Below are 288,358 nucleotides of genomic sequence, written 5' to 3' on the forward strand. Positions count from 1 at the left end.
TTTGCATGTTTAAATAACCACACTTAAGTTCTGGCCTTCGGCATGTGCTGTGAGTATAATTGTGGCCACCAGGGTTTCCAAAGTTGAATAGCCCTCTTCTAGAAGAATAACCTTCCAACAATTATAAGGAAAAGAAAATATAGATTAAATTAAAGGGCCCATACCAGAGAAAGGAAGTTAAGTGGTATTTGTGTGTGCACAAGCATATTTAAAAATATGTACAGCTAGGATAACTTTTTTGAAATCTGATACTATAGAAGAAAAACTAGTGGATCACTTTGATCTAAGACTTATACTAAAATATATCAAGATAGGAGCATAAACTCAGCTTCTCTGGGGCGCCTGGTGCTGGCCACTGTCGGTAGACAGGATACTGGGCTAGATGGACCTTTGGTCTGACCCAGTACGGCCGTTCTTATGTTCTTATGCCCATATGTGGTTGGTGGTGATTCTGGATAGCGGATGTAATAGTCAACTAAATTTTTTTAAAAGATGGTTGAATCACTAGGAATCACAACCATAAAAATGTATATGGTTGAGTCAAAATATTAACCCAAATATTCATCCAAACCTAAGCCTTTCAAAATTTAAAGCTTCCTTTGCTCTCAACAACAAGCATGCAGTCATGCAGACCGTAAAATACAAGGAGGGTGCTATTTTAATTACTGCAGGTGTGTGGCAAGAGCTTAATATTTCACAGAATTAATTGTGAAATCTGAGCAGCTCTAGGGTGCTTTCCTGATACAATGTTTGAAAGCAGAGGCATGGCCGAAGAGACAACCTATTAGTTAGCAAAACAGGATTGCAGGGTCCTTCTGTTGAGCCAGCCTATTAATAGGTTCTGGAAGGAGATTGACTGATTCCTGCTGTTTTGTTGCAGTTCATTAACATCCTTCTGGATATAAAATAACTGGGAGTGGGGGAACTGGAACCTGAAAGAGAGGTGTCTCTTCAGGGAAACCCTGGGAATTACCAAAGCTCAAGAAGAAAGTTTAGCATGATGTTTACATTTTCATTATTATGTGAATCACCAGTGAAACAAAACATTACAAAAGGAATATGTGTGTACTAAGTAAAGGAAGATAGATTTTCTTCTCACATACACCTGTCAAAATGTGTGTAGAGTCTAATTGTGCATTCCAGGGTTAGAAACTCCATTTATCTAGTGATGGTCACAAGTAGTGTGGGAGAAATCTACTGAAGGAGGGTTACTGTATGTGAAAATTGTGTGGAGAGAAGAAGGCAGTGAACTATGGTCTATGAAAGAGGTTCAAAGCTTTGACACCTTTTCTTGGGGAGAGGAAGGATGAAAAAAGGATGAAATGAGAAGCAAAGAGAAGACAGAAGATAATATCAGAAAGTTTAAGTAAGCATTCTCGCTAGTAGGAATGATCTACTCTTTGAAGTTCTTCCATATTTTTGTATTTGCATACTGCATTGTTTTTGGTTCATGGGTTGGAAAAATTAATCTGTTTTCATTAAACTTAAAAATGGGATATTTCATGGCTAGTAGTGAATCTACCAAAATTAGGCAAAGATGAACAAGTTCTGTTTAAGTAATATTGTACCATGGCAGAACAAATTATCCATTTTCTATAGAACAAGCTTTTCTGCAGAAATTATAGTTTATTACTATATTACTATGGAAGCTGTTTCAGCAAACACTTTCTGAGCTTTCAGGGATTTTTTTGGTGGGTGGGGCAGGAGGGCAAAAATACCCATTTGTAAAAATTGAAACTTTTCTCTGAAATGTATTATTTTGGTTAAATTTTTGTTTGGAAAGGTTTCTAAGTAGGATTCTGTAGTCAGGGGATAGAAAGAGATTGGCTTACATCCCAGCATAGCCCAGTGGTTAAGGCACTCACCTGGACTGTGGGAGACCCCAATTCAAGTTCCTGCTGTAAATCAGGCAGAGCATAGTCTTTTCTTTCTGTCTCATAGGGTATGTCTACACTACCACCCTAGTTCGAACTAGGGTGGTAATGTAGGCAACCGGAGTTGCAAATGAAGCCCGGGATTTGAATTTCCTGGGCTTCATTTGCATATTGCCAGGCGCCGCCATTTTTAAATGTCCACTAGTGCGGACTCCGTGCCTCACGGCTACACACGGCACGGATTAGGTAGTTCGGATTAGGCTTCCTAATGAGAACGAGGAGTAATGGTAGTTCGGAATAGGAAGCCTAATCCGAACTACCTAGTCCGTGCCGCGTGTAGCCGCAGGGCACAGAGTCCGCACTAGCGGACATTTAAAAATAGCGGCGCCCGGCAATATGCAAATGAAGCCTGGGAAATTCAAATCCCGGGCTTCATTTGCAACTCCGGTTGCCTACATTACCACCCTAGTTCGAACTAGGGTGGTAGTGTAGACATACCCATACATCCCAAAGAAGTGCCCTTATCACTAGGGTAGTGCCTGTTGTGTGTGTGTGTGTCCTGCCTGTCTTTCCACCAAAACTTTGAAAGGTATCGCCTTGTCATGATGTGGTTTGAGAACATTTTTTAAATTTTGCAAATTTTCATTGGATGGCAGAACTGTCTCTTGCCCAGCTCTAATTAGGTTTCACCAAATTAGCATATTTCACAAATTTCCTTTGCAGTCAAGATAACCAGAGTTGTCTGAACTACTTCAACAATGCTGACTAATTAACTTATAGTTCTGTGTTTTACACAAATACATTTTTATCTTTTGAATGATGAAACTTGTAATGTTCTTCAATGTTACCCAGAAAATGCTCTGCACTTAGCAGTACTATATGAAGTGTCTTTCAGCAAAAAACCTTTTGAATTAACTTCTTGCAAGAGTTCTCTAAAGCATTATGTACTAAAATATTGTTTCATGCTTAGGGTAGTCTAAAGTGCTTTACAAATCAATAAATCAAGTTACAGAGTGTTGTCGGTGGTATAGACAAAAACAGGGACATGTATGGAGCAATAAGTTAGAAAGCACCTAGATTTTGCCTATTTTTCTAGTAGATGAAATGTTAGCCAGGATTTGGGGGTGTCCTGTACTCTTTCAAAGCACTGAAAGACTTAAATTTTCATCAGACAGCTATCCCTTCAAATATTTCCCTTCTCTTTGGAGGGAGCATCAGCAAGCAATTTAACTTTGTTTACTTATAGAGAGATTCTTATGTCACCACAGTGGGAACTGCGGGTAGCTTTTGATTGCTTGAACCAATTAATTCTGGTTCCTAATTTCACCCAAACTAGCCTGTCAGAAATTTCACACATGAGAGCTTATGTCAGGGTAAAATATTTATAGAAAGCTAAAAAATTCAAATAAGGCATTTGTGTAGATTGTGAAGATTAGTTTTAAGGTGTTCACAGCTGTTGATGAAAGGCCAAAGTATGATGATCCCTATCTACCAGGTGTATAGGCTAAATCGTTACAAATTCTAAGGTTAACTAGCTGATAGAATATAATAAGGGCCTTACCAAATTCAGTCCATTTTGGTCAATTTCATTGTCATATGATTTTAAAAATAATACATTTCATGATTTCAGTTATTTAAATCCGCAATGTCACAGTGTTGTAACTGTGGGGGTCCTGACCTATAAAGGAGTTGCATGTGGGAAGTGGGGAGGAAGTGTTGGAAGGTTATTATAGGAAGGAATTGTGGTACTGCTGTCCTTACTTCTGTAGTGCTGGTGCAGGTGCTGGTGGTGCAGCCTTCAGAGCTACATATATGACTACCAGCCATCACTCTCCTGCCACCCATCTTTGAAGGCAGTGCAGAAGTAAGGGTAGCAGTACTGATCCCCCTCTCCCTTTAGAATAATCTTGTGACACCCTCTGCAACTCCTTTTTGGGTTAGGACCCGCAATTTGAGAAATGCTGGTCTTCCCCATGACATCTGCAGAGGACAGGGTAAAAGTACAGAAAAGACGAGATTTACAGTCCATGATACATTTTTCATGGCTGTGAATTGGGTAGGTCCCTAAACATAATATTTCTGATTAGTGCTTGTTGGGAAATCTTGAAGAAAACAGAAAAATTTTGATTGGAGTATTCTGTGACTAGCTGTACTTGTTACTGACAAGTCTGTACCTTTTTGAAAGTTCAGGCAGAGTGGTGGGAACAGGAATAGATTCAGGGTTGCTCATGATATCTTAATTTAGCATTTCCAGAGCTTCCAAAATCTGGGTTAAGAAAATTGGTATGGGACCAAAGGTGTTAGTGTATCTTTCAAACATGCTGGCTTTCAGGTAGTTCTATGTTTTGGCATTACAACACTTGTTAAGCCTCATCCTTCCCCCTCATTGATTTATTTTTTACAAAACTTATTTTTGGCATTCTTTATTTTTGTTTTGAGGGTGAGCTTCAAATACAGCCTTGAAAACCTCAGGGCAGTGTTTCCCAATTTTATTTGGCCATGGAACCCTTTTAAACTCAAAAGAATTTTGTGGAACTTCTAATAGCAGTCTTATATATGAAACTGAAAAAGTAGACCACAAATAAGTAAGGATAATAATAATAAACAAATGCTAAACAAGGTCATGAGATCAACACAAATGAAAACTGGTTTCAATAAAATTTATAAATGATTAATATTTATTATTATTATTATTATTATAACAACATGTTATTGTAATGGAATTTTCTCGCGGAACCCTTATTTTCACTTTGCGGAACCCCAGGGTTCCCCGGAACACCATTTGGGAAACACTGCCTCAGGGCTATAAAAGCCCATATGATCAGAGATTCAAGGACACTGGAAGTTGACTGTTGGAGGGACAGAAATTCTGCAACTCTCTAAGGATATGTCTACACCACAGCGTTATTTTGAAATATCTTATTTCAAAATAATTAATTAGAAATAAGTTATTTTGAAATAACACATCTACACACAAAATGCATTTTGAAATAGCGTTTTGCTATTTTGAAATAGTGTGTCCACACTGAGTGGATGCTGAATCATATTTAAGGCCGGCCGGAACCAGGTCAGGAAGGGCATCAGGTCAGGAATTTCTTTGTGTGGCTGCTGCATGAGGCTATCTGAGGCATGTGCTTAAAGACCCCCCCCCACCACCGGACAGCCAGTTCTCAGCTTTCCCTGCTTGCTTGCCTACCTCAATGAGGGACAGCAAAATATTTTGTCTCTGCATGCTCTGGTTGCCCTCACTCGGGACACCACAGCACTCTGCAACATGGAGCCAGAGCTGCCCCTGGTCACTCTGATGCTTCTCATGGATGCATTGCTAGGAGCCTGGCTGCACTTTCTGCAGGCTGCCATCTGGAAGATACATTGGGGGGCTGTCAGTATCCAGGAGGCCCTGCGGGAGAGCTTCCACCCTGAGGAGCACTAAGAGCCTCCCTGGTCTGCCCCACTGGGGGCTAACCCCCCTTCCTGATGTCAAATAAAATACATGTATTTTCATGAACACAAACTCTCTTTATTTAACAAAACTGGTGAGGGGGGGAATGAAACTCTGATGAGACTGGAGAAAGGAGGTGGGAGAGTGGAGAAGAGAGGGTAGAAGAGGGGAGGGGAAAACCTGGGAGGAGGGAGCTGGAAGGGGGAAGCAAGGGGAAGAAGGGGGAGGGGAAGTTCAGGGCTCAGGCTTGGTGATCTCGTCAGACCAACTTGATTTTCATGCAAACCTGCTCCTGGGTTTGCATGTGGCCTTTGGTGACGAGGCTGGCAGCTATCCTACCATAGACAGCCGCATTTCTCTGTCTAGTGTGGAGATCATGGATGTTGGTGGTATCCCCCCCAAACCTGAATAAGGTCCATGATCTCCATCCTGGACGAGGAATGTGCCTGCCTTCTCCAGGCCCTGGCAGGCTCCTGGGAGCTGGCAGACTACTCCTGGGGAGCAGTGGAGGGCTGGCTGCCAGTGGCTTGCTGGCTCATGTTTTGTGGCCACTGGGTCAGGGGTAGTGACTGCTGGCTCTGGGCTGTCAGGCTTGGAGCTGGCACAGGCACTGTGGCCAGAGTCAACCCCTTCAAGGGCTCTGGGGGGGGGGGAAGGGGAGTAAGCGAGGAAGAGGAGTGTTCTTGGTTGAGGCTGGAAGCCCCCTATTTCAATATCAGTGTCTATATAGCACTTATTTTGAAATAGCTATTTCAAATTTGGCGTTATTCCAAATAAGCGCTCTGCTATTTCCAATTAATTTTGAAATAGCGGTTTGGCTGTGTAGACTCTAGTAAAGTTATTTTGAAATAACTTTGCTGTGTAGAGATACCCTAAGAGCCTAAGGGCAGAACTTCAGCTCATGTTAATTAGTAAAGTTCCATTGATGTAAATGGAGCTATGCTGATGTGCCCCAGCTGAAAATCTGCCTCCAACTGTGTCTGATGTATTTACAGAAATACAAGGCCAGGGAGAGGGAAGCATGGACAAAAAATTGCTGAGACTAAACCTATGAGCTGAAATATGTGCGAATGAATTATACCAAATGTGGCCATTTAATGTATATACAGGATAGCTGCAAATGCTGGATTTCATGAATATGAGTATGAGGGAGGAGATGGGTGTTTGTGGCACAGAAACAACACATTGTCCGAAATGAGCACTTTATTGCCTGCTGTTTCACAGTGCACAGACAACTTTAATTTCAGAGCAGTGGATTTCCAACCAAACTCGAACACAAAGATAATACTGTATAGTCAACAAACAACTCCAACTGCAAAACAAATTACCCAGAACAGTTCTTTGAACTCACTCCCTGTGAATATTAATGCCCCTCTGGGAGAAGGGTTTACAGGGGCAGGTTTGCAAAGAAACATTGTGATGAGAAGTTGTGAGGAATAATCCCCTGCTGACGTCAATTCCCCCACTAACCTTTTTTCTCCCTTTTTATCCTCTTGACAACTTGTTTTTCTTTTTGGTGGCATAATTAAGGTTAGTGATCTTTTTTTTTACTAGAATGCACTAATAAGCATGCTTCTTCATGTGCTTGTGCTGCTGTACATTGGAGATGCCTGCATCCTAACTTTCAGTGAAGCTGCAAAGAACAAAACCACGGATGGTGAGGTTTTGTTTTTCTCTATGTTTTATTATGGCTAAGACTACAATATCCTGGATGGTCTTCTCTTCATGACTTCTGATTTCCCAAGAATCACTCCTCTCTGTAAGAGCATAACAAAATCAGTATAGCAAACACGTGGATTTCAGTGTGCATGGTAGGGGAGAAACAATTCTGGGGAAAAAGCAAGTATAACCAGTGAAACCAATCCAATAATCAAATTCAAAACCAAGAAAATTAAACAAAATACTGCATGGGTCTGATTAGTGGAGTTATATGAAATTGGTTATAAAATCTGAAGCTGTATGAAACTTGACAGATTTTAGTACTGGCTAGAAATTCAACTCAGCTTTTTTCAAAAGGCTTGCAAGCATTCTGAGTAAACATGGGACCAATTTGAGTGAACCCGGGTCACATTACAGTTTTGATGCAAAGCCACTTGGATGATATGGCTTCAAAACACAAAGTGGACCCTGCGGGGTGAGAATATATGTTAATCACCACAAAGAAAATGCTAATCCAATCCCCTGGAAATGATTACCACTGAATTTTGCACAGCTCTGTCTCATTAGAAGATATTGTTGTCACACAAATGTGAACCATTACATGAACAGACTGTGTGAGTCCTATTCCCTATCCATATCTACATTACTTGCTTTTCATAGCATTTATGATTCTATAGATGGTAAACAAAATGAGGATAGGCATTTTAGAGACATAAAACTAGGGAAGCACAAACAAAACTCCCTTTCAAGCTGTCATAACTAATGTGGAATATTTGGATTTTTATCATGAAGTAGTTATATACCTCAGCTTTAAAGCCAAAGGTTGTTTGACTGTACTTGAACCTTGCTACCATTGCAATCTGCTTCAGGGAGCAAAGAATTATTCCCCTATCATTTATCTCTTCTGCTGCATACCTTGGCACTGTTGTCAGTTGTTGAGAAATAGAGATAAATGGTAAGGGGTAAATTAAAATACTTAGTTTCCAAATGTTCCAAAGACTGAAAAGTTTGATATAAGCACTACTGCATTTTTCTCCTTTACATATTTTGTACTTTTAAAAATTACTTTTGGTATATCAAGAATAAACAGCATTCAATATGCTCCTCACAAAATGGTATTTGAGATTATCGCAATCTTCCTGTTAGAAGGGGATCACAGTGTATGGAACTGATGAATTCTTGCAGACTAATAATCAGTGCTGTATTGTGGCTGTAAACAGTTTGATCTGTGGTAGGTGCAGAGATACTCTTATCATAGAAATGTCCAAAATCTTCTCACTGAGTCAAGATTTGAAGGATGATTCTGTACAGGCGGACGTGAGACCATTTAATGGTGTGGAGACTATGCTCCCCCGAGCCTGATTGGTTACAAACAAGGGACAGGGGCATGGGTTTTGTTCTCCCTATTTCTTTTAGAAAAATCTAATGCTGCTGACAGCAGTAATCTGAAGGAACACAAGTATTAAGAATGTGACTGAACCCTTCAGTGAGGAACCTCCTATATTTTGCTCACCCCTTTTTTGTGTCAGACAATCTGGGCTTTGTGTAAATCTGGCTTGAAAGTGACATTTAAAGTATCTCCTAAGGGCAGTCAATCCCTCAGGATTCCCTGACTGTGCTACTGTCATGGAACAAAAAACGGGACTATGTAGCACTGTCATGGAGTAGTGATGCCTTTGCAGACAAAAGAATACAGAGTGCCTCAGAACTGTTTTCAAAGCACAATGGGATCCCTAGAATGGGTCTGCTATGGCTTTGTGACCAGAGGGAGATTTCATCCCATTCTCCCACAGCTACTTTGGAAATCCTCGCACAAAGCAGAATCTGTGTTAGTGACAGAAGATTTAAATAAAACAGCCAAACCCACACATGCCTGTTTGCTAGAGCGGGGAGCAGCTCTGTGTAACATGCATTGCAGTGTGCAGAAAGGTGCCCATCTCGTACATTGGAGATGTCTGCATCCTAACTTTCAGTGCTTCATGCAACTGAAGCAGTCCTACTTCCATTCAGTATTTATGACAGGATGTGTTCCTAGATATGTCCGATGGTTTGACAATAGGCTTATTCTTTGCAACATAGAAACTGGATACTTCAACCAAGAATGAGGCCACACTCTGCTAGGTGCCAATCTAGATGTACTTTTCCGCAAAAAAAGCCCCGATCGCCATTTTCATCGCGGAAAACAAATCTGAGCTGTCTACACTGGCCCTTTTGCGCAAAAGTTTTGTGCAAAAGGACTTTTGCCTGAATGGGAGCAGCATAGTATTTCCACAAGAAGCACTGATTTCTTACAGTAGGAAGTCAGTGTTTTTCCCGAAATTCAAGCGGCCGGTGTAGACAACTGGCAAGTTTTTCCGGAAAAGCGGCTGATTTTCCGGAAAAACTGGCCAGTCTAGACACAGCCAGTAAGAGAAAATTCCTGCCTTGAAGAAGCACAATGTAAATAAACAAAGGATGAAAGGGTGAATAGGCAGTGAGGTAAGATGATTTGCCCAAAGTTATACAGTAGCTGGGTGGAAGAAATGGGAATTGATCAGTTCCTCTGATTCTTTGGTCAGTGATCTACGAACCATACCACGTTGCTTCTCATACCTGAATCATGACCAATTTGCTTCCTAGATTACCACTTCTAGACTGCTAAATAGAAGTTTTTAAGGGAATACAAATGCTAGTGCAGGTTGCCAACACTTGTGAGATTTATCTTAAAATTATGTCTCAAACACTAAAAGTTATATCTTATGATCTCTGGTGCTCTGACCAAAATACTGAAAAACAACCCTACCTTTTAGTTAAAAAAATTTCTAGTCTTCAGTACTGCAGATTTTTTTTAAACATGGCATGAATGTACCCTAAAGACTCAGAAACCAGAAAGAAAATTAAAAGAACTGCACAATTTAATTATAATTTTATGGCAAATTAATGTTAGGATTTGTAGGTGGGCCCTGATTCATGATTACTGAATGTCTGGGAATGGCAATACTGAATTTTTAACTAAGGTTTTGTAAAATCCCCATTGAAAATTCCTGTAATGTAGGGTTATTGAAAAAGTTTATTTTTCACTTTCCTCTTCACTTCTTTGCTAGCAAACTGAGAGCTGAAAAAGGAATGTAATAGCTATTAGGGAAATTCTAACAAAATGTTGAAAAGTAAAAGGTTGCAGTATTATATAAATAAGAAAAGAAAATAGCAGAAAATGTCATCTACATTTTAAGAACCGAAGAAAAGCTTTCAACCAGCATGTTAATTTTCAACTACATTATGTACCTGGGCTGATTAATTGCTAAGTAAATAAAATGTTTTTTTGGATCAGAAAAACAGTAAGCTATTAACCTTCTGTATACTGCATACAATAAATCAGGCAGTGAATAGTCTATGCTAGTCTAACACAGATTGGAGGAGGTGGAAATAGTCTTTTGTAGCTGCAATAACTAAGACAAAGGCAGCAAGAATGAATGACAGAATTTAGAAGTTTTTCTATGGATTAGATGAGGGCTTTTGTAAAGATGTCAGGTGAGCAAGAAAAGCAAGGACAAAGACATCTAGCTAAATGCCAGCATGCTCAGCTCCAAAGGCGAGGAGTTTAAGGAACAAAGTAAGGAGTTACAAATTTGGATTTGTATTAGAGTGGCTGAATAAAAGAGGTTTAAAGTGAAGCTAGGATAAGCAAGATTCCAGCTCAAGCTGGCTGGATTTTGATGGCTTTGCCTTGTAAGGGCTCCTTTCTTTGATTTTTGTTTGCACAGGCCTGACCTCCTGGGCTACGTCTAGACTGGCATGATTTTCCGGAAATGCTTTTAATGGAAAAGTTTTCTGTTAAAAGCATTTTCGGAAAACAGCGTCTACATTGGCACGGATGCTTTTCCACAAAAGCACTTTTTGTGGAAAAGCATCCGTGGACAATCTAGACGCACTTTTGTGCAAAAAAGCCCCAATCGCCATTTTCGCAATCGGGGCTTTTTTGCACAAAACAAATCTCAGCTGTCTACACTGGCCCTTTGGCGCAAAAGTTTTGCACAAAAGGGACTTTTGCCTGAACGGGAGCAGCATAGTATTTCCGCAAAAAGCACTGATTTCTTACAGTAGGAAGTCAGTGCTTTTGCAGAAATTCAAGCGGACCGTGTAGACAGCTGGCAAGTTTTTCCGGAAAAGCGGCTGATTTTCCGGAAAAACTGGCCAGTCTAGAGACAGCCCTGGAGTTTATGTGGTACTGAGAGATCTAATTTAAGGCAAAATTCAGTTGAAATGGCCATTGAAAAACTGTTCTGACTGGGGGTGAGGTTGAGGGAAGCTGCTGCAAAAGAGGAAGCTCTAATGTTCTTCTGCCCCTCCTCCCCCTCTTTTTTTTTTAACTCACAGAAATCAGAACAAGAAGTGTTGAGATGGGATACTCAAGTATAACACCATATCTCATATACTTTCTCTTTGAAACCCTAAACACTCATATCTTGCACAGTTAGCCCAAATTTATTTTGTATGGTTGTTTTCTTTATTATGAAAGTTTGATACAGCTCTATTTCTCACTTGTGTTGATATAAGATTAGAAAAGCAGAGATAGACAACCATTTTCCACTGGAAAATGTTGCTCCAATGAAATTAAAACATTTAACAAGAAAATATTAATGTCATGAAAATATTCAGTGCAAAATCATCATTAGGGTCAATATTTTGTTTTAGCTATCATTTGAATTGATATGTTAGGGTATGCCTATACTTGCCCCCTAGGTCAGACTAGGGAGGCAAATGAAGCATACCAAAGTTGCTAATGAAGCATGGGATTTAAATATCCCGTGCTTGATTAGCATATTTGCGGCCGGTCACCATTTTAAAATGCTGGTAGACCGAATTAACTCGAGTAACAGTTAATTCAAGGGAAAGGTTTTGGATCGGACTATCGCGTCTACACATGGCAAGTTAATTCGGGCTACCGGCATTTTAAAATGGCGACAAGCCACGAATATGATAATCAAGTGCGGGATATTTAAATCCCGTGCTTCATTAGCAGCTTTGGCATGCTTCATTTGCCTCCCTAGTCCAACCTAGGGGGCAAGTGTAGACATACCCTTATATAATAAAAGTCAAAACAATAGTTGAAAGTACTTAGATGTTGAAATGAAACATTTTAGAATAATTCATCTTCTTTAAAATTCTGAAAATATTCCTGTTGATACTGATTTGGGATAAAATGAAATTGAAAGTCTCAATTTCCTTTGAGACAATTCTGTTTTTTATCATCTCTGCTTAGGAACCTAAAGAGGGGTGCATTTGTGCATGTGTAACCTACCTTCACAGCTTGAAACTTCATAGATAGAATATACCAATCTAATGCAGAAAAACTTGACAAAAAACAGTGGCTGGAACTTAAAGCTAAATAGAATCAAAGCAGAAATAAGGAAAATTTTTAACAGTAAGGGTGATTAAAAGCTGGTACAAACAGATAAGAGAATTAGGAGATTCCTCATCCCTTGATGTTGTCAGATCAAATCTTGTTGCCTGTCTGGAATGTATACTTTCTTCAAATATAAGTTATTGCACTCCATGCAGTAGTTACTGGGGAAATTCTATGCCTTTTGTTATACAGGAAATCAAAGTAGATGATTTAATAGTCTCTCTCTTGGCCTTTAAAATCTATGAAATCTCAGGCACCAGAACAAGAAATCTAAACATGTTCAAACTTTGTCCCATTCATGAAAATCATGCACCTGCTCTCTGAGACCAAAACTAGAAACCATCAATTCTTAGAGCAAACCTCAATACACACTTTTCACTTATTTGATTTAAAGGAAATGTAAAATAAATAACTGAGGAAATGAAAGAAGGGAAAAGATTACATTTTTTCACTCAAACTGAGCATGACATAAGGAAGCAAAATGTTTAAACATCTTTATTACTTTGGAAAGTTATATTCAAGAACAGCACAAAGACAGCATATTTATTTCTACAGATTCCAAAGCTACTAACACCAATGAAAACTGCTTGTCCAAAAAGCTTCTCCAAGCTTTTAAAAATGTGTGGTAATCAGAGCTGAATGTTTCCATAAACAAATAAAACTCACTTTCATTTCAAACTTTAAAAAAAAAAAAAACGGTTGGCTTTTGCCCATATTATATTCCCAGCCTGATCCATCACTATTTGATAGAATTTTATAATTAGAAGCTAGATGTGAGGATTATGAACTGGAGTGTTTCTAAAATTTAGCTTAAATGAATGACAATTGTATACAGTTATTTTATTTTATAAGTGGGTTTTCTTATAAAACACAAATGATCATTTTTAAAGGAAACATTGGCCAATTTTATGTTAGGTTCTATAATTTAATTTTTAAAACATCTTTTCTTCATATGGGAAATTGACATAGTTCAAGATGTGTCTCTTATGAGAGTTCAAAACACCAAGCAAGGATGATATTTTCTTTCCATTCTCATATCTTGCTATGTATCTTATATGTACACATATTTTATAAGAGTAAAACTACTTGTATTATTTTATGTAGTGTCCCAACAAGCACTAGATGCCTCATTGTACAACAGAAAGGGACAGTCCCTGTCACAAAAATCTTACAGTCTTAGTGTACACAAACTCCAAGGGCTGTGTCTACATTGGCAAGATTTTGTGCAAAAGCAAAATCTTGCTGCCTGTCTACACTGGCCGCGAGTATTTTCGCAAGAACACTGATGTTCTAATGTATAAAATCAGTGCTTCTTGTGCAAATACTCTGACGCTCCCACTCAGGGTACGTCTATACTACAGCGCTAGTTCGAACTAACTTAGTTCGAATTAGTTAATTCGAACTAAGCTAATTCGAACTAACGCGTCTAGAACTAAAAACTAGTTCGAATTAGCGTTTTGCTAATTCGAACTAGCAAGTCCACATGGAGTGGACTCTGAACAGGGCTTAAGGATGGCCGGAAGCAGTGCCGGCAGGGCATCAGAGGAGGACTTAGAGCGTGGAGATGCTGTCTCAGGCTAGCCGCGGGCTGCGCTTAAAGGGTCCCGACCCCCACCCCGGACACACAGTTCTAAGGGGTGCCCCGCTAGCAAAGAATTTCTGGCTTGGAGTGCCCGGAGTACCCACACTGGGCACATCACAGCACTCGGCCATCAGCCCGGCTGCACTTGCCGCAGGCTGCGATCTGGGGAGACGGGGCAATCGGGGGGCTGCAGGAGAGCTTCAACCCCCAAAAGCCCGCAGAGCCAGCCCAGTCCTCCCCATCGGGGGCTCGTACCCCATTCCTCCCTCACCCCCTCCCACTTACCCTTCCCTAGCCCCCCTTCTTATTGATGTACAAAATAAAGATAACGTTTCTTCCAACATTGACTCTGTCTTTATTGAACAAAACTGGGGGAGACTGGGAAAAGGAGGTGGGAGAGGGGAAGAGAAAGGCTGGGAGAGGGGAGGGCAACTAACATGATCAGGGGTTGGGAACAGGTCTCAGATGAAGAAAGGCTACAGAGACTGGGACTGTTCAGCTTAGAAAAGAGGAGACAGAGGGGAGACAGGATAGAGGTCTCTAAAAGCAGGGATTGGGTGGAGAGGGTGCATTCAGAAAAGTTCTTCCTGAGTTCCCATAAAGAAGGACTAGAGGACACCAAAGGAAAGGAATGGGTAGCAGGCTTCAAACTAGTAAGAGAAAGTTGTTGTTCTTCACAAAGCAAATAGTCAACCTGTGGAACTCCTTGCTGCAGGAGGCTGTGAAGGCTACAACTAGAACAGAGTTTAAAGGGAAGTGAGATCAAGTCATGGAGGTTGGGTCCATGGAGTAGTCTTAGCCAGGGGGTAGGAGTGGTGTCCCTGCCCAAAGTTTGTGGAAGGCTGGAGAGGGATGGCACGAGACAAATGGCTTGGTCACTGTCTTTGGTCCATCCCCTCCAGAGTCCCTAGGGTTGGCCACTGTCAGCAGACAGGCTACTGGGCTAGATGGACCTTTGGTCTGACCCAGGATGGCCATTGTAAGCTCAGGGCTCAGGGTTGGGGGTCTCAGTGGACCCTCTTGATTTTCATGCACACCTGCTCCTGGGTGGCCAGGCTGGCAGCTCTCCTGCCCTAGACGGCCACTTTCCTGTGCCTAGTGCGGAGATCGTGGACGAGGTCCACGATGTCCGCACTAGCCCAGGAAGGTGCCCGCCTCTTGCGGTCCAGGGCAAGCTCCCGGGAGCCGCCAGCCTGGTCCCGGGAAGAGGGGGTGGGCTGGGGGACATCGGGTGGGTGGCTCTGTGCCGTGCCAGGTGCAGGGTCTGCTGGCTGGGTGCTGGCAGGCTTGCACCTGGCACGGGCACCGTAGCCAGCCCGTGCCCCTTTAAGGGGTCCGGGGCAGGGAGGGGGGCATAGAGTTTCCCTGGTGTTGGCCAGAGTGGCCACCAGGGAAACCTGGGGAGGGCTAGCCTCCCACTAGTTCGAATTAAGGGGCTACACACCCCTTAATTCGAACTAGCTAGTTCGAACTAGGCTTAATCCTTGTAAAATGAGGTTTCCCTAGTTCGAACTAAGCGCTCCGCTAGTTCGATTCAAATTCGAACTAGCGGAGCGCTAGTGTAGCGCCTATTAAAGTTAGTTTGAACTAACGTCCGTTAGTTCGAACTAACTTTGTAGTGTAGACATACCCTCAGGGATAAGCCCTCTTGCACAAGTATTCTTGCGCAAGAGGCCAGTGTAGACAGCAATGTTAATTTCTTGCGCAAGAAAGCCCAATGGCTAAAATGGCCATCGGAGCTTTCTTGAACAAGAGAGAGTCTACACTGGCACAGATGCTTTTGTGCAAAAGCAAATATTTTGCGCAAAGGCATATGACAATATAGATGCTTTCTTGCGCAAATACTTTTAACGGAAAAAGTATTTGCACAAAATCATGCCAGTGTAGACATAGCCCAAGGAGTAAGACTAAAACACAGAGGGAAATGGAGCAGAGCAGACAAAAATAATCTTAGTAGAATCCTGTATTTATAAAGTCTGATAATTCCATTTTCATGCATGGAAATTCCTTGTGTATTAAGCCACGGATTTTTTTTTGCAATGAAGTGGCTTTAACAAATGTTTGTGTATGGTGCAGTGTATACAACCAATTATGTTCCCAATGTGTCTGTTGCTCTTAGATGATGAATATATGCTCTGAAATGTGCTATTGCAATTATAAAATTTTGTATCATGCGATACAGATCTTATTCCCTTAAAATAGAACAGAAAATGCAGTGATGTGATTCTAATGGGCCGGATTCTTAGTTAGTGAAAATGGACATGAGAACTCAAGAGAGTTTTCAACTAATCTTTTCCTTGGAAGCATGAAGAGTTAAGAGGGAAAGAATAGTATGGAGAAGGTTCTGTGGGTTAAGGAGGAAAGAGGAGCATGCCTCGATCAGCTGCTGGCTGTTCCCTTCCACTTATATGTACATAAGGAATAGTTGTGTTGTAAGCAGGAATCTGAGGATGCAACTTAACCCCTTTATATAAGGAAGCCATTAGTAGTTGAAAGTAAAATTATTCCCATAAAAGATTAGTTGCTGCATTAAAAATGTAAGTGAAGATACATCTGTGGAAACATTGTCATCCAGTGATATCGAATCAGGAAACAAAATCAGGAGGATACTTTATTTCTAGCTGTATTTGCTACAGAGTGGTACATAAAAACTGCTGATTGTCATATTTATTCTAAGAGAAGACAGGCAACAGTCACATTAACATTCCTCCCAAACAATGAATTGCTAAACATTGCACCACTAGTTTTTCTAAAACTATTATCATACCAGACAAGCTAATTATCAACATTATAGATGTTAACATTCCACAAGATCGATCAGCTACAAAGGGAACTAGACAAGAACACAAAAGTTGTGTTTGCAATGGAGTGGCTTTAACAAATGTTTGTGTATGATGCAGTGTATACACCAATTATGCTCCCAATGTGTCTGTTGCTCTTAGATGATGAATATATGCTCTGAAATGTGCTACTGCAATTATAAAATTATTGAAAATAAGACAAAACAATTTAAAATATTATAAATGAATCCACCAAAGAATATTGTTCCATTGATGTGCATTTACCTGCTACAGCTACACATACTACGTAGAGCTGCAAAATTCTATTAAACCTGAAATCCTGTTTCCAGTTATCTGCAGTGTCCAGAGATTGGCATCCCTGGTTTAGCTGGCAAACAAACTGTAATGTGAGTGAGTCATGTTTTAATATTCTCTCACACCATCTTCCTCCCCTTCCTCTGCTCCTCCCTCTAGCTTCCTCTAATGAGTGGAAAGGTACAGAATTTAAATAAAGAAGCCCATGGTACTGGATCCAGTCTAGTCATCTGTTCAACATAATCTGTTGCTTGTTCTTTGGAACTTTACTAGTGCCAGATAATCAAATGAAGATTTCCAAAATTGTAAAAATTGCAGCAAACAGTCTGAAAAGCTTTTTTGAAAGAAAACAAGTGTGACTATTTAGGGATTATTCACTGAATGTAAAAGTAAAACATTCAGTTTCTTGGGGGTAATTTCGCATGGCCACATCTTGCCTTTTCACACAACATATTTGTGAAATAGATAAACATTATTGTATTTCAGTATTGGGTTACAAAACACACTTTCCCCTGAGAAAGTGTTGTTCAGTACTGCTGAATCAGAAACTTATTGTCTCGAGGCCCACTTCAATTCTCAAATAACTCAAGACTTCATATGAATTGTGCTTGTTTACATTAGGCCTGCATCTAGTCTTCTGACGATTTATTAAGGCCTGCACTTATTCCCATACGCTGTTTCCCTTTGATATTCAGTTTAGCCTATAGCTTAGAAAATGATTTATCCATCCAGCATCTCTCTCAGAGGACTGTATTCCCTTGTAAAATAGTATAATAATTCTTGTTAATAATGTGAGGCTTAATTAGGATCTCAAATACTGAAAAAAATCATTAGTTTCCAGACTGTATAGCTGTGGGAATTTTAGAGTGGTAGATCAGCCTTCAAAATTCAGGCACATTTCCCCTGATTAATTCAGAAAGAACATTTACGACAGCCTCTTCTTCTGAGAAATAGTCAAATTGTCTGTGCTGGTCTTCTTGGGCATATCATATGAACTACTCAAAGAAAAAATATAAGTACTATGTGACCAATCCAAATCACTCCAGCATGAAGACTAAAATGTACTGTAAAAAGATAAAGGTAATGTCAGTTGGGGTACATCTACAGACCCATGCTAGCAATTTTTGATTGAATGCCTAAATATAGCAGTATGTCCATGGTGGCATGGGTTGCTGCTAGAGCTAGATGTTCTGAATACAATTCCATTGCCTTTTAGGTGCTTGTCTGACCTGCCACCCATGCTGCTATGGACAAACTGCTGTTTTTAGGTGTTAGCTTGAACACAGCTAGCACAGGCACATCTACATGAGCTGGGAATCCCACCTCAGATGCACAAGTACCTTAAAGAAGTAGAGGGCGCTCACAGCTTTTACAATGTTGTGTGCAATCAGCATGCACTTCAAATGTGCCCTTGCTTTTAAGTATGTGACACTTCTCATTTTGTCAGGGCTGCTCAACTGTCCCTCCACTGCAGGCCCCATCCCCACTTCACCCCTTTCCTCAAATCCCTACTCAGCCTCTTCCCTGTCTCTTCCTCCAAGTGTGTTCCATCCCTTCTCCTTCCCCTCCCTCCCAGCATTTCCAGAGTGCCATGAATCAGCTGACTTGCACCATGTCCCTGCTCCTCCCCCTTTCTCCCAGAGCTTGAACATTGTGAATCAGCTGATTCACTATACTCTGGAAGTGCTGGGAGAGAGAGGAAGCAGTAGGTAACAGTGAAGCCCCAGTGGGGGTGGAGGGAATGGAGTGTGCAGGCCACATATAGTCTTGATGGGCTGCAGGTTGTCCACCACTGGTGTAATATTTACAGCTTGGTATCAGACACAGCTAATCAAAACACAACCAGGAGGGTCTAAAGATTGATTGCTGGCTATGCATAGATCACGTCAACCTATACCACCTCCTTATTCTGCTGGTTACACTTCTTCGTATGGGCCGCTTCTTGGTCTCTCTAAGGCACAGGTCACTACATTTAGAATAAACTGCCTCCAGCTTGCATAGATGTCGACAGAAGGTGTTTTGCCTCGTAAAATGAGGTATACCAGCGTCGACAAAACCGCTGAGTTCTGTCGACGTTATGTCGACAGAACTCCGCGGTAGTGTAGACGCTGGTATTGTTTTGTCGACAAAACTAGGTAGTCTAGACACAGTCTAAGTGAGAAACTGTGTCCAAGTCATTTTAATGCTGAAGTGGAATATTTTGCAAAGTTTAATATCTAAGGTAGATTTGCTTATTCACATTTTTTCGTGTCTTTTTTAGTTCTAGCTGATGCTTGCTATGATTGTATTTTTTATCACTAATTGTAATATGCCAGGTGCTCTGATCTGGTCCATTTAATATTAATGGAGGTATTACTGCTCTTTGAAAACTTTTTTGGAGAGAAACTTAAAAGAAGCTGAAAAAAGCAAAACTAGAGAGAGACAAGGATCTTCATGATCAAATTAAAAATGACTGGAGGGAAAGGCAAAAAAATAAGTAGCACCACAACAATCTCTCAGTCCCCAAGTACAGTCTCCTCCTCTATGCACGTAGTTAGAGGCAGCAATTGATTCCAAAGCAACTTTTTCTCAAGTTATGGGGTCAGTAGGCCAGCCAGAGCTAGTAGCAATAAATATAAACTTTATTTCATTACCAAACAAATAGCAGCATCATAACATACCATTTGAGAATTTTTCTCATTGTTGTCCCTGGGCCTGACCTCAGAGCTTGAGGCTCAGAGTAACTTTCCCTTTGTCCATAATGATGTATGAAGGGGCAGTAGATAGGGATAATAGAGGTAAAATTTGTACTCCTGCTAAAGAAGCACGGGAAGCAGCAGTAGTAGCACTCTTTCATCAATGAAAAAGAGCCAGAACTCATTAGGGTCTTGTAGTTGTCCTAAATGTGGGGGCCTGTTTCAGGTTTGCTTCTAGGGAGTCACAATATGCCCCTTACAACAAGCCATGCTACATTTTAATGCCTTTTTTTTATAAGTCAGAGCCTTCAGAGACAAATCCACATAGTGAGGAATACAGTGTTAGCAGAGCTGCAGAATGCGGTAGTAATTGCACGGCCTATCAGAGGATTAATTGAGAAACAAAGAGTAACACAACAGGGATAACCACGTAGTTCTGCCCTCACATACTGCAGAATTAATAGTAAAATAATAAGTGTAGTGTTTTGAGACAAGTGAAATTATTTAGATAAGGCCATTTTAGCCCTTTCTGTCAGTTGGCCCAGTGGAACACTGGGTACTCTTGGAAGCATTACATTTAGCACCATGTCCATGTTACTCTTTTATGCCATTTATCAATAAAACTGGCTTATATTCAAGAGAGTATTAATTGGATTACATGCATTACATGTTTTCTACTTTCCCGTACCTAGTCATTGTGCATTAAGTACCTGAGCTTTTCACTCTGAAAAATATTTTTGATTATCTTGACTATGAATGATGCTGTCAGACTTAAATTCAAAATCTGTTCAGTTATACAAAAATGATCAAGTAACCTAATTTAAAACGTAACAAAAATGCTCATTGCCAACTGCCATTTGTAGTTATCCTCTACCAGAAAAAAACCGAAACAAAACAAAACAACCTACACCTCTAGTATCAACTATCTTGGAACACAACTGCCCTTTAATTGAGGGGAATATGGATTTGTATCAGCTAGATATTGCCTGTTGAGTCCTATGCTATATCTTTATTGTTTGTTTTTGAATGACCCTAAAATTAAATTTGAAATGTGGTTATACTAGGGTGATTACATGTAGTGTAGTGATGATCAAAATATGTGAAAAATTATTTTGACTTACCGATACTTGTACGAAATAACTGCAATAAAATACAAACCATTTTAGTTCTTTAATTTTTTAGCTGGAGTATTATAAAAAACTTATGCTGAAGGCTACCTGAAAGAGCAGTCACAGTCCATTTTTGCTTAGTCTGTGCTCCTTTAGGGAGATATTATGTATTCTTTCCACTCTATCCATTGTTATCAGTGCAGTGATACACCTTGGCAGTTCCTACAAATTGTTGGTGTGGCTCCTACTTAAAAATTACAGCTGATATTGGAGCAACTGGTTCCCAGCTAGTAAGCTGAATTTAGAATCGGTCACAACTGCTCTGACTAGGTGCCAGCCTTAACTGTTTACACACAATCTGGCAGATCATTAATTGCATATGATACTGCTTGCGAACAGGAACTACTAACAGGAGAGTTTGGAGAGGGAGTTCTTCAGGTAAAAGAGGAGTAAAAACGGGACCCTTGTGGTAAGTGGCTGTCTGGAATGTGTGTTTGTGTGGGGGGGAGTTATTTGCAGTGTGCTGAGCTTGTGTTTGGCTGTTTGGTTTGTTTGTTTGTTTGTTTGTTTGAAGGAGCTTCTAAAAGGTTTGAAATCTAGAAGCCTCTGTTAATTGGCTGAGCCTCAGTCAGGGGGAGGGGCTACCAGAGCTATATAAGCCTGTGACTCAGTGACCAGGAACAGCTAACAGGAGAGTTTGAAGATGGAGTTTAGAGGGGAAGGCTATCCTGTTTATTGTGTCGAGTGTAACATGTATGATTACCTGCCCTGTGGGCGGGTGGCGTATGTGTGCACCCGTTGCAAGGAGCTCCTGGCCCTCAGAGACCGAGTTCGGGCTTTGGAGGCCAGGGTGGTTGAACTGGAGGAGCTAAGGGAGGTAGAGAGCTATGTTGATGAGACTTTTTGGGACACTGTAGTACTGTCCCACCTCCAGTCTGAGAACCCCAATGCTCTTAAGGAAGATGAAAGTCTCAAGGGAACAGAGCATTCAATGGGAGCAGAGGGAAACCATCCCGTAGTTGGGACCCTCCTCCCAGAGGATGTTGCGGTATCCTCTCGCACTGAGGATACCTCTGAGGGGGAGGGAATGCCAGTTAGGAAGAGGCAGGTGTTAGTAGTGGGTGATTCGATCGTTAGAAACATAGATAGTTGGGTTTGTGATGACCAGGAGAACCGGATGGTCACTTGCCTGCCTGGTGCGAAGGTTGCAGATCTCTCAAGGCATCGAGGGTATGTCTACACTACCCCGCTAGTTCGAACTAGCGGGGGTAATGTAGTCATCCGCAGTTGCAAATGAAGCCCGGGATTTGAATTTCCCAGGCTTCATTTGCATGAAGCCAGCCAGCGCCATTTTTAAATGCCGGCTAGTTCGGGCCCCGTGCTGCGCGGCTACACGCAGCACGGACTAGCTAGTTTGGATTAGGCTTCTAATCCGAACTAGCTGTACGCCTCATGGAACAGCCGATAAAGAAGTTATCTATTAGTTCCCTAAATAGAAGAACTAGAGGACACCAAATGAAATTAATGGGGAGCAGGTTTAAAACTAATAAAAGAAAGTTCTTCTTCACACAGCGTGTAGTCAACCTGTGGAACTTCTTGCCAGAGGAGGCTTTGAAGGCTAGGACTATAATAGAGTTTAAAGAGAAGATGAATCATTTCATGGAGGTTAGGTCCATAAAAGGCTATTAGCCAGGGGATAAAATGGTGTCATTGGCCTCTGTTTGTCAGAGGCTGGAGAGAGATGGCAGGAGACAAATCGGTTGATTATTGTCTTCGGTCCCCCCTCTCTGGGGCACCTGGTGCTGGCCACTGTTGGCTAGATGGATACTGGGCTAGATGGACCTTTGGTCTGACCCAGTACAGCCGTTCTTATGTTCTTATGGTTTTTTTTTAAGTGGTCTTTTTTTGAAAAAACTTCCCCTGAATCTAGACTGCAGTCGCGTTCTTTCAAAAGTAAATCAAAAGAACGCGGCAGTTTTTTCAACCGCAGAAAAACCCATTTTACAAGGAATAATGCCTTTTTTCGTAAGTGCTCTTTCAAAAAAAGGCACTATGTAATGCAAACTGTGCTTTTTCGCAAGAGAGCATCCAGACTGCCTGGGTGCTCTCTTTTGAAAAAGCAGCTTGCTTTTTCGAAAGTACTGGTTGTAGTCTAGACGTTTTTTTTCGAAAGAGGCTTTTTTGAATGTATCTTTTGAAAAAGCCTCTTTCAAAAGAGGTTTGCAGTCTAGATGTAACCTTTGTGCTCTCTGTGAAAGCCACATAAAAGGTCATGAACAATGACTTCTGGGCACTTGAGACTTATTTCAAAGTCTGGCTGTTGAAAGCCCTCATCTATGCTCTCCACTTGAATAACTACGAAGGCAAAGTTCTACGTCCTCTATCACACTATCACTGCCCATGGAAACTTGGAGTTACCCTTGATGGGATGTTGAATTATTGTCAACACCTTGGAATCACCAACAAGAAAATAAAGAGAAGGGTTGACATCAAGCAGCCAATCACGGCTTCACTCTATGTTGGGCAGAGGAGAGTAGAAAAAGTGAAACAGTTGGAACATACTTCAGGAAATTATTATTTGGCAATTGTTGTGGTGGCAGATAATCCCTTTGTCTTATATCTTAAAGTTAAAGCAGACTGTTAGAAATAAAATGGACTGTAAAATCCCAGCAAAGTAGTAGTGAAGAATACCTTGTAATTAAAAAACAGTGTTGATTTTGATGTAGTATGCAAATACAAATCTTCTCATGTACAACACTGAGAAATAAAAGCAGGAGACATAAATGGGGCCATTAACTTAATGATGAAAAACAAAGATCCACAGAAAAGGCAGGAAGAGAGACAGAAGAGAAGAGGAAAGGAAGAGTGTTTTTTAGCAATCCAGAAAAGGACTTATTTTACAAGGTAGAATATTTACATTCTGTGATAAAGTCAATTATTCTGAGGAAGATGGAATCCACACTGGAGTAAAAAAGAATACATACTTGATCTGACAGTCTTCTACTTTAAAGAGAGAATAGTTTCTCTAGACCTCAAGAGAACTCAGTACAGTTCCTGAGTCTGCTCAAGATCTCCTGTGTGACCTTGCACAAATAATTTAATCTCTTGGGGTGTGTCTAGACTACAGGGGTTTTTCAAAAAAAGTGGCCTTTTTTTCGAAAAAAACTTCACCTGCATCTAGACTGCAGCTGTGTTCTTTTGAAACGTGGCTTTTTTTTTCTACCACGGTGAACCTCATTTTATAAGGAAGAATGCCTTTTTTCAAAAGTGCTCTTTCAAAAAAAGGTGTTCTTGACTGCAAACAGGGCTGCCTGGGTGCTCTCTTTTGAAAAAGCGGTTTGCTTTTTCAAAAGAAGTGGTTGCAGTCTAGATGCTCTCTTTTGAAAGAGGCTTTTGAAAGATTAGTCTAGACATAGTCTTGCTGTCTCAGTTCTATTGACAAGTTTATCTACCTGGGCTGCAGGCAGCATTCAATGGACATGCTTCAACAAATAGATTTTGCTGCCATCTGCAAGTAGTCCATGTCTCAATTGTGGTTGTGAAAATACCTTTGCCCTGAGGCAGTGTTCAAGATGTATCAAACTGTGTATTATTGTATTGCTATACGGGTGAGAAACCTGGACCCTCTTACAGGCAGACTTGGGGGAGCTAGAGGTAGTTTGACTTCCTGTGAAATGTCACAGTCTCCCCAAGATATGACTTTCCTTTAGTCACACATTATATTCAAAAAAGTCATGTCACCAGGATCGAGAAAAACACCCTAGCCCAACATGCTCTCAAACTTTTTATCAGCATGGAGCTGATAACAATGGAGCCTTTAGGTATTAGTGTAACACACCATAATACATAGCTGCAGAGAGATAAAGTGGGAATGGTGGTGATTGGATTGGAATTGGGGAGGGGAGAGATTAGTGGGAATATGGTGGGAAAAGGAGGACAAGGAAAGCAGCAATGTGGTAGTGATGTCCAAGGAAAAAAAGGCAGAGTGAGAAACAGATGGGTATGGTGTGGTGATAGGATAACGAGCCTTAAGGACAAGGGAGAAGCGGTGGATGTCATATACCTAGACTTTAGTAAGGCATTTGATATGGTCTCGCATGATATTCTTAATCATAAACTAGGCAAATATAACTTAGATAGGTCCAAGATAAGGTGGGTGCATAATTGGCTGGATAACCGTAGTCAGAGAGTTGTTAACGGTGCTAAATCCTGCTGTAAAGAGATAACAAGTGGAGTTCCGCAAGGGTCTGTTTTGGGACCCGTACTGTTCAATATCTTCATCAATGATGTAGATATTGGGATAGAGAGTACGCTTATTAAGTTTGCAGATGATACCAAACTGGGTGGGGTTGCAACTTCTTTGGAGGATAGGGACATAATTCAAAATGACCTTAGCAAGTTAGGCTATGTCTAGACTGCAAGCCTCTTTCGAAAGAGAGCGTCTAGACTGCACGTGGAACTTTCGAAAGAGCAAGCCGCTTTTTCAAAAGAAAGCACCCAGTGAGTCTGGATGCTCTCTTTCGAAGAAGCCCTATTTACATTCAAGAACGCCTTCTTTCGAAAGAAGCACTTTCGAAAGAAGGCGTTCTTCCTCGTGAAATGAGGTTTACGCCGTCGAAAGAAAAGCCACGTTCTTTCGATTTAATTTCGAAAGAACGCGGCTGCAGTCTAGACACAGGTGAAGTTTTTTCGGAAAAAGGCTACTTTTCCCGAAAAAACCCCTGAGTCTGGACACAGCCTTAGAGAAATGGTCAGAGGTAAACAGGATGAAGTTTAATAAAGAGAACTGCAAAGTGCTCCACTTAGGAAGGAACAATCAGTTCCATACATACAAGATGGGAAGCGACTGTCTAGGAAGGAGCATGGCGGAAAGGGATCTAGGGGTCATAGTGGACCACAAGTTGAATATGAGTCAACAGTGTGATGCTGTTGCAAAAAAAGCAAATATGATTCTAGGTTGTATCAATAGGTGTGTTGTAAGCAAAACTCGTGAAGTCATTCTGCCACTCTACTCTGCACTAGTTAGGCCTCAGCTGAAGTACTGTGTCCAGTTCTGGGCGCCACATTTCAAGAAAGATGTGGAGAAATTGGAAAGGGTACAGAGAAAAGCGACAAGAATGATTAAAGGTCTAGAGAACATGATCTATGAAGCCAGGCTTCATGAACTGGGCTTGTTTAGTTTGGAAAAAAGAAGATTAAGGGGGAACATGATAGCGGTTTTCAAATATCTAAAAGGGTGTCACAAGGAGGAAGGAGAAAATTTGTTCCTCTTGGTTTCTGAGGACAGGACAAGGAGTAATGGGCTTAAAGTGCAGCAAGGGAGGTTTAGATTGGACATTAGGAAAAAATTCCTAACTGTCAGGGTGGTCAAATATTGGAATAAATTGCCAAGGGAGGTGGTGGAATCTCCCTCTCTGGAGATATTTAAGAACAGGTTAGATAGACATCTTTCAGGGATGGTGTAGACGGAGCTTGGTCCTGCCTTGAGGGTGAGGGGCTGGACTCAATGACCTCTCAAGGTCCCTTCCAGTCCTATGATTCTATGATTCTATGTGGGTGGAAGGGATAGATTAGAATTGGTAGGAGGAGGGTAAAAAATAGAGATGTAAGGTGAGGAGAAATGGAGAAGAACATAGACAATACTAGAAGGATTGAACTAAAATGAAAGTAAAAGGTGAATAATCTAATATCAGATAAATTTGATGGCAAATTAGGAAGCCAATCAATAATCAATTAATCAACTAAGCAGATCAAAGAGGCAACTAATTAAACCATTTGTGCAAGATAATTAAATGCCATAAGAAAGTAGAGATAATTAGCTGAGCAGAAAGAATTAAGTAGATCAAATAAATAGTAATGAATCAATCAACTAATTGGGAGTAGATCAGTTAAGTAACTTCATTGCATGACTACTGATAATTATCTACTTAATAGTCATGCTGTGAAGACAAAAAGGTATGAAGTAAAATAAGAACAAAAATATCTAGGAAATATTTTTTTCCCTCTGAAATGGCTGTCAGAGAATATAGCCCAGGAGTTCAGTGTTGAGACAGCAGAAAAAACAATATACCAGTGTTTATCTACCTCTGTATGCTGTTTTCAACTCTGGCATCAATTTCTCAAGTTGTGAATTGTGAGTTTGCTACCATTTTTGATGTTCCATGTTAAAATTAGTAGATGGCAATTTTTTCTGTACAGTTTTGGCTTTGGATTCTCTATGGTGTTATTAGAGGTGTCAAACTAGTTTGATGGTATTTATGTTTGGTTACCTGTGGAAGAATCCAACTGTTTAATATTATGCTTGGGAGGTGGAATATGCTGTTAATGAGTAATTTGAACAATAAAGATCATAGAACGGCATAGGTATGTCTACACTAGTGTAAACCCAGGGTTTGAACAGTGATTCAAGCCTAAAGGTCATCTACACAGCAGCATTATTTCAGAATAACATCCATTATTCTGAAATAACAATGCGAGCCTCTACACAGCAATTCCATGCTTTCGAAATACATTCAAAATAATGGACAGCTTATTCCGATTTCTGTAAACCTCATTCCACAAGCAATAATGCCTATTTTGAAATAGCTATTTCAGAATAGCAGTTGTGTGGATGCTCCACTGCTGTTGTTTTGAAATAGCTCCTCCCCAGGGCCATTCAAAGTAATTACTCAGTGCCTCTTGGGATTCTAAATTGAGATAGCACATCCACATTAGAGAAGCCTGCCTCAGACTAATTTTGAGGATTTCCTGTAGTGTAGATGTGCTATTTTGAAATAAACTATTTCAGAGTATTTCTTCCAGAACACCTTATTTCAAAATAAGCATGCAGTGTAGACATACCCTAACCCTTTTTCCATATAGATACAAATTTTTCCCGGATTGAAGTGTCATTAGAGGAGGTTTTGGAACAAATAGAAAAACTTAATGTTAACAAATCACCAGGACCGGATGGCATTCATCCAAAGGTTCTAAAAGAACTCAAATGGGAAATTGCTGAACTATTATCTGTGTTTTGTAACCTATCCTTTAAATCGGCTTCCGTACCTGATGACTGGAAGGTAGCTAACGTGACACCAATATTTAAAAAGGGCTCTAGAGGTGATCCTGGCAATTACAGACCGGTAAGTCTAACTTCGGTACCAGGCAAATTAGTCGAAACAATAGTAAAGAATAAAGTTGTGAGGCATGTAGAAGAACATAATTTGTTGGACAAAAGTCAACATTGTTTCTGTAAAGGAAAATCATGTTTTACTAATCTATTAGAGTTCTTTGAAGGAATTAACAAACATGCAGACAAGGGGGATCCAGTAGATATAGTATACTTAGATTTTCAGAAAGCCTTTGACAAGGTCCCTCACCAAAGGCTCTTGTGTAAATTACATGGCCATGGGATAAGAGGGAAGGTCCTTTCTTGCACTGAGAACTGGTTAAAAGACAGGAAACAAAGGGTAGGAATAAATGGTAATTTTTCAGATTGGAGAGGGGTAACTAGTGGTGTTCCCAAAGAATCAGTCCTGGCACCAATCCTGTTCAACTTATTCATAAATGATCTGGAGAAAGGGGTAAGCAGTGAGGTGGTAAAGTTTGCAGATGATACCAAACTGTTTAGGATAGTCGAGACAGAAGCAGACTGTGAGGGACTCCAAAAAGATCTCACCAAACTGAGTGATTGGGCAACAAAATAGCAAATGAAATTTAATGTGGATAAGTGTAAAGTAATGCACATTGGAAAAATAACCCCAACTATACGTATAGTATGATGGGGGCTAATTTGGCTACGACAAATCAGGAAAGAGATCTTGGAGTTATCGTGGACAGTTCTCTGAAAACTTCCACACAGAGTGCAGCGGTGGTCAAAAAGGCAAATAGGATGCTAGGAATTATTAGGAAAGGGATAGAAAATAAGACCCAGAATATCTTACTGCCCCTGTATAAAACTATAGTACGCCCATATCTTGAATACTGTGTACAGATGTGGTCTCCTCACCTCAAAAAAAGGTATATTGGCCTTGGAAAGGGTTCAGGAAAGGTTTGGAATAGGTCCCAGATGAAGAGAGGTTAAAACAACTGGGACTTTTCAGTTTAGAAAAGAGAAGACTGAGGGGGGATATGATAGAGGTATATAAAATCATGAGTGGTGTGGAGAGGGCGAATAAAGAAAAGTTATTTATTAGTTCCCATAATAGAAGAACTAGAGGACACCAAATGAAGTTAATGGGTAGCAGGTTTAAAACTAATAAAAGAAAGTTCTTCTTCACACAGCATGAAGTCAACCTGTGGAACTCCTTGCCCGAGGAGGCTGTGAAGGCTAGGACTATAACAGAGTTTAAAGAGAAGCTAGATAATTTCATGGAGGTTAGGTCCATAAAAGGGTATTAGCCAGGGAATAGAATTGGTGTCCCTGGCTCTGTTTGTCAGAGGCTGGAGAAGGATGGCAGGAGACAAATCGCTTGATCATTGTCTTCAGTCCACCCTCTCTGGGGCATCTGGTGCTGTCCACTGTTGGCAGACAGGCTAGATGGACCTTTGGTCTGACCCAGTATGGCCATTCTTATGTTCTTATGCTAAGACAGGGCTCAGATTCAGGGTCCCAGGAACCCACAAAAGATGTGGAACCCACGGTTCAAACCCTATTGGATTCATGGTCAAGGAGTCAAGTATCCTACAATACCATGAGACGACTTCCAAGTTTTCCCATACTACACCACAAACAAAGGGATAGGTCAGCCACATTTTGAGAGGGTGCCAGGAAGTCTTGAAAATGGGTGGTTGGACTCTGGCCCTCATAATGCAGTGTACATGCAGGAGCCTCACACTGAGACCCAAGGTTCAACAGTTTCTAACTTTGGTTTACACTTGAGCATACACACACAACTCCTATGTGAAAAAATCAAGGTCTTCTAACTCAAGTTTTAGTAATGTTGGGCTTACACTGTAGTGCAGACCTATCATCTTAAATTACTGTAGTGGCAGGTAGCATTGCAGTCTTTATTGAGTTCTGTGGCTGGTTTAATTGACTTCATGTAAAGACAAACACAAGTAATTTTGGCCTAAGGATATGTCTGAATGGAACACATTCTATTAAAGAGAAACCAGGACTTAGTTTGTGTTCACCTTATTCAAGATACAAATATTGACTAAAAATGCAAATATTGACTAAAAATTATTTGCTGATTATTTCAGGATTGCTGTGCCATTGTAGATAACTCCCAATTACTGTAACATATGGTATCTGAATGCACCTCTTTTGTGATTAAACAGGTAACATCTGTGCCTCTGAGCACATTTAACTAAATTACAGGTTGAACCTCACTTGCCCGGCTCCCTCGTGACCTGAGTGGTCCCAAACCACTGGGTTTGCTGGACAAGGGGAGGGTAAGGCTAGGGCTGTTCTCCCTGCTGCTGCCGCTAGCCCTCCACCTGCCAGCCCTGACTGGGGCTGCATCCCCCACTGTGCCAGCGCTGGTCAGGCGCCAGCCCTGCAGCCTCTAGTCCTGGCTGGGGCTACACCCCCCATGGCATTGGTCCAGGCTGTGCACTCAGCTGCCTGTCCTGCTGGTCTCCAGCCCTGGCTGGTGCTGAGCTCTCCGCCACCAGCCCTACCCATGACTATGCTCTTGGCCACTGACCCTGCTGCCTCCAGCCCTGGCTGGGGCTGCGCTCTTTGCTGTCAGCCCTGGCTAGGGTTGTGCTCCCCACCAGGCCAGTCCTGCTGGGGATGTGCTCCCCACTGCCAGCCCAAACCGGGCTGCACTTCTGAACCTGGCCAGCCATAGCCTGATTTTTCGCAATAGGAACAACCTAAAGTATTTAGCTGGCAATCAATAGCACTCCTAGGAAGAGTTCAGATTCACCCATTAATATCACAGTGTCTGACTTCATCATATCAAGTTTCTATTAAAGTCACAGGAGACTATTTTTTTTACTCCTTTGGGTGCTGAGTTCAATTGGGTTAGGATTCAGATAAAAGAGAGCATGCATTACCTGTCCACTAAAATGTATTATAGTTGGTGCAGAACCAGGATGTCTACTGAGCTGAAACTATATGAAAAGAACCAGCATGTATGAATAATATCCATATAATTTTAAGAACTGGGAAAAAGAACACTTATGGGCTACAAGATAGTTCCATTGTTGTTTGCTCTGTTGGTTTTTGTTATGTTGTTTTGGAAACATCTTGCATTGGGCCAAAATGAAGTTATTTAAGTTTATTAAAAGCTCTCTATGTTTTATAGTTAACAGATTAAAAAACTTGAATGACTTTGAAAGAGATTTAAAGCATTACCGATGAGAAGCAGACTGGTACACAAAGTATAAATAGTAATCAACTGTTGTTCTCACTAAGGGTATGTCTACACTAGAAAGTTAGTTCGAACTAACGGACGTTAGTTCGAACTAACTTTCCTATGCGCTACACTAGCGCTCCGCTAGTTCGAATTTGAATCGAACTAGCGGAGCGCTTAGTTCGAACTAGGTAAACCTCATTTTACGAGGACTAACGCCTAGTTCGAACTAGCTAGTTCGAACTAAGGGCTGTGTAGCCCTTTAGTTCGAACTAGTGGGAGGCTAGCCCTCCCCAGGTTTCCCTGGTGGCCACTCTGGCCAACACCAGGGAAACTCTATGCCCCCCTCCCGGCCCCGGACCCCTTAAAGGGGCACGGGCTGGCTACGGTGCCCGTGCCAGGTGCAAGCCTGCCAGCACCCAGCTAGCAGACCCTGCACCTGGCACGGCACAGAGCCACCCACCCGATGCCCCCCAGCCCACCCCCTCTTGCCGGGACCAGGCTGGCGGCTCCCGGGAGCTTGCCCTGGACCGCAAGAGGCGGGCACCTTCCTGGGCTAGTGCGGACATCGTGGACCTCGTCCACGATCTCCGCACTAGGCACAGGAAAGTGGCCGTCTAGGGCAGGAGAGCTGCCAGCCTGGCCACCCAGGACCAGGTGTGCATGAAAATCAAGGGGGTCCACTGAGACCCCCGACCCTGAGCCCTGAGCTTACAATGGCCGTCCTGGGTCAGACCAAAGGTCCATCTAGCCCAGTAGCCTGTCTGCCAACAGCGGCCAACCCTAGGGACCCTGGAGGGGATGGACCGAAGACAATGACCAAGCCATTTGTCTCGTGCCATCCCTCTCCAGCCTTCCACAAACTTTGGGCAGGGACACCACTCCTACCCTCTGGCTAATAGGACTCCATGGACGCAACCTCCATGACTTGATCTCACTTCCCTTTAAACTCTGTTCCAGTTCTAGCCTTCACAGCCTCCTGCAGCAAGGAGTTCCACAGGTTAACTATTTGCTTTGTCAAGAACAACAACTGTCTCTTACTAGTTTCAAGCCTGCTACCCATTCCTTTCCTTTGGTGTCCTCTAGTCCTTCTTTATGGGAACTCAGGAAGAACTTTTCTGAATGCACCCTCTCCACCCAACCCCTGCTTTTAGAGACCTCTATCCTGTCCCCCCTCCGTCTCCTCTTTTCTAAGCTGAACAGTCCCAGTCTCTGTAGCCTCTCTTCATCTGGGACCTGTTCCCAACCCCTGATCATGTTAGTTGCCCTCCCCTCTCCCAGCCTTTCTCTTCCCCTCTCCCACCTCCTTTTCCCAGTCTCCCCCAGTTTTTTTCAATAAAGACAGAGTCAATGTTGGAAGAAACATTATCTTTATTTTGTACATCAATAAGAAGGGGGGCTAGGGAAGGGCAAGTGGAAGGAGGTGAGGGAGGAATGGGGTACGAGCCCCCGATGGGGAGGACTGGGCTGGCTCTGCGGGCTTCTGGGGGTGGAAGCTCTCCTGCAGCCCCCCAATTACTCCCTCTCCCCAGATGGCAGCCTGCGGCAAGTGCAGCCGGGCTGATGGCCGAGTGGTGTGATGTGCCCAGTGTGGGCACTCAGGGCACTCCAAGCCAGAACTTCTTTGCAAGCGGGGCACCCCTTAGAACTGTGTGTCCGGGGTGGGGGTCGGGACCCTTTAAGCGCAGCCCTCGGCTAGCCTGAGACAGTATCTCCATGCTCTAAGTCCTCCTTTTATGCCCTGCCGGCACTGCTTCCGGCCATCATTAAGCCCTGTTCAGAGTCCACTCAATGTGGACTTACTAGTTCGAACTAGCAAAACGCTAGTTCGAACTAGTTTTTAGTTCTAGATGCGTTAGTTCGAACTAGCTTAGTTCGAATTAACTAATTCGAACTAAGTTAGTTCGAACTAGCGCTGTAGTGTAGACGTACCCTAAGCTTCTTTATACATCTAGGTTGAAAATTATCTGGAAAAAAACGCAAGAATCTCTGCTTCTCAGATTATTTTACTGTCATTCAAAGAATGATTTTAGTAGGACTCACCGGCAGGAAAGTAGAAAATGACTAGGAATGTATTAATGAGCTTGTCATCAGTAAGCAAAACTTGAAAACACTGAGTATATTGTACCATTGATTGAACCATAGACAACTTGAGATATTCAGGACTTTCATATGCACATTTCCTTATGTTTTTCTATAGTTGCAGCTAAACATATATGGAGATGTTTGCATATATTCTAAGAAGTGCTAAAGCTAAATACAAAAACACGCTTTCTATGTAAATTGGCAGATCAAGCATTCCTTCATGTAGCATAACTGATAATGGTTTGTTTTAATATTATGAAAAGGTAGGAAAATAGGTAATGGTTAAAGGTGAAATTTATTTTTGTCTTTATAGGAGCAGATGGCAAAGCATTCAGGATGTAGCTAAAAAGTGGGGAGAGAGTAAAACTCAGCATGTGTTGGTTGGTTTGGTCAAATGATATTCCCATTTAAACCAGAGTAATGCATTACCATTCCCTGGTTAGGGCTTCTAGGTGCTACAATAATATAAATAATGTACAGGTTGGACCTCTCTGGTCCGGCACCCTTGGGACCTGACCAGTCTCAAACCATGGAGTTTTCCAGATCAGAGTTGGTCAATGTTCCTCTGCTGGCCACTGGCCCCTGCCCCAGGCCGCCGGCCCTGGCCACTGGGCTCCTGTGTGATTTAGCAGGAGTCCCAGTCACCAGCTCCCCCTGCTGGCTCTAGCTTCCTGGCCTGAGCCCCTTGGCTACTGCCAGCCCCTCTTCTGCTAGCTCAGTTGGGGCTCCCAAGCTGATGCTTTCCCTGCTGCCACAGCTGCCACCATCCCCACTGCTGTTGTCTGGCCAGGGCTCCCCGTCCAGCTGCCAGGCCAGCCAGGGCTCCCTGGCCACAGCTGACCACACTGCTGCAAGCCTGGGTAAGGCTCTCAGCTGTGGCTCCTAGCCACCAGACTCCTGACTGGCTCCCAATCCCAGCCACCAGGGCTCTTTGGACTGTCAGGCCACAGATGAAGCTGGACCAGAGAATCCCAGATTTCAGAAATTCAACCTGTACTATATATTTTAGAGAGTGTGTCTATGTGACCAAGAACTCCTCTTAACCAGTAAGACCTTAGAGACCATCAAATTCAGGAAATAACTTCCTCTTATCATAACTTGCAGCAATGCAAGGATTTGGCTGTGCCAGGAAAATGGGATGTGCCTGGAATGGGGTTGCTTCTCATAAAACCAAACAGAAAAGAGAGAGAATCATCAAATCAAGTACAGTCTTCAAAACTGACATAACTGAGCAAATGTTGAAAAAAAATTGAACCAAGATGAGCCAGAGAAATTGGATGAATCTGGAATAGGATTGCTTCTCAATAAACCTTACAGAAAAGAGATAAAATGGAGAAATTTGGAGCAGTGCCTGTTTTGGCACAGCTAATTCAATTCTTACAGTTTAAAAATTAGAAGACAATGTGATTGGAAACCAAATGGACTGTAGCCCCTCTTTTTTGTTAAAACATAGCAAATTATAGGAGTTTATAAGGATGAAAAAATATACTTGATGGAAGTCCCATTTAAAAAAAATTACTACAATTTACTTCATAAAAATAACACTGTATTTTTGAAAAAACAATCATTTGAATAAAACATATATTTTCAGTTTATTTTCCAACCTCCCACTCCAAATTAAGAGTTAAGAACCCAAGCAACATCTGGTAAATCTGCTAGTTATTAATATTTGTTACAGCATGGATAAGCCACACATGTTTTCTAAACACTGGTGTGTCATGGAATCTTCTTTAATACCAAAGTTAGTTTTATGTTACAATATAACATAAAAAAGATGGATGAAATGATATATTAATCATGTAGTCTCCATTTTGGTTTTGTAATAAATATATCCATAAAATTAACAGTATCACTGGCAACACTTCTACCTCTATTTTAGCTGAGTTACTACAATTTTTGCATATACCCTTACCTCATCTCTTGGGTTAAAATTTTCTATAATGTAAACATCCTGCTGCTGAGTGTACCATTCTAAGCCCTGGTCTACACTAGGGAGTTATTTTGAAATAAGTCCCCTTATTTCAAAATAATAAGTGGAGTGCCACAATACAAACTCCTTTATTTCAAAATAATGGGCTGGTTATTTTTCAATCTGTCCTCCTGCTTTCCTCAGGATATATCTACACTGCATTCATCTTTTGAGGAATAACACGGGGGCTGTGTCTACACTGGGCCACTTATTCCGGAAAATCAGCCGCTTTTCCGGAATAAGCTGCGAGCTGTCTACACTGGCCCTTGAATTTCCGGAAAAGCAACGACGCTCTACTGTACAAAATCAGCCGCTATTCCGGAAAAACTATTCTGCTCCCGCTTGAGCATAAGTCCTTATTCCGGAACACTGATCCAGAAAAGGGCCAGTGTAGACAGCCCAGTAGTCTTTTCCGGAAAAAAGCCCCGATCGCGAAAATGGCGATCGGGGCTCTTTTCCGGAAAAGCGCGTCTATATTGGCCACAGACGCTTTTCCGGAAAAAGGGCTTTTTAGGCTGCCAATGTAGACGCTCCTTTTCCGGAAAAACTGAAAATGGAATAGTATTCCGTTTTAAGCAGTTCCGGAAATTCATGCCAGTGTAGACACAGCCTTAGGGAATAACACTTATTTCACAATAGTTATTTCAAAATAGCATTAGTCTGGATGCTCCGGTGCTACTATTTTGAAATAACTACTCCGCTGGGGCGCAGAAATAGCTCTGAATTAAATCCTCAAAGCAAGGGAAGGGACTCAGTCCAATGAGCACTGATACTTAATTTATTAAGCAGATATTGACTTTACTTTTGCAAATTTCAAGACATGTTGACCTGAGATAAATATTGACTAAAGCCACCTTTATTTATCCCCTAATCAAGTCCCAGTTTTTAAAATCTCTGACACAGCTTCCTTCCCGCCAACCCTCTAGATCCTCTTTTCTTAAATTAGAATCTTGGGCCCAGCTGTTTTAGACACCTGCTCTATTTGCAATGCCAGCATTATTTCCCAGGTGTCTGTTTTGAATATTGAAAACAGAGGGAATGGTTGTGACTTTCATAATCAATAACATCTAAACAGTACAATGGCAAAAAAAGAGAAGGCAGTTTGGAAATCCCAACCACTCTTTATAGACTTCTCCCGCCACTACCACTCCTTCCTAGCATAAATAAAATATTGGATCCTACTATATGCATTAGCAGATCTTGAAATAATTTAAGGAAGTGGTCAATTTTGCTCACCCAGAATTTTTTTTTGACTTTGTAGAATCATAGACTAGGAAAGGAACTCAGGAGGTTCAATACCCTGTGTTCATAGCAGGACTAACGCCCAAAATGAACCACATGTGGAAACAAAGGTGAATTACTTTTGAAGCATTTGGACAAGCAGATGCACTACTTTTACTGAAACTCTTAGTTCTATGTCTTCATCACATTCACCTAGGAGAGCTAGGGTTGCCAGCTTTCCTGGATTGGAGGGCTGGACACTACTGGTGCAAATGGCATCTGGTCTGTCTGGTAGGGAGAGCTAGCAACCTTAAAGAGAGTATACTGCTTATAGGGACATAATTTAAGGCAAGGGTGGGCAATAATTTTTGATGGGGGGGCACACTCTTCCATGATATTAATGGAGATGTGGGGTCTGGAATGGAAGTTGGGTGCATAAGGGAGCTTGGGGTAAGAGACTGGAGTGCAGGAGGAGACTGGGAGGGAGTTGGAATGGAGCAGGCGGTTGTGACTTAGGGCAGGGGACTGGAGTGCAGGGGTTTGGGATATGACCTAGGGTAGGAGGGGATTGTGATCTAAGGCAGGAGATTGGGGTGTCAGATCTGGGAAGGAGTATGGATGTAAGAGGGGGTCAGAGGGTTTGGATATGTTAAGTTGGGGGGAGCAGAGAGCTGGGGCAGGAAAGGGCTGGGGTGCCAGAAGCAGGCTGTGGCCAAGAGACTTATTTGTCAGCTGCCAAACTAGCCTGTCTACCTGCAGAGCTTAAAATGTTTCTCAGCCTGCCTGCTTGCCTGGCCATGTGCTTCAAGAATAACTGAGCTCAGGAGAGGAGGTGTGATTGTTCTTCGCTGCCTGTTATTCTAACAAGTAGCTCCCATTGGCAGGTTTCTGCCAGAAACTAGCCAATGGGAATGTGCTGGGGCTGGGGAAGCTCCTAAAACTTCCGCCCTCCCCTTCAGTTTTAAAACAGAAATGGAGCCCTGCAGCTGCATTTCTGCATGGCTCACAGGGCTGTGGGGGGCTTCCTGTTGCCTCCGTGGCCTGAATCTGGTGGCTTGGTGGGCCATATCTGACCCGCTGGCTATATTTTTCCCAGGCCTGGTTTAAGGGCATGTCTGTATAGAAACATTACAGCAGATGCTTACTATACCCATGTGAGGGATTCTTTCTTTGTTATAGTAAATCTGCCTCTCAGAGGGCTAAACCTATGTTCAAGGAAGAATTCTTCTGTTGACCTAGTACTGTCTACACCAGAGCTTATGTCATTTTTATTACATTGCACAAGACATGACGGCTACGTCTACACTGGCCCCAAATTCCGGAAAAGGGATGCAAAGCAGGTAAGTCAGAATAGGAATAAGAAAGTAGGAATAAGAGATCCTCCAGAAAAGGGCTTTATTCCGGAGGATCGCGCCAGTCTAGATGCTTTTTTCTGGCTTTTCCCCAAGCCGGAAAAAAATCGGCGGACATCTTTATTTAAATCTGGGGGGGATATTTAAATCCCCCGCGGATTTCCCTATTCTGACTTACCTGCTTTGCATCCCTTTTCCGGAATTTGAGGCCAGTGTAGACGTAGCCGTCGACATGTTTTATGGTCCCAAGCGTTGTAGTTAAGTCAATCTAACTTTGTAGGGTAGAACAGTCCTAACAGTTGTATGAGATTTTAGCTGTGGAATGAATTTCCATTAACTTCAATTAAACCATATGATTTAAAGATAACAAAGCTCTCTCATTATGTACAGCTTCATATTGCTATTTTAGTAATATGTATAAGAAATGTAAATCAATATGTGCTGCAATTACCTGGATAAGCCACGGCTAAGGGGAATTAGGTACCCAAAGAAGCCCTGAATGATGATGGAGCCCAGCAGAGAAAGGAATGTGTGGAGCTAATATAAAGCCAGGAAGGTGGCAGCAAAGGATGGATACAGCAAGGGAGCCTCTAACTCCTCTCTGAATGTGAGAGAGGGAAAGAAGGAAACCCAGGGGAAAAGCAGAAACCCCAGTAGATCCAGGCTTTGAAGGAAGAGTTCTTTTAGAAGGGTGGTGAAGTGAAAGCTTCAGAGAAATGAAATACGAAAAGATTCATAGAAACAGCAGCAAGATCAGATCTTGTAGACCTTGGCTGTTAATTAGAGGGTTCCTGAGCTGGAACACAGATCAGCGGGTGGGCCTGGGTTCCCCTACCAGTCATGGAGGCAGTGGTACAGTCTGGGGACTGAGGGAGAAGATTGTTATTGCGGATGGAGAAACTTTGATAAACCTCTAGAAGGAGAAAACATACAGTGGCCTGGCTGCAGGGCCATAAAGAGAGAGCAGCCTGAGTGGTAGGGAGAGAGAGAGTTATTGGGGTATGTGAATGAGTGACTGAGGTAGGGATAGGATCTGGAAGGAATTAATTCCCAGAGCAGCCAGGAGGAGGCACCTGTAGGGGTCAATTGCGGAAGAACTCTGTACGTGTGAAGTATAGGGGTAGTGAGGCCTGCATTCCCCCCCCCCTTTCCCATTGCCCACCCCCTTTCCTACTACTGATGAGCCAGAAGCAAGCCTCTAGGAACATGCGCCATTGTAGCAAGAACAAATTGTAGATAAGGGCAGGAACATCATAATTTTGTTTACCTAAATGTACTGATCATGTAAACAAAGTCAAAGGACAAGCAGTACAGCTGAGCCATACTGTAACAAGCAATGAGTAACCCCCGGATATTTCCAAATTACCACAAACAAGGTAGAGACACAGTATTTAAAGCTGCATCAGAGCACAGCAATTTGGACCTCACCAATGGGCTTTGGGTACCGGCATCTTGGAAGCTAAGACAGTCTCCCACTTCATCAGCAGCCGAAATGGGGTTCCTGGCTAGCCGAAGGGATGTAAGAAATGCTGCTTTTCCTATCTTGTTGTTCTTTTAGTTAAGGGGCACAGCTGATAGCTGTCAGGAAATAAACTGCTTGTGTTTGACAGATACCTGTGCAGTGTTTTTTGTGCTTTGAAAACCCATTGTTGGACCTTATACTTACTCTTGCTGGCAACAGCACCCTTGCATAGAGTTTATCTCATGACAAAGAGTAATAGAGTAAAAGGTTAAAACAGTGGAGATGCTCATATGAAATGGCACATGGAGAACTTGCAGCCATCATATGAAGAGTCAGGGCTATATTATAAGTCAGGAATGTGTTTTGTTTTTTCAGTCACCAAGCCATTTAGTCCTCTGTTGAGATGAGTCTTAATGCTGGGATCCAAGGAGCTCTAAAATTTAGGGATAGCGAGACTACTTACTCTGAACCTGAACACAGCCTCATCTCTGTAATAGAGTGAGATATAGGTGGGAGAGGGCATGTCTGCTCTTTGTGTATTTGAACTTTGAAGGTTTTAAAAGGAAGAATTGGATATGAATTTTGCAACCAGGCCCTATCACTAGTGATCTCTTGGAAGACTGATCTGATGGCTTTGGAGCTGCTCTGCAATTATTTGAGTGCTGTCTGTTGGCCTGGGAATTGGAATGTTCATTGCATGATTATATTGGTTTAATTCTACAGGACTCTGTTTGGGAAAATAAGCAGGAAAGAAAAAAATTAGCTCAAGATTAGCTACCCCTCAACAAACGCTTGGGAGTTATAAAAGGACAATGCCAGAACTATTAGCAGGATGCTGGTTCTTCTTAGTACTAAGCAAACAGGACTTGTATGGACCAGAAGGATCTTCTCCTTTGAAGAACAAAAGAATTACAGCAGTGTTTATAGGGGCCCTCTCTCAAGACAGGGAGTTGGACTTTGGGGAATCAGACTGAAGCAGTGTTTCCTTTACAAGCCAGGGGAGTGAGTTTCTTGCTCATATCAACATATCCCACTAGCACAGTGAGCGCTTGCTAGAGTGAATATAAATAGCAGTGTAATTGTGGCTGAGCCTGCTGAGTTTGTACCCACCAATTTCAGGTGATTGTGGTTGGCATAGTTCAACTGTGCTGCTGCTGCTGCTTCTACCAATGTTATAGCTGCTATACTGCTATTTGACTCAATGAGAGCTAGTGCAGCTATTTGTAGTCCCCCGCCCCCCAGCTTGTAGTGTAGGCATAGTCTGAGACACAGGCACCCCAGTGGGGCATCTGAAGACATTTAGGCCTGCCTAGGTTACCATCAGTGATGGCAAGTCTGTAGGTAAGATAGACATGCATGTAGACTTGTGTTTTAAAATCCTTTGCTTTGTTCCTACTCCTAAGGGTTCCTACTCCTTTGGTTTTCAGAAGACTGATCACTACACATGGCTGGTCACAGACTCTCAATGGGAAGTACTGCAGATACTCAAACTCAATCATACTTGTCAAAATAATTATGGATGATACACAGGATATTGTTGCCCAGGTCCAGTCTAAGGGTATGTCTACACTACAATGTTAGTTCGAACTAACAGACATTAGTTCAAACTAACATTCATAGCCGCTACACTAGCGCTCCGCTAGTTCGAATTTGAATCGAACTAGCGGAGCGCTTAGTTCGAACTAGGAAAACCTCATTTTACGAGGATTAAGCCTAGTTCGAACTTACTAGTTCGAATTAAGGGGTGTGTAGCCCCTTAATTCGAACTAGTGGGAGGCTAGCCCTCCCCAGGTTTCCCTGGTGGCCACTCTGGCCAACACCAGGGAAACTCTATGCCCCCCTCCCGGCCCCGGACCCCTTAAAGGGGCACAGGCTGGCTACGGTGCCCGTGCCAGGTGCAAGCCTGCCAGCACCCAGCCAGCAGACCCTGCACCTGACACGGCACAGAGCCACCCACCCGATGTCCCCCAGCCCACCCCCTCTTCCCGGGACCAGGCTGGCGGCTCCCGGGAGCTTGCCCGGGACCGCAAGAGGCGGGCACCTTCCTGGGCTAGTGCGGACATCGTGGACCTCGTCCACGATCTCCGCACTAGGCACAGGAAAGTGGCCATCTAGGGCAGGAGAGCTGCCAGCCTGGCCACCCAGGAGCAGGTGTGCATGAAAATCAAGGGGGTCCACTGAGACCCCCGACACTGAGCCCTGAGCTTACAATGGCCGTACTGGGTCAGACCAAAGGTCCATCTAGCCCAGTAGCCTGTCTGCCGACAGCGGCCAATCCTAGGGACTCTGGAGGGGATGGACCGAAGACAGTGACCAGGCCATTTGTCTCGTGCCATCCCTCTCCAGCCTTCCACAAACCTTGGGCAGGGACACCACTCCTACCCCCTGGCTAAGACTACTCCATGGACCCAACCTCCATGACTTGATCTCACTTCCCTTTAAACTCTGTTGCGTCTTCACAGCCTCCTGCAGCAAGGAGTTCCACAGGTTAACTATTTGCTTTGTCAAGAACAACAACTGTCTCTTACTAGTTTCAAGCCTGCTACCCATTCCTTTCCTTTGGTGTCCTCTAGTCCTTCTTTATGAGAACTCAGGAAGAACTTTTCTGAATGCACCCTCTCCACCCAACTCCTGCTTTTAGAGACCTCTATCCTGTCCCTGCTCCATCTCCTCTTTTCTAAGCTGAACAGTCCCAGTCTCTGTAGCCTATCTTCATCTGGGACCTGTTCCCAACCCCTGATCATGTTAGTTGCCCTCCCCTCTCCCAGCCTTTCTCTTCCCCTCTCCCACCTCCTTTTCCCATCTCCCCCAGTTTTGTTCAATAAAGACAGAGTCAATGTTGGAAGAAACGTTATCTTTATTTTGTACATCAATAAGAAGGGGGGCTAGGGAAGTGGAAGTGGAAGGAGGTGAGGGAGGAATGGGGCACGAGCCCCCGATGGGGAGGACTGGGCTGGCTCTGCGGGCTTCTGGGGGTGGAAGCTCTCCTGCAGCCCTCCGATTTCCCCCTCTCCCCAGATGGCAGCCTGCGGCAAGTGCAGCCGGGCTGATGGCCGAGTGCTGTGATGTGCCCAGTGTGGGTAGTCCGGGCAATCCAAGCCAGGACTGCTTTGCAAGTGGGGCACCCCTGAGAACTGTCTGTCCGGGGTGGGGGTCGGGACCCTTTAAGCGCAGCCCTCGGCTAGCCTGAGACAGCATCTCCATGCTCTAAGTCCTCCTCTGATGCCCTGCCAGCACTGCTTCCGGACATCCTTAAGCCCTGTTCAGGGTCCACTCAATGTGGACTTGCTAGTTCGAATTAGCAAAACGCTAATTCGAACTAGTTTTTAGTTCTAGACGCGTTAGTTCGAATTAGCTTAGTTCGAATTAACTAATTCGAACTAAGTTAGTTCGAATTAGCGCTGTAGTGTAGACGTACCCTAAGAGTGAACGAATGGTGGAATTCCACCCCAACAACAGAGGTAAAGACATAAGGCCTGACATCTGGGGGGGGGGGGGGAGAAAGGGGCATGCTCAGAGAGACTACAAAGAGGCCAGAGGGGTAGCAGGCCCTACAGCTCTGACAATAGATGATAAAATGAACATCCTAAAAAGGGCCTAATTTAGTTTTCTGTGCCAATCTTACGCAGAACTGTCACTAGAGTCAAAGAGAATTACATACAAAGAAGAGTCATCCAGGACCAAGCCCTGAAAGTTATAGATTTTTCCTTTTAAAATGTTAACTGAATGTATGGGAAAGGAGTCAGGTTGCCAGTATTTGAGATTCACGTCATTTGTTTAACTACAGACAGTTTATTATCGCACTGGCAACGACAGGGAAGTGGATATCAACCTGCACGATCATCTAGTCTCACCCTGACACAGATGCAGCTCCTAGAGATGTGAGGAGGGTAGTTAATTCTCCATACTGATTTAATACCTGGCCTGTCTTCTGACACCATCTGATAAGGATGTAGATAAGAAGCAACTGAGGTTTCTTTTTACTAATAATGCACTATATTGCTTTGATTTGCTTATGTCAATTTACATCTCACAGTGCTATGTGAATTAATCTACTTAAAACTATTTTTACAGTCCTAAGAGGTAGTTGTGGTTTGGACTACAGACATATATTGGTATAACTATGATGCTCAGGGTGTGAAAAATCCACGTGCTTGAGGGTTATAATTATACTGACCCAATGTAAACTTCATTCCAGTGAGAAAGCTTCTCACATCAACATAGCTACTCCCTCTCTTGAAGGTGGATTAGCTATATCACCAGGAGACCACTCTTTTGTCAGCTTAGAATATCTTCATTAACATGCTACAGTGGTGCGGCTGCATTAAAGAAGCATGTTAAGTGTAGACTGGCCCAGAGTAGTGATTACCTCTCTATATTTGCTCAACTCTTCAGCTGCTGTTAATCAGAGTAGATTTGTTGATTTACACCGGCTGGGAATTCATCCCTTTGGTTTATTCTCCTATGCATCTTAAACTTTTGGCACTCTTACAGTCTTTTCATTTTATTTTTTCTATGTATAATTTGACCAGTTCTTCAAGTTAAGAGAAGTATAACAACTGACTTATTATAATTACACATTGAGAGGTGTCAATAGTTTTGTTCTTTTAAAAGGAAGTATCCGTTGACTGCTAAAATATCTGGACTGCCAGTTCCTTATACTGAAAAGATACAGTGACAGAAACATCTATATGATTTCTTTCCAAATGTTATATAAAGTTTCCTTCTCAGATTTCTCATCAGCAAATCCAAACAACAAAACTGTATTCTTGAGTGTTGTAGACATCTCTTGCCTGAAAGCCATAAAACAAACCTTTCTTTTAATATTAGTTCATCAAAAATGCTTTCTTTTTCAGGGAAAAATACTCCTGACCCTCTTTACGTTTTTCTAAAGAACATCAATGCACATTTTCTGCTCACTAGATACAACTGTTATGATATAATTATTGATCAATAATGATGTTATCGTGACCAGCTGAATATGGTTTTGTGGAAGAGGGGTCTGAGAAAATACAATTCTGACAAAGGTAGGAAGTCACATTCTAAAATTTCCTACTTAAATGTCCAATAATTCTTTTCTCCACAACTCTTCTACTTGTTAGACACACTAAAGACCAAAAATTCATAGCATTACAGCTGTAAACAAAAGGGTCACAATGAGCAAAGTGACCCAGAGAATATGGTGCTTTGTACCATGCCTAACCTATGATAAACATGTTGAAAAGAGCAACTGTTACAGAAGAATCAAGTCCTAAAAATATTCAGCTTGAGAGACATGGACTGACTACCTAATTATGGTTTTATAGCAATGCAGTGATTCACTAGAGCAGACTTCTATATATCTTAGATAAAATTCCTCTACCAAACTCAACGTAGTTTGCGGGGGATTTCCTTGTGTCTGATAGAACTGACAAACTCTTCAATCCCTACTGACCACTAACTCATCTCTGACAGAGGTGATGTATCTCTGTAGCTTATACAAATATTACTGAGATTTTGGGCAGCTGGTGGGTCTCCCTTTTTATTGAATCCTTCACTGAGGCACACAGCAATTTCTCCATCTCCTGTATATCCTCAAAGGCTCTGAAAACACACAAATTCTGTACAAATTCATTACTTCTTCAATGGAAATGAATATCAGGCCTCTCCCAAGCTGCCATGAGAGGCAGGATCACACACTAAACCTTGGGTCTTTCAGCCAATTAAATGGTTTGGTGGGGTCCAGATTTGCTTTAACCTATTCTAGATATATTTAATGGTGGCTCAGATCCACAGGTGGCACTGAAATTAAGAACATAAGAACGGCTATACTGAGTCAGACCAAAGGTCCATCTAGCCTAGTATCCTGTATTCCAACCATGGCGAATACCAGATGCCCCAAAGGGAGGGAACACAACAGGTAATCATTATGTGATCCCTCTCCTCTCATCCATTGTTGGAGTTATGCAGATTTACACTACATAAACATGAGGATTTGGTGGTATGCTGTTCAGGAATAAAATGTAAATACACAGAATAGAGCCTTGTTTGCCCAGTGAGTGATACCTCTTTCTTAAAGGAACAGATTTCCTATCCCTCACCCTTCCTGTCTTTGACCATACTTGACTCTAGAATGTGATGTTTATTGCAAGCAATTGTGTGAGCCCCTTGTTAAAATACTGGCAGCACTTCTCTTGGGCAAAAAGCAACATATTTTAAAACAGGCCATGACCTGGATTTCAATGAAAATAAAGTGAAAGAAATCAGTGCTCATGTGAATTCCCCTCTTCACCTACGCAACAAGAGTAAAGTCTTAAAACTACAGTCAGACTATATTTTTTTTACAATTAGCTTAGCAAATCAATAGACTTATTGAAGGCACTATTTTAATGCAGAAGACAAATTAAAATAGCTTCTCTATGATGTAGCCTTGTCATGGCACTGAAGATGAAGCGTTAATATTATTAGCCTTTAATGCTACTAATCTAACACCAGTTCTGACCACTGGTTGTGTTAGATTATTTATATATTTATTTCATGAGTATTCTGTATAGCAAGCCATGTAAAAATATTGGCTTATTCTAAATCTGTACAAAACAAATGGTTTGAGTAAAATATATTGCCATTTCAGACAGACAGAGGGATAAAAATGATGGTGCAAATCCTGCTTGGTTTATTCATAACATGATTTCAGTGGAACTACTTGTCTGTAAATCAAATAGGATTTGGCTCACAAAACTTGCTGGCACAAGAAGTCAATAAAGCTCAAATCTAAACTGATCTGCTGAAAGTTTGAAATAATAAATATAGCTTGCTCCACTCTTGCTCACATTATTGTTCATGGTATCACATCCACTGGAGAGCTGTAGCACTGATCAGAAACTGGCTATTCTTGCATAGTGACTGGCCCATCCAGAAATGGGGAAATCTTTCAAATAATCCTGTACTTGTGAGATCTGCATCATAGGTTTTTTTGGCTCACTAGAATCAAAGAGTGAAGACAGGAGTTTTAGTAAGCAGCCAGATGTTCTTACTTATTGAATATCAGTGAACCAGCTTTTCATTGCTCCAAGGAAAACTGTTATTCCTTCATATGTGTAATGCTACATTTAAAATCAGCGAAGTGTTTCATTTTCAAAATATGTACGTGTGTGTGTGTTTCTGATTATCCTGACTTCTTTTAAAATGATTAAGAGATCAAAGCAATTGCCGGAGGTAAGCATAGTTTCAAAGAGAAAATGTGTAGCACGCTATTGGAAATCCCAAAGTGTCACTAGAGATATGAGCATAAACAAAATCAGCAGCCAGTGTCAATATCAAAATTTGCAAACAGTGATCTATCTACATCACAAGTTATTTAATTGCTTTAGATGGACACCCATACGGGTTTTTTAAAATCAATTGGACCAGCCATGACTGCATACACAACTTGCTGTTGATTTTATTGACTGTTCTTTTAGTATTTCCCTCTTGGGAAGTTTCCTAATATGTTCATCCATTAAAACTAGCCAGGGTACTGAAGTGGGATGTATATATGAAATTGTACTATTTACACCATTATTCTGTCCCGTTCCACTGGTTGCTCCCATTTTCATTGTCACGATTAGCTGAAGTTTGTCTTTCTCTTCTTTTTTCTATTGGAGAGTCTTCTCAGTTCACCTTTTTTCCTGTTTCTAAGATCTAGTGAGCACTTACATACTTCATTGGTGAAGCTGCGCTACTGTAGCGCTTTAATGTAGTTGCTCTAAGCCAATGGGCAACAGCTCTCTTGATGGCATAGTTAATCCACCTGCCCAAGAGGTGGTTGCTATGCTGGTGGGAAAAGCTCTCCCATATTCATAGCACTGTCTACATTCTGGGTTAGGTTGGTATAACTTTATCACCCCTGAGCGATGATGTTATATCTATAGAGGTCTGTAGTATGGGCTCCTTTTTTCCCCTTTATCCATGTCTGGTGCCCACTTTTGTCCTGTATCTGAGTTGGGTAGCTGCAGTGAAAGGGGCAATATAGCTGGTCCCCGAGTTGCGAACAGTCGACTTACAACCGTTCGCAGTTCCGACCAAAAATGTTGTAAATGGCAGACCCCAAGTTATGAACACGATCCGCACTTACGAACAGCGCGGTCGCATGTAACTCAATGGGGTCCGACTTACGAACAAACCGAGTTACGACCAATTGCTTGGTCCGTGACCAGTTCGTCAGAGACAGGCTGTAGTCCTCTACAGGAGGAGGTAGTAGTGGTGGACAGCTACTATCCACTCCAATGATTGATATAGGACAGTTTTATTATCTGGCCACAGAAAGCCTGTTGATGGAGGCTGTTGTTGAGAGACACTAAGTCATCACATCACTTTGGTAGCTGAATCATGTCCACCTGGGTCTGACCTGCTCACTAATGCAACCCTACTAGTCAGCTCCTGGCCCCATTACTCCTAGAGCAGTGCATGCTGGCAGTTTGTGCTGCTCTGTCTTCCATTCTGGGTGGATTTACTGTCAGGGGAGGACTGCACCTTTGCTTGCATTGGAAGGCTACATCTAGACTGCAAGCGTCTTTCAAAAAAGAGCACCTAGACTACAACCAGTACTTTTGAAAAAGCAAGCTGCTTTTTCTAAAAACAGCACCCAGGCAGTATGGATGCTCTCTTTTGAAAAAGCACAGTTTGCATTACATAGTGCCTTTTTTCGAAAGAACACTTTCGAAAAAAGACATTATTCCTCGTAAAACGAGGTGTTCCATGCTCGAAAAAACTGCCACGTTCTTTTGATTTACTTTCGAAAGAACGTGGCAGCAGTCTAGATGCAGGGGAAGTTTTTTTGAAAAAACCCTGTAGTCTAGACATACCTGAAGTGAATCTGACTTTTGGTTTCTATATCTCTGGAGACCGATAAAGGCAGTGCTGCATTATTTCACAGGTTTTCTTCAGAACATTAAAGTCTAATTTTTATACGCTCTTAAATGAAAGCTTATGTTGTGCAAAAACTGCCGAGCCCTCAGGAATGCTGGAATAGTATGCCAACACATTCTAATTTACCATTAACAATGTCAGAACAGTAGTTCAGACACTCTGAACATGGTGTTATGGAAAATTTACGAAATACTCTCCATATTTTTGATGACACATTTTCATGGTGTTACATTAGTTTGTGAATGTTGACATGAGGTATGGGAGATATTTATTTAAAATACTACATTACTAATTAAATGATATCTTGAAGACATTAAGTTAGATACAAATAAAATGACTCTTCTATTTCAGTACAGTTTTAAGATGACTCATTTGTGATGAACAAATTCTATTTGAAGATAGTGGCTCTTTTCATCAATATATGACACATACAGATGAACATTAAGAGCCAAAAGAAGACTTTTTGAGCCATCAAATCCATTCTTAGAAATCCAGGAAATCAAAAATAACATCACGACTCATTATTTGAACCTCAGAAAGTAGTTAGTGGAAAATTCCTGTAGTGTATTCTTTTTAAAAACCTCTCATGAACCAATTTCTCTCTTTTACTAGCACCCCTTGCTGTTTTCAGTAGTTTGAGTTCGTATTCCAATTATCCTTCACCTAATGATATTCTCCCTGACCTGGTGCACTGCTAATCATCTTTATATGACCAATCCACAGTGACTTCTTGTGCTTTAATGATAACCTTTAAAGATCAGGTCATGAAAGTCAGAGCTCCTGCTGAACTTCATATGAAGCAGAGATCACCACATTTTTTGGATGATCTAACATTACATGTATGCACTGCAGACTTTAGCTATCCTTCAGAATATTGAGAGAGTTATTTTTAAAAGTTCTATCATTCTCACAGATTTAACACACGTACATAAAATATAATTTTTATTTATTTATTATGGCTTGAGAAAATAAAAACTGATTTTATCATTGTGATACTTGAGTCCCTTCTACCTTAGGAGTCCAGTGTCAGTTTTCTATCCCACACCACTAAAGGGCTAACAATGCTATTGGAAAGTTGATTTGTTTTTTAAATTGGGAAGGGAGAGAGAAGAAGTGAGTTCATTCTCAAATGGGAAGAACTGTTTGTGTTCACATTTAGGCAAACAAAATATGGAAAATGTTTAGATCTATAAATGAGAATGATTACGAAACTTTTTTACCTTTCTAGCTGTGTATAAATAGTGTAAGCCAACACCAACTACAAATATTGCTACAACCATCCAAATATAATAGTGGGAGTATGTGAGTGTATAACTACATGCATGTATGTATAATTTGTGTTTGTTGTGTATTTAGACAAAGACAGTCTTCATTTTATGGAGGAAAAGGAGGAAGAAGAAATTAATAACCCAAATATAGGGTTAATTTAAAATATAGTTTTCTGAACCAATCAAACCTTAAGTTGAAGCAAGTTGTGATTTGAGCTGATTTTTAGGTCCAAAATTCATTGTTGAGCTGACACTGAAGTCAAAAGTATCTGTGTGTACGTAAGTGTTTAAGAAGAAGTGGTTTACTTCTCTTATGTGAAAAAGAAACATATCTTTTATATTTGGTCAAGAAATGTAAGTAACCAGAACCAATGTGAAAGGCTAAAACTAGGGTTAATTATCTCATTACAACTCAATGGAAATCAATTGAAAGACTTCCATTGATCTAATGGGCTTTGAGTGGTCCTCTCAGTAGCCCAACTACTATAATGCTGGATTTTCATGACTCTTAAAAAAGTAGCGAGTGTGTGTGTGTTCCTGTTGTCTTTAGAACCAGTGATTTTTATTGCAATATTTTTATACTCCTAATTTATAGTAAATTTATTTATGAGGGCGACTCTATCATATTGTTAACGGATATACTGTCCAACATTAGAAGATATTTTATATGGTATTTCATGAAACTCTGACATAATCCATATTTTGAAAGAGTACAAAATAAGTTGAATAAACCATTATAAGAAGACATTAACCCCTAACAATTGATTTTATGCATGACAAATATAAATGTTCTTAAAAAACAGAAATAATGGGAAAGTTAACAGATGAGAATTTATATGTAAGTGGAGAGAATCTCTTATTATGCCATTTGATTATAACCTCATGAATCTATCTCAACAGATTTCATGTTTCATTCCAAATTGAAAAAAAAAAAGTAATAAAATTTTCACTCTGTAAGAATGGGGGAGGATACTTGATTGGCTTAAAGAGTTTCTCCTAATTTTAAAGAAAAATATGTTTAGTTCATTAGTGTAGTGAGTCAGCATGGCCTCCTGCTGACCCAGAAGGGGAACCACTTCCTGAGACCACCTTGATGGGAGGGGCCAGAGCTGCCCAACTCCACCCACAGGAAGAAGGGGGAGGCTTGGACTATAAAAGCAGGGGCAGAGAGCTCAGTTAGAACCCAGCGAGAGAGCAAGCCAGACACTCTCCCAGGGCTCCCCAGAAAGAAGGCATGGCTGCCCCACCCTGGAAGGAAAGGCTGGGTTGGACCATCAGGACCCCTGCCACATCCCAATGATGGGCCAAGACCACTCTGACCACCACTGGATGCAGAAAACTGGCTGAGAAAGCTCCTGCCAGACCCTGGAGATTGGTCTGCATGCCGGGGTCACCAATGCAGAGCCCCTGGACACTCTGCCAGCACCATTGTCCCCAGTGGACCCCGAGGAGCAGCGGTTGAGCCAAGTAGTCCTAGGGGGAATTGGGAAGTGACCCAGGGAAAGCGGACCCCAGGGCAGCTGAGGAAATGGAGGCCAGTTGGGCAGTGTGTTGCAGTCATCCCTACCACCTCTCACCTTGGGTGGCAGATTCCTCCTGTAAGGAGAAAACCCCTGCCCTTGTCAGCTCTCTGCCTGTAAGGAGACCCAACCCCTGTTCAGCCTGCAGACAGGCCTGAACTTTAATCTGCTTACCTGTTTGTTTGCTAACCAATCCTGATCAAGGGCCTGGGCTCATAACCTGCTGCTCAGCTTGCAGATGGTACTGCTTACCTGTTTGTTTGTTGCCTCTGTAAACTGCTGATCAGCCTGCAATCAGGCCCGAGACCCTTTATTTATGCTATAGGTCATGAGTCAGCATGGCTTCCCACTGACCTGAACTATTACAATTAGTTAAAGGAGCTTATTGTATTTGTTACAATTCTAGTCTCTTTTTAAAAATGCACATAGAGTTCAACCAGTTGTTCAACATTAATGAAATTTTGGGATGTCATGAAAATCCACTAGAAATTTAATTTTCTCCTTCTTACTAGAATCACTATCATCATCACAATTATATGTAGGGCTGTAATTTGGGAATCTTCTTTGACTCTGCCACTTCGTTCTCTACAAAACATCTGGTTATGGCCAATCCTGTAGTTTCATCTTCCACAGCTCTGCAAAAAGCTATTCCTTCCTTTTATTTATTCCAACAGACAAATAAATAACATATTCATTAATCATTTTCTGTCTCCACTTTTATTACATCATCTCCATCTCTGGTCTTTTTCATGCTAACCTTCCCTAAATTCAGCACATTGAATGGGCTGATCCCAAAACAATATTTCTTGCCTGTTATTTTAATCACATCTGTTCACTAATTTTCCACTGCCCAGTGTATCAAATTTAAACTTCTTGTCCTGGAATTCAAGGTCCTTGACACAAATTTTATCAACTCCACTTAGGAAATTATTTGAAACTTTTTCAGTATTAACAGGTGTGTTGTGAGCAAGACACGAGAAATCATTCTTCCACTCTACTCTGTGCTGGTTAGGTCTCAATTTGAGTATTGTGTTCAGTTCTGGGCACCGCATTTCAAGAAAGATGTGGAGAAATTGGAGAGGGTCCAGAGAAGAGCAACAAGAATGCTTAAAGGTCTAGAGAATATGACCTATGAGGGAAGGCTGAAGGAATTAGGTTTGTTTAGTTTAGAAAAGAGAAGATTGAGGGGAGACATGATAGCAGTTTTCAGATATCTAAAAGGGTGTCATAAGGAGGAGGGAGAAAACTTGTTCATCTTGGCCTCTGGAGATAGAACAAGAAGTAATGGGCTTATACTGCAGCAAGGGAGGTTTAGGTTGGACATGAGGAAAAAATTCCTAACTGTCAGGGTAGTCAAACACTGGAATAAATTGCCCAGCAGGGGCGGATATACGGCAGGGCGAACGGGGCGGCCGCCCCGGGCCCCGCGCTTCAGAAAGCCCCACGCATGTGCCGTGGCGCTGCTGCGCATGCACATAGCGTCACTGCGCATGTGCCGTGGCAAAGGGGGTTCCTGCGGAATTATGCTGCCCGGGGCCCTGCAAAACGGTCATCTGCCCCTGTTGCCCAGGGAGGTTGTGGAATCTCCATCTCTGGAGATATTTAAGAGTAAGTTAGATAAATGTCTATCAGGGATGGTCTAGACAGTATTTGGTCCTGCCATGAGGGCAAGGGACTGGACTTGATGACCTCTCGAGGTCCCTTCCAGTCTTAGTATTCTATGATTCAGAGTTTCTTTGCCAACAAGGAGGTTGAACAAGCCACCTCCTTCCAACTACCTTCAGAATTAATCTCTGATGTGTCTCCCACATAAAAGATGAAAGTAGGAATAAGGGATCTTCCGGAAAAGGGTTTATTTTCTGCAAGATCCTGTCTAGACTGGCGCTTTTCTCCGGCAAAACCCCGAGTCGGAAAAAAGCGGCAGCCATGTTCATGCAAATGCCGCGGGGGATATTTAAATCCCCCACGGCATTTGCAATTCCGACTGGTCTCATTAGCATCCCTTTTACGGAAAAGGGTGCCAATGTAGACACAGCCTTTATGTCTAGCAGCTTTCCTTTCAGGCACTGCATCCACAGAAACAATCATTCATTATCTGATCTATTTTATTGCAAAGCAACATCTGATGTGCTATGTCTTATATTTGATCATCTGATTTGTGTGCTGTGAAATATTGCAGAAGAGATCCATGTTTGAAATGAACAGCAATTCCTACCCTCTTGTATCTCTTTAATGCTGCTGCTCCTGCAAAATATGGACATCTTATCAGTAAGCCTTATATTCAGGAATTCACTGCAGTTTTCTAGGACTTAGTTTGAAGCTTTTGTGAATTCTTGATTAAAACTTTTGAATCCTTCTCTCATCGCTCTATGGTGGAGTTGTACTACATTAACGGTAAGATGAATAGTTGGTAATGTTCAAAGAATGATGGGGTGCGTCTAGACTGGCAAGATTTTGCGCAAAAACTTGCCAGCTGTCTACGCTGGCCGCTTGAATTTGTGCAAGAGCACTGACTTTGTAATGTACAAAATCAGTGCTTCTTGTGTAAATACTTTCCCGCTCCCACTCAGGGATAAGCCCTCTTGCACAAAAATACTTGCGCAAGAGGGCCAGTGCAGACAGGCACCTTAATTTTTTGCGCAAGAAAGCTAAAATGGCCATCGGAGCTTTCTTGCGCAAAAGCATGTCTAGATTGCCACGGATGCTTTTGCGCAAAAGCACTTTTTGCACAAAAGCATCCTTGCCAATCTAGATGCTCTTTTGCGGAAATACTGTTAACAGAAAAACTTTTCTGTTAAAAGTATTTCCGCAAAATCATGCCAGTCTAGACGCAGCCATGGTGTTTATTACACTGCCAGTCTAGCCATGATACATCTGCTATTTTTAATATGGCATTAATGTTCTAAACCATTATTTTAATAGCATTGTTCACTGAAGGAAAAAACAAAAAACAAACTAAACTAAACAACATGGGGTGGCATCAAAGGTGAAGCTAATTACTAATGCAGTAATCCCTCTGAAGTCATTCTTTCCAAAGTCACTTGATAGGAGTATGTTTGAATGTTATTTTACCTCGAATCATTAATTAGCCAGGAGCCATTTGCCACTAGAAATGGCAGATGACTCTCATTATTAATTAATCACAATTTTGATGATATATGGGATAAGACAGTACATGGTGGCTTTAAAATTTGCATAAATGAATTCAGAGGGGAAGTCAGAACAGCAGACATTAAATGGCTGAGATGGACTATTTCCTTTTTCAATACAACTCCCATTTACTGTCTGTTCACAAAACTGAAATGAATTAATTTCACAGGATACAGTCTTTGTAGGCAATTCCAAATGTATACAGTATTTGAAAACTTATGACCACATGTATTTACATTTGCTAGAGTTTCCATTCAAGTCCTCTATCTTGTGTTCCTAAATTTCCAGATTGTTTTGCTTACAAAGATGGACATTAATGTAAGTCTGGTCTCTGCGTAGGGGTGGGGTTTGTTTTTGTATGATTTAATTAGATAATGCAGCATTTCAAAAGACTGTAGTATTGTGTGATGGAGATCTCAAAAACTGATAGGAGGCAGATTTCAACAGATAACATTTTGTGTTTGGTCAATTAAATTGACATGAAGGCTAGGCATGTAAAAATGGACATTAAATCAGAAGTTCATGAAGGTAAAACTGCTAGGGGAGGGAGCAGAACTTGAAGTGAGTGTTCCTTGGTTTGTACTCTGTGAGCTGCAGAAACATTGAACTCTTTAGAGTCTTGCTACCAGATCTGTCATGAATACAATATAGGGATTTGAAGATAGCTGGAATTGCCATGGAATTAAAATGCTGGCATAATTCTAAGGGACTTGAGACCAGGCAAAATAGACTGAACTTCCAAACTAAGGCTATGTCTACACTGGCAGCTTCTTGCGCAAGAACATCTTGCGTAAGGGTTCTTGTGCAAGAAGTCTTGCACAAAAAAACGTCCACACTGCCATGTGCTCGCTGTGCTTTTGCGCAAGAGCTCCCATGGTAGTGTGGATGCTCTCTTGCACAAGAAAGCTCTGTTGGCCTTTTTAGCCATAGGGCATTCTTGCGCAAGAAATCCCTGCCAAGCGTCCACACTGCCCTCTTGCACAAGAGCTCCTGCGCAAGAGGGCTTACACCTGATAAAAAAGAGCGTAACTCTTGCACAAGGAACCCTCTCTTATCACACCATCCTGTAAATTTCCTTGCGCAAGAGTGGTTGGATCCTGTCTAATATCTGTTTTGTGGGCATTGATGAAAAAAAGAAAAAACAGTTTCTTGCCATTTCAATCAGAAAGGACATTGTTTCAATGACTTGATTACTTGCATCCTGCTTCAAAGACCTTTTAAGACTACACTTCAAAGAGAATCCTCTGAACTGTCATTCATGCTTAAATTCAACACTTTACACTCAAGTTTGAATAAAGACACTAATGATCTTACCCATTACAAAGATAGCTTCCCCAATTATCACCTCTAATATCATTAGCTCACATACATTTACCTCTCCCCCTCTCCCCCCATTCCTCTTCTGTTCTGAAATTTGATTTGTCCTTTTCATATTTGTTCATTTTTTAAATTGTATCCTTTGGTATATATGGTTGTGACTATTTTCTTCCACTATTTGATCTGAGGAAGTGGGTCTGGCTCACGAAAGCTCATCACCTTATAAACCATCTTGTTAGTCTTTAAAGTGCTACACAGTCCTGTTTTTTGTTTTAAATATTTGTGTAGCTCTATTGTGGATCCATGTCCTTTGTTTTTTGTTTTTCATAAATAGCACCCTATTCTTTTTCAACTTTTCCTGTGATCTTGAGGAAAAATTTAAGAAAACACTTGTTAAAGAATATGCTACAGGTATAAGCCCTGTTTTATTCCTTTTATAATGTTAAACTATATTTTTTCACTTTTACTGCTCTTTATCGAAGTATTTCAGCATCTGCATCTTTAGATTGCTGACTGGTTGCAATTAAAAAAGAGCTTTTTCTCATTTAAAAGGACAACAAATGCTCATAAATAATAGCACCTCATTTACTGAAGTTGCAAGGCAATGTCAGGCAAACCTGACATACTTATAATTAACTCATGTCCTTTAAAAGCAATCTTGGGGATGTAGGAATATTAAAATCAAACTACTTTAAAGGAAAACAGCTAAACTCTTGTAAAAAACTTTGCAGATAAATTTTGCTTTCTTGGATTTTCCTCTTGATATGCTATGTTATAATTATGAAAACAACTAACAATACTAATTAAATCAAACTCTCTAGTGCATAGGCTTTTTCTCTTCATCTGTGTTTGTACAGTTTCCAGCACAATGGGGCTCTGATCCTGATTAGGGACTCTGGGTGCTAATGTAATATAAATTAATCATCAGTAATGTCTGCAATTTTGGCCTCTGAAGAGATACTGTGTATAGTATTGTTCACACTGACTATGCATGGCTTTGGGATTATATCAAAGTAGCAGGATTATCCTATTATCTTGCCTTATTAGTGGGTGGTATAGCACTGCAGAGAGCAGCAGGTTAATTACTACAGCAGGTGTGGCTTGTTAAATGCCATAGAATTTAAAGAGCACATTTTTTATTAAACAGTTTTCTGTTTGAAAATGATGTTCCATCAAAATTAAAGTGTGTGATGGGAATGTGTTGAAATTGTACATGAAAAAAATTCACAACAATTTATATTGAAATAGAATATTGTGTTCTGTTTTTCTTCTTTCATTGTGGCTGTTAGGCTATAAAACATTAATTTTAACAATACTTTATATTTAATATTATATATTTATATGGTTGCAAAATTATAGAAACAAAATGTTTTCACATTAATAAACCAAAACATTTAGAAAAGGTCCTATGTAATGTTTTTTCCCCAGAATTTCCAATCCACAAAAATGTGACAGTTTATCCCAATTTGGGCTTCAAACAGATCTTAAAATGTGGGAATTTCACATAGAGCTAAAATTCTATTCCAGAAAACCCCTGATTTAGTCCTAAGGGAGAGAACCTTTGGAGAAGCCATCCCAAAGAAGGTGGCTTAGACAGCATTATTTTGGAGCTATCTTTTTGTTAACAAATTAACAGTTAGACTCTACAAGAGTAGGACAATGTAGCACTTTAAAGGCTAACAAGATGGTTTATTAGATGATGAGCTTTCGTGGGCCAGACCCACTTCCTCAGATCAAATAGTGGAAGAAAGTAGTCACAACCATATATACCAAAGGATTAAAAAAAATGAACAAATATGAAAAGGACAAATCACATTGCAGAACAGGAGGGGGATGCAGGGGGGGGGGGAAGGAAGGAAGGTAAGTGTCTGTGAATTGATGATATTAGAGGTAGGGAGAGTGGGATGTTTGTGAGTTAATGGTATTAGAGGTGATAATTGGGGAAACTATCTTGGTAATGGGTGAGATAGTTCAAATGTTTGTTAAGTCCTTTTTGGAAAGTGTCGAATTTTAACATGAATGACAGTTCAGAGGATTCCCTTTCAAGTGCAGATGTAAAAGGTCTTTGTAGCAGAATGCAGGTGGTTAAGTCATTGAGAGAGTGTCCTTTCTGGTTAAAATGGCAAGAAACTGTTTTCTCTTTGTGATCTTGTCTGATATCTGTTTTGTGGGCATAAATCCTTTGGCGAAGTGTCTGAGATGTTTGTCCAATGTACATAGCAGACGGACACTTTCGGCACCTGATAGCATAGATTATATTTCTGGATGCGCAGGAATATGTGTTCTTGATCTTATAACTCACTTGGTTAGGTCCAATAATGGTATCAGCAGAATGAATATGTGGACAAAGCTGGCAACGGGGTTTGTTGCAAGGGAAGGTACCAGGGTTGGTATTAGTGTGGTATGTCCTGTGGTGGTTGGTAAGAATCATCTTGAGGTTAGGTGGTTGTCTATAGGAGACTATGGGTCTGTCTCCCAGAGCCTCTTTGAGTATGGTATCCTGTTCCAATATAGGCTGTAGTTTATTGATAATGTGTTGGACAGGTTTAAGTTGGGGGTTGTAGGTGATGACAAGTGGTGTTCTATTGTTGGTTTTCTTGGGTCTGTCTTGAAGTAGATGGTTTCTAGGTATTCGTCTGGCTCTTTCAATTTGCTTTTTTATTTCTCTGGGTGGGTAGTTGAGATTTATAAATGCTTGGTAGAGATCCTGAAGCTTCTGGTCTCATTAGCATCCCTTTTTCGGAAAGGGGTGCCAATGTAGACACAGCCATGGGATATTAACATCATCTTTGGTATTATAGTGTCTGTACCACTTTTTTAAACAGTTAAAAAGGATATTCAGTCACAAACAGATATCTTATAGTGCCTTTCATAGGGCTTCACTAAATTGTATTGTATAAGTTGTTATGCCAAACCTTGATTATTTGTATTTTTTTGGCTTAATTATAGAATAAAAAGTTGTGTAACATTGGGAGTATATCATTACTTTTGCAAAAGTCTGTACTTATTGAGTCAGCTCTGACATTAGATGTTACTGGTTGCCTTGGATGCTAGGTATTAGTAGCTGCTTCTTACTTAAAATATGGTTGTTTAATCTTCCCTTAATGTACATAATAAGGCATTAGTGCCTGAACCTATAATCCTTACTTCCAAGAGTTATCACTGCACTGTATTTTCACATTTAAAGTACTAATATGAAAATATATATTAATTATGTTTCTTTTTCTGCTGTGAAGGAAATGTTCTGCATTTGGTCATCATTCTCCATGTTCCAGGTAGTGTACAGGAGTGAGAGACAGACAGGAAATCTCTTATTATAGGAACATCAGAATAGCCACAGTGGATCAGACTAGTTGTCTTGTCTTTGACAGTGGCCCATGCCAGATGCTTCAGAGAAAATTAAGAGAACAAGATAATTTTGAGTGATCCAGTCCTGCAGTCTGGCTTAGGTTTAGGGATATGTGGAACATGGGGGTGTTTACCATTTTGGCTAAAGCCATTGGGTACTTATCTTCCATGAACTAATCAAAATATTTTTTGAACACAGTTATACTTTTGGCCTTCACAGTAGAGTTCTAGGTTGTGAATTGGATAAAGAACTGCTACATTTATTTGTTTTAAATTGTCTGCTTGTTAGTTTCATTGGTGTTATGTGAATGAGTAAATATAATTTCCCTATTCATTTTCTCCTCCCCATTTATGATTTTATAGACCTCTCACAAAACCTCACCCGTTGCTCATCTTTTTTCTAAGATGAACAGCTCAAGCCTTTTAAATCTCTTCTCCTATGGAAGCTATTCCAAACCCACAATCATTTTTGCTGACCTTTCCTGTTTGTTTTCCAACAACCAGAATTGCAGGCAGGATTTAAGGTATGGCCATACATTGGATTTTTTTAGTGGAATTATGATATTTTTATCTTATCTATTCTTTTCCCAATGGTTCCTAACATTTCATTTGCTCTTAAAAAACATGTAGGGGTTAATGAGAGTTGAATAATACCATAGTACACTGAAAGCCAGGACTGGTGGCTGTAAACAAACTTTATGGAACTGGATGTCCACTTATCATGGGTGTGGTGGGAAACATGGCCACACCCATGATAAGTGGACATCCCGCTAATTAAAATAATGTCAGACCGCAGATGTTGCCAGACCAGAGTGCTGAATTAGGGAAGTTAAACTATTAATTTAGACCAATCATTTTGTATATATAGTTTGTATTATTTTTTTTAATATACTTTACTTTGCACTTACTGGTATTGAATTTCACCTGCCATTGTGTCAGTCAATTAAGTGAGATCCCTATTCATGTCTTCGCAATCTGTTCTGGAATTAATTAACTTGGGTAATTTTGTATCACCTGCAAATTTTGCCACCTCACTCTTCACCCCGGGTATGTCTACACTACCCCGCTAGTTCGAACTAGAGGGGTAATGTAGGCATACCGCACTTGCAAATGAAGCCCAGGATTTGAATTTCCCGGGCTTCATTTGCATAAGCGGGGAGCCGCCATTTTTAAAACCCCGCTGGTTCGAACCCCGTGCAGTGCGGCTGCATGGGGCACGAACTAGGTAGTTCGAACTAGGCTTCCTAGTGGAATGAGGAGTAACTGTAGTTCAAACTAGGAAGCCTAATTCAAACTACCTAGTTCATGCCCCGTGTAGCCGCGCTGCACGGGGTTCGAACCAGCGGGGTTTTAAAAATGGCGGCTCCCCGCTTATGCAAATGAAGCCCAGGAAATTCAAATCCCGGGCTTCATTTGCAAGTGCGGTATGCCTACATTACCCTCCTAGTTCGAACTAGGAGGGTAGTGTAGACATATCCCTTCTCTTCCAGTCCATATATAGAACACATTGAGCAACACAAGTGTCAGTACAGATCCAGGGATTTACCTTTCTCCATTGTGAAAACTGATCATTTATTCTTACACTTTGTTTTCTATATTTTAACCACTTACTGCTCCATTTGAGGACTTTGCCTCTTTTCCTATGACTGCTTACAAGAATTTGGTGAGATACATTGTCAAAGGCCATATTTAAGACCAAGTACATTATATCATCTGGATCACCCTTATCCACGTGATTGTTGACACTCACAAAGAAAGTTAATGGATTGGTGAGACATTAACCAGTATGTTGGGTATTGACTCGAACCCAGCATATTGTGTTTATACATGGGTATGAGATACATTTTGGTTTTTGCTATGCTTTCAGCCAATTTTCCTGGTATTGAAATCAGACTTAATGACCTGTAATTGCCTGGAGCCTTATTTAAGAATCAGCATCACATTAGCTATCTGCCAGTCATCTGGTGCACAGGCTGATTTAAGCAATAGATTACACACCACAGTTAATAGTTGTGCAGTTTCCTGTCAGCATTTCTTCAGAACTCTTGGGTGAATTCCATCTAGTGATTTATTAATGTTTAATTTCTCAATTTGTTCAAAAACCTTCTCCATTGACACCTAAGTCTGGGACAGATCCTCAAGATTTGTCACCTGAAAAATTAAGTCAGATCTGGGGATATCCCCCATGTCCTCTGCAATGAAGACTGATGCAAATAATTCTTTTAGCTTCTCCGCAGTGACCTTATCATCTTTAGCATCTGCATTATCTAAAGGTTGCACTGCTTGATTGATAAACTTCTTGGATTTGTTTCACTTTTGAAAATTGCTGTTAGTGTCTGTGTCTTTAATCAGTTGCTTTTCAAATTATTTTTGGCCTACTTTCTTATTTGACCTTAATGTCCAAGAGTTTGTTATTTTTTATTTTCTTCATTATGATTTATCTTCCATTAAAAAAAAAGATGCCTTTTAGCCCCAAATTGTCTTTTTTATTCTGCTGTTTAGCCATGATTTCATTTTCCCTTTGTTTTCCTACCCTCACTTTTTTTTATTTTTAGTATACAGTTCATTTGAGTCTCTACTGTGGTGTTAATGTTCTCCAAGTAGTGTGTGGTAATTTTTGGCTGGTGACTATTCCTTTTAATTTCCATTTAATTTCCATTTAATTTTTGGCTGGTGACTATTCCTTTTAATTTCCATTTAGCTGTCCTCTCATTTTATATAGTTTCTTTAAAAAAAATGAGATGCCACTCTGGTGGGTTTCATTGGCACTTGTCCTCTAGAAGGATTTTAAATTTTAATATGGTCACTATTCAGCGATATTAACCTCTTGGATGAGATCCTCCATTCCACTTAGGACTAAGAAAAGATTTGCCTCTCTCATTTTGGTTTCCAGGATCAGATGCTTCAAAAAGCAGCCATTAATAGAGTATAGAAATTGTATCTCTTCATCCCATCCTGAGGTGACCTTTATTCAGTCAATATGTGGATAGTTGAAATTCCACTGAATTATTTTTGGCCTTTGCAGCCTCTCTTAGGGTATGTCTACACTAGCCCCCTAGCTCGAACTAGGGTGGCTAATGTAGGCATTTGAACTTGCAAATGAAGCCCGGGATTTAAATATCCTGGGCTTCATTTACACGTTCCCGGGCGGGCGCCATTTTTATATCGAACTGACTGCCCACGGGCTACATGCAGCAGTCAGAAGTTAATCCGAACTAAGTCCTTAGTTCGGATTAACTGTTATCCCTCATTGCAGGAGGAGTAACAGTTAATCCGAACTAAGGACTTAGTGTAGCCACATAGCAGTCAGTTCAAACTAAGGGGATTTAAAAATGGCGCCCACCTGGAAACATGCAAATGAAGCCCGGGATATTTAAATCCCGGGCTTCATTTGCAAGTTCGAATGCCTACATTAGCCACCCTAGTTCGAACTACGGGACTAGTGTAGACATACCCTTATATCCCTAAGCATTTCACAGTCACTTTAACTTTCCTGGTCAGATAGCTGGTAGTGTATTTCTACTGTGTCACACTCTCTTATTATTCAACCATGACATTTTTTACAATTGAGATTCTATGATACAATTTATTTAATTGACACTTTTACTTTATTGAACTCTATGCTCTCTTTCACATATAATGCCACTCTCCCACTAGCACAACCTCTGTCATTCCTATATATTTTGTGTAATTCCTGGTATTACTGTGTCCAATCAATTATCCTCATTCCACCAAGTTTCCACAATGTCTATTATATCAGGCTCCAGTGTCGCTAATGTAGAGCCCATTACAGGATTGGAATCTTATTCTGACATTATTTCTTTGCACTACCTACAACTTTCATAAACATTTTAGAACAATTTAAAACTTTTTCACCTTTCCTACTTTCATTTTAACCTGTATATGCCTACTTTCTGGATAATGATTTTATGACAGTTCAGCTATTCTTGAAAAATGTAGTTAGCTAGGGAAATGTGGAATGGTTATAACAAAGGCTCGTTCCTGTGGGGAGAAACAAAAAGAAACCTGACAGAACTCTACAGCTTCTCATCACAGTATGCTGAAAATCATGTGCATTTTATTCACTTTATGAAGGCTATCAGCCCACTCACTCACCTGGAAAAATAATCATCTTCATTTTTAACTTACAAAAAAAATCTAATTATTAGAAATGCTTTTGTACTTCTGCCCTATCTTCACACATTTTCCATGGTAATGTATCTAGTGGTATATGAAAGTGGGTGGGAGTCAGTATATCTGTATTCACTTAGGGTACGTCTACACTACAGCGCTAATTCGAACTAACTTAGTTCGAATTAGTTAATGCGAACTAAGCTAATTCAAACTAATGCATCTAGAACTAAAAACTAGTTCGAATTAGCGTTTTGCTAATTTGAACTAGCACGTCCACACTGATTGGACGCAGGGGGGCATTTAAGGGCAGCTGAAACCGGTTCTGGCAGGGCATCAGGTCAGTAGTTGCTTTGTGTGGCTGCTGTCTGAGGCTATCTCTGAGGCTCGAGCTTAAAAGGACCCCCCCTGGACAGCCGGTTCTCAGCTTTTCCTGCTTGCTTGCCAACCTCGCCGAGGGACAGCAAAGCGTTGGTCTCTGTGCCCGTCTGTGTCGGTGCTTCCCTTCGGGGGGACCGCCGCAGGTGGCAACATGGAGCCACAGCTCGCCCTGCACCTTTCTGGTGCACTTTCTGGACTTGCTGCTACAAGCCTGCCAGCAATGGCTCAAGGCTGCCTGGCACCACCTGGTGAACGTCAGCCCCCTGCCTCTCCGCCTGGCCGCCCTGGGGGCCGTGGAGGAGCCGCGGCGGTGCCCCGGCACCGGCGTGCCCCGCCGCGTCTGGCGTCTGGACACCAGCACCGACTGGTGGGACCGCATCGTCCTGGAGCACTGGGACGACCGACAGTGGACCCAGAACTTCAGGATGAGGAGGGACACCTTCCTGGAGCTCTGCGAGTGGCTCGCCCCTGCCCTGCACAGAAGGGACACTTGCATGAGGCCTGCCATCCCCCTCCAGAAGCGGGTGGCCATCGCCCTATGGAAGCTCTCCACGCCGGACAGCTACCGATCCATCGGGAACCAGTTCGGCGTGGGGAGATCCACCGTCGGAGCAGTGGTCGTGCAGGTATGGCGCTCGTCGGCCACCGAGCCGAAGGGGAGGGGGGCTGCGAGGAGGGGATGGGCCGCCCCAGGGACAAAGGGGGGGCGGGAGGAGGCAAAAGCGCCCCGCACCGGAGGGGTCGGGCTGTCCCGACCGTACTACACGCCGCCAGGGGGCTTGCTTCTGGGAGTGGGGCGCGGGGCACTGCCAGGGCATGAACGTTCCCAGGCACCCGGGCGCCCCACTGATTGGCGCTTTGCTGTGTCTCTCTCCGCAGGTGGTCAAGGCCATCAACCGGGTGCTGCTCCGCAGGATGGTCCGCCTCGCCGACCCGGACGCCGTCATCCGGGGATTCGGTGCCCTCGGCTTCCCCAACTGAAGGGGGGCCATCGACGGGACGCACATCCCCATCCGTGCCCCAGAACACCAGGCGTCCCGTTACGTGAACCGCAAGGGGTACTTCTCCGTGATCCTGCAGGCCGTGTGTGACCACCGGGGACAGTTCACGGACATTAATGTGGGCTGGTCCGGCAAAGCACACGACGCACGGGTGTACCGCAACTCCTCCGTGTGCCAGCGGCTGCAGGCCGGGACCTTCTTCCCCGACCGCCACATCAGGGTCGGGGACGTAGACATGCCCGTGTGCCTGGTGGGGGATGCCGCCTACCCACTGCAGCCCTGGCTCATGAAGCCCTACACGGGGCACCTCAATCCCTCCCGCCAGGCCTTCAATGCCAGGCTGACCAGGGCCCGCATCGTGGTGGAAGGGGCCTTCGGGTGACTGAAAGCCCGCTTTCGATGCCTCCTCACCCGTCTGGACCTGGCCGAGCACAACATCCCTCCCGTGGTGGCGGCATGTTGTGTGCTCCACAATTTGTGTGAGCGAAAGGGGGAGGCTTTCCTGCCAGCCTGGATGGCTGAGGCTGACCGCATGGCTGGACACCACGGTCAGCCCTGCACCGCCGCCATCCGGGAAGCCCAGCGGGGGGCCGTCTGGATACGGGAAGCCCTGCGGGAGAGCTTCTTGGTGGAGGAGGAGGACTGACCTCTCCCTTGCACGCCCCACTGGGGCCTTCTTCCACCCTTCCCCCCTTCCACTTTCCCCTCCCTGTCTACTGTAAAATAAAGACATCTGTTTTTGAAACAAAAACGTCTGTTTATTTAACATAAGTGTGGTGGAGGGAGGGAGGGGGGAGGGTGGGAGGGGGGAGGGGGAAACCTGGGACGAGGGAGCTGGAAGGGGAGGGAAGGGAGGAAGGGAAAGGAAAGCTCAGGGGTGGGAGTCTGGCTGCCTGTCCCGTCTCGCCACACTGCGGGTCCGGGGGTGTCGGTGGGAAATGGTTGTGGGGGGGGGGGGCAGGAGGGACAGAGGGTGTGGAGGAAGCAGGAGCGGAAGCAGGAGGGGGAGCAGGGGGAGCAGGGGGAGCAGGGGGAGGAGGAAATGGGAAGCAGTCGAGTAGGCTCTGGAGGTGGCCTCGCAGGGCACGGCCCTGCTCCTCCAGGGCCTCCAGACTCCTCCGGCGCAGCCTCAGGTCCTCCTGGACCCAGTGGTCCTGGAGACGGAGCTGGTGGTCCATGAACCGGAGGTGCCGCCTTTGGTACTCCTCCTCATTCCTGGCTCTCCTGCTTGCCCGGGCACGGGAAGCTGCTGCAGGCGGTGTGGTGCGCCCTGCAGGCCCAGGTCCTGCAGCTGTGGTGCAACAAGACCAGCGGTCAATTACCCCAGGGGCCCAGGTGTGTGAAACCAGCTCCCCTCTGCAAGGCCAGGGCCCCTGCAGGATCCCCAGCTGCTGCTCCTTGGTGGGCAAGGCCCAGGCGCACAGTCCCGGGGCTCCCTCTCGTCCCATCCCCCCGTACACATAAGGGGAACACGTGGTACTCACAGGTGGACGCCTCCCCGGCCTCGGACGACACAGGCAAGCGGCTCTGTGGGGTGCCTCGGGGGTCCCGGGTCCTGGGCAGGCTGGCGGCAGGCTCCTGGCTCTCAGAGCCTTCCTCCTCCCCCTCCGTCTCCAGGAGCGGTCCCTCTGCCCCGGGGTCAATCACGTCCCAGGGGGCAGGGATAGCATGAGCCCCCAGGAGGCGGTCCAGGGCATGGAAGTAGGGGCAGGCCTCTGGGTCGGCCCCTGGCTGGCAGGCCCGGGAGTAGGACTGCCGCAAGTCCTTAATTTTGCACTGGACCTGCTCCTGGCTGCGCTGGTGGCCCCTGGCGGCCAGGCTGGTAGCCATGCGGCCGTAGACGGCCGCGTTCCTGTGGCTAGTGTGGAGATCGCGGATATTGGAGGCTTCCCCCCAAACCTCGATGAGGTCCATGATCTCCGCACTTGACCAAGCGGGCGCCCGCCTTTTGCGCCCCCGGGCAGGCTCCTGGGAGCCGCCAGGCTGGTCCTGGGGAGCAGTGGAGGGCTGGGTGTCGTTGGGTGGCTGGCTCATGTTGTGGCAGGTGCAGGGTCTGCTGGCACGGGTGCTTGCAGCCTTGCAACTGGCACAAACTGTGTAGCCAGCCCGTGGCCCTTTAAGGGCTCCGGGGCCGGGAGAGGGGCAATAGAGTTTCCCTGGTGTTGGCCAGAGTGGCCACCAGACAAACCTGGGAAGCCTTAGCCTCCCACTAGTTCGAATTAAGGGTCTACACAGCCCTTAATTCGAACTAGCTAGTTCGAACTAGGCTTAATCCTCGTAAAATGAGGTTTACCTAGTTCGAACTAAGCGCTCCGTTAGTTTGAATTAAGTTCTAACTAACGGAGCGCTAGTGTAGCGCCTAGGAAAGTTAGTTCGAACTAACGTCCGTTAGTTCGAACTAACTTTGTAGTGTAGACATAACCTTATTGTCTGATCTAGAGTAAGTGACATAACTTTGAAATACTTCTGTAAAACTGATATAATATTGACGGCTGTTGAAGTGAATATCAAGATGTATGGACATGAGAAGTATACATGGAACAGTACAAGTCTGGTATTCATAGTAAAATGGAAAAGTAAGGCATGTGGTGTAAAATAAATCCTGAAAGTCTTTACTGGCAATCTTTCCATTATAGCCATAAATTTCAAAAGTGTATATATTTTTTCCCTTTTAAATTATTTTAAAAGGCAAATGAAGTTGAACTATGAAGGTACAAGAAGCGCCATTCATCTCTTGAATTAGTGAATAATTTTCTAATCTCAGATAACCAAGGTGAACTCATTTGCATAGATTTTGGTTGTGTAGTATTGTATTAAAACCGAACAAGGTGGTAAATAATAGAACACTAACCTAACTTCAGACATGATTATTTTTAGCTCATTAATATCATAAGCAATGTTTCTCTTCTTTTGGGTCATAATATTATCCTGGGGGCTTCCAAGTTATATTGTAAAACTTAATTTTATACTTGTAAAATATTTTTACTTCCTTGGATGAAAGGCAGTATGTAAATCTCTAAAGCATTATTATGGATCCCTGTACAAAATTACTTCAGGAAGACTTTGACAAAAACAATATAAATATTTTGTATTGCGTTAAAGAAAAAATACTAAACTGAGAAAGTATCTGTAGAAGTGCATGTGATGCAAAAGCTACCTTCCAAAGGTCTTTTGATAGTTCATTTACAAGTTTACAAATAGGCATAATAAATGCTGACAAGCAAATGGTCCACTTCCCTTATTACTTCAACCCAGTCTTTGCCTTTATGCTTGACCATTATTGTATTAGGATCATTTCATTTTCTTTGAAAATTGTTAAATCCTATACATTGTTATCATTTTAATAGTGATTACAAACTATCAAAACAAATACTAAAGAGACTGACTTTAAAATATGTATATTTCTTTAATGAAACAAAGATAAGGGCTGGTGTATCCTTTTGACATGAAGACAAAGTATCATAGAGGTGAAGGGTTGCAAGGGATTATAATGGATCATCTAATCCAGTTCCTTGTACTCATGGCAGGACTGACTATAACTAGACCATTCCTGAAGTATATATTGAATATTTCTTCTGACAAAAACAGACTCTAATTATGTCACTATTATTATTCAGATGTGAATTAATGACTTGTGGGAAGTTAATATTTGGGAGATACTTTATGCAAAATTATTGTATGATTTTTTTATAAAGATAAAAGCTGATTTAATAAAGAATTGATCAGATATAAGAAATATCCTAAGTATTCATGAAAGGTGATAATTTTCATTGCTGACTATGGAATTTATCTATGCAACCCTCTTTCATTTAATGGGAGTTGTGTGTCTACAATTCTATTTTGGCTTTGAAAATTTCACCTTAAGTTTATATGAAACTACATATCAATATTAGTTTAGTTCCTCAGGAACTCATATTATAAACAATAACTAATTATAAACAGTTGATGTTTGGGTTGTACAGTTTGTTTAGAGTAGATAATTGTGAGTCATTTTTCCTGAATTCTAGACCAACCTTTTTTTACTGACTGAAAAAGTGCAAGGACAAATCTGAGTCCATATTTTCTCCATTATAAGCATATCTACAAGGTTTCAATTTTCTGTTCTGTTTGTCTGCATGTTACTTGAAGAAAACTCATTAGTGTGGATTAAGGAGTGCAGTGAAATGTTCCCTCTAAACTGCATGGCAGCTCAGCTTCACAGGTGATTAATCAGCCCCACCCATTCAGAGGCTCAGGGCTCCATGCTGGAGGCTGATTGACTGGGCAGGGCTGATTACTCACCTGTGAAGCTGTGCAGCTTAAAGGGCTCAATGGTACAGAGTTATCTTTTTTTAAACTTTGTAGTACGGGTTGCACCTCTAAAATCTGGGAATCTCTGGTCCAGCAACAACCATGGTCCGGCACGACCAAGGATTTTTCAGGATCAGTCTCTCAGCGTACTGCAGGAGAGTGGGGAGCCAGGAGCCAACATGTGACTCAGTTGGGCTGTGAGGGACGAGCCAGTACGTGGCTCATTTGGTCTGGGGGGAGTGCAGGAACCAGCATGCGCCTCATCTGGGCTGCAAGGGGAGGAGTGAGAGACATCCCATGGCTCATCTGAGCTGTTGGGGGCCAGAGGAGGGGAGCAGGGAGATAGCATGTAGCTCAGCTGGGCTGTGAAGTGGGGAGGGGGAACGGAACTAGTGCTCACTTCATCTGGGCTACAGGTGAAGCCAGGAAGCTTGTGAGGGACTAGTGGGGGGCCGGAAGCAGGGGGCCTCCACTGGTCTGGAAAAATCCCTCATCTGGGACCAGTCAGGTTCTAAGGGTATGTCTACGGGTATGTGACACTGTTGCTGTGAAATGTGGAAACATTACTCTAAAATTACATCCCTTTGTTTTTGTTTTTTAAAGAAGTCATCCTGATTTCATATTCAGGACCTACTGAAAGTAAGGGTAAAGAAACAGATTGAGAAAGCAAGAAAAGTACCCAGAACTCCCCTACTATAGGATAGGCTCAACAAAGAAAATAACATAATATCATTGATTATCACCTACTGCTCCAAGCTAAAACCTACCCTGGAAAATGATCTCTCACTCACAGACCCTGAGGGTATGTCTACACTACAACATTAATTTGAACTAACTTAGTTTGAATTAGTTAATTCGAACTAAGCTAATTCGAACTAACGGATCCAGACTAAAAAACTAGTTCGAATTAGCAAAATGCTAATTCGAACTAGCATGTCCAGACAGAGTGGACCCTGAACCGGGGTTAAGGATGGCCGGAAGCAGTGCCGGCAGGGCATCAGAGGAGGACTTAGAGCGTGGAGATGCTGTGTCAGGCTAGCCGAGGGCTGTGCTTAAAGGGTCCCGACCCCCACCCCAGACAGACAGTTCTCAGGGGTGCCCCGCTTGCAAAGAAGTCCTGGCTTGGAGTGCCCTGAGTGCCCACACTGGGCACATCACAGCACTCGGCCATCAGACCAGCTGCACTTGCCGCAGGCTGTCATCTGGGGAGAGGGGGTAATTGGGGGGCTGCAGGAGAGCTTCCACCCCCAGAAACCTGCAGAGCCAGCCCAGTCCATCAGGGGCTCGTGCCCCATTCCTCCCTCACCTCCTTCCATTTACCCTTCTCTAGCCCCTCTTCTTGATGTACAAAATAAAGATAACGTGTCTTCCAAAATAGAATCTGTCTTTATTGAACAAAACTGGGGGAGACTGGGAAAAGGAGGTGGGAGAGGGGGAAAGAGAGGGTGGGAGAGGGGAGGGCAACTACAATGATGAAGGGTTGGGAACAGGTCCCATATGAAGAGAGGCTAAAGAGACTGGGACTTTTCAGCTTAGAAAAGAGGAGACGAAGGGGGGACAGGATAGAGGTCTCTAAAAGCATGAGTGGGGTGGAGAGGGTGCATACAGAAAAGTTCTTTATTAGTTCCCATAAAGAAGGACTAGAGGACACCAAAGGAAAGGAATGGGTAGCAGGCTTCAAACTAGAAACAGAAAGTTGTTCTTCACAAAGCAAAGAGTCAACCTGTGGAACTCCTTGCTGCAGGAGGCTGTGAAGGCTACAACTAGAACAGAGTTTAAAGGGAAGTGAGATCAAGTCATGGAGGCTGGGTCCATGGAGTGGTATTAGCCAGGGGGTAGGAGTGGTGTCCCTGCCCAAGGTTTGTGGAAGGCTGGAGAGGGATGGCATGAGACAAATGGCTTGGTCACTGTCTTCGGTCCATCCCCTCCAGGGTCCCTAGGGTTGGCTGCTGTTGGCAGACAGGCTACTGGGCTAGATGGACCTTTGGTCTGACCCAGTACGGCCACTGTAAGCTCAGGGCTCAGGGTCGGGGGGTCTCAGTGGACCACCTTGATTCTCTTGCACACCTGCTCCTGGGTGGCCAGGCTGGCAGCTCTCCTGCCCTAGCCGGCCACTTTCCTGTGCCTAGTGCGGGGATCATGGACGAGGTCCACGATGTCCACACTAGCCCAGGCAGGTGCCCGCCTCTTGCAGTCCCGGGCAAGCTCCCGGGAGCTGCCAGCCTGGTCCCGGGAAGAGGGGGAGGGCTGGGGGGCATCGGGTGGGTGGCTCGATCCGTGCCAGGTGCAGGGTCTGCTGGCTGGGTGCTGGCAGGCTTGCACCTGGCACGGGCACCGTAGCCAGCCTGTGCCCCTTTAAGGGGTCCGGGGCCCGGAGGGGGGCAATAGAGTTTCCCTGGTGTTGGCCAGAGTGGCCACCAGGGAAACCTGGGGAGGGCTAGCCTCCCACTAGTTCGAATTACGGGGCTACACAGCCCTTAATTCGAACTAGTAAGTTTGAACTAGGCTTAATCTTCGTGGAATGAGGTTTACCTAGTTCTAACTAAGCGCTCCGTTAGTTCTAATTAAATTTGAACTAGCGGAGCGCTAGTGTAGCGCTATGAAAATTAGTTCGAACTAACATCCGTTAGTTCGAACTAACTCTGTAGTGTAGACATACCCTGAGAGACAGGCAAGTCCTCACCTACAAGCAGCCCCGAACTAACCCACGAACCTATTGTTTGTGACAAACCCTGTTGCCAACTCTTCCCACACATTTATACAACAGACACCATCACAGGACCAACCACCCATGCCACACCATCAGGGGCTCATCTACTTGCACATCTACTAATATGATATATGCCATCAATCACCAGCAATTGCCCCTGCCATGTATATTGGCTAAACCGGACTGTGTCTGCACCAAAGAATAAATGGATGCAAATCAGACATCAAGAGAGGTAACATAAAAAACCAGTAGGAGAACACTTTAATCCCACTGCACACTCAGCAATGGATTGAAAAGAAACCCTCCTTCTACAAAAACAAACAAAGAAAAACAAAAACCCCAACAAACAAAAAACTCAAACCAACCCTTCAAAACCAGATTACAAAGAGAAACAGCAAAGCTGCAATTAATTTGCAAATTTAACATGATCAAATTAGGACTGAATAAGGATTTAGAAAGGTTATCTCACTAAGGATGTTAAGATGTGGATAACTGACTAATCATGTAGTCAATACAGTTTGTACTGACTATATGATTAGTCAATAAGTGAAGGTGCTCTGTCCCAGCTCCTGCCAGTCCGGGAGCTGCGGCTGCAGCTCTGCAGTTTAAATGTAGTAGGAACTGAGCATACAGGCAGCCCAGCTCCTACTACTTTTAAACTGCAGAAGCGTAGCGGCGGGTATGTCCTGGACCAGACAGAGCTGGGACTGAACTGGCTTGTTCAGTCCTGGCCCATGCCAGGTCCAGCAGCCCCTATCTAAGGCCAACCTGGGCCACTGTGAACCGAGGCTGCTCTGGCAGCAGCCTCCGTTTGTGGCAGCCTGGGCTGTCCGCGAACAGGGGCTGCTGTCAGAGCAGCCTCTGCCCATAGCCAGCCCTGGCCACAGCAGAGAAGGACTGCTTCATGGCAGCAGCCCCTGTCCACTGGGGTGGGGGGCAGCTCCCTGCTGGGACTCCTCCACAGACAGAGGCTACTGGGGGAGTAGACTCTGCATATGGCAAGCCTGGGCCCACCGCGGGCAAGGGCTGCTTCACGGCAGCTTCCCCTACCTCCTGCCCACCCCACTGCTGCCTCTGACAGAGATGGTGCTGGGGGGAACAAGCTTTTAAGCCAGCTTCCCCCAGCATCGTCTCCTGTTTCCCCCTCCTCCCACCTCTGTATCAGAGCCAGAAAGGGGGGTGGAGCAAGTAATTGAATAGTTGACTCAACTACCTGGTAAGCTTAGGCTTATCAGGCAGTCAACTACTTGCTTACATCCCTATATCTCACTACCAAGCAATTTTCCCTCTCTTGGTATTCACACCTCCCACCAAATGCTATGAGTGATCCAAATCCACCCTGACTGAATTGGCCTCATTAACACAGGTCCTTCATAAATGACTCCCTTCTTTTCATATACTATTGTCTCTCTCTCTCTCTCTCTCTCTCTCTCGCTGTAATTTCCTCTCCAATACATCTGATTAAGTGGTCTTTACTCACAAAAGCTTATGACCAAAGTTTTGGGAAAGGGGTTGTCTTAATAACCTCCTGAGGTTTCTTCCAACTCTATGATTCTGTTAAATCTGTTGGTCTTTAAGGTGCCACAGGACTTTTCATCGTTAGTGCAAAGATAAATATTCTAGAAACTCTATCACAGTTGAGTGATTGTTGGAATCTTTCCAAGAATATCTATCTTATGAAAACTTTCTTGGATAGGAATGCCTTTAGGAACTTTCCAGAGCATTTAGTGGATATGACTGGTGATGCAGCATTACTGATAATTCTGGTGTCTTGCCAGTGTTCTTGCATTTGGGTTTTAGGATTGCCAAGAAAGTGACAACATTAAAAACTCTTAGCAATAAAGTTGTTATTCCACCTTTCCAAAACAAATGGTTATTATGCACAACTATTGTAGTCAGCTGATTGCTAATGAGTCTTACTATGAAGTACGTGCTCATTCTGCACAAAGGCTTATGTGCTTCCATTAACTAGATGCTAGAAACTCAAAAAACTTATGCCTATAGCGAAAACTTTCTGTTATAGAACTACAGATGTACTGATCCATTAAGAAAATAGAACAAAAGAAGAAGTAACAAAATAATAACAAATGAAGCAAAGTAAACTTCATGCAAAAAATAGTCCCTTGGCATTTAATCGCTGCGAGAAAGAAGCTTAAAAGCAAGGGGAGGATTTTTCTACATTTTAGAGCTATATTGTGTATTTAATCGTTCAAGGTGCTTGGATATTGTGATTAGTGCTAGAGATAAAACTAAAAAAAGGAACGAAACAAAGTACCCAATCCCTGAGAAAAGAAAGTCACAGCACTAGAATGAGATACACTAGTTATTGCCTTTATCCATCTTGTTTACTAGACATAAGAGGAGATTTCACAGGACAGAATATTGGAGAATAAGATTATTGCAGTATTATATGCTGCCATATGTGTTATATGTAGTTAGAGAGAAAAAGTAGGTGAGGTAATATTTTTATGGGAGCAGCTTCTATTGATGAGAAAGAAAAGTTTACACAGAGCTGCTCTTAGGTCAAGACATGAAGGCAGAGTCAAAAATCAGTAGGACAGTCTCTCATCTCCTGCAAGCTGGGTATACCCTTGAGCACTCACAGCTGTCATTCCCAAATGTCACTGCAACTTTTGTCTTGGTAAAGCAGAGAGTTAAAATAGTCCCTCATAGCTGAGCTGTGATACCCTGCACTTTCAAATATTTACAAATCTCCCCTCCCCACCAGTTGGAAATACCTGAGCTCATGCTAGATCTTTCTCTTCTCTTAGGGTATGTCTACACAGCAGTGCATACCTTGAAATAAGCTATGCAATTTGAGCAACACAAATTGCGTAGCTTATTTCAAAATTTGGCGCTGTCTACACAGACATTATTTTGAAATAAATTGCTATTCTGCTAATTTCCTTAATCCTCATACAACAAGATTTACTGTAAAATGGAGTAAGAAGCCTGTTATTTTGAATTTAATTTGAAATAATGGGCTTCTTGCGTAGACAGCTCATAAAGTTATTTCAGAATAATGGACGTTATTCCAACATAACTCTGATGTGTAGACGTACCCTCACTGATTAGCAGGGGGATCTCACTCCTCCTTGTAATCTACATTTCTGCTGTTGGCCTCTTCCCGGCCAGAGATTCATAGGCATTCTACTGGCAGAGGATAACCTAGTGATATCTCTTCCCTGCTCAGTCCTTCCTACTCTGGGGACTTTGCTGGATATTTGCACTGCTGAGTTCATGCTGCTGGCATTCTGCCACCTTCAGAGCCAGATTAAATCTTGCATGGCATGGACTGGTCCATTGGATATGTCATGATAGTTCTGGTATGTGCCTTGCCTTTTGTTTTTGAATATTATACAAACTTAAGTGGTGCTTTCTTGCCTGGGTTTCCATCCTACTATAGTACTACTCCCTTACAACTGGAACTTCTTTGCTGTCCTAGTACAATTATTGCAATCCCTCTCTTAACTGAAATCTAGCCTTAAACATACTTCCAGGGCTAACTCGCTCAATAGTTACAAAATACATTTATAATTTAAAAAGATCCTTAACAAGCATAAATCAATGAAGTTGCATTGCTTTATACCATTGCAGGATCTGGCCCATCTGCATCACATTGAAATCAGATTCTGTATAAGACTTACATTTTCTGGAGAAGGAACTTATCTTCCCCCTTAGTTTATCCATTGCTGCCTACATACTATTTGTCTCATAAATAATATGTAATGCTTTTAACAAGATGTTCATAATATCTCAAGCCCACATTTCTCTTACATACAGTAATTCAACTAGAAAAATGTTTTTCCCCCATTGTAAATAAAAAATGAATAGTAATGCAGTGAAGCCATAGAAGTTGATTCTGTAATTTACAGCATTTTTCCCATATTTCTTTGAGTCCATAGATGCTGATATATGCTCTCTCCTTCTCTAGGCCTTTCTCATGATGCATCTGAATCCCACTGATCCTGTAAAGATGGCAAAGAGTGCAGCCCCAGCTGCGGTTGGAGGCACCAGGATGAGTAGCCAGGAACACAGCTCTGGCTGGGGAAGGTGAGGTGGAGAGTGCAGGCCCACCCGGGGCTGGCACAGTGGGAAACACAGCCTAAGTTTGCGGGGGAGGGAGTGATGCAGCCCCAGTCAGGGTTGGAGGCAGCATGGGCGGCGGCCAGGAGTGCTCAGTCCCGGCCTGGGCTGGAGTTAGTGGGGCCAGCAGCTGGGTGCACTACCCAGACCAGTGTCATAGAGGGTGCAGCCCCAACTGGTGCCAAAGGCAGCGGGGCTGGCACCTGTACAAAGCTGGCATGCAGGGGCTCTGGACGCAACAGCAGGAGGCAGGGAGTGCAGCCCTAGTCAGGAGCAGAACCTACAGCCAAATGGGGAGCCTTAACCTCCCCTCGTCCAGCAAACTCCATTGTTCAGGACCACTAAGGCCCCAAGGGTGCTAAATAAGGGTGGTTCCACCTGTACTACATTTTCTAGTACCTTGAAAGAACAACAATTATACTTATTTGAATTTCTATGCTGAGTTGCTACTTGTGCTTCGAGGTTCTTGAAACTCAGAATCTTGGAAGATTTGGCCTTTCAGTGACTATAAGATAGGGACAAAGATTTTATTGTGAGGTCATAAATAGAACGATTATTGTCACCAATCAACTCTTTTATACTTCATTCTACTAATTAGATGTGTAAATGCTACCTTCCTCCTGGCCCCTTTTCCCACAAAAAGAAGCATACCATAGCTGAGGTATATTGACATATCTCACTGAACTCAACATATTTATATCAGCTGAAGATTTGAGTCCAGTCACTTTGAAAATATTTAATCCTCTTATTTGCTTTCCTAATTTTAACTGATTTTTTGTTAGTTAATATGTTCATGGCATAAGTGTTGCAAATATTTGTAACTATGTACCTGAATATACATTCACATTAGATATGTTTACGTGGCCACTTTGAAAGTTCTTTATGGGAGTCATCCATTTAGGGAGCAGATAAGATGTTATGTGACAGTTGAAATTCAGTGAAAGACTATACCCTTACATTCTCCACTTTTATGAGACTATGATAAACTTAGTACAAAATATGCTTTGTGAGGTGATCTTAATGTGCTGATCATTTTACCCATTGTCCTAGTAAAATGTATTGGGCCACATTATACATAAGCTTATAAGATTCTACTGTATAACATTACCTAAATTACAAAGGCAGGCATAAGCTAGTTCTTCAGAGATGAAGGGATAACTAATGCTTCAGCTAAATGTCAAAATTGAAACGGGGTATTTCCTGACTCAGTGGCCATTCATTGGCAGGAAAAAGAGGTGTGAGTAAGTAAATAACATTTGGGCAAAGATACAGCTAGAGATGATTTTTAGAGATAAGAATTTCAATAAATCAGGAGAGAGAATTTCCTATCTTACCTCTCTTCTACTTTTCTCCCTGCCTATGAGATCCACAACTCTAGAAGGATGAGGAAAAGAGCATTGGCTTGGGGATGGGTCCCATCTGAAAAACAACTAGCCAGTAAAATTGTGAAAGGACACAAGAGAGACCTTTTTGCATTTACGTTTCAATTCACATTTTACCTTTCATTTCTTTGAAATCAAATCTGACTTTTGACCCATTATTTGTAATAATTTAAACCCTTTTTTTCTGTGGTTAATAAACTTGTTTTATTGTTTTATCTAAATCAGTGTGCTTGGACTGAAGTGTTCAGGACACTTCGTTTGAGATAAGATTTGTGCATATCATTTTCTATTAATGAAGTAATGGACTTTCTGTGATTTGTATTATTGTGGAGGGTACTGGACATTACAAGACAAATATTTTTGGGAATAAGTCTGGGACTAGGAATTTGCTGGTCTTGCTCTGTAATGTAATTCAGGAATGGCTAGTTTTATCACTCCTGCAACATGGCTGGGAGTCATTTACATGCTGATGGCAATCTGTATGCTGGCTGAGGAGTGGTTGCTGTCACATCAAAGCAGCATAAAAAGCACCTCAGGTTGGAGAATTGAATGGACATAGCTGTCAACAGTCCAGATTTTATTCTGGACAATGTCAAAAATTCCAAATTACAAAAAGCCAATACTTAAAATAATAGCTCTTTCAGAAATTTGCCATCTGTCAAAAGGGACATTAAGTATTTGTTGAATTTATAACAGCTGATCAAGTTTGTTGAATACATTCTTTCTTCACCTACAGCGAACTTACATTTATAGTGCATACTTCTCCAGAAGAATCCCAAGCAACATGCAGGCTCTTTACAGAGGTCAGTTCACATACTGTTGACATAGAAATAGAAATGTAGCCATGTTAGTCTGGTGTAGCTGAAGCAAAATACAGGACTATGTATCACTTTAAAGACTAACAAGATGGTTTATTAGATGATGAGCTTTCGTAGGCCAGACCCACTTCCACTACTTTTTCTGAGGAAGTGGGTCTGGCCCACGAAAGCTCATCATCTAATAAGCCATCTTGTTAGTCTTTAAAGTGATACATAGTCCTGTATTTTGTTGACATAGAGGCACTCTATAACAGAGAAGGAGAGCAACCATATAACAATAATACCAATACAACACTTTAGGAGAGAACATAGAGAAAAATCAGGTTTCCTGTTAAAAATTAAAAGTAAATGTGAATTTTAGGCAAAATGTGACCATCCAAGTGATTATACCTCCTGTTTTCAATGTGATAATATTAGAGATATTTACTGTACTATTATGCATCCTCATTAGTACATACTTCAGTACATTGCTCTTTTACAGTGTCACAGTAAATATTTAACTTATACAGGTTTATATTAGGAGATCCTCATATTCTATCTATATATCCATCTGTTCTTTGAAAGGCAAGACATTCATTCAGACTCTAGTTACTAGAGTCAAGGTATGATGTGAAGTAGGTTTACAGTAGTATAGTATAATACAATAGTATAAAATAAGAATCAAGCAGGTCCCAAGACATTTTAAAATTAGGAAGTCCAAAACAATAGAAAATATAGTGGAAGGGAACCATTCTGCATTGACTAGAGGATGGACAATATTTTCCATCTCTAATTTCTGTGATTCTGTAAACTTGTTTCAGGGCGGTTGACTGAACTAAATGCGAGAGACTGTTCTCAGAGGAAGAGTTCATGTAATAAGTATCTAAATGGGATATTTCTAAGAAACTTAACATCCTAATGTTTAAGCACATTCTTACCCAGGATTTTATACGTTGGTGCATATATTTTTATGGCCATCCTTCCTAAGTTTGCATTGAGAATGTGCTTTTTTTGGTACTTACTCAGTAATACCCCACCATGGAGGTAACTGAATAGTCCTGGATAGGCATGGATCTGACAAAACCCCCAAACCCTGCTACCAGTGATGGAAGAGATTTGCAGGCAAAATGATGGCGAAAAGGCCAAGATTAGATGGCCAACAATCAGAAAAAGCAGGCACTTGAGTATGACAGATCAGCCTAGAACCTGCTTATGTTGGGGATAGATACTTCTGGGAGAAATCAGTTAGGTTTCCTGCTCCACCACTGATTTCTTCTTATACAACCTTGGGTGAGTCACTTTGAGATACTAAGAGTCCGTTTCCCATCTATAAAGTGGATGGGATGTTATGAAGGTTAGATACATTTTAAAAGATTGTGAAGCACTTTGAGATGAACTGATGAACAGAGCCATGTAATAGTTTGGTAGTGATGCTATCCCTGTGTCCTCCTGGATACTTTAGCTAGTCTGCTATGAAGTAGTTTGATGCAAAAGGAAGAAATAGTGCAGGCCAAACATTCTTGTGTCTCCATAAGGATGGTCCACTATTCCATAAATCACAACCCCTCGGGGGGGAGGAGGAGGAGAGGAGGGAGCAGCTTGTCTCCAATGTCTCCTAGAGCTCAGTTGATGAAGCTTCCAGCAGTTTCACTGTAAGACTGTTCCTTATAGCTATGTCCTGCAGGACACTGGGTACTCAGTTCCTGACCCGCCAAATCACATCCTTAACTTTAAGCATACGTGTGGTCCTTATTGACATCCATACGATTATCCATGTGGTTAAAGTTAGCATATAAATGCTCTGCAAAATTAAGGCTTTAATGTTTAGCACCTTTAATGTTTAGCTTTAATGTTTAGCACCAGGGTCAAAGATCATGCCAGCATTTCTCAGAGACAGCTTTTTAAAAATGTTCCTCTTTCCTACATCTATTCCATTATTCCTGCTTACATCCTTTGTAGAACCTTAAATAATGTCTCACTACGGTAAACCTTGGTGTTTATAACTTTCAGCTATTTACAGCTGATCACATCCCCTTTACTTATTGTTTAGCTAAGCTACACATATTTAGTTTAGTTTTTTTAAATCTTTCCTCATTAAGTCATCTCTCCAGTCCTTCAATCATTTTTACTGCTGCTATCCAAACTTATTTTCTATTTATTCCAGTTTTTCTACTTATTCCTTGTGTTGAGCTGCCATGGACTGATTATAGTATAACTTCCAGGACAACAGAGAACCCAGAAAATAAAATGCAACAACAAAATAGTACAAAATATTTAAGAGTTTTTTATTTGTATTTCAAATAAATATTTATACAGGGAAAACTGACAAATTGTTCATAAGTACCCCTGAAGTAAGTGGCAGCTCTATAGACCGAAAAGGGAAGGTGAGTTTGAGATAATTCGGCCTCAGATGTGGTCTCTGGAAGCTGTTGTGTTGAAAAAACTATGAAAGATAGTTCAGCCTTAGGTATAAACTGGCACAACTGTTAGTGAAGTTACTGGAAATTGCACTCCGGAAATTTCAGGAAGTAAAAAGCTGTAAGAAATTGATCAGAGAAAATCTACTGTGCAGACATTGATGTGCTCAATGATGTGAAATTAACCTGGGAAAGGTTTGTACTCAGTCTTAAAAATCCTAGAGATTTGAGATCATACCAGATTCTGTGTCTTCGGAGTTTCCTATCTGCCTTTTCCCATGCCATCACTTATGTATAAAATTTACAGCTTCACAAGCCACTGACCTTTTTAATATCCTAAATAATTGTTTCTTTTACAGTGCCTACAAAAAGGGTCACAATCAGGCCTGCCAATGAGGGGGAGGGGAGAGAGGGAGAGGAGGAAAAGAAGGCAAGGAAGGCTGCTAATGCTGCTACTGCAGCACCAGCCAGAGCCCCGGGCCCTTGAAATCACTGCTGGAGTGCTGTGCATTCTGAGCACCTTTAAGGACTGACACAGGGCCACCATGGTCCGAGTGGCACTGAGGGCTGGCTGCTATCAGCCCCACCTCTTCCGCCCAAGGCCCTGGCCCCTTCCAGGAGTGCAGAATTGACCCCACCCTCACACCTTGCCCAGGGGCCTACAGAGGCTGTTGGCTCCACTGGTCACAACAAACAAAAATGAAAATACATTTAACTTCCTCCTTACACAAGATCTCCAAGTCAGTCCTGCCTTCTTGTTTCCTAGTGTGTCCTGTTTTCTGTATCTATTAATCTGGATTGTAAATTCCTTTGTGCAGGGGCTGTTTTTTTCTGGTGCTCTGTATCATTTTGAAATATTAATGTCCATGTTTTTAGGCTACATCAAGCTCCCCTTTATTTTTAGGTCTTGTCTACACTAGAAAGGGTTTGCAGCATTGCTGTCCTAGGGAACACTAAACTTATGCCAGCAAAAGAACAAAGTAAACTATCAGCAAAAAACCCACTATTTTGATTATATAATTTGTTTCTACATGACGGCTTTTTCTGGCACAGGTATGTCAATTAGAAATGTGATTCCCTTCCCCCTGTGTGTCTAAGTAAAATAGTGATGCGAGCAAAACTTTTATGTGTGGACAAAGCCTCAGGCTCATTCTCCAGCCAGTTCCTACACATTTTTTTGACTGACAAGTCAATGTTATCTGCACCTAGGATGCACTCCCCACACCTTCCAGGTGCAGAAACCATGCAGAGCTTCTAAGTCTCCATACACTGTGGCTTTATATCTATTAAGTTCTGAAACATTCATGGGAACCAAGGAGGTAGCATTCCACTGAGGCATCTTTGACTTAGGATGGTCCAAGAGCTTTCAATATTTAGAAACAGAAAATGGTTAAGATCCACTATATAGAGTGCAAAGAAACATGGGATGTAAACTATTACTAAAGACAGGGATTCTGTGGAGAGTCAGAAAATATCAGCAAAAGGAATTTAAACTTCTTAAATCAGAAAAAAATTGCTCTAGGTTCCAAGGGAGATTATTTAAAAGATACAGGTGGGATATTGTGTAATCTGTTGTGCTCAGGTAGAGGGTGACATGGAACCTATGGGTATCAAATAAATATTGTTGGGAGTTGGAAATTAGAAGAATTGGGGAATAAGTTGAAGGTAAGATCAAGATGAACGAAGGAAGGATTTGTCTGGAGGAGAGGAAGAAAAGAAAAGGATGGGAAAATAAAGAAGTTATTCAAATAGTTTGGATAATGCCAGATAGACACTGAAAGTCTTAAGTGAACTGTGTAAGGGTCACCCATTTCTAATAAAAAACAGGACTTGGTATTTACTTATGAATTTAAGACAGTAATATAGAGTATTCAGATACTTACATTTACTGAAAAATATTGTAAATCTCACTTTTTCTAAAGGGAATAATATAAAATATAATCTAATCCACAATCTCTAATATTTTAAACAAAATATAACTATGGCATTTCAATTAAAATATCTCTCAGATTCCTGAGATACTAAATGGTTCATTCATCTTCCTCTCACTATACAAAGATATTAACTAACATAAATGGCTTCTCAGCTAACCTTTTTAAAAAGGTTGTTTGAAGATTACTTATTAGTGAGAGAGCCACTGGAATCATCAACTCTTGTGCATTGCAAAACATGTTATTAAGCAAAGTAGTCAGCAGAGTTGGAAAGACCTGCTGATGCAGAAAAACTTTTAAACAATGAAGATCACTTAAATTATATTTTTGGCTTCAATACTCTAATGAAAAATATTGAAAATGGAACATGGTAGGATGATAAGAAATTTTACAGACTTTAAAACTAGCACATTTACCCTGCTTTGGTCGGGTCCTTAACTCCATTTTTTTTATAATAAAAAGAAAAATGTACTTGCTTTATTTAAAAGATTGTATTTTTAACAGTGTAATTTTGAAGTTAATTTTTATTTTGGATTTCATGAAAATGGGGGTTAACATTTTCCATTTAATTAGTTTGTAGTATTTTTTTTGTAAATTGGAATTCCATCAAATATATTTTTTTCTTCATCCTATAAACTCTTATAATTTGCTATGTTTTAACAAGAAAAGGGCTATAGTCGTAGTTTGCAATAACATTTCTTTGAGTTTTCAATTCTTAAACATTGATTTAGCTGTGCAGAAACAGAGCAGTACTCCAAATTTCTCCATTTTTTTCTTGTTGTTTCTGTAAGGTTTATTGAGAAACAATCCTATTTCAGATTCTTCCTATATTTCTGGTACATCTTGTTTCAGTCCGGGGTGAAAGTAACTTAAATGTCTTACAGGTACTGTTGTATCACAACCCACTCTGGAGGGCCTTCAGGCAAGGAGGTTGAGGGGAGCTGTAAGAAATTTAAGTGTGGAGTGGAATGCAGGGGGCTCAAGGCAGGGGGCTGGGCACTGTCAGGGTGTGGCTGGGCTCAGAGCAGGGGGTGGGTTAGTGGAGGGTGCAGGTGTCAGGGCTTGGGGGGTGAAAAGGGGTTGAGGGCAGGGGAATCTGTGGAGGACAAAGGTAGGGCAAGCTGAAGCAGATTTGTATGAAAGGCTGCTTGCTCTACCGCTTCCTGTCCCTGTGAGGGAGCAAGAACAAAGTGCACAGCTCCCCTTCACTCCCCAGACAGAGTGAGGAATGCAGCAAACTGTGCACTTTCCCCTCACTCCCTGACAGTGAGGAAGAGGAATAGCCAGCAACATGTCTCTGTATGAATGGAGGATGGGGGGAGGAGGAGCTTCAGCCCCCCTCTACCCTCCCTAAAAGATGCCTGGGGGAGGGAATCTCAGGGCAGGGAGGCAGTAGTAGGGCACCCCCCCTGCTATCCTCTTTCATCTGCCTGGTGATTCTCTCTCTTTTCTGTTCGGTTTTATGAGAAGTACATAAAAACTCATCCCATTCCACACACATTCCATTTTCCTGGCACAATAAAATTTTATCTTATCTTGCTTTAAGTTATGGTAAGAAGAAACTATATCAAATTTGGTGGTTCTAGCTCTTACTGTTTAGGAGGAGTTCTTGAACAAACACACAGACAGATAGACAAACTCTCTAAAATATATAGTAAATAAGAGTACCACTAGCTATTGATAAGCTGTGTAAAAAGAGGCAATTGGAAAGCGTGTTTTAGGAAAACTGATAAATTAGGGGTTTTGCAATTAGATAGGGAGCCTTAAAACTCTATCACCGGTTGATTTGTAGCACACGGCAATTTTTTTTTACCACATGATGATTATTTGCTGCTCTGTGTGAAATGAGTTGGAAGTCTCAGCTCAGTACTTAACATACAGATATCCACACCATGAAAACTATTATGGTTCACATTAATTGGAAAACTCTGTTAGCAGTAATACCAAGAATTAGCATTGTTTATCTGTTCCCCAAGCAAACTACATGTTTTAGTACTTGGATCCTGAGTTTAAGAATAAAAAATAAAATAAATCTATGTGTGTAGTAAAAAGATTTTCTTTGCATGAGTTTTAGATGATTCATTTTACTCCTTATTCCCTCTCCCATTTCTTCCCTTTCAGCATTCCTCTCTAAATATCCCATTGGGGTTTCTTTAATAAAGTCTTGTTTTAACGAGTCTTTGTAAACCCGTGTCTATTTTTGCATGATATATGAGAGGCTTTTTATTGTATTTTTGTAATATTCTTCTGCTGGAACATTTATACATACACATAGTCCCAGTTTAGCAACACCCTCATCAAGGTTTATATTTAATACTGTATACAAAAATCACACAAAAATATTATGTCCAAACTGGGGACTAATACATGATCTGGTAGTAAATCTCAAAATGGAAGAAAACTTAAAATATGGTCATTATACTTTAAGGGAAGCATTGTACTTTGCTTTCCTCAAATTCTACTTTCACCTTTATTTTTACATATCAAGATATTGATCCATTCTCAACATTTTTTCCTACCCATGGGATTGCTTTAGAAGTATGGCTGTAGTTCTTGACTTAAATTAATTTGGATGATGATAAAGGACCCTCCAATACTACCTGTAGACTTTGTCTACACTGTGAGTTTTTGCGGCAGAAAATATGCTAATGAGGGACTCATTAGCATGAGTCATGATATCATTAGCATATTTTCTGCTGTTTCTTTTTGGGCAAGGGGTTTTTGCACAAAAAGAAGCAGTGTAGCCACTTCTGTTTTGCTCAAAAATCTGTTGAGCAAAAAAAGAAACGGCAGAAAATATGTTAATGATATCATGACTCAGGCTAATGAGTTCCTCATTAGCATATTTTCTGCTGCAAAATTTGCAGTGTAGACAAATCCGTAGTGAATAGATTAGACATGATTGCCATCTCACTTACCTCATTAGTTCTTTCCTACATTATGGGAATTCATGTAGTCATAAAGCCACCGTATGGGATTTTTATTGTTGCAAGAATGTTTGTGATATTGTTCCTGGGATTTTATATACATATTTTTGATATCAGCTGTTAATGCTTCCAGTATGCATTCTTTAAAATAATAATTTGAATCCACTGTTCTCACTAAAGCACAACATTTGTACTTAACACAGGCTTGATGTTTTGTTGAGAAGAGATGTCCCGAACTGAACTTGTTTCTCAGAGTGGAATTACATAATTTCTCTTGCAATGCTGCTGAATTTTCCTCTTTTTAGGAGAATTAGAAACTGTGGGAGGAGGCTTATCTAATAAAATTACCTTACACACAAGTTCAGAATCCTGCATAAAAGTGTTAGTTTGGGGACTCAGAGACCTGCCAAATATCCTTTTATTAAATGCCCTCTGCCCTTTGTGTGAGGGCAAAGCAATAAGGTACAGGTTGAATCTCTCTGGTCTGGTACTCTTGGGACCTGACTGGTGCCAAACCAGACAATTTGCCGGATCAGGGGAGGTCAATATTGTCTAGCAGCATTACCAACATTTCTACTGTTTACTGGGATGTTAGAAGACAGTTGGGGTAAATTAGAGCAAAATAGCAGCACACAGCACTGAAAGCAGGACTGGTGGCTGTAAACAAGCCTTATGGCCAACTAAAATCATGCTGGACCACAGATGTTGCCGGACCAGAGAGCGCCGGAGTTTCAACCTGCACTTTCATAGCTTTGTCTTACACTCCACTATCATATTTTAGATCCAAGAGTAGCTTTTTTTTAAAGCATCCATCAGCTGCAAAAATGCACTAGAAATATTCCACTTCGCAAAACGTAGGGGATTATTGTGAAATATCTTGCAAATACCTTTCCAGAATACATGTTACAAATACATCAATGAGAGGATTGAGAACAGGACAACACTGCTGTGCTGAAGCAGTACTACAGTAGTGCATCTGATGAAGATGCACTGTGCAGATGGGAGAGGGTGCTCTGTGAGAGGCAGAAACTACGTCAGTAAGAGAGCTGACATACTGTAGCATGGACACTGCTTTAAATTGCTGTAACTTACATTGCTCCCAGGGTGTCATATTCACACACCTGAACAACTTAAGTTACGTTGACTTACACGATAGAGTAGACCATCCTTAGAGAGAGACCATTTTGCAATATGTTTATTTTATTGAAGCAGCCAAGAATCTCTTCATAAATGTGACACTTTGTGTCTCTACCTTTAAATCTAACAGTTACATGATCACATACTGCTTTTTCCACTTCACCCTGGCAGAGTTATATTGCAATTGGAAAGGAAGTGTCATAAAGGAAAGTGTTAGAATAAACTGTCAGCAATACTTTCATCACTGCTTATGACATAGAAATATAGACAGTGAAAGAATCGAAGTCAAACAATATCCTCTCCCTAAAGTCTTAAAGAAATCAAAATTTGAAACTGTTTCTGCTTACTTAAGATTAGCTTTTTACATGCTTTTCTCCCCTCCATCTCAGTTCCCTTTTGTAGGTAGCTAAACTGTAAGAAATCCTGCAGTAGCATTTTCTTTAAACTGTAGAGGATTACGTGCTTTGAGTTATTATCATGTCTGAAATTGCATTTATTTGGGATGGCATTAGAGTAGTTGGGAATTAATGTGGGTCTCCTTGAAACATAATCAGTTCTGGAGGAGTTTTCCTTTTCTCATTTCAATAAATATACCCCTCTTGTGTTTTTGTAAATGTGCAACCCTGAATGTGTCAGATGTATACACAATAAACTATATTTGGATACAAAGGAATTTAAATAAGAGAATTAAATAACGTATGGCACATCTACTGCAAGTATCTATATTTTTCTATATATGTTAGATAATATCAACCTTTCATGGTCCATTTGAGGAAAATGAAGTTTTGTAAAGTAATAATGAAATGACAAATATGTTTCTAAAACACATATTAGCTCACCTACAATTAATAGTAACAAGCTAGATTTCTGAGGAATATTGCTCCTTTTAAACAATGGCTGAGGATATAATGAAGGAGATCTGATCTCAATAAAAACAAGAAACCAGTCAAATACATCATAAACAATGCATGAGTGAGAAGAAGATTGTTATAGAGTACATAATCACCCAGGAAACTTGGTTGAAATGCAATTAATGAAACAGGCATAATTATGGCCTCAAATAGCAATGAGAGCAGCAAGATAACATTTATCTCTTTCAAAAACCGCTGATTATGTAGCGCTGGGAAGAAAGATCCAAGAATTTGGGGTGCAAGTGGTGTTATTGTCCATCCTCCCTGTTGAAAGGAAAGGACTAGGCAGAGATTGTCAAATTCAGGAAGTAAATGCGTGGTTGTGCAGGTGGTATTGCAGAGAGGGCTTTGGTTTCTTTGACCGTGAGACTCTGTTTCAGGCACAAATATTTTTAGGAAGAGATGGGATCCACTTAACCAAGAGAGGAAGGAGCATCTTCGCGGGTCGGCTTGCAAACCTAGTGAGGAGGGTTTTAAATTAGGTTCGTTGGGGGGCAGTGACCAAAACCCTGAGGGTAGTGGGAAAGTTGGATAGTGGGAAGAAATGCAAAGAGGAACAAGCAAGAAAGGAGGACCCCTGATTCCAATGGGGAACATAGGGAGATCAACTGGTTATCTGAGATGTTTGTACACTAATGTGAGAAGCCTGGGCAACAAACAGGGAGAACTAGAGGCCCTGACCCAGTCCAAGAAATATGATTTAATTGGGATAACAGAGACTTGGTGGGATGACTCGCATGACTGGAGTGCTGTCATGGAAGGGTATAGATTGTTCAGGAAGAACAGGCAGGGGAGAAAAGGAGGAGGAGTTGCACTATACCTAAGGGTATGTCTACACTACAAAAATGCACTAGTTCGAATTAACTTTGATAGGCGCTACACATACAAACGGCTAGTTCGAATTTAATTCGAACTAGCGGAGCGCTTAATTCGAACTAGGTAAACCTCATTCTACGAGGACTAATGCCTAGTTTGAATTAAGTAGTTCGAATTAAGGGCTGTGTAGCCCCTTAATTCGAATTAGTGGGAGGCTAACCCTTCCCAGCTTGCCCTGGTGGTCTCTCTGGGCACCACCAGGGAAACTCTTCTGCCCCCTCCTGGCCCCAGACCGCTTAAAGGGGCACAGGCTGGCTATGGTGCCAGTGCCAGGTGCAAGTCTGCCAGCACCCAGCCAGCAGACCCTGCACTTGGCACGGCACGAACCAGCCACCCGCTGCCACCCAGCCCTCCCCTCTTCCTGGGACCAGGCTGGCAGCTCCCAGGAGCCTGGTCTAGTGCGGAGACCGTGGACCTCATCGAGGTTTGGGGGGAAGCCTCCAACGTCCATGACCTCTGCACTAGGCACAGGAAAGTGGCCGTCTAGGGCAGGATAGCTGCCAGCCTGGCCACACAGGAGCAGGTTTGCATGAAAATCAAGGTGGTCCAGTGAGACCCCCGACCCTGAGCCCTGAGCTAAGAACATAAGAACATAAGAATGGCCATACTGGGTCAGACCAAAGGTCCATCTCGCCCAGTAGCCTGTCTGCTGACAGCGGCCAACACTAGATACCCTGGAGGGGATGGACCAAAGACAATGACCAAGCTATTTGTCTCGTGCCATCCATCTGAAGCCTTCCACAAACAGGCCAGGGACACCATTTCTATCCCCTGGTTAATACCACTCCATGGACCCAACCTCCATGACTTTATCTAACTCCTCTTTAAACTCTGTTCTAGTTGTAGCCTTCACAGCCTCCTGCAGCAAGGAGTTCCACAGGTTGACTATTTGCTTTGTGAAGAAGAACTTTCTGTTATTAGTTTGAAGCCTGCTACCCATTCATTTCATTTGATATCCTCTAGTCCTTCTATTATGGGAACTAATGAAGAACTTTTCTTTATGCACCCTCTCCACCCCACTCATGCTTTTATAGACCTCTATCATATCCCCCCTCAGTCTCCTCTTTTCTAAGCTGAAAAGTCCCAGTCTCTTTAGTCTCTCTTCATATGGGACCTGTTCCAAACCCCTGATCATTTTAGTTGCCCTCCCCTCTCCCACCCTCTCTCTTCCCCTCTCCCACCTCCTTTCCAGTCTTCCTGAGTTTTGTTAAATAAAGAGAGTTTCTATTTTTGACCACACGTGTCCTTTATTTTGTACATCAGGAAGTGGGGCTAGGGACGGGTAAGTGGAAGGATGTGAGGGAGGAATGGGGTACGAGCCCATAATGAGGAGGACTGGGGTGGCTATGCGGGCTCTTTAGGGTGAAAACTCTCCTGCAGCCCCATGGGTCCGAACTTAATGCATCCGAGGGTACTGAGGGAGTTGGCAAATGTCATTGAGGAGCCTTTGGCCATTATCTTTGAAAAATCGTGGAGATTGGGACAGATTCCGGGTGATTGGAAAAAGGCAAATGTAGCGCCCATCTTCAAAAAAGGGAAGAAGGACGATCCAGGGAACTATAGGCTGGTCAGTCTTACCTCGGTTCCTGGAAAAAGCATGGAAGGGATCCTTAAGAAATCCATTTTGAGGCACTTGGAAGAGAGGAAAGTGATTAGGAATAGTCAGCATGGATTCACAAAGGGCAAGTCGTGCCTGACCAATCTGATTAGCTTCTATGATGAGGTAACTGGCTCTGTGGACATGGGAAAGTCAGTGGATGTGATATACCTTGACTTTAGCAAGGCTTTTGCTACGGTCTCCCACAATATTCTTGCCAGCAAATTAAGGGAATATCGATTGGATAAATGGACGGTAAGATGGATAGAAAGATGGCTAGAAGGCTGGGCCCAGCGGGTAGTGATCAATGGGTCGATGTCAGAATGGCGGTTGGTTTCTAGCGGAGTGCCCCAAGGTTCAGTTCTAGGACCGGTTTTGTTCAATATCTTTATTAATGACCAGGATGAGGGGATGGATTGCACCCTCAGCAAGTTTGCAGATGACACTAAGCTAGAGGGAGAGGTAGATACGCTTGGGGGCAGAGATAGGGTCCAGAGTGACTTAGACAAATTGGAGGATTGGGCCACAAGAAATCTGATGAGGTTCAACAAGGACAAGTGCAGAGTCCTGCACTTGGGACGGAAGAATCCCAAGCATTGTTACAGGCTGGGGACCAACCAGCTAAGTAGTAGTTCTGCAGAAAAGGACCTGGGGGTTACAGTGGATGAGAAGCTGGATATGAGTCAACAGTGTGCCCTTGCAGCCAAGAAGGCTAATGGCATATTAGGTTGCATTAAGAGGAGCATTGCCAGCAGATCCAGAGATGTTATTATTCCCCTTTATTTGACTCTGGTGAGGTCACATCTGGAGTATTGTGTCCAGTTCTGGACCCCCCCCACACACTGCAAAAAGGATGTGGACGCATTGGAGAGGGTCCAGCGGAGGGCGACCAAAATGATTAGGGGGCTTGAGCATATGACCTATGAGGAAAGGCTGAGGGAGTTGGGTCTGTTTAGTCTGCAGAAACGAAGAGTGAGGGGGGATTTGATAGCAGCCTTCCACTTCCTGAAGGGAGGTTCCAAAGAGGATGGAGAAAGACTGTTCTCAGTAGTGACAAATGGCAGAACAAGAAGCAATGGTGTCAAGTTGTGGTGGGAGAGGTCCAGGTTAGATATTAGGAAAAACTATTTCACTAGGAGGGTGGTGAAGCACTGGAATGGGTTACCTAGAGAAGTAGTGGAGTCTCCATCCCTCGAGGTGTTTAAGTCTCGGCTTGACAAAGCCCTGGATGGGTTTATTTAGTTGGGATTGGTCCTGCCTTGAGCAGGGGGCTGGACTTTATGACATTCTGAGGTCTTTTCCAGCCCTATGGTTCTATGATTCTATGATTCTATGAAAAGCAAAGTTCTGGTGTTGAAATATTTAGAATATACATTTTATTTTAGTACAGGCATATGTTTCAGCCTTATGATCCTAATTTGTAGTTGAAGGAACATATAATTTTAAAAATAAAACCATATTAAAAGAAGGTAAAGTTGTCAAGAGAAACATTCAAATGTCAGAAAAAGGAAAATGTAAGCCCATGTATGCTGTCTTTACAGTGCTCTTTTTTTAGATATAGCACGATTTAGTGTTTTATTACAAGCTCACCTTATTTGATAATTTCATGATAGTCTTTTACCGTCAGTAAGTATCAAAGCAATTTACAAAAGAGCAACTGATCGTTACAAGGTGGAGTCACTGAAGCAGAGGTAGTCTAGGTGATTTGCTATTTTTTATTTTTCTTTCCCCGCCAAAAGAAAATATTTCTAGATAATTGTAATTTTAAATCCCTTAAAATCTGTTATCATCTATGTTCATTAGGAATTTCCCAGTAAGTAGATATTTCTATTGGCTTTCCTTCCTGTAAGTGACACACCTTTTGGAAGGGGGAGTTCTTATTCTATGTCTTTTTGGTCTAGAATTCAGTGTTGGGTAGAATCTGGCCACTTTTTCTTCACTTCTTTTAGGGGATTGAAGATTATTTCACCTCTTTTTGGAAGGTCTGCATGTTATTTATTTTAACATTATATTTTGTGGAAACATAAAGGAAAAATATGGAATCCTTGACTTTCTTCTAGTGTGAAACTTTTAAAAAATTCTTTTAAGGAGTCATTACTGTGGATTTTTTTTAAAAGAAAGAAAAAAGCACATTTCTAGAGAATGTCTAGTAAGTTAAAATGAATGCATCAGAAATGTACATCAAACATGACTACTGTAATTGAATCATGGTTTTTTTGGAAGGGAATGTCAGCACAAACCATATGATCTGTCTGAAATATTCATTTTTCAATATACACTTAAAGTAGAAACTATTGAGACGTAGGCACCAAAGGATGACGATGTAGTTTTGAAACCTGCTCAGACTAGTTGTTTGTACAATGTCTTAATAGAAATTCCTCAAATGAAAAGGGAAAGCAGAAAATTGAGATTAAATGAATACATTCACTAAAAAGTCATAGACTCTACCGAAACCAACAACTTAACCAAATCTTCTTATGTTCTTGAATAAATTGAATAATGTAATACTGCTCAAATGTCAAAGTTCATTTCTTCCAGAAAGGAAAAAGTCAATTCAAAATCAGTTCAACAAAACAACATTCTTTTAACTTCTATGAAAGCTAAGCATTACTGATCTAGCTTAGTGTAAGGCATTTATCTCACACATTTATCCTTCCATAGCTGAGGGCCGAGACAGGCCACTACACTACCTTAGTCCTATTTTGACTTGTGCTTTAAGTAGGTTTCATATATATATATATATATGTTTCATGCTACCATTTTCTCAAGGGTGAATTTAACTTTCAATGGGCAATCAGCTATATGAATCAGTATATAGAAAGGATGATTTTTTCATAGGCTCAGCACAAACTTAATCCTCTTTTTTAAGTGAGAGGCACATTTCTTTGATGTTGTCTTCTCTTCTATAAACATGCAACATGTGTGGGGATTTTTTGATATAAACTAATGGCTGAAACAGGCTTCAGAACTGTTTTCATATATAAAATAATTGGAAGCAAACCAGGAAAAGAACAGAGAAAACAAACCTGACAGATGTTAGTTAGTGTACTATTAAAAGGTGCTCAAAACTCAGATCCTTAGACATATGTAGGTGCCCAGGTCCATTCCTAAGGATGTGTGCCTGGGGCACCCCCGCCCTTTCTTAGGCCTTTCCCCTTCTTTACCTCTTCCTACCCATGCTTCACCCCTTCCTGTAAACCCTGCCCCTGTTCTGCCCCACCCTGTTCCCACCCTGTTCCCACAGCATCTCTTTCCCTATAGCTCACCCCTTCTCTTCCCTTTCCTGCTCTTCCCCCTTCTGCATCCATTCCCCAAAGTCCCTTTTCCTGAGATACATGACCTGGGGGGATTTGCAGGGCACCTGGCATGGGGCCAGTAGCGGGGGATTGGGCCTCCAGCACTCACCACAGTGGTAGGAGCCATGAAAAGCGTAGTGACTCAGCAGTTTGCTTTTTCTGCACTCATCTCCTAGCTGCTTCATGGCAGTGGTGGGAAGCGGAGTGCCTCACCCACCCCTAGCCCACTCCACTCCTCTCTCCCAAGCCATGTCAAACGGGGGCAGAGTAGAGCAGAGCCAGTTGGGGACAGGGCACTCTGCTTTGCACTGCCATAGTGAAAGCAGGGGGCCCAATCACTGGTGCTGCCCCTCACCTAGGCCTCCCTGGCCTGTGGGCTAAACTCAGTTTGAAGGACTGTCCCATCTGTAGGACGGTCATGGAGGCCACCCCAAACTGTCCCATGGACAGGACAGCTCTGTAGGTGCCTAGTTCCCACTGATTTCAATATGTTAGGCACCTAAATATTTTTGAGGTTTGGGCCTCAGATACTGTAGCGATAAGCATGGTATAAAAACTTATATAGCAAAGAGCAATCCAGAATAGAAGGCAGATCTGCTCCTACACTGTGAGAAAATGACATGGAGTTTCATGTTTGCTGTCTCAATTGCTTTCCTATCAAATTTTAGTAAAAGGCCACTTTTCTACTTGCCTGCCCACAGGCTCAGCTTGGGATCTGGAAGTCCATGTGTGTTTCATAAAGACTCCTGTAAAAGTTTCTTCAGAGAAAATTCTACCTTCACTTATTCCTGTACAATTCCACTGTTTTCAATGAGATTCCATAGGTGTAACTGGGATGAATTTTGTTCTGTAGCTGAAATATAGTTAACTGTTCTGTGAATGACGAATGAGCTAGACTAGAAGCCAGCTGTTCTTAAAGCTATGCTAGCTCTGTAGCAAGAGCAGTTAAACAGAAACATAAATTTTATTTTTACCAGGATAAGCAGATATGACACCAAACACCTACAGATTAGCCAATTAAAATGATGTCACTTTTACACCGCCATTATTCTGAGAATATTGCCCAAAATATGGAATAGAAAAAGGTTTGTCACTTTCTAAAACATATGTACATTTAGCACAGAGTAAGCTTTTTTTTTATAATCTCATCCCTTTCTTTAGGCTTCTCACATCTCCTCTCCAAAATCTGCAATATGACATTCTGCTCAAAATGCTGTTGAAACTTTTTTCTTTTAACCTTGTGTTTGTACAGTAGTAAGATTTGAACTGAAATATCCCCTGCTCAAATAATGTGTTATAGTTTCACAGTCTTTATTTTTCTTCTAAGGTGGAACATGAAAGAACAGAATATTTATTACTGTTTTTTGGAGGACACAAAATGGTAGTCCTGATTGTGTCTTCTTTTAGTCATTTAATTGGCTAATCCTTACAAAGTTCATTTTACAATTAATGAGTGGCTTCTTTGAAAGATTTTTGATTGAATTATATTTTACTCTAGAACATTTTAAAATCAGAAATTTTCAGTTTCACAATAAAACCTGAAGCATCTTTTATGAAGAAAAAGTTTCTCCTAAAAATGTCCATGTATTAAAAAGATTTGCTTTAAATGTTTCATCCTGCTTCAGCTAATACAGCTGATCACTCATAGCAAGCTGTAGTAGCTGGGGTTGGCACAGGAGGACTACTTAGGTTTAAGATGTGATGGTAACTTTGCTCCAAGACTGCAGTTCCCTTCTGTTGCTGACTCAGCTATAACTGTACTGCTCCTTTTGCAGGACAGATAGACCATTGTTGTAGACAAACTGTCCAACTCTCAAATCCACTACATGGTTTCTGCAGTGCTGGCCATCCTTCCAGCACAATAATGTAGACCTACTATGTGATGTTCTGGAATCATGTCACTCTATAAAATAAAACTGCATGGGTTCTGCTCTGCTGCTAAAGATGATTTGCCCTAAAACAAATAAAATATATTCTCATGGAAATATGCAAATTGGCTTTTTTTTCCCTGTAAAGCTCATGAACTCAGTTTTCATTATAAGCTTGTTATGAACCATTCTGTTAGCATTTTGAGCTTGTCTTCTCACTCCACAAATATTCTCATTACAATATTTACATGTATGTTTAAAAGAAATCTTTTTAACAATTGCATTTCAAATTAAGTTTACTTTTTATGTGAGTTTTTGTTAGACTACACTTTTTGAGAGGCCTGATCCATTATTTCGGAAACAAAAGCTGTCTCTCTTGTGTGGGAATCAAGCATATAAAAAATTAACAGTGCATCTGGCATATTCCACATGCTACAGGAAATCAGTCATAATATTGCTATTTTTTAACATGAGTAAGTTGGAGAAAATCTTTACAAGCATTCACTAGACACATTACCACTATTCTTCCTACCATCTGATTAGGATGTAGATGAGTAGGACCACTGAAAGGAACCAGATTTCAGATGAAGTACATCATCAATCTGGTTTCTAACGAAAGCCTTTAGAAACACAGATGTTTGTAGAGAGTATCCTGTTTGCTGATGTGGCTCACTACCATGAGTGCCCACTTCTGGGTAGACTGTCAAAAAGGCAGGGCAGACACCCAAACTGGTAGTATGTTTTATAATTAGATTTCACCAAGCTAGGGACAAATATGAATGCATGGATCAGTGTAACAATATTACTGTGAAGTTACAAATAGTCCTCTTAAACAGGATTGTGTGGTGTATGGATATTGATACCAAAAATCACAAATAGGCTCAGTTCCAAGAGTCCAATCACTCACCCAGCCACATTTTCACCCTAGATCTCACATCAAAGACAACATTAGAAAAAATAAATGAGATAATGAGAAGTCAAAGCAGGTGAAATATATATACAGGTGAGTCATAGTCTATAATTCCAAATGGTAGCAAAGATGTCGTAATCTGCAAGTTTCCAAAAGTCTCTGAGGGCAATCTGGAATAATTCTGGGGATCTCCATCTTCTTGTTCAGTTGTTCTGCTCTGTTAGAATCCAGGCAGCCCAGAGATGAACTGCTCTTTGTGTCCATATTTATAACTTCTTCACATAGAAAACAAGTTGACAGTTCAGCTACCCAAGAGGACCCTTTCTTTGATGACAGACAGAGGAATGAACATAAAGTCTTTGATTTCTAATCACTGCATACAATGAATGACCACTTGCTTTGAAATGCGCAAGAATTAGCACTTCCTGTTACTTCCTGTTAAAATACTTCATTTTCATTATATAAGGATTCTTTCTCATTTGATAGGTTATTTAGTTACAAGGGTATATATATTGAAAATGTTTGCTATCACATTCTAACAGGTTACAGATATGTAAAAACAGCACATGCAGCATCCCATTGGTTTTCATGAAGTTTAAACACTAGATACATTCGTAACCATTTAACACTCACTTTGATCTATACTCATACCCAAGTGAATTTGGGTAGGTCTTCGCATGAGCTGTCACCTGATCTGCCAGCATCACAAAGAATTAACAGAAATTAAAATTCAGAATCTCTAAACTATGAATACAAACAGTACATGCATTTGCCATACTAGCATTATCTACCTGAGAAGTCAGCAAACACTCATCTTACATATTTTGCAGGTAAGTGAGGTGTTTTAAAAGTGTTTAAAATAAACCCGACAACTTCCAATGTAAATTTTCAAAATTATGTTATGGACTGAATTTAATTTAAAGAACAGAACATCAGTCATACAGGTACTGATAACAGTGTTGGAAGTATGCTACTTCTATCCTTCCTACTTCTTTTGTGTATAGCATTGTGTGTGTCTTCTTCTGCTTAATTACCTACTCATGCAGAGTCCAGAGTGGCATAAAATGTCTTTAATGTACTCATGAACATGGCCTGTGGAGCTGTTCCCTCTCATGGTACGTCTAGACTACAGGCTTCCGTCGACAGCATCTGTCGACAAAACTTCTGTGGACAAGGAGCGTCCAGACTACATCGCTTTGTCAACAAAGCAATCAGCTTTGTCGACAAAGTGCATCCAGAAGAAGGCACCCGGAAGTGCTTCTGGAAGGTCACGGGGTCAGCCATAAAGCCCGGGCACTGCTGCATGCTCTCTGCAGAGACACAGGCTTAAAGGGATACTCCTGGACAGCTGTTCCTCTGCTCCTGCTTCTGGCTTACCTCATAGAAAGAAAGAAAAGCTGCTGCAGATTTTTTGGCTCTGGTTGCCCTGCTTTGTCAGACACCACAGCACTTTATTTTCTGGTTTGTCTGTTTGTTTGTGTGTTTGCTTCTGTGTTTGCTTCTGTGTGTGTTTGTTTGTTTGGGTTTTGGCTTTTTTGTTTCTTTGTATTTTTGTCCTTTTGTTTGTTTGTTTGTTTTGTTCTTTTGTTTGTGTGTTAATTTGGCTTTTTTAGCCATGGAGCCTGAGCTGCTCCATGGCAGGCGATGGCCCCACACCGTGCTGCTGGAAACTTTGCTGCATGCTCAGGACAGCAGGATGTCCTTTGTGGCAGAGCTGGATTCTGAGCCCCGCTTTGAGCCCCTCACTCAGGCTGCAGCCCTGCTGCCCTTGTCCCCCAACTTATTCCTGGAGAGCCGTGTTTGGAGGCTGGACACCAGTTTGGACTGGTAGGACCGGCTACTGCTGCAGCAGTGGGACAACGATCAGTGGCTCTGAAACTTCCGCATGTGGAAGGCCACATTCCAGGAGCTCTGTGTCTGGCTCGCCCCTGCCCTGCAATGCCAGGACACCCATCCCCCTGGAGAAGCGCGTTGCCATTGTGCTGTGGAAGGGGGGAGCAGGGGATGGGGTGGCAGGCTGAGGAGGAGGGGCAGGACCAGGTACAGGACCGGGGAAGGCTATGGCCTCCCGGATTGCTGCGCAGATGTCCCTGTGCTGCTGGGCGAATTCAGCCAGCAACTGCTGGCACCAGTCAGCCTCTGCCTCTAGCCTCCTCTCCATTGAGTCCTGCATCCTTTGCAGGACTCCAACATGCTGGTTCACCAGGTCTAAGTAGGTGTGCCAGTGCTGCTGGGTTTCCTGTGGCCATCTGGGTGGTGGGGCAGGTGTGGTGCCCCCTCTCCTGGTCAGCTGGTCCGGCTGTGGGGGACAAGAGGGAAAAGTCGTCAGTCATGAATGCTCACCCTTTCCCTGAGAGGGCATACACTCCTTCTTGTCAGCAGGCAGTGCCTGTCCTAGGGTCAGAGGCTGCTCATGTGCGTCTCAGGGTATGTCTACACTTGCAGCCTAATTCGAACTAGAGCTGCAAATGTAGGCATTTGGAATTGCAAATCACGCGGCAGTGAAACGGGCATTCAAAATAAAGCCCTATTTTGAACTACCTGTTAAACCTAGGTGGTGCAGGAGGAATAACAGGTAGTTCGAACTAGAGCTTTATTTCAAATGCCCATTTCACTGCCACGTGTAGATGCGGGCAGTTACTTCGGGCTTGGAAATTTCAAAAATGGCGCCCGGCCGGGAAGATGCAAATCAAGCGTGGGTTATTTAAATCCCGGGCTTGATTTGCTATTCCGAATGCCTATGTTTGCAGCCCTAGTTTGAATTAGGCTGCAAGTGTAGACATACCCTCAGTAAGGCATGGTGTGGCCTGGCCCACAGCTATGGTCTCCCTGTACACTAGAAAGTGTGCAGGCCACCATCTTGCCTTCCCCTCGCACACACCCCATGGCTGAGCAGCACAGACAAGTATCAGGCCACAGTTGGGGTTCCCGCAGAGTACTGAGAGGCCTGCAGCTGTGAGGGAATCCCAGCGTCCCCAGCGCATGCCTGCCCCTGGCATCACTGCCTGTAGGAGCAGGTGGTGCCTAGCAGCTGAGAGGGTGCAGGGGTATGATGGCCCTCCCTGAGGGTGGCCATGGGTGTGCCCCCCTTCCCCTCAGGCTGTGATCAGCATGACATGTCATAGTACTGCACTGTGCACTTTGCTCCTGCCTGCCCTGCCCTGTGTGTGTTGGACCCTCACAGCACTCACCTAATGTTCCCTCCCTGGTGTCCGAAGTTGCCTGGAGGCCTCCTGCACCTGGGTGTCTGGCTCCTGGGTGCTCCGAGTGCTGTTCTCCTCCTCTTGGAGCTCCGGGTTCTCAGGCTGCTGTTGCAGCCGCTGCTGAGCAGGGGTCTCCAGCCCAGACTCCACCAGCCGCTCAGGAAGCAAGGGTTCCCCTGGCCCCAGGATCCTGCCCAGCTCCTTGACATATGCACAGGTGTGTGCCATTTCCCCGGAGTGGGATAGGGTCTGGAGGTGGCCTCTGAGGCCACGGCCCTGCTCCTTCAGCGCATCCACACTCCGCTGGTGCAGCCGAAGGTCCTCCCGGACCCAGTGCTCCTGGTTGCGGAGCAGCTGCTCCATGAACCGGAGGTGCCACTGCTGGTAGTCCTCCTCATTCCTGGCATGCCTGCTGGCCCGCACGGGTGGCTGTTGCAGGCGGGGTGGTGCGCCCTGCAGTCCCAGGTGCTGCGGCTGTGGTGAAACGAGCAGCGGTCAGTTCTTCCTGGGGACAAGGTGGGTGAAACCCAGCCCCCCTCTGCATGGCCAAGGCCCGTGCATTACACCCAGCTGCTGCTCCATGGTGGGCAAGGCCCAGGCACACGGTCCCTGGGCTCCCTCTCCCCCCCACCCCGCTGTACACATAAGGGGATCATGATGGTACTCACAGGTGGAGGCCTCCCCGGCCTCGGACGACACAGCAGATGTGGTCTGTGGGGTTCCTCGGGGGTCCTGGGTCCTGGGTAGGTTCCTGGCTCACAGCGTCCTCCGGCTCCTCCTCCTCGGTGTCCAGGATGGGTCCCTCTGCCCCAGGGTCGATGACCACCCGGGGGGCATGGACGGCGTGAGCCCCCAGGATGCAGTCCAGGGCGTGAAAGTAGGGGCAGGCCTCCGGGTCGGCCCCTGGCAGGCAGGCCCAGGAGTAGGACTGCCACAGGTCCTTTATTTTACAGCGGATCTGCTCCCGGGTCCGCTGGTGGCCTCTTGCGGCCAGGCTGTCAGCCATGCGGCCGTAGACAGCCGCGTTCCTGTGGCTAGTGCGGAGATCGTGGACATTGGAGGCTTCCCCCCCAAACCTCAATGAGGTCCATGATCTCCGCACTTGACCAAGCGGGCGCCCACTTCTTGCGGCCTCGAGCAGACTCCTGGGAGCCGCCAGGCTAGTCCCGGGAAGAGGTGGAGGGCTGGGTGGCATCGGGTGGCTTACTCATTTTGTGCCAGGTTCAGGGTCTGCTGTCTGGGTGCTGGCAGGCTTGCAACTGGCACAAACTGTGTAGCCAGTTTAAGGGCTCCGGGGCTGGGAGGGGAGCAGACAAGTTTTCCTGGTGTTGGCCAGAGTGGCCACCAGGGCAAGCTGGGAAGGGTTAGCCTCCCACTAGTTCGAAGTAAGTAGCTACACAGCCCTTAATTCGAACTAGGCATTAGTCCTCGTAGAATGAGGTTTACCTAGTTCGAATTAAGCGCTCCACTAATTCGAATTAAGTTCGAACTAGCAGAGCGCTAGTGTAGCACCTATCAAAGTTAATTCGAACTAACATCTGTTAGTTCGAATTAACTTTGTAGTGTAGACATACCATAAGATATTTGTTAGCAACTGGTGGGTGCCACAGTGGCACGCATCCAAACAAGTGCATTTGCCCTCAATATTGATGCACAAGACAAAATTCGCTCTGCTCATGGATAGAAAATCTTAGAGGGAACACTGGTGTGTAATACAACTCTGTAAATCATCAGCATAGAGATAGCCGTTGAATTTGTGTTTCTGAATGAGGTTACCCAACTCAAGGTGTAGAGGCAAAAGAGGAGGGGACCAAGGACAGAGACATGCTGATAGAGGCAGCAGCCATGGGAGACGGCAAGCTAGTGCTGCTTCCCCCCTCCCCTTGCTGCCTCTGTATCAGAGATAGCAAGGGAGGAATTTGAGTAGTTAACAAGATAAACAAATAAATCTAGGCTTACTGCTTAATCATCTAGTCAGCTACTCATTGACATCCCTACTGGGGAGGAATCACTTTGAATTACCTTGGGGATTTTGAAATAGCAGCAGTGGTACAGCCACAGTAATGCTATTTTAAAATAATTGGAAAGTAAGAGTAATAATAATTGGTAGCATGGACACTCTGCTTGTTATTTCAAAATAACTCCCTACTGTAAACCAGGGCTGAGTGTTTATCTTGGGGGATCAGATAAAGATTACATGGAGTTTACAGACATTAAGGATTCAATCCTGTACCTGAAAAGAACCAAATCAGGGTCTAAAAGATAAAATTTGTCCTCTGATACACACTGAAATAAATGGAAGGATGCACAAGTGCAAAAAGTGCAGAATTTAGACCTTTACTTTAAACATTTAAAACCACACAGGGCAAAATGCTTGGGAAAAGAAAGAATCCTGTGCTGACAGGAAGATGGACTAGGAAACATAATAGTGTACATAGCCATTTTAACTGCTATGGTTCCACGAGTATGAAAAAATAGCTTACTGTTTCTCTGACAGATTTTTTCACTTGGAAGTAAAATTACAAGGCATCTGAAGCAAAACACCTATACCTCCCATACCTTCAAGATGAGGGTTTATTGTGGTAATAACCTTCCAAAATTTCTAGCATTATACAGAGATGCTCTTTCAGTGGCTGTTTATGTTTACTCTTTGGGTAAATGCCAGAAGTAAGACAAATATAGACAGCTTGCACTTAATAGAAAATGTGCTTAATTTCATCGTCACTATTCTTGGCCAATTCTTCCCCCAAATTTGCATAATTTACTCAAAATTCAAGATACTAATTCTGCCCTCTTATAGTCTGATCGAAGATTATGTTAAATTCTAATTACCCACCTTTAGGGTTAGCAGGTTCTCTATCCCAGGATCAGGCCCAGTATTCAATTATACTATGATTGGGAACCCTGATGTGCACGGTTACAACACTCACAATATAGAAACTCTTGTATATTTACAATATTTACAGTTTATTAATAAGGTTAGCACAGTCACAAACACCTCAATTTCATAAGACAGGGAATGTAAATTCATATTTCCTTACCATATACTTGCATCATTCCTTCTAGAACAATCTTATGTGTTAGCCCATCATCTTTCTCATTACCTTCACCTTTCCCATCATCACCAGGGACCATCATTCTGGCCCTTCCAAGGACTACATCTTCTCCTCCCCATCGCCCCTGGTGTGGGGTCCCATTTTTATACTGTGAGACGCCGATGATAAAATGTTTTATGCATATGCAATAGGAGATGTTTCTAATACTGAAGTGTTCTTTTCCTCTTGGTCAATATATCATTGCTCTTAACTTATACATCAATTTGTTGCCGTGAATCTTTGTGGTTATCTATCGAAACTTGTGTCCTAATTGCTCAACTCAGCCTGAACCAATTATTTGGGACTTATATTTAATAATACATCTGGGCTGTGTCTAGACTGGCCAGTTTTTCCAGAAAATCAGCCGCTTTTCCAGAAAAACTTGCCAGCTGTCTACACTGGCCGCTTGAATTTCTGCAAAAGCACTGACTTCCTACTGTAAGAAATCAGTGCTTCTTGTGGAAATACTATGCTGCTCCCATTCAGGCAAAAGTCCCTTTTGCGCAAAGCTTTTGTGCAAAAGGGCCAGTGTAGATAGCTCAGATTTGTTTTCTGCAAAAAAGCCCCGATCGCAAAAATGGCGATCGGGGCTTTTTTGCGGAAAAGCGCGTCTAGATTGGCACGGACACTTTTCTGTAAAAAGTGCTTTTGCGGAAAAGAGTCCGTGCCAATCTAGACGCTCTGTTCTGAAAATGCTTTTAACGGAAAACTTTTCCGTTAAAAGCATTTCCGGAAAATCATGCCAATCTAGACGCAGCCCTGCTGAGTTTAAGGGTATTTTCCCCCCATCCTGTGTGGGTGAGAGGTCCAGACCTAAGTTCCCTTTTTTCAGGCCTGGAGAACTATAAATAAGTTATGACCAGTATCTGGGTGAGACTGTGTCCCAACCACAGAAGTCTGCAAATCAGCTCCTGCTGATCTTGCAAATGGCTTGTTACAGCATGGACAAAAGATAAAATATAACCCCATATTACTTGACCCGGACTGTGAGCTTATGCATGTTCCCTCATTCAAGTGCAACCCTGCCCTTTAATTGATTGTAATGCAGACATTGCACTCATTGGAAAGTGCATTCAGAGGCTGAACCATCTTGTTATACCCTAGAGCAGGAACCACTGCACTGAGAGGAACCCAACTCACCAGATAGCTTAGGGCTGGGCTATACTGCACCCATGCTGCTCCTACGCCTAATGGAATCTGGACGGCCACAGCCCAGTGAGTGTATGGCACCAGCAGGCTTGTGGTTGGCTGTGTGGGGGAAGGCAAGCAGAATATGCACACAGAGAAGTACAAGCAGCAGGACCACTAATTTGGGGCTCTTGCTAGATTCTTATTTACCAACATGTCTTAGCCCCAGCTAGGAAAGGACATGGATCTGTTCCCAAGTGGGTTAATGGCAAAGCCCGCCCAAGGAGTTGAGTGCCGCTGTGTTACAATGAGGAGTAATGATAGTCCGAATTAGGGGCTTTAGTTTGAACTACCTAGCCCGTGCCGCGTGTAGCCACGGGCAGGGAGTTCGAACTACCAGGCATTTAAAAATGGCGGCACCCAGGAACATGCAAATGAAGCCCGGGCTTTATTTGCAAGTTCAAATGCCTACATTAGCCACCCTAGTTCGAACTAGGGTGGCTAGTGTAGACATACCCATAGAGAGTTTTGTTTTATATAAATATAGGCAGAAAAACCTGTTACACAATATCTTGATGTGTATGGGTCTGATCCAGCTTCCATTCATGGGGTAAAACATAGGCCACATTGACTACAATGCCAGTTTTGCATTAGGATTAAGATGTGCCCCATAGAATGTAAAGCCAGAAGGGTTTGTTATGATTTATTCTTCATTCAGGTCACAGGACTGTACTCTGTAATTCCTATATCTAGATCAGGGGTGAGCAATACTTTTTAATGAGAGGGGCACCAAGATTTTGATAAGAGGTCAAGGGGTACACTTCTATGAAGGAAGCACCAGGTCTGGGATGGCAGGTGGGCTGTAGAAGGATGCTTAAGATAGAGGACTGGGGCGCAGGAGAGGATGTGGGGTCTGAGAGGGAGTTTGTGTGAAGGAAGAGGTTATGATCTGGGGTGTAGGGTCCAGGAGGGGATATGGATGCAGGAGAGGATTCTGGCCTGGGGAAGGGGTATTTGTGGGGTTACAGGTTCTGGGAGGGAGTTGTGACTTGGGAGAAGGAGGGAAAGAGCGTGCAGAGGCTTTTGAGGGTGACCTGGGGCAGGTAGTTGCGGGGAGAGAAGGGAACTGTGGTTGGGAGGTGCTTACCTAGGTGGCTCCAGCCAGCAGCCCTGCAGGAATTTGAGACAGGTTCCATGCCTGTTTGCTGGGCTGGCTGCTCCACATGGCTCTGTTCCAGCATGGGGAGGGGGGAGTGAGGGAGGGAGGAGGCTTTGCTCACTGCCCCTACTTCCAGCAAAATTTCTCAGCTTCTATTAGCTGGAAACTGGCCAATGGAAGCTGAGGGATTTTGCTGGGGAGCAGGAACAGCATGCAAAGCCACTCCATCCATCCCCAGTGTCCAGAACGATTAGCAGCTAGTTGTTTAAAGAGGCATGAGCTGCTGTTTAGTAAAGGAGTTGGTGAGGTAGACGCAGGATGAATCCAGAGGTTTGGCAGGCTGGATCCAGCCCACTAGCTGCCACTTGCTCATCCCAATCTAGCTCATAACATCTAACTCCAACCTTTGTTGAAACACTTCAACTGATCAAACATCTACCACATTCCTAAGTACAGTACTGTAAGCAAGGTCTGAATCAATGCTTCCATTACAGCCAGTTGGAATGGGAATGTATTTACCTGGGTATCTTTAGGTAAATACAGTTTGCCCCTGCTTCCCTTAGATGTAATAGATATTTGACTGTTACAATACTGTTTGCTCATTGTAATGAACTTGGCTGGTCTTGGGTCATGAATTATGTAAATATTAATTGCAATGTCTGTAATTCTTGGGGGAATGCAAAAGAAGAAAGTCTGTGCTTAACCTGACACAAATCTTCAGCTTAAAGAAGAAGATTTTGGGTGTGTGCATGTAAATACAGTTCAGACAGTTTGCTCAAGGCTGCTAAATATTCAACTGTTACAATGGTGTTTTGCTCCTTGTAACAAATTTGGCTCTTGTGGGGTCACTAAGGCTATGTCTACACTCGTGGCTTCTTGCGCAGGAATATCTTCCGCAAGATCTCTTGCACAAGAAAACGTCCACACTGGCCAGTACCACATCATAAGAATGCTGAGCTCTTGTGCAAGAAAGCATTCACACTGGCAGGAAGCCCTCGCACAAGAGTGTGTCTCCAGAAGAAATTCGGCCATGTCAAGAGGTCACCAGCAGCGTCTGTGGGCATGTGGCGGACGCCCACTGGGAAACGTACTTAAAGGGACTCCTGGACAGCCATTTCCCTGTGACTGCATGCTCACGCACCCTTTTAAGGGAGCGAGAGCCACAACAGCACTTGTCACCTCTGTTCCTGGGAAGTGCCCCTGGGCACCCTGCCACCATCAGAGCCATGGAGCCGAAGGAGGACCCCAGCCAGCAACATCCCCTCCTCATGGTCATAATAGAGGCTGTGAAAAATGGCGATCGGGGCTCTTTTCCGGAAAAGCACGTCTACATTGGCCACAGACGCTTTTCTGGAAAAAGGGCTTTTCCGGAAAAGCAGCCTGCCAATGTAGATGCTCCTTTTCTGGAAAAACTGAAAACGGAATAATATTCCGTTTTAAGCAGTTCCGGAAATTCATGCCAGTGTAGACACAGCCAGAGGGTATGTCTACACTACAGAGTTAGTTCGAACTAACGGACGTTAGTTCAAATTAACTATGATAGGCGCTACACTAGCGCTCCGCTAGTCCGAACTTAATTAGAACTAGCGGAGCGCTTAGTTGGAACTAGGTAAACCTCATTCTATGAGGATTAAGCCTAATTCGAACTTACTAGTTCGAATTTAGGGGTGTGTAGCCCCTTAATTAGAACTAGTGGGAGGCTAGCCCTCCCCAGCTTTCCCTGTTGGCCACTCTGGCCAACACCAGGGAAACTCGTATGGCCATCTCCCGGCCCCGGACCCCTTAAAGGGGCACGGGCTGGCTATGATGCCTGTGCCAGGTGCAAGCCTGCCAGCACCCAGCCAGCAGACCCTGCACCTGGCATGGCTCAAGCCAGCCACCCGATGCCCCCCAGCCCTCCCCCTCTTCCCGGGACCAGGCTGGCAGCTCCCAGGAGCTTGCCCAGGACCGCAAGAGGCGGGCACCCGCCTGGGCTAGTGCGGACATCGTGGATCTCGTCCACGACCTCCGCACTAGGCACAGGAAAGTGGCCATCTAGGGCAGGAGAGCTGCCAGCCTGGCCACCCAGGAGCAGGTGTGCATGAAAATCAAGTTGGTCCACTGAGAGCCCCGACCCTGAGACCTGAGCTTACAATGGCCGTACTGGGTCAGACCAAAGGTCCACTAGCCCAGTAGCCTGTCTTCCGACAGCAGCCAACCCTAGGGACCCTGGAGGGGATAGACCGAAGACAGTGACCAAGCCATTTGTCTCTTGCCATCCCTCTCCAGCCTTCCACAAACCTTGGGCCGGGACACCACTCCTACCCCCTGGCTAATACCACTCCATGGACCCAACCTCCATGACTTGATCTCACTTCTCGTTAAACTCTGTTCTAGTTCTAGTCTTTCACAGCCTCCTGCAGCAAGGAGTTCCACAGGTTGACTCTTTGCTTTGTGAAGAACAACTTTCTGTTACTAGTTTGAAGCCTGCTACCCATTCCTTTCCTTTGGTGTCATCTAGTCCTTCTATTATGGGAACTAATGAAGAACTTTTCTTGATGAACCCTCTCCATCCCACTCATGCTTTTATAGACCTCTATCCTATCTCCCCTCAGTCTCCTCTTTTCTAAACTGAAAAGTCCCAGTCTCTTTAGCCTCTCTTCATATGGGACCTCTTCCAAACCTCTGATCATTTTAGTTGCCCTGCCCTCTCCCACCCTCTCTCTTCCCCTCTCCCACCTCCTTTTCCCAGTCTCCCCAAGTTTTGTTCAATAAAGAGAGATTCTATTTTTGACCACACGTTTTCTTTATTTTGTACATCAGGAAGGGGGGCTAGGGAAGGGTAAGTGGAAGGAGGTGAGGGAGGAATGGGGTATGAGCCCCCGATGGGGAGGACTGGGGTGGCTCTGTGGGCTCCTCGGGGTGGAAGCTCTCCTGCAACCCCCTGATTGACCCCTCTCCCCAGATGGCAGCCTGCGACAAGTGCAGCCGGTCTGATGGCCGAGTGCTGTGAAGTGCCCAGTGTGGGCACTCAGGGCACTCCAAGACAGGACTGCTTTGCAAGCGGGGCACCCCTGAGAACTGTCTGTCCGGGGTGGGGGTCGGGTCCCTTTAAGCACAGCCCTCAGCTAGCCTGAGGCAGCAGCTCCACGCTCTAAGTCCTCATCTGATGCCCTGGCGGCACTGCTTCCGGCCATCCTTAACCCCGGTTCAGGGTCCACTTAATGTGGACATCCTAGTTCGAATTAGCAAAGCGCTAATTTGAACTAGTTTTTTAGTCTGGATCCGTTAATTCGAACTAAGCTAATTCGAACTAACTAATTCAAACTAAGTTAGTTTGAATTAGCGCTGTAGTGTAGACATATCCAGACTTTGTGCTTGCGAGTGGGGGAACATTGCCTCTCAGAGGTGCCCAGGGGTGTTGTGTGAATTTCACAGGTTACTGGGAGGGGGTGCTAGCCAGTTCTGTGTTGGATGGATGGAGAGGAAACCCTAGATATTGAACCCGGTCTTGGCTGCTGCTGGTACTACCTGGCAGAAGGGTTACAGTACATTGTTTCAATGGTTTATTAGCTTCACTGTTAAAATGTTGTGTATTATTTCTAGATTCATTTCTAGTGAGTCGATCTCATTATGTCTTTGTCAGTAGATATGTCTTTAATATAGGAAACAGAAATTATTTCCTCACATAGTTTCTTAAGTGTGTAATCAGATCATCTTCTCTTGAATAAATGTTTGAGATTAGACTCCTTAAATCGCTCTGTAAAACAGGTTTCATTAGAACTTGACTCATTCTTATCTTTCCACCGACCTTAGTGCCAGCTGAATCAAGTTAAGTGATTTTAGTCAGTGACTTGAAAGAACAACAAAGCTGAGTCAACAATATTTTAACACTATTTCCTGAGAGAAAAATCAAACTGTTATACAATAGAGTTGGAAATTATATAATCATGAAGCCTATAAACCACAATTTGAAATTGTCAGATGTTTAATATTTTAAATTTGACCAGATTCAAATTCTTAGAAGCAGTTAGCAAAGCTTTATAAATACAGCTTCAAACCTATTTTGAAATGCTTGCTAAAGATACTCCCACATTTTCTTTCTGTTCTAAATGAAGACTATTCTGTCAACTTATGGCAAAACAGCATACTTGAAACTATAATAATTGACATCCTGATCCTTAATAATTATTTTCTTTAGAAAAAAACATGCATTAATGCCAACTACTTCCAATATATACCTTGAAACGATAACATTTTAAAATAAAATATTAGGTTGTAGAACTCAAGTTCAATATAATTTACAAATTAAATAACTGAGAAGTTAACAGCATCTGGTGTCTGTGACAGGGGTGTGTTTAGTACTCTAAAGTTTCCAATTACTTTCAAAAAGATATTTGAATAGTATATTTGCCTTGACTATGCTGTGAAATACTCTGTAATTTTATCAATGCTTCCATCTGCTGATATAGATAAAATAGAGTAAAACCCAGGATGCGGAATACAGCTGGATGCTTCCCACTCCCTGGGAATTTGCAGAACCCCATCAGAGGTCATAGTTAAACAAGAAAGGGGGAGTGTTGGAGTCATAGAACCATAGCCAAGGAACTGCCACTCTTCATGGCATGCTACCCTCAGGATTTGGTGGAAACTCAGAAATTAATCTGATCTCCCTCCTCCATTTCCTCTTCCCATTTAGAGAGGGAACTCAAAAGTTCAGTTGATGTTAATGAGCCTGAAGTTCTTAATTGCTTAAAGACAGCAATTTTGTGGAGAGACTGGGAATTCGAGCCATACAAGAAACGTAAGATCAGGTGCCAAGTAACTGCTTGATATGAGAGTATATGTAATCAAGCAATGAAATGCTGATAAAATGCAAAGCATTAAAATGTAATGACAGGTAAAGATACCTTTCACCAGATCCTGTTTTAGTACCTATAGATGAAAAAGTGGATAGAGAATTTAACAAAACAGAAGTGATACACTGTGCTCCTTATTCAGGCAAACTTCTGTCAACTATAATAGGAATGTTGTTTGAGTAAGGATTGCAATATCAGCCCCTTCCACCCTTGGGGTATGTCTACACTACCCCGCTAGTTCGAACTAGCGGGGTAATGTAGGCATACCGCACTTGCAAATGAAGCCCGGGATTTGAATTTCCCGGGCTTCATTTGCATAAGCGGGGAGCCGCCATTTTTAAATCCCTGCTGCTTCGAACCCCGTGCAGTGTGGCTACACGGAGCTCGAACTAGGTAGTTTGGACTAGGGTTCCTATTCCGAACTACCGGTACACACTAGGAATCCTAGTCCGAACTACCTAGTTCGAGCCCCGTGTAGCCGCGCTGCACGGGGTTCGAAGCAGCGGGGATTTAAAAATGGCGGCTCCCCGCTTATGCAAATGAAGCCCGGGAAATTCAAATCCCGGGCTTCATTTGCAAGTGCGGTATGCCTACATTACCCTCCTAGTTCGAACTAGGAGGGTAGTGTAGACTTACCCTTGGATATTAAAGATAATGGAAAAGAGAGAAGATCAAGATGCTCTAAATATTTGTAATAGGAATGAATTAATGGTACTTTCTTTGAGGGTCTGGATAAAAACACTATTGTGAAATTGCAAGGGACTACATTAATCCGCAAAGATTTCAGTAAAATGTTTGATGCTTCCTTAACTCCCCAGAGAATTGCATAGCTTTATGTCATATCACATCCTGTAATATACAATAAGTGGACTACAAGTAATCCAAACTTGTTTATAAATAGATTTTTTTTATAGAGTACAATAACGTTAAGCAGAGTGTGTTCAAAGAGCCAAACAGTGTTACCATGAATAAAAGTTTGAAATGACAGGTTAATAGACGTCTGTGTATTCATGTTATTCTTGCTGCTTAATATTTCTTATTTCTAAATTTAGTTGAGCCTAAATGATCTATAGCTTATAACACTTCTGGAAAAGTTGTCTAGAATTGAAAAGAAAAGGCTAACATGTAGGGAGTTTTTGAACTATTGCCTAGAATGAAATAAAAATTATATGCCTTAGATAGAAGTCTATACAAAGAAGAGAAAGACTATAAATCTTCATTATAAGTCTTCATTTTTTCCAGAGCAACTTCTGTATCCATTTGATACCTGTTAAAATTGCATAGATTTTTTCCATAGGAGAAATGTAAAAAAAAGGTGTTGACCAGGTGATCAACAGTTGCGTGCAGTCATATTTAATAATGAAACAATTCCTACTACGACACCTAAAGTAGGCTGTTTTGGACAGAGCTAACAGAAGTGACAACTTATGAAGATCCTGATTTTTAGTGGTAGAAACACATTTGATTGTTTGATTAATCCTGGGATCAGGAATCAATTCCTTTGGAGAAAGGTTTCTGAACAACTTTTTCAAGATGAAAATCTTTTTACTGTAGAAACAGAACATGTGGAATTTCAAATGTCAGTTCTTTGCTTCATACTCAACATTTCACCTTAGTTGTAGCATATACAATTACATAGGCAATAGCTGAGTTTATACTTTATACTTTAGAATTCAACATGATACTAAAAAAAACACACACACACTTAACTGCACTTGTAGTGCAGATAAGTAATGTCCTCCAATTTTTGTGTTCATATTATTGTCCAAGACCAACATACAAAATTAAGATTTGCTATTTTTACCCATTTAGCTCTGCCTCTGCAATGCTCTTGAAACTCATTTTATGCATAGGAATGTTACTTTCAATGATTTCTTAATATTAATACTTCTAGAGATTGATTTTCACAAATACTTCCAAATGATTTAGAATATGAGCTGACTTCTTTTTTCTTGCTGGAAATGAGATCATGATCTATGTACAAGGTCAATCAAGAAACTAGGTTCTTTTATCATCTGTATGGACTAGCTCCTGAGGTTCCTGCTGCCGGAGGTCATGTCTCACACTGCCACAGAAAAGGACAGTGGAAAGAGTCATAAAAATATAAAAACATCCATATTGGGTTAGACCAAAGGTCAATCGAGTCCAGTATCCTCTCTGCCAACAGTGGCCAATGCCAGATGCCCCAGAGGGAGTGAACAGAACACATAATCATCGTGTGATCCCTCTCCTGTCATCCATTTCCTGTCTCTGACAAACAGCCACTAAGGACACCACTCCTACCCATCCTGGCTAATAGCCATTGATGGACCTAACCTCCATGAATTTATCCAGCTCTTTTTTTAATCCTGTTAAGGTCCTAGTCTTCGCAACATCTACTGGCAAAAAGTTCCACAGGTTGACTGGTAGTTGCATGAAAAAAGCTTCCTTTTGTTTGTTTTAAACCTGCTACCTGTTAATTTCATTTTCTGACCTCTAGTTCTTATATTATGGGAACAAGTAAATAACTAGACCCCTATCATGTCCCCCCAAGTCTCCTCTTTTCTAAGATGAAAAGTCAGAGTCTTTTTAATCTCCCTTTATATGGGACCCATTCCAAACCCCTAATAATTTTTGTTGTCCTTTTCTGAACCTTTTCCAATGCCAATATATCTTTTTGGAGATGAGGCAACCATGTCTGTATGCAGTATTCAACATGTGGGTGTACCATGCTTTTATATTGAGGCAATAAGATATTGTCTGTCTTTTTTAATGATACCTAACATTCTTTTTGCTTTTTTGACTGTTGTAGCACACTGAAAGGATGTTTTCAGAGAATTATCCACAATGACTCCAAGATCTCTCTCTTGAGTAGTTGTAGTTAAATTAGTCGCCATCATATTGTATGTATAGTTGGAATTTTTTTTCCAATGTGAATTACTTTACATTTACCAACATTAAATTTAATTATGCCATTATGTTGCCCAGTCACTTAGTTTGGTGAGATCTTTTTGAAGCTCTTCACACTCTGCTTTGGTCTTAACTATCTTGAGCAGTTTAGTATCATATGCAAATTTTGCCATCTCACTGTTTACCCCTTTCTCCAGATCATTTATAAATAGGTTGAATAGGATTGGTCCCAGGGTGGACTCTTGGAGGACACCTCCATTCTGAAAACTGTCCATTCATTCCTATCATTTGTTTCTTAACTAGTTGTCAATCCATGAGAGACCTTCCCTCTTATCCCATGACAACTTATTTTACTTAAGAGCCTTTGTTTAGGGACTTCGTGGAAATCTAAATATACCATATCCACTGGATCCCCCTTCTCCACGGCTGTGTCTAGACTGGCATGATTTTGCTTAAATACTTTTAACGGAAGTATCCACAAAAGCATCAGTGGCCAGTCTAGACACGATTTTGTGCAAGAAAGCCCCAATTGCCATTTTAGCCATCAGGGCTTTTTGTGCAAAACAATTTTTCCCTGTCTACACTGGCCCTCTTGAGCAAGTATTCTTGCTCAAGAGGGCTTTTTCCCCGAGTGGGAGCATGAAAGTATTTGTTCAAGAAGCACTGATTTTGTACATTACAAAGTCAGTGCTCTTGCTCAAATTCAAGTGGCCAGTGTAGACAGCTGGCAAGTTTCTGCGCAAAAGCGACTGCAGATGTTTGTTGACCCCCTCAAAGAACTCTGAGGGTATGTCTACACTACCCCGCTAGTTCGAACTAGCGGGGGTAATGTAGTCATCCGCAGTTGCAAATGAAGCCCGGGATTTGAATTTCCCGGGCTTCATTTGCATGAAGCCGGCCGGCGCCATTTTTAAATGCCGGCTAGTTCGGACCCCGTGCCGCGCGGCTACACGCGGCACGGAGTAGCTAGTTTGGATTAGGCTTCCTAATCCGAACTAGCTGTACACTTCGTTCCACAAGGCGTACAGCTAGTTCAGATTAGGAGCCTAATCTGAACTAGTTACTCCGTGCCGCGTGTAGCCGCGCGGCACGGGGTTCGAACTAGCCGGCATTTAAAAATGGTGCTGGCCAACTTCATGAAAATGAAGCCCGGGAAATTCAAATCCTGGGCTTCATTTGCAACTGCGGATGACTACATTACCCCCACTAGTTCGAACTAGCGGGGTAGTGTAGACATACCCTAATAGATTAGTAAGGCATGATTTCCCTTTACAGAAACCATGTTGACTTTTCATCTGTGTCTCATAATTTTATTCTTTACTATAGTTTCAACTAATTTTCCTGGTACTGATGTTAGACTTACCTGTCTGTAATTTTCAGGAACACAATTAATTAACTCAAGCTGCCTAGGGCTGTGTCATGGAATGTAGCCAATAAGGGTACGTCTACACTGCATCCCTAGTTCGAACTAGGGATGCAAATGGAGACAACCGAAGTAGTTAATGAAGCGGGGATTTAAATATTCCATGCTCCATTAACATGATCTCGCCGGCGTGCTAGTTCGAATCACAGCTGATTCGAACCAGGAAGTGCGCGCCGGGACGCGTTAGTTCGGACTAAAGCCCTTAGTCCGAACTAATGTTACTCCTCAAAAAATGTGATTCGAACTAGCGCGCCGGCGAGATCATGTTAATGGAGCGCGGGATATTTAAATGCCCGCTTCATTAACTACTTCGGTTGTCTCCATTTGCATCCCTAGTTCGAACTAGGTATGCAGTGTAGACGTACCCTAAGAGAGGGACTGCAAGAAGCAGCCAATCTGGACCCAGCAGACCTGTATGAAAGGAACTGTAGTGAAAATCAGAGTTTGGTAGCTCCTTGGAGTCAGAGGAACTTGGATGATATGCGTGGCTAGCTGAGGGAACTACATGATCTTGAATAAAGCCATGCTGGCAGAGACCAGGAAGGAAGTGAGGAGTTCCTGCCTACCTACTGGGACTCAACTAGGGTAAGGCCATGTGCTAAGAGTAAATAATGAGCTGGGGCTGGAGGAAAGTGGCCTAGAGAATTATAGCAGCAACATCGCTTAGATAGTTAATACATGGAGGATGGCTGCTATCTTTAGAGTCCCCAGGCAGGTACTTGCTGTAAATAGTGGCCCCCAGATCCCCACCAGCCTAGATTTTAATGCACACCAGAAGTGGAATTGAACTTTTTTAGTGGCACAGCAGGAGAGCTGAGGCCCAGAAGGCCAAACAAGGGTGAGGACATTGCCTCCCGGGAGAGAGTCCTAGCCTATGATTGAATACTAGGGCTGAGGTCATTTTAAAAAGTGCTGGTCTAATTAAAGGCCTGAGCCTATGGTGACTATGGGAAAGAGAGGCCATCTGAGGGATGGTAGGAAAGCCTCCCTCCCCCATTTGGACTGTCTCCCTAAAAAGGGGGAAAGGGGTATTTCATATTTAGACTCTGTGACACTTGTCTAGAAGTCTGAGTTGAGAAGGATTCCACTGAAAGCTAAAGGGAACACAAGCACATAAGGGGGGAGCTTGTGAGAGGTGAATACCACCATTAGGCACTGTCAGGGTGCATGCCCCCACCGTGCCTTAGTGCCCCCTGACTGTCCTCATCCAGCCCCTCTCAGGACAAGTTACAGTCTGTATGGGTTGCTCATCATTGGCAAAGGGGTTTTCTCTAATGCTCCGCTTACCTAATCCACATTGTGATCCGCCTCCAAACCCTGGGCCTTGCCTCCGGCCCCTAGCCAGGGGGAGTCTTAGCTGGCCTTCTCCCAGCCTTTGCTGGCTATCCCCAGCTGTTCTCCCTCCTGGGAGCTCCTGCATCTTCTGTAGTCAGCCCCTCACTGGCCTCCCTCTCTAAGCCAACTGTGCTTCTCTATATAGCTGCCAGCTGGGCTCTCACTAGCCTAACAGCTTCAGCTGGCCTCTCTGTTCCCCGCCCCAGCTCAGGGCCTGAGACCTGGTCTTAAAGAGCCAGTGCAGGGCAGGCGCCCTGTCACAGACACCTTGTCTTGGACCCAGTGGAGAAGAGTGGATCTAGGACTCTGACAACCCCCTTTAGGTGTCTGACAGCCTACTCACCTGGGGACAGAAGGCCTATTCACATAGCCTAAATACTTCCTATAGCTTTGACCCATGCAGAGGTTCAAACGGTCTGACCAAACCTGGAGGCGTTGAGCTAAATGTTACTCACTGCTCCACCTCAGCAGAGGATAAGAGCCATAGCCTGCTAATTGACCCTTTATTCTGTGATGCAGTGAGACAGAGTGATCTCTGTCCAAGCCTGACGAATAAAGAAGATTACAGAATCACTACAATGGGAATACTGTCCTTGTTCATACTGCTTTTCTCCCTCAATTACATGTTGTTTATAAAAAAGCCTTATTCCCTATAATGTCTTTTCCCCTGCAGAAGTCAATGAACTGTGGAAAAGCTAATACTTATATAGTGCTTCTAATGAAAAGTAGGAAATATTACAATTGTTATGGTAGTAATGCATATTACTTGTCTCCTTTCTTTCTCTTATTCATCAGAGCCAGGTTAGAAGGTAAAGACTGATGAAAATGGTTAGTAAGACAGCCTTCTTTAACTCAAAAATATCATGGCATTAAAGTTTTAGGAAACGATATTGATATAAGATACTGTATGTTCCCACTGAAGTAACTTCATGTATTTACGAGAGTGACTTCAGTAAAACTAGTGGTTTTAAAACCTTGTACTTCTTCGTCTAAATTTAAAAGGTTAAATTTTTCACTGGCATTTTTCTCCCTTCAACTTACTTTATCTCTTATTCCATAGTGATAAAGAAAAAAACCCCCAACAGTTACAGTATCTCACATTCTTTACAAGGCGTTGGGTTGCTTAATGTAAAAATTATTTTCATGTAATCATTTTTGCTGCGTCACTGACATCTTCATTTTGAATAAGGGCTATTTGCATACACTTTGCTATTTGATAGTCAAGGTTATAACTATTTAATTTATCACTCACCAGAATAAGCTTGTGTAAGAAAAAGGCTCTTCCAAGTCAGTTTTAAAAATATGATAGAAAATAAAAGTGATAGCCCCATTTTTTCCACCTACCATTCACTTTCTCCCATTTCCATTGACAGTGACCTCTCCTTAGATGGCAACTTATCCATCTCAGACAAGATGATTCAGGATGCAAGAAGTAATGGCTTATCACTTACCTCTCATTCTCTGAATTTAAGTCTTTCTACTCACAATCTCCCACTGCCCTAACTGATGACTTCAACTTTTAGCTCATTGTGTGTGCTACCAGAAAACAAATACAAGAAATCATCCATTATCATTTTATGCTCCAAAGCTTTGGCTGTGCTTCCACACAATGCTGTACATCAGTCATCCTCAACTTGTCATTTGTGGACTCCTGTGGGTCTATACACTATGTCTAAGGGGTCTTCATCTCCATTCAAAATGTAAGGGACCACAATTGAGAAAAAAATGAGTACCACTGTCATACACTGTTGACAGAGATTGAAAATTTCACTAGACTTCTAACAACCTTGTACCTCAAACACTACATAAAATATGAGCATCAGACACTAGTCTCTCACAATGTACAAAAGGTAATAAAATATGACATTTGCATTTTCCTCTAATTGGCTAAGGTAACTTAAATGAGCTGTCCAAAGATAATTTCTTTATAATCCATCTGTATGGAAAAGCGCTAAAGAAATCAGTAGGGGTCTATAAAAATTGTGAATACAGAAATAAAAAGTATGCAATGCCATAATCCTGAATTAAATTCTAAAGCGAATTTACAAATACTGGAGGATTTTTATTGTTCTTTTCCATAAAGGTTGACTTTTTAGAATTAAAGTAGACAATTCATAGGATTAAATCCTGGCTCCAGTGAAGTCAATGGCAAAATTTGAATTTATTTCTGTGTGCCAAGATTTCCCATATAAAACCTTATGAAATTTTGTACCATTTCAATGCAAAAATGAATTGATGCATGACATTTAAGATATATCTTCTTTAGCTACACCATGTTTTGTGGATAGTAGAATAGTTCATTTTGCTTTTGCCACAATTATGCTTGAATGCAATTGACTGCTTAGGCAGTAACATCTTTGAGAGCTTCAGAAGAAAAAATTATATTTGAATAAATCCTGAGAAGTATTTGAAAAAATAACCAAAGAAAATATATGCCTGAGATTATTTTGCCTTCCTATGATATCTGGAATATTATGAATTATTTTTTAAATTAGGATTTACATGTGTAAATGTTTGGAAGTAACATTTTATCTTCTGCACTCTTAATCCACAAAGGATTTTTTTTCACAATGCACTGTAAATTACCCAGGAAAGGTTAATGTAATGTGCCAATGATTTAATGTTTTATTTGTATCAATACACAAAGTGTGTATTTACATTCATATGAGTTCTAATATCTTAATGATATCTTAATGATAGGTGAAGTTCTTTTATTAAACAGAGAACCAACAAACACTTCTTCAAGCATTTTTGGATTAAAGTTCACACACACATTTTTTTTTAAGGTCAGGCTTTTACATTAAACAAAGGAAAGGGAAGTCTAAACTGAGAGTTCATTTGCAATAGAACTGCCTCCAGAATGACAAGCCATTCTTCCAGACAATATTCACAGGAGTCCTGATAAAACTGTCCCAATACCCCTGTAATAGGTTTGCCAGTTCTTGTGAAACCAGATGCAGTGGCAGGTCTGGTAAAGACAAGCAGGAGTCCAGAGATCTGCCTGTGCTCTGCTACCTCAATCTAAAGCTTGGCAGATGTTATAACACAGACAAACTTAAGTATTGCCAACGTCAAGAATCATGACTCAGGATACAAAAAATAATGAATCTGGCAGAATGAGTGTTCATTGTCTTTTGACTTCTTAGCCTTTAAGGGTACAGTTGGATCATGATTGTGAACTTTTATAGGGGCAAGAAACTTTGCTTATGAAATGAAAACTGAAATTCTCACTTTTACAGGATTGTAGGAGTTGTGCCTTTAAGGAAAAAAATAAATATCATTGAGGCCAGGTCTACATTGGGGGAGAAATTCAATTTAAAATATGCAACTTCAGGTATGAGATTTGCATTGCTGGAGTCAATGTACCTTAAATCAAATTACTCTGGCAGCCCCACTGCAGCAGGTTAATGAAAGAGACTTTTTTATCAACTCCCCTTATTCCTCACAACTCCATGGGGTGCTGGGGTCAATGGGAGAATAATACGCATTTGATTTAATGGGGCTAGTAAGGACTGTCAATCTCCAGTTAAGTATAGACAAGGCCTGAGACTTGAGACTTAAGTGAGAAAGGAAGCAAAACAGAAACTTCTACTTGGTTGAGAATTTGAAAGTGAAAGGCAGTTTGGGTGAAAGTGATCCTGAAATCATAGAGTTCTGATCCCAAGGAATGGCAGAAGGGAGAACAGTAAAATAAAGACAATGGATTTCAAGAAGGCAGTCTTTACTAAACTCAGGGAGCTGGTAAGTAAGGTCCCATTGGTAGCAAGGCTAAAAGGAAAAATAACTGATGACAGTTGGCAGTTTTTCAGAGTAATTATTAAGGGTGCAAAAAGTATAACATTGTAGAGTAGAAATGATAGGAAGAATGGCAAGAGACCAACCTGACTTAAAAAGGAAATCTTGAATGCTCTAAAAATTAAAAAGGAGTCGTATAAAAAGTGGAAACTAGTACAAACTACAAAGGACGAATATAAACAAATAACACAAGTATGTAACGGCAAAATTAGAAAGGCAAAGTCAGAAAATGACTCACTCTAGCTAGAGATGTAAAGAACAACAAGAAAACATTCTACAAATATATTAGAAGCAAGAGAAAGGCCAACGACAGAGTAGGTCCATTGCTCAATGAAGAGGGAGAAACAATAACAGAAAACATGGAAATTAGAGAGGTGCTAATGACTTCTTTGTTTCAGTTTTCACCAAGAAGGTTGCTTGTGATTGGATACCTAACATAGTGAATGCTAGTGAAAATGAGATAGGTTCAGAAGTTAAAATCAGAAAACAAGGTACAAATAACTTAGAAAATTTAGATGTTTTCAAATCACCAGGGCCTGATTGAATGCATACTAGAATACTCAAGGATTGAAGAGGTATCTGAGCCATTAGCTATTATCTTGGAAAAGTCATGGGAGAATTGAGAGATTCCAGAAGACTGGGAAAGGGCATATATGGTGCCCAACCAAAGAAAAGGACAACCCAGGAAACTACAGATCAGTAACTTTAACTTCTGTGCCAGGAAAGATAATGGAGCAAATAATTAAGGAATTAATCTGGAAGATAATAAGATGATAAGAGCCAGCATGGATTTGTCAAAAAAAATCATGTCAAACCAACCTAATAGCTCTCTCAGACAGCTTAACAAGTTTTGTCGATAGGGAGAAGCAGTAGATGTGGTATACCTAGTTTTTAGTAAAGCATTTGGTACAGTGTTGAATGATCTGCTTATTGATAAACTAGGGAAGCACAATATAGTTAGGGCTGCCTAACTGGTCAGATAACCATTCTCAGAGAGTAGTTATTAATGATTCACAGTCATACTGGAAGAACATAAGTTTGGTTCTTTGAGGATCAGTTTTGAGACCAGTTCTGTTCAATATCTTCATAAATGATTTAGATGATGACTAAGGGTATGTCTACACTACCCTCCTATTTCGAAGTAGGAGGGTAATGTAGGCATACTGCACTTGCAAATGAAGCCCGGGATTTGAATTTCCTGGGCTTCATTTGCAAAAGCCGGGCGCCGCCATTTTTAAATCCCAGCTAGTTCGAACCCCATGTCGCGCGGCTACACGCGGCACGGAGTAGCTAGTTCGGATTAGGCTTCTAATCCGAACTAGCTGTACTCCTCATGGAATGAAGAGTACAGCTACTTTGGATTATGAAGCCTAATCCGAACTAGCTACTCCGTGCCGCGTGTAGCCGCGCGGCACGGGGTTCGAACTAGCCGGGATTTAAAAATGGCAGCACCTGGCTTATGCAAATGAAGCCCAGGAAATTCAAATCCCGGGCTTCATTTGCAAGTGCGGTATGCCTACATTACCCTCCTACTTCGAAATAGGAGGGTAGTATAGACATACCCATAGAGAGTATGCTTATAAAGTTAGCACAAGATGCCAAGCTGGGAGGGATTGCAAGTGCTTTGGAGGATAGTGTCATAATTCAAAATGATCTAGACAAATTGGAAAAATGGTCTGAGATAAATAGGATGAAGTTCAATAAGGACAAATGAAAAGTACTGTACTTAGGAAGGAACAATCAGTTTTACACATTCAGAATGGGAAGTGGATTGTCTAGGAAGGAGTACTGCAAAAAGGGATCTAGGGGTCAAAGTGGAACACAAGCTAAATATCAGTCAACAATGTGACACTATTGCAAAAAGCAAATATGATTCTGGGATGCATTAACTGGAGTGTTGTGAGCAAGATATGAGAAGTCATTCTTCCACTCTACTCTGCACTGATTAGGCATCAATTAGAGTATTGTGTCCAGTTCCGAGCACTACATTTCAGGAAAGATGGGGAGAAATTGGAGAGGTTCAGAGAAGAGCAACAAAAATGATTAAAGTGGCCTATGAGGGAAAACCAAAAGAACTGGATTTGTTTAGTTTGGAAAAGAGAAGATTGAGAGAACATATGATAATATTTTTCAAGTACCTAAAAGGGTGTTAAAGAAGGAGGGAGAAAAATGATTTTCCTTAACCTCCACTGATAGGACAAGAAGCTATGGGCTTAAATTGCAGCAAGAGAGGTTTAGGTTGGACATTAAGAAAAACTTCCAAATTGTTAGAGTGGTATTTGATCCTACCATGAGGGCAAGGAACTAGATTTGATGACTTTCAACATCCCTTCCAGTTCTGGTTTTCTATGAGTCTATGTTCTATTGGACCCAATCCCCTGCCCTCTATTTTATTACTTAAGTTTTTTCTATAGTTTACTTTCTAATCTTTTGAGGCAGTGAGTTATTTAAAGAATTATAAAATTAGCTAACATTAATACACTTAAACATCTCTACTTACAAATAATAAAGTGGCATCTGATGAGCCTCTCTGTAGTGTGATAAAAGGAACCAAAATAACCAGGTAAACAAAACAGGGTGAAATTTAATTAAAATAAACTAAGCTAGAACAACTCACAGCAAACAAATGGAAATATGTCAGAGAGTGGGAAAAAGAGAAATATCCAAATTCTTTTAGGTATCATGGCTAGAGGGAAAAAAAACTTCCCTGATTGTTAAGTTTGACAAAGAGTCCCACCCTATAAATAAAATCATTAAGGCTTTCCCCCCTCAGACAAAGGCAATACGATGCTAGACTGGTATTAAGTTTAGAAGGATGGATTTCTTAGTTGACACCACACCACACTAAAACCAGATACATTTTCCTTGTCATATTCCTTTTTTCCTTCATATCTTGAGTATGATACATTTAAAAGTAACTAGCCTTATCAAAGTTAGCCCAGAGAAGATGTATTTCTATTCATTCCCCTCCACTTGAAGTTTATCTGAAAATAAAATTGCAAAGTCAGCTCCCTACTCAGAGAAATCTGTCTTTAGAAAAATAAGCTTTTTGCTGTTGTGTCTATATATGCAATAGCTGAGGTAATGTCAGTGAACATATGTATCCATTGTTTAGTTTCAGGAACAGTCATTTTTCCATAAAAATAATGAACAGGCCCTTGAATCAGGCCAGGAAAATTGAAGTGAATCTGTTAACTTGTACTCTGGGGTACTGTGCTTCCATCTCACTTAAAGCAGGACTGGTTTAAGTAAATCTAAGGCCCACTGCAAAACCATTTTTTGTGATTCCCTGGGTGCAAAAAAGGCTTTGATGTCATGTTTTCCAGACATGCCCCATATTCTTATGTCTTGACAGCAGGTAAGGTATTGAGACTGAGTAGCATTGCTGGCATAATAGGTTTTCTGGATAGACTAGTGACTGGCATCTCTTCTAATGCATCAGGTGTGAGCCATTTTCAGTGCTAGGATACAGGAATAGATGGACCAATTGTGTGATCCAGCAGAATGCAAATTCCCTTATTTTCATGAAACCCAATATTCTCAAATCATGGTTCTCTGCAGAATTCAGTTGCTTCCAATTTACATTGTCTTCAACATATTCTGGTCAGTGCTTTTGAACCATCCATTTCTCCCTGGGAAACTTACAGCTGTCAGAACACCGTGATATTCCATCACAGTTGTACTTCCCTCTAAAATAAGTAAGAGCTATGAAAAGCAACAGTAACTTCCCCATTTTTGTGATTTGTAAATTTGCATTTCAAAAAGCCTTGTCTAGATATACAGCACCCAGCACAATGGCTTCTCTGCTTATAACTGGGTATCTGTATTGTTACTGTACCATAAATACTGTACTTCTGCCACAGAACACTAAGATGTTGAGTTACTTAATATAGTCGCCATGGATCCCTGCAGATCAATTTGGTACAAAGGGGACTTTTGGGCTACTGAATCCCTGCTTTAGCTTTCCCCCTTACATATACATATGGTTCAGGAGCCCTTTGGTCATAACTTTCAAATCAAGATGTCTGAAGTTGGCTTTTAAACCCACAGCTGAAAAACAGATTATACAAAGTTGTTTAAGCAATGGGAAAAAGATTTTCAAAGGTACAACTGGCAGTTAAAGTTTGCCTGGGAGCTCCTGTTGCTTTCCATTGTGAATATTTAACTACTCTAAGGATGAGGCTACTTGTATTAAGACACATAGCTTGGGTCATTTGGGCTTCAATCTTAATACTTTGCCACTTCAATGAAAAATCCGTGACTGGCTAATTCCAGTGGATTCACATTCGTGGGGTGTGAGTGAGTATCATTGTAGAGAGGACCTTTGGGTTTGGGCTGTGGCCCAAGCTCTGGGACCCAGGTCTTGGGCTCCAGACAGCCTAGAAGTCTACATTGCAACGAAACAGCTCTGCAACTTGAGCATGAAACAGCTGGTGTGTGCCAGCCACAGGTGTTTAGTTGCAGTGCAGACATATCCATAGAATCCAACAGATTGTTTATTACCATACCTTCTGCTCCTATGCTCTTTGCATAAACACACAGTGCTCATGTTTATAACTTCCATTAATCATTTATGAGCCTTTATATAAACTATGGCCAAATGTTATTCAGCAATTTATGGACACTGGTTCTCTGTGCACTAAGTTTTAGAAGTAGTCTATATTTTAGCATCTGGATTAAAGTTTGTATGCAGCCCTCGTGTAATACTTGGCAGGGTTTGCTCCGGTGATGGGCATTTAAATGCACTTTGTAGACTAGAAGCCACCTCTGCATACTAAAATATGAAAACAAGGGGCTTATGATGGAAATCCTCACACAATCTATATGACAACATCACATTTTCATTTTTGAAGTAATTGTGCCAAGAATTGCTAGGAGGGAATTATTAGCTACAGTGTTGCTATCAGCAGTATTCTAATGTATCAATTAAAAAAAACCTACATTATCAGCTTCAGGACCTAGCTTAAATGCAAGGAAACAAGAACATTCAAACAGAAGGCAGAAACTCAATAAATGTCTCCCACAGCTCTTAGGTTTTACAATCCATGTCTTTCTTGCTTTAGATGTTTTAACTTTCAGTACAATGTGCCATCCAAAACCAAAATGACTGATCACTACCTGTATTTTAACTGTTTTATACTTGATGCAGATACAGTGCTTAAATGAGGACAGGCAAATGTACTGAAATAAACAGCAGGCTTGCTGATGAGGTGGGGCAAAAGAGGCAGTTGCCTTGGGACCCAGCTATTCAAAGGAGCCCAGAACTCTTCCTTGTGGTCTTTTATTTAGGGCAGCTGTTCATTTTAGCCTTTTAATCATACTGAAATGAGCAGCAAGTTTCAATGGTTTAACAACTGAACATTAGGTACTAAGTATATTCCTACTTAGCCCATTGGGGCTTCTAGATGTTGTGAAGAAGGCAGAAAATTCCCTGGTTCTCTGCAGTTAGCCCAGGAGAGAAAAAAATAATCCTTCCTGGCCCTCAAATGAGCAATAGGCTAGACCTGCAATATCTGTCAGGCTGGATTCCCATTCCTATTTCAGGGTGTGGTTTCTGGAACTGAGCCATTGCGGCTTCAGATGTCCCTCACACCAGGTTAAATTCTGGAACTAGAGAATGCTGGCCATTCAGCGCGTTCCCATCCACTCCCCACTTGGCTTATGGGTACTAGTGCCAGAGACCCCTAGGGGAGAGTGCTACCTGCAGTCCCTCAGCAAGAGTTTCCTCCCTCACTGCTGAGAATGTCCCTTTTCACTGGCAGCACCACCAAGTTCAGCTTCCCCATGGCAAGATAGCTTCTGAAATAACAAAAATGGCCTGCTGTTAGCTATTGCACAATGTCTGGAGAGGCAGCAGCATTACAGAAGGGCTGGATCCTGCCAGACCTTGTATCTTAAATGTTGTCATCATGACTCAATGTCAAACTGATGGTTATTCTATTGTTAGCTTATACCAGTGGCTTTCAAACTACAGGTCACAACCCAGTATTGGGTCACAGAATGTCAGGCACTGGGTCTCAGTGCTGCAGGGTGACCAATGGGGGTATTTAGGCAGACTACTTGCCTCTCCTGGTACTGCAGATAACTCTGTGCTCCAGAAGTGGTCAGTAGCAGACCCGGCTCCTAGGTGAGGATGGGGGAAAGAAGAGTGCACAGGGTTCCGTGCACTGCTCCTGCCCTGAGCACAAGCTCTGCACTCCTACTGGCGAAAACTTGCTGCTGGCTCCTTCTGTGCATAGTATGGTCTGCAGTGCCAGGACAGGCAGGAAGCCTGCACCAGTGACTGGGAGCTGCTTGAGTTAAGCCCCTCCTGTCCCAGTCCTGACCTATCCCCAAAGCTCAAGTTCTCATCCTCAGTCTCTCCTCAGATCCCACACTTTAGTCAAATTATGTCGGGTCATGGACATCAACAATTTTCTTCAATAGCATCATGAGAAAAAAAGTTTGAAAACCTCTGGCTTACACCAACCCAGCCACAAAAATAAACTTCTGTCTTACCACACTGATTAATAGGAAGTCAAAGATGCAGCTCTTGTTTCACCACCCAGCATCTTTCTATCCAAGTGCAAGAAAATGGACATCGTACCCAAAGGACTGAAAGTGAACAATCCACTAAGATCAACATACTTCACTGACTACAGTGAAAGACTCTGCCTCACACTATCCAAGAAATTAAGCTGCAATGTGATTTGTCCTTTTCATATTTGTTCATTTTTTTTAATTGTATCCTTTGGTATATATGGTTGTGACTACTTTCTTCCACTATTTGATCTGAGGAAGTGGGTCTGGCCCACGAAAGCTCATCATCTAATAAACCATCTTGTTAGTCTTTAAAGTGCTACATTGTCCTGCATTTTGCTTCAACTACCCCAGACTAACACGGCTACATTTCTATCACTATTCACCCAGCTACTGTCATCAAACATAGGATTCTACTAATCCCAAGAAATCATCCATTTAACCAGGTCAATATATAACTCAGTTCTTACCCAATAGTCATGCTACTGCTATGTCTTCAATAACTAACATCTAAAAGATCAAAATAAAATGAAAGAAGAGAGTTAATGATGGTTAATAGATTAAATACATACAAAAGACTACAAAATCCTTATGTCAGGTTGTAGCAGTGATAGAATAAACTGTTTGCTTTTCAAATCTCTCTGATAACTTTCAAAAATGGGATGGTCCACAGTCCATAGTTCAAAATGTTCATTTTAATTTTAAGTACATAGTCCAGAGAGTCAGGGCAGGAAAGAGACAAAATTGAGCTATCTCAGGGGCCTTTTATATCCTCTGCCATGTGCCTATAAATTTACCCTATGGCTGTGTCTACACTGGCACCCTTTTCCGTAAAAGGGACACTAATGAGACACTTTGGAATTGCAAATTCCACGGAGGATTTAAATATCCCCCGCAGCATTTGTATGAACATGGCTGCCGCTTTTTTCCGGCTTGGGGTTTTGCCTTGAAAGTAGGAATAAGGGATCTTCTGGAATAGGGCTTATTTTCCGCAAGATCCCGTCTAGACTGGCGCTTTTCTCCGGCAAAACTCCGAGACGGAAAAAAAACGGCAGCCATGTTCATGCAAATGCCGCGGGGGATATTTAAATCCCCCGCGGAATTTGCAATTCCGAAGTGTCTCATTGGCATCCCTTTTACGGAAAAGGGTGCCAGCGTAGACACAGCCTATATGTTTGTGGAAGATTACTGGCTTAAAATGGAGTCTAAGATCGTATGATCATAGCACATGTCCCTATAGGCTTTAATTCACAGGGGTAGCCATTCCCCATATTCTTGTTGAGGAGTCCACAGGAAAACTTACTGGGTGGAAGGAGTTATTTCTATGGCCCACTGTTTGAGTGAAATGTCCTTAACAGGCTATTAACATATAGCGCACTGAGTTCATGTAAATTTTACCTGGTGTGTTTTACCCAGGAATACATGTATAAGATGCAATATATGGCCAATATTCATAACTTTAGATAAAACTATACATGGATTTAACCAAGCCAATTATATATAGCAAATCAGAGCTTTTCCATTGACACCTTCCATGCCGTTCTTTGTATAACAGACTGAGAAATTATCTCTAAAATAAGAAGATATACAGAGTTTATATATTATCTAGCTATATGTTTTAGAAAGATGTGTCCATCTGTCTATCCATCTGTGACTCCATCTTCCTCTTATCATAACTTAAAGGAGGGTCAGGGTTTGGTTGTGCCAGGATCATGGGTTGTGCATAGAATGTGATTGTTCCATATCAAACAAAAAGGGACGGATGTGATTTATACTCACACATGATCAGAGTGCAGCAGTGTAGCCAGACAGGAACCCCCTTATAACATCCATTTTTGCTTGCCTGGAGCATACAGGTCACACAGAGCAGAAGGCCCAGGCTGTGTGACCGTGAATGGCTGTAAACAGAGATATGCCAATTGCTGACTAAGAGGCTGCCAAGGAGTGTCCTTGACTTAACCCATATTGATACGAACACACAGCCGTCCGCGGGGGGAGGAATCTCTCACCCAGTAAAAAATGTCTAGTACTCACAATTTAGTTATCTCCTTTGCAAGTGTAAATTAACTTGAAACTTGCTTGTAAGAACTGGCGCCACAAAACGGACCAGTACAATTCGGCATCTTAGATAAGAAAGAGGATACGGGCCCCCACGGGTATAAAGATGGGTCCAGCAGCGCATTTTCTCTGTGTGTCAATCTACCATCTATCTGCTGGTCGGGTTAGGTGTTTGATCTCCCGAGGTTCCAGAGGGGACGGGACGCCCACCTCGTATTCGTCTTTCCTAGGAATTGAGAGACTGGCCCTGGCCTGACACACTGGAGTTGAGAGGCACAGAAAGGGGTAAAAATTGTACCTGGATGTGGTCCTTTGCTTAAGGATATATATACATAAAGTAGGGATAAGAGATCCTCCGGAAAAGGGCTTTATTCCGGAGGATCGCGCCAGTCTAGATGCTTTTTTCCGGCTTTTCCCCAAGCCGGAAAAAAAGTGGCGGACATGTTTATTTAAATCCCGCAGGGGATATTTAAATCCCCCGCGGATTTCCCTATTCTGACTTACCTGCTTTGCATGACTTTTCCGGAATTAGGGGCCAGTCTAGACGTAGCCACAGTGTTAGAGCTCTTTAAAGATTAAGCTGTCATTTAGTACCATTATTTCTATTTTCTATCTTTACCTTTTTCCTGTAACCACTTTTTAAGATCTATATATATATTTGTTAACAGTTAAAAAAGAGAGCAATAGCCATTGTAACCATATACTTTTATAAGTCTTTTAATAAACCTGTAACTGTTTAAGTTTTAACCTGACTCCTTCAGTTGCTGTAATAGAACCAAGCACAATTTAAAAGAACTTCAGCCGGTCATAAAGGGACAGACATAGGGAGAGCTTGGGCATTTGGATCTGTGTCACTCCCAGGGGACAAGATCTATTGGGGCACCTTTTCAGCCTTTCCTAGGCTGCCCTCTGCGAAGGAACCCCTGTGTTCTAGCAGCTAAAATCTAAGGTGTAATAAGCTCTTCCTATATAACAGGGCGTCTGTTGGCCTGCTGGCTACCCTCTGCGACGGGACCCCAGTCCTAGCAATAAAGACACAGATGTTAAACCTTTTCTCAGAAACATACACACACACACTGCCCTGACCGTCGGCTGACAAGCAGCAAGCACTGGGACAGGAATCATCATGGGGGGGCAACAAGTGCTGAGTAAGTCTTCTAGTGCTAAAATATAGAAATATAGATGTTATGCCTAAACCTTCCATTGAATGTATGTAATAGCAACAAAGTGGAAAAATCTGTGTAAGGAAAACTAGTAATTTTACTGCCTAATAGATTTTGTATAAGAAGTTATCCATAAGTAATCTATATGCTACTTATAATTTTCTTGCATGTGTTAAGTGATTGTTCACTAAGAAACGGTATTGTACTTTACTTTTGAATTTGACTAGGAAATGTTTAATAACAGTCACATTTATGAGTTTTGCATATAATAGCCCTGAGGTTTCTCTTTGTATAAAGTTTTCTGAGAAGTCTTGAAGGAGCAGAACTCTCACCTATGTTTGAACAAAAAGTCAGACTGAGGTGGAGGAAGGAGTATATTATCACCTTATACAGACCAGATAGCAACACTTCGGATCATCGTAGAACAATGCATTCAATGGCAAGCACCACTCTATATCAACTTCATAGACTTTATGAAAGCCTTTGACAGTGTGAACAGGCAGTCCATCTGAACCAACTTGCAACATTACGGAGTTCCAGACAAACTGATTGCCATCATCGAGAAACTGTATGAAGAATACTCCTGCCAAGGCATCCATGATGGAAAATTGTTGGAAAAATTCTAGGTCACAACTGGTGTGCACCAAAGCTCTCTTCTTTCTCTATTACTCTTCCTGATTGTCCTAGACTGGGTCACAAAACCAGCATATTCTAACTGAGGAACGGGACTCCAATGGACTCAAACTAGGAAACTTGAAGATCTAGAGTTTGCAGATGACTTAGCCCTGCTTGCAGATAAATTAAAGCATATGCAAGAGAAGACAGATGCCCTACAGGAAACAGTGGAGTGAGTGGGCCTAAAGATTAGTCAAGAGGGGTATGTCTACACTACCACCCTAGTTCAAACTAGGAGTAGTCAACCGGAGTTGCAAATGAAGCCCAGGATTTGAATTTCCCGGGCTTCATTTGCATGTTGCCGGGTGCCACCATTTTTAAATATCCGCTAGTTTGGACTCCGTGCCCCGCGGCTACACGCGGCATGAACTAGGTAGTTCGGACTAGGCTTCCTATTCCGAACTACCGTTACTCCTTGTTCCAAGTTGATGCACATTAACAACAGACAGGAAGGTGAAATTACAATTGAAGGAAAAGCAGTGCAAGAAGTTGACTAGTTTGTATCAGCAAGAATGGGGGAACTGAAAAGGACATCAGTGTGAAAATATGAAAGACGCAACAAGCCTTTACCATAGTATGATCAGTCTGAGGGTATGTCTAGACTACATGGCTCCGTCAATGGAGCCATGTAGATGAGTTTACTAGATATAGGAAAATGAAATGGCAATTTAAATAATCTCCGCTTCATTTACATCAAAATGGAGGTCACGCTGTGCTGATCAGCTGTTTGGTGGCACAGCGGGGAAGTCTGGATGCGCCACGGTACACAAGGGAAGCCTTTGTCAACCACTCCAGTAAACCTCATTTTACGAGGCATCCCTTGTAGAAAAAGTCTTCCCTTGTCGACCGCGGTGCATCCAGACTGCCCCGCTGTGCCACCAAACAGCTGATCAGCACAGCGTGGCAGCCATTTTGATGTAAATGAAGCAGCGATTATTTAAATTGCTGCTTCATTTTCCTATGTCTAGCAAACTTATCTACATGGCTCTGTCGACGGAGCCATGTAGTCTAGACATACCCTGAGATACAAGAGCCATTTCAATAAGAACCAAACTATGCATTTTGACTTCAAATGTGAAATTAGTGCTTCTGTATGGCTCGGAGGCATGGTGCATTGTCCAGAGCAACACTAAGAAAATTCAGATGTTTGTCTAAAATACCTTAGACATAGTCTCAAGCTACAGTGGTACGATAGAATCCCAACCGAAACCTAGTGGACTAAAACAAATCAGAAACCAATGGAGGTCCAAATTAAGAAGAGAAAATGGCAATGGGCAGGCCACATCCTATGTAAGGACTGTGAGGAATGTATCATGGGACAAGCGTTAGAATAAAATCCAAAGGGAAAGAGGAAAAGGGGACATCCCAAACAAACATGGCGATGAAGCTTCCTGGACAAAGTAAAAGCAGCTGGCTTAACTTGGGATCAAATCAAGACTATCGCTAAGGATTGCAAGAGATGGAGAATGATTGTGGAGGCCCTATGCTCCATTACGAGCCCAAAGGAAAATGATGATGATGATATTATCACTTCAGCACCCCTGCCTCATGTATAGGTGAAACCCCAAAGATACAAATGTAGTCATCAACTTTTGGGGTCTATGGACGGATGACCAAACAGTGAGTGTATAAAATCAAAACTTTTTTTTCCCCTGGGAGGTGGGATGTGGGGGAATAGTGGCATATATAAGACAAAACTCCTAATATTTGGACATCTGGTCACCATATATACATCATTACAAATAAAGTTCATGTTTTCCCAAAAATGCATTTATCTTAGCATAAGATTCTAATAGTATCCATTTCTTTCTTTATTAATGATAATAATGATAATTCTTTCTATGATAAAATGTAAAATAAAATGATGACTAAAAATACTTGGTAGCTGAAATGAAATATGAAATTACCTGGATTGAAACTGTTTTCAGTGTTGCTCTGCTACTATTTTGCTTTTCCTTTCAAGGAAACTTGTGTTTTCATAAATTATGCTGCTTATGAAAATATGGACAAAATGTGCCCCAGAGGTTGATGTTGTGGAAAGGCTGATGCTACTGATGCTGTACATTAATGACTGTTGTCATGTAGTAAAGATGATTCCTTTTGGGCATTATACAATATGATGAATTTCATTATAATGGAGTTGGAGCTGTGATACTGATATTTCAATCTTTTATCCTTATGCCAAGCTACAAAGTTCTTTAGTTCCAGTATTCCAACTATTGAAATGCCGCAAAGTATATTGGGAGCAATGTATGTTTTATGTATTTTAGTTTTTTCTAAGGCGAACTATGCCCTTGGAAAAATATTGGAAGGTAATACTTTGTAATAAGTAGAATAAAAATATACATATTCATTTACAGAACAGCTTGATAAATACAACATATAAATGATAAATATTTTAACTGCAAACATTGTTAATACAGTATTATGGTTATGAATTTAAATGAAGAAAAGTCTGGAGAAAAAATTGGGACTGTTATAATAATAAGTTATTCATATTGCACACGTTATGCCTGTGTGCTAGTGCCACTAGCTTGAAATTGGCTTCCATTTTTCACTTAAAACAGAAATTCTGCATTTTGGGGTTTTTTTTATGGAAAGTACAGTTTCTCTTCCCCAAATTTATGGTACAAGATCTAGGGGTAAAAATTAAGTTTTCTGGGAATTTTAAAAAACATCCATGAATTAAAGTAAACGAGAACTTTAAGAGATTGTTCACTTCCTGACCACTTTGCTAAAAATAGCCAAGTTGTTGTTATTATAACTTTATGAATATTCAAAATATTACTAGTTAACTTCAAATGGACATTTGATAAAAGTTGCAATGGTCCATCTACTCCAGTATCAGGATAATTTCAAGAGGTCAATCCCATCAACCAGTCCCAGCTTCTGGCAGTTGGAGTTTTAGGGACACCCAGATTATGGGATTGCATCTCTGAACATTTTGACTAATTGCCTTTGATGGAGCTACCCTTTGAATTTATCAAATTCTTTTTTAACCTAGTTATGCTTTTAGCCTTCACAAAATTCCTTGACAATGAATTCCACAGATCGACTGTGTTATGTGAAGAAATACTGCCTTATATGGTTTTAATCCTGCCCCCTTGGTAATTTTATCAGGTGATCCCTAGTTCTTTTGTTACGTGAAGGGGTAAACAATACTTCCCTATATTCTTATTCACTTTCTCCATACTATGAGTGATAACAACTAATTTAGATCTCATTATTTTTTATGTATATTTAGGATTTTTTTTCCAATGTGGGACTGACAGTCCCCTGCAAGATTATTTGGTAGCTAATATAGAAATAGTATAATATAAATAACATAAAAAAATCACAACTTCAAAGCAATGAATATTGGGTTATGTTTTTAACTGGTGTATAGCCATATAGTTCCAATGATTTCAACTGAGCTACACAGATTTACATCAGCTGACAGTTGTACTCATTGTGAGTGTGTATAGTCAGGTGTAAGTCTCCCACAATATCAACCCCCAGAGATTTTCTCAAAGTCCATCAGCAAAAATAGGGGAAGTCAGAATGGTTTAATTTCTGAGGAACAAACTATAAAGAACATGATTTTCCCATAATAAGTGGTCACATACATACACACAGTGATTTTTTTTAGTGTACCTTTAAGTCATAAATGTACAAAGAGGTAAGCAGAACTGAAATGCTATGTGGAAGCTATGACTGCTCTATATGTAATAGCCTCAGAGGGGTAGCTGTGTTAGTCTGTAACTAAAAAAACTTTAAAAAACAACAATGATCCTGTGGCACCTTAGGGTATGTCTACACTACAGCACTAATTCAAACTAACTTAATTCGAATTAGTTAATTCGAACTATGCTAATTCGAATTAGTGCATCTAGACCTATAAAATAATTCGAATTAGCGTTTTGCTAATTTGAACTAGCATGTCCATATTGAGTGGACCCTGAACCGAAGTTAAGGCTGGCCGAAACCAGTACTGGCAGGGCATCAGGTTAGGACTTAGAGTGTGGAGCTGCTGCCTCAGGCTAGCCGAGGGCTGTGCTTAATGGGACCCGACTCCCACCCCGGACAGATAGTTCTTAGGGTTCCCCACTTCCTTGTCTACTTCGATGAGGGACAACAAAGCAGTCCTGTCTTGGAGTGCCCACACTCGGCACATCACAGCAGTTGGCCATCAGCCCAGCTGCACTTGCAGCAGGCTGCCATCTGGGGGGATCAGTCGGGGGGCTGTCAGGATCCAGGAGGCCCTGTAGGAGAGCTTCCACCCCGAGGAGCCTGCAGAGCCACCCCTGTCCTCCCCATCGGGGGCTTGTACCCCATTCTTCCTTCACCTCTTTCCACTTACCCCTCCCTAGCCCCCCTTCCTGATGTACAAAATAAAGGATGTGTGTTCAAAAATAGAAACTCTCTTTATTTAACAAAACTGGGGGGGGATTAACCTCTGGGGAGACTGGGAAAAGGAGGTGGAAGAGGGGAAGAGACAGGGTGGAAGAGGGGAGGGGGAAACCTGGGAGCAGGGAGCTGGAAGGGGAAGCCAGGGAAAGAAGGAGGAGGGGAAGTATCAAACTATTGTATGCCATATCTTCAGTACTGTGTACAGATGTGGTCTCCTCACCTCAAAAAAGATATTTTGGCCTTGGAATGGGTTCAGAAAAGGGAAACTACAATGATGAGGGGTTTGGAACAGGTCCCATATGAAGAGAGGCTAAAGAGACTGGGACTTTTCAGCTTAGAAAAGAGGAGACTGAGGGGGGATATGATAGAGGTCTATAAAAGCATGAGTGGTGTGGAGAGGGTGAATAAAGAAAAGTTCTTCATTAGTTCCCATAATTCAAGGACTAGAGGACACCAAATGAAATTGATGGACAGCAGGTTTAAAACTAATAAGCGAAAGTACTTCTTCACACAGAACATAGTCAACCTGTGGAACTCCTTGACACAGGAGTCTGTGAAGGCTAGAACTATAACAGAGTTTAAAGAGAAGTTTGATAAATTCATGGAGGTTGGGTCCATGGAGTGCTATTAGCCAGGTGGTAGGAATGGTGTCCCTGGCCTCTGTTTGTGGAAGGCTGGAGATGGATGGGACAAGACAAATCGCTTGGTCATTGTCTTTGGTCCATCCCCTCTGGGGTACCTGGTGTTGGCCACTGTCGGCAGACAGGCTACTGGGTTAGATGGACCCAGTCTGACCCAGTACGGCCATGCTTATGTTCTTATGTTCGAAGCTCAGGGCTCAGGGTTGGGGATCTCACTGGACCAACTTGATTTTCATACAAACCTGCTCCTGGGTCCACATGTGGCCTCTGGTGGCCAGCCTGGCAGCCATGCGGCTGTAGACAGCCATGTTCCTGTTCCTAGTGCGGAGGTCATGGACATTGGAGGACTCCCTCCAAACCTCGATGAGGTCCATGATCTCCACACTTGACCAGGCGGGCGCCTGCCTCTTGCGGCCCTGGGCAGGCTCCTGGGAGCCACCAGCCTGGTCCTGGGAAGAGGGGGAGGGCTAGGTGGCAGCAGGTGGCTGGCTCATACCGTGCCAGGTGCAGGGTCTGCTGGCTGGGTGCTGGCAGGCTTGCACCTGGCACAAGCACCGTAGCCAGACTGTGCCCCTTTAAGGGCTCCGGGGCCGGGAGGGGGCAGAAAAGTTTTCCTGCTTTGGCCCAGAGTGGCCACCAGAGCAAGCTGGGAAGGGCTAGCCTCCCACTAGTTCGAATTAAGTGGCTACACAGCCCTTAATTCGAACAACTTAATTCGAACTAGGTGTTAGTCCTCGTAGAATGAGGTTTACCTAGTTCGAATTAAGCGCTCCGCTAGTTCGAATTAAGTTCAAAATAGCGGTTTGTATGTATAGACGCTATGAAAGTTAATTCAAACTAACAGCTGTTAGTTCGAATTAACTTTGTAGTGTAGACATTCACTAAGGGTATGTCTACACTACCCCGCTAGTTCGAACTAGGTAAACCTAGTGTGAAAAGCAAACACACAGTTTAGAATAAATAATGGTAAATTTTTTATAAAACTGTTTTGCCCTCCATTTGGTGTTTTGTGAACTTTACTTCCCCTTCCTACTCCTCAACTTAGCCTATACACAGTTCAGTACTTATTTTGCTTTTAATTTGTATGCGTCCTCGTGAAATGAGGTGTACCGGTAGTTCGGAATAGGCACCCTAGTCCGAACTACCTAGTTCGAGCCCCGTGTAGCCGCGCTGCACGGGGTTCGAAGCAGCGGGGATTTAAAAATGGCGGCTCCCCGCTTATGCTAATGAAGCCCGGGAAATTCAAATCCCGGGCTTCATTAGCAAGTGCGGTATGCCTACATTACCCTCCTAGTTCGAACTAGGAGGGTAGTGTAGACATACCCTTAGAGACTAACCAAAAATATATAGATAGTATCATGAGCTTTTGTGGGCACAACTCACTTCTTCAGATGACAAATATGGAACAAGAGGCACAGAGCTTCAAATAAAAAGCAGAAAAATTGGGGAGAGAAGGAGGGAGGAAAAAACCCTTTCAATTAAAGTGTCAGTGCTAAATGAGGCTAACAGAGGCTATAAGTGCCTAATATTTACCTTCTGATGTCATTTGGGTCTTGAATATAATGGCCTATCCATTTCATGTCTTTGTTCAGGCTGTGAGAGATAGTGTCAAATGAAGCCAGTTCCACAAAAATAGAAAAAAGAATATTGCATCCTCTACATGGAAATACCGTGGTGTAAAAGTGAGCAGATTTTTTTTCTGTACGATCCTTATAGAAAGGGGCATACATATATTTCCACGTTCCCTTAATTTCTCTACTACAGCAGAGATTGCAAATTTTCCATTAAATTATATGTATTCAAATAACTATTAAAAGATTTATAATGTCATCTCTCCTTTTATATTAAAATTGTAAATATACTTGTCTTTCATGAAAACATAAAAATTTGCTGTGCTATCTGGCTCTACAATCGGCATTTCACAATGAGCAAGGAAAAGTGTTTCTAAATTTGAAAAGCAAACACACAGTTTAGAATAAATAATGGTAAATTTTTTATAAAACTGTTTTGCCCTCCATTTGGTGTTTTGTGAACTTTACTTCCCCTTCCTACTCCTCAACTTACCTATACACAGTTCAGTACTTATTTTGCTTTTAATTTGTATGCGTCACAAATCCATCCTTTAAACTCCTTATTTGCTTCTCTCTTCCCTCCCCTCTTCACAGAAACAAAGATATATTTGTTTAAGTTATATATATATATATATAAGTATATTGAACAGGGCTGTAAAAAAGGCTAAGTCTAAACTAGGCCAAAGTTCCGAAAGAGGATATGCAAATTCCATGGGAATTTGCATATCTTCTGATCTTCTGATCTCACTTTTTTTGTAGTCGAGACGCCTTTTTTTGGCAACCCCCCCTTTTTTGAAAAGCTGCATAAAACTTATTTTTTGAGGAAGAGCGGCTTTCGAAAAGGGGGGGGATTGCCGAAAAAACACACCCTGATTACTTCCACTTTCGAAAACTACTTTCAAAAGTGAGATCGGAAGAAGATATGAAAATTCCCATGGAATTTGCATATCATCTTTTGGAACTTCGGCGTAGTCTAGACGAACCCAAGGGCGAGGCGAGTGAGGCACTTGCCTCGGGCGCATAGCTGAAGGGGCACAGAAAAATAATATAGAAAACTAATTATTTTAAGACAGCTACTTATTTTACAACAGTGCCGCTTCCCTCCTCTGCCCATTAGTATCGGCCAGCCCGCAGTTTACATGTCAGGCTGCTCGTTGCTGCTCCGCAATCCAACAGTCACCAGCCCTGGTGGCTGCCCAGCATGTCAGCTGCTTCTGAGCAGCACGGGAGGCCAGGCACCAGCTCAGCCACACCAAGCGCCGCCTTAAAGTGCCCTAGTGCAATTCCCAGGCATGGAGCACGGGGCCGGGGGAAAAGGGGCTCAGATTACCCTGCACAGAGGCAGAAGTGCAGGGGGTGAGGTGGGTGTGTCAGGCTGGGAGCCAGAACTCTTGGATCATGTCTCAGCTCTGCCAGGAGAGTGGCTCTAGGCCTTAGGAGTATGTGATTAGAGCTGGGGGTCTGGGAGCTACGATCCCTAGGTTCTATGGGTCGGGGTCCAGGCCCTTAGACTGATGGAGTCATGGTTTCCCCTCCAAAACTGGAGCCCATGCTGCTGAGCCACCTGTGCCAAGTGCTTTGAGTGTGCTACACAAACCAAGGGGACAAGGCAGTGACTGTGGCTTCTTGGGAAAGAAGTTTTAGTAAACTAAAATCAATTAAGAATTACCTTCAAGCATCCACGGGTCAAGAGAGATTATCAAATATGTTCATCTTATCAATAGAACACAAGGTAGCGAATAATATTAATTTAAACACAATTATTGATGAGTTTGCCTCATTAAAAGCACACAAAGTACAATTATAAACAAATACTGAATAGTACCTGACATGGTGATATTTTATAATGATATGTATATATGCATTAATTGATTATTTTTGCAGATCTCATAACCATAATACATAAATGCTATTATTATTATTATTATTATTATTATTATTGATATTTATGCATTTTCCCTTTTTCTATTAAATAAATACTATGAATATATGCACGTGAGGGGGCTCAATTTTATATTCTTGTCTCAGGCGCAAAATTAGCTAGTTACAGCACTGATATTTAAGTTAATCATTCCCAACACTCTACTATGGGCTAGTATACACTGTATAGAGCAGTGTTTCTGAAAGTGTACCATGGCAACACTTTCAGAAACATTTTAACTGGCTGCCCTCGTGGCTCCCATTGGCTGAGTTTCGTCCTTTACAGTCAAGAGAAGCCACGTGAAGAAGTGGCCCAGCCCACGCCGCTTCCCACAGTCCCCGTTGGCTGCAAAGGATGAAACGGAGCCAATGGGAGCTTTCAGGCTCCGTGGCCACGGCACCGGTACATAAACAAACCAGTGCGGTCAGTTAAAGTGTTTCTGAAAGTGTTTCAATGGTATACTTTCAGAAACACTGGTACAGAGCACAGTTAGGCACTCTGAGCCATCCGGCTCCTTTTAGCTTGAATGGGAGCTATATTCACATAGTCAAAGGCAAAATCAATCTCCCTGTTATCTACAAGTATCCTCCCTGAACCAGATGGTTCAAATCTTCAGCCAGAGTAAACTAGGACAGCTCCTTCCATTAATTTGGAGAGTGCAGGGATCTTTTACCCTATATATTAATGCATTAGCCTGACATTTTTTCTTTTGTCTAGCTAAGCATAGGAATAGATTAGTTCAGCATGAAAAGTCTACTATCTTTATACGGTGGTCTGTTTTATTGGCTACATTTTCATCTTATGCAGGCTGGCCTAGCTCCATTATTTCAGTGTGCTCGTTCTAACTCTATTGATTTCAGTGTGTTCATTCTTGTCTTTTATAGGTCTCCTGAGAAGCACCAATTCTAAGCGATCACAAAATTGTTATGTTTAGTTTCCCCAACATGACAGAAAACTATTGATTCACATTTCCTCCACAAAATGTAATGCAATTAAAGATAGTTAATAAACTCCCCCATTTATTTAAATATGACCTGCTCTTTGGGCTTTAACAACTTGGCAATATACCTCTTTCTCAATGTTAAAGTTTATGGCTTGATAACGTTTCCAGTGAAGTCAAGAATGTAGCTTTCAATGGGTGCCAGGGCTGAAGAATTTCAGGTAAACTCCAGTGATGTGGTTACTAAGAGATAAGACCCTTATTCATGAGACAACATAATACATTTTGTATCAGAAAAGAAACAACAACAAAAAACCCCAAGGTCCTGAGCAAATTATCTACAAGTATTTTAATAAAGAACTTTGTGTGTCAGGATTGAAAGGAGCAGGGCAAAATATGACAAGATACTTCCAGCTGAGGTTTGATATTCAGTCACTGAAGAAGCGGACAGCATAATCATGCAAAGATGCATAAATCATGCATAAGACAAAGTATTTATCAAATCAAAAAAAGCATTTACTACATTTGAAAGACTATTATGTGACTCAAAGCAGAATGTGAACATAATGTAAAGACAGATAAATACTTCAGAGTGGCATGCTATCAAATATGTTGTAGCAGAATACAACGTACAAAAAGAGGTAATATACTGCCTATAGTGTCTTTGTGCTGACAAGACAAAGGCTTCACAGTAAAAGGCTACACATGAAGATACAATTGTGGATATTCTAGAAAGACATACCATAGACATGCTGTACACAGGCAAAATGGGGGAAAGTAGACTTAGAGCTGTGGCCTATTTTACCATCTGAAAAGAAAAAAAAATAATTTGTATACGGTACACAGCAAAGGCAATTTATAGATACTGTCCTTGCCTCAAAGTGCCTATAATCCAATGATGGACTTGATGTAGCCATGTAGAAAACATGCACGTATACACACACACACACACACCTGTGCCTCTGCACCAAGAACTTCTTCACCAGCAGCCTAGTCACTCTGGGAAAAGAAGTGTCAGCTCCCTACTCCCTCCCATAATGAACCACAAGCAGAGATAGGGCAATTCCATGGGGCCAGCAATCTGCTTTGTTGTAATGAAAGGAAGATCATGTACTCCCTCCACTCTCACAGTAGTCACCAAGGCACAATCTCTTCTGTTGTCCTGGGGCATCGCAGCTTGACAGCAGCCCGTATCAATGGCTTTGGCTCTAACCTAGCTCTACGGAAATGTATTCTACCACATAAGAGAAAAATATTTTGTAGCTACAGGTGAAGTACCAGTCAGTTATTTATTTCCCATTTGCAAGTTCCAAACTTAAAAGAGGTTAATCAATCTACAATGCATCAACTGGTGTTCAAGAAAATCATAATCCACACCATACTGTTGGGAAAGGTGCACCAATATATATGTTCATATTTGTAAACATTTCTGAGTAGCAGAGAAAGGGATCTTTTCTAGTGAATTGGGGCTGGGTAAGGAATTGCAGTAGCTATGAAATTAAATCCAGTAATATTACATTTTAGAATTAATGTGAACATTTTTACAACCTACCGTAGAACTTTAGGATTAGTTCTTTAGTGAAAAAGGTTAGCTAGGAAAGGGATATTTTAGCGTATTTTTAGCATATTTTTAGCCTTCTACATAGTCCTTATGATTGCTCTAGCATGAACCTTACTAATCCCTGATTTAAGGCATCTGAAATGGAATCCTGACGTTTTAGTATGTTTATCTTAAAATGTAAGAATAAGAATCTTAGAACAGAAAACTAAAAGAAATTGAAGATTCACACAGATAGGCTACCTCTTGTCCCCATACTCTCAAAAAAATTGCCATAGGGCACTGAGAGCTGAGAATATAGCACAGAAGAAAGTCAGTGATTACGGGAGAAAAAACTGCAAAACTTCAAATGATTACATATGCTTTCTTTTCTCTTCAGTCTTAGTTTGGAGCATTCTTCAGCTTTGTCCTAAAATCCAGGGAGCCTTTGTTTAATCTCAGAGATTAATTTGTGAGAAACATAAATATTGAATATATTTAAATAATAATTTGACCTTCACAATCTCACTTCTTCATCACACAGCTTTCATTCATATACCCCAGGCAATAGTGTTAAAAAAATGAGTACTGCCAAGCAATTATACAATTAAAATGCCCATTTTTATAGTTACTAAGCAAGAAGGTGCACATTTAATCAGAGAGATGGTTATCGTCTTTCTAAGAAGATAATTCTGACCATGAAGCTAACGTGCAATGACACATTAATTCTGCTTTATCATCTAATTCAGGAAATGGAAATCAGTGATTTCAATGAGTTAACTGTACTGGAAGCACATAGGATCTAAGTCATGACATGTTAGTTGAGTATTTTAAAGTGGCTATCAGTGTACAAGAGTTACTCAAAAACTATAATGTGCAGAAATAAATATATACATAAATAAAAATAGTACACTAAATCTATCAAAGACTAAGTCACCAAATAAAACACCAAGAACCAGAAATTCAAATGGTAGATTAGCATAGCTCTTTTGAAGTCAAGAAAACTATGCCAATTAATACTAAGGAAATAGCTTGACATTTTCGTACAACTACTACAATATTGAGAACTTAATTACCTAAAACTCGTCTTAATTTTCTTTTAGGAGCTGTAACAGCTACTTCTGTATGTCTGTCTCATTTCCATTGTCTGCTGAAGAGCTCCAGGATTTACCATGCTGATGATATCACAGCTACCAGGAAAATCTATTCAAGCATGAAGGTGTCCAATAGAAAGTTAAAATGTGTGCTTCCCTCCCTTCCATGTAATTATTACTGCATGATAAGGTACAAAATAACAAAAAGGAAATATACAATGTGCCACACTAATCAACACCCAAGCAACTGTGTAAGTGGTTGCCCAGGTTTTAGAAATGTAAGGGTTACTTAACTCCCTGGCTCAACTCTTTGCAGAATGTGATGCTAGCTATCAAGGGTGAGGACGTGAGCAGGGAGTACAACCCTGATAATTCCCATATCAATTAGTGGGCATAGAGTGGGTGGACTGAGGAAGGAGCCTAAGTGAAGCTTGTATTCACTTACGCTCTGGGGTGGGGACAAAAATGAAGGGTTCAGTGAGTGAGACAGGGGTGCCAGCGAGTGGGATAGGGTTGGGGTGCAGAATGCGAGGTCTGGGTGGGAAGTAGGGTGTAGAAGTAGGCTGGAAATAAGGTGTATGGCCAGATTGTTAGTCTGTTACACCTACTGCTGTAGTATCCTGATGCTTGGCAACCTCTTTGATCATATTGCCAACGTCTAGACTACAGGCTTTTGTCGACAGAAGTTTTGTTGACAGGATCTGTCGACAAAGCTTCTGTCGACAAAGAACGTCTAGACTGCATTATGCGGACTGAAAAATCGATCTGCTTTGTTGACAAAGAGCGTCCAGACTGCTGGACACTCTATTGACAAAAGAAGGCACCTGGAAGTGCTTCTGGAAGGTCACAGGAGCAGCCTTAAAGCCCAGGCACCTCTGCATGCTCTTTGCAGAGATGTGTGCTTTAAGGGATCTACCTGAACAGCCGTTGCTCTGCTCCTGCTCCTGGCTTGGCTACCTCCTAGAGGGAAAGCAAAGCTGCTGCAGTTTTTGCTTTGGTTGTCCTGCTTCCTTGGACACCACAGCAGTTTATTTTCTGGGGTTTTTTTTCTGCTTTTCACCGTGTTTTTGGCCATGGAGCCTGAGCTGCCCCTGGGCAGGCGATGGCCCCATGCTGCTATACTGCAGCTTCTGCTGTGTCTGCAGGACTCTGTCATGAATCTCCTGCCCCATATGGACCCAGACCGCACTGAGGAGACCCTCCTCCAGAATACAGGAGCTCTGCCATTGCCCCCAAAGTGTTTTGGGGACAGGCAGATTTGGAGGCACGAGACAAGTTCCAACTAGTGTCATGCAGCTCTGGAACGATGAACACTGGCTCTGCAACTTCTGGATGTGGAAGGCCATGCTTCTGGAGCTCTGTGCCTGGCTCGCCCCAGCTCTGGAACACCAGGACACCCGCCTGCGACCCACCATCCCCCTGTAGAAGTGGGTCACAATCACCCTGTGGAAGCTGGCCACCCCCAACAGCTACCACTCCATGGGGCATCAGTTTGGCGTGGAGAAGTCTACCATCAGGGCCATCTTGATGGAGGTAAGTCACTCTTGGGGTATGTCTACTCTACCACCCTAGTTCGAACTAGGGTGGTTAATGTAGGCAACCGAAGTTGCAAATGAAGCCCGGGATTTAAATATCCCGGGCTTCATTTGCATCTTGTCGGGCGCCGCCATTTTTAAAGCCCCGGTAGTTCGGATTCCATGCCCGCGGCTACACGCGGCATGGAGTAGGTAGTTCGGATTAGGCTCTCTAATCCGAACTACCCTTACTCCTCGTGGAACAAGGTGTACCATGAGGGCTGCTGCTTCCCTGAGCACAGGGTCCTACCACCGTCCTCTGTCCTGGCATCACCATGGCCTTGGGATTGGGTGGAGAGAGACCTAGTCCTGGCCTGGGCAGCAGGGGAGGGCAGCTGTAGGGCCTGTGAGGGCTCGGGAGCAGGAGGGGCTGGGGGGAAGGGGGAGTTGGAGGAGCAGGGAGGGAAGGGGGGTTGGAGGAAAGGGGGAAAGAAGGGGCTGGGGAAGCTGGAGGAGCAGGGGCAGCAGGGGGAGCAGGGGCTTGGTGTGCAGGAGGAGCGGTGCCCATGACAGGGCCAGACAAGGCGAAGAGTTCCCTCATTATGACACAGATCTCCCTGTGCTGCTGGACCACCTCATCCAACAGCCTGGTGCTCACTTGGCCTCTGCCTGCGTCCTTTGCTGGAAGGTCCTGTTGAGGTCCTGCAGGGCCTCAACGTGCTTTCTCAACAGGTCTGTATAGACCCTCCACGGGTCTGGGATGGTGATGGTGCTCCCCTGTTGGGTAGAGGGTCCGGCTGTGGAGGAGGAGACAATCACTGTCTGTGTACACCCTGCTGTCCCTGAGGGCATGTCATGGCTGGAAGGGGCTGTCCTTTGGACAGGAGACTCAGGCTGTTCTACATGACCCTGTGTATGAGTTGGGCAGCAGCTGGAAAGCCTCTCAGGGGCCCCACAGTGGCAATGGGGCTAGCTGGCCCCCCGCACTGCCAACCTGCCTATGTGTGATGACCCCTCAAAGCACTCACCTGATGTTCCCTCCCCAAAGTCCATGGACTCCTGGGAGGCCTCTGGGGTCTGGGTCTCCGCTGCCTCCTCCTCCTCCCCCTGGTGCAGCTCTCCTGCCTCTCCTGCCAGGTCTTCCTCCCTAAGGAGGGGTCGGTTCACGATGTGGTGGGGTAACCTGGACTCCACCACACACAGTGAAGTCTGGGCTTCCCCACCGCCCAGGATCTGCTCCAACTCCTCATAGTACGGGCAGGTCTTGACTTGTGCCGTGGTGCGGGGGTGATGCCCTTTGGTGGCCAGTCCCTGGGCCCGGCACTCATAAATATCCGCATTCCTGTGGCGTGTTTGCAGGGCCTGCAGGGCTTCTTCCTGGGACCAGAGCTCCAGCAGGTTTTTTTATTTCGGGGCCAGACCAGGCTGGTGCCCACCTTTTGTGCCCCTGGGTGTATCCTCGTCTCTGTCCTGAGAAGGGCCAGGGGGGCCTTGAGGCTGCACAATGGCTGGCACGGCTGGCAAGGCTGCTCTGGCTAGCTGCCAGACAGCAAGGCTTGTCTGGGTGCCTGTGCCTTTAAGAAAAAACAGGACTATGTAGCACTTTAAAGACTATCAAGATGGTTTATTAGGTGATGAGCTTTCGTGGGCCAGACCCACTTCCTCAGATCAAATAATGGAAGAAAATAGTCACAACCATATATACCAAAGGATACAACCAAAAAAATGAACACATATGAAAAGGACAAATCATATTTCAGAACAGAAGGGAGATGGGGGGCGGTAAATGTCTGTGAGCTAATGATATTAGAGGTGATAATTGGGGAAGCTATCTTTGCAATGGGTAAGATAATTAATGTCTTTGTTTAGACCGAGGCGTAAAGTGTCAAATCTAAGCATGAATAACAGTTCAGAGGATTCTCTTTCAAGTCTGATGTAAAAACGTCTTTGAAACAGGATGCAGGTAATCAAGTCATTGAGACATTGCCCTTTCTGGTTGAAATGGAAAGAAACTGTTTTTTCTTTGTGATCCTGTCTAATATCTGTTTTGTGGGCATTGATTCTTTGGCAAAGTGTTTGAGACGTTTGTCCAATGTACATAGCAGAGAACACTTTCGGCACATGATAGCATAAATTATATTTTTCAATGAGCAGGAATATGTGTTCTTGATCTTATAACTCAATTGGGGTATGTCTACACTACAAAGTTAATTCGAACTAACAGACGTTAGTTCGAATTAACTTTGTTAACCGCTACACTAGCAAACCGCTAGTTTGAACTTAATTCGAACTAGCAGAGCACTTAATTCGAACTAGGTAAGCCTCATTCCATGAGGACTAACGCCTAGTTCGAATTAACTAGTTTGAATTAAGGGCTTTGTAGCTAGGTGGAGGCTAGCCCTCCCCAGCTTGCCCTGGTGGCCACTCTGGGCACCACCAGTGAAACTCTTCTGCCCCCCCTCCCAGCCCCGGAGCCCTTAAAGGGGCACAGGCTGGCTACGGTGCCCTTGCCAGGTGCAAGCCTGCCAGCACCCAGCCAACAGACCCTGCACCTAGCACGGCTCAAGCCAGCCACCCAGCCCTCTGCCTCTTCCCGGAACCAGGCTGGCGGCTCCCGGGAGCCTGCCCGGGGCTGCAAGAGGCGGGCGCCCGCCTGGTCTAGTGCAGACATCGTGGACCTCATCCACGACCTCTGCACTAGGCACAGGAAAGTGGCCATCTAGGGCAGGATAGCTGCCAGTCTGGCCACCCAGAAGCAGGTTTGCATGAAAATCAGGGTGGTCCAGTGAGACCGCCGACCCTGAGCCCTGAGCTTAGAATGTCCGTACTGGGTCAGACCAAGGGTCCATCTAGCCCAGTAGCCTGTCTGCTGACAGCCAACACTAGATACCCTGGAAGGGATGGACCGAAGACAATAACCAAGCCATTTGTCTTGTGCCATCCATCTCCAGCCTTCCACAAACAGAGGGCAGGGAAACCATTTCTACCCCCTGGCTAATAGCACTCCACGGACCCAGCCTCCATGAATTGATCTAAATTCTCTTTAAACTCTGTTCTAGTTCTAGCCTTCACAGCCTCCTTCAGCAAGGAGTTCCACAGGTTGACTATTGCTTTGTGAAGAAGAACTTTCTGTTATTAGTTTGAAGCCTGCTACCCATTCATTTCATTTGGTGTCCTTTAGTCCTTCTATTATGGGAACTAATGAAGAACTTTTCTTTATCAACCCTCTCCACACCACTCATGCTTTTATAGACCTCTATCATATCCCCCCTCAGTCTCCTCTTTTCTAAGCTGAAAAGTCCCAGTCTCTTTAGCCTCTCTTCATATGGGACCTGTTCCAAACCCCTGCTCATTTTAGTTGCCCTCCCCTCTTCCACCCTCTCTCTTCCCCTCTCCCACCTCCTTTTCCCAGTCTCCCCGAGTTTTATTCAATAAAGAGAGATTCTATTTTTGACCACACGTGTCCTTTATTTTGCACATCAGTAAGGGGGGCTACGGATGGGTAAGTGGAAGGAGATGAGGGAGGAATGGGGTACGAGCCCCCGATGGGGAGGACTGGGGTGGCTCTGTGGGCTCCTCGGGGTGGAAGCTCTCCTGCAACCCCCTGATTGACACCTCTCCCCAGATGGCAACCTGTGGCAAGTGCAGCCGGGCCGATGGCCGAGTGCTGTGATGTGCCAAGTGTGGGCACTCAGGGCACTCCAAGCTAGGACTGCTTTGCAAGCGGGGAGCCCCTGAGAACTGTCTGTCTGGGGTGGGGGTTGGGCCCCTTTAAGCACAGCCCTTGACTAGCCTGAGACAGCAGCTCCACGCTCTAAGTCCTAATCTGATGCCCTGCCGGCACTGCTTCCGGCCATCCTAAACCTCGGTTCAGTGTCCACTCAGTGTGGACATGCTAGTTCGAATTAGCAAAATGCTAATTCGAACTAGTTTTTAAGTCTAGATGCACTAATTCGAATTAGCTTAGTTTGAATTAACTAATTTGAACTAAGTTAGTTCGAATTAGTGTTGTAGTGTAGACATACCCTTGGTTACATCCAATAATGGTACCGGCACAGTGAATATGTGGACAAAGCTGGCAACAGTGTTTGTTGCAAGGGAAAGTTCCAGGGTTGGTATTAGAGTGTTATGTCCTGTGATTGTTGGTAAGAATCATCTTGAGGTTAGGTGGTTGTCTATAGGAGACTATGGGTCTGTCTCCCAGAGCGTCTTGGAATTTAGTATCCTGTTCCAATATAGGTTGTAGTTTACTGATAATGTGTTGGATGGGTTAAGTCGGGGTCCAACCCCACCCCTTTCTTGAAGCCCCACCCCTTCCTTGGAGCCCCGCCCTCTCTATTCTCCACCTCTCCATCACTTGCTATCCCCAACCCTTATACTGCTGCTTTTTTTCCCAATTCTTCTGTAGGAAGAAGTTTTTCCAACATTTTGCCTGTCTAGACTGGATGAAATGTCAGAAAAAAACCTTCTTTTGGAAGCCCTCTTATTCCTCGTGTAAAGAGGTGTGGAAGAAAACATTGTCCTCACTCTGCGTTTGTAAGCAACAAGTAGCCAGAGGCAGTTTTATTACGAGCTGCAGCAAGGGAAAAACTGGTTCGGATGGGGGGGGAACTCCCCCCTTCTGAGGCAGATCTTCGAATACAAGCAATTATGAAGCAGTTTATATACTGTCTATTAGATATAATAACAATAACAATTAGTCTCCTTCCCATTACAAACACCAATGGCTAACAGTTATTTAGTTCCACCCAGATGCTCCTTATCCCAAAGTCCCTGCCAGAGTCAGCATTCTATCCTTATCTCCGTATGGAGGCAAGAGGCAAAGGCATCGTCTAATTACAGATCTCGCATTGCCAGGCCACAGACTTAGCCTGACTCTTGCTCTCTTGTTAACAAGACCAAGATGGCTGCACACAAATTCCCTTATTCCCTTTTCCTGCCTCCACAGAGGAATATAAGGGTGACCGAAAGATCATGTTTGCTCTTCTACTAAAAGAAGTGGAAGAACAAATGCAACCCTGAATGTAGAAGAGTTTTTCTGGATATCTCCAGAATCCTGAAAAACTCCTGCAGTCTAGCTGGACCCTCGCTGGGTTGAGACAGGATGTGTAGGCTCTGGGATGGGAATGAGGGATTTGAGTGTGGGAAAGGGTGAGAGGTGCAAGCTCTGGGAGGAAATCTGGATGCAGGAGGAGGTGGATAAGGGACTGCTGCCTTGGGGAGGGGGCTCCAGGCCTGGAAGTGTTGGAGTCAGATGTAGGGTTAGGGTACTAAGCCAGCCACAGACTTCTGGATGTGAGGGTTCAGGAATTTGGGTTGGGGTATGTGAGGGGCTTAGGGCAGGGGGTTCCAGTGTATGATAGGCTCAGATGTAGGGTCTAGGGGAAAGGGGAGTGCAGGAGCAGTATGATGCTGTGGCCAGATGGGGGCTTGGCCCCAATTCGGGGTTTGTTGGCCAGGCTTCATTTTTAAATAAAATACTATTTCAAAGACAAAAAGTTTCTGCATTGTCTTTATTTCTCAGAAGGGCAGGGAACCTGTCTTGAGTAAGGGGTCACTGACCCACAGAAAAGTCAGTTGGGGCCACACAAGTGAGATGCAAAAAAACCCTCCTCCAACCCTCCACCCCCTCAAGCTTCACTAATGTGGCCCCAACTGTGTTGGTGGGAGCAGGGGACATAGTACTGGGGAAGGGTGCTAGTGGGTGCTTCAGCAGGGGACAGGGTGCCAGTGGGGACAGGTTTCTGAGGCTGGGGAGTGGGGAGAGGGAACGGGGGGCTAGGGAGTGGAGAGAGGGAACAGGGGAGGAGTAACAGTTAATTCCAATTAAGGAGTTAGTTCGAATTAACGTTTAACTGACACGTCTAGCCCTGGGCAGTTAGTGTCCGCACTAAGGGGGATTTAAAAATGGCGGCGTCCGGGAACATGCAAATGAAGCCCGGGATATTTAAATCCCGGGCTTCATTTGCAACTCTGGTTGCCCTCATTTGCGTACCTAGCTCGAACTAACTAGGTAGTGTAGACGTACCCCAACAGATTTGTGATAACCAAGATAAGCAACTAGTTTATATATAATGGAAGACATATGGCATCATCAAAATGCAAATGAGAACATATGTAAAAGATTTCAAGAAACAAGTTCTAGTGGGGCTAGAGGAGGAGAAAATGTGTATAGGTGGGACACCTAGAAATTTTCTACATTTTGCATTCTGTCCTGGCAAAGATTATAAACTCTGCAGACTCCTGATCATAGTATCTCTCCTTGTAAATATTAATGCAAACATGTAATGCGTCTTGCTAGCAAGAAAAACAACTCTGCCAAATTTAATTGCAAATGAAGAAAATATTTCCTCTGAAATTATACATATTAATTAGGAATATCAAGATTAGAGCCACTGAATTCTGAAAAAATGGAGAGTGGGGGTGCGGGGGAAGAGGGGACAAGCAAAAAATGTTTCAGGTTGAACCAAAAATGAATCTTTACACAATTTTGGTGAATCGAAAAGAGAGAAAATATTTTCAAGTGGAACAGAATGGTTGGTTACACCCAAAACATAATGTTTTATTTTGATTTGGAGCTCTTTATTACATAGTTATTAGGAAGAAATAAAATTAAAGGATATTTTGAAAAGTTTTTTTGACATGAAGACTCAATTTTTAAATATAAAAACAAACCTCTTAAATTATTATTTTTGTACTGTGGAATTGTCATAAATATGTGAATATTTGTGTTGCCTAATCTGCATTTTTTGCCAAATAAAAGATTTCTGCGAAAAATTTCACTCATCACTAATCCTGATGGGTCTTACGTGAATTATAGAGACATAGCGTGATATGGATGAATAATGGCCTACTTTAGTGTTATTGGAATGACAGTCAAAGTGTCTGGCTTGTTGCCCGACTCTACCATTACCTCAGACTGCAACCTTGGAAAAGTTACTCCACTTTCAGTGTCAGCTATTCTGGTCTGCGAGTAGTGGAAGTGAAGTTTGGATTCACTTTGTCCCCACCCCAGAGCCTAAGTCCAATCACCTGGACCTGGCGGGGGTCCTGGAGGGCTTAGTGTGTTTTCAGGACATTGTAGTGGTCTCAGTAGCCCAGGCCAGAGATCAGGGGCCAGCAGAGGTCCTGGTAGCCAACCCAGTACTGTTGGGGGCAGCACGGCTGAGCCCTTTGCTGCAGAAGGTGGGGCTGAGCGTCTGGCCTGTTTGGCTGCTGAGCTCTGACTGAGCTCTCAGCTCTTATACTCCTAGTCCTGCCCTCTGGCTTCCTGTGGGCGGGGCTAAGTGAGGTTGGACCCATCCCCCAGGGGGTCTTAGAGGGCTCTTCCTCTTCCGGGTCAGAGGAAGGCCATGTTTCTGTCCCAGACTTATTACAAGTGACTTATGTGGTTAGGGCCTGTGATGGTGTCACTTATATAGATGTGTGGACAGAGTGGGCAATGGGGTTTATTGCAGGGGTAGGTTCCTGGATGAGTGTGTCTGACGTATGATGTTTGACTGTTGGAAAGAATTTGCTTTGGGTTAGAGGGTGTCTGTTGGTGAGGACTGGTCTGTCATCCAAGGCCTGTGAGAGTGAGGGATCGTTTTCCAGGGTAGGTTGTAGATTGTCTCCATTACATGGCGGATTGACATTGCAATGATTTATATAGTGATGGTTGATTTATTGCATCTGCTTAAACATGATAAATTGACCTCTGAGCACTCTCTCTTCAATTCCAATACTCTACCAGGACGAGAAGAGTAGACTGAGTCCATGGAAGAGCATTGACTACTGAATTTACTGCATGGAAGACACCACAGTATCTACATCTAAATCTGTCGACTTCAGCTACACTATTCATGAAGCAAAGGTTGCATATATTAGATCGACGGGAAGTCATAATGTAGACCAGGCCTTAGCCATTCTCATATTGCTTGTCAGAAGGTGCCTATGGCATAATGCTAGTTACATCGGGTTCTTGCCACTCCCAGGGCAGAGTTAAGTTACATCTGCATTTCTTGGTTTCAGAGTTTTAAGATTAGGTTCTTTCAACATTCTGGAGGGTTGGAGGCACTGTTGGTGAATGTTAATTCTGTGATAATGAAGTTTTTAGGCAGTGAATAATGACATTAATTGTGGTGACTTGGAGACAAAGGGCTCTTGAGAATTCAGTAGACAGCACCAGTTATTAAAGTTCAACAAGTAAACAGTACTAAGATAACGACCGAATAAAATAAATTAGTCTAGCTATGGTAGACATTAGTGTTGCTGAGACTTTGCTACCTTTCGTTGCACTAAATTGTCCATTAAGTCTTATTGTAGAGTCTTTGTTAGTGGTAATATCAGAGGAAACAGAAAGAGCACTACTTGGTTTTCAGATCACAGGCTGAGTGTGCAGCACTGGCAGTGAAGATAAATTATCTTTTGATCTGTAAACTGGGCAATGTTGCTATACAAGTCACTGCGAGAAAAATAAACACAGAATCCCATGGCAACACTTCTGCAGCATCCAGAATGTTTATCAAATCCTGGACTGCCATAAACATATTTAATGTTGAAAGGCACAAGTACAAACAAGTCAGAAAAGCAATTGCACCCCTTTTGAAGACACAAGCTAGAGAAAGCAGCGTACATGTACTTAAAGTAAATTGATCAGCACTTGCTATTTCAGCCATAATTCAAAATGCTTTCGATGTCGCAAGGGTGATTAACGCAAGTGAAAAAGACAGCCTGATCTTCTCAGGCAATGGGAGATCTGGACTTATTATACCAACTGATGCTAATGTAAAATCAAGTTGAATGCCTGTCAAATATAATCTACAGAGTTGTTTCAGTAGAAAAATATTACTTTGGACATGACTTGCCACTGCTTTGATAACATTTTACATTTATATCCCCTTTAAACATAAAGGATCCCAAACAATTTCACAATCCTTGGGCCAGATTTTGATCCCAGTTGTAGTGCTATCGCTGAGCTCAGAATCTGGACAGACACACACACGTACAGCACTCCACTGAAAATGAAAGCCCCTGGGAGCTTCTAAGAGTACAGGAGAAGTGCGGACACTACATTTTTGATTCTCATTATTTTTCATGTTTCTCTGCAGAAGTAGAAGTGCCAAAGTACTACAAAAAGCCTTTCTTGAAATATTAATGGCTGAACTGGAAATAGAAAGTCCTGAAAATGCAGTGGGAAAGCTTTTTTTCTTGCATTATTTCTAGCTTAGTTTTGAAAAACCCAAGACCCTGATTTTGATCTCATATCGGTATATATGACATGTTAGATCCACTAAAGTCAGTGAAATTGCACTGTTGCAAACTTGGTGTAGTAGTATCAAGACAAGCCTCTAAAGACAAGAATACTGAATAAAGATTCAAACCTTGGGATGTTTATCCCTGATCCAAGATACAGAGAAACACAGAACCTGTGCATAACATACCTAAATGGTTTTAATCTGCACATAAATTCTTGCAGGCAGCTAAAACATCTTCCAATGCATGTGCATCAATAGCAGCACAAATCTCCAAATATTAATCGGAAGATCCACTTAGTGAATAATAGAATATGCAGTGGGCTAAGGATTCAGATTAGATTAAGGGTCAACAGTTAAGTTAGAGCCAAACCTATGACAGTGTAAGTTCAATGGCATTGAAATCTTGTACAATACTCTAGGAAGTTTTTGGTCAACACAAGGCAAATTTCATTATATTGTTTCTATGAGTGCCACATTCAAATCAGATTCAGGAAACAAATTCTTTCTGGTTCCAACACTGAATAAACCATTAGGAAAGGAACAATTCAAACCTAGTCCACATACTCATATGTCTGAGACATAGTATTTTATGTAGGGCTGTCATTTCACTGCGTTAATGCATGCAATTAATGTAGGACATGATTAACATGTTAAAATGCATGCGTTAATGCTGCATTTCCTCTTTGAAGTGTGCTCGAGAGCTTCAAAGGGGCAGCACAAGTGGAGCCGGGGATCAGCTGGAGTCCCCAGCAGATCCCCAGCTCCGCTGTTGCAAAGTGGTATTTCAAAGGGTCTTTGAAACAGCGGAGCTGGGGATTAGCTGGAGTCTCTAGCTGATCCCTGGCTCCTAATGTGCTGCCCCTTTAAAGCACCGCTAAAATGGCACTTCAAAAGGGAGTGCAAGCAGATCCAGGGATCAGCGGGGGACTCCTGGGAATAGCTGACCCCGGGCTCCGCCTTACGCTGCCCCTTGGAAATGCCATCCTGGCACTTGCATGGAGTCCTGAGTCAGCTGGGTACTCCAGCTGATCCTGGGCTCCATGCAACGCTGCCCCGTTGAAACTCCACTGTGGCATTTCAAAGGGGACTTGCACGTGATTATGGCAATTAAATGTTTTAATCACTCGATTAATCACGATTACAATTTTTAATTGCTTGACAGCCCTAAATTTAAGTTCTGTTCTAGACCCGTATTCACTTAGAATCAGTGTTCCCAACATTCAACAGTTGTCTTTGGATGCTTGGAGGAAACTACCGGCTTTATTATACAGAATAGTCTGAACAATTTAAAACTATATATATTCAGTAATCAAAAGAGAATTAATCAAGTTATTATGACAAAAAAATGTACTGAGCACTTAGAAACAGTTGAAACTCACAAGCTGGCTTTCAAAATAATGCCTAAAGTCTACATTAATTAAAGGAGCTGCTCAAAAATGTATTAACTGCATGTTTTCTGTGAATTGCATGGTCCAATCAAGCTCCTTGTTTACCAACTTCAATCTATCACCACATTAGAGGGAACTTGAGCAAGTGTACTTGTACTATTTTTATAGGGTATTTCTTGAACAGGGATGTAGCTGGAGATATTTATTATTTCAAATGGCTTAATGCCTTTCAACAATCAGTTCTTAAAACGATCTGCCTAGTGACTCATACGTTCTCAATTCTTCAAAAGGAGCACCATGGGACATAAGAATAAGAAATTCCTATTGAACCATTCTGCCCATATTTTCCAGAAATTTTGTAGCTGGAAAGGAGCTTACAGTAAATACCATCACACTATTATCTTTAATTTCTTAAGGTCACTAAGTCCAACCCTTTTGCCTGATTTTTAATGGAAACAAAAGGGACTGGGTCAGGATCCCTTTTGACAAATAACTAACTTGGGTCAAGCCACCCACCCAAAAACCTGACAGAAAGAGAAGGCAAAAAAGAATAGGTACCTCCATCTTTCAGATAGCAGTCCATCTAAATCCCTCCCCATTATACAAGTAGCTACATCCTTGGCTACATCCCTCATCATTAGGTAAAAGAGTATTATTTTGATGCAGAAAACCATCCGACCCAGGAGAGGGTACGGTTCTTCCTTCTAGATCCTCCTCCTCATTGCCCTACACAGCATCATCTCTGTCTGGTAGTGTAGGAACCCTTATGACCAAGCCAGAGGGGAAGGAGTATTTGCCCTACTTCCGCTCTGCATGTGTGAATGGGAGCTGAATGCTAGCTCAGGTCTCTGTCAGACTGTTCAGTGCCTTAAAGGGGGAGATCAGAAGAGCAGTGGTGTACTCCCATTCTTGCTTCTCTGTGATCCTTTCACCAGTAGTGTGAAGAGAAAAGAGGAAAGATCCCCAGCATCTCCATCTGGTGTTCACTGTACCAATTGGTCAAACAGAGGGAGAAAAAATACTACAGGTTAGTCTTCCTTCATCCAGCACCCTCAGTACCTGACTGGTCCCAAACAAGGGGATTTGCTGGACAAGGGAGGTCCTTCCCAACATGATCCCTACTGCCCTGCTGCCCTGGCTAGGGCTCCAGCTCAGCCCCGCTGTGGCCTGCACGGCCATGGCCCTGCAGGCCAGAGCTCCATCTGCAGCTGGGACCAGAGCTTCGGAGCTACCACTGCTGGCCCTCGAGTTCTGTGGCTGGAGTTTTGCGGCTGCCGCTGCCACTGGTATGTAAAAAGCTGCTCCCCGTCAGACTGTGCTACTTAGGGAGAATTTAGGGGCACATCGCATACTCGCACACGTTCTTGATCTTATAACTCACTTGGTTAGGTCCAATAATGGTATCAGCAGAATGAATATGTGGACAAAGCTGGCAACGGGGTTTGTTGCAAGGGAAGGTACCAGGGTTGGTATTAGTGTGGTATGTCCTGTGGTGGTTGGTAAGAATCATCTTGAGGTTAGGTGGTTGTCTATAGGAGACTATGGGTCTGTCTCCCAGAGCCTCTTTGAGTATGGTATCCTGTTCCAATATAGGCTGTAGTTTATTGATAATGTGTTGGACAGGTTTAAGTTGGGGGTTGTAGGTGATGACAAGTGGTGTTCTATTGTTGGTTTTCTTGGGTCTGTCTTGAAGTAGATGGTTTCTAGGTATTCGTCTGGCTCTTTCAATTTATTTTTTTATTTCTCTGGGTGGGTAGTTGAGATTTATAAATGCTTGGTAGAGATCCTGAAGCTTCTGGTCTCTGTCAGTGGGATTAGAGCAGATGCGGTTGTATCGAAGGGCTTGGCTATAGACGATGGATCGTGTGGTGTGTTCTGGATGGGAGCTGGAAGCATGTAGGTAACTGTCTGAGTCCGTGGGTTTTCTGTAGAGAGTGGTGTCTAATTTTCCATTGTTGATTTGTACGGTGGTGTCCAGGAAGTGGATCTCTCCAGGCTGAGGTTGATGGTGGGGTGTAGGTTGTTGAAATCTCTGTGGAATATCTCCAGTGTTTCTTGGCCATGTGTCCAGATCATAAAGATGTCATCGATGTACCGTAGGTAGAGGAGGGGTGAAAGGGGATGGGAGTTGAGGAAACGTTGTTCTAGGTCAGCCATAAAGATGTTAGCATACTGTGGGGCCATGCGTGTACCCATGGCTGTGCCGCTGATCTGGAGGTATAAGTTGTTCTCAAACTGGAAATAATTGTGGGTGAGAACAAAGTTGCATAGGTCTGCTATCAGGTTGGCAGTAGTGTCCTCTGGGATAGTGTTTCTAATTGCTTGTAATCCGTCTTCATGTGGGATGTTGGTATATAGAGCTTCTACATCCATGGTGGCAAGGATGGTATTATTGGGGAGGTTATCGATGTTTTGTAGTTTCCGTAGGAAGTCAGTAGTGTCTTGGAGATAGCTGGGGGTATTGGTTATGAAGGGTTTGAGAAGAGTGTCTACATAGCTGGATAGACCAGTAGTGAGTGTGCCAATACCAGAGATGATGGGACGTCCAGGGTGCCCAGGTTAATGGATCTTGGGAAGTAGATAGAACAATCCTGGTCGGGGGTCAGAAGGTGATTCTGTGTGGATTTATTCCCGAGTAGCTGTGGGGAGGCTTTTAAGGAGACAGTGTAGTTTCTTTTGGTATTCCAAGGTGGGATCAGAGGGGAGAGGTTTGTAAAATGTGGTGTTCGAGAGTTGTCTAGTTGCCTCCTGGTTATAGTCGGCCTTATTCATAATGACCACAGCACCCCCTTTGTCAGCTGGTTTGATTACAATGTCCAGGTTGTTTTTGAGACTCTGGATGGCATGGTGTTCAGCGCGGCTAAGATTGTGTGTCGCTTGTTGTCGTTTGCGAATAATGTCAGTCTGTCATTCATGTTAAAATTCGATACTTTCCAAAAAGGACTCAACAAACATTTGAACTATCTCACCCAATATCAAGATAGTTTCCCCAATTATCACCTCTAATACCATTACCTCACAAACATCCCACTCTCCCTACCTCTAATATCATCAATTCACAGACACTTACCTTCCTTCCTTCCTCCCCCACCCCCGCATTCCCCTCCTGTTCTGCAATGTGATTTGTCCTTTTCATATTTGTTCATTTTTTTTAATTGTATCCTTTGGTATATATGGTTGTGACTACTTTCTTCCACTATTTGATCTGAGGAAGTGGGTCTGGCCCACGAAAGCTCATCATCTAATAAACCATCTTGTTAGTCTTTAAAGTGCTACATTGTCCTGCATTTTGCTTCAGCTACCCCAGACTAACACGGCTACATCTCTATCACTATTCTAGATATATTTGGGTATGTCTACACTACAAAGGTAATTCGAACTAATGGACGTTAGTTCGAATTAACTTTGATAGGCGCTACACTAGCGCTCCGCTAGTTCGAACTTAATTCGAACTAGCGGAGTGCTTAGTTCGAACTAGGTAAACCTCATTTTACGAGGACTAAGCCTAGTTCGAACTTACTAGTTCGAATTAAGGGGTGTGTAGCCCCTTAATTGGAACTAGTGGGAGGCTAGCCCTCCCCAGCTTTCCCTGGTGGCCACTCTAGCCAACACCAGGGAAACTCTATTGCCCCCCTGCGGGCCCCGGACCCTTTAAAGGGGCAAGGGCTGGCTACAGTGCCCGTGCCAGGTGCAAGCCTGCCAGCACCCAGCCAGCAGACCCTGCACCTGGCATGGCTTGCACCAGCCACCCGATGCCCCCCAGTCCTCCCCCTCTTCCTGGGACCAGGCTGGCGGCTTCCGGGGGCTTGCCCAGGACCGCAAGAGGCGGGCACCCGCCTGGTCCAGTACAGACATCGTGGACCTCCGCACTAGGCACAGGAAAGTGGCCGTCTAGGGCAGGAGAGCTGCCAGTCTGGCCACCCAGAAGCAGGTGTGCATGAAAATCAAGGTTGTCCAGTGAGGCACGCGACCCTGAGTCCTGAGCTTAGAATGGCCATACTGGGTCAGACCAAAGGTCCATCTAGCCCAGTAGCCTGTCTGCCGACAGCGGCCAACCCTAGGGATCCTGGAGGGGATGGATCGAAGACAATGACCAAGCCATTTGTCTCATGCCATCCATCTCCAGCCTTCCACAAACAGAGGCCAGGGACACCATTTCTACCCCCTGGCTAATACCACTCCATCGACCCAACCTCCATGACTTTATCTCACTTCTCTTTAAACTCTGTTCTAGTTCTAGCCTTCACAGCCTCCTGCAGCAAGGAGTTCCACAGGTTGACTATTTGTTTTGTGAAGAAGAACTTTCTGTTATTAGTTTGAAGCCTGCTACCCATTCATTTCATTTGGTGTCCTCTAGTCCTTCTATTATGGGAACTAATGAAGAACTTTTCTTTATGCACCCTCTCCACACCACTCATGCTTTTATAGACCTCTATCATATCCCCCCTCCATCTCCTCTTTTCTAAGCTGAAAAGTCCCAGTCTCTTTAGCCTCTCTTCATGTGGGACCTGATCCAAACCCCTGATCATTTTAGTTGCCCTCCCCTCTCCCACCCTCTCTCTTCCCCTCTCCCACCTCCTTTTCCCAGTCTCCCCGAGTTTTGTTCAATAAAGAGAGTTTCTATTTTTGAACACACGTGTCCTTTATTTGTACACCAGGAAGGGAGGCTAGGGAGGGGTAAGTGGAAGGAGGTGAGGGAGGAATGGGGTACGAGCCCCCAATGGGGAGGACTGGGGTGGCTCTGTGGGCTCCTCGAGGTAGAAGCTCTGCTGCAGCCCCTCGATTAACTCCCCCCCCCGACTGCTTCCGGCCAGTCTTAACCTCGGTTCAGGGTCCACTCAATGTGGATGTGCTAGTTCGAATTAGCAAAATGCTAATTCGAACTAGTTTTTAGGTCTAGATGCACTAGTTCGAATTAGTTTAGTTCAAATTAACTAATTTGAATTAAGTTAGTTCGAATTAGTGCTGTAGTGTAGACATACCCTTTCTGTTCAAAACCTTCAGCAATACTTTAGATAACAGCTTTGAGACAGGGGTGAGGGGCACGAGTGATAACGATCCCCAAAAATGCATGGGCAGAAGCAAAGCAGCGAGGCCAGGGGAGCAAAGAAAGTTGGGGCCACCCTGCTGTGCTTCCCCAATGCTGCCGGTATGTGCGGGTATGAGGCAGAGCAGGAGAGGGGAGGAACATGCACGGGACTTGTCCTTGCCCTTCAGGTCCCTCCTACTAGTAACTTCGGCTTAGAAAGTGTACTTATTAAGGCTGTGAATGAGAACACATTGAGAGAGGTTTGCAAGTGCTTTGAACCACAAGCTAAATATGAGTCAACAGTGTAAAACTCATGCAAAAAAAGCAAATATCAGTGTTGTAAGCAAGACACAAGAGGTAATTCGTGTGCTCTACTCCGTCCTTACTAATCCTCAACTGGAGCACTGAGAGAGAAGCCTGACAAATCATAACAATCACTGGGACTACAGAAATTTGCTAGATCTGGTATTAGAATTTTACAATAGCAGTTTCTTACACTTTATACATATGTAACTGCCTCCGTAGGGTTGTGCTACATTCAGTAGCAATGTCTTATAATCACAGTTTCTTATAATCAAACCTTTTCATAACGTCTACCAGTAGCACATTCATACAGGGAGCAGTTGTATACAAAGAACTGTATGTAACTGCTACCTGTATGACTTTCTACATTACAGCAGAAAGTTGATGTAAGATATGCAACTCCTGCTACGTTAATTATGTATCTGAAGTAGATATATCTTCAATTGCACATCCACACGTGCCTTCATTAGATCCATTAAATCAAACCCTGAAAGATCGAACATAGCAGTATCAATCTTCTGAAAAATGTAGAGATGGCCTAAGAGTCAAGGCTATCCTCCAGTAAGATGTTTTCTGACCCAACAATTTATTTAAGTTATTATTTTAAGGCATCTCTGTGCTATCTTCACAAGGATAGTCTTATGCTGCCCATGAAATTTTACAAGTTACATGAGCTTAAAGCCAGCAACACTATACACTAATTCAACACCTAAGAACAATCTGAGCATCAAAACACTTTGAAGATTCTTGTCTCTCTAATTAAGTAATAGAAATGACAAATGAAGTCAATTCAGTTGTAGTCGGCAAGAGTAAGTCTCAGGCCCGACACTGGGTTCCCAAAGTACAAAGGATGCTACACAGGTATCTGTCAAATACAAGTAGTTTATTTCCTGACAGCTAACAGCTGTGCCCCATAAATGGAAGAACAATATAACAAAGAAGCGGCATATCTTATGTCTCTTCCTGCAAGCCTAGGACTCCGGTTAGGCTGCGGATGAACTGGGAGGTTGTCTCAGCTTCCGAGGTGCTGGTACCCAAAGCCCATTGGTGAAGTCTGATTTGCTAGGCTTTGAGGCAGCCTTAAATACAGTTTTCCTGCCTTGTTTGGCAGTTTGGAAGTTTCCAAGGCTTACTCATTAGTGCTGATGTAGGGATTAGCTCTTAGTTATCGATCTGGTTCTTCTTGTTATTTGGTCCTGTTTACGTGATCAGAACGTTAGGGTAAACAGAATTGTTAATGTGTTCTTGCCCTTTACCTTTATCTTATACTTGTTCTTGCTATACTGGCAACAATGCTTATTTTAAGTGGCGTATGTTCCCAAAGACTTGCTTCTGGCTCATCAGATATAGGGGAAACGGAAAGTGTGTGTGTGTGTGGGGGGGGGGGGTATGAATGCAGGCCTCACCACCCATGAATTAACACGTACAAAGTTCTTGCGCAATTGACCACTACATCAGTTCTAAAAAATAAAGAACAAAATATCTCAAATCTATTAAACATTAATAGTGAAAAATCTATTAATCCTTCTATACTGTAAATTATTTTATATCTTTTAATATCTGTCTTTACTGCTTTTATCCACTCTTGGGGTATGTCTACACTACAGAGTTAGTTCGAACTAACTTAGTTTGAATTAGTTAATTCGAACTAAGCTAATTCGAACTAACGCATCTAGAACTAAAAACTAGTTCGAATTAGCGTTTTGCTAATTCGAACTAGCATGTCCACATTAAGTGGACCCTGAACAGGGCTTAAGGATGGCTGGAAGCAGTGCCGGCAGGGCATCAGAGGAGGACTTAGAGCATGGAGATGCTATCTCAGGCTAGCCGAGGGCTGCGCTTAGAGGGACCCAACCCTCACCCCGGACAGACAGTTCTCAGGGGTGCCCCGCTTGCAAAGCAGTCCTGGCTTGGAGTGCCCTGAGTGCCCACACTGGGCACATCACACCACTCGGCCATCAGCCTGGCTGCACTTGCCGCAGGCTGCCATCTGGGGAGAGGAGGCAATTGGGGGGCTGCAGGAGAGCTTCCACCCCCAAAAGCCTGCAGAGCCAGCCCAGTCCTCCTTATTGGGGGCTCCTACCCCATTCCTCCCTCACCTCCTTCCGCTTACCCTTCCCTAGCCCCTTTTCTTGATGTACAAAATAAAGGACAATTGTGTTCAAAAATGGAATCTGTCTTTATTGAACAAAACTGGGGGAGACTGAGAAAAGGAGGTGGGAGAGGGGAAGAGAGAGGCTGGGAGAGGGGAGGGCAACTACAATGATCAGAGTTTGGGAACAGGTCCCATATGAAGAGAGGCTAAAGAGACTGGGACTTCTCAGCTTAGAAAAGAGGAGACGGAGGGGGGACAGGATAGAGGTCTCTAAAAGCAGGAGTTGGGTGGAGAGGGTGCATACAGAAAAGTTCTTCATTAGTTCCCATAAAGAAGGACTAGAGGACACCAAAGGAAAGGAATGGGTAGCAGGCTTCAAACTAGTAACAGAAAGTTGTTCTTCACAAAGCAAAGAGTCAACCTGTGGAACTCCTTGCTGCAGGAGGCTGTGAAGGCTATAACTAGAACAGAGTTTAAAGGGAAGTGAGATCAAGTCATGGAGGTTGGGTCCATGGAGTGGTATTAGCCAGGGGGTAGGAGTGGTGTCCCTGCCCAAGGTTTGTGGAAGGCTGGAGAGGGATGGCACGAGACAAATGGCTTGGTCACTGTCTTCGGTCCATCCCCTCCAGGGTCCCTAGGGTTGGCCCTGTCGGCAGACAGGCTACTGGGCTAGATGGACCTTTGGTCTGACCCAGGACGGCCATTGAAAGCTCAGGGCTCAGGGTCGGGGGTCTCAGTGGACCCCCTTGATTTTCATGCACACCTGCTCCTGGGTGGCCAGGCTGGCAGCTCTCCTGCCCAAGCCGGCCACTTTCCTGTGCCTAGTGCGGAGATCGTGGATGAGGTCCACGATGTCCTCACTAGCCCAGGCGGGTGCCCGCCTCTTGCGGTCCCGGGCAAGTTCCCGGGAGCTGCCAGTCTAGTCCCAGGAAGAGGGGGAGGACTGGGGGGCATCGGGTGGCTGGCTCGATCTGTGCCAGGTGCAGGGTCTGCTGGCTGGGTGCTGGCAGGCTTGCACCTGGCACGGGCACCGTAGCCAGCCCGTACCCCTTTAAGAGGTCCGGGGCCGGGAGGGGGCCATAGAGTTTCTCTGGTGTTGGCCAGAGTGGCCACCAGGGAAAGCTGGGGAGGGCTAGCCTCCCACTAGTTCGAATTAAGGGTCTACACAGCCCTTAATTCGAACTAGCTAGTTCGAACTAGGCTTAATCCTCGTAAAATGAGGTTTTCCTAGTTCGAACTAAGCGCTCCACTAGTTCGAATTAAATTCGAACTAGCGGAGCGCTAATGTAGCACCTATTAAAGTTAGTTTGAACTAACGTCCGTTAGTTCGAACTATCTTTGTAGAGTAGACATACCCTTGGAGTGCAACAACTAACAAAGCAAATAAATTAAAGGATATGTTAAGACAAAACAAACTCAAGCAATAAATTAATTAGCCATGCTTTTTCTACTGGGCATCCTCTATATTAGCATTGAGGGAAGAATTCATTGAGTACTGCCTTAATTTTTGTTCTTCAACTATGAACAAATCATATGTAAATATTATTTGAAACTGATTAATGTCTTCAGAAAATAAAATGAAATAATAACAAAATTAACAAGTTGTTTGCTGAGAGTTCATTTCAAGTAGATATAATTTGTGCAAGGCTGATTCCTTGCCTAAGTAAAATGATATTGTTTTAATTCCCTGATGAAACAAATAATGCCATGGAACTAACCAAAGGGCATGCAATTATGAATAACACAACAATATGAAATTCAGTTATTTACAAATGTGCTTCAGTCATGGATAAGAAAGCATGTGGTTATACAACTAACCCAGCACAAACCTATTATTTTAACTCTCCCTCTGAACCAGCTATAATGGAGAGCTCCTTCAAATCTCAGCTATTTTGTTTCCATCCAACAGAATATAAATGAAAACAAGCAATTGTAGAAAATAATTAATGCTTAAATAGGAGTGTGACAAGTGTAGTCTAATAGTGCAGTTGCAATGTATAATTACTATGCTGTTGAAAACCTGATCAGATGCTATTTCTTCAGTCTTAGCAAGAAAGGCGGAAGACATTCTTATTATTATTCCATTTTGCCAGCCAACCAGCAAAGAACCAGTGCTAGCAAATAGAAGGTTCAGTGGTAATTCATGAGGTCTTCGGTAGGATTGCTTTTCAAAGAGTAAGCACAAAAGAGAAAAGGGCAATAATCCGACATCAAAGAAAAAGAGAAAAAGAGAAGGAGGTATTTCCATTTATTTATGATGATGGACAGTTTCCCTTTGAGCCATATCTAACTTTTGTTTATGATATAGTCAAAACTTATTTTTCTCCCCTGGCAGTTAATGGAAGATGTTGAAAAAAAGCAGAGTATTTGCCTGATAACTACTTTTATAGTGAGGGGTGTCAAGCAACTGGCAATAATCCACAACTGGAAATGAAACAGCAGGGAGTAGGGGCAGAAACAGCAAGAAATCATGTTAATCTAAGCCAATTTAAGATACCCAACCCTCCTTTTGGAGCTGTTCACGGATTCAAAAATAGTTCAGACATACTACCTTCTGGCTCTTTAATATCTGACTATTGTTCCATTTATTATTGTACTTTTTGTCCAATGAGCCGAGACCTCATTAGCACCATACATTCAAATTCAGTTTCTCTGCAACTGATAAATTTTTGTGTGAAATTATGAACTACCTCTGTGCCAGGCTGCAGCTTCCGTTTTGAGTGGAAGGTTGATCTTTGCTTTCTTGTTGTCTTCTACCTCCTTGCTGGATTGGAATTGTAAAGGGTAGAAGTATCAGACTAACAATAGCAGGTTGTTAGTGATACAAGGTGGGTGAGATAGCAACTTTTTCAGGACGAACCTTTGTTGGTGTGAGAGACAAAACACCTGCAACAACATTGTTTACAACAGAGGGTCATTAATCCTTAAAGCTTTGTCTGCACTACTCAGCTTTTAGTGACATCGCTGTACACAGCCTTGTTGCTAAAAGTTGGGCAGTGTAGCTATTTTGTGTTGGTATTTTTGTCAATAAAATACTACATCCCACAAGTGGCTTTCTCTCTGTTGGCAAGAGAGCTCACCTGACCGAAGGGGGGAAAAAGTTCTGTTTACACCAGCATTTGCCATGACAAAACTTTTGTCAATACCCGGGGGGGGGGGGGGGGGGTTAAGCACATCTGAACAACAAAAGATTTGTTGCTCAATTGCCAGTGTAAATATAGCCTGAAACTATCCATTCAAAAGGATCACACTTGAAGTTGAACAGAGACACACCTTACAGAAGAGACTGGAAGATTGTAAAAGGGCGGGAGCTGCACAGATCAGCTCTTTCCCAGCCATTTCTCACCAGCTCAAGCTAACAGGAACTGCATACAGGAGCTTGTCATGGCACTGGAAACCCTGCCTTCCTGAACAAAGGTGGCCCCACAACATTACAAGTGAAGGGTGGGTGTGTTTAGGTTGTTATTTTCTAAATGATCTGCACTCTCTTGTGGATTGGCTGTTAAGTAAAAGAGCAATGGTGTTGGAATCCCCTGCAAATCCCCTTTGTGTTCTATGTTTACAACTAGCACATGCACTCAGGAAACTACATTATCATCTAGAAACTTCACACCCCCTCAGGGGTGGGATTCTTAGACAGGATGTTTTTAAGTGACTAAGATTTCTCATGAAGGTGAGCACTGATTCAAGTGGTCTAAGGCAGAGAGGCTCCCTCTTCCACTAGTGCCCCAGCATTCATGCAGCTCCACCAAAGTTCATAGCAAGGGGAGTACTATAAGCCAGTGACCAGTATTTTATCACCATGTTGTCTATAGTTACTCTGATCTGCAACATGGCTAGGGCAAGGAGGGAGAGCATGTCAGGAAATCCTTAGGCTAGATACAGTCCCAGTGGTTCAACATCCCTCTGGCTCAAGTCACTGGTAGACCTCCTGAGAATCAGATACAGATTCCAGCCCAGATAACATGGTCACATATTCTCTCTCTTTTAGAGATGTGTCCAATAATTAAAATGGGGAACAATGGTATTTAAAGTCTGGAGAAACTTTTGCTATGCAGTTCCTGAAGGAGTCCTTTTCCAAATCCTTCTTACTGCCTCCTACGCAATATCTAATGTTAGTGAATTGTGTGTATATAAAATTCTATGTATTTTTTTTATTTAAAGGCTCATTTATTTTGTTGCTTCAACAAACCATGTTTCAGCCACACCAGCTTTTCTCAGGGCTCAGAATTACCAACAGCACTGAATTACTATTTAAATAGAATAATTTATAAATGCAACCTAAGGCTCTGAAATCTTTTTAAAAGACACAGAAGCCTTAATTGCAGAACATGAGTGTTATTGCAATAGTGATGATTAACACAATCTCAGGTTGAAGATATCACATGAGGAGATGCTGATGAAAGATCAGGTGTTGGATTTAATTTGCTTTATTTACACAGTAATTCAATGTTGCTGGGAGTGCTTTAAATGATTTTCTAGCTATTTTGTTTAAAAATCCATCACTGAAGTTTGCTGTTAGCTTTTATAACCTTTTGAATGAACTAAATTAAAAAGTATAAGAGGTTTAAAAGGATTGAACAACTATTTGAAAAGCTAGAAAGGAGGCTCCTTAGCCAAACCAATGCAGTTCTAACAAGGTTCAAGTATGGGCCAAAATACGAGTAATTCTTTGAATTCTTCCTTGTCGTAAGTTGATATTATTGAATCCTATTACATATAATGCAGAGCATAAGTAAAAAGGATCCTACATCTTCATGAAAGTGTCCCAAGTAGTTTTTCGTCCCTCTGGAGAGATTGGGGAGTGCTAGTTTTAGAGACTTTCAGTAATGTAAAGGAGTGAGTACAGGCTGAACTTCTTTAGGCCAGCACTCTCTGGTCTGGCAACATCCATGGCTTGGCATGATTTCTGCTAGCTGGATGTCCACTAATGGCCAAGTTTTCTGTGGTCCCATAAAGTATGTTTACAGACACCAGTCCTGGCTCTCAGTGTTCTGTGCTGTTATGTAGCTCTAATTTACCCCTAAATGTCTTCTAAGAGCCCAGTAAGCAGTGGAAGCATTGGTAATACTGCTAGACAATGTTAACCTCCCATGGTTCAGCAAATTCTCTGGTTCTGCACTGGTCAGGTTCCAATGGTGCCAAACTAGAGAGGTTTGATCTGTTCTAGAGGAACACAGGGCTAGCTATTCTCCCAGGAGCTGAACAGCCCCTACTGGCTGATCAAGCAAACAACCAAGTCTATGGATTCCAGCTTAGTGGGCATACTATCAGCTTGATCCTGCTCTGCATACTTCTGAAAACCTTAGAAGTATGAGTTTGTTTACTCATGAAAGTTATGGCATACAGTCAGGTGTGAATTCCAAGTGGATTAAGGTAATTTAGAAAACATTTGTTTTGTTCTGAAATGCACTTGGAGCTTTTCCAGAATAGTTCATTTGTAGACAAGCTTTAATGTTTTCTTATTTTTTTAATAACTAGAAAAATACAGCTAAATGAGGACAGATTGTACCACTGAATTGTCAATAACATGATTAGGATAGCGGTGTTCATAAGAATTTGGGATAAGAAATTGGAGTACAGATTCACAAGGAAACTTAGGGTATAACTACACTTGCACCCTCTTTCAAGAGAGGGATGCAAATGAAGACATTCGAAATTACAAATGAATATGGGATTTAAATATCCCATGCATATTTGCGTTATAGAGCTATTTCAAAATAGTGCTATTTCGAAATAACAGACACTGTTAAGATGCAGTTATTTCGAGAGAAAACCATTCTCACGAAATAACTCTTATTCCTCATACAATGAGGTTTACCAGTTATTTCTAGAGAAGGGTTTTCTCTCAAAATAACCGTGTCTTAACAGAGTCTGTTATTTTGAAATAACGCTATTTAAAAATAACGCCACAATGTGAATATGCAAATGAAGCACAGAATATTTCAATCCCAGCTACGTTTGCAATTTTGAATGTCTTCATCTGCATCCCTCTCTTGAAAGAGGGTGCCAGTGTAGACATATCCTTAGAACATACCTACCATTTTAGGCATCTAAATACAACATTTTTGAATGTAAGAATGGCCACACTAGGTCAGGTCAAAGGTTTATGTAGCCAAGTCTCCTCTCTTCCAAAAGTGGCCATTTCCAGGTCACCAGAGGGAAAGAATAAAGCAGATAATCATCAAGTGTTCCATCCCTTGTTGCCCATTCCCAGTTTCTGGCAAACGGAGTCTAGGAACACCATCCCTGCCCATTCTGGCTAAGACATATTGATGGACCTACACTCCTATAGTTCTTGTTTGTAGTTGGTTACAGTCTTGGCCTTCACAACATGCTCTGGCAAGGTGTTCCACATGTCAACTATGCATTGCATGAAAAAAATACAAACTTTTGCTTTAAACCTGTTGCCTATTAATTTCATTTGGTTACCTGAAGATATTGTGTTATGAGTAGGGATAAATAACACTTCTTTATTTACTTTCTCAACATCAGTCATGATTTTATAGACCTCTATCATATCCCCTCTTAGTCATTTCTTTTTCAAACTGAAAAGGCCTAGTCTTATTAATCTCTCCTTATATGGCAGCCATTCCACAACCCTAATAATTTCTGTTGCCCTTTTCGGAATCTTTTCCAATTCCAATACATCTTTTTTGAGATGTGGTGACCCCATCTGCATGCAGTATTAAAGACGTGGGAATATTATGGATTTACATGGCACCACCAGCATTCAAAAAAGCACTGTTCAGTTGCCTCATGACTGTGCAGCAGCTTAAAGTCCACAGGAGTCTAAGGTTTCTGCTGGTAAAGTCTGCAAAGCACCTGCATTTAGATCAGAGGGCAAGCCCACAACTGCACAAGTCCTAACACACCGAACAGCTAGGTGCTTCACTTGTATCTAAGCCCTGGCAGGATTCACAAACAAGGAATTCTTTCACCTGTATCACCTGAGGAATGGAATCTAGTAGACATGATCAGAGTATGACTCAGGGCTGGCTTTAGGAAGTGAGGGGCCCAATTCAAACCACTTTGGTGCCCCCCCCAACCAGGATTTTTTGTTGAGAAAAAGAAACACAAGCACCCACACAATAAACCACAACCACACACAGATATCACATCAGAACTAGATCTGATCAAAATGTAGTTGAACATTTTCAAAAAAAATGCCATCCATTATTATGCAAAATTTCACACAAATTAAATCAGTTGCCTTAAGTGTAGGTCAGTGGTGGGCAACCTTTTTTTTCAACTGAGCCAAATCTCGCCAAAACCACGATTGAAATTTATTTTGAGAGCCACATTTTTAAACCCGAAAATACATAGGATGGTACACTGTTTTTAGTTTCAATAAGTTTTTATTGAGAATATTCTGCATGCAAGTATGCCTTTTCACCACTCTTGGGTATGTCTACATAAAAAAAGTATGCTTAACTCAAGGGTAGCTAATTTAGGACAAAACAGTGAAGATACAGCAACACAGCATTTAACTCTTATTAGTATACTGTTAAAGTCTATAGGGCAGCCTCAGATGAGCTAGCACTGCTAACCCAAGTTTAAAGCTAAATTGCTGTGCCTTAGTGAGCATGAGTTAAAACCCTTTTCCTCAGCAGTGAACTGTTCTCTTCTGATTCCCCTACATCTCTAATCCTCCATCAATAGGTCTTTCTGAAAATCCTCATCCCCACTCCATCTTTCTGTGGAAGTTGTATAGGGCTCTTCATCTATACCTTATAGCCAAGTAAACTAAATTGCAAAGAAGTTCAACTACCATCTCTATGCTGCCAGCTCAGTATTTCAGATCAGTCTCCCTCTGTCCAAATTCACATCTCAAGCTTGAAATTCCTAACTATAAGGTCACAGAAAGCAAATAAAACCTTAAAATGTTCAGGCTACAGTTACACATCACAAAGCAGCACAAAAGGAACAACCCCCTCCCAGCAGGTCAGTTTTAAATAAACAAAGCTTCCCCAGCAGTATCTGCAATCCAAACATGAGGAAGTGCATTAACTCACTGGAACAATTACAGAAAGGCTACAATAAAAAAAAACGAAATCCTGCAACCCAATCGCCCTATTTTCATTGTTCAATTGCAAGAAGTGAGTAACCTCAAGGGTGAAGACTGCACTGGATTTTTAGAGAGCTTCCAGTTTCCAGAATCCCGGCTGTTCTTGTTAACACTTCTTAGAGGTATCTGTGTGTTGTCGGGTCTCTGGCTATCATGATAAGGGACCTTCTGCACTGAGTATCTTTGCACAGGTCCCTCCGAGTGATTACGATAAGAAAGAACTAGTATTTTACAGACTGTTTAATTCACACAGAAAGAAACTTCTTCTCTCATTTCAGACCAAGCAAAAATTCAGAATGAAGCATCGCTAAAATCCACCCCTCTACTCTCCCGGGCCGTTTATCTGCCCAGGAGTGTTTTACACAGGTTCAAACTAAATGCTCCAAAATGCTTAGCATAACGTTCAAAGCGCAACAGCAGCACAGGCCAGCCAGGGTGGGGGTCTCAGCTGAGAAAAGGCTCCGCAACAAAACAAACGAGCTGTGAAGCAAGGAGTGAGACCCGCGAGCAAAGGCAGCCCGCCCCAAGAGACTGGGGTCCCAGCACCAGAGACAGGCAGCTCCGTGTAGAGACCCCAACGCCACCACCCCCCGACCATACAATGCAGACACCCCGACTTCCCGCAACGAAAAGAAGTGTCTGATCTGCCCCTCCTCCACGCGTCCGCACTGTCCTTTCCCGCACCCCGCCCTTCCTGCCACTTCCCCGTCTGCCCTCTCCGTCCCCGCCCGCCTCACTGACCCGCCCCGTCCTCTACCCCTTCCCAGTGCCCCTGTCTCGTCCACTCCCCCGCCCCGCTGTGTGTCCGGCCGGGCGCCGTGCTGCCCCGGGCACCACCCCCCCACTGCCCTTGCCCCCTCCTTTCTCCCCACCCATCCCACTGCCCCTGCCCCCTCCATTCTCCCCCTCCGCCCCTGCCCCCTCCATTCCCCACCCGCCCCACTGCCCCTGCCCCCTCCTTTCTCCCCCTCCACCCCTGCCCCTGCCCCCTCCTTTCTCCCCCTCCGCCCCTGCCCCTGCCCCCTCCATTCCCCCCCCGCCCCACTGCCCTCCTTTCCCCGCCCCTGCCCCCTCCTTCTCCCCCCCGCCCCATCTTCCCCTCCGTCCCACGGTTCCTCCACCCGCCACTCTGCCCGGGCGGTGCCCCCCCCCCGTCCCCGCCTCTAGCCCCCTTCCTTTACCCCCCCCACTATCTCTATGCCCTCCTATTCCCGCCCCCCCGTCTCACTGCCCCCCGGCCCGGCACTCACACGAAGCGGCGCTGAGCAGCAGGAGGTGCCGAGAAACACCACCCGGCCCCCTTCCCAGGGGAGGCCCCGCCCCCGGAGCCCCATTGGATCCCGGCCCACGCCCACCCGCCCCCTGCGGCCCCGCCCCACTCCAAATGCGGTTTGAATTGCGGTTTGGTCTAGTAACTAGACTTTTGGGGCGGCCGCCCGAGAGGAGGGAGGGGAGCGGGCGCCCGGCACACAGAAGAGCCGCATTAAAGCGTGTAAAGAGTCGCATGTGGCTCGCGAGCCGCAGCTTGCCGACCACTGGTGTAGGTCAATTTTTTTCAATTGCAAACTATCCAATTTTTTCAATAAAGTTTAAAGTTTGATTTTTAAAAAGTTACCAGAGAGCATTGCAGTTTTCTGTTACATTTATTTACTTTTTAAATAGCAAGATGCTAATTCGAACTAGTTTTTAGGTCTAGATGCACTAATTCGAATTAGCTTAGTTCGAATTAACTAATTCAAATTAAGTTAGTTCGAATTAGTGCTGTAGTGTAGACATACCCTAAAAGAGTATCATAAGGAAGAGGAAGAAAAATTGTTCTGCTTGGCCTCTGAGGTTAGTATGAGAAGCAAGGGAGGTTTAGGTTGGACATTAGGAAAAAGTTCCTGCCTGTCAGGATGGTTAAACACTGGAATAAATTGCCTAGTGAGATTGTGGAATCTCCATCACTGGAGATATTTAAGACCAAGTTAGACAGACACCTGTCAGGGATGAGCTAGGGCAACTCAACTTTGGAAGCCCCAGGGGCCACACTGATACTTACAGAACATGCTGAGGGCCTAAACTTAAGTGTGATTGCATATGCAAGCAAATATATACAAATAGCTTCTCTCACACTGACAGGCGTGAATACCAAGATTAAGGCAAGACTATACAACACACAGGCCCCATTTAAGTCAGTTCTGCTGATATTAATAAAATGCAACATTTCCCCGATTTCTACCCATGTGACAGCAGTTTTCATGAGCAATGACAGTCCAAGAATTTAACTACTAAAACACATCAACAGAAGATGATTACACTGAATACTTTTTTGTTTTGGCTCCCACTCGCCGGCCACGTGTTGATCCCCACATAAACCCAAACTGCACCGCGGGTCGCAAACAAACTGGCCGTGGGCAGCATACCAAGTTATTAATAAATATTTTTAAACCTTTACCTTTTCTCTCTGCTGCCATGTCTCCTCTCCTTGCTCCATCATCTCCCCTGGTGCCTGCTGCCCCCCAACTCCTCACCCTCCTCTGCTGTCCTGACTCCTGCCCGTCTCACTGCCCTCAGCTCTCCTGCAACCTGCCCCCCTCCACCAGCCCTTCTCTTCTCCTTGTGTCTACTCCTCAAGTAGCCCCACTCTGATCAGGTGAACTATCCCTCCTCATCCCCTCTCCTAACACCTCCCTTGCCTCTCTCCTCTGGTGCTGGTCCCTCCCCTGCAGGTGTCTGCTCTTCTGCTTCACCCCAAACTCCCTTGGCACCTGCACCTTCCCTTAGCCCTGCACCCTCCTGGTGCCTCCCCCTTCCCTCACTGCTCCTTTTCCCTCTTTTTCCCTGATATCCCCCCTCAACACCCTCTGTCCCATTCCCTTCCTGCTCCACTGTGCCCTCAAACATGCCTTGCTCTATCCCCACCTTTCTCATGCCCACCCCTTCTTTCAAGCTTTCTCCCAGCACCTCCCCCTCCAGCCCCCAATGCCCTTACCCTCTCCTCTCCCAGCATCACCCTGTCCCTTCTCCCACTGACACCTCCCCTCCTGCCCTTGGCCCCCTGGCATTTGTCTATCCTGCACCCCTGTCTCTTGGTGCCTTCCCCTCCCCCCACCCAAGCTCCTTCTCCTTCCATCCCTCCCCCTCCACCACTCTGCCTCTGCCCAAGCCCCTTCCCCCCACCCTCACCCCATCTGCGCCCCTCCCCATCCTGCCCCTCCCCTTCTCTCCCCTGCCTAAGCCCAAGCCCCCCACCTCCACCTAAGCCCAAGCTCCTTCCCTTCCCCCCGCCCTGCCACCGCACAAGCCTGTTCCCTACCTTCTGCCTTCCACGTTGCAGTTGTGGAGGCTGAAGCTGGAGACAGCGAGGCCCCGCAATGTGGCCTCCCAGGACTTTTAAAATCCCAGGCCATGACGTGACGTGACGTGACGTCACGGCCCGGACGTCCTCCCCGCCCAAGTGCAGTGCCTCACATGGGCAGCAGCAGGCAGTGAGGAAGAGGCCGAGGGGGACACTCTGGGGGCAGGGTGGGAGGATGCACAGGGGGGCTAGCAGGGGGGGTCCGGGCCACACTCCGGGCAGAGCCGGGGGAGAGACCCAGCTCTACATAGTGGTGGAGCAGGGTCCCCAGATCTGTAACTCACTGGCTGGCACTTCCGGGTTCAGGAGTGCGGGGCCCCCTTAGGCGTGGGGCCCGATTCGACCGAATCGGTTGAATTGGCCTAAGGCCGGCCCTGCTATGACTTACCAGACACAAAAAATAAGGATAGTGTTAGTTCTTTATGCCCATTAGCCCAGTGTTTATAGTGCTCAATTGGGGGAGAACTGAACTCAAAAACTTCCTCTGCCTGATGTGGAGAAAGGACTTGAACTCACATATCAGCTGAGGGCCCTACTCATCGAACTAAGGGATATGGAGAAGAGGCTCACAGGATCACCATCTGTTCTTCCTGCTGAGTTTTCCTTGAAAAAGAGAATAAAGGGAAGTCCTACCTCCAGAATAAAGATTCACAGATGTAAATCTCTAAGGCTGTGTCTAGACTGCAAGTCTCTTTTGAAAAAGAGCATCTAGACTACAACCAGTACTTTCAAAAAAAAAAGCCACTTTTTTGAAAGAGAACACCCAGATAGTCTGGATGCTCTCTTTCAAAAAAGCATAGTTCGAAAGAGCACTTTTGAAAAAAGGCATTCTTCCTCATAAAATGAGGTTTTCTGCAGTCGAAAAAACTGCTGCATTCTTTCAATTTACTTTCTTTTTTTGAAAAAACCCTGTAGTCTAGATTTACCCTAAGGGTATGTCTACACAGCAGGGCTAAAGTCAAATTAAGCTATGCAACTTCACCTACATCAATTGTGTAGCTTAAGCTGAAATTGCTTAATTTGGCTTTTGGCGCTGTCTACACAGCAAGAAGATGAAGGAAGAACACTCTTTGACTTTCCTTACTCCTCCTGAAATGGAAGTTAGCAGGAGTCAGAGTAAGAAGTCTTCTAGCTCAACATTATTTCGAAATAAAGGCTTGTAGCGTAAACGTGCACTAGTTAGTTTGGAATAACAATAGTTATTCCAAAATAACAGTGCTGTGAAGATGTACCCTAAGAGAAGGAGCCCTTTGGCCAAGAGTTAGGTGATCCTTAGAGGGGCTCGCCACATCCCTCTCAGAATTTTCTACTGACTAGTTTAGGTAGCTTCCAGCTTAGTTTTGTGACTGCTGTAAATCTCTTTAAGATAGCCAACTGTACCCATGCACTTCCTAGGGTGCTGGGATGCCTAACTCTGTGTCGTGAATTCCAGCAGGTGGCAGGGCACCTACAATGTAGACATTCATAATACCCCTTGTGAAGCTAGCCTTAAAAGTACACAGGGTCTCAGTTAATCCATGTAGTTTATCAACGTCTTACCAAATGGGCATGCAGCACAAGAATATCCATGGTCACATGAGTCTATGGGGCAGCTGAAGGAAAAACAGAAAGTAAGCTTTGATACATAGAATTTCTATAAGACTCTCCTCTTTTTCAGTATTAAATACATAGAACGATTTACTGTTGATGATTTTGCACTTGTGCTTAGCCAGAAATATCTTCAATTTAAAAACATCTTGTACAATATCTTAAATTAATTGTTCCAACTCAGCTTGGGTACAGGGCTGGATATGGCACATATATTGTACTGGTGACAACAGTAAATGATTTCCTCCCACACATATATATAGATCAGAGATCTGATTATCCACTTTCTCATTCTATAGGCAGTCATTTAAAGTGTGCAAAGTAGGTACAAAATGCTACCATCAGAATGGTAATATTTTACACTATATAGTATAGTGCGTGACAGTGGAGGATTCTCCTCCAAGTGCCTGTGATGGGACATGTCCCCAACCCACTGGCAGTATGCCTCATGAGGGGCCCTAGAACTCAGTGCGATGAAGTGCACCTTCAGAGCATTCTGTGCCTTGAGAAGGGGACTTCAAAAGATAAAGATGGCTGAGAGCATGTTTGCCATGAGTAAAGGCTAGCAGGGAACCCAGATGAAGTCATGTGACTAGCCATCGCTCTCCCTCTGTTTAGAACACAGACACGGTAGCTCTGAGAGGGTCTCTGGTTGTCTGCTGTCTGTCAGGGTGTGTCTAGACTACAGGGCTTTGTCGACAAAACTAAACCTGCATCCACACTGCTGTCGAGTTATGTCGACATAACATCGACATACCTCAGCAGTTTTGTCGACGGCTGTAAACCTCATTCCACGAGGAATAACTCCTTTGTCGACATAGTTCTGTCAACAAAAGGCAGGTGTGGATGCAGGGGAGAAGTTATGTCGACAGAAAAGGCCTCCAGGAAGAACACCTGTTGTACACTCCTGCCATAGCTTTCAACTCTATTGTTCCTGCCTGCAGCCATCTTTAAAAGGCATAGGCACCCAGGATCGGCACTCTGGCAACAAGCCACCTCCAGAGAGGACCCTGACAGCGCAGATCTGTTGTGTGGTGAGCCATGGTGCAGGGACAAGACTCCCGAGACCCCACTGGCCCTTCCAGGGACACACCCCCCTGGGAAGCCAGGGGCACAAAGCGCCGGGCACCCTCCTGGTCAGGGCCAGAAATGAAAGCCCTCCTGGAGCTGTGGGCCGAGGAGGAGGCTCTTCTGCTCCCTCAGAGCAGGCACAAGAACTCTGACATCTACGGCCGAATGGCTGACAGCCTGGCCAGGAAAGGCCACCACTCCCGCACGGCACCGCAGGTCAGGGCCAAAGTCAAGGAGCTCAGGCAGGGGTACATCAGGGCCCGTGAGTGCAGTGGACCGGTTCCTGCCTCCTCCTGCTCTGGCTCCTGCGGCTGCCCCAGCTCTCGCTCCTCCTCCCACCCCTGCTGCCTCTGCTCCCTCTCCCGCTTCCTCCGCACCCCCTGTCCCTCCTGCCCCACCCTCCACACCCGCTCCCCCCCGAGGCCCCCGCACCGACAGTGTTGTGAGATGGGAGAGCCAGCTGGACCCCCAATCCTGAGCTTTCCCTTCCCTTCCTCCCCTTCCACCCCCTTCCAGCTCCCTCCTCCCAGGTTTCCCCCTCCCCCCTCCCCTCTCTCACCCTCTCTCCTCCCTCTCCCCACCCCAGTTATGTAAAATAAAGAGAGCTTTTTTTTTTGCCAAAACAGGTGTCTTTATTTGACATTAGGAAGGGAGGCTAGGGAGGGGAAAGGGGAAGGGGGGGAGGATGGAAGAAGGCCCCAGTGGGGCATGCAGGGAGAGTTCAGTCCTCCTCCTCCACCTGGAAGCTCTCCCACAGGGCTTCCCGGATCCAGACAGCCCCCCGCTGGGATTCCCAGACGGCGGCGGTGCGGGGCTGAGCATACTGGCCAGCCATGCGGTCAGCCTCAGCCATCCAGGCTGGCAGGAAAGCCTCCCCCTACTTCTCGCACAAATTGTGCAGCATACAACATGCTGCCACCACGGGACGGATCAGTGTGGATGCGCTAGTTCGAATTAGCAAAACGCTAATTCGAACTAGTTTTTAGTTCTAGATGCGCTAGTTCAAATTAGCTTAGTTCGAATTAACTAATTCGAACTAAGTTAGTTCGAATTAGCGCTGTAGTGTAGACATACCCTCGGATATATATGTTATGGAAGAAAAAACACTAAAACAAGGGATAATTAAAACTCTGCTGCAGCTGTTCTCTGCCCCACCATCAGAGCCAATAAGGAGCAGATTGGGGACAAAGCATGAGGTAGATCCAAGGGGCTGGCTAAGTCCAATGTGAGGATCACATGGAAAGAGACCCACAGCCAGGTGAGGGAAGCATGCACCAACTGAGGGAAGTGTGACTCTTTCCTGAAGGCATCAGAACTCAGATTTACAAGGCCTATGTTAATGAGGCTCCTCCAGCCTCACTGGGACACATGCAGTCTGTCTACCAAGGAACTCACCCCACTCTCCTTCACGTCAACATCTGATCACCTCACACTCTCTAATGCATCTGGCCTCACAACTTATGGAGGGGAAACTGAGGCATAGCTATACATCTAGCATAATGTAAATTATAGCTTTATGTACATATTAATTTGAGTTCAGAATTTTTTAGCAGATGATCTAATGACTAAACAAACCATACAGGCATATTTTGAGCCATTATATTTCATACATGTGAAGTTTTAGCTTAATTAAACTCAGTCACATGTGAATATCTTACCCAACAACAGATACAGAAAGAAACCTATTTTCAGATACCCTTAATAACCATTTTGCAAAGGGGAGAAGCTATTATTTTTTAGCTCTAATCTGAATTATTTGAAGACAATGGCAAAACTCTGGTTAACTTCAGTGGTGTAGGACTGGTTCCTTGTTCCATTCCAGTACTTTATTGTGTCTTCCTAAATTCTGATTCTCTTCTGCAGCATTATTTGAATATATCTGTGATTATGCATGCCAGTGCATGTCAAAATAATTGTATGGGAACTATAAGGATAATTATATTTAATTTTACTAATTTTGAATTATTTCACCCATAAAATCTTTCTAGTAGCAAAACTTCTATTTCATTGTATTTAATTTTCTAGTAAATGTATTCTGAAATAAGTAGGGCTTCTGTAAAATGGACCCAGTTTTATTCAAAGAGAAAGATTTTCCCCTTGCTCCAACTGAAAAGTTTGGAGGGCAAACCCTGTGCTTTTCTACTCATTCAGACAAGTTTTCCTTCTTTTGATAAGCATTTGGAGATTTAGCAACTTTATAGAAACTCTTGATGCAACTTAGATTTTGTGTCACTTTATATCTATAGTTGTTCACATTAATTAAATGGTTTTTTTTTTGTTTTTGTTTTTTGTTTTTGATGGTGGGACTTTTTAATGCTGAATAAACTTCCTTTGGAGCCATTTGTAATTCTCCTTCTCCCAGTTTACTGCTAACTAGCCATTTTCACTGGATGGACATTGGTGGAGCAGTTTACTTTTAGACATTGTGACAATGATTTCGGGGTACTGAAAACAGACATCTTTTCTGCAGCCAGCCAGAGTAGCTGCCCGCCCACAACACAGCCCCAGCTCTGGTCCCAGTCGGCCAGAGCAGCTGCTCACCTGCACACCACACAACCCTGGCCCCAGCCCTGGTCAGAGCAGCTACCCACTCGCCCACCCACCACGTGGCCACAGTCCCCGCCGGCTGGAGCTGCCACCCACCTGCCTGCATTGTAGCCACAGACCCAGTCCTAGTTGGCTGGACAGATTATCCACCTGCCACATGGTTCCTCTGGTGGGGCCAGCTGGAGCAGCTGCCTGCCACCACCTACATGGTTCCTTCATCTCAGGTGGCTGGGTCAGAAACCTGCCTCCAGCCCTGGCAGGCCAGAGCAGCCACCATGCTGCTGCATGGCTCTGCTTAGGAGGTGGGTGGGGTAGAAATTCCCTCTGCACATGTGTGCACCTTAGAGGGAACTGTGCTGCAGACCTGTCTTCTTCAGTCCAGACTAAAATCTCTGTATTCTCATGTCTCCTCATAGGTGGTCTAGTGATCAGTACAAGTGCAATATGACTAAAATAGAGATCCCAATCTCCCTCCCTCCACACACTCACAGCATCCTGCCCGCCATCAGGCCTGTAATCTGAATGTTATTTTTAACTCATATTTATGTCTAGGTCCTCATGCCCAGGTGATATATAAATATTGGTGATTATTTCTGCATAACCATCTCAAAAATATGGCCATTCCTGTCCACCATGCAGCTAAAATTGTCATCAAAGCTCTCATTATCTCATATGTTTATTACTTCAGCATATTTGTCCCTGGTCTTGACAAATAGAACATTGTCCCTCTCGTAGGCATGCAGAATACTGCTACAAAGATAAATTTCCTGTCTCATCACTTTGACCATACCATCCTTCTCTCTGTGTTACTGCATTAGCTCTCTTTGCATCAAACATAAACTGCTTAACTAATTCTAAACATGTAGACTGTTGTGCAAAGTATAATTCATTGAATTACTTGACAATTCAAAGAGTCACTGCAACTCTTAAAACTTTAAATAACTCAGAACATTACAAGGAATAGAATGTTTTAACACAGAGAGAGCTTTACAACATAAGAAATCATGCCCCCATGTTGCTTACCATCAATCAAACTATTATGGAATATGCACAAGCAATGGAAGAATTTGAAAGAGAAAAGTGAAGGCATTGGCAGACAAGCAGTAGGAAGCTGTTCCAAGGTATCTTAAGCATATTGATAAGAATTAACTCTAGAGATTGTGCTGGATTGCAGTCACAGAATACCCTTTGCAGCTGTTTCCTGGTATGCTGATAAAGCCACTGACATTCACCTTCTTGCTTTCTGGGTCTCCCCACCACTGTGCTCTGCTGGACCAGATCTTCTGGTCTCCCCCAGACAAGGCACAGAGCTGAGTTAATTGCCACCTCAAAGAGTAAGGCAGACACTAAATCACTTCAGCTCTTACAGAACGCAGTTCAGGGGCACAACATCCAAGAAACCAACCCCTAAATGGGATTAAAACCTCAAATAAATCCATCTTTCACTGTGTGAGAGTTTCATACATTGAAAGCTCATTCAAATAAGCCCCCTTTAACAATGAAAAGAGGATGTGCATACTGATTATTCCCTCAGGCAACAATTATTTACACTGAGGTTGTGTCTAGACTAGAGGGCTGTGTCTACATTGGCACCCTTTTCCGGAAAAGGGATGCTAATGAGACACTTCTGAATTGCAAATGCCGCAGGGGATTTAAATATCCCCCGCAGCATTTGCATGAACATGGCTGCCGCTTTTTTCCGGCTCGGGGTTTTGCCAGAGAAAAGCACCAGTCTAGACGGGATCTTGCGGAAAATAAACCCTTTTCCGCAAGATCCCTTATTCCTACTTGAAAGTAGAAAATAAGGGATCTTCCAGAAAAGGGTTTATTTTCCGAAATATCCCGTCTTGACTGGTGCTTTTCTCCAGCAAAACTCCAAGCCGGAAAAAAGTGGCAGCCATGTTCATGCAAATGCCGCAGGGGATATTTAAATCCCCCACGGCAATTGCAATTCCAAAGTGTCTCATTAGCATCCCTTTTCTGGAAAAGGGTGCCAATGTAGACACAGTCCAGGCGTTTTTTGAAACAAAATAGTCTTTTTTCGAAAAAACATCACTTGCATCTAGACTGCAGCCCTGTTCTTTCGAAAGTAAATCGAAAGAATACGGCAGTTTTTAAAATCACGATAAACCTCATATTACAAGGAATAACATATTTTTTCAAAAGTACTCTTTTTAAAAAAGGCACTATTGAATGCAAACTATGCTTTTTCAAAAGAGAGCGTCTAGACTCTCTTTCGAAAAAGCAGCTCCTTTTTCAAAAAATCTGCTTGTTGTCTAGATGCTCTCTTTCAAAAGAGGGTTTTTCGAAAGATTCTTGTAGTCTAGATGTGAATAAAGCTATTTTATTAAGTACAAACATTAGGATTTAAGTGGTTGCAAGTGAAAAAAGGCAGATCAAAGTACATTACAAAATTAAAAGAAAAGAAAACATATAGCTAGTACCAATACACTGAAGTTTACTGCAAACTTCCCTAAAACTGTTCTTATTTCAGGCAAACCTTCAAGTCAGAATGTGACAGGGCGCACTTTCCCCAAACTGAGCAGGAGGGGGTTAACCTAGTCCTGAGGGCTGAGAAAGCCACACTCCCTTTGCCTTACTGGGCATGCTCAAGCTGCACAGCTATAAAAGGGAGCAGCTCAGCTCAGAGTATGTCTACACTACAGAATTTTGTCGGAAATATGGCCATTTTTCCAACAAAACTTGAGGAACATTCACACTGCAGTCACATTCTTCCGAAAGTAAATCGAAAGAACAGAGAGGGTTTACCGACATTTGGAAGAGGCAGAAGCCTTTTTTCAAAAGAGCACTTTCGGAAAAAGGTGTGTGTGGATGGAGAGGAGGGTTTTCTTTTGGAAGAAGAGGTTTCCAGGAAATAGCACAGGTGCCCGGGTAGCCATACGATCCAAAGTAATCAGAACTTTATAGTTCCTGCCCCCTGGCCCCTCTTAAAGCTGCAGGCACCCTGGGCAAGCCTTGTGGCAGGAAGTTGGCCTGAGAGCATCACCTCACCATGTGGCTCTCCCTGCCACAGGCCTTGCTACTGTGGGAGAAAAATCAAATAACTCCAATTGTGTCTAAGGGGGGGACACTGGAGGAAATCAAAACTCTCTAAAAGAAAACTGCTGTAAGGGTTAAAAGTTTTCCAGACCTCTCTCCCTGTATCAGAGTGAAATCTTCTAAACTCTAATCAAAGACCCTTACAAATGCCTATCTCAAATTCATGGATACTCCTAGTCTGTCACAAATTATCATGTAAACTCTTATCTTTGTCACAGTTTGCCTTGTAGACTTCTTCACTCAAGTTCTGATGTGGCTTTGTACTGTAAAACTTACTTCTAGCACTCCTGGTGTGAACAGAAACATCTCAGAGTACTTCTGCTGAGACTTTGATATGTTAAAGAAAAACAATCAACAACTGAACTGTCTGAACATACTATATAAAGAATCCCTGAATCTGTCTCTCAGAGCTGCTTTCACTCTTGGAAGTGACAGCCTGCATGCATGCATCATAAAGTTTTTCCTTCTAGATTTCTCTCCTGCCTCACTGATTTGACCTCCGGCCTCGGACCCTTCTGGGGGCTCTGTACCCCAGGGGAACGAGATTTCCCCCACACTACTCATGGCTGAGCCTCAAGCCCCCAGCGACCATCCTGGCCTTCACAGGGAGTAGCCCCGGGGGTCCCCAACCCACCCAGGGGGACCAAGAGCCACACACCATCCTAGTCCGGACCGGAAATCCTGTCCCTCCTAAAGCTATGGGGAGAGGAGGAGACATTGCAGGATCTCTGGGCCAACCGCTGCAATGCTGACATATATGAGCGCATGGCTGAGTCCCTGGTGGAGTGCGGACACCCACCCCACACCTTAAATAGGTCCGGAGTAAGGTCAAGGAGCTCTGTCAGGGATACATCCAGACCAGAGAATGCGGCTCGCACTCAGGGGCAGGACCCCACACCATCCCCTTTACCAGGAGCTCCATCAGATCCTGGGGCAGGGAAAACGTCTTCCCCACCCATCCTCGTGGACTCCAACCTGGAGACCCATGTCATCACCCAGCTGGAGGTCTCAGTGGAGGAGCAGCAGGAGGACCAGGGCCAGCCAGAAGTGAAAGATGAAGAGAAGGAGGAGGAGGAGAGGGAGACCATGACCCTGTCCCTGGTGACTGTGCCTATGAGCCAGGACATCTCTCGGGCCTCCTCACACACAGGGCAGAGGAGGTGGGTGCACAGGGGGCAGAGGGTGAGTGTCACTCAGGCTGGACATCGTGCTGTGAACCGTGCACATGGAAGCACATGCAGGGTTTTGTGTGTGGCACACGGATGCAGCAGGTGGGATCCTGCTGCCAGGTTCAGGGGAAGCCACACACATCCTGCCATGGTGGGGCAGGGTGAAGCACCATGGCTGGAAGCAGGCTAGCCACAAGGGCACAGGCATGACCCCACACAGATTGAGAAGAGCCGCACACAGCACACAGGCATGGCTCCACATGCGGGGCAGCTCCTGCAGACAGCGCTGCACTGCGCGGGTGTGTGTGCGGACCCCAGGGAGGGCCAGGCTGCTCCCTGCTCCTCTGCCGCCCATGAGGGGATCCCACTGTGGCCGGACACTTCCTTTGCCTGCTTGTCCACGGGCTGTGGAGGTGGAGGGGAAGTGGGCAGCATGGTCCCCTGAGCATGTTGGGGCCCCTCTGATGCAGCGACCGCTCTGCAAGCCACATATGGCCTTCCTCCCAGGACATCCCCCTCCTCTGCCCCGAGGACTGTTGGTCAGTGCTCACAGAGGAGGGCATGGCCCCAGGGACAGTGTCTACATTGATGACTGATCACCTCTCCCTCTGTGTTCTCCACAACCGGACAAGCCACACCACTGCAGCTAGCCGCCAGAGCCCCGGGGACCCAAAGGTGAGCCACATTCCAGGAAGACCTCATGCTCCAGCACGTAAGCATCCTGTGCGACATGTAGCAGACCCTGGCGCAGAAGGTCTGTGAGGACTCAGAGTGGTGGAACCAGCTCATGCAGCGGTGCAGCAATGTATGTGCCATCAAGTCTCTCATGATAGCACACCCACCTGTTGTTACTGCTCCTGGCTACCACCCTCCTGCCTCCCCCCCCCCCCCGCTATGCCCATTCCTCCTCCACCTGTCCCCCGTGCTATGCATCTGCTCCATCCCCATTTCATGCCCATGCCCCCTCCCTTCCCCCTCCATCCCTGACCCCCTCCAGCTTTTCCTCCTGCCCACCCCACTGTGGTCCCCAGACTCACCCAACCCCAAGTCCAACGAGGTCCCCGTACCTGAGATGGCACATCTAGCCACCCTCCATACCCCTCCCAGCCCTGAATCCCCCCACCCCTTCAAGTTATGAGCCCCCCTCCCCTGCCCACCTTTTCTTAATGTTAGATAAATACAGACTTCATTTTTTTCAAAACCAAACAGGTGTGTTTATTGAGAGGTCAGGGAAGGGGTGAAGGGAGGGGTTGTGATGGGGAAGGAATATAGGGCTGGAAGCCAAAGGCCCCTAGTGGGGAGGCCCTGGGGAGAGTAACTGGGTCCTTGAGAGAACCTCTCCCTCGGAGTGTAAAGTTTTAAAGTGATCATACAGATCACAGGTGCACCCCCGGGGGGTATTAGCCCCAAATTCTGTATGAAGTGGGCCATGTGAGGTGTCAAATGAAAGCCTATGCTCTACTTATTCTATGTATGACACATATGTACTTGGATGATTTTTGTATGTGGAGTTATGAATATGGGCTCTGTTCTTGTATTGTGAATGTTCTCTGTCTGGGAGGGAGCAATGGGCATGGACTGCCTATTGTGAGGAAGGATTGTTCAGTGAATAGCTGTGCTAACTAGCCCTGCTTCATAGACAATGGCTCTCAGAGTGGCCAATACACACCTGAGGGATACGTCTGGAAGCCTGCAGACTAGCCAGTGCCTCATGGCTGCTGGCATGTGAAACACAGATAGGTCACTTGATCTTGTGACCAGATCCAGTTTGGGAGACACTAGGAATATAAAAGTGCCATGAGGCTGTCTCCATCTTGTCTTCAATCTTGCTCCTGCTTCCAGATGCAGCCTTGCTAGTGACAGAGAGCCGGGAAGGACTGCTGACCCATCCTAATACAGGGTGTACACCAGAGACTTTTAAACTAGCAGTTTGTAACATCTGCTAAGAGCCTGCATCAAGAACTTGGTAATTTATGTATGTAATATATTCTCCTTAACAATTTCACTCTCAACCTTTTCTTTCTTTCTTTTATTACTAAACCTTTAGTTTTAGATTCTAAAGGATTGGCTCAGCGTGCTCTTGTGGGTAAGATATAAAGTGTAAATATTGGCTTTGGGACTGGGAGCATCTGTTCAGAATTGGTGAGATTGGGTTTTATAACCTCTCACCTGTGTGTAAGGCCCAGGGCTGATTGTAGCACAGGGAGAACTGGAGTGTCTGAGGGGTTTTGCTCCTGAGGCTTCCTGCTGGCCAGGCTGGCAGCTGAAGTGCTCAGTGTGACTGGTTTGTGGCCTATTTGGGAAAGGTCTCCAGTCGAGGGCTGTAAGTAGCCCTGGTTTTGAGCCACTCGCCTCAAGCTGACGCCCTCAGCGGTGCCCAGACCCGGCCTGGTCCATCACAGAGGGCCTCCCTGATGTGCAACCCAGCCTGATGGGCCTGATGGGTGGCAGCTGTCCTCGGCTGCTCGAACGCTTACCCCTTGCCTCCAGTGTCTGCCCTCCACCCCGGGAGGAAGGCCTCCCCCTTCCTCTCCACAATGTTGTGGAGACACAACATACCACGACTACCTCAGGGATGTTGTGCACCCCCACGTTGAGATGGATCAGCAGGCCTTGAGGTAGCTGAAGGTGCATTCTAGCTGGATCCGGGCATGGTTCAGGTGAGCAATAAATAGGTTCCTGCTGGGGTCCAGGTGGCCAGTGTATGGCTTCATCAGCCATGGCATAAGAGAGTAGACCACATCCCCCATGATGCACAGTGGCATCTGAACATCCCCAATCGCAAAGTCCCAGTGGGGGAAGAATGTGCCCACCTCCAGATTGCGGTACAGGCTGGAGTTTCTAAAGACTCAGGCATTGTGTGCCCTGCCTGACCACCCAACAAAAATGTCTGTGAAGTGTGCATGGTGGTCAGCCAGGGCTTGCAGCACTATAGAAAAGTAGCCCTTCTGATTAATATACTGGGCTGCCCGATGGTCAGGTGTGCGGATCGGGATGTGGCTTCCATCGATCACTCTGCCGCAGTTCAGGAACCGCAGGGAAGCAAATCCGGCCACGATCGAGTCCAGGTCTCCCAGGTGGATGACCCTTCACAGCAGGATCAAGTTGATGGCCCTACAATCTGCAGAAGGAGACAAAGAAACACACAAAACAAAGAGAGAGTGTCTGAGCCTTTGGGAGGTGCTCACCCCCTACCATCTCCTCCCCCCAAACATCCCAGGCACCACACCCTATGAGGCCGCACCCCCAGCAGCAGGGTTGTGTGAGGGCAGGATGGTACACCCCATATTCCACCCACCCCTATCCCACCCCCACAGCTTCCAACACCCCTTTCCCAATCCTTATCCAAGAAGTCTCTCCCCTCTGTGCAAGGAATGCAGCCCGAGAGCTCCTTACCTCCATGAGGAAGGCCCTGACCGTGGATTTCCCCATGCTTAATTGGTTGCCCACCGACTGGTAGCTGTCGGGGGTGGCAAGCTTCCATACGGTGATGGCTACCCGCTTCTCCAGGGGCCACAGGTAGGTGTCACATCTCCAGAGGGTGGGGGCGAGCCAGGCACATAGCTACAAAAAGGTGGCCTTCCGCATGTGGAAGTTTTGGAGCCACTTCTGGTTGTCCCACCGCTCTGTGATCAGCCAGTCCCACCAGTCCAAACTGGTGTCCAGCCTCCAGAAATGCCTCTTCACAATGGGTTGTGGTTGCCAGAATGTAGCTCCTGCACCCAGGGAGAGGGTGCCCATAATGAGTTTGGGGTCGAGATCGGTCAGGACCAGGAAGGCAGCTGGGACAAAGTGCTGCAGAAACTGCAGCATGGCCATGTGGGGCCTTCGCATGCACTGAGGCAGCTCCGGCTCCATGGCTCAAAGGAAAAAGCTGTGGCATCCAAAAAAAAAAACCCCAGTGCAACCACAGCAGGCACTGAAAAAGCTTTGCTGTCCCTTGAAGAAGTAGGCAAGTACACAGCAGAAACAGAGACACGGCTGTCCAGGGGGGTCCGCTTAAGTGTGTGTTTCTGCAAGGCTCCAGCACCAGCACGCGGAAACAAATGGTGACCTAAGTCCTGCTTGAACTGGTTCCAGGTGGCCTTTTGTGCGAGAGAGCGTCCAATCAGTCTGGACGCTCTTTTGAAAAAGCACATCACTTTTTTGATGCACTTTTGTGTGTGGACCTGCTCTTTTGGAATTTTTTTTCACAAGACCTCTTCTGAAAAAAGCTTCTTTTGAAAGAAGCCTGCAATCTAGATGTAGCCTCAGTTGGGGCTGGCAGCTGGAGGGAGAGGATGTGTATTGCTGACTCCTGGCAAACCACAGTGACTACCCAAACAGGGTATGTCTACACTACCCTCCTAGTTCGAACTAGGAGGGTAATGTAGGCATACCGCACTTGCAAATGAAGCCCGGGATTTGAATTTCCTGGGCTTCATTTGCATAAGCAGGGAGCCGCCATTTTTAAAACCCCGCTGGTTCGAACCCCGTGCAGCGTGGCTACACGGGGCTCGAACTAGGTAGTTCGGACTAGGCTTCCTATTCCGAACTACTGGTACACCTCGTGGAACAGCCGCGCTGCACGGGGTTCGAACCAGCGGGGTTTTAAAAATGGCGGCTCCCCGCTTATGCAAATGAAGCCCGGGAAATTCAAATCCCGGGCTTCATTTGCAAGTGCGGTATGCCTACATTACCCCGCTAGTTCAAACTAGCGGGGTAGTGTAAACATACCCACACTGAGGCACTACCACACAGGCTGGAGGCCAGATGCTCCCAGAGTCCTCATGGGTTCCAGAGGCAGGTAGGAGTAGATAGATCCCAGACAAAGGAAGGAAGATGGAGATCCACGAGGAAGCTGAGGCAATTGTAGCAGGAAGCAGAACAGGGAAAGCAATGGCTACATGATGAGTGAGCCGAAACTGGGGAGTCAGCGTGTTTTGGATGGAGCTTTTCCCCACTGACTCAGTGGATAGAGAAGGCCACTAACAAGTTCCTGGGCTGGGGTTCAGTGGAGTGGGAGGCCCTGGACTCCCCTACTGGGGGATGGAAACCCTTACCCTTTCTCATGTTCCTTGAAAGCGGACTGCACCACCCCATGAGTGGGAGGAAGGTAATGACTCAGACTATTGAATTGCACTGCCCTACGAATAGGGATAAATCTGTACCTATTGGGCCACACTACCCCATGAATTGCGGTGAGTTATGGGGCCATCCTACTCTGGAGACTAAGGAGTGGGGGATTATAGACTTTGGTGAGCAGAGTTATAGACACGGACTGGGGAGCAAAGGTGGAAAGTTTACAAGAGTGCCAGGATTGAGATGGGCACCCACACCCTGCACTTGGTGGGTTTTCTCCCCATCTATGTTATGCAAAGAAGATCTTTTACTCTAACTTGAGTCCCCAGTTATCCTTTCGTGTGTGTCATGCCAGGCAAAGATGAAGAGACTGAGAGCTTTCCAATTTAAACAAACTTTCTTTTGGGTGGGAATCCTTTGTTTTCCATCCCTCTTTCCCTGGAAAATTACCTGGTTAAATTGGTATTTCAGTACAAGTTGACATGGTCACATGTCTTTCCAGGACCAACCATGGCTAGTATTTAAGAGACAAAACAAGGCTCTTTACAGGCCATTAAGTAGATCACCCACTCATTAAGGGTACGTCTAGATGGAGCCATGTAGATTTGTTTGTTCAGCAAAGGGAAATGAAGCCACGATTTAAATAATTGCAGTTTCATTTAAATTTAAATGGCTGCCCCGCTCTACCCATCAGCTGTTCGTTGGCAGATCGGGGCAGTCTGGATGCTCCCCTGTCGACATGAAAGCCCTTTATTGACCTCCCCGGTAAACCTCATCCTACGAGGCATAATGGGAAGGTCGATAAAGGGCTTTCAGGTCGGCGCGGGAGCGTCCAGACTAGCGCGCTGAGCCGACAAACAGCTGATCAGCTGTTTGTTGGCTCAGCGCAGCAGCCATTTAAATTTAAATGATGCCGCGATTATTTAAATCATTTCCCTCTGCCGATCAGCCTAATCTACATGGCTCCATCGATGGAGCCATGTAGTTTAGCCACACCCTAAGGTTGCCAGAGCATTAGAAACACCCTTGAAATTTGCACATTTAAAACCATAAACTATTCCATACTCCATATTTCTAACTTTACATAAAAGAATGCTACATACTCCAGAATAAGATATATGGATCCAGCAGATTGTAACATTAAAGTGGATAGGTTACATGAGGTATTTTGTCTAAAGCATCTTCAAGTTATGCATATTTGTATACATGGGTGCATCTAGATTAGGGCTTTTTTTTTTGAAAGCAGATATGCAAATTTGGAACTAATTTGTATATCTTCTTCGGATCGCTTTTTCTAAAGTGGGTTTTTCGAAAGTGAAAGTAGTCTGGACACTTTTTTTGGAAAAAAAAACCCTTTTTCAAAAAAACCGCTCTTCCTAAAAAAAGGAGGTTTATATGGTTTTTCAAAAAAGGTGGGGGTTTTCGGAAAAACCTGTGTCCAGACTACTTTCACTTTCGAAAAAGCGATCGGAAGAAGATAGCACCAAATTTGCATATCTCCTTTCGAAAAAAAACCTAGTCTAGACGTACCCTTTAAGATAATTTCATATAGTGTGTGTGTGTGTGTGTGTGTGGTGGGGAGACCCGCCACAGAAATGAAGGAAACATATAGGAGAGAGGATTGGGAGTACCACAGGGATTGCAAGCTCCTCAGGGCAGAGATCATCTTCTTGTGTGTTTTCAGAGCGCCAAACATAAAGGAGTCCTGAACAACTCATGACTGTTGTCCTAGGTGGTGGCAATACTGATTTGGAGCCATATGTAACAATAGTGCTAAGTATTAATGATATTAAATAATTAGTCACAAAACAATTATTGCCTAAGCTATTGGAAAAATTAAAATTAAAATGGAAAATGTATTAAATGCAAGTCTTCACCTATGACTTAGTTCCCAATAAATTTATGACAATTGTGTTTGAATGTATCAAAATGCTGATTGTAAAGAAAAAGATAAAAAATACTAGTAGTGGCAGGATCCTCACTGTGTTAAGATTCAATTAAATAACTTCATTTATCTTTACTTCCTGAAGTATTTCAACATCAATAGATTTTTCTTTTAAAACAAACTCTACAATATGATTTTATTAAAAGTATACAAATGCTGCTGGCTTGATTGATCAAGACCCCCTTTTCATCTATGTTGTTAAATTTTTCCCCTTTCCCCAGAGACTATGTCTAGACTACAAGCCTCTTTTGAAAGAGCGCCTAGACTACAAGCAGATTTTTTGAAAAAGCGAGCCGCCTTTTTGAAAGAGCATCCAGACGCTCTCTTTCAAAAAAGCACAGTTTGCATTCAATAGCACCTTTTTTCGAAAGAGTACTTTCAAAAAAAGGCGTTATTCCTCGTAAAATGAAGTTTACTGTGATTGAAAAAACTGCCACTTTTTTCGATTTACTTTTGAAAGAACACAGCTGCAGTCTAGATGCAGGTGATGTTTTTTCCAAAAAAAATGCTATTATTTTGGAAAAAACCCTGTAGTCTAGACATACCCAGAAGCTATGTCTAGACTTCAAGCCTCTTTTGAAAGAAGCTTTTTCAAAAGATACTTTCAAAAAAGCCTCTTTTAAAAAAGAGCATCTAGACTACAACCAGTACTTTTGAAAAAGCTAGCCGCTTTTTCAAAAGAGAGCACCCAGGCAGTCTGGATGCTCCCCTTTGAAAAAGCACAGTTTGCATTATATAGCACCTTTTTTTGAAAGAGCATTTTCAAAAAAAGGCATTATTCCTTGTAAAATGAGGTTTTCCATGGTCAAAAAACTGCCTCGTTCTTTCGATTTACTTTTGAAAGAACGCAGCAGCAGTCTAGACGCAGGGAAAGTTTTTTTTGAAAAAAGGCCACTTTTTTTTTAAAAAAAAACCCTGTAGTCTAAACACACCCTGAGTGAGATATTGAAGTTTCCTTGGAGAAGCTTGTGGATTTTTAAATTACAGCCTTTGCTGTGAAATTAATTGTAAAAAGCACACGGGGGCTGATCCTGTAAGCTCTTAGGATGTGGAACTCCAATTAAAGTCAGTGGGAGTTCTGCATGCAGAGCTCTTACAAACACAGGCTTCCAACATGCAGCTCACCGTAAAAATCAAACTGGTGCATTAGAGTGCTCTCTTTTTTGTGTGTAAAGGGTGGAACCAATATACTTCTGCTATTGACTTTTAAAACTCAGAATATGAAAGTACAAACTAATTTGGAATGGTGAGCCATTCTAAGTTCAGGGCCTGTTAATCTGTGTCACCTGGATGGGGCCTGTTATTCTCCACTGTCATGTGGATTCCATTGGCAAGTTCCTGAGATGAACTGGAGCTTTACTTGACACACCATGAAAACAGAGTATACACGTGGCTTAAACACTGTATTTGCATTCTCTGATCTCTGAGTTGTGGGCCAGTGTGACAGGGTGTCTGCTCTGCATTGGCCCTTTAAGGGTAAAACCAAGCCCTGGCCAGGGCTGAGAGCAAAGCCTGAATCTGAGGCAGGTACTGCCAACGAGGGCCCATCTGGGGGCTGTATAAATAAGGGCTCCTGGAGGGAGGAAGAGTGTCACACTTGCTCTAGCTGGGGAGCAGGAAGGACCTCGTTGCTAAGGAAGCTTGGAGGCTTCCTAAGACTAAGCAGTGGTGGGAAAAGGCAGGCAGGGCTTCGGAGCTTTGGCCCGACCTCACTCCCATGCTGCAGGAATCCTAGTCCGAACTACCTAGTTCGAGCCCCGTGTAGCCGCGCTGCACGGGGTTCGAACCAGCGGAGTTTTAAAAATGGCGGCTCCCCGCTTATGCAAATGAAGCCCGGGAAATTCAAATCCCGGGCTTCATTTGCAAGTGCGGTATGCCTACATTACCCTCCTAGTTCGAACTAGGAGGGTAGTGTAGACATACCCTACCGTATTTTTGGGGAGCTGATGAGTTGGAAGGGAATAGTTTCAAAACTGCATGAATCTTCAGGACAAATAGCCCATTTCGTTCTTGCTCTTCTTCTGCTCTAAAAGTGAACACCTTCTGGTTCTACATTTTCATGCACCACATCTCCTTCAAACCTCCCTAAGAGAACATTGATGTGATCCTGAAAGCACCGTTCTGGCTTTTTAGGAGACAAATGTACTGAGTTTTCATACTGTGTATTCAAATGAGGGCCACATGGTATTGTGACTTAAAATATTTGTCACATACTGTGATTATTGTCAGAGCTTTGCCTTCAGGCTTTACATATGAATGAAATACTGGCTCATTTTGCCTAGACAGTATGATTTTTAGGAACTTTACTAAAGGAATGGATAGAAAATGGGTTGTGATAAATCTTGTGTTAGGAAGTACAAAACTGTTATTCCTGACTGATCTTTAGTGAATCTAAAGGCAAACATCAGTTGGTAGCCTCGATCAGGGTATCAGTGTTCTGGGAAATGGCACTGTGAGATAATTCCTTTAATGATTACATTGGAGAACGAACTTACTGTGATTGGTGCTATTGTCAAAACCCTGAGTCTGCATTCTTTGAATATGAATGATGATGACTGAAATCAAAGGAATGCAGGAATGAGGCCCCCAAATTGTTACTGTAGAGTTTCATCAATATGAGTAACATCAGTTCTGGGCCTAAAGAAAAAAAAAGCCCTTTATGTCAATACCAGAGAGTAGATTGATGTAGAAAGGCAATGTGGAAAGGCATCCTGATATGATTTCTGGAGCTGGGCCCAATCAAAAGCCTGGACCAAAACTCTCAAATTTTGTGGAAAATTGGATTCTTGTCTAGTTTGAATGTTGTTACTTAGAACAGTCTTTAGTTGTCCTTTAACAAGGCTTCCCACAGCTCACCTTGGCTGGAAATGGTGAATCAGAGCCAATGGGAGCCGCAAGGCTCCGTGGCTATGGACCGGTTAAGTAAAGCATTATGGCCCTCTAGTGGCTTTCCCAAAGTGGGCCCGTGGAACACTTTGAGAAACACTGCTTTAACATATTCTGAATGTGATGTGCTTTTGGTGACATGAAGTGTCAAATTCTAGTATTGATTTTCAGTCATGTATTTCTGGAGTAATTTTATTGCTTTGTTGGCAGTGTTCCAGATCCACCCTGATGTATCTGAGGGCAAGAACTGGTTGTGAGATGTTAGCACTGATCAGGGCAGAAGTTCACACATCAGTGCTAATTATTTTTGCATAGCATTGTACTTTCTGAATATACCTTTTGTTTTTGTACTGTCGACCTCTACCACTGTCGACCACTACCACTGCATTCCATGTAAAATCAACAGCAGCAGCAAAGTCCCTATTGGACTTCCTGGATCTCTGACTTTTCTGGGGTCAAATCTCTGTTTGGGATAGAAGCAGGGAGTGGTTGGTTTGTTTCCTTATATTTACCCATCCTGTGCTCCACTTCCCATGACCTGCTGTGAACATGACCCATGAGACACTCCACCTCAAGGACTTCACAGGTAGCAGTCCCATTGTTTTCCCTGCCCATACAATCCCAGGGGCATTCCAGGCAACAGTGTAGTTGTTCCATCATTGTTATCCCTGTTCTATGCCCTTGAGTTCTTGGCTTGATCTCAGCTTGTTTTGAATTTGACTGCTGACTTGGACCCAGAAACCTGACTTCACTTCTGACTCTCAGAATCAACCCTGGAACTATGAACTCCTCCACTAGCCTTGGGTTTGCCCCTGCTTTGAGGCTTGGCCCTGATTGCCTTTGTTGTGGTCCTGACATGGAAGGAACTCCTAATTATCAAAGTATAGCTTGGAAGGAAAAGGCAGTTGTTCATTCATGGAGGATATGTCAACCATTTTCTGACCTGTGAAAATCACTTTAATGAGGCGATTTGATTCTTTTTTTATGCTGTGGATAAAACAACACCCGAAATGTTGCATCTATTCCAAGAGCCTCATTAGATTTATTTTCTTAAATTTTATTCTCAAATAGGTTGAAGTTGGGCATCACAAATCACTGGAGTTCCAATCCTTCTTGTTTGTTTAATGTTTCGTTTTCAAATTCTGCATACATTTTCCAAATTACAGGCCCTGTTTCTTATGGGGGATTTCAGTCAGCCTGGCATCTGCTGGGAGAGCAATGCATCAGTGCACAGGTAATTCAGTGAGGTTTTAGAGAGTGTTGGACAATTTACTGGTGCAAGTGCTGAAGGAATGAACCAGGGGACATGCTTCTCTTGACCCGCTGCCCAAAAAAGGGAAGAATTGATAGAGGAATTAGGAGTCAGAGGCAATCTGGGCAGCAATAACCACAAGATGGTTGAGTTCAGCATCCTGATGAAAGGAAGAATAGGGAGAAACAGACTATGGACCCTAGTCTTTAGAAAAGCAGATTTTGACTCCCTCAAAGAACTAATGGAAAGGATCCCCTGGGAGGCTAATATAAGGGGGAAAGGAGTCCAGAAGATTCAATGAGGGCATAGAAACATAACTTCCAGATGTGCAGAAAGAATAGCAAATAAGGTAGGCACTGGAATGGGTTACTTAAGGAGGTAATGGAGTCTCTATCCTTAGGAGATTTGTAAGGATAGGCTTGACAAAGCCCTGGCTGGAATGATTTAATTGGGGTTGTTCCTGCTTGAAGCATGGGGTTAGACTGGATGGCCTTATGAAGTCTCTTTCAAACCTCATTTTCTATGTTTTTATGATTATTTAAATAGCAATTTACTGTTAATGAATGAAAAAGCACAAAGCATGCCACCATGCCTAGCCACACGTTGGCAGAGCAGTTCCATGAAGGTACTTTTGCATCTCTCATGTGCTGCAAAAGGGCCTCTTGGATGATTCCTCCTAGGCTGGTGCAGAGGGCAATGATGGGGATAAATCAGAGTGGAGGCCAAAGGATCTACTCTGGTAGCTCCCAAAAACTGCATTAATTGTGACAAGTTGTTGCAACAGTGGTTACTGATGGTGACATGTGGGAAACCTGTACTGCACTCCAGGTTTATGTGGGTTGTCCTGAAGACACCAGATGAAAGACAAAATGCAAGGGATAGAGCCTGCCTAATCTGTCTGCAATTTAAATAATCCAGGATTATCCGGTGATTATTTGTAATGTGAAAGGTCATGATTCCATCCTCACTTGTTTTCTAGCTGTTTGAGGGCTGTTACTTCTCCATACTAGGTCTCAGTCCACTGCTGAGACTCCACTAACCATCCCTCATATGGGGGTTAAGAAGCTGTGGAAAGAGGGTTATCTTCTTCAAGTACCAGACATTAAGAAGCTAAAACCCATTCCCCAGCCCCTTTGCAGAATGTCTTCCTGCTGAGGCCAGGTCTATGCTAGCTTCGCATTGTCCCAGCTGTGGGAGATTGACAGGAGCAAACTTGTTGTGACTGCAAGGAGTAGTACAGATGCCAGCCGGAGCTGACCTCAGCATTTGATTTATGGGTCTATACTATATCAAACACCAGAATATTGATCTCCGGTGCAGCGAGTGAGGACATGCCCTAAGTATACTTCTAAGTCCAGCTTACCAAGCACACAGACCCTCCCCGCCATGAAATTAATATCTGTTCTGGATACCTGTCACCTGCTAAACTGCAACAATTTGAGACATTCCTCTTTGCTTATCCTGTGGATCCCTGAAATGCTCTGAGGAAAGCCCCCTGCCTCAGTCAGTCTGGCAGTGACAGAAAAATTCATTCCCAGTCCCAAAAGAGGTGATTAGAACAATGCCCACCGCTTTTGGAAGCTGCTGATCTAGATGTGAGAGCGGGCCTTAGCCAGAGAACATGTCACCTATCCTGAGTCCATACAATCCCGTAGTTTACCTGAGCTCCTCCAGCTCAAGGGATGCTCCTGCTACCCTCCTTTTCCAACCCCTTTAAAGGTGCCCAATACCTCTTTCTTTTCCTCTGACCATATAAACGCTCTTTCTCCTCTCTCCCCATGAATTTCAGGGTGGCTACGTCTACACTGGCCCCTTTTCCGAAAGGGGCATGCTAACTTTAAACTTCGTAATAGGGAAATCCGCGGGGGATTTAAATATCCCCTGCGGGATTTAAATAAAGATGTCCGCCGCTTTTTTCCGGCTTGTAGAAAAGCCGGAAAAGAGCGTCTAGACTGGCCCGATCCTCCAGAATAAAGCCCTAAAGTCCTACTTCAAAGTAGGAATAAGAGATCCTCCGGAATAGGGCTTTATTCCGGAGGATCGGGCCAGTCTAGACGCTCTTTTCCGGCTTTTCTACAAGCCGGAAAAAAGTGACGGACATCTTTATTTAAATCCCGCGGGGGATATTTAAATCTCCCATGGATTTCCCTATTACGAAGTTTAAAATTAGCATGTCCCTTTCGGAAAAGGGGCCAGTGTAGACGTAGCCGGTATGTCTACACTATAGTCTTATTTCAAAATATCTTATTTCGAAATAGGTATTTCGAAATAGCTTATTTCAAAATAACGTGTCCAGACACAAAATACATTTCGAAATAGTGTTTTGCTATTACAAAATAGCACATCCACACTGATAGGATACTGAACTGCATTTAAGGCCAGTTGAAACTGGTTCTGACAGGGCATCAAGTCAGGAGTTACCTTCTGTGGCTGCTGCTTGAGGCTATCTGAGACCTGAGCTTAAAGGGACCCCCCCCCCAGACAGCTGGTTCTTTGGTTTCCCTTCTTGCTTGCCTACCTTGCTGAGGGACACCAAAGCATTTTTTTCTCTGTGTGCTCTCGTTGCCCTCACTCAGGACACCCACAGCACTCTGCAGCATGGAGCCAGAGCCGTCCCTGGGCACTCTGGTGCTTTTCCTGGACATGTTGCTGCAAGCCTGGCAGCACATTTTGCAGGCAGTAACAGTCTCCCTGGTGTGCCCCACTGGGGGCTTGTGCCTCATTCCCCCTTATGTCCTTCCACTTACCCCTTCCTAGCCCTCCTTCCTGCTGTACAATAAAAGACACGTGTTCATTACAAAAGCCTCTTCATTGAACAAAACTGGGATGGGGTGGGGGGAATGAAGCTGAGGTGAGACTGGGGAAGGAGGGAGGGTGGGAGAGGGGAGGGGGAAACCTGGGAGGAGGGAGCTGGCAGGGGGAGGGAAGTGGAGGAATGGGGAGGAGAATCTCAGGGCTCAGGTTTGGAGGTCTTGTTGGCTCAACTATCTCCCAGCACCATGGGTATGGGGGCCTTGGCGTCCCTGAGGTGTGGGGAGGATGGGGAGGAGGAGCGGTAGCTAGGGAAGCAGCAGGGGCTGGAGCAGCAGGAGGCAGCAAGCTCTGCCCCAGGGTCGATGACCACCTGGGGGGCACGGACCGTTCTGCCCCTCAGGATGTGGTCCATGGCATCAAAATAGGAGCAGGGGTCTGGGTCTGCCCCTGGTTGGGAGCTGCCCCCTGTGGCCCTGGCATATGCCTGCCTCAGCTCCTTTATTTTCATGCACACCTGCTCCTGGCTTCACATATGGCCTTTGGTGGCCAGGCTGGCAGCCAACCGCCTATAGACGGTTGCATTCCTCCATTTAGTGCAGAGATCATGGATGTTGGAGGCATCCCCCCAAATCTGAATTAGGTCCCTGATATCCACACTGGACCAGGGAGGTGCCTGCCTTTTTCAGCCCCTGACAGGCTCCTGGGAGCTGGCAGACTGGTCCTGGGGAGCGGTGGAGGGCTGGCTGGCACTGGCTGCCTGGCTCATGCTGGTACTGCTGGGTCAGGTGCAGTGACTGCTGGCTCTAGGCTGGCAGGCTTGGAGCTGGCACAGGCACTGTGGCCAGAGTCTACCCCTTTAAGGGCTCCGGGGAGGGTGGGAGGGAAGGGAGTTTTCTTGGTTGTGCCCAGAGTGGCCACCAGGGCACCCTGGGAAGGGCTGGAGGCCCCCTATTTCGAAATAAGCATCTATACAGCACTTAATTTGAAATAGCAGTTTCGAAATTGGAGCTATTCCTCATGGAATGAGGCTTACCAATTTCAAAATAAGCCCGCTGCTATTTTGATTTAATTTCGAAATAGAGGTTTGGCTGTGTAGATGCTGGTAAAGTTATTTCAGAATAATGGCTGTTATTTCAAAATAAGTTTGCTGTGTAGACATACCCTCAGGGAGTGCATTTCATCTTCCGAAGCAATCCATCACCATGATTTCTCTGACTTCATGCAGTTTTACACTTAATACACTTTTTAAAAAGTAAGAGAAATTCTAAGAACCTTGTGACCACTAAGCTTTCTAATAAAATTTTGTTATTCTCAAGGCATAGCTTAAAATCTGAGAGAAATTCTCCAGAGAGGCACATATATACATTTTCTATGTATTGCTACCAGGAGAAGTATCTCAGCACGCAACACTTTCTTTCTGTGCCCTACACTGTATCTGCAAAGAAAATTCCCTTTGGACATTATACTATTTCCCTTTAATAGCAGTCTGCAAATTTACCTTCTTTTTAAGGTTGCTTTTTTTAACTACACATGCTTTCTAAGAAAGCAAAGACCTCAACCTTACAGCACTGAATGTTGATGTTTCAGGTGCATGCCCGCAGTGCATTGTGCAAATTATAAAGAGAAGACATATAGTTCTACAGGTGTATGCTTATTCAGATGAAAGATTAGCTTTCATTTGTCTAATGCCATCTGAAGGCAAATTCTATGGAATATCAATACAATTTGTCACTTCAGAATCTAGGTGTTTGCATGAATTAACATGAGAGATCTTGATGTGTACTTAGGTAGAATAAAAATGCTATATTATGACTAGCAGATTTGTCTACTCTTTTCTTAGAATGGTATCATACAATGCTGCAATATTTAATGAAAAGATGGCTCTTTCATTATGAATATCTGTTTTCAGTTGTTGATTTATTAATTAAAGATTCTTTGGTGGTTGGACTAAGCCTTGAAATATTACCCTGCAACTTTGGGGAAGAAAGGAATGGCTTATCTGTATCTGAATAATTGCTTATAATTACTTTATACCAGCATTTCCCAAAGTGTGGTCCGTGGCCCAGTACTGATCCTTAGAAATAAAAACACCTGTCCTTAGAAAAATTATTATGCACGATCCTATTAATTTGTGTGTCGGGGTAGCAGCACCCTGCTTTGCTGTGCATGGCGGCGCGGCCCTCTTGGGAGAGAGTCTGCCACCGTGGCATCTCTGCCAGGCATGCTCTCGGGTGGTGGAGCTAGATCCGGCAGGCACTAGAGCACAGGGAGAAGGCCGAGCGCACTGATGCAGAACTCCCAGCACCGTACGCAGCTGGGAGAGCTGGTGCCAGCCAATACAGTGGCCAGGATTGGGGCTAGGAAGGGGAGGTGGAACAACCCGCCGGACAGGTAGGGCCAATGACACAATTTATTTGCATATTCATCATTTTCTTAATGAATATGCAAATATGCAAATAAATGTTTCCAGTCCTCCAAAAGTTTGTGAATAGGTTTACTGGGTCCCCAGTATCAAAAAGATTGGGAACCACTGCTTTATACCATACAAAATCTATCAACTTAGTGTTATATTTACTATAAGGTAAACCATCTCTTTCCAACATAGCATACACTCTAATGCCTTTATTTAAAAAACTGAAAAATAGGGTTGATGTCTGTTTCCAAATAAGGACTAGTCAGCTTGCAGATTTTGAAAAACATCTCTAAATACTGCTGTGTAAAACATAGCTGTTCCAGGAAACCTTACATCAGCCTGATCCAGGAGGAATCCAGAATCCTGGTTCCTCCTGCCAAAAAAAAGTTAATAAAATTAATGAATGAAAAATGTACCTCAAAATAACAAGTGTAACACAACCAATTATTTGTGTGCTCAACAGCATCCCACCTCTTCCCCTGGCTTCCTCATTTGTATGTTGTCTATGTAGACAGTAAGCTTTCTTCAGCATAGATCTTGGGCCAAATTCTTTGCCGCAGACAGATTTCTTCAGCCACAGCAGAGAGAAGGTATAAACTACCTCCCTGATTGTCCACTTGGCTTCATGCTTCTCCAGTGTGTGCCAGAGTGCAAACAATACCCAAAGAGATGATTAACCAGCTGAGGATAGCTGGAATGATGCCTCCTTTTCAGACCCTGGATATGCACTCATATTGTGTGAGCTGGCTTTATCAGCATTGTGCCTGATGGAGACTTCCCAACACTCGAGGGAAATCCAGCTGGCATGTTCTTTACATCAGGTGACCTGTGGAAAGAATCTGCCTCCTTAATTTCACATTATCTACAAGACACTCTGCATACAGACAAATAATACTAAGTATTAAACAAATAACTCCAGTATTGTATTTCTACAATCTGACTTGATTACAAACCACACACTTCAACCTCACCTCTGGTATAGTGCCTAATTGTTACTCTGTTCCCTCAGCAGTCAATCACATGGCAGAAGATTGAGGCACATCAATGCATTCTCTTCACAAACTCAGTTAAGTTTGGGAGCAATTTCTCTGAATTTCTTCGCTTTGTGAATTTAAATCTCAAGCTTATCATTTTGGTAACTTAGTTGTTTTACGTTAAATAGTTCCATAGAGTTAAGAAAACACTAGAGGTCCCTGCAGAAGATCGTCAAGAAGAAGTACAGTATTGTATAATTTAACAAGGCCTTTCCGATTTGCAGCTGTGAACTGTAAGGTTAATACTTTTGTCCTGTTGAGACTGGTGCTTTTGAACTTGCATAGAAATTAACAGGCACTGGTGTATAGAATTTATTATATTAACACCAGATTTCTTCATGTAAAACAGAAGGCCTCGTGTTCTCTGACAACCAAGGTGTGCTTCATTTTTACTTAAGAGCTCTTATAAAGTTATTTCTTATTGCCCATTCTACCTGTTAATCTGTTCACAGTATTAAGGTCAGTTTTAGCAAAAGTTTCATACCTTTGTGTCATGAGGTGTTGGAAGTAACTGTTCCTTTCAAAGTACTACTTTAGCTACAACACATTACAGCAGGAAACCTGGTAACTGGTATTTGGAATAATGGTTGAAGTTAAGTTTTGATTTTTATCCTCTCCTTCCCTACATTCTTAGCTATTCATAACTTTATCAAAAAGGTTTTTTAAATGAAATTGTTCATACTTATTCTCCAGCCAGAGGAGGTTTGTTTGCTTAGGTTTTTTTTTTGAAATCCCGCTAATGCCCTTGAGTTTAAGGTGTGTTTAAAATACACAAAATAAACTAAACCAAAAAAATTGTCCCATATAATAATACTTACTAGTTACACAGAGCTTTGTATTTTCAATATTCCTTGCAAAAATTAACCCTCAGTGCAGCCTGGGAAAATAAGTATTTTAGCCTCTTTTACCACAAAGGAAAATGGAAACAGTAGTGAATAACTCCCATCAAAATGTGGATGCATAACTCACCATCTCTGACCACATATTATTTAAAGATGGCTTGCCTACATTTTCTTTTCTTGTGTTCAAAAACACAAACATTAGGTGCATCAGTTTGTCCTAAAGTGCTGTTAATAAGAATGTGGAGCTTAACAGGGTAGCAGTTTCTGCACTAATCTCTCTTTGGTGCCTCTGAAAATCCCTGCCAAAATGCTCAAATGTACATTTATTGTACAGCAAGTGAAACCTTGACTCTTCCCCTCTTTAACCCTGAAAGCTACCAGTTGATCCCTTGATACCCTGTGGGTGAAAGTCTTTGCGTCTATCTTGTATATATGAAGTTGTTGCTAGAAGGGGATTATGAGGACAACTGTTAATTTCCAATGGCTCTACCAAAACCATAAGATGACATATTACTACAGTTTAATAATGTGTTCTCTTTTTTCATTGTATTCCTTTGGCATATATGGTCAGAATTGTCTCTTTGGGTATGTCTACACTGCAAGGTTAATTCGAAATAACAGCAGTTATTTCAAATTAACTTCAATAGTGTCTATACATGCAAACCGCTATTTCGAATTTAATTTGAAATAGTGGAGCACTTAATTCGAATTTGGTAAACCTCATTCTATGAGGAGTAACACCAAATTCGAAATAGCTAATTTGAAATACGTGCTGTGTAGACACTTAATTCGAATTAGCTGGCCTCCAGCTCTTCCTAGTTTCCCCTGGTGGCCACTCTGGGCCAAATCAGGAAAACTCTTCTCCTCTTCCCAAGCCCAGAGTTCTTAAAAGGGTAGACTCTGGCCACACACCACGTGCCAGAGCCAGGCCTGCCAGCAGCTGAAGCCCCTCACCCAGTGGCCACACAATGCCAGCCAGTGGCAGCCAGCCATCCACCACCCAATCCCCCAGCACCCAGGGCCTGCCAGGGGCCGTAGACAGCGTGCACCTTCATGGACTAGTGCGGAGATCATGGACCTCCTTGAGGTTTGGGGGGAGGCCCCCAATGTTCATGATCTCTGCACTAGGTAGAGGAACACGGCTGTCTATGACCGCATAGCAGCCACCATGGCCTGCAAGGGACACAGACACACCCAGGAGCAGGTGCGCCTCAAAGTCAAGGAGCTGCAGCAGGCGTATGCCAGGGCCACGAGGGGTGGCGCCGCAGCATGGGCTGGCACCTGCCCCTACTTCCCACCCTCAACCGCATCCTGGGGGGCGGGATGGTCCATGCCACCCTGGGGGACAGCGATCCGGGACCGGAGGGCCGTGACTTGGGCACGGCAGACGGGCCATCGTGGTGGGTGTCATGCTAGCAGGACCCCCAAGCTGTCCCAGCACCGGAGTCAGCAGGGTCATCCGGGGAGGCCACACCAGGTAAGTGCCATCATCATCTCCTACCCAGGGGGGGACGAGGAGGGAGACCAGGGACCGCACATGTGGGCCTTGCCTGCCACACATCGTGCAGCAACCTGTGCATGTGCGAGCATGTGCCATGCCACCCTTGGGCAGGTGGCTCCAGCTGTGTGACACACAGGGGCCATGGCCTGATAGCCACACGTGTGTGTGAAGAGACCTGACATGCTCTTGACCCCGGGGCAGGACACAGTAGGACTCCCTCCCTTCACACACCCTCTCTACACAGAGTCAGGGGACATCTCCCTCCACCTCAGCTGCACTATACACAGCACAGGGGCATGGGTACAGTCTCGGGGCACCTCCCACTCCTAGGGATAGCTGGACAATCCAAACATGGCCTCTGTGCAAGCAAAATGGCTCTGACAGTGCAAGGCATGGTCATCCTCACTCCGCAGTGGGGGGCTGAGCTTCACCCACTGTGTCCCCAGGGAGAACTGACCACTTCTCTTCTTTTTCCACAGCCACATCAGCTGCACGTGCAGGGCGCACCACCCTGCCAGGAATGAGGTTTAACAGTTAATTTGAACTAAGGAGTTTATCTTGGAATCCCGCTTCTCTGCCGCGTGTAGATGTGGGCAGTTACTTCAGGCCAGTCAGTTTCCAAAATGTCAACCAGCTGGGAATATGCTAATCAAGTGCAGGATATTTAAATCCCGTGCTTCATTAGCAATTTCACTCACCCTCATTAGCCTCCTTAGTTCGAACTAGGGGGCTAGTGTAGACATACCCCATGTTGCAGAGTGGCAGGGTGTCCCAAGTCAGGGCAACCAGAGCACTCTGAGACACAAATGATTTGCTGTCCCTCATCGAGGTAGTCAAGCAAGCAGAGACACCTGAGAACTGGCTGTCCAGGATGGGGGGTAGGGTCCCTTTAAGCACGGACCTCAGATAGCTGTAGGCAGCAGCCCCACACAGGAGGTCCTGACCTGGTACCCTGCTGGAACTGGTTCCGGCCAGCCTTAACTCCAATTCAGAGTCCACTCAGCGTGGACGCACTATTTCAAAATAGCAAAATGCTATTTTGAAATGTATTTTCTGTGTAGATGCGTTAATTCGAATTAGCTTAATTCAAATTAACTATTGATAGAATCATAGAATCATAGGACTGGAAGGGACCTCGAGAGGTCATCGAGTCCAGCCCCCCACCCTCAAGGCAGGACCAAGCTCCGTCTACACCATCCCTGACAGATGTCTATCTAACCTGTTCTTAAATATCTCCAGAGAGGGAGATTCCACCACCTCCCTTGGCAATTTATTCCAATATTTGACCACCCTGACAGTTAGGAATTTTTTCCTAATGTACAATCTAAACCTCCCTTGCTGCACTTTAAGCCCATTACTCCTTGTCCTGTCCTCAGAAACCAAGAGGAACAAATTTTCTCCTTCCTCCTTGTGACACTCTTTTAGATATTTGAAAACCGCTATCATGTCCCCCTTTAATCTTCTTTTTTCCAAACTAAACAAGCCCAGTTCATGAAGCCTGGCTTCATAGGTCATGTTCTCTAGACCTTTAATCATTCTTGTCACTCTTCTCTGTACCCTTTCCAATTTCTTTACATCTTTCTTGAAATGTGGCATCCAGAACTGGACACAGTACTCCAGCTGAGGCCTAACTAGTGCAGAGTAGAGCGGCAGAATGACTTCACGAGTTTTGCTTACAACACACCTGTTGATACAACCTAGAATCATATTTGCTTTTTTTGCAACAGCATCACACTGTTGACTCATATTCAACTTGTGGTCCACTATGAGCCCTAGATCCCTTTCCGCCATGCTCCTTCCTAGACAGTCGCTTCCCATCTTGTATGTATGGAACTGATTGTTCCTTCCTAAGTGGAGCACTTTGCATTTCTCTTTATTAAACTTCATCCTGTTTACCTCTGACCATTTCTCTAACTTGCTAAGGTCATTTTGAATTATGTCCCTATCCTCCAAAGAAGTTGCAACCCCACCCAGTTTGGTATCATCTGCAAACTTAATAAGCGTACTCTCTATCCCAATATCTACGTCATTGATGAAGATATTGAACAGTACGGGTCCAAAAACAGACCCTTGAGGAACTCCACTTGTTATCCCTTTCCAGCAGGATTTAGCACCGTTAACAACAATCTCCGACTACGGTTATCCAGCCAATTATGCACCCACCTTATCGTGGCCCTATCTAAGTTATATTTGCCTAGTTTATCAATAAGAATATCATGCGAGACCGTATCAAATGCCTTACTAAAGTCTAGGTATATGACATCCACCGCTTCTCCCTTATCCACAAGGCTCGTTATCCTATCAAAGAAAGCTATCAGATTAGTTTGGCATGACTTGTTCTTCACAAACCCATGCTGGCTATTCCCTATCACTTTATTACCTTCCAAGTGTTTGCATATGATTTCCTTAATTACCTGCTCCATTATCTTCCCTGGGACAGACGTTAAACTTACTGGTCTGTAGTTCCCTGGGTTGTTCTTATTTGCCCTTTTCCAGTCTTCTGGAATCTCCCCTGACTTCCATGATTTTTCAAAGGTCATAGCTAAAGGCTCAGATACGTCCTCTATCAGCTCCTTGAGTATCCTAGGATGCATTTCATCAGGACCTGGTGACTTGCTGACATCTAACTTTCCTAAGTGATTTTTAATTTGTTCTTTGTGTATCCTATCTTCTAAACTTACCCTCTCTCTGCTTGTATTCACTACATTAGGCACACCTCCAGACTTCTCGGTGAAGACCGAAACAAAGAAGTCATTGAGCATCTCCGCCATTTCCAAGTTTCCTGTTATTGCTTCTCCCTCCTCACTGAGCAGTGGGCCTACCCTGTCCTTGGTCTTCCTCTTGCTTTTAATATATTTATAAAAGGTCTTCTTGTTTCCCTTTATGCCTGTAGCTAGTTTGATCTCTTTTTGTGTCTTTGCCTTTCTAATCTTGCCCCTGCATTCCCGTGTTGCTTGCCTATATTCCTCCTTTGTTAGTTGTCCTAGTTTCCATTTTTTATATGACTCCTTTTTTATTTTGAGATCATGCAAGATCTCCTTGTTAAGCCAAGCTGGTCTTTTGCCATATTTACTATCTTTCCTACACAGCGGAATTGTTTGCTTTTGGGCTCCTAACAATGTCCCTTTGAAATACTTCCAACTCTCCTCAGTTGTTTTTCCCTTCAGTCTTGCTTCCCATGGGACCTTACCTACAAGTTCTCTGAGCTTATCAAAATCTGCCTTCCTGAAATCCATTACCTCAATTGTGCTGGTCTCCCTTCTACCTTTCCTTAAGATCATGAACTCTATTATTTCATGATCACTGTCCCCCATACTGTCTTCCACTTTCAAGTTCTCAACTAGTTCCTCCCTATTTGTTAAAATCAAATCCAGAACAGCTTCTCCTCTGGTAGCTTTTTCAACCTTCTGAAACAGAAAGTTGTCTCCAATGCAGTCCAGAAACTTATTGGATAGCCTGTGTCCCGCTGTGTTAGTTTCCCAACATATGTCTGGATAGTTGAAGTCCCCCATCACCACCAAATCTTGGGATTTGGATAGTTTTGTTAATTGTTTAAAAAAGGCCTCATCCACCTCTTCCACCTGGCTAGATGGCCTGTAGTAGACTCCTAGCATGACATCACCCTCATTTTTTTACCCCTTTTAGCTTAACCCAGAGACTCTCTACCTAGCTATCTCCTACGTTCATCTCCACTTCAGTCCAAGTGTGTACATTTTTATTATACAAGGCAACCCCTCCTCCCTTTTTTCCCTGTCTGTCCTTCCTGAGCAAGCTATACCCTTCCATACCAACATTCCAATCATGTGTCCCATCCCAGCAGGTTTCTGTAACACCAATGATATCATAGTTGTATTTATTGGTTAGCAATTCCAGTTCTTCCTGCTTATTACCCATACTTCTTGCATTTGCATATAGGCATCTAAGATACTGATCTGATCTTGCCTCCCTGTTGTGCCCTGACCCTCCTTTCTCCTTCCCATTATAGGCCGTAGTCCCCTCCATTTCCAACCCATCTCCCAGTCCCGCACATTCAGCACTTACCTGTGGGCTTTGCTCACCCGTCGAACCTAGTTTAAAGCCCTCCTCACAAAGTTAACCAGTCTGTGTCCAAACAAGGCCTTCCCGCTCCTGGAAAGGTGAACTCCATCTCTGCTAAGCAGTCCTTCCTGGAAGAGCACCATTTAGAATTAAGTTAACTTGAATTAATGCTGTAGTGTAGACATACCCTTCCAGAATATGATCTGAGGAAGTGGGTCTGGCCCACGAAAGCTCATCATCTATTAAACCATCTTGTTGGTCTTTAAAGTGCTACATAGTTTTTCCTTTTGTTTTAGCAAGATCAGACTAACACGGCTACCTCTCTGTTACTATTCTACCCCTATGGTGTGTGAGGAATGGGAGTTCAGAGATCTGGGGCATTGTCAACATCTTTCGTAGTTTTGAGGGCAAGAGGGGAAATGTACCAACAGTCTCTATTTACCTTAATCTGTTCAAATGTACTCAAATTTCCAGTATGGGTAACCTGTCTCAGATGGGGTACTGAACCTGCTAGGATATGGGCAAAAGATAGGAGCCTTCCTTTGTTCTTGATGGGTAAATCTGCAAAGAACAGAACTTAGTTTATAGATTATTTCCACTTGCAGTGCTATGGATTTGTAAATGAGATCAAAATCATACCCCAAACATGAAACAATCATACTGCAACCTTCCAGATTAGAGGATTCTAGTGAAATAATATGTTATTGTAAGACACCTGATTCACCTACAGAATCAGAAAGAAAAGAATGATTTGGGTCTCATGAAGAAATCCGTGAAATGTGTGGCTATTTTAATGAGACCTATGAGAACTTTTGCATACCACAACAAATTCTAGTCATCACTGGAACCTTCCTTGAGGGAAGGATGTTATTTCTGTCCAATGTATGCTAAATAGAGCAAATATTGCCATTGGTAATTAAAGTAATTGTCAACAGAGATGCAGCTGAAGTAATAGCCACTTTTTATACACAAAGATAAATATTAGCAAGAAAAAAATTGTATTTCTGTATGAGCCAGCTGTTTGAATTCCTGTGTTCCTTCTTATAGCTGGAGCTCTGTAACATAAAACACTGATATTGCTGGAAGTGTACAGCCTGATTTGCTGAGGTGTTCAGATGCAGGTGCTCAGCATATCTGAAAAATCAGAGCAATAGCTTTTTAATGGTGTGTCTGGGAACCATTGTAAGAGCATGTGACCTCTACAAATGGATATGAATCCCATGAAAATAGCATACCCTTAACATGAATTTCTATTCCAGAAAGTCTTCAAAGAAAATAGCCTGGTGAGGATCATTATTAATTGTTTCACTAAATTACATACCAAATTTGCTCTATTTGTAAGTTAAAAAAAGATCCTTTTAACTGCTAGCCCTGCAAACTCATTCTCATCTTGCCTGGTGTCAAACTGGAATCAGTCCAGGCCTAAATATCACCCTAGTCGTACAGGGTCTGCATAGCAAATTGTGCCCCTGCTTGCAATTCCATGTAAACCAGTGAGATTGCACAAATATAGAAGAGGGAATAATTAGGCCTGAAGGATGATTATTGCTGGTGTTGTATGAGATAGAAAGAACCCATCTTGACTAGATACTCTAGGTCTGCCAGGCCGGGGGGAGGGGGGGGGGTTGGGAGGTTTTGGAAGTAAGCAAAAAAAGCAGAGAACATAATGAACATAGAATTTCATAATGACACTTTTAGACTCAACCTATTGGGTAAAACTGTGCTATCGAGTTATGGGGATAGTTTGAATTTCTACCATGCCCTGGAAAAGGGGATTCTAGCATATTAATTCAGTAGGGATGTCTACATGTACAATTTAGAAACAATTCAATCAGCTGCCCTTATTGTGCCTTTTTTGCAAAATGGGCCATGGGTCAGATTCTTTTCTAGTGGAAGTATGGTAATGTCCGTTGAGGTCAGTCGACCTGTACCTCTTATCCAAAGAGAAGATCTTGCTTTAAGTTACTAATTAAAAAGTAAACCTTTAAGATATCAAATAGAAGCAAAATTATGGCCCATTAGAAAGGATGAAACAGACCATGTAAATGTGAAAGAGTGTTCTGAAAGGACATGTCAGTTAGCAAGCTTTTCATCTTCCAGCCTGCTTTCTTTTGACATTAATATCGATTATTTTATTTCTTTGTAGAGACCTCATTGTTTCCATTTTTTTGCCTTTCCCTGCCTCTATAGTTTGTATTTGTTTTGTTTTTGTTGTTTTGTTTCTTTGGAACGCTTTCTTTTAGATTTCAAGGCAATCACTCTCCATTTTTTCTTCTCAATAGAACTGAAAGATGGTGTGTAATAGGCAATTTTAAGAGTTAATGCTGTAGGTTTCACGGCACCCTAGCAATAGTATTGACTCCAGGATATCACTTTAGTTCTTTACTAATTGACCACTTACCCTGAATAGCCACCACACATGCTTTGTTTGCTCATGTCTCTAAGGCACAATACAATGAACACCAGGAAGGCTATTTTTACCTACATGTTGTGCTAGATGTTACAAGTTATACATTTTTCCTATGCAACTTGTGCAACTTTTTCTGGTCCACTCAATACATCAGCTACGTGGTGTGCAGAACTCATGCTTTTCATGTTCATCAAGCATGACCCAAATGAGCAATAGTTTGTTTGTTTCTTTTTAAAATATGGTATTAAGATACTGTCTTTTGTAAAAGGAAGGCAAATCATTTATTGAAGGGGGTTGATCCTATAAACCTTCTCTTCTTATTCGCAGTAGTCCCACTGAAATCAAGGGTCTATAGTCCTGTCAATCATGGTTTGCAGACTTGGGCCCTACCTGAATAGAGCCTTGCAAATACAAACCTACTAATGGATAATGAAAATTTATAACTTACATGATATTATTATTAAATGGCAAAAGAACTTTAAGGCAGAGTTAGGTTTTGCCCATATAACCTTAATTTCTACCTTACCACACCTGGCAATATCCATCACACTGTTGCTCCACTGCGTCAGCAGCAGCTGCATTTGATGGTGGAAGAATAAGAAGAGCTATTATTGTGAGACCAGTTTTGAGATTGTGAGACTTGATATGTGGAGATCAGTTTCAAGTGTGTCATAGAGCTGTGACTGATCTGAGAAAATGTGAGTCTGATTCTCTCCTCCCTATGTTATCCAAGAAAAAAGGTGCATGTGTACCTTGGAGTTCCAGTCTGCATCATTTCAACAGAAAGTTGATTTGGCTGGGTCATTAAAAGGTCCCTAGTTTCTTTTTGCCATGAATATTGTCAGAATTGAGGTAAGATATGAGAACAGTCTGTGAATTTAATGATGGGTAGGAGAAAGTATAGGTTACATGGTATCCACTGTGCAAGTGTGAAATGGCAGTAAAAAACCACAAAGTGCTTGTTAAATTTAACTGTCAAACAAGTAAGCTCAGTGTGTGAGCCTACAGCAAGGGCAGGTAGTGCCTGTCTGTTAGAGTAGAACAGCAGAATCTGAGTATTTTGGGTGTCGTAGCACATAGCTTAAATAAGACACAGATAAAAGTGAATGGGCATTTTCCTGAACTTTAAATGTCCTAAACAAAATACAGGACTATGTAGCACTTTAAAGACTAACAAGATGGTTTATAAGATGATGAGCTAATACCATTAGCTCACAGACATTTACCTTTCTTTCCCCACCCCCGCATCTCCCTTCTGTTCTGAAATTTGATTTGTCCTTTTCATATGTGTTCTTTTTTTAAATTGTATTCTTTGGTATATATGGCTGTGACTATTTTCTTCCACTATTTGATCTGAGGAAGTGGGTCTGGCCCATGAAAGCTCATCATCTAATAAGCCATCTTGTTAGTCTTTAAAGTGCTACATAGTCCTGTATTTTGTTTCAGCTACACCAGACTAACACGGCTACATTTCTATCACTATTTAAATGTCCTAGTTATCATAAGTTTGGGTTTTGCTGAACTCAATGTTTTGAAAGGGCATGAACTACTCCTGGGAAACCTTAATGTTTTTAATGAAGATTTTTGCCATTTAAATTAATTTTTCCTATTTACACACAGGGTATGGCTACACCGTGAGTTTTTTTCAAAGAAGGTATGCAAATTGCACTCTGCATCAGCATACCTTCTTCTGGGTTTTTTTCTGGATGAGGATTTTTCTATATTTGGCCCGTCTACACATTTTACGAGGAATAAGTGGGCTTTCAAAAGGTTTTTTTTTCAACATTTAGCCTCCCCTTGCAGGAGGCATAAGGGATCTGTTGAAAAAGGCTTTATTTCTCGACAGATCCCCCTCTAGACTGCCGCTTTTTGCCAACAAAGTGCTGTCTGCAAAACGCGGTGGCCATTTTTATGCAAATTTGGCACGGGATATTTAAATCCCTGCCTCATTTGCAACATCGACCTGCCTAATCTGCATCCCTCTGCCAACAGAGGGATGCAATCTACACATACCCCTAGTGGGCTATCTTTAGTATAGATGAAGGCCTACCTTTTTATATGGTGCTTTTCATCAGTAGATATCTAAGAACTTTACATCATTTTTCCCATTTGACAGAAGGAAAACTGAGGCATAGGGAAAAGTGATTTGCCCAGGGTCACCAATCAGGCTGGTAGAAAACCTAAGAATAGTCCCAAACCGAAGCTGAGCCTCCAAGGGGATAGAGCTATCCCAGATCATCATGGAACAGTGATAATTCTGGCCTGACAGCCTGCCTCCACAACCCTAAAACCCCAATTTCTTGTGTTACTCCTCAGTTTCCAACCTCTCCAGTCTCTTGGTCAAACAGCCCCATTTTGATCATTGACTCAAGCACAAGTTTCCTAATGTTGTAGTTTGCGTATCTGAATAATCTTCTATGTATATTTGAAAAGGGGTACACAGTGATTGAGATTAGTGGAATTCTTCAGGTTCCCAGTATTTGTTTTCACACCCCCATAAAGCACACCAAAATGTCTAAGCAATCTGTATATCCATATGGCTTTCAGAGCACTTAGAACAAGTCAAGCTTTAAATAGAAAACGGGTCTTAACCTTAACTATAGCAGAGCTGTTTATCTGCTATAATACCCATTTTCTTCATGAGGGGTGTGTCTAGATTACAGGGTTTTTCCGAAAAAAGTAGCCTTATTTCAAAAAAACTTCACCTGCGTCTAGACTGCTGCCACATTCTTTTGAAAGTATATCTAAAGAATGCTGCAGTTTTTTCAATCGTGGTAAACCTCATTTTATGAGGAATAGAGCCTTTTTTTGAAAGTACTCTTTCGAAAAAAGTCACTATTGAATGCAAACTGCACTTTTTCGAAAGAGAGCATCTAGACTCTTTTTCGAAAAATCAGCTCACTTTTTTGAAAAATCTGCTTGTAGTCTAAACACTCTCTTTCGAAAGAGGCTTTTTCAAAAGATTCTTTCAAAAAAGCCTCTTTCAAAGAAACTTGCAGTCTAGACGTAGCCGAGCTGTTTCATACAAAGACTAACGAAGAGTTTAAAATTAAAATTAGGCCATTCATGGAAGTATGGCGTATTCAATTTAATCTAATTTTGAACACATTGTCAAACAAACTAACAAACTCCCAAACCCTTAGAACTTTATCAGTGGTTGGCTAAAACACCTATAAACATTGGTGAAATACATTCCTGAAAAACCTCTTCTACTTTTTGTGTCTTATGCATTTTTTAACCCTTGTGATTAATGCATAAAATTTACATTTATAAAACTAGCATTCAGAAATTGCATTAATTAGTAAACCTCAAATTCCTCCCAAAGCACATAGATTCAGCATTTCAGTCTGTTTTTTTTTAATTACTTCAAGACGATTTAAACTCTGACAATGCATGGAGTCTAGTTTCTCCATATAGACATGCATTTCTATGTCAGTGGGAGTTGCATGTAGGCAGGTCCTCTCAAGGCTAAGGCTACTTCTACGCTATGAGTTTTGCTGGAAGAGGCAATGCAAATGAAGTGTGGATTAGCATTTTCTCGTGCTTCATTTGCATAATCTCTTCTGATCCGTTTTTGCACTAGGGGTTTTGCACAAAAATAAGCAGTGAGGAAGTCCACAAAAACAGATCAGAAGAGATTATGCAAATGAGGCGTGAGAAAATGCTAATCTGTGCTTCATTTGCATTGCCTCTTCAAGCAAAACTCGTAGTGTAAATGTAGCCTGAGAGAATGACAGAGGCCTGGCCACTTTGAGTTTAGAGACCCCAGCCCATCCTCAGGCCCCCAATGTATCTAACTTCTCATCCACAGGGTCATGATAAAACCAAAAGAATATATGAAAATGAACACTTGAGACATTTAAGTCATTATACCAATAAGTCATTATTAAGTATAATAACAATTAATAACAATTAAGTCATTATACCAATAACATGTATATTAAAAATATAACTTCAATTGTGAGTTTCCACTGCAAGCAAAACTTTTTGTTTTAGGAATGCTTTTCTGGCTTTGTGTGAAAACTTATTTATAAATGAAGAAAAAGCTAATTTATGTGCAACATCACTATTAATGTTAAGCATTGCAAGCCCATTCAAACACTCTTGCCCCATTGTAGAATTTTGAAAGTTCTTTACTTGTTTTAATACATTGAATGTGCATTCACCTGAAGCCAGTGATGCAGGGAGAAATATGTAATGCAATTGTTATATTAGGAAATACAGTCCACTTGCCAAGATAGAATATTGCTTGAAGCAGTTCTTTTGGCTTGCAGTCAGATTGAAAGTTGGTGGAATTTATATGCTTCAGGAAGATGATCTCATCACAGAGATCTCTTGAAATTTCATTGTTGTACCTTTGTTAAAACTGTTCAGCCGCTAAACATAGATCTTCATAAATTAGTTCTCTGAATTCCCAAATGAATCGAAAAAGGGTACAAATTGTCACAGTGACTCAAATGGACATGTAAGACCAACTTTGATGGAGTCAATAATAACAAAAAAAATGATAGTGACTTTCTGCATCAGAATGAGATGTTAGGCTATGATTGGTGTAAAACTCAGATGAAATGTTAATACCCTGTGCTACTGATTTGGACTCAGAAAGGATTGTGTCCCATTGATCATGAATCTTTTGAATATATATTAAAGAAGTTATTCAATGTTACCCCTCTCAACAGCTAATATAGCATTGCATGTTTCAATTACAAGATTAGTTTTGTGGATCATTTTTAGCAGTTTCATCCACATGGACAACATTAAAATACATTCAAATTTAGATGTATACTTCTGAATTGACTTAAGCTCTGTGACAGTAAGAGATTCAAGCTCACTTAAAGGCTTTCCCACAGATACCAAATACTATGTGACTGGTTTAACATCATCTATTCATGTTGACCATCTTGCTGTCCACATGGTGTGAAGGGAAACAGGAGAATGCTGCTTCAGAATTTCTCACTTTTGAGGACTGCTACTGAAGAGGTTGTACAATTGCTAGGTTGTTCTAAAGTATGTGATTGATTGCACTGAATCATGCAAAGAAGCAATGCTAACAAGATTTAGTGTGTGATCTTGAATTTTGAATTTTCACAATTCAAGAAAATACAGTTTGGATTTTGTTCAAGAATAACTGCTTGTATTCCATTGTACTTCTCAGCCATATTGGATCCATTGTCATAGGCCTGGCCAATGAAGACTTGAAAATTTAATTTGAAGCCTTCCAGAATTTCTAATACATAAGCGGCAAATTATTTTCCAGTTTTTTCATGAAATTATCGAACAAAATGAATTGTTCTTTAAATGAAACCTTTGAACTTCCTGCAATTTTAACATATTGAACAACCAAGTTGCCTATTCATATGAGAACAGCCTGGCATTGCATCAATAATAATTGAAAAGTACTTTGCATACCATATCTCTTCAAGAATTGTTGTTTGCACAAATGTCTCACACAGCCCAATAAACTCCTTGGCTACGTCTACACTGGCACCCTTTCCGGAAATGCTTAAAACGGAACAGTTTTTCCATTGTAATTATTTCCGGAAAAGCACGTCTACATTGGCAGGATGCTTTTCCGGAAAAGCAGTTTTTCCGAAAAAGCGTCCGTGCCAATGTAGACGCGCTTTTCCGCAAAAAAGCCCCAATCGTCATTTTCGCGATCAGGGCTTTTTTGCAGAAAAGACTACTGTGCTGTCTACACTGGCCCTTTTCCAGAACAGTTTTTCCGGAAAAGGACTTTTGCCCGAACGGGAGCAGCATAGTTTTTCCGGAAAAACAATGACGATTTTACATTAGATCATCATTGCTTTTCCGGAAAAGCAAGCAGCCAGTGTAGACAGCTCGCAGCTTATTCCAGAAAATCGGCTGCTTTTCCAGAATAAGTGTCCCAGTGTAGACACAGCTCTTTTGTATTCTGGTAGACAGATAATAGACTTGCATTGCATTTTCCACTCTCTTGTGATTCATGAACATGCTTAAGGTGGCTCGATAAATGTGTCATATTTGCTAAGAAGCTCAAGTATACCAAGAGAGTTTCCTTTTGGAGGGTCACCGGTACGTTTACTGGAACCAAGCAAAGCCAATCTCCATTCAGAAAGAAAAAGAACGTTGTTCAATTTGCACTCAAGGAGTTTTTTTCCATTTATCAGTTTCTGTGTTTATTTCACTCAAGGGTATGTATTCAATTAAACTGTCAGCTAGTGCTGCTCTTCTAGCTGATTTCCACGTATCATAGTCATCTTTATGTGATATTGAAGTTTCATGTGCAGGTATATGGTCTTTCAACTTTCTCCAACCTCTGTTAATACTCCAACCAGATGGATCAGACAGTACCGATGCATTTGAAGTATTGCTGTTAAAAATGAAACAGGGTACACAGCACAGAGCCTCCTTTTCCATGCTGCAGCAGAGCCAATCTCTTGGTAGATCTATCCATTTGGAAGAGGTTTTTTTGGTCAGCAGATGAGTGGGAAAAGCATGATTTTCAGCATCTTTCAGTATATTACTTGGGGAATCTGAAAACAAGTAACTTTGAGAAATTACTGCATTTGAACAACATTTTTCTTATCAAGAAGTCCAATATCAGGTTCTGATACCACTGTTGTTACACTGTGTCCTGAGCTAGTCATAAGTTCTTGCTCTTGCTGTGCAGCATCTCCAAGGTCTTCATTTTCTGCCTGCACAGTCTCTAAATCAAGCTTAGATTCTGCATCTATCGCTACTGTTGGCATTTCTGTGTCTTGATTAATAATCTCCTCATTTTGAAGTAGTGGCATTGAAATGTTATTTGTGGGTACTAAGTTTCCATCATCAGAGCTGGAAGTGTCACTGTCAGTATGGTCACCTCTAAGGCATCTTTTCTATAAGAAATAATGTTATTGGCTTTAAACTCTTAACCGCTGTTAATTCTTAACTGTTGCTTTCGCCATCACTTACTTGCACCAATTTAAAATCTTTGCTTAATTTTTATAAAGGGGTTCTTTTAAAATACAGTAACATACAATAAATTAATTTGCTAAAGGCTACTGGTATACAAAATTTTAATTGTATATACTTCACAATGAATATTATGTAATAACAGTTTGGGAGTGTTATTTACTATGGCCCTTAGTAGCCTAATTTCAAAGTCTTGAGAGTTCATCTGCTAACATGTTCCTGTTATTAAATTCCTCTAATAATTGGTGCATTATTATGAATACAAACATGGATGGGGTGATTGTCAGATTAGATATAAAGTTTATTAAACAATTAGAATTAAAAGTTTATTATCACAAAGAAGCATTTAAGGGTGAATCTAAAAGTGGATGAAAACTTAGCTTACAGCTGATCCTCATATGGTTCTTGTATATGAAGACAAATAAGAAAAAACAAGATTTCAAAAATCTTCTATGTAGATAAACATCTAATTTAAAGCATAAGCTTGCACTCAGACCAAGCAAAATCACTTTAGTGTAACAGAATTAATTACAATTTTCAAAACCTCTAAAGTGTGCAAAGACTGTAAGCAGTATTTTATAAGACTCACTAGTAACAGAGGCTACCCCAGTCTCCAGTCACACAGCTGAAAACTTGGATGTGACTGAAAAATAGATGAAGATCCGAGGTCCCACAATGATTTAAACCAATTTTATGCAGGTATATAGAGCTTCTTTTGCTGTGTCTGTTATAACTTCAAGGTATAAAATAAACGGAAATGACTTGGTAGAAAAATGTCAAACTATGAGGCTGCTTTGTCTCCTGATGCCTGGGCCAAATGGTCCTCCTGCTCCTCCCCTCCCCGATAAGGCCTGCATGTAGGATGGAGAGGAAAGCAGACCACTTGAAGATTCTAGAGTTAAAAAGTTAACTATGGATACTCTTAATATATGTGTTCACTTTCTAGTTCAAGAGGGCTTTGATTTGGGCCTCTAAGGGTACATCTAAACTACATGGCTACGTCTACATTGGCCCCTTTTCCGGAAGGGGCATGGTAATTTTTGAAATCGCAATAGGGAAATGCGCAGGGGATTTAAATATCCCCCGCGGCATTTAAATAAAAATGTCCGCCGCTTTTTTCCGGCTTTTAGAAAAGCCGGAAAAGAGCGTCTACACTGGCCCCGATCCTCCGGAAAAGGGGCCAATGTAGACGTAGCTCATGGCTTTGTTGATGGAGCCATGTAGATTAGTTTACTCGACAAACGGAAATAAAGCGGTGATTTAAATAATCGCTGCTTCATTTAAATCAAAATGGACACTGCGCTGTGTCGATCAGATGTTTATCAGCACAGCGCTGCAGTCTAGACGGGGATCTGCTGACCCCAGAACCCTTCATCGGCAGATCTTTTATGCCTTGTGAAACGAGGCTTACAGAATCTGCTGACGAAGGGTTCTGGGGTTGGCAGATCCCCATCTAGACTGCTGTGCTGTGCCAACAAACAGCTGATCAGCACAGCGCGGAGGCCATTTTGATTTAAATGAAGCATGAGTGCCAGTAACACGTATCTACCCACGTATCTATACTTCATTAAATAGCACCAGAAGGCTTGGGAAATTTGATTGATGAAAAAGTTGACTCACAACAAAAAACAGGCTTGCTCTATGGTAGGAAAGTCATATGCAGATATAGAGCAAACCATTATGGGTAAAACTGTAATTTATTTGTGTACTGTTTCCTGGAAAAGAAAACACCTTTAATTGAGACAAAAATAGAAATGCCATGGGTAATTGAAATCATTAGGCTTTCAAATCACAATTTCTTAAACTACATGAAATCTCATCCCTTGTGTTTATCATTAATAGAAAACAAAAGAAAGTATACATGAAGCAGAGAGGTTAATTGGAAGCTAAGTTGTAAATGATCATCAACATGGATACAATTATACATTAAATAAAGCAACCCATGAAATTACAAAAGCAGAAATATTTGTTATATTTATAAGTGTATTTATGCAAAGTAGTAAATATTATAACCCATGATGTACACTTGACATATCCATTATGTTCATAGTGAACCATGCACAATTAGATTTTTGAATTGAAGTCTGAGTATTATAGTGTTCATTTTAATGAGTCTGCTGAAAAAAATCACAGAATCTCATGTTTTCTCTGTATTTAATGTAAGGTCTAATACAATTATATGCTGTTCAATTTGCAAAAATAGAAATTTATGACTTCATGCTCATTGCTTGTTCAGTGAACAGATGCAAGAGTTTTTAAATGAATTATAAAAAGCAAAACACGTCTACTGCATTATAATTTAAAAATGTTTAAATAGACTGTTTAAATGTATTTATTTTATAAGCAATAATTTCAGTTCATTGTGATGTGTTTCAATATTATAACCAGTTATGAGTCATGGATTTCTGAAATGGATGGAAGGGGGACGGAGGTTTGTCTTCCCTTGCAGGAGAGTTTAAAAAGTTCACAAAAGTTCACAAATTTTCACTATGCAATTTCCCAATATAAAACTAAGGGTGCATCTACACAGCAGGGCTTAACTCGAAATAAGCTATGCAAATTGAGCTACGTCAATTGCATAGCTTATTTCGAAATAGCTTATTTCAAAAGTGGGAGCATCTGCACAGCACTTATTTTGAAATAGAGCACTCTTCCTCTGACTTCCCTTACTCCTCATACAATGAGGGTTACAGGGGTTGGAGTAAGAAGTCCTCCAGCTTGACAGTATTTCAACATTATTTCTTAAAAACTGCCTGCTGTGTAGATGCAGACTAAGTTATTTTGAAATATCGCTAATTATTTCGAAATAATGTTGCTGTGTAGATGCACCCTAAGTGGAAAAGATAGGTCTTCAATCTGCATACCCCCAAAGATTTCAGGAAAGCCAATAGCCACCTTGTGCATTCTGGACATGAGGAAATGTCTTGCTGTGTCCCCTTTTCACGGCAGTGCAGTTTTCTTCTGAGTTCCCTTGTCACAAATGCTATCTCTGTGAACACAGAACAAGAATCCAGTACCAAGAGTGGCATGCCATATAGAGTATCTGCTATGTTTCCGCCAAGCCAATGGTACTCAACCAAATGGAATGAGGAAGGAGGTGCATCTGCCAGCATGCGGGAAGAGAAGAACACAGTATATTTACAGTCTCTGGACTATTCTTGGGTAGTATAATTCTTACCAGCTCCTCCCCTGTCTTTATTCTGCACTGCACTATTGAGCAGAAGAGGTCATAGGGCACTTGCTGAAGAGTGTGACAATTGTTGGGAACATATTTAAGTTCAAAAGAGACACTTAGATTATTATCCTGTGAAGTCAGAATTTTTAAATCAGTCAAAAAGGGTAAATTCAACTCCTGAAGGGTAATTTTTCCAATGATGCTTGAAAACGGTTGAAGAAGCAGTTAATTTTCCCTATATGTATGTGCAAAACTCCAATACAACACTTAAGCAGAAAAACAAAAAAATAGAGGGGGTACTATCGCTAGGTATAAAGATCCCAAGGTCTTTATATGTGTGACAGTCCAGCACTGAAGCTAATGGAGTTGCCGTGGCCCAGCTGGCTGAAAGGTCCCCACCCCCACAGCCCTGCTGGGCATGCTCCAACTGGAAACAGACTATAAAAGCCTCTGGAGTAGCGGAGTCACGGCTGAAGGGGAAGGAGGCGCTGATGGAGCTCCAGAGGAGGAAACGCAGCCAGATCAAACAGCAGCACCTGGGCTGAGCGGTGTTACAGGAGAAACCACAGAGACAGAGTGAGACTACGGAGAAGATATCTACCTCGGGAACTGATCCTCGATCTATATGTATGTTGTGGCAGGATTCCCCGCTGAGCAAGCTGTGGGTCTTGCCATTGACAACAAGGCCCTGGGCTGGAATGGGAGGGCTCAGGTCCTCCTACCACCTCCATACTCACCTTGTGTGAGGGAGTTCCCCTTACCTATGAGTTTAGGGCCAGATTACCCTGAGTAGCATATGGCTGCGTCTAGATTGGCATGATTTTCCAGAAATGCTTTTAACGGAAAAGTTTTCCATTAAAAGCATTTTCAGAACAGAGTGTCTAGATTGGCACGGACGCTTTTCTGCAAAAGCACTTTTTGTGGAAAAGCATCCGTGGCCAATCTAGACGCGCTTTTCCGCAAAAAAGCCCTGCTCGCCATTTTTGCGATCGGAGCTTTTTTGCGGAAAAAAAATCTGAGCTGTCTACACTGGCCCTTTTGTGCAAAAGCTTTGCGCAAAAGGGACTTTTGCCTGAACGGGAGCAGAATAGTATTTCCACAAAAAGCACTGATTTCTTACATTAGAAAGTCAGTGCTTTTGCAGAAATTCCAGCAGCCAGTGTAGACAGCTGGCAGGTTTTTCTGGAAAAGCAGCTGATTTTCTGGAAAAACTGGCCAGTGTAGACACAGCCTATGTGTATATGGTCTTGGGCTACATATGGATTGGGGCTGCTGGGGCTGAAATACCCTGGGTTGAGGGTACAAACTGAGGCTGTTGAGCTGTCCTATAAATTGATGCGGTGATGGGCAAGTCACCCAATCAAAGTAAATTAGGCTTGAGGGGCCTTCATGGTTAGGTCGCCACTCAACAATATGTTAACAGGTCCATTCTAGCAGTGTGTGTATTTGATAGAGATGTGGTTTTCTGAAATGGGAAAGAGGGTAAATCACTCAATTTTTGACAGTTTGATAAACTTCCAGCAGGAATTTTTCCTCTCAGTGAAATATTCAGATGAAATATAAGAGTCAATACAAAGGCACAGATGCCATAAGGTATAGAATGTAAGCTTGCCACCCCAGCTGTAGCCTTATTGGACAGCATTTTCCCCTTTCCTTAACTGCCTGATCTGAAAAATTCCATCTCTTCACAATCTTGGCCACTCATAGAAAAAAATCTGATAAATTTGGAATGCCAGAGGTACAAAAAGGAGCTCCGAAAATCTGTCCTGTAACACCCAGAGTGAGGTATCAGAAAACATGTAGTTCTGCTTTGAATTTTTCCCATCACAAATCCTACTTTTTCATCACTGAAACTATGATATGATAACAAAACTTTTTTCCTCTAAGAAAATAGTTAAATGTAATCAGAGACAAACTTGGAAAAATAAATTTTCTCTTTTCCCTACCCTTTCTTCCCTGCTTCCTCCCAAACACCGTAAAATGTCAATAAAAACTGCTGGCCAAAATGGTGCCTTTTTGCAATGTATACTATTTGCAAATTTGTACTATTCAGTTATGAAGCACAGCCTTCATCCCCCAAGCAATAAATATTTACTACCCTCAGAATAACTGGGGACATAGATCTAGGCCACACGTGGATGTGCACTTACCCTAATAATAGAGACTATATTATTACCAACAGTATGCCTATTCTCAAGGGAAAGTAACATCACAACTAAATACAGACTCTGTTGCAAAATACAACCTCTCACCTGAATCCAGGGCAATTCAGGACACACTCCTTAAGGCCTGTGTCTCCACTGGCACCCTTTTCCGTAAAAGGGATGCTAATGAGACACTTCGGAATTGCAAATTCCACGGGGGATTTAAATATCCCCCGCGGCATTTGCATGAACATGGCTGCCGCTTTTTTCTGGCTCGGGGTTTTGCCGGAGAAAAGCGCCAGTCTAGACGGGATGTTGCGGAAAATAAGCCCTTTTCTGGAAGATCCCTTATTCCTACTTGAAAGTAAGCCCTTTTCTGGAAGACCCCTTATTCCTACTTTCAAGTAGGAATAAGGGATCTTCCGGAAAAGGGCTTATTTTCCGCAAGATACTGTCTAGACTGGCGCTTTTCTCCAGCAAAACCCTGAGACGGAAAAAAGCGGCAGCCATGTTCATGCAAATGCCGCGGGGGATATTTAAATCCCCCGTGGCATTTGCAATTCTGAAGTGTCTCATTAGCATCCCTTTTACAGAAAAGGGTGCCAATGTAGACACAGCCCTTATGTTCTGTTTGTATCTTAACTTCCACCTGCTGTAACTCCCCCCCTCCACCTGTCATCCATTAGAATCCACACGTGTACTTGTCAACCCATGTACAGGGCACAACTTGTATATTCAGGGTGATGTGGGTCTGCTATATGTGTTGGTCACTCTCACCAGGTACATGATATAGCATGGCAAAAGGGCATTGAATAAATGCACGGGGCTCAGGTGGCATGTAACTGACCTAGCTCATTATGTACATACCTGTCCTCCCAACCCAAACTTGTCCCTGACTCCCCTATTCACTCCATAACTGATAAACTTGTAATTCGAACTGGCTTTCAAACATTTTCTGAATAAAATTTGTCATTCCGGTTATAGACCCAACTGCAGCAAGGGCACCCTTAGTAACAGATAAGATACTATATTCCTTTGCTGCAGAGGCTATGGCACAAAGATTCCTGTTTCTTATGCAAAAATAAAATAAGGTGACAAAATAATTGCCATAAATATTAAGAACTGTGATGAGTTTCCCCCGGGTGCCACAAGGAACTGGGGTTACACTGAGCCCATTGGCCTACCAGTCTCGGCTCCTGCTTGCACAGCACTGCTGTAACCAGCTACAACGCCCAGTCTGCACTTTCACTGGAATTCACACAGGTAGGAACACACCCAGCAGCAGTTACGGGCAGGATTTTTAAATCACTTTCTCTAGGACCCCAGAGCATACTGTCCTGCCCTGGTCAAATCTGGTCTGTGTATGGGGTTTATATCCAGTTTGCCTCTCACTCAATGTGAAAAGAACATTGCACACTTGCAGTAACCAAGCAAAGATTTTTCTCCAAACACTAGTCTAAGCTCACTGGTTTAGATTAAAACAAAAAACAAGTTCAATTATGAAAGACAAATTAAATGGTAGCAAACAGATCAAAGTGAATTACCTAGCAAGTAAACAAAAAACACAATATGCTAAACAGAATTGGTATGAACTAGAAGATTCTCATCCTGAGAAATTATACAAATAGGCTGCAGGTTTTTAAGGGGCAAACTGTACTTGCTTTATAACTTGGAAGCCTCAGGTCTGTCATATACAAGCTAGAAATCTCATTAGCCCAGCACTTCCCCCATTCAGTCTTTATTCCTCAGATGTTTTTCAGGAGTCATCTTGTGTTTGGAGCAACCCAGAATACCAGATGATGGGGTTCCCTGCCTTATATAGCTTTGGCATGTGTCAGAGGACCTTTGTGTCAAAGCTTGGTTCCTAGACGAGTGTGTGGAAAAATACTGATATCCCAAGATGGAGTCCAGTCCTGGTCACGTGACCTGGTAGAGTCATAGCTGCCATTACTTACAGGCACTCTGTAGTTTTTTCAGGAAGGTACACTAAGCTGGGAATAAGCTTCTTCTAAGGCCTGTTGTTTTTCCTAATGGTCCATGTCCCTGGACTCATCTTCTTGAGATTGAAAGCATCTTGTCTAGATGTAATTCAGTAGCAGTCCTTGTTTATATTAAAATACAGATACATAGTCAATATTCATAACTTCAGATATGAAAACGATACTTGCATATAAATAAGATAATCCTATTCAGCAGATTATAACTTTTCCAATGGCACCTCACATGACTTATCTTGCATAAAATACATCATCATTATGCTATAATTATATCATCATCATCATATGAAGAAAATGGGGTACATATGTCACAAGAACATTTAAATCAAAGCTATTCCACAAATGAGATATTTTTATTTAATCTTTCTGAAATTAAAAATAAATGCCAAATTAGTTAGGAACATTTCTCAAGTGAATTACTATGAGGTTGAAATAACGGTCTGCATTAAAGTATTCCTTTTTAAAATTATGCTATCTGTCTGATGTGTTAATATTAATGTGCTTTCAATAGATACTGCATAGTAGAAAGGAACATCATTTCTATAAGAACTCAAACAGTGGGTCAAGTATATTTTTGGTTTATCTCTTTTCACTTTGGCTATAGACAATGGAGAAAAAATGGCCCAAAGTACACAAAAGAAATGGTAGAAATATTTAGATTCACTCAATATAACAGAATAAATACATTTAGATCCAGGATCCTGTTTAGGTCCTGATTCAGTAAGGTATTTAAGGGTACATCTACACAGTAACATTATTTCAAAATAACCAGTGTTATTTCAAAATATCTTAGCCTCTACACAGCAGGCACTTATTTTGAAATAATGTTGAAACATTATCAATCTGGAGGACTTCTTACTCTGACTCCTGTAACCCTCAGGCTACGTCTAGATTGCATCCCTTTTTCGTAAAAGGGATGCAAATTAGATGTATCACAATTGCTAATGAAGCGGGGATTTAAATCTCCCCCGCTTCATTAGCATAAAAATGGCTGCTGCTTTTTTCAGCACGGAGCTTTGCCAGAAAAAAGTGCCAGTCAGGGATAAGGGATTTTTTGGAAAAAGCTTTATTTTCCAAAAGATCCGCATCTAGACTGGAACTTTTTTCCGGCAAAGCTCTATGCCAAAAAAAAAGGGGCAGCTATTTTTATGCTAATGAAGCGGGGGAGATTTAAATCCCCGCTTCATTAGCAATTGCGATACGTCTAATTTGCATCCCTTTTCCGAAAAAGGGATGCAATCTAAACATAGCCTCATTGTATGAGGAGTAAGAGTATGTCTACAAAACAAAGTTATTCCAAAATAACAGTCATTATTTCTAAATAACTTTACTAGCATCTACACAGCCAAACAGCTATTTCAAAATTAATTCAAATTTGGTAAACCTCATTCCATGAAGAGTAATGCCAAATTCGAAATAGCTATTTTGAAATAAGTGCTGTGTAGACACTTATTTCAAAATAGGGGGCCTTCAGCCTTCCCAGGATGCCCTGGTGGCCACTCCAGCCTCAACCAAGAACACTCCTCTCCTTCCTCCCTCCCTGGAGCCCTTAAAGGGATTGACTCTGGCCACAGTGCCTGTGCCAGCTCCAAACATGCCAGCCCAGAGCCAGCAGTCACTGCCCCTGACCCAGTGGCCCCAAAACATGGGCCAGCAAGCCACTGGCAGCCAGCCCTCCACCGCTCCCCAGGAGCAGTCTGCCAGCTCCTAGGAGCCTGCCAGGGCCCGAAGAAGGCGGGCGCCTTCCTGGTCCAGGATGGAGATCATGGACCTTATTCAGGTTTGGTGGGGATGCCCCCAAGGTCCATGATCTCTGCACTAGATGGAGGAAAGTGGCAGTCTATGGCAGGATAGCTGCCAGCCTGGCCACCAAAAGCCACATGTAAACCCAGAAGCAGGAGCAGGTTTGCGTCACAGACTAGGTAGTTCGAATTAAAGCTCCTAATTCGAACTACCGTTATTCCTCCTACAAGGAGGTTTAATGGTAGTTCGAATTAGGAGCTTTAATTCTAACTACCTAGTCCATGCCACCTGTAGCCGCGGGCAGGTAGTTCGAACTATGGGGCATTTAAAAATGGCAGCGCCCGGGAACATGCAAATGAAGCCCGGGATATTTAAATCCCGGGCTTCATTTGCAAGTTCAAATAGCTACATTAGCCACCCTCGTTTGAACTAGGGTGGCAGTGTAGACATACCCTTGGAATTGTGGCTGTAAGGCCCACTCATTCTGAAGTCAATGTTTTGCCATTGATTACCATGAGAGAACAATCAGGCAATTAGAATCTTTTATATTATGCTATTGTCCTGGGGTTACTGGACAACTAACTGAATTACTAAAATGCCAAACCTCTATTCACTGAGCATTCAGTATATAAATATGCTATAGGTTAGAGAAGGAAAGCTGAATAGTTGAGAATTCTGGGTTCACTCTACACTCTGTTTATAGCATCTACCAGTTCTGCAATGTGATGTGAATTTAATTTACTTTCCTTTCAGTCATCAGGTTCTGGCCACTGCTGAAGTCTGGACATTATTCTAATGAGATATGGCTACTATAGAATTTCAAGAAACATGTTTGGATGATGAATGCCAAACTGAAAACCCCTATGGAGCTGTCAAATAATTTTCAATTGTTTTAATAATAGTGCAATTAGTTTATTATCTGTTCAGTTCATGTGGAAATATTAATTCAGATATTTCTATTTTCTAAATACTATATTTAGACAATATGTGACAAACTATACAAGTAATAAAATAATAATAATTGGGAATCTCAGTGTACATCTCAAGGAGAAAGAAAATTAGAGAAATTTAATATGCGATAGCTTGTTAAATTATGAAATTGCATTTGTAGTATTATGCAGCAATACCACTGTGACCCTAAGAACATCTCTATGCTGGAAGGCAAGGGGATCCCTCATCTCTAGCAGTTTCCAGTGCTCTGACCAGCTCAATGTACATATACTCACTATAGTTATCATCTGTGTCTAAAAGGTGACATGTAAAATGTCATTGGAAAATTAAAACTCACTGATATTCTTATGTGGTATATGTATGGGCACCCTGCAAAGTATTATACAGATGTGCCAATTATGACTAAAATGTGACTCCTTGAATGTGTATACATTATGCAAGTTGTGACAAAATACAGACAAAAGCACATTTCCATGTTAGACAAACAAAATCCTCAGGATAGCAATTAGGGAAAAGTGATTATTTAACAAAGTCAATGGAAGATGACACCCTTACTCCCATCCCTCCTCCCTCCCCAACTCCTGGAATCCTGACCTGTCTTGTCTCTTGAATCAGGATCAATGGACTTTGAGAGAGATACTTTTAAAATGTTTACTGGACTCTAAAATTGGGCAGAGAATCTCTTAAATATCCTTCACCTGAGGAGTCAAGGAAGGTGAGTGCCTTGGACTCAATGGGAAGCCTGATTAAGAGCATGTCAGCTCATGCTGGAAAAAGAAGATTGTTGAGGAAATTAACTTTAACAAAACTTTAGTTTAGGTTAGATCTTAGCCATTGGAACACATTTTTACTTTTCGTTGTTTGTAACCTTTGTTCTCTTTAACCCTTATAGTTGAACTCACCAAAACCCTCTCATTTTGAAGGAATACATATTATGCTTGTTATCTAAACAAACCAGCTGCTTTGATGAAACTGAAATTAATTTTAACCCAAGTCAAGATAACAAGCTACAGGTTCTGACTATTTAAAGGAGCAGTGAACTTAATAAATTTGTGTGACTGTTCCAGGAGATACTTGCGCTCTGTAGGGGGACAGTGTGGGGAAAATTTGGGATGAGGTAAGCGTTGGGATCACTCCACAAAAAAAAGGAAAAAAACCCCACCTTGGTTGTGGAATTCGGGCGTAAGCTGCATATTTGTATACTGACATTTGGTGCCAGGTTGTGAGTCACAGAAGCATAGCGGTTAAGGCATTCAGAATTAAAAAGTAGGTGGGGTTACAACCTCTTACTAGTCTGGGTTGAATCCCCAAAATTTACAACATCAAATTAAAAGTTGAATGAAAAGGCATGTCTACACTGGGAGGTTACTTCAAAATATCATGGGGGTGTCCACACTACCAAACCCTTTATTTTGAAATAAAGGACTTGCTAGATAAAGGACTCCTGCTTGTGAAGAGGAATATCTTATTTCCAAATAGATGTATTGGGAGTTATTATTTTGAAATAACCCCCTACTGTAGATATAGCTAAAGGGGTACTATTGAGGAGCCCAGAGAACTGCAGTGTTGAGTTTCCCTCCCTCCTCATAATTCGTCAGGCGTCAGATTTTCAAGCAAAGAAGCGGACAAAAAAGTTCCCTCTCCATTAACATCAAAGGTCAGAGTTTCAACATTCTTAAACTACAATTGTGGCCAAGTTTTCAAAGCAATTGAGCTCCCATCTGGGCACTTAAATGAAGAGGCTGCATTTTCAGCCTCCTTCTCCAGAGCTACTGAGCACTTGAGAAATTCTGGACCTAGATGTAATGAGAGATTCCACTTACATTGCTTTTTGTGGGGGAATACATATAGGTATATGTATTTTAAGTTTTTTAAATGTTTGCTATAATAAATGGGAGAAGTAAACATAGGGACATCAGTTTTAAAAATTGCTTCCACAATCAGTTGTGGGCCAAGAAGATAATATTTACGCATCCAGCTATCTAATTCTGCTTGCAAACTAGATAGACATCTAAGTTTCTAGCTGCTGCTGATTGCAGATTCACAAATGTTGGGACAAAATTACAGTCTGTATTGGAACCTCCTCCAAAATGTTTGTCCTTCAATATTGTACTTTTGGGACTATTGCTGCTGATAGTAATGGTCAGAAAATTACAAAAAAAGTATATGCCAGAAACTATGTAAAAGGAATTGTCTGTTGGAGAGAAAAAAAATAGTCCCTCACACTTCTTGCACTGTTTTTGTTTTTCTGAACAAACCAGAATGATATTTGGAGTATTTAAAAAAGGTATTTGTTCTAGTTTGCCATCCTAAATGGCTGAACATTAGGAACTATCAAGAGAATATAGGGTTGCTATCTTTGGTTAGTTTATATTCCTAGAGGTTTAATCATATAAGATAATCTTTAATTAAAGATTAGGTTTCAGTACCTGGAGACTCCAGGACAATCCTTTGGATGATCGGCATCTCTAAGAATCTGTTGTGTGGGATTGGTAAACTGCTGGCCTGTGTGTTCCCCTGTGTATGAGGAGTATTAGGTAAACATAAATTACATTAATTCATTCATTCCCTGTGTTTTTCTCAGATGTGGACTATGAAGTGTTCTGACAATAGATAATACAGTCCATTTCCTTCAAATACTTTCTGAGGTTGTCACAGCATAAGTAATCAATAATTACTGCATGTGAGATTCAATTAACTGTATTGGTAGCAAGAGGAGCCACTAAGGGCACCTTCATAAAATCGTAGAATCCGAGTCTGGCATTGTGGAAAACCTTGAGAATTAATATAACCTTAAAATGTATAAGAGGCAACTACCGTATACTTGCTTAAACAAAACAAGAGCAATGACAGGGGAGTCAATTATCTCTGGATACAATCATTACCAAGTTGACATGATGTGCTCAGTTAGAATTTTATTGAAACAAAATATGCATCTTGTATACCTCAATGATCAGTGTGTTCAGCAAGCACTACATTCCACAACTAATCTTTTTTCTTACTTCATGTTTATTTTAAAAGCTCCCCCTTTTCTCCCCTTCTCTCCTCCAACTAAGTGTATTCTTCATTCAAAATTTTTCTTAAAACTTCCAGGGAGAAAGATTATATCTTGGAGACTCCCATCTGCTCTGCTGCTGTTGAAACAGTGGGAGATGGAGGATGGATGTCTCAAACCTTTATAAAAGGAATGCATGCATTATTCATTATCTCATTTATTGGTTTATTGTTGACATTTCTGATAAACACACTGGGATTTATTATAATGAAATATAATGAATTATGAAAGGCTCTCAAATCCTCATCTGACCACTTGCATATAAGCTCTTTATGCGACTCTTGCTCTTAAGAAACAGCATAGGTCAAGTTGCTAGTATTAGCTAAAAATAGCCTCTTTGAACTAGAGTAAGTAGTCTCTTAGCCATTAGCCCTAGTGACATACTGTGGGAGAAAGAAACTGGATGGGAGTGAAAAATAAAATCAAAAAAACATACAAGGAAAAAATCTCCATAATATATGGTAGTCATTTTCTTTCAATTAGGTTGCTTTTCACCAAATGCTAGAGAAATTATTTTGAATAAAATAATTCTGACTGATATCTGTTTCCATTCTGCCACACCTGAATGAAATACCTTCCAGCTACATAGGTCAGTATTGCATTTTCCTTTCCTTGCTTTTTAAATCCTCTGACTTTTCTCTATCCTAAATAATTTGTATCCCTACATTTATTTTCCCTCATATTGGGGCCTGTTTCACAACTCATTTAAATCAATGAAAAGACTCTCATTGATGTTGGTTCACTTCAGGACAGGCCCATCTTGATTTGATCACTAGCTTTTGTTCCAATACTGTACAATTTCAAGAAGACTTGAAGTAAAGATTGTAGTTAATAACAGTGATGGACTATAGTAACATAAGAAAAATAGACTGAACTTCACACAATGGATTTGTGCCAAAGCTATAATTAGTCTACTAATTTTAAATTTCATCCATTTTTTTTGCACTCTTTTCACACTGTTCTTGTGGAAAGCTTGGTTTGATGTCCAAATCCCGCAAACTCTCATGTACATGCTCAACTTTCATATGAATAGCCCCACTAATGTCAATGGGACTATGACTATGCAGCAGTGTTACTTCAGACAATACATTTAATACTGTGCTTATGAAATCCCTTTTATGCTGTACAATATGCTCTTACACTATGTGTCAATTAAACATCCTCAAAGTCACAGCTCCAGGAAAAACTGCCTGAAGTTCTGAAACGAAATTTTCTAGAAAACAACCACATAAAAGCTGATTTATATTCTTTCTCTACAAAAGAATAAAAGAAACAGAAGGAAAACAAGGGAGTTTTACATATTTTAAATTACAGCCCCATAGAACTTAATTAGCATCACTATATGTGAGAGATGCACCTTGTGCATATTTTTGAGACAGCACTAAGCTTATAATATAGTGATGGAATCTAGGGACTATTTAAAGGGACTATATTAGGATATGTGGAAAAAAGGCTCAATGGGATCTGTCAATCAATCTTTACTCTTCTGTATTTTAAGGGCATTTTCAAGTTCAACTGTGGCCATTACAGTGTGAAGAAGTGACCTCTAAAAATTAAACATGTTGACAGACTAGTTCCTATGCTTCTGAGAACAATGATAGATAAAATATAAACCAAAACTGTCTGTTGTTATTCCTTCACCAGTCCCTCTTAAACATACATGTACCTTTCCATGTGAACTATCTGCCATTGAACACCCAATATTTTTCCAGTTCCATCAGTTATTATAAACCAACTTGATTCACAACCAGGTAGTACAATATAATGAAATTAAAACATAAAATGAAGTTCCCTTCCATGAGCAATGGTCCTCATTTTGATCACTTGATGATGGCAGTCAGAAATAACTCCACTTTAACCACCAGTCATATCAGGCTCATTGTGTGTATGAAAGAAGAGATAAAATTGTACCTTTCATTTGAGGCCCTCAAAAGCTCTTGTAATTTTATGTTCCTACAAAATCAAATTACCACTAAAACAATTTCTGCTCATTTATTTCACTTGTTTTATATCGAACATTTAAATTTATATTTTAAACAAGTGTAGATGGTTACAATGATTAATCATGTTACTTTATTAGCATAGTATTCATAGCCAAGAGATCTCAATGCATTTTGTTGAAGTGCACCTGACTAGCACATTCTCTCTGAAGTTGAATTTCATACCTTTCTTTCTATGCCTATTCCCTCTTCGTCCATTTCTTATCTATACTGACAACCATACTGTCTTTCTTGTCTCTCAGGCTCATGGTCCTTGGAATTTTGAGGTCTTGTCTCTCAGGCTCATGGTCCTCTTTGTTTCAATTTCACAAATTAGTTTGAGCTTGCCTAGAGCTCTTCTTTAGGTCTGGGAAATGTATTCAGTGTCTCATAACTAAATGCAAGTAGTTACCATGTATATTTAAGAGAGTATCAAGGCAAAGTAGCCAGTTAACACCTCCATCCATGGTGGAAGGAGAGGAAGAAGATGGGAGAGAGAAGGGAAAAGAGAAAAATCACTAGGATCTGTGTAGCCAGACACAAAACCCCATCTTGTTTTTCCACGAGCCCCATCTTGTTTCCCCCCCCCCCCCCCCCCCAGAGAGCAAGAGAAAGGCAGTCAGCCTTTGATGCCCTGGGAACACAGGTTTGCTGCCTGTCCCTGACTCTACCATAAACAGAAACCAGACAGTAAATGGGCTAGCTGACGACCCGGGGCCTCCCGTCGCCCTGATGGCTAGTACCAGTAATTGACACGCCTGCACTGTCCCAGAGAGGAATCTTCACCCATCACATACCAGAGGTGCCCATTGTCTGCATTTTCCCAGGTGTAAATTATGCTTTGCACCCTTCGTGGGAAACTTGGCATTCAAAGCCATTTTTCCTAATTGGCCACGTGAGCCTAGGAAGAAGCCTTCATGACCCAAGGGGTATAAAAGAGGTTCAGCAGCCCACCCCATTTGAGCTCCAATCATCTATACCTGCTGGCAGGTATTGATTGTCTCCCGAGGTCTGTGGGACGCCCAACCTCGCCCTACTTCTTCCCGAGGGATTGAGAGAAAGACGCTGGCCACGCCAAGTCTGGAACGCAGGGGTGAGAATATATACCTGCTATTGTGGGGATAACATATTAATGTATTGAAAATGATTCCTCCAAATGGAAGTGACTCCCCATAATTTGTTCCCCACAACTTAAAGTGTTTAGATTTATTAAGATTCTTCTTCTTATTATTATTATTTGTTAAGATTGTTAAATGTTTAGATTTATGATTATTATTGTCCCTTTAGAATATAATGTATTAGGTCATGTAACTTAGAACTGTTAAGAATATAATCCTATGTAACCAGAAACAGCCCCCCCCCCCCCCCCCCCGCGCTCCAGGGCATACTCAAGCTTGTGCAAGGGGCTGCTTGAAATTGACATTGCAGAGATACATTGTAACAATGCATTGTCAAGCCACTAACTCTGCTATGGGAGCCAAGCCCTGTAATTGACTTAAGGGCATTGTTACTTAATTGAGGCCTGTTCTCTTTAAAACATTGTAACTTTATTCAGCACTCAGAGAATGTTTTAAGCAATACCATCCAGAAACTTTCTGTAACTACAACTTTTATTATTATACAAAATACTGTATGAATGTATGAGAGAGTGCTTGGACGATGAGTGAATGGTTCTGAGAGGTGCCAGCCTGAGAATACAGCAACAAAGGGCTGAAGAAGGCGTCAGGTGCCAGTGCAACCAAAAGGTGTCAAGTGGAGAAACTGGAGGTCCACCCGATGAGATCACTGATGAGCACCTGGCAGCCACCCTGGAGACATCAGCATGATACAGCAATTTCCATAGACTGGCATAGGAAGAAATTCCTATAAGAACTGGACTAAAAAACTATGGAATCAGAGTCCAAGGTTCTGCTGCCAGCCCACCAGGAGCTTCAGATGCGCATCTGATCAGGACTTCGCTCCCCACTACCATCACTTGTGTACAGAATACCTGGCCAGTATTCTGTCACAAGCAACTTCCAGGCTGGTAACTATACACAGAACTTGAATGAATGGATGTATGAATGAATGGTTTATATATATATATATAAGTGTATAAGGGTTAAGTAGTGTTAGGAATAAGTAGTTAAACAACGTTGTTTGCTTCTATCTTTTCTTTGTTTTCATTATTATCTTTACAATAAATGTGGCTTTTTGCCTTATCCCCCTCATAAGATCCTGCTTGCTTTTATTTGGTACAACATTTTGGTGGAGAATGCGAAAGGGGGAATATTGGTAAAGAGCCCCAGGTATTGTGAACATTGGTGTGCACACAGCTGACTCTACAGAGAGCAGTTCTATTTTTTTTTTTCTTTTTCTCTCTTTTTTTTTTTGGTTAACCAAAGCCTGCTGACCTCCAGAGGGTAGAGGCTTCACAAAAGAGCTCATAGTAAAAAGAAGCTACAATTATTGAAATAATTTAGGCTGTAAATAGAAGCTATGGTTATTCATTGAAATAATCTAGGCTGTGTAAGAAGCTACGATTATTCATTGGAATAATCTAGGCTGTGTAACTAGAAGCTACAATTATTGATATAATTTAGGCTGTAAATAGAAGCTACGACTATTATTGGAATAATCTAGGCTGTGTAAGAAGCTACGATTATTCATTGGAATAATCTAGGCTGTGTAACTAGAAGCTACAATTATTAAAATAATTTAGGCTGTAAAAAGAAGCTACGATTATTAATTAATAGTCTAGGCTGTGTCACTCGCTGCAAGGGTTCAGGGGTGATAAAGGAAACTACACAAGTATTAAAGATGTTTAAGAAAAGTCCAGGGAAAGCAGTCTCAGAGGGAAGAATAGAGTTTGAAGGAGCTCAAACCTCACCTTTTATAAAAAAATAACACCCTTTAAACAAATCCTCCAGAGATATGGGTACAAGTCCTTGGACAAGCCCTTGAAGATGTTTGTAATATTTTGGACCTAGAGGATAGATTGGCACAGTATATCCTCATGTACAAACCTTCTAATGCTGCCAAAGGATATGCAGCAGCAATTTGGCTATTATGGGAGGCTTGTAATAACAGTTACCTCCACTTAGCTACCTGCAAAGAAGAAAAAAAAATATCTCTCTGCAGAAAAAGCTAAACCCAAAAGAAAAAGGGGAAAAAAAAAAACACAGATTCAGTTTGGCTCTTATAAAACCTGTAATAAGGTGTTCCTCAAATTAACTAATTATAAAAATTCAAATAGGAAACTGCAAAATGTAAAAGCCTCTGCTGCAAAAGCAAAAAGGTGGAAATGTCTGTCCCTCAGTACCCAGACACAGCTAGATTCCCTTAAGGATGGGTACTGAGAGTTAAAGTAGCACTCTCAAAGTTTTCAGGGATATGCTTCAAAAAGAGGACCAGGAGGTGTGGGGTTTAGTGAACGAGGCCACCCTCCTTGCTAAACTGGTAATGGGACAAAGCCTGTGTCCATGGAAAAGGGCCATTCAGCAAGAAAAAACAGAATCAGGCCCAGACAAGCAGGCAGGCAAAAGATAGATTGAAGGCTTTGTGGTAGAACTAAGAAAAAGCAGTAAGTACAGGTACTGTAAATCTAAATTCTTAAAACAATACTTACAAGAAGTAATATCTGAAGCAAGGCCAGTTTTCATTTTAAGAAATAAAGTGTTTTAAGAAAAAAAAAAACCCACAGAAAAGTTAACTCTACAGAGTATGGAAGGAATTGAGCAGTTGTAAAAATGCTAAAATGTTATAGGAAAAGACTTCTTGGTTTCTTTGCAGCCATTCTGAAGGAAAAATGGGCCCTTTTCCAAAAGAGTGTCTGTAAATAATCCAGGCAAATTTCACTAAAGAACTTCAAGAGGGTACTATTGGAAACTTAACTACCCCCAAATGAATAAAAGTGAATGTAATCTTTGTACAGGTATGTAAAAATAGTGTTAGAAATATTCAGAGAATATAGGCATGCATCTGTGTGTAAATATAGTGTAAATAGTAGGTAAAGTTTTTAAGATCCAGAATTCCTGTTTTGTAGGTTAGTAAACTGTTTTGTATGCTTAAAACAAATTGGTTTGTTTTGTTTTCAGTAAAGCCATTTCATACCAAGTGGTTTAATAAAAGTATAGGAAAACTCAGTGAGCATAAAAGAAATAGTTACACCCTATGCAAAAATTAATATGGCTAAATAACATTATAAACCAAGTATGCACGTTTTCCTGTAACATGCAATGTATATTGTAGAAGGAGGTAAAAACTGCAAACAAATTAAAATCCTTGGAGGGCTTCAGGAGCTACAACAGGATGTAATTTCCTTTTCAGGTTGCTGTAAGAGAGAGCAGGACTTAAAGTAAAAACTCAAAACTGTAAATCTCTGGCAAAAGTTATTGTGTCCCTTTTTAAAACAAAGCTACAAACAGCTTTTAATCTAAAAGCAAGCCAGAAAGTGTCTGTGGTGCAAATGCCCTAGCTGGCAGCACAAAAAAAAAAAAAAATAAAAAAATAAAAATAAAAATGTTTGCAGGTAAATAAATAGTTTGATTAGCAAACTACCTGAGACCAGAACAAAAAGGGGTCTGCATATGAAAAAAATTTCAAAATGGTTTTAAACACACTGGTCTCAAAGCTAAGTTGTCTAAATAAAAGGCATGCTATCACAGGATACTTAAACATCTATTGGTAAGATCCACAGGGCTACTTGTTATTTGATGCTACTGTTCATAAGTAACCCTGTAATATGTACATGATTTTCTCTTAAAAAAAAAAAAAAAGAAAAGAAAAGAAAAACCTTTAAAATGTTAAAATAATCATTGGAAACACATCTCACACTTAAAACCCTCCCAGAATTATAGTAATAATGCTTCTTGGCTACTCTCTATTCATAAACCTAACACAGCAGAAACTTACTAACTTAGTCTGCTGTATAAGAGGAAAACTAAAGTACACCTCCTAAATTTAATAATTACACAGTGGGGTAATTCACCCACAAAAAGGGGTAAAAACCATTGAAACCTGTTTTGCTACAAAACAAAAATATTTAACTATAGGAGTAATTGTAAGCAAAGAGACATGAAAGCATATTTGTAAAATAAAAAAAGAAAGTATGTAAATAATAATGCCACCCCCAAAGGGGTAGAAGTATGTTCTTGTTTTGTCTTTCAGAAAATCAGGACAAGCTGGTACCAGCTAAATACCCTACAACACCATGGATGTATTGTTGCAACAAAGATTGTTTTATGTTTTGTGTTTGTCTCATGTCTGTCTGTCTGACTAGCTAGTATACTGTGTTAAAGATAATCTGCACTAGGCAGGAAAGGTTCAATAAGCATTAAACATGTTAACTGCATTTAGAGAAACCCAGTGTAGATGGCCGTGGAGAGATCTCAGAGGGACTGAGGGTTGTTTCAGAAGAGGCAGAATCAGCCAGGGAATTGGAGCAGTCTGGCAACCAAGTAACTGAGTATAACCAGCTTGCTGGAAAGTCAGTGTGTTTGGGACAGGAGTGTTCCCAGGGGAGGCACACCCAGCCAGGCCTTTTGTCTTTGAAAGAGGGAGTTTTGCATTTGAAACCACAGGGCAATGGGGCAAGACCTATGTGGCCAAGGAAGGCTGCAGATTTTTCAACCTAAAAACCCAAAATTGTCAGCGTACACTTGGGATGGATTTGTTCCTGCTACTTATGCTAACTTTCATAACCACTGTACTGCAGTTACTAAGAATGTAACAATGTTCCAATGTGAAGGATTTTGTACCAAAACCCTGGAAATGGTTTAAAAAAAAATTGTACCCAAGAGCACATTGTATGTTCAAAAGCCTTGTACACTGGTATTTTACTGTTCATACTTGTAATTAGTGTTGAAGCTTCTCACCTAAGAAAGGGGAATTCCAAAATTGGTGTGTGATGTAAAAAGGGAAACTGAGGCACACCACCAATTTTGTTTTCAGGGCTAAATGCAAAGATGCCTACACTATGTGGGATAAGAGCACATACATTCATGCACTGTTAATTGGGTTTCAAACTGTTTCCCAAGCTGCCCTGGATAAAATCACTATTTTTTTTCTCTCGCTCTGTGCAAAGTCACCTGACCTGGATAAAGAAAATATTTGTTACATTACAATCACAAACACATGTTGCCTCACGATACCTTCTCTTAAACAGATTAAATACAAAGTGACACTACGAGTATACCAGATATCGTAGTGTCAAAAGGGGGAGTATGTGGGGATAACATATTAATGTATTGAAAATGATTCCTCCAAATGGAAGTGACTCCCCATAATTTGTTCCCCACAACTTAAAGTGTTTAGATTTATTAAGATTCTTCTTCTTATTATTATTATTTGTTAAGATTGTTAAATGTTTAGATTTATGATTATTATTGTCCCTTTAGAATATAATGTATTAGGTCATGTAACTTAGAACTGTTAAGAATATAATCCTATGTAACCAGAAACAGCCCCCCCCCCCCCCCCCCCCCTGCGCTCCAGGGCATACTCAAGCTTGTGCAAGGGGCTGCTTGAAATTGACATTGCAGAGATACATTGTAACAATGCATTGTCAAGCCACTAACTCTGCTATGGGAGCCAAGCCCTGTAATTGACTTAAGGGCATTGTTACTTAATTGAGGCCTGTTCTCTTTAAAACATTGTAACTTTATTCAGCACTCAGAGAATGTTTTAAGCAATACCATCCAGAAACTTTCTGTAACTACAACTTTTATTATTATACAAAATACTGTATGAATGTATGAGAGAGTGCTTGGACGATGAGTGAATGGTTCTGAGAGGTGCCAGCCTGAGAATACAGCAACAAAGGGCTGAAGAAGGCGTCAGGTGCCAGTGCAACCAAAAGGTGTCAAGTGGAGAAACTGGAGGTCCACCCGATGAGATCACTGATGAGCACCTGGCAGCCACCCTGGAGACATCAGCATGATACAGCAATTTCCATAGACTGGCATAGGAAGAAATTCCTATAAGAACTGGACTAAAAAACTATGGAATCAGAGTCCAAGGTTCTGCTGCCAGCCCACCAGGAGCTTCAGATGCGCATCTGATCAGGACTTCGCTCCCCACTACCATCACTTGTGTACAGAATACCTGGCCAGTATTCTGTCACAAGCAACTTCCAGGCTGGTAACTATACACAGAACTTGAATGAATGGATGTATGAATGAATGGTTTATATATATATATATAAGTGTATAAGGGTTAAGTAGTGTTAGGAATAAGTAGTTAAACAACGTTGTTTGCTTCTATCTTTTCTTTGTTTTCATTATTATCTTTACAATAAATGTGGCTTTTTGCCTTATCCCCCTCATAAGATCCTGCTTGCTTTTATTTGGTACAACACTATGTGTCTATTTTGCATGCATTTAATAAGAGCTCAGAGAACCAAAGGGTTTCATGGTACCTGTAAGTGACTTATTAGTGTAATTTCTGTCCTGTCCTTTGTAGTGTCTGTGTTATCTGTAACACAGTAGTAGCATTTAACAGCTAAGTTTACCCTGTAACAATAAAATAGTAACTGTTTAAGCTTTAACCTGACTCCTTCAGTTGCTGTAACAGAACCAAGCACAATTTAAAAGAACTTCAGCCGGTCATAAGGGACTCACTGCCCTGACCGTCGGCTGACAATCTGGAATAAATTTGCATGGAAAAATGATGAAAGACAAAAACACCATATCACCTGTGGATGAATACTCTTCACAAAACAATCACTCCATATCTGACCTCTCTGTCCTCATCCCCAAAGGAAAGGTGGACAGCACCTTCAAATTATATACTTGGAGGTTCAAATTCTTACTTTTGCTGGACACTACAAATTATGGACTAGAGACACTGGATTTATGGTTTATTATAACAACAGATAAGCCCCTATCTACTCCCGCCCTGACACTTTTTTTCTCCTTTTCCTCCATGCCTGGAGAGGTTGTAGTTCACTCTGAAGAGTGTGCTAACTATGTGAAACAATCTGTTCCAACTTGTAGTTAGCTGTGAGACACTGAAAACATTTCCCAAACCTGAAGAAGAGCTCTGTGAAAGGTTGAAACCTTGTTTCTCTCACATCTCAAACAGGTCCCATAAAAGACATAAACTAACCAACCTTAAAAAACATTGAATAGTCTAGTAGCACCTTAGGGTACGTCTAAACTATGCTTTATTTTTGAAAGAGGATATGCAAATTCTGTGGGAATTTGCATATCTTGTTCTGATCTCACTTTCAAAAGCGGGTCTTTTGAAAGTGAAAGTAGTCTGGATGTGGTTTTTTCGGAAAAAAACAGAACTTTTCCAAAAAACCACTCTTCCTTAAAAAATGAGATTTACATGGTTTTTCGAAAAAGGGTTTTTCCTCCTAAAAAACATGTCCAGACTACTTTCACTTTTGAAAGACCCGCTTTCAAAAGTGAGATTAGAAGAAGATATGCAAATTCAGCAGGAATTTGCATATCCTCTTTTGAAAATAAAGCGTAGTCTAGTTAGCCTTTTAGACTAACAAAACATGTAGATGGCATCGTGAGCTTTTGTGGGCACAACCCACTTCTTCGGATGAATGGAGTATTAAAGGTCCAGTTTAAAAATAAATATGGGGGGGGGGAGAGGGAAAGAGAAGGAAGGGAAAAAGGGGAGGATACAAAGTCAATCAGAGTGTTCATGTTACATGAAGGTGATAGAGAAGGTGAAATTTGTTCTTAAGTACCCATTGTTTTTTTTTTTTAAGTCATTAGGATATGGAAGGTAGTGTGATGGGTCTCAAACCTGCAAATGAAGTTAAGTTCTAAGGCTTCCCTGTATATTTGGCTTGTTTAATTGGCCTGAAACAACAATTCCACATGCCAAATACACAGGGAACCCTGAGTCACATAATAGCAGCAGGAGGTGTTACCTTCTAAAGAGGGATCCTATACAGAAAGTGCTGAGTTCCAGGCTTGAATTAAGAGCTTGAGGAATAGTTTGTGGCAGCCAGCTCTCACCAGACTTCCTGTCAGCTATCTGCAAGATAGCAGAAAAGAGGTAAGAACTGGTTTGGGGGTGTAACTGTAGAGCATGAGGAAGGGGGCTGAAAGGTTTGTAAGTGAGCTAATGGTGAACAGTCAGTTTGTTAATATGCTGGACTGCAAAAAGGGGTCCCATTACTTACCCCAGTCCATTTCTTTAGGGGGAGACAAGAACAAGGAATTGGAGGCAGCAAATACATGATTACATAGAGTGAAGTGCTCTACTGTAGGTATATATTGTGGAGTCTACAAAATACACATATGGTATCCACCAAAATTGTTAGAAGCACATATAAAAATAAGCATGCAACCACAGGTTGCATAGGAAGCCTTGTGTATACAAAAGATAAGTTGTAGCCATTGATGCCCAGGATATACTACCAGAATAACTTCAATAGTACATATAGGCTGTGTCTACAGTGGCATGAATTTCCGGAACTGCTTAAAATGGAATACTATTCCGTTTTCAGTTTTTCCGGAAAAGGAGCGTCTACATTGGCAGGCTGCTTTTCCGGAAAAGCCCTTTTTCCGGAAAAGCATCTGTGACCAATGTAGACACGCTTTTCCGGAAAAGAGCCCCGATCGCCATTTTTGCAATCGGGGCTTTTTTCCGGAAAAGACTACTGGGCTGTCTACACTGGCCCTTTTCCGGAACAGTGTTCCGGAATAAGGACTTATGCCCAAGCGCGAGCAGAATAGTTTTTCCGGAATAGCGGCTGATTTTGTACAGTAGAGTGTCGTTGCTTTTCCGGAAATTCAAGGGCCAGTGCAGACAGCTCGCAGCTTATTCCAGAAAAGCGGCTGATTTTCCGGAATAAGTGGCCCAGTGTAGACACAGCCATACAGTACTACTATACAAACTCTTGAATACTGTGAGCCATATGGACAAATCTGTTTTGTAACTGACTTTTAAATATGCCACTCACCAAAAACATTTGCATTTTGACACACTAGATACCAAAAGAGCAGTTGTGTGTTGCATTTGTAATAATGAAGCATGTGGTTGCTGGAATATTCTTTGTCATTGAGTTGTCACTTGCCTGTGAGGTATCTTCATTCTCATTGAAGAATGTCACTGAGTTACTCAGTGTGAAGGACCTTGTAATTTATGGATTACAAAATCATTCACTGAATACAAGAGCAGTGCTGTGTTGCTTGGCCTACTACTGTGCACTTATGCACCATATATTATTGTATTTCACCCAAAACAGAGGTTATCAGTCTGTGCCAGAACCAGTATTGCTAACACTGAGTGTTTAAAATTCATGAGTCAGGCCTCCAAAATAATGAATTAAGAATCATGAGTTTAAAAATACATACATTTTAGATTATTTCAATTTATTATCAACTTTTCTCCACAACATGAGTGCTAAAACGTATTTATATCAATGGAAGTTGAGCTTCTTATGTACTTATATCATGTCAGGAGCTAGGGTTTTAAGAAAAATACAGTGTATAGCAAGACTTACAGCAAAGTTACACAGGTTGGCAACAAAATGCTGATAGCAAGGACGACAATAAGCTCCTGATAAAGAATAGCAATAAAAACCATTTTCATATCCAGTGAAGATGCTGAGATAGCTGTCAACCCAATCAAGCCAAACTTCATTCAAGGGCAGAGATCAGGATTAGGATGTAAGGAATTCTGTTGTTTCAAGATTCAGGTACACACCAATCTTTGCTATGTTCCCATGTACCTTCTGGCAGAAAAATAGTTGGTCTTGAATGATCATAAAGAAATTACAGTGAAACACAGTCAGTCTAATGCTTTCCTTCCTTCTCTTATGGCTAGTGTGTGCTTGGGGAAAGCCCACCAGCGCTATGAGCCAAAGGAGGCTGGTTATATTGGGCAATGAATGTTCTTCAGATTACTGCACTGTTCTTCAGATTCTCCTCACCCCAGAAAAGATGTTTTGGCCTTGGAAAGGGTTCCAAAAACGGCAACTACAATGATCAAGGGTTTGGAACAGGTCCCATATGAAGAGAGGCTAAAGAGACTGGGACTTTTCGGCTTAGAAAAGAGGAGACTGAGGGGGGGATATGATAGAGGTCTATAAAAGCATGAGTGGTGTGGAGAAGGTGCTTAAAGAAAAGTTCTTCATTAGTTCCCATAATAGAAGGACTAGAGGACACCAAATGAAATGAATGGGTAGCAGACTTCAAACTAGTAACAGAAGGTTCTTCTTCACAAAGCAAATAGTCAACCTGTAGAACTCCTTGCCGCAGGAGGCTGTGAAGGCTAGAACTATAACAGAATTTAAAGAGAAGTTTGATAAAGTCATGGAGGTTGGGTCCATGGAGTACTATTTTCCAGGGGGTAGAAACGGTGTCCCTGGCCTCTGTTTGTGGAAGGCTGGAGATGGATGGCACGAGACAAATAGCTTGGTCATTGTCTTCGGACCATCCCCTCTGGGGTAGCTGGTGTTGGCCGCTGTCGGCAGACAGGCTACTGGGCTAGATGGACATTTGGTCTGACCCAGTACGGCCGTTCTTATGGTCTTATGTTCTAAGCTCAGGGCGCAGGGTCGGGGTCTCACTGGACCACCTTGATTTTCATGCAAACCTGCTCCTGGGTTTGCATGTGGCCTTTGATGGCCAGGTTGGCAGCCATCCTGCCCTAGACGGCCACTTTCCTGTGCCTAGTGCGGAGGTTGTGGACGTTGGAGGTCTCCCCACAAACCTGGATGAGGTACACAATCTCCGCACTAGACCAGGCGGGCGCCCACCTCTTGCGGCCCCGGGCAGGCTCCTGGGAGCCGCCAGCCTGGTCCCGGGAAGAGGCGGAGGGCTGGGTGGCAGCGGGTGGCTGGCTCGTGACATGCCAGGTGCAGGGTCTGCTAGCTGGGCGCTGGCAGGCTTGCACCTTGCATGGGCACCGTATCCAGACCGTGGGTCTTTAAGGGCTCCGGGGCCAGGAGGGGGGCAGAAGAGTTTCCCTGGTTGTGCCCAGAGTGGCCACCAGGGCAAGCTGGGAAGGGCTAGCCTCCCACTAGTTCGAATTAAGTGGCTACACAGCCCTTAATTCAAACTACTTAATTTGAACTAGGCGTTAGTCCTCGTAGAATGAGATTTATCTAGTTCGAATTAAGCGCTCTGCTAGTTCGAATTAAGTTCGAACTAGCGGTTTGCCTGTGTAGCGCCTATGAAAGTTAATTTGAACTAACGGCTGTTAGTTCGAATTAACTTTTTAGTGTAGACATATCCTCAGTCAGTGAGGTTGCCTTACAGGCTTCTCAGGGTTAAATGACCCTCATCCACATGAGGTCTTCATCGATTCCATTTTAAACTAGCTTCCCAGACCTGAGACTCGCCAATTAGAAATATTGATAATAAAATATCTACTATTGAATTAACATGTCAAATCTTTGCTCAGAATTGCTTTGGCTGAAATTAGCTTGTAACATGAGTGGTTGTGATAACAGTGTTGTGATGACAATACACTCTTTCTATGCTGTGTATTAGTATGAGATACATTAAGCACATTCTATTTTGTCTAAGATAGCTGAGTATACGATGCACCCATATATTTAAATTTCATTTTCTAGTAAAATCAAATGTGTTTACCCTTTAGTTACAAACTATTTTTCATGCCAAAATGGTGTCTACTAGCAGCAGTTAATTTCTTCATACATACAGTATTTAGAGATATTGACTAATAGTAACAGACTTAGGCAATTGTCTCCTGGGTACATTTCACGATTACACAAAACTATACAACTGTTTCCTATTCTGTTTAATAAAATAATTTTGCCTACCATTGAGAACCTCTCAGCTTGCAAATACTTCTTTGTAGTATTGAAATGTTTAATTTACATTAACTTATGCAATGCAGGTGCATAGAAATAACTTCAAATGTTTTTAATTTTCATTCTTGTTTTTAAAACTGTTTCAGTTATATGCATGTTGAGTTTCTTCTCTATGTTCTGGTTTCTGGGCTGTTCTGTATGGTAGTGTATGCTTTAAGGGGGAAATGATGGAAGCAGCAGTCACGCATTTAGAAAGCAAGCAAATCAGGATTATATTTTTCCATATTGCAGAGTCCCTTAGTTATGTACTTGATGTAATAAACACTGTAAAGTAGTGACAGTGAAAGCTAAGGGAGTTTAGACTGACATGTTTCAGCTCAGCAAAAGTAGTAGAGCAATAGAGAAAAGAATAAACAAAGATAGTATTCTATATATGCACAGATCCAGGTAATATGGAGAACAATGATGTTCAGAATATATGGACAGCATCTTGATAGAATGTTTTATGAAAAGTTTATGACACAATAGTAGATAGGCTTAACAATGTACATTAAATTTGCGCACTGTAGATTACATTACGTAACTGTAGTCATATCGTAATCATTCTGTTCCTGGAAATAAATATGAGTTTCTGCTTTTAAAATCTTACCTTATCCATTTCCTAATTTAGATTTTAAATCACTTTTAAACTCCTTGTATTGATTGGATGCCCCTTGAAGAAATATTGTAGTGGGCCAATTTTCCGTGCTAGGTCTATGGATAGTGCAGTGAGGAACCAAAAGCAAAAGATGAACCAAAAGCAAAAGGAAGTCATAGCTCAGTTATCACAACCAGGAATCTGGCTTAAGCAGCTTCCCTGTTAATTCCACATGTGCTCTTAAAAGGTACGTATCTTTTGGAATGCAAACAGTTTTCTTATCATTACTTACTATTATTTTATTAATGATAGTTTTATGGTATTAGTGCTTACAGACTTTAATTTGATAATGTGCAATCACATTGAAAGAAATGGTCCTACATAGAAACGTCAGTCTATGATGTCGAAATGGTGATACCTTCTTCATGTTATAGAGCACCTTCTTGCATAGTAGTCACACGAGTTTGATGGACAAGGCACTGCTCTATGTGTTACAGTCTGGTCTTAACTGGTAGACCTGTTTGGAGAATGACCGTTCAATTTCATGGCAACTTTGAAAGTTTTGAATTTTGTTTTCATTATACATTAGAATGAAAATAAAATCTTTTGAACACTTTCATGGGACAAAATTGTGTTGAACTATCTGTTTTCAAAATAAAAACCTGAGCTTTTCAATTAGGGTGTGTCTAGACAGGCTTTTGTCGACAGAAGTTTTGTTGACAGATACTGTCGACAAAGCTTCTGTCGACAAAGAGCGTCTACACTACATTCAGTTCTGTCAACAAAGCAAGCTGCTTTGTCAACATGGCAGTGTAGACGCAACGACAGTTTACATGCAATAACGCTTTCTGTCGACAGAACTCTGTCGACAGAAGGCGTTATGTCTCGTGAAATGAGGTTTACCAGCGTCGACAAAACTGCTGAGTTCTGTTGATGTTATGTCGACAGAATTCAGCGGTAGTGTGGACGCAGGTATAGTTTTGTCGACAAAAGTCCACTTTTGTCGACAAAACTCTGTAGTCTAGACACACCCTTAGAGTTGGTTGTTTAATCTGTGTCTTTGTTGTGGGGTGATGCTCGCCCCACTCCCAGGGGGTACTGCCGAGTCCCTGGGTTTCTTGGGACCACAAACAATCCTTTATTTCCTGTAACACAACTGTGGTTTGACACCAATGCCCCTAATAGCAGTACAGGGGCAGTACAGCCTAATAGCCAAAGTCTCTAGGAAACACCCCTCTCACCAGGGCAATATGGCCTAGCAGCTGAAGTCTCTAGTCAATGCCCCTTTCATTGGGGCAGTGCAGCCCAGCCGCTGGAGTCAGTAATAGATTGATGCTGGACCCCCAAATCAGGGGTTGAGGAAGTGGTAGGGGGACTGGGCTCTCCTTATTCCACCAGGTCCCAGACTAGGGCCACATTAGCAGTGACACGGTCTACTGCTCTCTCAGCGGGGAATCCCACCGCAACACACTGAGAGCCATGGACTACAATATCCCACTCTAAAGGTATCTCTACATGTACCTTTTTTACATGTCTACATGTACTATTTTACATGTACCTTTGAAGGTGCAAAGTTTAAGAAATCCTAAGGATAGCATAAAGGCCAGCTTTGCAAGCAACTTGATTTGTTTTGGTAATCCTTCTGGGGACAAATAGACACTTAGAGCAGGTAGGGAGGAGGGTATGAATGCAGAATTAGGCAGCCAACACATATGTCATATTTAAATTCCAGGGCAAAAAAAGAATCTGCATGTACCTCGTTTACACTGTGTTTCTTTAAAGAAAATTTCAAAGGCTATTGTTTGCCAGGGTAAAGCAATTATTATGAAATATGAGTCTCTCCCTTATTGTTTTGGTCTATACTTGTTTTTATTTCAATAAAACAAGTTATGAATCATATAAAAATAATTAAAAAGTACCTTAAATTTATATTTAAAAATTATAAAAATTATTATATATGAGCATATAACAATTTTAAACATCAAATTATTGTATTATATTCAAACAAAAATATTGTACAATATACCTAAAACATAATCTATAATAATAAATAATTACGACTTTCTGATAGACGTACATTGGTGGCCCTGAAAGCTATCAGGTTTGTTTGTGTGGCCCTCAATAGGCTTCGAGTTTGACATGCCTTCTCTAGGCTTTTATACCTGGGCTGCATCCTGAGCATGCTTAGCAGTGCTCCGGGGGCAGGGCTTCTTCAGCCAGGTGAACCTGGTTAGGCTCAGCTTTCCCAATGCGGCTGGTACACCCTGTCACAGTTTCTGTCTAATCAAACCAAAACCAACCAACCAAATACCTTCCAGATGAAAATCTTAATCAAAACAAATATATTCCTATGAAATGCTTTGGCTTTCAGAAAACAGCACATTTTTACAAAATGAAATTTTGTAAAATGTTCTGACCAGCTCTACTAATTAGATGAGATTGACAACATATAGTTCAAATATTAAAGGGTAAGAAGTTATATTTTGATATAAAACATGTTTAACTTCAGGAGTGTTGCTAGTTGGAATTCTTGTTTAATTCAAAACTTTTTTCCCATGAAATAAAAGGTAAAAGTTTCAATATTTGTGTGTATTACTATTGGCTTTCTGTGCTTAGCAACTTTGGCCTTTGTACTGTCTATTTTAGATTACATATATTGGACGCTTTCTAGAAGGTATAGAACAAATCAGAAATTAACATTGAAGGTATCCAAGATGATGATAGGTTTGGAAGAAGGGAGGAATTAACCTGAAACACGTAGGCTATGTCTACACTGCAGCGGTGTTCCATGTCTTTTGAGCACGCCCATTATTTCAAAATATGACAGGCTTGCTATTCTGATATCCCTGTAAACCTCTTTTCATGAGGAGCAAGGGATGTACTGGAATAGTGATTTATTTTGAAATAAGTGCTGTGTAGACAGTGCCAAATCCCAAAAGAAGCTATTTTGACATTAACTCAAAATAAGCTATGCAATTTGCATAGCTCCAATTGCTTAGCTTAGTTCGAGCTGCTGATGCAGTGTAGATGCACCCTTAGGTTGCAAGCCCTTCTCTATGGACACTGCCATTATAGGGATATATTTGGGCAATAATGATAAACTAATGACTGTTTCGATGATATAATTTTGCTTGAAAGGATTGAGGGCTGAAAGGAAAACATTTAGCAAACTGCCTACAGTTTCCTCTCAAATCCTAATGACATAAAGGCATGAAAAATATGCAAAATCAAAAGAGATGAAGAAAATCAAAGCTCAAATCCATATTTGTATGGGGTTTATTGGGCTTGTAAGCTTTAGAGCTGATATTATTGTATACAGCATCATTTCACATCTACTCCTTCCATTTAGCTGTGATTAAAAATGACATTTCCAACTGGATATATGGAATATTCAAGAGGGCTAGATTTATTTATCAGAGTAATGCAGAACACAAGACCATGTAAAGAATTGTTGGTTATATCTCTGGTGATAGAGACTCTAGTACATTGCTCTTGAAGCACCAAAATAAAACTCTTTGTGGCAGAGTTAAATGAAGTATGCTTTATGGTACTAGGTTCTTCCTGTGCTTTTATAGGTCTAAACTATTTCACAAATGACAGATGAATACAATGTTCATTGTTAAAGGTGGAATGTGAGATACTGCTTCTTTCATGTTCTCTGATACCCCTGTTTATCATTTTTGTATACTCCTCTAATATTTACTCTTTAATGGTACCCCTTGTAGCTGTCCAAAATAAAGGTTGTTACATTCAAGAGATTTAAGGATACAAAATATGTTGCTGATTTTGGTTTCTGGAAGGACACAGGCTGCTGTTATACTGAGCATCACAGAACTCTCAAACAGTTTTAACGTAACCTTAGAAATTGTGAAGCTTTCTCGATTGTTTTTATCTAAGGACGGGAACATGTAAATGCCACTTGTGCTACTTATCTAGCTATCCACAAGTCTTAGATGGAATTAAAGGCAGTCCAGTCAGAGACCTTGGGAGGCATAAGGTATAAAACTGAAGCATGGGAACATGAGTGTAATAAGGAAACGATGGGTGGATTCAAAGCTCTAGCAGTTTGTGGGACTGCTTATTTACTTAAGTTGCCATCACTGAATCTCGCCGGCTATTCTAAATGTTCCCAGGTGTGCACTAATGTAGTATTGTTTCAATAGTACTACGTCCACTTTTTCACTATTTGAATTGTATACTGACAGTGTGCACTAAGGAAATGTGAGTGTGTTCCAGCAGAGTTGACATAGGCCACTTAGGCTACATCTACACTGCAGTTATTTCCGAATAAGCTAGTCTGGAGTAGTTATTCTGAAATAGCTTATTTTGAAATAGCACGTCTACATTGCAGGGACGCCTCAAAATTAATCTGAGGCCAGCTTCCCTAATGTAGATGTGCTATTTTGATTTAGAGCCCCAGGAGAAATAACTTAGACTGGTGAGGGGCTATTTCGAAATAGCAGCAGTAGAGTGTCTACACACTCCTTATTTCAAAATAGCTACTTCATGATAGGCGTTATTCTTTATAGAATGAGGTTTACAGAAGTCGGAATAAGCCATCCATTATTTCAAAATTATTTCGAAAGAACGAAATTGCTGCATAGAGGCTTGCATAATTGGAATAATGGCTATTATTCCAAAATAACTTCGCTGTGTAGACACACCCTAATGTGCAGCATGTTGGTGCACATTAGAAGACAAGCCCATTTATTCAGATGTACATAAAACAAGCTTCAGTTATTAGATAAATCACTAATCTAGAAGGATTAATTTTTAAAATTTCATTTTGTCCAATGGCGGATTTAGAGTTAGTGGGGCCTCGTGCTCAGTGTCATTTTGGGAGCCCCTCTGGGGACCCAGTCAAGACAAAGAACTTTCAGTGTTCCTGTCCTTCCCATTTTTCATTCTTTTTTCTTTATCCTCTTCCTCCTATATTATAAGTAATAAGAAGTAAATGAAAATAAAGTGATATACCTTGATTGTTTTTGTAGTCTAACTTTTTTTCAAAGACCACTTGAAAATTGCTGAGGGTCTCAGTTGACCACTTTATGATCTTTGAAAATATTGTTTGTAGCATGAGCTAACTATTTTAAAGTGCTTTGGATAAGAGCGCTTTATGAAAAAACATAATAATCTTTCTTCAGTTCACCTGAATGGAGTTCTTGGAGCACAGTTTGAAAACTTCTGGTCTAGATGACAGCTTGTATTGGCATTGAGCTAACGTGAAAAATGTGTAAACGTAAGATGTATAGATGATGTATGAATGGAAAAGTAAAGTTAACTTCCTCTGAAGAAACTTATTCAGTTTGAAAAAATATTTATTCGGATAGCTTTCTTTCTACACTTTTTCTTTCAAAATCATCAATTATATCATCATAAGTAATATTTTGTAAAGAGACACTTTCAATTGTCAATATTGCTGAACTTGTCAAATGTTCCTGACTCATTGTATTTCACAAATAATTTTAACTTGTTTTAATAGAGAAAAAGAATGTTTCCCAGAACCATTTGTGGCAGGTATTGTTAAAAATACTTTCAGAATGGTTTCTACATTTGGAAAGATTGCTTGCAAACCATCATGTACAAGTCTATACAAATCAACTGGTGATCATGAGCACAGATATCATCATTTTTGATAAAATGAAAAAAAATATTTCTCTTCTTCTTCAAAAAGATTTGTGTCTATGTCCTGTCAGTAAAATTCACTTAATTTCTCACTGTAGTGCCTTTTTGCATCTTCATCCATACGTCTGTCAAAAAACAGGCAAAATAAATCAACAGTTTTCTTTAGAGATTCTGCAATTAAACTATTTTTGTGCCACAAATAACACTGACAGTCTCAACAATGATCTTCTCTTTCCCTTTTAAATTGAATTAATTGTCTCTAGTTTCATTGAAAAATAACTTCCTGTTTTTTTATGCTTCTCATCAGATATATCAGAGGAACATATATTTGCTGTTAATATTAGTGCCTCTGCTTCCATAGTTACTTTGAACTTCGATGACAAAACTTGTAATTGAGGCTAACAACTGCAGCATTCAATGAATTTGTATCAACTTTTTGCAGTGATTTGTTGATGGCATTAATTCTTTGAAGTAAATGGTTCCACAAAATAGTAAAACCAGCAATATCATATTTTTCAAACGTTTGTGCTAAGGTTTTTGCTTTGGTTTTTGCACGTGGTTTTTCAGAATTTGATGTAGCTATGCTTAATAATGTTAATATAATTAACATTATAGCTCATATTCAAAGCCAAAAAGCATCTGCATGAGCAGACCACCTGGTATCACAAATTCTTTTGACTGCCAAATGTTTTCCATTTGCCTGCTCCAAGTGTAATTGCAGCATTCTCCACCTATGTGTGAAACTGAAAAAAAGAGCATACGTGTTTTAAACAAAGTAAAAAAAGTGTAGCTTTCTCACAAAATGCACCTGCAGCATTGCAGATTAAATTTAAGGGAAGGCTAAAACATGGTATTAATAAAGAAGAGGGATTTGCATTTTTCAGTCTTGCCTGTAGACCTGAATATTTTCCTGCCATATTCACGGCATTATCAAAGCTCTGCCCATGACAATTTTTTATGTCCAAACCTAAATTTGCAATGATTTCCAAAACCATTGTCTCTAGGCATTCAGAAGTGTGGGATTTTAGTTGGACAAAACAAAGAAATCACTCTTCAACTTCATCATTGCCAATCAGATATCTTAACATTAAATGTCAGCTGGACTACATGACTCACATCTGGTGTTGGATCGACTGTTATGGAATAGAACTTGGCATTCTTTATTTTATCAGTGAATTGGTTTCTGACTGCTCTGCCATTTTAGTAAAACATTGACTGTGCATTAAAAAGTTGGTCTGCCCTGAGCCACAATAGATTTTGGCCATAATGCAATGTCTTCAGGGTAGGTTTCTTTCCTTTCTTCCACAAAATTACCACTATTTTGTAGTTCCATTGCCACTTCAGAGTTCACTTGTTCAACTTTTTATTTGTCGTGGTATCCCTACAATTCGGCAAATTGAGATGTTTCCTCGTCCATTTGTTTTGATGAATGTTCTCTATTCTATACTTCAAGATATTTAAAATAAAATGACAAACATATCTTTTTGCTTAGGTTGGTCTTTTATTGCCTCACCTTCATTTTTTTGGTGTTTTTGACTCTCGGTATCATTTCATTATTGCTAAAAATTATCTTGATTTTTAGGCAGATTAAAAATGTCTGGAAGAGCAGGGGAGGACTGGGTGGGCTGTGGTCTGGACCATGCATTCCCCAGTTATGTTTAACACCAGTGGCACTGGAACATTTTATCACAGAGGTGCTGAAAACCAGCCTCTGTCTCTCCTAAGCGCAGGTCCAGACCTGGGTGTGGGCCACAGGCACAGAACTAAGGGCTCACTCAGGGCTTCTGACACAATAGCCAGGCTCTTGGGCAAGGTGTATGGGACAGGTCTGGGCCTCCAGAAGGGCAGTGCGTTGGATAGAAGGTGTAGTGCTTTGGGTCCAGCACAGGAACAGAACCCCCATGGTGGAGCTGGGGAAGAAGACGGACAGAAGGATAATGAAGATCTCCATGGCCATGGAGGACAGCTTCAGACACCCCAGTGGCTCTGTGCTAGCTTATCCGGAGAAGTGGGCAGCGACCCACCTGTGCTCCACCTGATTGTGACCGGGGGGAAAGGCACAGTTCCATCAGCCAGCTGAGCACCTCCCTCCCCACAGGCAGCGTCTCACCAGGTAGCAGGCAGTAGCATGAACATGGACTGGAAGGCTTCAGAAGAGCACAGGATAGCCGCACAGCCGATGACCACAGAGAAGCACTGTTTTCCCACTTCAAAGTGCTGCTTTTCTACTGCCAGCTATACGGCTGCTCCGTTCTCCTCTGAAGCCTTCCAGCCCATGTTGGCACTATTCACTGCCTTCTGCCAGCTCGCCTGAAGCTGCTGCTTGCAAGTGACCCTCCCTGCTCACCTGCCCCCCACACAGCCCACTCTGGAGAGGGACTGGCCCTCATGGAGCAGCTGCCCCCTGTGTTGGGAGGAGGTGCCAGATCCAGTGCTGGACTGCCCGGCCCTGAGGGCCCCATGTCAGGGTATGGTATATTTCTATTATAAATCCACCCCTGATTTTGTCTAATTGTTACTGTTTTTCAGATTACCTGTTTTCCACTCAGTGAATATGAAAAATCTCACATTTTGTAACACATTTTCATGTTAAGGAAATGGTTTTCCCCAAGAAAACATATTAACTGCAGAGAAAAACAACAAAAAGGATTAAAGATTTAGAAAACATGACCTAGGAGGAAAGACTGAAAGAATTGGCTTTGCTTAGTCTAGGGGTTGGCAACCTATGGCTTCTAAGCCAAATATGGCCCAGTACAGAGCCAAATATGGCTCTTTTGCCGCTCAAACTCAGCCCCTCCCCCTGCTCCTCCTGCAGCAGGAAGCCTGGGGTGGTGCTCCAGACTCACAGCCTCCCCACAATATTGGAATGGCAGCACCGGCTTCCTGAGGTAGCGGGGAGAAAGCCCCAAGTTTTCATTTTTGGCCCCATCCCAGCGCCCAGGGACCCAAAAAATCCATTAGCCCTGGAATTCCAGACCTCAGGTTTCCCTGCCCCTCCTGCACATGAGGTTTAAGCACCAGGGGAGTGAGGTGTGTCAATGAGGTTTGGGGTTTTTTGGAGGGTTTTGCATTTTTGTTTGTTTGTTTGGGGTTTTTTTTTACCTCTGACTTGTGTGGTCAGTGAGTGATTTTTTCTGTAGTTCAGTAGCCCCCAACCCAAAAAAGGTTCCCCACCCCTGCCATAAATAAAGACAATGCTGAAACCTTTTGTGTTGGACATAATGTTTTACTTTATTTAAAATGAAGTTTTGTCAACAAGGCCCCAATCAGGAGCCAGATTGACAGAGCCAGAAGTGTACCCAGAAGCCTCCTGCTACAGGGCAAGCTCAAGAAAGAAACCAACAGAACACCACTGGCCATTACCTACAGTCCTCAGCTAAAACATCTCCAACGCATCATTAGTGATCTACAACCCATCCTGGACAATGATCCCTTGCTTTCACAGGCCTTGGGAGGCAGGCCAGTCCTTGCCCACAGACAACCCACCAACCTGAAGCATATTCTCACCAGCAACTACACACCGCACCATAATAACTCTAAAGCAGGAACCATCCATGCAACAAACCTCGGTGCCAACTCTTCCCACATGTATACACCAGCAACACCATCACAGGACCTAACCATATCAGCCATACTGTCACTGGTTCATTCTCCTGCACATCCACTAACATAATATATGCCATCACGTGCCAACAATGCCCCACTGTTGTATACATCGGCCAAAATGGACAGTCCCTGCGTAAACGAATCAATGGATACAAATCAGATATTATGAATGGCAACATACAAAAACCTGTAGGGGAACACTTCAATCTCCCTGGACACACAATTGCAGATCTAAAGGTAGCCATCCCGCAGCAAAAAAAGCTTCAGGACCAGACTTCAAAGAGAAACTGCTGAGCTACAGTTCATCTTCAAGTTTGACACAATCAACTCAGGATTAAACAAAGAATGTGAATGGCTTGCTAACTACAAAAGCAGCTTCTCCTCTCTTGGAATTCACACCTCCGGATCAGCTACTAGAAGTAGGCCTCATCCTGCCTGATTGGATCCACCTGGTCATCTCCAGCCTGATTCTGGCCTGCATATTTATATCTGCCTCTGGAAATTACCACTACATGCATCTGACAAAGTGGATCTTTGCCCATGAAAGCTTATGCTCCAACACTTCGGTTAGTCTATAAGGTGCCACAGGACTTCTCGCCGCTTTTGCAGAGTCAGACTAACACAGTCTGATACATCTGACCACAGCATCCTGTCCCTAGCCCTGATCCTGGGGCAGGCCCTATAGTCCAGTCCCCATCATACCTGCTGCAGCCTAGGTATGAGAGGAGGCCACAATATAGCTGCGGCGATCCTGGCCCAGCCAGCTGTCTAGCTACTGCTGTGTTACTAGCAAAGTCACAGTAGTAAATCAAATTTAGTGGGGCCTGATCTGAATTGATATAAAATGCCTTTGTCCTAGAAGGTGGTCCGACCTGGAAACCACTGTCTCTATCAACGGCGGATTTCTCCAGTCCGAATAAACACAGACACATGTTAGAATTTTAAGAATATATTGTAGAATATAACAGATAACACAACAAACAATAACCATAGGATATAATACTGTATAAAACTAACCCCTCACCCTCTGATGTAATAGAAGATAGAACAGCTAAAATGAACAGGAGAACTCTATACTCAGTCTGTCCAATGACTGCATGAGGCTCAGGACCTTCTACTCATTGGCTAGGGGTAGCCTCAGGGGAGGAACACTGAGGAGTCCAGATTTAGTCTGTTGATGTGACAGCAACTGAAGGAAAGTTGTGCACACACCACGGTGGTGGACAGTTCTTGTCTCCGGAAAAGGCCTTCACCACAGTAACCGGGATAGGACTGTGTGGTGGTCCTTGATCCGGAGATGTGGGATCAGGTAGGTAGGGCCCACAATACTGAGAAATCACTACATCAGTGAACCAGAGTGTCCTGTTGGCAGTGTGGAGTTGTGTCTGGTCTGTCACAAAACTGGTCCCAGCCTTCGCTACAGTCTCCAATAACAGCACAGTGATCCTCCTCCAGGTGGGAATGGAAACTGCCAACTAACCGGATGATGAGGAAGGAGCCCGATCCTTTCAGAGGTCTGTGCTTTTAAAGATCCCTGGGTGGGGAAACACCATAAGTCTCTAGTGCAAAGATGCAGTGTGCTGAGTGCAAAATTAGAGGTCCTTGTGCAGACTTTCGTGCTGTGTGCAGCTTAATGGTACTGTGTGCATAGCCACATGCTGTGTACAACTGATGGTTTTGGTGGCAAAAATCTCTCAGGTTCCTTAGGTTCCATTTTGATTTCAGTTTAGTCCATAGACTCCATTTTGATTTTAGTGTCCATACAGCCAAACCCAGTCCCAGCCAAGTAAGGTAATCTGGCCTCAGGCTCCCCACATATTCTGCTTCCCACCCCCAACACCCTCTCCTGTCTGCTGCACCTCCCACACATCCCAGCCCCCTGCCCTGGGCCCCTCATACATCCCAATCCTGACTCCTACCCCCCCCCCCCCCACATCCACAAACTACACCCTTAGCAGCAGCAGAAGTCCCATTAAATAAAGTCTGTGAGTACGTTTCATTTATGCTATTATTAATCACATCAATTATCAATAATATTAAGTTGTGTATGTTCAGTCATGCAAATGGGAATTCTTATACTGGCTCTTTGGGTATGTCTACACTTGCCCCCTAGTTTGAACTAGGGAGGCTAATGTAGGCATTCAAAGTTGTAAATGAAGCCCGGAATTTAAATATCCCGGGCTTTATTTGCATCTTCCCGTCCAGGTGCCATTTTTAAATCCCCTCACAGACATTTACATCCCCCCCATCCTCCTTCTGTTCTGAAATTTGATTTGTCCTTTTCATATGTGTTCATTTTTTAAATTGTATCCTTTGGTATATATGGTTGTGACAATTTTCTTCCACTATTTGTTCTGAGGAAGTGGGTCTGGCCCAGGAAAGCTCATCGCCTAATAAACCATCTTGTTAGTTTTTAAAGTGCTACATAGTCCTGTTTTTTGTTCCTTAAAAAATGTGGATTTTGTTGTCATCCCACCTTTTTCCACCCTTAAACATGGAAAGACTGTTGCTGCTTTAGAGATTAATGCTGCAGTTCTAAAGAACAGTAGTGGAAGTTTTAAGCACTTAACTTTTCCTTTGAATCTTAAAGATGAATCTTGAAAATCTCTAATTATATAGTCTTTTCTTTTACTTTTCTCCTTTAGAGGATGAGGGAGAGGACAGCAGTATAATTGAAGATTAAAGAGAGTGAAGGTGGTTTTGTTTAAAAATAATGGAGGATACAATTTATCTGTCATTGATGCAAACCCAAATATCCAAGTACAAGATCTTTGTCATAATGTATCTACACTAAATGCCAAATTCATTTACCTAGTGAAGTAGGGTCTTATTTCCAAGTCTCATTTTCTTATATTCCAGCAGCTGAGTTGCATTTGCATTTGCATAGTGTGTGGAGAAACCTAAAATCCCTTGTTTTCAGTTTTAATCAATGATATTCAATTTGTTTTTTTCTTCCCTGCTGACAGTCTTGCCAAGAACAATTTTAACATGTGAAGTCATATGGGTAATTTAAGACAACCAGCTTAAAATTAGACACTTAGAGCAATGATCCATAATGTACTATGATATCATATAATTTAGAGAATGCAAGGCAGTGATCACCAACCAGTAAATCAGAATCTACTGGTAGATCGTGGAGCCTCTGACAAGTGATCCTGACTGGTTTGGCCAAAAGGCTCTGAAGTGCTGGCACTTCAGCTGCCCCTCCCCCTAATGTTGCACATCTCCTGCCCTTTGCCTTGGAGCTACCTGCCCCCACCCTCAGGGAGCCTCCTGCTTGCAGTGCAGGGCAGAGGAGGGAGAAAAGGGACACTGATGTCAAGGTGCCCCCTCTCCCACCCTGTATCCTATCTCTACAGAGCAGAGAGAGGGCACAGCACGACTTGGGATGGAGTTTGCTGGCTGCTTTGGGGAGTGATGCAGGGCTACGACCAGGGCAGGGTTGAGCCTTTCTTAGTCCCACTGCACCATCACCCAGGAGCAACCTCCGGTAAGCAGTGCCCAGTCAGAACTCACATCCTGAAACCCTACCCGGTCATGAACCTCCTCCTGTACCTCAAATCCCTGCCCTACCCCCACGCACCCTTGCTTCCAAACACCCTCCCAGAGCCTGCACCTAGAAACCCCTCCAGCACTCCAATTGCCTGCCCCACACTCAGCTCAGAGCCCCACTTACACTCCCAATCCCTTAATCCAAGAACAGAGCCTGCACCTCAGTCCTGCCTGATGAAAGGGAGGGAGAATGGGGGGAGGAAGGGAGGATGGAGTGAGCAGGGGCAGAGCCTCAGAGAAGGGGCACAAAGGAGGTGGGGCAAGGGTATTTGGGTTTGAGGTAGATCTTGGATTGCATTTAAATTCACAAAGTGATCTCATGCTTAAAAAGGTTGGAGACTACCGATATAGGGAGAAACATGCATGCTTATTTCTTGTTTGAAAATTCTCATTAACATATAGTCTTCTGTTCTTTTTTCTCCACTTTAGCAGTGGAATAAATATGATATGAGGCCATCTTCAATTATTTGCAGTACTTTCAAGTTATGATTTTCTTGCAAAATTTAAATATTGCTCTTTTAAAGTTGCTGTTGATGCTTAATATAAAAGACTGTGCTAATGGTTAATCAGGCACATACAACTTTTATTTTATTCAATTTCACAGAGCTTTTCAGTAACTAGTTTTCTTCATATTATTGATTTATTATCTATATCGTGGTTGTTACTATCTGAGGGTATGTCTACACTACAATGTTAATTCGAACTAACCAACGTTAGTTCGAATTAACTCTGATAGGCGCTACACAGGCAAACCGCTAGTTCGAACTTAATTCGAACTAGCAGAGCGCTTAATTCGAACTAGGTAAAAACTCATTCTACGAGGCCTAACGCCTAGTTCGAATTAAGTAGTTCGAATTAAGGGCTGTGTAGCCACTTAATTTGAACTACTGGGAAGCTAGCCCTCCCCAGCTTGCCCTGGTGGCCACTCTGGGCACCACAAGGGAAACTCTTCTGCCCCCTCCTGGCACCGGAGCACTATGGTGCCCGGGCCAGGAGCAAGCCTGCCAGCACTCAGCCAGCAGACCTTGCACCTGGCACAGTAGGAGCCAGCCACCCGCTGCCACCCAGCCCTCCGCCTCTTCCCGGGACCAGGCTGGTGTCTCCCAGGAGCCTGCTCAGGTCCGCAAGAGGCGGGCACCCGCCTGGGCTAGTGCGGAGATCGTGGACCTCATCCACAACCTCCACACTAGGCACAGCAAAGTGGCCGTATAGGGCAGGAGAGCTGCCAGCCTGGCCACCCAGGAGTAGGTTTGCATGAAAATCAGGGTGGTCCAGTGAGACCGCCAACCCTGAGCCCTGAGCTTAGAACATAAGAACATAAGAATGGCCATACTAGGTCAGACCAAAGGTCCATTTTGCACAGTAGCCTGTCTGCCGACAGCGGCCAACCCTAGGAACCCTGGAGGGGATGGACCAAAGACAATGACCAAGCCATTTGTCTTGTGCCATCCATCTCCAGCCTTCCACAGAGGCTAGGGACACCATTTCTACCCCCTTGCTAATAGCACTCCATGGACCCAACCTCGATGACTTTATCTCACTTCTCTTTAAACTCTGTTCTAGTTCTAGCCTTCACAGCCTCCTGCAGCAAGGAATTCCACAGGTTGACTATTTGCTTTGTGAAGAACAACTCTGTTATTAGTTTGTAGCCTGCTACTCATTAATTTCATGTGGTGTCCTCTAGTCCTTCTATTATGGGAACTAATGAAGAACTTTTCTTTATGCACCCTCTCCACACCACTCATGATTTTATAGACCACTATCATATCCCCCCTCAGTCTCCTCTTTTCTAAGCTGAAAAGTCCCAGTCTCTTTAGCCTCTCTTCATATGGGATATGTTCTAAACCCCTGATCATTTTAGTTGCCCTCCCCTCTCCCACCCTCTCTTTTCCCCTCTCCCACCTCCTTTTCCCAGTCTCCCCGTGTTTTGTTAAATAAATAAAGTTTCTATTTTTGACCACACGTTTTCTTTATTTTGTACATCAGGAAGGGGAGCTAGGAAGGGGTAAGTGGAAGGAGGTGAGGAAGGAATGGGTACGAGCCCCCGATGGGGAGGACTGGGGTGGCTCTGCGGGCTCCTCAGCATGGAAGCTCTCCTGCAGCCCCCCGATTGACCCCTCCCCCACGGATGGCAGCCTGCGGCAAGTGCAGCCTGGCTGTTGGCCGAGTGCTGTGATGTGCCGAGTGTGGGCACTCAGGGCACTCCAAGACAGGACTGCTTTGCTGTCCCTCATCGAGTTAGACAAGCGAGCGGGGAACCCCTGAGAACTGTCTGTCCGGGGTGGGGGTTGGGTCCCTTTAAGCACAGTCCTCGGCTAGCCTGAGACAGCAGCTCCATGCTCTAAGTCCTAATCTGATGCCCTGCCGGCACTGCTTCCGGCCATCCTTAACCTCGGTTCAGGGTCCACTCAATGTGGACATGCTAGTTCGAATTAGCAAAACTCTAATTCGAACAAGTTTTTAGGTCTAGATGTACTAGTTCGAATTAGCTTAGTTCGAATTAACTAATTTGAATTAAGTTAGTTCGAATTAGTGCTGTAGGGTAGACATACCCTTACCTATGATTTTGTTTCACTTCTAAATATACTGACTATTGAGACTCCACACATTAAAAAATTAGGAGGCCCACAAACATTTTGAAATGGTTTTAAAGTAATATTTTTTATTTTTTTTATTTGTCTTCTGGTTTCATACTTTGTAAAGCTTTTACCTTATATTTTTAACCAGTAAGGCTAGACATTTTTTCAATGGCAACTAAGATTTCCAAGCAGTCTTAGCTGAAGGTGAGATATGAGATTTATGACAAAGTTACACATGTTGGTTACACTAATAAATGCATATGCCATTATTTTTCCTGTGGACTCTCCTCTTCACATAGCAGGAGTGTGAAAGGCCACAGCCCTCTTTCCCCATGTCTCCTTAGTTAGGGACCTAGCAAGAAATCACACCCCCTACTTTCTGCCACCTTCTTTCCTTCAGACTTGGCATGGTGTTTGGCACAGAACAGCACAGGAAGTGAGTATATACTGCTGTTGCTGAATGATGGAGACTTTGGGCTTAGAAGTAGGGTTATGTCTACACTACAAAGTTAATTCAAACTAACGAATGTTAGTTTGAATTAACTTTGATAGGCACTACACTAGCGCTCCGCTAGTTCAAACTTAATTCAAACTAGCGGAGCGCTCAGTTCGAACTAGGTAAACCTCATTCCACGAGGATTAAACCTAGTTAGAACTTACTAGTTCGAATTAAGGGGTGTGTAGCCCCTTAATTCGAACTAGTGGGAGGCTAGCCCTCCCCAGCTTTCCCTGGTGGCCACTCTGGCCAACACCAGGGAAACTCTATTGCCGCCCTCCCGGCCCCGGACCCCTTAAAGGGGCACGGGCTGGCTACGGTGCCCGTGCCAGGTGCAAGCCTGCCAGCACCCAGCCAGCAGACCCTGCACCTGGCACAGCTCGAGCCAGCCACCCAATGCCCCCCAGCCCTCCCCCTCTTCCCGGGACCAGGCTGGCGGCTCCCGGGAGCTTGCCCGGGACTGCAAGAGGCGGGCACCTGCCTGGGCTAGTGCGGACATCGTGGACCTCGTCCACGACCTCTACTCTAGGCACAGGAAAGTGGCCGTCTAGGGCAGGAGAGCTGCCAGCTTGGCCACCCAGGAGCAGGTGTGCATGAAAATCAAGGGGGTCCACTGAGACCCCCGACCCTGAGCCCTGAGCTTACAATGGCCGTCCTGGGTCAGACCAAAGGTCCATCTAGCCTAGTAGCCTGTCTGCCGACAGCGGTCAACCCTAGGGACCCTGGAGGGGATGGACCGAAGACAGTGACCAAGCCATTTGTCTCGTGCCATCCCTCTCTAGCCTTCCACAAACTTTGGGCAGGGACACCACTCCTACCCCCTGGCTAATACCACTCCATGGACCCAACCTTGATGACTTTATCTCACTTCTCTTTAAACTCTGTTCTAGTTCTAGCCTTCACAGCCTCCTGCAGCAAGGAGTTCCACAGGTTGCCTATTTGCTTTGTGAAGACCAACTTTCTGTTACTAGTTTGAAGCCTGCTACCCATTCCTTTCCTTTGGTGTCCTCTAGTCCTTCTATTTTGGGAACTAATGAATAACTTTTCTTGATGCACCCTCTCCACCCTACTCATGCTTTTATAGACCTCTATCCCCCCTTAGTTTCCTCTTTTCTAAGCTGGGAAGTCTCAGTCTCTTTAGCCTCTCTTTATATGGGACCTGTTCCAGACCTCTGATCATTTTAGTTGCCCTCTCCTCTCCCACCCTCTCTCTTCCCCTCTCTCACCTCCTTTTCGCAGTCTCCCCCAGTTTTGTTCAATAAAGAGAGAGTCTATTATTGACCACACGTTTTCTTTATTTTGTACGTCAGGAAGGGCGGCTAGGGAGGGGTAAGTGGAAGGAGGTGAGGGAGGAATGGGGTACAAGCCCCCGATGGGGAGGACTGGGCTGGCCCTGCGGGCTTCTGGGGGTGGAAGCTCTCCTGCAGCTCCCCAATTGCCCCCTCTCCCCAGATGGCAGCCTGTGGCAAGTGCAGCCGGTCTGATGGCTGAGTGCTGTGATATGCCCAGTGTGGGCACTCAGGGCACTCCAAGCCAGGACTGCTTTGCATGCGGGACACCCCTGAGAACTGTCTGGGCGGGGTGGGGGTCGGGTCCCTTTAAGCACAGTTCCACGCTCTAAGTCCTCATCTGATGCCCTGCCGGCACTGCTTCTGGCCATCCTTAACCCCGGTTCAGGGTCCACGTAATGTGGACATGCTAGTTTGAATTAGCAAAATGCTAATTCGAACTAGTTTTTAAGTCTGGATACGTTAGTTCAAATTAGCTTAGTTCAAATTAACTAATTCGAACTAAGTTAGTTCGAATTAGCACTGTAGTGTAGACATACCCTAGGTGACACATTCCAGGGGCTATCTGTCTGCATGGCCATAGTGAGCCTAAACTGTCCTGCTTGCAAGTATTGGACAGTACTTAAAGGGAGGAGTTGTTTTAGTCATTCACTAATCACCAGTGTTGGTAGTTCAGTTGGACTACTTTTGAATTAAAAAGGTTGATAGTTTGCTGATGAAGGTGTTGGAGTTATTTCTGAGGGTCCAAAGACTGTTAGAGGGTTTTCCTCCTTCCACCCCCCACTCACTAAGACACAAGAATGAGTTTGGGACTAACCACCAGAAAGGGGAGCCCTCACCACACTTCCCTTGCCCTTTTGTTGTTTGAAAGGAACAAAGCAATGAATTCAGAGATTTTGCTGGAAAAATCCCAAATGTTTTTTTTTTCAGCCTTAGTTTTTGTTTTTGAGTTTGTAGTTGTCAAAAACAAAGGGAAACTTTTCAAGGAAAAACAGAAACCTTTCATGAAAATTCGTTTTGTCGTTTTTTCTGTTTTATTTAAAAACAATGGAAATAATTTTTTTTTGAACCAGCACTCTTGATTAGAAAACAGGTGAATTTTGACCACCTCTGCAATACACTATGAAATGTCATAGAAGGTAAATTGGTTCATTCTTGTATGAAGACATTGTAAGCAAGCTTGGCAACACATGGAAAAAAGCATCCATTGACTGTGAATGTAATCTTTTCTAAGCCCTCTTACAAAAGTCACGACACCATCTTATCACAAAGACAGAAGCTAGTATTATGATTAAAGTATTGAGAATTTGGAAGATCTGTGTGCCTATCTCTGCTATAATCTTCCTGTATGACGTTGGGGAATTCAAATTCTTTTTGTCTCCATTTAAGATAGAAATAATACCTTCTAACCTCTGAGGAATGTGGTGGAATAATTTCAGATATTGTAGTGATGGGGTCATGAGTACCTAGGTGAGCATCATGAGGTCAAAACTGGAAGACATGACATGTAGTTGATAACATAGAGAATCTAGCCCTCCATGCATAGCAAAAGCACAAAGTTTAGTAGGGATGCCCTCCTGAAAATATCAGCTTTCTTAGGAATGGAATACCCTCTCTATATATGAAAGTAATTTATATTCCATGCTTGAGTAATCTGCAATGATAGCCAATTCTGATGCAGCATCTAACCTTGTTAATGCATAGTATTGTTTACTTGCCCAGCTCGGAAGTGACAGAATCAGTGAAGTAGAGCTGAAAGAAACTGTAACCCATTCCTTATTCCCAGAACTGTCTTGTCTTTTAGCTGAATATTAGTCAACATTACACTGAAAATCAACATTTATAATTGGACTAAATCGCATAGAACTCAGTGGAGTGAAAGTGGGATGAATTAGGCCCACATATAATAATCCACATAACTCAGGCATAGTGCTTAACCCAATTTATTTGTCACCGCTGGTTTCCATGCAGAAATTATTTCTTGAAAAGAATGTCTTTCCGTTAATTTATTATACATGTAAAGGGAAGATCAATTTACTTTGCACCAGGAATAGCTTGTGAAGACATTATAAGCACTTCCATACAGTTCAGGTCAACTCGCTCCTTGCTTTCAATGTAATTTTTCTTTCATTTCTGTACCTGCATTGAGGAGAGGATGATATGCCAAATCTTGTGGTAGATTTTGGTGCAGACAAATATACATAAAGGAAGGCTAATTTCCATTTAAGGAAGAAATTTTAATCCATGTTACCTAGTCATAAACAGCTGATGTATCATGTTAAATTATGGATTCGTTAATTATGGTCCATTACTATGGTTAGTAACATACTGACAAATAAACTGCCTGCCAAGCTCCCATTGTCCTACAACTATAGATGTGCTAATTGACCACTTCATCTTTAATGGCTTTTACAATATGCTTAACAAGATATCTTATCTTATATTAAACTTGGACACTTTATCCAGATATGCTAAGGTGGGACTCATTTGCATGAGTTGCAATCTCATTTGCATATTTTCTGCCAATCTGTTTTTGTGCTGGGATTTTTGTTCAAAATTAAGTAGTGTGGACGTTTTCTTTTTGTGCAAAACCCCCTTTTTCCATAAGATCCTTATGCCCCCAGAAAGGAGGTATATCGATCTTGCAGAAAAAGGTTTTTTTGTGCAAAAAGAAAATGTCCACACTGCTTGTTTTTGCGCAAAAACCCCAGCACTAAAACAGATCGGCAGAAAATATGCAAATGAGATCACAATTCATGCAAATGAGTCCCTCATCTGCATAATTTTTGCAGAGAAAACTCGTAGTGTAGACATAGCCTTAGGGTATTTCTGTACTATGGGATAAGGTGAAATTAAGATATGCAACTTCAGCTACTTTTATTGCGTAGCTGAAGTCGAAGTATCTTAACTCGACTTTTGGCGCTGTCCACACTGCAGGAAGTTGAAGGGAGGTCACTTTTCCTTTGACTTCCCTTACTCCTCATGGAAGCAGGACTACCAGCATTGACCAGAGTGCCCCTCTCAGCTCATATTAGCAGGTCTTCACTAGACCTGCTAATTTGAACCCTGGAAGATCAACAGCAGCAGCTTTCATCTTCTCTTTAGTGTAGATGTGGTCTTAATGTATTCAGTTTGGTGATTAAATCTTCTATATGCATTTTTCCTTGTTACATAAAAGCTTAGCTTGGTTCATAATAGAGTCCTAAGAGGTAGATCTGGAAATTACAATGTGAATTTTTTTAAGTAACATATTTTTGGTACAATTAGTTGAGTAGCTCAAGAAATACAAAAGTGAATGCCTCTCCATGCATTTTTCAATTCTCATATTAATTAAAAAGTTAATTACTTTTTTCTATTACCATATGAGTAATATTCTTCTTGTCTCAAAGGGCACTGCATTTAACACAATAATAATAATTATTATTATGTGAATCAGAACCAAGGAGGTTAAAGATCAGCTTCACATGATTGCTATGGCTTCTATATTATTTTGTATTTCTGTTGAATGCTTTTTCATTTTTTAAGAGGATAGAAATTAGTAATATGATGTTTGTAGCCCATCAATGTATTTAACACTAAATTGCAATCTCAGCTGTCAGATTTACTTAGTCTGTTTGTTACATTTTAATTGACAGTCTATAGCTGCTTAATTGCTGCTTAGGACTCCATCTTCCCAACAGTTACTAACATGCATAATACTACTATGACTAATTCCAGTGAATTGACTGGACATTCAGGCACATTTAAATCTTTCACTTTAGATAATGAAAAGCAAATAAGCAGCTTAGTTATCCAACTTTGTTTCAGAATCTCACTGACCATTACAGCAAACTCACATTGTGACTCAGCAGGAATAAAGTTTTAGTTTAAAGGAAAGCATTTAGAATTATATCAGAGCACACTTATGTCCAGGACCAATGCATTAAAAAAAATTGAAGTTGATGAACCATAAACCAAGATATATAACATTGTATATCAGAAAATTCAAGGGCTTAATGTAACAAATGTTTTCATTCTGATACTTGCAAAAGTATCTGATTCATTAGGGTTCTGTTGTCCTTACTCATAGATTTTAAGTCTGGAAGGAACCATTGTGTGAATTTACTGCATAACACAGTCCATAAGGCTTTCATGAATTAATTCCTTCTTCAAATCCAATAGCTGCTGTTGCAATAGAGTATATCTTTTTAGAAAAACATCCAGTTCTGATGCAGCGGACAGAAGGAGGAAAGTTAGGGTACAGTGAGTGTAGTTAACCATTGGCAAGGGAACTGACAAACTCACAAGGTGGTCCTGGGGGGATCAGCTCTGCTCTCAGAAGGGGTGAGCCTCAGGTGGAAGGACTGGGGCCAGGGCATCTGGCTCTCATCACCGCCCAAATGGTGTTCCCCCATGCTGTCTAGAGTGCGCTGCCTGGGGCTCCAGTGGCAATTTAAAGGGCATGGGGTGCTGGGTCCCTTTGAAGTGCCAGACTGGAGATTAGTTGCTGCCTTTGCACCTCTGTGGCCTGGCAATTGGAAACATTTATCAAAGATGTTTCATTGATTTCTCCAATGAAAAGCTTTCAGTCTGTTTTATTTCTGAATCTGTCTATATTACTTCCATCCAGTGGCTATTTTCATACCTTTGTATTCTATATCAAAGGCCATGTCTTCACTACCGGGAAGATCGAAGCTGCAGCAGTCAATCTTCAGGAGTTCAATTTAGTGGGTCTAGTAAAAACCTGCTAAATCGAAAACTGAGGACATCTCCATTGATGCCAAAATTCCTACTCCTCACAAGGAGTAAGGGAATTCAATGGGACCTCCTGCTGTGGAGATGGCACTGAAGGACAAATTAAGGTATGTTGACTCTAGCTACATAATTAACACAGCGGGAATTGCATATCTTATTCGACTTTCCTTGCTTATACTTGTAAGTATAGTCGAGTACAACGTTTTATTCCCTATGTAGGACTGTCTATCATTCTTTCTCTTTCTTAAGCTAAATGGATTTAGCTCCTTGGCATGTTTTCCAAACTTTTTATAATACTTATGGGTTTTCTCTAAACAGACTCCAGTGTTCCAACGTCCTTTTTGAAGCATGATCATCAGAAAAAGACACCGCATTTCAGTAGAGGCTAAACCAAAATATAGAGGTAATGTACTAATCTTACTCATAGTTCTCTGTTTATGTATCCAAGGATCATATTTGCTCTTTTGGCTACAGTATTGCATGGTTGCATGTTCAACTGATTATCTAGTATGACTTCTGACTCATTTTCAGAGTCATTGCTTTGCAGGTTAGAGTCCTCTGTTCTGTAAGTATCACTTGTATCTTTGGTTATAGATGTTTAACCTTTGTATATATGTAGCTATGTACGTTTGCCTGTTTTGAAATGTATATGGCTTGTTTATGAGCCATCCAGATCACTCTGTGTCAGTGACATGTCCTCCTTGTTATTCGCTGTTCTAAAAAATGAGAACTATTTTCTGCTTGATGCTTTGGAGTACTACAGACCTTGAAAACTAGACTTAAAAGGAGACTAAAAATGTAACAATTACACTGCTACAGCCTTCACAGTCATTAACTAGAGGATACTTTGTGGTCAGCTCGACCTTCAACTTGTCATTTAAAAAATAGCACTTCTAATGCAAGCCTCAGCAAACAGTGATATTTAGTGCAATAAGTTGATATAATTCCACTTAAACAGGAAAGAACTATGGTTATATCACAGGTATCAGACAGAAACATTGTGCCCTCGATTCCATTTCTGACTCTACTTTGGGTTTGCATGTGACAATGGGCAAGTGACTTAGGTCATGTCTACATTAAAAAATGAAGTTGACCAGACTTACATTGGTACACAGATGCCACACTAATTACATTGCTTGGGCATAACTATGCTTTTCTCTTTGATTCATTGGTGGGTATCTTCATTGTACTATCAGTGTGAAGCATCATGTGAAAGCCAGTTTCTCCTGTTTGCTTTCAACAGGTGACTGGAATAGAGAACGCACCCCAATAGAGAAGGCAACTCCATTGAACAGTTCCCCAAAATGAACCACTATTATAATAGCCACTGTACTTAGACTATTTGCAATTTACCTTCCTTCCTTTCTTCCTTCCTTTCACTGCAGCAACTTAGACTCCGAGGCATGGTCTACATTAGACCAGTCAGGAAGGCTTAAGGTATGCAATTCCAGCTATGCAAAATGCGTAGCTGGAGTCAGCTTACCTTAAGCTGAGTCATGGTGGTATCCACACAGTAGGAGGTCGACGGGAGCACGCACTCCCATTGGCTTCCCTTACTCCTCACAGAATGGGGAGTACTGAATGCTGGGGTGGGAGCTGCCTTCAGCATTCAATTTACAAGTCGACATCTTCTCAGTAGTGTAGACATGTCCTAGGAGCCTAAATACTTTTGTGAATCTGGGCTTTTGTATTTATCAGCACCTACAAAGCATAGTGGCTGAAGCTTATTCAGCACTAGTCTCTGAATCATGAGCGTGCTACCTAGGATATATCTATACTGAAGCTGGGACACTCATGTCTAGTGCACTAAGAATAGCAGTGGGCTATTGTACAGGATTGGGTGTGACTGAGAGCCTTAATTGCAATCAAAGTCTCAGTATCCATGCAGTTAATTTTAGTTCACTAGTTTGAGTCCTGTTAGCATGACTCTGTCTGTTCTGTCTGAAAAGCTCACTCCCAGCTATCATGTAGACACACTTTTAGAAGTTTTGTATACCATAGTGCTAAGCAGCAATGATAGTTACTGTAACAATACTTGGCATAATAACCCAGTTGAGTGGCTTTAGAAATTTTAAAAGTTTCTGAGGTATCTAGGCTGAAATTCAAAGAGTTTTTAATTTAAAAAATGACATTTATCTAGAATTCAACATAATACATACATAAATCAATCAGAAAAAATGGTAGTTCTAGAAGAAAATATATCCTGAAACTGGAAATAGTTATTCTAAATGTTTATCAGATTTTAAAATTAGTGAAAATATTTCAGGTTTACCCCCTTTCTATGGGTGTGTCTAGACTACAGTGTTTTTTCGAAAAAAGTGGCCTTTTTTTGAAAAAGCTTCCCCTGCATCTAGACTGCTGCCACGTTCTTTTGAAAGTAAATCGAAGGAACATGGCAGTTTTTTCGACCACAGAAAACCTCATTTTACGAGGAAGAACTCCTTTTTCAAAAATGCTCTTTTGAAAAAAGGCGCTATGTAATGCAAACTGTGCTTTTTCGAAAGAGAGCATCAAGACTGCCTGGGTGCTCTCTTTTGAAAAAGAGGCTTGCTTTTTCGAAAGTACTGGTTGTAGTCTAGATGCTCTTTTTCAAAAGAGGCTTTTTCAAAAGTATCTTTTGAAAAAGCCTCTTTTGAAAGAGGCTTGCAGTCTAGACGTAGCCTACAGCTGCCATGTTTGTGCTGTGTCCTCCCTGGAAAAAGGCAAGAAAAACTCATTTCCCTACCCAACCCAGCAGTCACCCGCATATTGCTACATAGGATTGTGGTTAAAGCACTGCATGAAGACTCAGGAAATTGTAGTTGTGTTTCTAGCTTTGTTATAGATTTACTTGTATAACCTGCTCCAAAGACCATTTAAGTTGTTAGGAGTCATTCTCTATTGACTTCAAGGATTTTAGATCATCCCTTAATCTTTCTGCCTCAGCTCTTCATTTGTATAACTGGGATAATTATGCTTCTCTACATCACTGAGGGTATGTCTACACTACCACCCTAGTTCGAACTAGGGTGGTAATGTAGTCAACCGGAGTTGCAAATGAAGCCCGGGATTTGAATTTCCCGGCTTCATTTGCATGTTGCCAGGCGCTGCCATTTTTAAATGTCCGCTAATTCGGACTCGGTGCCCCGCAGCTACACGCGGTACGAATTAGGTAGTTCGGGCTAGGCTTCCTATTCCAAACTACCGTTACTCCTCGTTCCACATTCCACGAGGAGTAACGGTAGTTCAGAATAGGAAGCCTAGTCCGAACTACCTAGTTCATGCCACGTGTAGCCGCGGGGCACGGAGTCCGAACTAGCAGACATTTAAAAATGGCGGCGCCCGGCAACATGCAAATGAAGCCTGGGAAATTCAAATTCTGGGCTTCATTTGCAACTCCGGTTGACTACATTACCACCCTAGTTCGAACTAGGGTGGTAGTGTAGACATACCCTGAAATGTAATGAGAATATATTAATGAATGTATATGAATGCCTAGTCTATACTGTTGTCCATAGAAAGAACCAATATGAAAATTGGCAAGCATGAATATGCAAGCAAGCCTCAATAACTTATGTCAGGGAACTTGTGAGGGAAAAGACAAATAAAATACAAAGCCAAGGAAAATTAGAGCACACATTCATAAATGTACAAGTTCAATAAACAAATGTATTCATATTTATTTTCTGCACATTGTTTCTTGGGCACACTCCAGCAATCTTAAACACCCAGCAAGTTGCTGTCTTTGCTTTCTGCTCATATTAATCCAACTGGTTTTTAGGCCATTATCCTATAAACTTATTTAAAAATGCAGTAAGTCAGCCACATGAATGTTTTTCATGTGTAAAAAGATCTCATGTCCCCATAGGGAACATGGCCTAGTATCTTCTCTAGGAAAGCTAAAAATTATCCAAAATACATTTTTCAGCTAAGTCTTTAACTCTTTGATTTTCACTCCGAAGTAGCATTCTTTTCAGCACTCAGATGCGTCATATAAAGCTTAATCCTCACTCACTGGCCAACCCAGCATGCCCTTTAGATCTTCTTCAGTTATGATGAAAAACAAATATTTCTGTTCTCAAGATGACCAGTTAATGAGAGAAGAGGCACCGGGAGTTGTGTTAATTACATTGGGCACTTTAAGACTATTCATAATGGCAGTGTTTTGATTTAGAAAGAAATGTATGTAAAAGCATGTATTTCGGTGATTTTAAAACATACTTTAATGATGTCTTTTGGTTTTATTTTCCTCAATGTCACATTAATCTTTATTGCCCTAAAATGGAGATATACAAAAAATATGTAGTATCAAACATACCAATTAAACCATGTTCATAAAGCAATTTCCATTCCCCTTTGGAATATTTTTGTTATTCTCATAAAACATATTACAAATTGGCATTATACCCACTCTCTGAAACAGTTCAAGTTGGTAAAATCCATTTGAGAGAACAACTATTAACTATATTCTGCAACCACTCAGAAAGAAACCAGAAAAATAGCATTTGTTTTAGAACTTTTGTGTATATTCATGATATTTCCTTGATGACATAGTAATAATCAGAAAGCATTACAGATGTGTTTGTTTGCATGTTTATAAATATGAGCAAAAAGCTGATATTGAGGTAAATCTAATCACTTTACTAGGTCTAATCAAAATAACAAATACAATTATAATACTGCCATATATTACAATGAACATCATAATCATAAAGATAACAGTGTAGATGGTGGAGGACAGGAATAGTTGCACTATAGCAAGTCTAATTCCTCACTTAGGTGATACCTAAGTTGCAAAATGTATCAATAATACAGATGAGTAGAAACATAATGCTCCCCAATCAAGGAAGAGGATACACGCGTCCCAGCAGATGTTAGACCATTCAGGAGAGGCATTTCATGCCCCCAGGAGAGCCTGGAGAAAGGACTGTATAATGTGTAGCCCGGGGTTAAGAATAAAGTATTGATATGGGTATGGCTTGCCTAATCTGGCTAGAAGGTTTGTCCTCCATCCCAGTCATGGAGGTTGAAAGATATGGGGCACTATTTCTGGAGGCAGATCAGGAGAACTGTAGCAGTCATGCTTACACTGAGGGTGTGTCTAAATTACATGGCTCCATTAATGGAGCCATGTAAAGTAGTTTACTCGACATAGTCAATGAAGTGGGGATTTAAATAATCCCCACTTCATTAAAATAAAAATGGCCGCCACGCTGTGACGACAATCAGCTGATCCGGCACAGTGCGGCAGTCTAGATGTGATGCAGTCGACAAGGGAAGCCTTTGTCGACCGCTCCTGTAAGCCTTTTGTCAGCACAGCGTGGCGGCCATTTTTATTTTAATGAAGCGGGAATTATTTAAATCTCCGCTTCATTGACTATGTTGAATAAACTACTTTACATGGCTCCATCGATGGAGCCATGTAGTCTAGACACACCCTGAGGGTAGTGCCAAAATAAAACAATTTTTATTATGATTGGTATTAAGATTGCAAACAATACAAAACACACAGCACAGATTGCACAAATGGATTCAATCACCCCAGAGGGTAGCATAAATGAAGCCTAAGCATGCAGTTATAATTCTCTAGGTATACAGATACAATTACTTAGTATGTTACCATACTCACATACACCCTCCTGGAGAACCTGGGCATGGAGGACCAGCCTCTCTTTGCCTATGGGATGAGGAACTCGGTGAAAGGTGAAGTATGATAGTAGAGTATAATATCAGAAAACTTAGAAAGAATAAGTAATGGAAAGGGGTTTGAGGTAGACAAAACCTCAAACAGAAAATTCTCAGTGAGAAAGTAAAAACCTAACAAGGAAGGGAATTCCTTGCATCATCTTTAAACAACCCCTTAAGGCCAAAAACAGATTTCTGCACGGTGAGATTTTTGTGGGTATACATATTTGATTGGATGATTAAATTGGGGCATCCTTTTAAATACGCATGGAAAGGTCACCTGAAGCTCTCTTTAGATAAGTTTCCCAAAGTGGGAGAAATGGGAACTTATGGTCAGGTACAATGCTTTCTGTTTCCATGATCAGGATGTCAGTTTGGCTGGGTCATTACATTTTGGACCCTTTTAGATCTCACAAAACACTGACTCACATATTATCACTCAGTCTGGCTGTTTTATGTGTTCTGACCCAACTGAAGATTTCATCACAAATGCTTTCACAGCTTCTAAAATCTATAAATGGGACATGTATGTATTGACCCTTACTTATAACACTACTGCTAAAGCTAACTTCTTACAGGGTAGAATTCCCTGCAGGCCCTTGCATTACTGCTAAAATATAGTGAAAAGGTAAAGTATATAGAAAAGTGTATATAGTTTGACTGGTTCACAGGTTACACAAGAACCAGCAAAATATGTTGGATGTTTTGGCTTCTGGATTGCTCTAATTTTTCTACCAGACACAGGACTGGCATGCAGCCAGCTCAGGAACCACGGAACATAAAACCAAACTCCTGAATTACACTGTACACTGCTTGCACAAGGTCAAAGATCAAGCACAATGAATATAGAGCCAAGACAAACACATACTCTGGAATTAGGGGTTTTTTCTGTCAAGCGGAATGAATTAAACTGATAATTCAGAGAAATATTTTTATCCTACAAAGTAGAACAAAATCTCTTAAAAGTTACAATAAAATTACTCCTAGACTGGTTCTTTTGTAAGACAGTTTTTAAACCTTTGGCAGAGTGGATAATTAAGATAATGTATGCATGACTTTTTCTCGACTGTAGCAAAAAAAGAAGCAGTTTTGAATTTTAAAGGAATAAATAACTTTATGGAGGAAAGTTTATAACAAAAAATAAAAGAAGGTATGCATAAAAATACCAGGGATTGTTAAATCAACTATGGTTCTCTCTGTAGTTCACTAAGGAAACCATGATTGACACTAGAAAAAGGTGATTGACACTATTGCTGATTTTATATAATCAAATATTGGCTATAGAAATGCTAAATATTAATGGAATATGAACAGTAAATACATTAAATTTGGATTTTCTCATCTACCATTCTTAAAAAACAAACAGAAACAAAAGCTATTCAGTTTTACAGCAATATATTCTGGAATTTAGTCATTAGCTCTTCAGATTTATGAAGGCGACAGAACTTTGCCGAAACTATAAATGCCTTCCTTCTTGGACCCTTTATCTAGAAAGGGACCCAAGCCACAGATTCAGAACAGTTTCTCAATGATGAGGAGTGTTCAAATCCATGATTCAAGCTTCAGATCCAGATCTGACCTTTCCCAATGTTTAGGGAGAGTTTAGATCTGGGGGTTACTTCCATTTTCATCTCTAATTATAAACATTGATTTTGATTATCCCTGGAGATGTAAATCCAACCTGCCCTTCTCCATTAGCCTCTGAACCCACATAGTCTCTGTGGAGCTTCTAATTCTAAAGGAATGAAAGTTTGTTATATAAACACAAGGAAAATGTAACATAGGATAACTCTGAAGTTTATTTAGGTTTTTCAGGTGGAATCCCAATCCTAGTTCTTAGATATTATGTAGTCCTCAAAAAAGATATTTTGGCCTTGGAAAGGGTTCAGAAAAGGGCAACTAAAATGATTAGGGGTTTGGAATGGGTCCCATATGAGGAGAGGTTAAAGCGACTGGGACTTTTCAGCTTAGAAAAGAGGAGACTGAGGGGGGATAGGATAGAGGTCTATAAAATCATGAGTGGTGTGGAGAGGGCTGATAAAGAAAAGCTATTTATTAGTTCCCTAAATAGAAGAACTAGAGGACACCAAATGAAATTAATGGGTAGCAGGTTTAAAACTAATAAAAGAAAGTTCTTCTTCACACAGCGTGTAGTCAACCTGTGGAACTCCTTGCCAGAGAAGGCTGTGAAGGCTAGGACTATAATAGAGTTTAAAGAGAAGCTAGATAATTTCATGGAGGTTAGGTCCATAAAAGGCTATTAGCCAAGGGATAAAATGGTGTCCTTGGCCTCCGTTTGTCAGAGGCTGGAGAGGGATGGCAGGAGACAAATGCTTGATCATTGTCTTCGGTCCACCCTCTCTGGGGCACCTGGTGCTGGCCACTGTTGGCAGACAGGATACTGGGCTAGAAGGACCTTTGGTCTGACCCAGTACAGCCGTTCTTATGTTCTTATGTAGACGGTCTTGATTAATAATTTCTGTATAGATCAAATTTCCTGATCATATCTTCTAAAGGATTATAATGATCACCAGTAGTAAGTCAGGCTTCTTCTACCAGTGCCAGAGTTATTCTCTATTCTAAGCAATGAGAAAAATTATAGTATCTCATCCTAAATCTACACTAGACCAGGCAGGTCATCTTGAAATACGCCATCCGGCTACGCAAAATAGCTGGATTCGGCTTACCTTAAGCTGAGCCACTGCAGTGTCTACACTGCAGGAGGCCAATGGAAGCACACACTCCTATTAGCTTCCCATGCTCCTCACAGAATTAGGAGTACAGGACGCCAAGGCGGGCTGCCCTGAGCTTCCAATTTGGGGGGCTCTACATTAGACTTGCTGAATTGAACACTAAACGATCAACTGCTAGAAGGTCCATCTTTTCCATAGTGTAGATGTATCCTCAGATAGTACTGCTGGATACCACTTGGATATTATTGTTGACTTTTTAATGGTGACCATAGTAGGAATGCTATTGACTTAATAACACTTCCCCTTTAAAAGGCCAACATTTTTCATAAACTCTATATAGGCTAACTACAAATTGGAAGTAAATTAGAATACAGTTATATCTGAATACCTTGAGCGGTACATTTTCATCTGTAAGTAGGGATCATAAAGGGCACTTTTCTGGAAATGAGAATTAAAATGGACAGATTAGAAATCCAACCCAGGCTGAACCATGAACTCATAAGGGTGGGAATGCTCAGTGAAGAGAGGGAATTTCTGCAACTGTTTTTAGTGGGAGATGGGAAACAGATCATGGGGTTACACAGTGGTGGCAAAACTGCAAAGACTTTTGGCAGGAACGATAAAAGATAAAAAGGGCATATGTATTAATAATTAACCAGTGTATAATTTGTTAGCTGCTGCTTATTATAAATTCTGTAGCAAATACAAACCCACATTAGAAAAAGTAGAGAAAATGAAGGAGACAAAAAATCTACCCAGTTAGGACAAATATGTAATACACAATGGGCTTAGAAAACTTTTATTTTTTTTGATAAAATATATATTTTAAAGATTTTTTTAGAAGTCTCAGAGGTAGGCGAAAATGTTTTATTTGCTTTACAACACTACGAAATCTATAGGTATCTTGATTGGCAAAATGCTTGTAAAGGAGTTTCGTATGCAATCGAGATTCAACATGATGAGAAATTTCAGAAGAATCTTCTCCACTGCATGTGATAAGTTGTTATACATGGATACTTATCTTCTCTCATATAATATATCTGAGCAAAATGGGTGACTATATATGAAAAGATGAATCTCCATTCCAGGACATTGCATGACATTGATGCTCACAACCCATATATTTTGAGCTTGGTTTTCCTCACAATGATGTAAATCGGGGGGTAACTCCATTGAACTCAATGGAAAGCTCTGATGAAAGACAGACATCTCTCTCCCAACACTGTTTGACTTTCTTTGAGGCTAGGAGATTAAATGTAATGTTTTCCAAATCTCAAATAATTTTGATTGAAATTAGGAAGCTAAACAGCTAGTTGGGAATTTGTCAAGAAAACACATTTCGAATGGAAATGCTTTGGTTTTTGATAAACCTTTTGTCAAGAATGAGGGGGCTTTTTGGGTGGGGAGAGAGGTGAGTCTGTGTGTCAGTGTCATAACCACCTACCTTGTAGTTGGGGCATTTGCCTTAATTGTGGAAGTCCTAGATTTAAGTCCTTGCGCAAACTGATTCATACAATTGAGCCTGTATCTCCCACATTCCAGGCAAATGACCTAGCTACTGGGTTCCTTGCTATTTTGGAAGTGGCTGTCTGTCTCCCATTTTGTAATAAAAAGCTTGGAAAGGTCTCAGATTCATGCTGAAGCAGAATGAAAACAAATATTGAAATTTTGTAATTTGTCATGAAATGAAATTCTTGTTTTCTGGCCAGCTCTCACACAGACCAGACTGCTGGGTAGTGAGAGGGAAGAGGAAAGGGCAACTGTGTAGGGGCCTGGTAGACTTAAAAGGGCCTGGGGCTCCCAAGGCCGCCATCACTGCAGTGGCAGCTGAGAAATCCCTGCTGCTTTCAAACCAGTGGTCTCTGACATTTTTACACCCAAGATCACTTTTTAAATGACAGAACAAGCCAAGATCTACCACCCCCTGCTTCCCCCAAAACCCCACCCCTTCCTTGAAGCCCCGCCCCTTTCTTGAAACCCTGCCCTGCCCTCCCTATTCTTCTCCTCTCCATCACTTGCTATCCTCAACCCTCATATTGCTGCTTTTTTTTCAATTCTTCTGTAGGAAGAGGTTTTTCCAACATTTGGCCGGTATAGACTGGACCAAATGTCAGAAAAAAACCCTTCTTTTGGAAGCCCCCTTATTCCTCGTGGAAAGAAGAAAAAAGGTGTTACTGAACGATCATGTTTCTCTTCCACTAAAAAAAGCGAAAGAACAAACACATCCCTGGATGCAAAAGAGTTTTTCTGGGATATCTCTGGAATCCTGAAAAACTTCTGCAGTTTAGCGGTACCCTTGCTGGGTTGAGACAGGATTGTGTAGGCTCTGGGGTGGAAATGAGAGATTTGGGTGTGGGAAGGGGTGAGCGATGCAAACTCTGGGAGAAAATCTGGATGCAGGAAGAGGTGCAGAAGGGGATGCTGGATCAGGGAGGGGGCTCCAGGCTGGGCAGTGTTGGGGTCAGATGGAGGGTTGGTATACTAAGCAAGCCACAGGCTTGTGGATGTTAGGGTGCAGGAATTTGGGTTGGGGTATGTGAGGGGCTCAGGGCAAGGGGTTCCAGTGTATGATAGGATCAGATCTAGGGTCCGGGGAAAACAGGGGTGCAGGAGTGTTATGATGATGTGGCCAGAAGGAGACTTGGCTCCAACTGGGGGTTTGTTGGCCCCAGCTGACTTTTCTGTGAGTTAGTGACCCCTGACTCAAAACACGTTCCCTGCCCTTTTCAGAAATAAAGACAATGTAGAAACTGTTTGTATATGACATAGTATTTTATTTTAACTGTTACACCTCGTGGAATGAGGTATAACAGCTAACTCGAACTAAGGACCTAGTTCAAGTTAACGTTTGACTGCCATGTGTAGCCGCGAGTAGTTAGTTTGGACTAAGAGGATTTAAAAATGGCGCCCGGATGAGAAGATGCAAATAAAGCCCACGATATTTAAATCCTGGGTTTAATTTGCAACTTCAAATGCCTACATTAGCCTCCCTAGTTCGAACTAGGGGGCTAGTGTAGACATACCCTAAGGTGCCACAGGACTCCTTGTCACAATTACAAAGACAGCCTTCCCACCTATTGATAGGCGTAGTAACTCTAGAATAGCCACTTATTGACTTACAATAAGCTATTTCCTCTTTCCTCTTTCCTTATCTCTTCCTTGCCCCTCATCCCCACCTTCTGTTCTAATATCTGATTTGTCAGTACATCATTTGTTTACTTTCTTCATTGTATTCCTCTGTTACATATGGCCATGCCAGTTCACATTCAGAATATGATCTGAAGAAGTGGGTCTGCCCCACAAAAGCTCATCACCTACTAAGCTGTGGGGAGAGAACCCTCAGACTGAACAGGGCTCCCTGCTGCTTTTAAATTGCAGCAATTTAATAGCCGTAGCAGCATGAAGGCTCCAGAGCTGCCAGAGGGTGGATAGGGGCAGCTGCCCCAGGTGCTTTAAATCACTGCTGCTGATCCCCAGATAATTCTGGGCAGAAATGAAAGGCTGAGGGTATGTCTACACTACCCCGCTAGTTAAGCGGGGTAATGTATGCATACCGAACTTGCTAATGAAGCCCGGGATTTGAATTTCCCGGGCTTCATTAGCATAAAGCCGGCGCCGCCATTTTTAAAAGCCGGCTAGTGCGAACCCCGTGCCGCGCGGCTACACGCGGCACGGGGTTCGCACTAGCCGGCTTTTAAAAATGGCGGCGCCGGCTTTATGCTAATGAAGCCCGGGAAATTCAAATCCCGGGCTTCATTAGCAAGTTCGGTATGCATACATTACCCCGCTAGTTCGAACTAGCGGGGTAGTGTAGACATACCCTGACTGAGGGAGACTATTCCCCAGCCCCACCCACTCTGCCTGAGGCCCTGTCCCTTCTGGGGATCCAGAGCTATCCTCTGCCACCTTCTCTCAGCACATAGAAGAGAACTAGCTCCCAAGAGCAGATGTACATTCATTTTCCCATTTTTAATAATATCATTGAACCTCCAAGGCTATAAAATATTGAGATACTTTATGACATGGGATATCTTGAACATTTACAATCCTGTTCTACTTTAATAGCAAAAATCCTCTTAATAATGGGAGTTGAAAATACCAATAAGCACTTACTACTTCCAGTGAGTGTTATTATTAATTAATATGACTCCAAACAATAGAAATGAATTATTTTAAAATACCTTTCTTAGTTGTATCCAGAACCCAGGATATTGCTTGCATAACCCAAAATATCTAGGATCAAAATAATACTGGCATTCAGAATTTCACCGAGAATGAATAGACTATTTCGATGAAATCTAAACCTTAGTACAAAACTTATTTATTTCTGGAGAGCTGAAGTTTTGGGTATATTTTACAAAAATAATTGTAACCTGATGTCAGCCAATAGTCAGGGCAGTGTGTGTGTGTGTGTTACTGAGAAAAGGTTTAACATCAGTGACTTTACTGCTAGGACCGGGGTCCCGTCACGGAGGGCAGCCAACAGGCTGACAGACACCCTAGAGTTTATAGGGAGAGCTTATTACATCTCAGATTTCAGCTGCTAGGATACAGGATCCCTTCACAGCGGGCAGTCTAGGGAAGACTGAGAGATGCCCCAACGGATCTGTCACCTGGGAGTGACACAATCCAAAACACTCAAGCTCTTCCTATACCTGTCCCTTATGACCGGCTGAAGTTCTTTTAAATTGTGTTTGGTTCTGTTACAGCAACTGAAGGAGTCAGGTTAAAACTTAAACAGTTACAGGTTTATTAAAAAAAGCTTATAAATCATATGGTTACAGTGGCTATTGCTCTCTTTTTTAACTGCTAGCAAATATAGATCTTAAAAATGGTTACAAAGAAAATAAAGATAGAAAATAGAAATAATGGTACCAAGTAACAGCTTAATCTTTAAAGAGCTCTAAGTCTATGTGTACACTTAAGACAAAGGACCATATCCAGGTACAATTTTTACCCCCTTCTGTGCCTCTCGACTTCAGCGGGTCAAGCCAGGGCCGGTCCCTCAATTCCTAGGAAAGACGAATACGAGGCATGCATCCCCATGAAACCTCGGGAGGTCAAACACCTAATCCGACCAGCAGATAGATGGTAGATTGACACTCAAAGTAAATGTGCTGCTGGTGAGGGCACAGGGGAAATAAGTTTATCCATTCTCTTCTTTATTTATTATGTGGTTTCTTGTCCTTTTTTTTCTAACTGATTCCTCCCTTCAGAGTCCTTGGATAGGAGTCAGTGTCAGATGTTTCACAAAAGGCAAAATACACTCAATTGTATACCTAATCAATGAAGCAATGGTATATGTGGAAGAATCTCAAAAAGTCAGCAAACCTATGTTCTAGCAAGGGCAATTATTTTGTTATAAAATATATCTGATCAAGTTTTACTGTATTCAAACCAGTTTACTATCATCTGTTGAATCTCTTAATATTTTCAATAAAAATGTGGGATAATGTTATCTAATACAATTAACTGATGGCTAATTATTGTAGCTGTTTTATTGTTTCTTAAAGCTAAGTCTACAAGAAGTACATTATATTCGGGTAAGTGACTTATTGATGTAAGAAATCAAATATCAATTTAAGCCTTAACATAATCAGGTAGGTCCGAATTTTGCAACTAAGTAAAAATAATTTGCTCTTAATGAAACTTGCCAACATTCTAAGTACCAGTAGTTTAATCAATATGACAATGAAATTGTCTTCATAATTACCTCTGGTTATACAAGGTATCTAAATTATCCAATAATGAATGTTTCTTATTAAAAATAGCCCAACACTCCAAACATTCTGATACAGATTTTATTCAGTTACATAATAGATCAATTATAGCTATTTAAATATATATTTCTTAAATAAGTAAATTGCTATCTTAAGCTTTCACAAGGATTAAAAATAAAATTAGTCTTCTAAAGTAATTCCACTTCTAGTCTTTGGTGTAATTCTTCCTCCTTTGCTACTTATTTGTTCTATAAATAGTTCTCCCATTGCTAATTATCATGGAGTCTAGGCTCTGTAGTTACTCACTCTGATTTCTGAAGATGTATTAAACCACTTATTCTTGCAGTTGCCTGAAACTTAAACTTTGGTTCTGTAAACTCTGTTTGATAAATCATTGTCTACCAACGTTGTTCATCTTAATAGCTTAATTTTCTTACTAATTAATCAAATTCATACACACTTCCTTTTATCTAGCAAAAAAGAGAGTGAGAGAGAGAAAGAGAGGGAGTTGGGGTTCAAATCAAAGAAGCCAGTACAGGAGAGAGAGGTTTCCTTATCTGTTATTATATTATTTTCTGAAGTTCACCCAAGGTCAGGCCTCATCAGGCATTATAACAATCAAGATAAAAATACCAGAAAGAAAAAAAAAAAGAAAACAAATGATCAACTAAAAAAATGTTCAGGTCTAAAACAGGGTGAAAATAGCTCAGGAGTGCTGTGGGTCACAATAGGACTGTAGAGAGGCAGCATATTTGAAGTAGGGGACCATCATGAATGCGCGTGATTATATGAAGCTATGAAAGAAACAAAGAACCTTTCAACTTAATATAACTCTCCCACATTTCCTTTCCTGAATTGTGGAATGAGGGGATACGTCTAGTCTACATGGCTCTGCAACGGAGCCATGTAAAATAGTTTACCTGGCATAGTCAAAGAAGCAGGGATTTAAATAATCCCTGCTTCATTAAAATAAAAATGGCCACCTCACTGTGCTGACAATCAGTTGATCCTGCGCAGCGTGGCAGTCTAGACGCGGTGCAGTCGACAAGGGAAGTCTTTGTCAACTGCTCTGGTATGCCTCGTGAAACGAGGTTCACTGGAGCGGTCGACAAAGGCTTTCCTTGTCGACTGCACCACGTCTAGACTGCCTTGTTGTGCCGGATCAGCTGATCGTCAGCACAGCACGGCGACCATTTTTTATTTTAATGAAGCAGGGATTATTTAAATCCCTGCTTCTTTGACTATGCCGAGTAAACTATTTTACATGGCTCCGTTGACAGAGCCATGTAGTCTAGATGTACCCAGGGTGTGTGTTCTGATTTCCTGCTGTCTCTGTGGGTAGATGTTTTTCTGCGAATGTGCGACTTCCTTTCTTTTGGGTGAGATGTCTCCACGTTTCAGACAGTGGAGCATGACTTGGTTGGCTTTCCAGTATCATGTCTACTGCCATAGAGACAATAGCGTTTTTCTGTTACCTCTAGTAATTCAAGTATGTCTAGATGAAATACTTGTCCCATTGAAGTCAATGGAACATTTGCCACTGACTTCAATGAGGCCAGGATTTCACCACTAATGTTAATATAGATTGAATGGGCTGGGTACCATGCTTACATATCATCTCCTTGAGCCATCTGGGTTTGCTCCCACCGGGTATCTCTTCACAAAAGAGTGTTTGTGTGTAGATACTGTTATGCCAGCTTTGTTAGCTCTTGTGCTGATTACTTTCTCCTGAATGGCCCTTGGTATCAGTGGTATTTGAAGTAATGGCTTAGGCTACGGCTACACTGTAGACCTTCTTCTGGAAAAACGTATGCAAATGAAGTGCAGCGTGGAATATTGTCGTGCTTCATTTGCATAATTAATTAATAGCTGCTTTTGTGCAAAAAGGCGCTATGTAGACAGCTGCTTTTTGTGCAAAAACCCCCTCTTGCGCAAGAGCCATTCTTCCTGAAAAAATGAGGAAGAATGGTTCTTGCGCAAAAGGGTTTTTTTGCGTAAAAAGGAGCAGTCTACGCAGCTCCTTTTTGTATAAAAGCCTCTTGTGCAAAAGTGGCTGTTAATTAATTATGCAAATGAAGCACACCGATATTGCATGCTATGCTTCATTTGCATGAGCTTTTCCAGAAGAAGGTTAAAGTGTAACCATAGCCTTAGGGAATGAATAGATATATGTGACTTCTTTTCTCCTCTATATCTCAGTAGGGGTTTAGACTTTTGTTTTTAAGGGGAGTTTTATTTATTGATGGGTTCATTTGTCCATCTTTTGGAATATTCACTCTTCTGTTCCTTTAGAGGCTATTTCCAAAAAGTCTTTTGTTATGCACCTTCTCTATCCCCTAGGTTTCTTCTGATGCTTGTCTACAGTGAGCTTACAGGTTCTGTTGTAGATGGAACTGACAGCAACACCAGCAAGTAAGGGTGCCTAACACTTCCCATTGTAAGCCTCTTTTGTTTTTATTCGTGTGCAGCTTTGCCAGACTCTAAGTGTTCAGAGTGACATTTTGATGCTGAACATCAGCCTAAGGGTACATTTTTTATTTGTTTATAAGTTTCAGAAAATGTTGTGTCTCAGCAAGGTTGTTTTGCCAATGTTCAAAGATTCTTAGGAGCATTTCTTTGAAAAGCACTAGCACCTCTCTTCTTACAAGGAAGAACTTACAGTATGGTGGGAAGGGGGAGGGGGGGGCAGGCGGGAGCCATAGGAAGAAGAATGTGCCTTTTGCTGTCCCTGAAAATTTCACTAAATTTGGGATGAGTTATAAGCTTATGAAAGATGTGGAGAAATTGGAGACGGTCCAGAGAAGAGCAATAAGAATGATTAAAGGTCTGGAGAACATGACCTATGAAAGAAGGCTGAAAGAATTGGGCTTGTTTAGTTTGGAAAAGAGAAGACTGAGAGGGGACATGATAGGGGTTTTCAGGTATCTAAAAGGGTGTCACAAGGAGGAGGAAGAAAAAAATGTTCTTGGCCTTTGATGGTAGGACAAGAAGCAATGGGCTTCAACTGCATCAAGGCAGGTTTAGGTTGGACATTAGGAAAAACTTCCTAATTGTCAGAGTGGCTAAACACTGGAATAAGTTGCCTAGGGAGGCTGTGGAATCTCCAGCTCTGGAGATATTTAAGAGCAGGTTAGATAGACATCTATCAGGGTTGGTCTAGACAGTACTGGGCCCTGCCATCAGGGCAGGGGACTGGATTTGATGACCTCTCAAGGTCCCTTCCTGTTCTGATGTTCTATGATTCTCTGATCCCATCTGCACTCATTCTCCACCCCATGGATATATGTGCCAACTTTACTGAGAATGTTTTGGGAAATGTTGACACTACAAATTTATGTTGACCTCTGTTAGGTAATTACTGTGGTGGTTCATGTCCACAGCACCATCCTTCTGTCAGAGGTGTGCATCCTCTCTGGGAGCACTTCCACTGACTTAAGAGGGGTGGTAAATGGAGGGCTTTTAGCCTCAATACCTTTTGTCTGCACTGACCACAGACTATACTTCATAAGGCTCCTTAGAAGACAGAGCTAGAGCCCCAGATGTGTATAGACTCTATTCAATATAGGTGGAGATTTTTGTAATGTGTGGAAAATTCTCCCCCCTCCCCCCCCAGGATTACAAATTTTGTTTTTTTCTTCCAGAGGTTAGAATTCCAAAAGTGGGACAACAATTTTTGGGGTAAGTCCTTCAGCTGAGATTGAGATCAGTGCTCTTTTCCAATGGAATTTGTATCATCTGAATTTCTATGTTAAGTGGAGTTAGATCTGCTGGAATGTCCATGTTATGCTTATAAGAAGCACACGGGATCGTTTTCAGGGGGATAAGGCAACACGCCACCTTTATTGATAATATAACAAAGTAGCATATGCATTTACACACACACACACACACACACACACACACACATCCTGCTGATGGAATAATTACCAGTCTGTTGCTTGGCCCAACCTATTGGCCAGGTAGGTTGGGTTCAAGGAAGGAGCCAGGTTCGTGTCAGTCCAGACTGATCTCCTTATGGTCTTGTTTAGCAGGACAGAACCTGAAGAACCATACAAGACACCCCATCCTTTATAGGACTTTTCTTCCATTCAAGTCTATGCATTTTGCCTGGTCAGGACTTAATCAGTCATTCAGCATCACAATCAAACTTCCTACGACGTGCTTATTGGGAAGAAATTGTTCTCACAGTCATCTGATATCAGTATGCTGACAACCTCTTGGGGGTGTTGTCTTTCTGGTGAAAGCTGTGATTGGTTCCCTATCAAGGGGTGCTTGCCTCTAGCTTCAGGGTTCATCCATCTGCCCGGGTAGTCTGCATCTTCCGTGTGCTTTGATTATTATTTGGTGCTTCTGAGTCTCCAGTCCCTCCTCTGACCATTTGAGCATGCAGTGGCCTTCACACTTATCTCTCCTAAAACATTCTCTCTCTCATTCACACCAATAATACATGTACAGAATTGCAGCATGAAACAACGGGGTACTTCTGGACACTTTAAAAAAGTTACAAAGTCTTTCAACATTAAACTTCTTTCTATCTACTACAAGGCCTTACTAACATCACTATGTATTACAATATTCCATCCCTTTACTTTAACATGCTAACACCAAACAGAGCTGTATAAGCTTGTTTGCGGCCTACCTCTTATATTTAAGTTTAATCCAAACCTTCTGCTATCACATATATTTGTTATAACTCACTTATTAGTTAAAAAATTCCATTCCAGTGCTACATCCATACTCTTGTTGCAATCACTGGTGATTCTTATGTAACCCCTCCTGTCGGCTACCCCAGTGTGAGTTATTCAGCATAGGGAAAGCCTTGTGAATTCTTATACCACTGAGGGGGGTTAGGCCTGTGGCTTCTTGGTGTGCTCTGCGTTGTGTGTGTGTGAGTGCACCTCAGACCAGAGCCACTCCGACAAATCACCAGGAACAGGCTTTATTCTGTAAAAAACACAGAACAGGAAAACAATTCAGCAGCCCCTTCTCTTAGCCTGCAGCCTGTGTTCTGCACAGTCTTTCTAGCACAATCCTTGCTGAGACCTTTCTGGGGGCAGAGGCTACAGCACACAACACAGCCCCCTTACAACATGTTCCAACTGCCACACGTAACTAAACCCCACAATAACCAAGTCCAGGTTCTCCCTTTGTGTCACTTAAACTCCTCTCAGGGTGCTCTATAGCCCTTTCTGGTCCTACCTGTAAAAAACATAGAACAGGAAAACAGTTCAGCAGCCCCTTCTCTCAGCCTGCAGCCTGTGTGCTGCTTCTAGCAGCATCCCTGCTGAGACCCTGCTAGGGGCAGAGGGCACATCCTGGCAGGAACCAGGAAGTTCTCCTAACATGCCGCAGTTTGTAGTCCATAACGTGCAGTTCCCAGGGCTGCTGCTGAAACACACTGGACCTTGGGCTACATTTATGTAGGAACTTTCATGAAGTAAGGCTCTGGGCAAGGTTGTTTGCACATTGCAAGTATTAAAAAGATGATATAATCTTGGACAACTCAGTTCCTTGCATATGTGTGTTGAAAAGGGGGCCGGTAGGTCATAGTGCCCTTTTCAGTGTTGTCTGGACAGATGGCCTTTATATGTTATGATGTTAAGATAAATTACAAACACTTACATAGACATTACATTTTTGTCTCTCTTCCTCATTATCTTTCCTTTGAAAAGGTTTTATTTCCATTTTCAGGGATGGTCTAGATTCTAGAGCTCATTTTTGCCATATTTACATAGGACACTTTTTCTATATTTTTTTAATGACTGACCCTTTGCTTTGGTAGACACAGTGAGTGAAATCCTCACGCTTCTGAAGCCAATAGGAGTTTAGCCATTGTCATAAAGTGCATACCTGTATGGCAATTAAAAAGAAAGTTATTACCTGGCTGGTAGTTGATATGCCTAGATGTTTTGTTCTGGATTTGCCAGGTAGCAGAACAATACTTTAATCTGCTAGGATTTTTTTATGTGGGCCTAACAGTTTGCATTATAATACACTGGGGCTACATCTAGACTGAATCTCTCTGTCGTCAGAAGGATGCAAATCAAGCACATCGAAATTGCTAATGAAGCAGGGATTTAAATATCCTGCACTTCATTAGCATAAACATGGCCACCTTTGTTTCTAAATGGAGTTTTTTTTCGGAAAAAAACGGCAGTCTAGACATGGATCTGTCGAAAATAAAGCCTTTTTGAACAGATCCTGTATTCCTCAAAAAACGAGGTTTACAGGATCTGTCGAAAAAGGGATGCAGTCTAGACGTAGCCTGGGATATCTAATGCTAAAAGTTTCTGTGTCTAGTTAAAGATGCTGCAGAGTTCTCTCTGCTGCAGTTTAAATAATAACAGATCAAAACTATTGAATATACAGACCATCATTATGCAAGTGCACAACACATGTGTGCAAGAATGGGTTTGAGTTACACAAAAGTGAGGAGACGTGAGATGTTACCTTATTGATATTTGCTATCTTTCCTAGACACAATAAGTGGCTCTGCGGGGGCTGGGTGTTTCAGAGTGAGTGTTTTTGTTGAAGGTTGAAATTGTGGTGGGTTGCCAGGTTGGGTAGGTACTATTTTTTTCATTTCAAATGTGGCAAACCTAATTAAAAACCTGTGACTGGCCCTTGCCAGCTGACTTGGATGTGGGCTAAGGGGCTGTTTAAATGCAGTGTAGATATTCAGGTTTGGGCAGGAACTATGGCTCTAGGAACCTGGAGGTGGGAGGTTCCCACACTTTCAGCAGCAGTTGCATGTCTACACCACAATTTTACAGTTCCTTAGTTCAAACCTTGCAAGCCTGAATTGGCTGGCAAGGGCCAGCCACAGGTGTCTAATTGCTGTATAGTCATAATTCAAGAGACCAGGATTCTGCCTATAATATCAATACGCTTTTCCTTTAAGACACATTTTCTTGTCTAGACAGAATGGATCAACTGTAACTGTACACATAACTCTAGGTCTGTAGATAATATTGTGTTTGCATATCATATTTGTATATCTTTAAATAATTTATTTTATTTTGGCTTTGGTTTTTATCTGACATTTTTTGAATAGCAGTATCACCATGTGTATCCTCCTTTTAAGCTTACATTCTCTCTCCATTAATATTAATTATTTGTATTATGGTAGTACTGGGACTTCAGTCATGGATCAGTGTTCCATTGTTCTAGCACTGTATAAACACATGACAAAGGACAATTATTGCCTTAAAAAAGTGAACTTCTGCCACATTCAAATTTACAATGTTGAGAACTCAACATTTCAGAAAGTATGTTTGTCATTGCTGCCAGCTGCCTGATACCTATAATGTTATGATTGTGTTCTAATTTTTGTTGTGTTCTTTCTGTTTTCCAGAAGTAGATCACTGAAGAATTTGAGTTGTGGGTAAGTTTAGAATCTTGGTGAATTTTTTGTTTTGTTTTGCTTTTTTACTGAGACGCTACTCTCGTCAACTTGAATCCTTTCCTCTTTGCTTTGTGTATGACATTTATTTCTCCTAAAACTTTAAACCAGGTTAAGATTAATCAGAGTTCATATGCAATGAACCCATGCCAGTTAGCTAATGATTAAGAGAGAAGACATCATTTGTCTGTGACTACTGGGAAAGCATCTGAAACCTTCAAGACAGAGATACAATATTTAAAACAAAATGATTTCCTTTTCTTCTAGTCCTTTTTAATCTTTGGAATGCATCTGAGTGAGTGTTATATTGATTGTTGAGAGACCTACTCAGTTATTTTTTGGCAGGGTAGATGGGCATATATTCTATTTCTGCTATAGTTTTATATATTTACATTTTAGGGGCAAAACATCTACCTAGTATCCATGTTAGGTAAGCAGGGTGGGCTCTAGACTGATCCCTCAATGCTGTCTCCCAGGAAAAGGTAGGAGGAGTCTATAGTGCTGGAACAGTTTGTAAAGTGGTGGTTCTAAAATCCATTTAACCAAACTATTAACTCTGTATCTAAAGCAGGGGTGGGCAGAAGGGCCTCAGCAGGCCGGATCCAGCCCACCAAGCAGGTAGATCCAGCTCGCAGAGGCCCTGCTGCTCCCCCACCCCCAGGCCTTAATTGGCCTGGGGTCAGAGAAGCACACAAAGCTTCCTCCTGCCCTGCCAGGGGCAGCACCGTGCACTGCTTGCAGGGCAGGGGGGAGAGCAGGGGAGGCTTCGCGCACTCCCCCACCCCAGACCAATCAGGGCCTGGGGGCGGGAGAGCTGCGTGAAGCTTCCTTTACCTGGAGACTTCCTGTGCTCCCCCGCTCCCAGGCCTTAATTGGCCTGGGGATGGGAGGAGCATGCCAAGCTTCTTCCAGGGCATGGGTGCCTAGTGGGAAGGGGGGTAAAGAGGCTCCCCCACCCCCAGACCAATCATGATCTGGGGATGGGGTAGCCCTGCCCCTTCTTGTTTAGGCCCTGCCCCTTCCAGCGTGGCCCAGGGCTACTTCAAAAACTTTTGAAGTGGCCTCTGGGCAAAAATTATTGCCCACCCCGATCTAAAGGAAACCACTTTGAGCCAGGTGATATGGCAGTTTCACAGGTATCCTTGGTTCCTGCACTGATGGTAGGAGTTACATAGTGACGGGTTTTCAATTTTTCTCATGCCTTACCTGTTGTCAATCCTTGTGGTACACAGAGGATGTGTTCTCAACTGCATATAGTTAGTCTTCTTGAAAATGGAACCACAATGGTTCCAGAGGCAAGGTTTCCTCTGTTGGCCTTTAATGTACGTTTGACTTACATTCATTTGATGAAGTGGATGTTGCCCATTAAAACTCTATATATTTTGGTTAGTATCTAAGATGCTGTCAGCCGACAGTCAGGGCAGTGTGTGTGTGTGTGTGTGCTGAAAAGAGGTTTAATGTCCGTGACTTTACTGCTAGGACCTGGGTCCCATCGCAGAAGGCAGCCAACAGGCTGACAGATGCCCCTGTTTATAGGAAGAGCTAATTACACCTCAGATTTTAGCTGCTAGAATACAGGATCCCTTCGCAGTGGGCAGTCTAGGAAAGACTGAGAGATGCCCCAACGGATCTGTCACCTGGGAGTGACACAATCCAAATGCCCAAGCTTCTTCTTATAACTGTCCCTTATGACCAGCTGAAGTTCTTTTAAATTGTGCTTGGTTCTGTTACAGCAACTGAAGGAGTCAGGTTAAAACTTAAACAGTTACAGGTTTATTTAAAAGACTTATAAATCATATGGTTACAGTGGCTATTGCTCTCTTTTTTAACTGCTAGCAAATATAGATCTTAAAAATGGTTACAAAGAAAATAAAGATAGAAAATAGAAATAATGGTACCAAGTAACAGCTTAATCTTTAAAGAGTTCTAAGTCTATGTGTACACTTAAGACAAAGGACCACATCCAGGTACAATTTTTACCCCCTTCTGTGCCTCTCGACTCCAGCGGTTCAAGCCAGGGCCGGTTCCTCAATTCCTAGGAAAGACGAATACGAGGGGGGCGTCCCCATGGAACCTCGGGAGGTCAAACACCAAACCCGACCAGCAGATAGATGGTAGATTGACACTCAGAGTAAATGTGACCAAATTGTACTGGTCTGTTTTGTGGCGCCAGTTCTTACAAGCAAGTTTCAATTTAATTTACACTTGCAAGAGAGATAACTAAATTGTGTGTACTAGACATTTTTTTACTGGGCGAGAGATTCCTCCCCCCACGGACAGCTGTGTGTTCGTATCAATATGGGATTAAATCAAGGGCACTCCTCAGCAGCCTCTTGGTCAGCAATTGGCATATCTCTGTTTACAGCCATTCACGATCACACAGCCTGGGCCTTCTGCTCTGTGTGCCCTG

The 288,358-nt window shown here is 42.5% G+C and overlaps 1 long non-coding RNA gene across 1 annotated transcript; it reads left to right on the forward strand.

Annotated features, from left to right (window-relative positions):
* Nucleotides 1–21,209: 21,209 nt before the first annotated feature.
* LOC142830500 (uncharacterized) lies at nt 21,210–141,312 on the forward strand. Its single transcript, XR_012905795.1, has 3 exons — nt 21,210–21,291; nt 75,131–75,249; nt 140,714–141,312. It is a non-coding gene; the product is annotated as an uncharacterized LOC142830500 (long non-coding RNA).
* Nucleotides 141,313–288,358: the final 147,046 nt, after the last annotated feature.

This window comes from Pelodiscus sinensis, chromosome 8 (assembly GCF_049634645.1).
Source record: "Pelodiscus sinensis isolate JC-2024 chromosome 8, ASM4963464v1, whole genome shotgun sequence".
NCBI classification, from domain to species: domain Eukaryota; kingdom Metazoa; phylum Chordata; order Testudines; family Trionychidae; genus Pelodiscus; species Pelodiscus sinensis.